The sequence below is a fragment of the Pinus tabuliformis genome, chromosome 9 (assembly GCF_031772625.1).
Source record: "Pinus tabuliformis cultivar Carrire ecotype Pingquan chromosome 9, CPIR1, whole genome shotgun sequence".
Taxonomy (NCBI): domain Eukaryota; kingdom Viridiplantae; phylum Streptophyta; class Pinopsida; order Pinales; family Pinaceae; genus Pinus; species Pinus tabuliformis.
The window spans coordinates 1,040,717,343-1,041,005,700 of NC_142307.1; the positions used below are offsets into that span (position 1 = coordinate 1,040,717,343).

Genomic DNA, 288,358 nt, shown 5'->3' on the forward strand with positions numbered 1-288,358 from the left:
AGAATGGGGTGGAGTACATTGTGAAATCCCATCGCAAAAAGTTGAACATTTCTTTGGTTAATGCAGGGCAAAAGAAGAGACTAGTAAATGCAAGTAAAAAATTTGTGCTTCTCATGATCGTGAAAAATAATGATATTTATTATGAATCTTTTGAAGGTTGTGATGACAAATTAAAATCTGATTTGTTTGATGTGGTAAGAAAGCATGGTGAGATGTTTCAGGAACCAAAGGGGTTACCTCCCAAGAGGGGAATTCAGCATGAGATACAGCTGCAGCAAGATGTTCCACTTCCAAACATTGGCATGTATCACATGTCGATTATGGAGAGCATGGAAATCAAGAAGAAAATTCAAGAATTGTTGAACAAAGGTATCATACGCCCATCTACTTCGCCATGTGGTTCGCCCATTATCTTGGTGCCAAAGAAGGACGAGACTTGGTGCATGTGTGTGTATTTCTGTGCACTGAACAAAATAACGGTAAAGAATCATTATCCACTCCCAAGAATTGATGATTTGCTTGATCAATTGAGGTATGCAAAGTATTTCACTAAGTTAGACTTACGAAGTGGTTATCATCAAGTTAGAATAGCTGAAGAGGACATTTGGAAAACCACATTTAAAACTAAACAAGGATTGTTTGAGTGGCTTGTTATGCCTTTCAGTCTTACAAATGCTCCAGCTACTTTCATGAGAGTTATGAATGAAGTATTGAGACAATTTCTAGATGACTTTCTCATTGTTTACTTAGATGATATTCTCGTATTCATCAAATCTAGAGATGAACATGTCATGCATGTAAACAAAGTACTTGATGTCTTGAGAAAAGAACAATTGTTTTTAAAGATGTCAAAGTGTGAATTTGGCAAGACTTCTTTAGTGTATTTGGGATACATTGTTTGAGGAGGTGAGCTGAAGATATACCCCTCTAAGGTTGAGGTCATTCTGAATTGGCCCAAGCCCAATATAGTTATAGAGGTAAGAATATTTATAGGGGCAACACAATATTGGAGGAAATTTATTGCTATTTTTCTTCCATTGCAGCTCCATTACATGCATTGACTAGTGTCAAGAAAGTCTTCCATTGGGGAGATGTACAACAAAAAGTATTTGATGCTTTATAGCAAAAGATCAATTCAACGCCGGTATTGGCTCTTTCGGATCTTAGAAAGCCATTTGAGATTCAAATGGATGCCATTGATTATGCCATGGGAGCAGTTCTTATGCAGCATGGTAAGCCCATTTCATTTCATTCTGAAAATTTTAATGGAGTTGTGACTAACTATCCCACTTATGACAAAGAACTTTATGCATTGGTACAAAGTGTCAAAAAAATGGAAACACTACTTGATGGGAAAGGAGTCCATTATCCATACCGACCATCAACCATTGCAGTATTTACAGTCATAGTCAAGGTTGCAGTGATCACAACACTTCATATGGATGGGTTTTCTACAACAGTTTCATTTGGTTATCAAGTACAAAAATGAAATCTACAATAAGGTAGCTGATATGCTTTCTAGGCCTATTGTAAATTCATCTGTTATACTCAAGCATAATTATGTTTTTCATGAAAGTTACATTGAGCAATATGCATATGATAATGACTTTCGAGATGTGTATGCAAGCTTGAGTCAAGGAAACAAAATTGAAGAGTTAGATTATCATGTACATAACAATTTGTTGTATCACTTGGGAAAGTTATGTATTCCATTCAGAGAAAGAAACAATATCATAAGGGAGGCGCACACTTCATTGATTGCTTGACACTTTGGTGTAGGCAAGACAATAATGAATTTTCAAAGGTATTGTCATTGGCCACACGTGTTTCATAATGTATCTCATTTCTTTAGAGGATGTTCTTTGTGTGTAATAAGTAAGCCTAGCAATAGGAAACTTGTACACTCCACTTCCGGTACCTTCACATCCATGGGAGAGTATCTCAATGGATTTTGTAGGAGGTCTTCCATTGTCAAGGAAAGGTCATGATTACTTGTATGTAGTTGTAGACAGGTTCAACAAAATGTGTATACTAACACCATGTAAAAAGAAAATTACAGCTGAACAAACCGCACATCTTTTCTTCCAAAACATTTGGGTTCATTTTGGTCTTCCCACTTCCATTGTAAGTGATCGAGATTCTCGATTTGTTGGGAATTTTGGGTCAAATTTGTGGGACATGATGGACACAAAGTTGAAGAAGAGTATAACCTTTCATCAGCAAACAGATGGACAAACAGATGTGGTCAACAGGACAATCATTCATCTTCTTAGAGGATATTGCACCAAACATCCCAACTTGTGGGATGAACAACAACATTACATACAACATGCATACAACAGGGCAAAGCATTCTTCCACAAACACATTGCCATTTGAGGCATGTTTTGGATACTTTCCAAAATCACCATTGGACTTCATCTTTGACAAAGATGTCGCCATCAGTGGTCACATCGACATTGATAAGGCAAGGAAGTTCATAGAGCAAATTCAGTTGATACATCACATAGTGCAAGAACAACTTGAAAGAAGTCAGAGCAGCTACAAGGCAAGGCATGACAAACACTGTGTCGATAAATTTCAAGTTGGCGACGAAGTTTGGTTATATATTAGCAAAGAGAGATTTCAAGGGGAAGGTTAAAATCTTAAGACAATCCGTTATGGTCCTTTTAAAATTTTGGAAAAGATTGGTAACAATGCATTTAAGCTTGATTTGCCTCCTTATATGCAAATATACTATGTTCTTAATGTTGAGAATTTGAGATTGTTTGAGCCTCCTTTGATTGATGATCAAGGAGAGCATGTCGAGCTGCCATTAATAGATGATTTCTCGTTAGAATATCTTGATGAGCTTCAACAAGATCTCATACTTGACAGAAGGACCAGAACTTCAAAGAGAGGGAATGTCGAATACCTTAGAGTGGGACTCAAGGGACAAAATTCTTCTAAATCCAAATGGTTGCAGATTGAGAAGGTGAGGGAGTTGTACCCTCACCTGTTGAACAATTGATAGTATCTTTTGGGGTCCAAAAGTCTTCTAGTGGGGAGGAATGATCAGGCACTTGGTATTTAGCTCAAAAATCAAAGTTCTCAGAACGGCTCGAAACTTGAACGACCACGTCCGTCTCAGCAAAAAAATCCCAGCGCAACTCCTTTCACTGAAAACCGAGTTCGTATGAGGAAGATGTTGACTTTTGTCTGCTTTACCAAACAAAAGAAATTTTGAAAAAAAATGTGTATAGTCACTGCACAGTCAGCAGTTCGTATTGCTGACATGGTAGATGATTGTGCAAAGTCAAGGTTGGTCAATTCTCAATCAGAGTTCGACAAGTGCCAGATTGTGTTTGGTTATCAGGTTTGTGACATGGCACCAATGAGGACCAATGAGGAGGGGACAAGTGGCAAGCCTGGAGGTCGCCTTGTGTCCCTCCCCAAAGGTCGGCTTGGCGCATAATTTACCAAAATTTTATGGCAGGCCGGGGGGTTGAACCCGTGACCTACCCCCAACAAACTTCGTGCCATACCACTACACCATTCTATGTTTCTTAACCTATATAGCTCATGCGCAAATTTACAGTTGAATGTTTTGAGGTTTGGCGGTTAGGACGGCAACCCTCCCATGTGAACACACCAACCGTCGACGGTAACAACCAACGGTTAACCCATCCGGCGGCCAACAGACATAACTGTTCACGGTTATCACATTATGTGACCACTGCCCAGATTCGGAGGCCGACAGTTAACCTCCAACTAATCACGCTTATCTTTAATTAATCCTCTTGTTAACTGCAGATTAAGTTGGTGACATGTTTAGCGGATCCGATAAATTTGGAGATTCCACCAATTTTAGTGGAGCTAATTGGAGTTCCTCTAGTTTTGGAGGAGGTTTTCTAGAAGAAAACAATTTTGGTCATAACTGGAGCAAAATTCGACCAAATGGAGCTTAGGAAAAGGTGTTCCTAGCTAATTTGGACATTTTGAACACATTGAAGTAGGTTTCAGGAGCAGTAGAGCTTTGTAAACAACATTTTTTCCATATTGAGCTAATATGGAGGCCCAATCCATGGAAGCTAGACCAAGGAGATGTAGTCCAGGAGGGGTGAAATCCTTCATCAAAACATTGTGTTAAGTGTTCAAGTGGATGGTTTGCTGTGTTTTTCATTGTTGCTGTTCAACACTTGTTTTTTTATGCTATTCTTCTAATGTATTTCACATAAAACTTGATAAAATTTACCTGTTTCCAATCACAAACATCATAAGAGAACCATGCACATGAAGCAATTGAAAAGCATTTGTTTTTGAAATTAGCACAACAAAACCAACATTCAACAATAGATCATATAAGTCTTAAATACTTTTTAGAACAAAGATTGTCTTTAGAAGAGCAGCGAAAATGGGTCACAAAGAGGTTGGGTTATGACTTTGAAATCATCTAGAAAAAAAGGGAAGCAAAATTTTGTTGCAGATGCACTCTCAAGAAAAGATGAGGATGTGGAAGCATTGCTTTGTGCCATTTCTATTATCCAACTAGATTGGACAACTGAAGCAAGGGATGAATGAAAGAATGATGAATAAGTGTGGGAACTCATTCAAACGTTGTGGCAAGATCCCAGTACATCTTACACATTTAGCTGGAAAATTGATTCATTATGGTACAAAGATCGCTTCTACCTTTGTAAGAATTCCCAACTCAAACAAAAGGTTCTTCTGAAATTCCACACCTCTCCCTTCAAAGGGCACTCGGGATTTCTAAAAACTTACCACAAGGTTAAGAAGGATTTTTTTTGGGATGGTCTTAAATTTGATATTCAAAAGTTTGTGGTGAAATGTTTGGTTTGCCAACAAAATAAAGTTGAGACAGTTAAGACCCCGGGTCTGTTACATCCTTTATCCATTCCAAGTCAACGTTGGGAGGAGGCATCAATATAATTTATCATAGGTTTACCCAAGTCCAAAGGAAAGAGTGTCATCATGGTGGTAGTTGATAAACTAACCAAGTATGCACACTTTTGCGCATTATCTCATCCATTTAAAGCTAGTATAGTTGCTACTGCATTTATGGAAACAATTCAAAAGCTACATGGAAACCCAAAGATTATTGTAAGCGATAGAGATCCCATTTTCACTAGAATTTTTTGGACGGAATTGTTTTCTTGTCTGGGTACTCAATTAGCTCATAGCTCATCTTATCATTCTCAATCTGATAGGAAAACTAAGATAGTGAACAAATGTTTGGAAGGATATCTTTGTTGCTTTGTATATGATAAACAAACATAATGGGTCAAGTGGTTACCTTTGACTGAATGGTGGTATAACACTTCCTTCCATAATGTAGCAAAAATGACCCCATTTATGGCACTTTAGGGATATCATCCACCGTCCATCACATCATCTTTAAGAGAAAATTCTAAGGTTCAAGTAGTGGAAGATCACATCGAGCATCAACAACAAGTTCTCCAACTCTTAAAGGATAACCTCACTTTGGCGCAAAATAGAATGAAATAACAAGCAAATCAACATCATAGTGAAAGAAGTTTAGATGTAGGCGGTTGGGTATTTTTACGGCTACAACCATACAAACAAATGTCCCTCAAGCAAGCTAAGAAGGATAATAAATTATCACCAAAGTGTTATGGTCCTTACAAGGTGTTGCAAAAGATTGGTACTATGACATACAAATTGGAGCTTCCTGCGTCTTCCTGAGTGCACCCAGTTTTCCATGTTTCATGCTTAAAGAATGTTATAGGTGACAAGCTCCCAGTTCAAACGATATTGCTAGAACTTGACGAGGAAGGAGAAATCATTCTGGAACCTGAAGCAGTCACAGAAACAAGAACTCGACAACTATGAAATTGATCAATTTCAAAGTATCTCATCAAGTGGAAGAACTTATCCCTTAAGATTCCACATGGGAGGATGAGAATTTTATATAGAAGCATCCAAAACTACTCAAGCATTGAGGACAACAATTATTTGAAGGAGAGGGGCATGTTAGGTCCCTATAATACTAGTGTATTCCCTCATTGTTATTGTTAGTGTAGCCCCCTTATTGTTATTATTGTGCCCCATAAAAGCCCCACTATTGTTATTGTTGTGCCCTTACATTACTATTGTTATGTCGACTCTGATTATGTTGTGACCCCTTAGACTCCTACACATAGAAAGGGGGTTTTGCCATTTGAATCATCCAAGAATTGTTCATTTGTGTAATGTAAAGGAGGTTTCCCCCTCAAAGAGGCTAATTTTGAAGTCGTTGATCTATCTATTCTTCTATTTGTGAGCTGGTTGCATAACACATGAATCCACCAACCATTAGAGTTTCAGGTGCAAGAGAGACTGTATGATTGGTGAGGGAATCATTTGAGAAATTTATATCTATGAGCACATGTTTCACTAGTACCTTTAGGATAGATGATAGGTGGGTCAAAATTCTCCTATATAATGTATTTAGCTTGATGTCAGAAGGAAACATACCAAATTTTAGATGCATAATGATATTGTCTTAGTCCCTCACTATAACCAATTCGTTGGGGGAGAAAAATTTAGCCAAAAATATTCCGTGAAGGAGACCATATGATTCTACCTGGTTGTTGGAGGCTAGGCGCAAGCTCCATACATAAGATAATTCAATTTTTTCTTCAAGGCCATAGACCCCCTCCCCTGACCACCCCCTGTACTTGCCACCCCTTCCCTTTTTGTTGTCTTACACAATGTTTATTGCCTAGAAATGGTAAAGGAAAATAATAAAGGTTTATATGTTGGGAAAGTTAAGTAACATATGAGGGAAGATGCATAGAGAGACTTAATAAGACATCATAAATGGTGGTTCAATTTTGAAGATCTAAGTCAAGATATCTTAAAGAACCATCTTCTTCTTTGATCCTTTTAGGATCTATATCTTCATTTTCAGTCTTTTCAGATGGTAAACTTCAAAGGTGTTCAATTGTTTTGATTTCTTCTATGGTCTCATAGGATATAGATCTTATACAATTTCAAAACTTCTAAGATCTTAACCTACAACAACTTGCTTACCAATTCCCATGCATGAAGGTTCACTTATTTCCTTGTATAAATGTTTGTGACTGTATTATTGTCAAATGATTTCTCACATGGAATCCCTCTAATACTCACCCAATGTTAGGAAAGCTCCATGTAGACCATGTTTTGCTAATTGTAAGCAATGATAAAATGCGTTTGAACTTGTGCCAATCAACACTGTACCATAAAAGTGCTTGTGGGACATTCATCATCAAAATATGTACTCAACTTGTTCAAAATGGACTATTTTTTATTAGATTCACTGTATCATCATTGTTAACATTATTAATGTTACTAGTCCAAAATTATAGAAATTAAGTCATTCTTATATGCATCATCGTAGTATGGATTATACAACATAATCCCTAACTTGCCTTTATTAGGTGTAGTGTATCTCTAGTTAGGCCTATTATGGCATTCAAAGGGTTATCATTTATAAGGTAGCTTAATAGTGTTAAGTTTATCGCTTAATTTAAAACAACTAGAAAAACAAACTTAAAAATGGTTTATACTTACTCTAATTTTAATATGCAAACAATTATATGACCATATTTATAGTTAGTTTTAATCATTTAACTATCTACATGACATTGCTCAATAAACTTAGAAGCAATTGTTGTCTTTGATGAGTTTCAAAGTTATTGATGAATGTTTTATACTTTATATGTTGTAATATTAAAATATTATATGACTATAACTAAGTTTTGATTTCTTATTTTCTTATGTAGCTATTGCTTAATAAGTTTGGGATTAATTATGAGGTCTGATGAGTTTCATATAATTGATGAATGTTTTATTTTTGTAAATTTCACTCAACATTTGAAAGTAGTTATATATGTATTTAGAGATAGTGATCAAAATTACAACGTTAAAAGATAAGACCTTACATACACATATTATGGACATAAATCCACCCCATGTTCTCCATAAGGTTCAATATTTACTAAGTATCTTGATGTAACCATAGAGGCACATAGAGGTAGAGGTAAAACTTATGAAATTATAAGGGAAGTGATGACCCTCATAACCATATTATGGACCCAATACCACATCCATGCCTTTTGTAAGGCATGCCATTTGAAGAAAACAAGTTGTGGTCAAGTGATTAGATGAAAACATTGCTAATAACCACTGGGGTTCACTACGATGCTCTTGGGTGACATGCTTACCTCCCATAAGTAACATGTGCTTGGAATTTCCATAAGATGACATGGCATTAATAGAATAAATATACATATTGGTGACTTATCAATTAATAATTGTTGCTTTGAGTGTTGTAAACTTGCCTCATTCATTGTAAATACTCTTAGATTGGGGAAAGGACATTCTTGTCTCATCATGATGAGAGGAAGCTACCAAAAATAATTATCAATACTTAAAATTGAATTTATAATTTCCATTAATATCCCCTAGATGTGGCCTAACTCAGTGTATTACTTTTAATTGATTTGAACATAATAACTACATTTTGGTTGTGGTATCTAATGCGAAGTTTAAGCACTATTCATTAAAACAACGACCATTTGCCAACCAAAAGCATATAACTATAATGATATCCTTGATAACACATAAGTATGTTGTTAATGACACCATTGTTTACTAATGAAAATGGTTGCATGTCTAACTACCAACAAGGTTCAATTACCCTAAAACACAAATAAATTACTGGGGCTAAGTTCAAGGCTAATACAACTTCAATGTTATAGTATTTTTGTTATAACAATTTAACTAGGCAAAAGTTCTTTGTGTAATTGGTGCATCCCATTTGATAATGTTTACCAAGTAAAAAAAGTTAACTAAACAAAAGTGCTTTATGTAATTGGTGCATCCCATTTGATAATGTTTACCAAGTGAAAAAGGAAGAGTTTTCAATAAGGTGAGAATAATGATGATTGATTATGGTTGGGTTGTGCATTAGCGAGTGAGTGTTTTTTTTACAATGCATAAAATTGCTTTGTCACTAGAGAGTGATCTCCTCTTTATAGTGCATGAATTTTTGATTGTTTATAGTTCCGCTAACATATAGTTTTAAATAATAATTTACATATGAAGATTAAAACCTTGACACTTATCTCTTATTTTCTCTCATAAAATAACATTAAGAATTTTATTAGGTAATACTTGGTTGCATATGAAATCTCTTGATATGCAAACCTTTTTAGAGTGAAAAAAGATTTGATCCTCTTGAGACTTGATAGATCCAAAGTTAAGATAAATCTAGAGTGACCGTAAAATAAACCATGCCTATCATATAATTAACCATATCATTATTTTTGCAAATTTTGCCATTTTGAAAAAATAAAAACCTTTAAAAACGGAAATCTTGTTGTGTTCAAGAACTCACATTTTGAAATAGTCAACTCGCTTCCTTTAATAATTCCCCGCGCCTTTGTACTATCATAGGCGCCTGAATCCAAAAGAATATCAATTGGAAGGTAATTAAATAAGATCTCTGAACCAACTAAATAGGTAAGGGTCCGTCACCAAGGGGCATGTTTGCATTCTACCTTGTCTATGGATGTCTTAACCTTGTTCCCCTTCAAGGGGCCTCAACCTTGTCGTGAGTTTCATAACTGTAATTTGATGCTCAAGGGTTACAGATCGAGCTTGTCTCTACACATGGGTTCAATAATAATTCCTGTTGCCTCGCCTTGCCATATCACTGAAAATAAGTAACCTGCCAATGGGCATTAAATGAGCGGGGGTTGTATTTTGGTAGATCAGTTATCCCACAGTGGGCATATACAACCCCCACTCATTTAATGCCCATTGGCAGGCCACATATTTGTTGCCTTGCCATATCCCCACTCACATAAATGGGTATAGTATCCACGACTAAATGGTTAATTAAAAGCGCTACGCACCTCGTAAAAATGGCTTTCCCCCTATTTGGAAGGCCATCCTTATTCATTGACCCCATTAGACCTCAATAAAACACAAATAATTTTGGCCAATAGAATTAGACGCCGCTTCTGACCAACATAATTAGACACAATTCAAACACTCTTATGATCATAGAAAAATCAAACACTCCTATGATCAGAGTTTTACAAACAAATTGCCAAATTCCAACCAATGATAAAATAACAACTTGTTGAACAAATTTTATAAAATAACAACTTGCTCAACAATGCTAAGCAAATATAATTTTATAAAATAACAACGAGGTGAACAATTTTTTTGAAAAAAATTTGTGAGTTTCCAGCAAAAACAAATTACAAGATTCCAACCAAAAACAAAATAACAACTTGCTGAACACATTTCTTCGAAAAAATTGTCACACTCCAACAAAAAAATAAAAGCAAATTTGTGGCCCGAGTAAACAAGAGCTTTTAAAATCATTTTTAAATGGTTTTCCTTTCCTACAAATTATTTAAAACAAATTAATCATTTAAAATGTAAGTCTTCCCATATATCTACGTCCATAACCAATATAACTTGTATATCTACACCCATTACCCACCAGAGAAAATCACTTCTACTGCCTTGTAAACCTTCCTGATAATCCCCATCGCCTGCAGATATATGCCTTTTAACCCTAATAATTCGACTGCTCTCTTCTATCACAAAACAGTTATGTGCCTATAAACTCTGATAATTCGCCCACAACAGAAAATCACTTCTCCTACAGTCTTTTAACCCTGAGAATCCCCAGAATTACAGAGTCCTACAGAATCCTACAGTCTACAGAATTAGACGCCGCTTGCGACGGATTAGACCTCAATAAAACACAAATAATTCTGGCTAACAGAATTAGACGCCGCTTTGTAATTCAGCGACATATACAGGACATATAGATAAAGCTACTGGCCGGGGTTGAGCATCACATTGTGATCAAAAGGAAGGATAGCAGAAGGCCTGACATTTCAGCTGTGGGGGTTTAGGGTTTCAGTTGAGAGGGTTTAAAGGGTTCAAATAATATCTGATGGCGAGGGATAGCTGTCTGACTCGAGTCGGATTTGGAGTTGGAGTGGGAGGTGCAGTTGGCGGTGCCATTGGTAATTCATATTTCATATTTCCAATTCTCCTTCCATTCTGTATGCTATAATTCACTGGAAGCCCCAGATTCTCTGTTTTTTTGTTATTTTTTATTCTATTTTAATTGTTTGGGTTTTCTCTAAGTTTGTGTCCTATGAAAAGGATGGAGAGACACCAGCATAGGGAAAACCAGATTCCTTTGTAAACGTAACAAGCTAGGTTTAATCGTCTTTCCAAGGTGGATAGATTAAGCACTTTTAGCAATTGGAGAGGAACATAATAGAATTATGGAGATTCTATCCCAAATAAAATATGCAATGGATAACGATGTCTGTATGGTATTTCTGTGTGATTTCACTTCATTATCAGAAAATTATTAAACTGAGCGGTTGATTGATGAAGCATTATTAACAGACGTAGATTAGCTTCTCTGTAATAGAATCATGGTAACGATGTCTGGATGGTATTTCTGTGTGATTTCACTTCTTTATCAGAAAATTATTAAACTGAGCGGTTGATTGATGAAGCATTATTAACAGATGTAGATTAGCTTCTCTGTACAAATATTAGCACAGAGGCGCATTTTACAGCCCGTGTGCAAGTCGGGTGATCCATCAACTCTATACCTGTGTCTGATGTGCACTTCAAAGTTGCAAAAGTTTTGTACGAAAACAACGCACCGAATAGCCCATCCATCAAGTACTGAAATTCACAATTGTAACCTAGAGCTTTGCAATCTCGAGATGCATACAAGACCCAGCTTTAGACAGGTCTGTGTTAGTTTGTAATTTGGCCGGGGTGATTCTGAGCACCTTCGCTGAATCATATGCCCACAGAGACTTTCTACTATTTCCCGACCTTTCTTAACTGAAAGCATTTAATCAATGTTGCAAAATTTGTGTACGAAAATAATACAATAAAGGTTCTAAAAAAATTGGCATAAAATTGTTCACCAGTAAGAAATTGACAAAAATACCACTGTGCAATAAACAATCTTTTTTTTACTTTTTTTCCTTTCTCTTATTATTGATTCTGATAACATGATTGACCTATACAGGGAAGCAGAAACAGATCAATTCCATCACTACTCGAAAACAGGTTCACTTGATAGCAATAGATCGTCAATCTTCAGATGAAGTAACTTTTTGCATGAAGCAATAGCCATTATAAGTTCCAGTCCTTGGCCTTTGGCATGTACAGGAACAAGTATCTGTCTACGGTTTATCTAGGGAGTAGTGCAGAACAATAGAAATAAGGTTTTCAAGTATCCTATTTTCATACCGTTTCAGAATGGGCATTTCTACAAACCATTGTATGACCAAAATATGTATATACCACACAGATTTATATACATTGATCTGTGTGCCGACCACATGGTTGTTTCATAAATCATTTCAGCTAAAACGAGATATTTAATTGTCAACAGTTGATGATAACAATGATTCGTCTTAACATATTGGGATGCTTATTGACAACACAACATTTTTCTTTTGAATTTTAAAAGACGAACACTATTACAGAGTTTCCTGTATGCACTTTCTTTTTCCATATCTCGGGGAGTCCGCCAGCCACTTTCCCTCATTTTGAGGATGGTACCAAAGGTAATCTGGTTTCTGCAGAAGCCCGAGGCTTTGTCAACAGAGGGCTTGAGGCCATTACGACAATACTCATTATGAGCACAACATATCAGTTGTGGGAATTGAATCTGGGTGGGAAGGATAACATTCCCTCCCACAAGCACCCAGACTAGACCCAATTGACTATTGGCCATATGCACTTATATAGTAAGTCTTGCCCACTTTTCTGCTGGGTTCTTCATCTTCACCTCCCAGCTGCAAAACCCTCCAAACATGATTGTCTCCAAAGGGCATTATTTAAAAGACATTTAAACTGTCGAAATGCAATCTGCAACTCCTAGACATCGTTTCTCTGAGCAGTTTATTAATATGTTCAATGGTGAGTATTTTTAAATTAAAGAGGGTATGCATTCTCCCAGTTTAACTATAGCATGAATAAGCCAAAAAATAATGCATGGGAAGCCTCCTCACAGAGTGTGCCCTAGGTCTAAGCATGGAAAACCTCACTTCCTCACAGAGTGTGCCCTAGGTCCAAGTATGGAAAACCTCTCCAAATAAACAATCTCCCAAAATAACAACCAACATTGCACAAAATTCAACCGAAGTGGAACTGGAGCTTGAAATAGAATGTTATGCTCATGTATAGGGTGCATTCTCATAGTGAGTGTTTTAAAACTAGGCCGGTCTGAATCGGATTCGGCCTAGTAGACCGAGCCAGACCCCTGCCCGAGTCGGTGAGGTAGAAAAACCGGTCCGGCGGCTGGTCTGTTACTGAACCAGACTCCAATTTGGCCGGTTTTGTAACGGACCGGTTGGTTCGTCTGAGCCCGTCTTAAACCGGTCGAGCTAGTCCACGGGAAAAAAGGTGGCAACTCAGACTTCAAACTCAATTTTTTTTTGGTTTTTTTCTTTCTTAATGCCTCTACCCCTCTCCCAAGCCTATAAAAGTGACCCAACCCCCTCACATTTACTCACAACTATCTCATTGCATTTGTGTGAGCATTTGTGAGGAGTTTGTGAAGAGTTGGAGTTGGTTTTTGGAGCAGTAGTGAGGAGGAGCCATGGGTTTCCTCGTCTGACTCTGATTCAGAGTTTGAGCCAGATGATCTTGCCTTGTTTAGCAGTAGTGACTAGTGATGTTTTGTTGTAGAGGCCATTTAGAGCCTCCTTGGTTATGTGTTTTTGTTCTGATCTCTATATATTACATGTATTGGACAGTGCACTGGGTGCCATTTTGATATAATAGATATATTCATGAGCATACTTTGATCATATGTTGTCTTCTCTCTATATTCTAATGCTTTGAGTTTGGAAACATAAATGAAAATCTTAAAAAAAATGTTTTTTTCATTAAAAAAAACATTTAATGTATTTTTTACAACAACCGAGTCATTGAAATCAACTAGGCCTAGTCGATACCGAGTCGGAGTCGGAGTTGACCCTCGGCCGGTTTTGGATCTGAGTCGGAGTTTTAAAACTATGCTCATAGTTATGCGTCCTCCCTAAATGTCACTTTGATCTTGGGAAAAATTTGCTAAAAATAAACTTGTGAGAATGGACTGGAAACTTGCTAAAAATAGATATTTGGAACCTTGAATTAGAAACCAGCAAAAATTAGACCAAGATATGATATCTCTTGAATACTGATATTTTGATAATCTCCAAACACTCGTACAATGCAAGTTAGGGACAAGGTTTGATTAGAATAAGGCTATGCAAAATGTACCCTTGTGTTGAAGGTACAAACTGTCGACATCAAATGGTGAAGTTTGTAATGTTGAGTTCAACCTGTATGATGTCCACAAACTGTTGATTCTGAATGGTGAATTCTGTAATGTCGAGTTCATCTTGTATAATATCAAGTTATCAACAAACATATTGTGGAATTTAACACCTAAATTTGTATATAACAAATCTGGTGTAAACACAACTTATCAACCATGGTCATGCATAGTAGTGATTGCTTTCTTCTCGACCATCAAAACTCCTGGGCAACAAAAGCTTGTACTTTATGGAACATGACGATGTTGTTACGTAGCCTAGTTGCCTTCTACAGCATTGATGAAGGCACCAAAAAAGAATTAAAAAACAAAAATTCCCTATTGTTCCCTCAACTCCCTGTTCAGCCCTAAGGAGGTCCCTCCATATTATCGACACACTGTTATATAAACTTGCCTAGTTCATACCTTATATATGTCAAAAAGCAAAGATTTTCTTGATTGGACCAATGTAATAATCTAATCATGAATTGATTATCAATTGCTTACTATTCAAAAAGATTCCTAGTTCATCATCTCTCTTTTATATATGATTATGACAGATACCCACATATACTTGTCAGAGGCAACTTTAATGCAATACTATTTAGTCTTTATGGCTCTATATATGCTGCATCCAATCAAACCTACCTAAAGTTTGGCTACTGAACATATTAAGAGTTTCTTTATACCTTGGGTTGATCTTTTAGAGATTGGTTTGTAAAATCTTGACCAAACACAGTCCTTTAGTAATGCTTTGTATTCTTCAGTCCTTGTGTATGTTATTGGATCATACTTTAGTTGGTTCCTTTTTTCTTTTCCGATATTGTACCTTGCTGTGAAAATCTTGTTCCTGCCATCCTTTCTTACTGAAAGAAGTTATGCATTTTGCAGTTTATTAATTGATTTGTTTTCTGTAATTATTAGGGAAATATTGTGCTTTATTTATTCTAACAAATGTTCTGTTACTGTAGTAATGGACATACCATTTTAAAATCTTGAATGTTACATTCACTAAAAGCCTTTTGATTATGTCTAGTGGTTAGGATTTAATGACTCATTTATTCCTATCTTTTCAGGTAAAATGTTGTTTTGAGATTGAGAAGAATAGGAACAAAATTTTTGAGTTAGGATATTTTTTAATCAATATCTTTTCAAGAGCTCAAGGATATTATGTTAATCAGATGGTGCCAACTAAAAACATTGTGTTTATCGTTTTTTGACATGAAAGTTAAACCATGAGTTTGATGGATTTTGCTTGCAGGTGCTGTTTATGGGACTTATGAGGCCTTCAGATACAAGGTGGAGTCTCTATTCTTATTCCATACCATACTTCAATTTTTTGCAGTTTAAGATTTCATGAAAGTGCTTTCTTGGTTCCATGTTTTGCTTGTCATTTTTGAATGCTTGAATTAGTTTCTATGATGAATGGAGAATTATATATTGTATTGGTTAAAGGATTAGAGCAAATTGGGGAAACATGTTTGTAATCTATTTTTGAGTGAAAGTTTTAAAATGCAAACTAGATAGAAACACTCAAATATTTGAAATTATTCCTTCTAACTGTAATTGAGATGCACCAAGAAAGATACATTTGATGAATTGCATCTGTGATACAAAGTTAATAAGTGGGAATAGACATTCTCAAAGGACAGTAGTTTCTGCATAGAGGTAAACTCATGCTACAAGATGGTGAATTTTGTAATGTGTCCATAACCCAATTGAAAGTCTTTTAACACATTTTAGTTGGAACATGAGAAAAATGTGGTTCTAGCGACCTAGGAATTAGGTATTTAATGTTCTAGCCATTGAGGATAATGAGATGATGTGAGAGTAAGTTTGTTCCAATTGGTTAGTGGTGATTTTCAAACATATACAAAACAATATGAGTGGCTACTATCGACAAAGACAAGTTCCTATTGGCAAAGACATTGTAGGAATAAAGGTATAAGGATATGTGCAACAGTTTGTGGAATCTATACGTATTATGTTTGAAATACGCACAAAATTACCTCATGAGCAAACTTGTACCAAGATCATGAATTCACAAAATTCTAGAAGAACATAGGAGGTGTTGTCTCTCGGAATGTCTAGGCACCATGACAACGGCTCAGATCGGGAGCTGTCACCTTGATCTCCAATCTCTCCGTTTAAGCTGTCTCCCAACAACAGGCTAAGGGGGTAGACCCTACGGAAATGGAAAGAAGGGGAGCTAGTTGGGGACCAACCAGTTCTAGAGACACAGTCAAGCGACCAAGTATTTGTTTTATATTTAGCAAGACTTGTAGGATTTGATTAGATTTAAATGATTGATACCAGTGCCTTATGGAGTCAACTATCTTGCTATGACGTTTAGGACCGAGTAAAATATGGACAACTGCTGCTAAGGAAAATGTTATTATGATGAAAAGAGATACAAGATGCGATTAGCAAAGGGATGAGTGAATAGTCTTGAGGTAAGATTGTTTAAGACTCAAGTACTTAGTATTGATTAACTTTATGACGAGTACGTAATGAAAGAAAAAAAATATCTTATATAAGACAAAGTGCCAAATATCTCAAGTGCCAATAAGATACACAAGATAACTAGAAGATATATGCTCTTAAAGAAAGATCACTAATATGCCCAAAATTTATAATAACCACAAGCCAATAATGATATTAATGTCAAGAAAGAGAACATTTATCCAATTTATGTTTCAATGACAACTCTTCAATAATATTATCAACACTCCCTCTAGACAATTAAGATTCTTCTAAGATAATGCCAATGACAATTATATTCAAACCATTCAATTATCTTCAGATTACTCAATATTATGCAAATGGAGTAAATCACCTTCAATGCTATTTAGCTCAAAGAGAATTATATTTCAATGCAATTACCATTCACAAGTCAAGGCACGAGAAATGCTTTAGAAAGATAAATATCGACTATTCCCAAGTTAAATGTTCTTTAGGGCAGCAAGCTTATATATGTGATTTCGAAATCCAAAATCCAAAAAATCATTAAAATTTGCTGATGTAATCTATATGCAAACAACTGCCCTTACAAATGAAACAAAAACACTTATTTTCATAGATGACATCTATGACAACATTTATGTTTTAGAGACAGTAAGAGCAGCAAAAAAAGGAAAACGATTTATGACAACAAAGAAATGCTTGCTGCAAATAAATATATCAGTCTCCTGGAAACTTGTGACAGTCACCTTCACAAGGGATGTTAGACCACTTAATTTTCATAAATTGGTTTTTAGGACAACAATAAATTGTTTTATAACAACAGTGAAATTAAGATGCCAATTTAATGCCAAACCAAAGAACAAATATGTCAAACAATTATCAGTTAACTATCTCTTAGAAAGATGCAAAGTTCTGTTATGAAAATTATAGGACAACAAACATTAAAATATCAGTCCCTAAAATTTGCTTCAGCCTTACTTGTGATGAAAACAATGATTAAAATGGTTGGAACATTAGTAGATGAAATTTATTTTTAGCACTTTAAACTTTAGAAATGCATTCAGGACAACAGTAAGTTACCAATGAATTTTAGATCTATGCCAATTGTTGTCTTGCCAATTTGTTCAGTTAATGTCACTGTTTAGGAATTAATGTTTTAATTATTTAGACAGTGAAAGAAAAATGGTTTAGAAGCGAAACCTGAAGCCCTATGCCTTGAATTTACTTGTCAAAATCTTCAGTGATGAGCAAATCTGAAAAACACAAATCTTCAACCAATGTTCTCTTAAAAAATGTGTCAAATCAGAGTTTTAACTTCTCCCTTCAGTTCAGATTTGAATGGAAAAAAGCCTTATCCAAACTCAGAAAATATTTTGAAAATTTGCAATTTTGTATCTCAGAAATTCACGAAACCCCAAATCTGAAATTTCAGCGAATGATCCTTGAATTATTTGGCCCTGCAAACAAAAATGAGACTAGATCTTTCCCTCCAGGGCCTAGATCTATCTTAAAAGCCAAAACTTTCTTCAAATAATCTCAGATTTGAAGCCTTCAATGAAAATCTTATCGTTTCTTCTCTGCAAATTAAAGTTTGACGCTGGATATTGCCCTCCGGGGTCTAGATTTGGTTCAGATCTGAAGATTTCCTTGGCTGATTTCTCAGATCTATTCCTGCACAAGTGAAAAGAGAGAAATCGAATACCCAATATGTACAAAAATAGAGAAAATCCCCAAAATTCAAGTGTTAAAATTCAAAATTATGATACAAAAATTTCAGATCTACACAAGTAAATAACAGATTTATACAAATAATTTATAGATCTATCAGATTTGAGGAGTATGAGTCCAACTCCGCTCCCAGATCTGATAATTTAAGGCTCTTACTAGCAAGATCTATCATTTTTGCACATGTTTAAAAGATATTTAAATTTTTTAATGAGGTACTAGTCTACAAACACCCTGCAGAAAAATAGACCATTAGTTAATTTTGAAGTTTTAATCCGAAAGACTCTCCAGATCTCAAGTTTTGGGAGTCGGCTGGTCCAACCGAGAACTTCCCCAAACGCCCAAAATCTCTGAATAAAGATGACTTCCGCACACTTAAAATATAAGCCATCAAATTAATATAGGTATAGAATAACGATTAAATCTTCAAAGATTGGAGATATCTGCCAATCGAATAAAAATCTTAACGTTATCTTAAAACCCAACAATTTAAGCAAGATACCTGTGCAATAAATGGATCTACAAGAGCTATTAACCAACAATTTATAAATAAGATCAACAAAAAATTTAAACACACGTTACCGTAAGATACCAGAGAGGAACAATGCCATCAAGTAAGTCCCCAAAGACTTTGCATTGTATTATTCCAGAAAAGTTTACAAGAGCTTCAAGAGTTAGTACACGATTCAATGATCGGATGAAAAATAAACTGACACCGACCTCTAATTTATAGATAAATTCTTCAACGTCTAGTTCGCTTGATCCCCGCCAAAGTAATCTTGACTGTTGAAAAAGATTTGATTATCTTTTAATTTTGTCCATCAAAATTATTTATTTTTGAGGAATTTCAATTTTTTTTGTTTAATTATTTTTTAATTAACTCAAAAATAATAATTTTGGGTTAATTACCTCAAAAAATTGACTTTAACTTAACTACCAAGGTCCAATATTTCTTAAAATTTTCAATATTCCCTTGGGTTGAGACCTTTAATTTTTTTTTTTTAAGACCCACGAATTTTGCCTTTGGAAAATTTAAATTTACCTAGGACATAAAATTAATTAAATTTTTGGCTTAGGATTTTTAATTTAATTTGGCCAGAAAATTTAATTAATTGACTTATGAGGGGATTAATTATTTTTCCAACCCTCTAATATTTAGCCATGGTGTCTATTATGATGGACCATGCACTAAATATTTTTTACATCAAGATTTTACATTTTCATACATAAAGGGGGAAAACCTGTTCGTTATAGATTCTAAAAAAAACCCATTTCTACGACACAAAATATAATCCAGTAGATCAAGTGACTTGTAATAAAATAATCTAGCCAATTAGCTAGGATTATTCCCAAATCACTTGTACATAGACTCGATCTAAAACATTAAGACTCGCCTAAGATCTTAGCGACAATATCCACTCTAGCTTTGGGGTAAGAGTGGAGGGAATAACTCTGCCGATTATTTGTGTCTAGAGACACAGAGGAATTAGTGAGACAAAAAACCTTCTAAAATGGAAATCGTCACCAAAATCATAGGTTTACCTAGGCTGTTACATATAGACGCGGTCATATTGAGATTATTTTATATTTTACATATGCAGAATGGTCAGACATATTCATAAAACTGCGGGTTGTTGATGAAATCTGAATGGCACAGACACTCAAACATGATGGATCCTTTTGCGAAAAAAAGGGGTGTACTGCTATGGGGTCGTTGACACAGAGTGGTCAACAGGAGGTAAAAAAATAAAGGGAAAAGGTAGTTGAAGGGGTCAAGGGATGGGGATTTGACCTAAATAAACATAAAGAAAGGCACATGGACAATATTAAGAGGTGGGCCACTGATAAAGAGAAGGCAAAAGAGGGTGTGTGCACCTCCATCCATGAAGGCCATGAAATTGAAGGAGGATGTAGTGAAGCAAAATAATACAGATTAAATTTGAGGCAAGGGATCCTTAGTTAAATTATTTTAATAAAACGGGCATGTCTTTCTCATTCAATAAGGGAATTTTAGGGTGATATTGGTATTGGTATTGTATGATAGGCTTAGTCAAAGGACTTGGGTTAACAATACTCACATGAATGTTGGGTTAATGTGAATGTAAGGTTGATGAGAGCTAGGTGCAAAGGGAGGAGCCCAAATAACTAAATCATACCATAGAGGGTGGCAAAAGAGATTGGAAAGGACGGGTGAACCATTGCAGGAGGTTAGAACACCTTCAAATGTCATCCCAGGGAGTTTATTGCATGACAATCTATCTTTTCATGCTACATATTTCCCTTGCGGTATGAGCAACATGACACAATAGTGAATGCTTGTTTTGTAGTGCTGATTGAGCATTGGCTAAGCATTTAGGCAAGCAACAAAAAACCATGTGGAGGAGGGGGAGGAGAGAGCAATAAAAAATGTTCGGAAGCAATTTAGAGAAAAATAATCAATTGCAAGCAAAAGAAAAGAAATGTTTAAACAACTAAAACTAAAGCAGGTAGTCAATCAAGCATGTAGGCAATGTTTAAGTAAGCATGTAGGCATGGTTGAAGCAAACAAGTATGATGTTGAAATAGATGAGCGAAAGGGTTTAATGAATCACAACTTAACCTACTTGTGGGTGGCAAGTTGATAGCAGTTGTTGATATCAACTATTGAGATGTCCTTTAGAAGTTGAGGTTAATGTGTCACCTGCAAAATGTATCTATGGTGTCCTAGACAAAATGGGTTAGCCTTAAGGGAAAAGACAAAGGATATGTTTAAAGTGAAGGGAGTTGGTTCAGTTTGAGTGCATTATTCATAGTTTATAGGAGACCCTATAGAAATTAAGGAGTGCTGTAGCCCAACCCAGTTTTCAAGTTTTTGCATGGTTTAATGCCCAAACCCATCATAAAACATATGACTGATATTTATATTAGATTTGCATTTACTTGAAACAAAAAGGGCTACCCTACCACATTCATTTTCAGCCTAAGTCACTTGACACAGGGGTTCGAGATTCAACGGATACGGGGATTTGAGTGTCAGATACAGACACGTTGACCCCCCGGAATAGGACACGTTCGGATACGTTATATATTATTGTATTACACACACACACACACACATATATAATAAAAATTAGATATTTCTTACACAAATTCTCATTCATGATACAAATTTATTGATTCAAACATAGATCTTCATCTAGATGTAAGTTTTACAAAGTAACATTATGAATACAAAATTACAAATACAATTGTGAAATAAATGATTAATGATAAATTATAATACATATTCAAATCATCAATGATCCAATAGGAGAAAGACACGATAGTAAAATAAAGATACTGTAGTTTTCTCGTTAAGTCATCAAAATCAAAATGTGTTACTGTTTACATAGGTAGTGCAATGCCAGTGGCAAATAGAAATAGCAAATACAAAATAACTAGAACTACAAATATACAAGCCTCAAGGCAGTGGGTAGCTCATGACTCATGATTCATCAATCCTCATAGTCATCATCAAAATCAACATCACTGTCCTCATCATCATGGTCACCACTGTTCTCCTCTGCTGCATCCTCCAAAGTCATCTCTGCAAAAACTGCCTTTCGGCATCCCTTTTTTCTGATTCGAATCCGAAAATCGGGATACGTCGTGTCCGATCGGGACACGATCGAATCTGGATCGTGTCTTGATTGGACACGACAAATCCTGATGTTCAGATTCGAATTTGTTCGAATCGGTTCCGTCGGATTCAGGACACAATGGGCCTGGGGGACGAATTTGATTTCATAGTTTTCAGTGAATACAAGGTAAAGTAAGCAAGCACACACATGAGATTTTGCACACTTATTTTTGGTCAACTGGCCTTGGAAAAATCCACAAGGGGAAAACTAGTCTTCAAGGAGGATTTTAGCCCGCTTCTTTAGAAAATGCTTACAACAAAAATACAACAAGAGATGCAACTTATCTCTTCCCTTGAAGAAGCATTTATGAGGTCTTCTTTAATTGAGTTTTTGGATTGATATTTTGCTCCCACAGTCTGATCTCCTTCAGTTAGATTTTCGGCCTCGTTCACTGTTTCTTCAATGCAGGAGATGACCCACATAACAACCAATACGTCTGTCCCTAAACTCAAGTTTGCTTAGTTGGAAATGATGACTCTTGTAGCAGGCTTCTCCTCCCAAAAACAACTCACTGAATCACACATAGTCCTGCCTGAAATAGTTGCTGAAGGAAGCTTAGAGAGGCCCGAAAAATACGCTATTCAAACCTGAGAATCTTGGCTTATGTGTGACTATCTGTAGGGTGAGAAATCAGTGCATGTATGTTGCCTTCAGACCTGACGATGATACGACTCGAGTGCAGAAGATTTTTATGGCTGCTCTAATGAGATTTGAACTCTTCACTTGGTTTGAACACGACCTCCTTAACAGATTTGAACTGTTGGGCTTGATCCTTGCTCTCTCTCTGCTGTAGTATAATCTCTCAAATCTCTCTTCCTCCTTGTTCTCTCCTTGCTCTCATGAGAATAATAAGCCTCAATTCTCCTTTACCTCCTTTTTGTCTTTTCAATAAGATGAGAACCCTAACCATTAGATCTAAATTCTAATGGTTGAGATTAAATCTCAATTCTTTAGATCAAGGTTGGAGATCATTTCCTCTTGACCCCCTTTTTAATGTGGCCCCCCTTCTATTAATAAGCCTTCCTAGTACTTTTTAATGTTTTAGTACCATAGTCACTTTTCTCTCATAAAGGCACTTTTAGAATATAAAGTCACTTTATCAATTTAAAGTGTACTTAGTGCTTTTTCACATAAAGTGACTTTTAAAACACATGTGACTTTAATAACTTAAAGTATCTAGTATATCTCCGCATAAAAAGTACTTTAGCCCCTTGACATTAATTAAACTCATAATATCACTTAGACAAAAGGTGATTAATGTGTCTCCCTAGACCAAAAGGAGAAATGCCTAGGAAACAACTCCTTGGTACCCTTATTTTCATGGGCACTAGTAGTTAGATGATCAACAATGACCAACATTGGTGGCCAAAATTTTTGAGTATTCTCAATTTCCATCATTCGAGCAAAAAATAAGTATGTGAGAAATGCATTGTTGCATTGAATTTTGGTCTTGTTCAGAATTAGTTAAGTTCATTAGGATAAGCAAATTCATTGTTAAGTACATTGAAAGTGTAGAAGTCTTAAAAGGTCTTGTGTGAAAGCTTTTGAATGTGCTTTGTAAGTTCCTACATAAGGGCATGTGTGAGAGCAACTTGTAGGGGTGTGTAGTGGGAAGAGTTATTGTATTTCTTGAGGTAGGATCCTTTGGGGGAACCCATGTGAGAGTGTGTTGGGCCCATTATAGAGCTTAGGCAAACCCATGGAGGTTGGGTTGATAACTCCACGCAAAGCATGAGCAAAAAGGAGGTTGCTCAACTAGTAGTTATGGGCCCTAATTATTTAGAGCTTCACCTTTGCTTTGTTTAGACGTCGAGAGAGAATTATGAAGGGCAAACATACTTAGGGCAATTGGGATACATTAGGAGGAAGGATGTGTCTCACACTTGATTGGCTAGTAAAATAGGAGCTTATGGGAAAATCTTGAGAGTGTTTAGAGGAAGAAATAAACAAGAATGCAAGTTGGAGGAATGTTGAGAGGATTAAAAGAGAGGCTGGGAGGCCAAACAGAGGTTTGAGGTGCTAAAATATAAAGTGTAGTGTGAAGGCTAGCTGGTTAAATCGCCGTAACATCCTAGAAGGAACTATTAATGCATGGTGTGAGATGTATGTGTGGGGAAATATATTTTTTTCCGAGGCTTAAAATTTTGGGCATTGGGTAACGCTCGAGGAAGAAGGTTAGCCTCCCTCTCAGCCTGAATGAAAGAGAGAGGTTGTTGGTATTAGGCCAACCCTCGATATAGACTCACTTAAGAGTGCAACAAAGTTACACTATTCCTGAGTGTCGACATGTCAACTTACGAGACTTGAACTTGGGTGGGGAGGATAACAACTATTCTGCCCAACCACCCAAACTAAATTCAATTGACATGTGGGGAAATTTATTTGTAGTAGTAATATTGAAATTTTGTTGTCTCCACCTTTTCTTATGTGCACAACCCTAGAAATTTTACATGGTTATTAGAGCCACATTTGTGATAGATTCAAAGTTCGTACTCAACATTAGTGAGTGTGTTTTAGTAGCACACTAGACAAGGAATCAAAAGCACTGGCCAATAGAGAGGCGAGTTTAGGATTTTCTATATGAATTAAAAACATGCACCTTAAATATAAATTTTAGAGACTTTAGGTTTCATTTTTAAAAGTTAAAGAGTTTGATTCAAAATAAAAGTAGATGGGACATTGATAGAGATATCCCTTGACCTCAATAAGGAATGAACTAGGGAAACAAAATTATGAGAAGGCACACACACTAGATCTCGTTGATGTGTGACACACTAACAACATGATAAATAAAATGAATGCACAAATATATGACCTTGCTTAAAGAGATGCGGTAGAAGATGACAACAATGAAGAAAGATACTACATAAATGTTGGACAACAAGGTTAAAATTTAGTGCAACATATATCATGTTCAACTGGGTGTAAATTAAATTTGCAGGCGAAGAGAAATATATCTGTCCAATGAAAACAACATTGAACTACATGATGCGAAACCACAAACTGTAATGCCCTGAACATGTAATCACAAAACACATTGAAGTACATTTATACATCATAATTAAAGGTAGAGGAAGAACATGCAATTTTATACATGCCACTCTTTGTGAGCACACGTCAATATAAGATAGATACCCATAATTTATCGCTAATTATATTAATTTTTCTCAACCAAATTAATGCAAAAGTCATCAAAATCAAGGTCAAGGGCATTTTTATTCATTAAATAGGTTCTTTTTCTAGTTTGGTTGAACATGTCTTCGATTCAAGGCAACACACCTGGTACACCAGTTGCTTTCTCACTTTTGCTCCTTCATGCTTTCTCTCTTTGTCATCTGTAGGTTGTTTCACTTCTCTTTTATCATCCTCCAAAGATCTTGAGATCTCAAAATATTTACGAGAGAAGCTCTCTATTTCAAAGTTATTAGAATTAGAACAAGGACGACCACCAAGGGTTAGATTGGCATCAGACTAAAACTGGTTGAAAAATCAAGTGAATAACTAGTCAAAAATTGCTAAAATATGAAAAATTTAATTGAAAAAATATATTCCTTTATATGTTAAAGATCTAGTGAAGAACTAGTTAATTAAAGAGTAGTTAAAATATACAAGTTATAATTTAAAAAGTTTATATATTCATGGACATTGTTGAAAAGTAGTGAAGGGATGGATTCTTTGATTTGTGCCTTAATTCAAGGAATCAATTTAGTGATCTTTCTAATCATGCACGAGTTCTAGTGATGAGGACGAGTTCAAGAAGCAGTTTGACTAGTGCGAATTTGTGGAGGACCAAGTTATTAGTCCTCTAGTGTGAGTTAAATTGGGAACTGAATGTTCAAGTGGAGTTAGTCTCCTAAATTTTAGGAGGATCCAGTGAACTAGTTGTTTTGACTTTTGCTAACAAGAAAAGCTCCAATTTGACTTCCTAATTTAGAAACTCACTAACAATAGCCAAATCGAAGTGCTTATTGTTGAAATATGTAACTAGGTTTGGTCTTCATAATGACATATGTAATCATGATTTTATGTATCTAATGAAAAGAGAAATAAATTTATTATTGTTATTTTTGAGGCATGGGTTTCATGCTCTAGGGAAATATATTTTTAGGTCAAACACCCATTGAGTGATTCTAGGTTTGTCATAAAGTCAATTGAGTCATTGTCATGTATTGAAGACCCATTTGGGCATGTTACATATTGTAAAGAAAATTTATTTGAGTCAAAGTAGAGTCAAAACACCCTCCAAGACCTCGTCATGGCACAAATATCAAGTTGGCCTACATGAAAGGACAAGTCGCCCTAAGGAAAGCAATTCGTACCCCTCAAAAGCCTATATATAAGAAGGAACTTGACCTTATTTGGACACACTCTCAAGCAAGTTAGATCTCCTCGGGATAGAAGCTGGAAAAGGACGAAGAAGAAGAAGAAGAAGAAGATCGAAGTTTTGGGTCTCTCTCTCTCTCTTTTTTGTTAGGGTTTCTACAATTACTGTAGCTGCATCAACGCTGCAAGGTTAAAGCTGTGACGCTGCAAGGTCGAAGCGTGAAGCTGCTTTTAGGTTGAACTGTGAAGCTGCAAAGTTGAAGCTGTGAAGTTGCAAGGTTGAAGCTGTGAAGTTGCTTCTAGGTCGAAACTATGAAGCTGCAAAGTCGAAGCTGTGAAGGTGCTGCAAGGTTGAAGCTGTGAATTTGTATCAAGGTCGAAGTTGTGAATCTATGAGGTCAAAGTTGCAGAAATTGTTCTTGTGGATCGAAGTTGCTGAAGTAGTTGTTGGAAGGTTGAAGTTTGTCGTTGGAAGCTGTGGAAATCAAGATGGAAGGTTGACTTGGTCTTGGAGGGTCTTGGTCAAGGGTCATAGGTCTTGGAATTCGTCAATTGAAGTTCTATAAGAAGAGAAGAATTCTTATGGGTTTTCCTCTCTAGTTGGATAGGTTTTGGCCTTGGCTGATTGCCTATATCTTGTCCTTTGTCTTATTCTTCTTTATGGTTTGGTAGCTGTTTGATGAAGAGAACACGTATAAGCAAGTTGAAGAAGAAGATAATCAAGATAAATAAAAGAGATATCACAAGCAGTTATCAACGAAGAGAAATCACCTAATCTAGCTGCCCCTAGATTTCCCAACATGGTATCAGAGCTAAGGTGACTACATCAAGGAAGGGCAACACAAAGAAGGATTCTCAAGGGCCGAAGTATAAAGAGATAATCTTGGAAACATCAAGAGTATCAATCATCAAGAAGGACCATTCATATCAAGGATCATCGCATATCAAAGATAGAAGACCTCAAAACCCTAGCTCATCAAAAGAAGGCTTATATGCTTGAAGTGTTCTTGGGAATCTCACACATTCCACAATCACTATAACAAGGAAGTATATTTGGGCTATATTCTCTACAAGTGCGACATATTAGGACATCTTTTTGCAGCGTCAAGTATCAAATTGTTCCCACCATCAAGGGTCAAGTTTTGTGCCAAGAAATGTCTCCTTTGCAAACCAAAATAACAAGAAAAAGAAGTCAAGCCAATCGAAGTAGAAAAGGAGGCAAAATTTTCCATCTTTTAGCCACTCGTATGATCTAGGATTACTGCATAAAAGGCCGAAATTGCATAACTGCTACAAGAAGTCGAAATTCTGAAAAAGGGCCAAAATTTGAGGTTGGGAAACAAAGTTCGCTAGCGTTGACTTGAAGGAAGAGAAGTAGGAAAAAGCGTTGTCATTATCATCAAGGAATCAATTTGATCTCCCTTTGAGCCAAGGATCACTTTTGAAGGAATACATCTTCACCAAGAAGACATCTTCTATTATCTACATCATCATCAAAATCAAGAAGGCATCAAGTTGAAGATTTCATCATTTAGGAGTATCTTCGCTTGACAAGTAAGTATCTTTATATCTATATTTGAATCTGTCAAAATGACTTCATTTTGCAAGGAGAACATCAAATTTGTGGGGTCGTCAAACTTTCTTGGATGGAAAAAGAGGATAGACTTGATCCTCATATAAAATGAAGTCGTTGAGCATGTTAAGGGTTCTGTCACTAAACCTCTAAAGGAAGAAGCTCAAGCTCTAGTTGAATACATGAAAAGGGAAATAAGGGCTCAAAGAATCCTTATGTAGCAAAATTGGAAAAGTCAAAAGACATTTATGACAAACTGGTGGAATTATTCTCCGTAAGTACTATAGGAGAAGTGATAATATTGAGAATCGAGCTCTACAAGATGAAGATATCAAAGGAAGAAGGAATAGCCTCATACTTCATGAGGGTGTCAGAAATACGAGACCAACTACAAGAGTTGGGGGAAATCATGAGAAATGACCACCGTGGTACTCAATACACTACCTGATGGATGGGGCAACTTTGTATCAAGCATTTTTGGAAAGAAGGATATGTCGAAGATCCAATGCTATGGCTGTCAGGAATATGGGCATCACAAGAGAGATTGTTCGAAATTCAATAAGGACAACAAGAGGAAAGAAAGAAATGAAGCTCATATCACCAAAGAAGTGGAAGAACCCGATGAGAAGAAATCCAAAGGGATAGATCTTCACTATTAGGGTTCCTCCAATGCATAGCAAGGAGAAGTAGGAGGTGAAAAGACCTCTACCATGGCAGTCAAGATGAGAAGCATTATGACTAAATGCATCTTAGTAGAAGATGGCATCATATTAGAAGCATACTGTTAAAACAAGAGCTCATTAGAAAAGCTTGAAAGGATAGCTGATGTAGAAGTCTACATGATTGTAGCAGTCATCATAGAAAGGAAGTAGCTCTTGGTAACCTCATTGAAAGCATAAGTAGTACTTATGGGAAAAGAAAAGTCATCTAGCATAGAAATAACTCATCATGTATCATCATCATTAGGAAGGAGCATTTGCAGGATGAGGATAATCAAGATCCTTCGTTGGAATCTTCATTGGAAGGTTCACCTCTCTTGGAAGAAGCAAGTGTCTCGTTGAGAATTCCATCTTGTATGGGATTCATGGGATGATGGTATGATGACAAAGGAGTACAACAGGTCAAGATGGTTGAAGTACTTTCAATCAAAGAAGCTGCTGAAGGAAGTCTAGATGACCAAAAAGAAGAAATGAGGTATGTATGTATTTTGAGTCATGTCATCATATAGTTGCAGATAGCATGGATGAATGCTCTACCTCATGAGCATGATCGAAGAAAAGGGATCTCTTTCGTTGGAAAGATGCATGAAGGCATGGTTCACATATTGACAAGATGAAATCAACATAATATGTCCTCATATGGAATATGAGGTGGTTGACAAAGATGAAGGAACTACAGATGGATGTTCCTGAGGAGCAATATGTGAAGAAAGAAAGAAGAGATTGTGAAAGTTGCAACTAAGGTCACAAGGAATCAACATTCGATGAATCCAATATGACATCTCCATGGGAAAGGTATGAAGACCTTGATAAAGTTTGAAAAAGAAGAAGACCCTTGACATTAAAAGCCTTGGAGATGCGTTTATGAATATGTAGGATGTTGATGTCTCTAGCAGTACATGTCATGATGAAAGACCATCACAGAAGGTAATTTTGATTTGATGTTTATTTTTGGTTTTTGAATAACATCTGGATGGATTAATGCAAGGCTACCGGAAAAAGAGTTGTGGATATCACCTATAACTAGCACTCATGTGGTGGGATGGAAGATCCTAAAGTAAACATGATGTGGAAGAGGTAGTTGTATGAAGGAAAGCCAGATGTGGACTAGAAAATCACTTTTCGATAAGGCGAAGGATGACATGGCTGACTTGAGGAAAGTGATGGATGGCCGATGCCCTATAAGATGAAGGCTCCATAATAATGAATATAAAATTCATGACATCGAAAGGAGGAGCTCAACAAGTAGCGAAAAGTCCCATGATCTCCACTAAAGAAGAAAGTTGTTGTTGGAAACAAGTCCTTGGTTAAGAAGGAGCTTGGAAGCAAGTCCCTAGTTAAGAGGGAGCTTGGACAAGTCCCTGGATAAGAGGGAGCTTGGGTACATTCCTTTTACAAGAATGGGTACATTTCTTTATAGGAATGGGTATATCCTCCCTAGTTGAGAGGGAGAGATAGACACATCATTCTTGTCTTCACTTTGGGAAGAAAGAATGGAGGATTGGGAAGCATCTAACATCCAATACTCTTTGAGGATGTGGTAGGGCATCTAAGATAAGAGTAGTCGTAGAGGACTGATATTCTTTGAGGACTGGGAATCCAAGATAAGAATAGTCCTGGAAGGACATACCCTGTGAACACCCGGGTGGGTATGTTCCTTGAGAGACAATGATGATGGTGTCTATAAATCATTGGTCTTGCCAACATTGTGCTCTGATCTTGTGGAGAGATAGAGTTGTTAGTCAAGGCCTTGCTATGTGACAATGTTGGATGATATGATGCTAAACAAATGGGTTACCAATTCGACTCTTCTTATGAGAATTCTTTAGATTGAGAATGTCCAAGTACCTTGTATGGATTATGAATACCTCCCTAGTTAAGAGGGAGTGTTGAAAAATGTAACTAGGTTCGGTCTTCATAACGACATGTAATCATGATTTTATGTATCTAATGAAAAGAGAAAAATAATTTTATTATTGTTATTTTTGAGGCATAGGTTTCTTCATGCTCAAGGGAAATTTTTTTTAGGTCAAGCACCCATTGAGTGTTTCTAGGTTTGTCATAAAGTCAATTGAGTCATTGTCATGTATTAAAGACCCATTTGGGCATGTTACATATTGTAAAGAAAATTTATTCGAGTTAAAGGAGTCGAAAGACCCTCCAAGACCTCGTCATGGCACAAAGATCAAGTCGGCCTACATGAATGGACAATTCGGTGTAAGGAAAGCAATTCGTACCCCTCAAAAGCCTATATATAAGAAGGAACTTAGCCTCTTTTGGACACACTTGCAAGCAAGTTCGATCTCCTCAAGATAGAAGCTGGAAAAGGATGAAGAAGAGGAAGAAGAACAAGATTGAAGTTTTGGGTTTCTCTCTCTCTCCCTCTCTTTTGTTAGGGTTTCTATAGTTACTGAAGCTGCATCGAAGTTGTGATGCTGCAAGGTCGAAGCTGTGAAGCTGCATCGAAGTTGTGAAGCTGCAAGGTTGAAGTTGTGAAGCTGTTTCTAGGTTGAAACTGTGAAGTTGCAAAGTCGAAGCTATGAAACTGCAAGGTTGAAGTTGCTTCTAGGTCGACACTGTGAAGCTGCAAAGTCGAAGTTGCTTCTAGGTCGAAGCTGTGAATCTGCTAGGTCGAAATTGCAAAAATTGTTGTTGTGGATCGAAGTTGTTGAAGGAGTTGTTGGAAGGTCGAAGTTTGTTGCTGGAAGCTGTGCAAATCAAGAAGGAAGGTTGACTTAGTTGTGGAGGAGTCTTGGTCAAGGTTCATAGGTCTTGGAATTCGTCAATTGAAGTTCTATAAGAAGAGAAGAATTCTTGCGGGTTTTCCTCTCAAGTTGGAGAGGTTTTGGCCCTGGCTGATCGCTTATATCTTGTGTCCTTTGTCCTATTGTTCTTTATGGTTTGGTAGCTGTTTGATGAAGAGAACACAATAGTAATCAAGTTGAAGAAGAAGCTAATCAAGATAAGTAAAAAGATATCACAAGCAATTATCAAAGAAGAGAAATCATTTAATCTAGCCGCCCCTAGATTTCTCAACACTTATAAGGAGATCAAAGGCACACTTTGTATTCATTATTCTTGAGCATGAGTTTGTGTGTAAGAGAGCTTGTGGAGGAACGAGCCAAGGTTTCCTTGGGCGAATTATTGTGGAGGGCAATTTCTTCTTGGAAGTTTGCACAGAAATAGGGAAATTCCCTATTTAATGTTCAATTTCCATGGCACATGAGAATCTGGGTTAGTGTCTTAAAATCTCTAACACAACCAACTCAAGTGCCTCAACTGTCCTACTTTGCAGAATGGAAAATAACACATCAGTGAATCAATTAGCGCACATGACAATTTTTAAATTTTTTCAACAAATCTTTGTTATATTAACAAACTGATAATACAACTGTCTAGGGATCCCGTACCAAGGATAATAGGCCTCATACATCCACTGATACAAGTACATACAAGAACAAGATACACTGATCGTCTAGCTGATGTAGAGCCCAGTCACAACTGCCTTGATTGTACCTTGAACACACTTGCCCGGTCGTTCTGCAACACCTCCAACTTGCCTCTATTAATGAACCAACTCCATTAGGTCACTGAACACAGCTCCAACGGCTCTCTAGTTGATTGTTAGTCCATCAACGCATCAACACATCGAGACTCTTGTCGAGTGGTTCATGACTCTATTTCTGAACAGCTCTTAATTGCTCACTGTTGCTCCTCAACTCCTTTGGGACTTCTTGCTCAACTAGCTACTCCTTAGTCCTTCAAGGACACAACTCTTAGGGACTTGCTTCCCACTAGTGTCTTCCTGTGTTGCCCGATGAAGACACACTTAGGGCACGGAGGGCTGCCACCTATCACTGTCAAACGTCTTTCTCCAACAATGAACTTGGGTTGATGTGATCTGCTCCCTTGACCTCCTTTCTTCGTCCTTCAAGAATCAACCTTGAGCTCACCCAATTCTGCCTCTTCTAATAGTCCTCTTAGTCCTTCAAGAGGATGTACTTGGGCTTGGAGCAAGCGACTACAACCCTCCTAACTCCTATTCTTTTGGCTGCTCTAACACTGTCCAATTTGAACTCCTTCCTACACTGCCCATCTTCAGTCAATCCTTGACAGATCTTTCACTTCCTTATATTGTTGCTCCAACAATGGAACAGTCCGATCATACTTTTTCAGATCTATCCTTTTCTATGACTTCTTAGATTTTCCCTCTAATAGTGATTTTGCGGCCTCCTCATCATTGTTCATGGGCTCCAATACTTTGTCAAATATTCTGCCCTTAAATCTAGGGCTTCTATCCATCTGGAACTACAACCTTGAATCTGCCCTCTTTTAGGTCTCTTCAAATAATTCTACATCCCTGTGATTTGATTCTCAAATCACAAGGATCTGGGACATCATCAACCTGCTGCTATAAACAATCCTTCTGATTCTTCACTGTACAAGTCCTAACTATTGCCCAATTGCTTATTATTGTGTACATTCTCTAAAGCAATATGCTACCCTATTGAAGATCATACTAACCCTCAATTTGGGTCTCGACCTTCTTGATCTTGTGCACAAATTTGAGTGAATTTCATAGACTTTGGGACAACCCTTTAAGGGTCAACTTACCACTGAATAAACCTTCTAGATCTGCCCAGATCTTGGGCTCTAAGTCTGCCTTTCGTTGGCCCTTTTCATTTGCCACATTACCCTTCTTTACTATCCTAAACTTGCACACCTGTTCATAGATATCGGCCTCCCAATTCTTCATATGTAACCATAGTGACATGCACTCAGATCTGTGGCCATACCAAATGGTTAGAATTTGTGCAACTTAGGGTCTCAGCTCCTTCCAATAACACAGGATCTAGTAGATTTAAGGACAAATCCTTAAGGATAATGAACCATGAAACTAGCCCTCAACTAGGCATGGTTTCAGTCCTGAAACCTTCAAGACAATCCTCCATCCCTTGAATTCAGTCAACCTGAGAAACCTCATCTAGACATCCCACATAGTATTGAGGTCTCTCATTGTTCTATGCACCTAATTCAAGTATTTATGCCCTCCTTTAGGGCTATTGTGACACACGCAGTCAAGCCCCAAACTCGTCCTACCCACTCCTCTTTTCTTGGGCAGAACCTTCTTCAAATCTGCTGCGCTGGTCCCTTAACACTTGTGGCCTAGCTCCATTGATAAGGCAGATTGCTTGGCCTCCAAAAACTAGGCTTACGACCCTCTTGAACAACTGCTACAGGATTTTCGACCATCTGCGGATTTTAGGAAACCCTTACCATCTGCGGCCTATCATATAGAGATTCTACCCACGTATGCTCAGATCAACACTTGCAAGCTTAGACTTCAGTTTCACCCAATGTTGCACGAAGCAGGGACGCTTTTTTGGAAGCGGATCCGCAAAAGCGTCATTTCCCAAAAATCTAGGAAGCGAAGTGTCTACTATATATATATATATTTGTTTTTTATTATTATATTTTTTTGCATTTATATTAAAAAAATCCAAAATACCAAATTAGTTGTAGAAGTCATGAAAACATGCATATTTTTACATCAATCAAGATAGATATGACTTCCATTGTACATCAATGATTAATTATTCCAACATCAACCATCTAGATGCATCAACCATCTAGAATCTAGATTCCTCTTGTCTTGTCTAGCCTTTGCCTCTACTTCAGTTCTCTAGGGATATTAGCCAACATTGCCCGATTTTGATCAGACGGCCTAATCCAAGCCTTATAATATGGTAGAGAAAGCTTAGCATGCTTGATCAATGATTTTGACTTGAGTGAAGGGTACATTTTTGCTAAGGCCATGACAAAGGAGTTCAACAATCAACAACACCAACACAGGGGTACATATAGGGCTTGGTGCTCTTGATTAAATGCCAATCACATGCCCTCATACATGATATAATCCAATGAAACGCCACAATCCCATTGATCCTGAAAACTGTTAAGTCTGCTGAATTTTGAATGGGATATGAAATTCTATTTTCTCCATATGAAGTCTGATGAGGTTGGAACCACTCTCAAACATCCTGAGTCATTTCATGGTAATGTTAAAAATTTAAGTAAAAGTGACATTCTCCTTTATCTTTAATTTTCATCCTTTTACTTTAAGAATTTAACATTACCATTAGGGAGCATCTAGGAAACGTCTAGGGAGCATCAAGGGGCACCTTGGGAGTATTCGAAAAGCATAGTTCCTCACATAATAGTTCGAAATTTCCTTAAAAAACAAAAAAAACCCCGCAAAACCACTTGAACCATCCACCTTCTTTCGGATTTGTGGCGGATACACGCTTGAACCTGCACGGATTCGTGGATCGGGCAGCTGGTACCGCAGAACAGGCTCTCGTGGATCCGATTTTCCAAGAATTGCCAAAAAAATGGCAGAACTGCAGATTTGATTTTCAGATTTGCGGTTTCGCTGGAGGATCGATGGTAGATCTATAGGGGACATGGTTCCGCCTCTTGATCCTTGCGGGGAGGATGAATTCTACAACACTGGTTTCACCTCCATAGCCATCTCAGATCTAGATGATGAAACCCTCCTTTGTTTTCTTCCATGCTTGATTTGGCACCTTAGGACTGCGCCTACCTAAACTTGCCCTCTTCCCTTGAGTGAATGCACTTGAGGCCTCTTTTGCAACTCTCTCAACCCTCAAACTAGGGCACACTTAGGGCTACATCTCTAGCCTCAGAACAAGCGAGCTCCCTCTCACTTGATTGCTAGCTTTATGCTAAGTTCTCTCTTAAATAGATTTCCCAAGCATTCTTAGGAACCCTCTAGACCTTAGGGGTTTGATCCTCTTTAGACTTGGGAATTTAATCTTAATTTTCTTTTAATTTTTCCTTTTAGAATTTTAAATCCATCTGGGTCTAAAACCCCTTCTCTTGGGTCTTTTGCCCACAAAGTCCTTTTGTGACCAAAATTCGTACAAACCCCAATCTGGGCTTGTGGAACTCCCAACCTACACTTTTCAACATTTAATAGGAGCTTAGCCAGTGCTAGGAAATAGGGGTTATTTCATAAGGATTTGCACTAGGAAATCAGAGCCTATAGTGCATATAGGAGGAGGAAGCAGATCAACTATCATGTAGGGGTTTTAGGCCTAGGACAAGCAAGAGAATCATTGTATTTTCAGATTGAAACAAGCTTGTATTTGTATCAGATCTATTGCTCAGTTTTCCTCAATAAAATTTTGAAGCTAGCGAGGGTTTTCACTATTGGGTTCCTTAGAAAATTGTGTTGCTTTATTGTGTGAATTGTGCTTTTGTTCTTGTTTTATTCCATTGCTATTTGGTAGAGAAATTCTGTGTCTATGTGAAAACAAAAATTGTTTTTAGGTTGTTCATACTAGCAGATCAAAATTTCGTGGATTTTCGACATGGTACTAGAGCTAGGAACAAGAATCGATCAACACAGTCTTCAAGTTTGAAAGATGACAACTCGCACAAGATTAGGATATTGTTCGCATATTGTTTTTGTTGGACGAGTTTTGGTTGAAAGAATTCCCTGAGCTAGGTATTACAAAACCTTCAAATCTAGAGAAGTTGAGGTTCTTCCAAAGGCAGATGGCCAAGGGCAAGAGGATGATCTTGGATGGACTTTGGGATCATGTAGTACTTCATGTTGCAGGTAAAGATATAACCAAGGACATGTGGGATGCCTTAGTCAAGCTCTACCAGAACTCTTCCGAGAACCAGAAGATGGTCCTCAAAGAGAAGCTAAGGACAATCAATATGCAGAAGGGTAAGAGTGTAACTGCCTATCTCATCAGAATTCATGAAGTCCGTGATGAGCTACAACTGTTGGAGAGAAACCCATGGACACAGAGCTAGTGCGTGTGGCTTTGAATGGGTTTACCAAAGATTGGCATACTTTTTTCCAAAGCAATACTGGACGAGATAAGTTGCTGGATTGGGAATGCCTATGGAGTGACTTCATCGAGGAGGAGTTGAGGCTCTTATTAGTTGAGACTTCTAGTAGTAGTGGTAAAGGTTCCAAGGTTGAGAAGGAGGAGAATCTTGCTCTTGCAGGGAAAGTCAAAGACAAGAAAGGCAAAGGGAAGAGCGAAATGATCAAAAGGGTGACAAGAAGAAGACAGATCTAAGTAAGATCAAATGCTTCCATTGCCATGTTTTTGGACACTATGCATCCAAGTGTCCTAATCGGAAGAAGAAGGGGTCAAATAAGGAGCATGTAGCTGCATCAACTGAGGTATATGAGTTTGCCTCTCAGTTTAAGAGGGACTTCCCATTGATAGCTTGCATGGCAAGCTCAATAAGGAGTAGTATGTGGTATATTGATTCAGGAGCCTCTTTCCATATGACTGGGAACAAGGAGTATTTCAGCTAGCTAGATGAGAAGGATATGCAGGTGAATATCGAGCTTGGAGATAATTGTAAGTATGCTACCAAGGGAGTTGGTACTGTCAACTTTGATAGGGAGTCAGGGAATCCTCTTCATCTCAAATATGTTCTCCATGTTTTAGGGCTGAAAAAGAACCTGGTTTCAATAGCTGTCCTTGAGGACAAAGGATATGATGTCATTTTCAACAGATGTAAGGATTACCTCAAGCATCTAGCTTTAGGAGCAGATAGGTGTGAGGGTGAGGGATCTCTACAAGTTGCAAGTAGAGATAGATGCAACCTTGAGCAGCAAGGCAGGTGGTGCAGATGTTGGTGAACTTTGGCACATGTGCATGGGTCACTTGCATCATGGGGCACTGAAGATTCTTCAACAAATTGCCATAGAATTACCACTAGGCGGCCTTGACAAGAGTGAATTGTGCAAGGGGGCACGCTTGGCAAGTATGCCAAGTCTTCCTTCCATGGTCAGGGCAATAGAGCTAAAGGGATTTTGGATCTGGTGCATTTGAATGTGTGCGGGCCCTTTTCTTTTCCTTCTCTGATGAGACATAGGTATTATGTTACTTTCATTTATGATTTTTCTTAGAAAACTTGGATTTATTTTATGAAAAAGAAAGATGAGGTCTTAGACAGGTTCATGGAGTTTAAGGCCCTGGTAGAGAAGCAGACCGAGAAGAAAATCAACACAGTGAGAAATGACAATGGTGGAGAATATATCTCCAATGCCTTAAAGGAGTTTTGTGCAAAGGAAGGTATTAGGAGGGAGTTGATAGCACCTCATAACCCTCAACATGATGGGGTGGCCAAGAGGAAGAACAAGAGTATCATTGGAGAAGCTAGGCCTATGTGGCATGATCAGGATTTGCCTAGGTTCTTGTGGGCAAAAGCATGCAACATTGCAGTATTTATGCAAAACAGGAGTGCACACAAGGTGCTTGGACGAGCTACACCAGAGGAGGCTTTCATTGGCAACAAGCCTGAAGTTTCACACTTTCGAATTTTTGGCACAAAGGTCTATTGTTATGTGTCCAAAGATAACATGAAGAAGTTGGATGCCACAACAGAGAAGGGCATCTTTGTGGGGTATAGTGAGACATCTTAGGCATAAGGGTGTATTTCTCAAGCGAGATGTGAGATTACAGGAGGATCAAGCTCTGAGATTTTCCTTGGAGCGTGAGCAGATTGCAGTACCTGAGGGGGAGCTACTCGCTCCCAAACATGAGTCACAACTAGCACCTCAGATTTAGCCATATCCACAGTCTAGTGGCAAGAGGGTAGTGCAACATGACGAGGAGGACAAGCTAGGCCAAGAGTAAACAGATCAGTCAGAGCCACCCGCCACAGGGAGGAAGAAGGCCAAGTGGGCCGAAAGGTTGGTCCAAGAGGCTCAAGGGCAGGTCGAGGCTCCTAGCACCATGTTTAGGCAGAGTAAACAACCACAGAGGTACATAGGTTATATGGCACTGATGACAGAGTTGGTGGACATTGAACCTTCTTATAAGGAGGCAGTGTCTCAACAGGTTTGGTAGGATGCCATGGTGGAGGAGTATTCCTCTATAATGAAGAATGATGTCTGGGAGGTTGTTCCATGACCTGAGGGAAAATCAATAGTTGGATCCAAATGGGCGTACAAGCTAAAGCATGGAGCAGGTGGGAGTGTGGAGAACTTCAAGGCCAGGTATTTGGCTAAGGGCTTCTCACAGATTGAGGGCATAGACTGTGAGGAGACGTTTGCCCCAATTGCACAGTATTCATCCATCAGGACTATTCAGCTAAAGCATGGAGCAGGTGGGAGTGTGGAGAACTTCAAGGCCAGGTTTTTGGCTAAGGGCTTCTCACAGATTGAGGGCATAGACTGTGAGGAGACGTTTGCCCCAATTGCACAGTATTCATCCATCAGGACTATTCTGGCACATGCAACACAAATGGGGTGGAAGATCCACTAGATGGATGTGAAGACAACATTCCTCAATGGAGTAGTTAAGGAGGAGATCTATATAGAGCAACGAGCAATTCAATAGAGACACACATGTGTGTAGGTTGAAGAGAGCTTTTTATGGGCCCAAGTAGGCTTCTAGATCATGGTACACTAGGATTGACAACTACCTTCAAGGATTGGGCTTCACTAAGAGTGAGGCAGATGCGAACTTGTAGTACATCATGTTTGGAGGGCTTCCGCTCATTCTAGTTCCCTATGCCAATGACCTTATATTGCTGAAGATGAGAGCTTGATCCAGGATTGCAAGGAGGACCTTGCAAGGGAGTTTGAGATGAAGGATATGGGTTTTATGCACTATTTCCTTGGCTTGGAGGTTTGGCAAGGTGGTTGCTAATAGAGGCGAGCAAGTGGATCCTACATTATATAGGCAATTGATTGGGTCGTTGATGTACTTGGTCAACACACGACCTGATATTTGTTTTGTAGTCAACTAGCTGAGTCAGTTCATGGTGGAACCGACCAGAGTGCATTGGGTTGCTGCAAAGCATGTGTTGAGATATCTCAAAGGCACAATGGACTATGGATTGTGGTATAGATAGGTTGATGGAGTGAGGCTTGAGGACTTCATAGATGCAGATTAGACAGGGAGATCCACAAACAGGAAGAGTACTTCAGGTGGTATCTTCAGCATTGGGTTAGCAACAGTTTCTTGGTACAACAGGAAGCAGAGATCAATCACACTCAGTTCAACAGAGGTTGAGTACATGGCTGCTAGTTAGGCAACTTGCGAGGGTATTTGGATGAGGAAGTTACTTGTGGGACTTTTCAGACAGAGGATGGAGCCTACCATGATACATTGTGATAATCAAAGTTGCATTAAACTCTCTGGGAATCTAATGTTTCATAATTGCTCAAAGTATATCGAGATCTAGTATCACTCTCTTGGAGATTGTGTGCAGAAGGGGATAGTCAAGCTACCGTACATTCCAACAGGGGAGTAGACAGTAGACATCTTTACCAAGGCATTGGCAAGAAGCAATTTTGTTCATCACAGAGATATGTTGGGAGATATACAAAATCCCTTCCTTGCTAAGAGGGAGTGGTTAAAAGCAGCGAAGGAATGGATTCCTTGATTTGTGCCTTATTTTAAGGAATCAATTTTATGATCTTCTTAATCATGCACGAGTTCCATTGATGAGGACGAGTTCGAGAAGCAATTTGACTAGTGGAGTTAGCCTTTGAAATTTTAGGAGGATCCAGTTAACTAGTTGTATTGACTTTTATTAACTAGAAAAACCCCAATTCGAATTCCTAATTCAGAAACTCACTAACAATAGCCAAATTGAAGTGCTTCTAAGGAGATTGAAGGTACACTCTGTATTCATTATTCTTGAGCACGAGTTTGTGAGCAAGAGATATTGTGGAGGAACGAGTCAAGGTTTCCTTCTGCGAATTATTGTGGAGGACAATTTCTTCTTGGATGTGTGCATAGAAATAGGGAAATTCCCTATTTAATAGGAGCTAAACCAACACTAGGAAATAGGGGATTATTTCCTAAGGATTTGTGTGAGGAAATCAAAGCCTCTAGTGCGCATAGAAGGAGGAAGGCAGATCAACTATCAAGCATTGGTTTTAGGCCTAGGACAAGCAGGGGAATCATTGTATTTTCAGATTGAAACAAGCTTGTATTTGTATCAAATTTATTGCTTAGTTTTCCTTCATAATGTTAAGATATTCCGACACATAGGAAATAGTTAAGTACAACTCGGTCTAGTATAGAGTTAGGTATAGAGTTAGGTAAAGTGTGTTTCTTTACTATGTACATTTTGTAACTTACAATCCGACTGTCACGATATGTAGTGATCCGACAGTTCATTCTCTCCTCGGTATTACCGACACTTGATCCGTGGCTTAACACCCGATTGGTCTATGATCTCTATTTAAAGAGCATGGAGGGTCATTTGTGGGGTAATCCATCTATGAGAGAAGCATATGTAAATTTTCATTCTTTTTATTAATAAATTGCCTGAAGTGGCCGCGTTGGCTCAGGCCGTGGACTGTTTCCCTCTTTGAGGGTTTTAACCACGTCAAAATACTGGTGTATTGATCCGTGATCTGTTTGTGAGCGGTGTCCTTTGGTGTTCTGTCTGAAGAACTTACCCTTTCGTTTCACGCGAAAAGGTTTCCGGTAGCCCTAGATGCGTCATTTTTAAGATTTGGAGGTATACAGTGTTTATTTGCAGTTTACAGTTATTTTCTCTCTGTTTATTTCGGTTTTCGGTTTATTTACCTTTTTTTTATTACCAGTTCTATACCTTTCATTTCTGCGTATGCTCTTTGCCCTGCGACTCTGTGCGATCTGGGCAAATCAGAAACAGAAAGGAAGGATTTTTCTCATGCGTATGCTCTTTTCCGCTGCGCCTTAGTGTGATCTCGGAAAATCAGAAACATTGAAGAAAATATTTAGTTTCCGGCTAAAGCTAACTTCGAGCCGCAAGGTTCGTTTTTGAAAATATCTAGTTTCCGGCTAAAGCTAACTTCGAGCCGCAAGGTTCGTTTTTTTTGTATGTCCGTGTTGGGTTTTGTGTTTTTTTTTTGTAGGGAAATTGAGCTTTCTCAAAGCAAGCACGCAACCCAAAGCATCAACCCCTCTCTCTCTCTCTCTCAAACTTTTTGTATAGCTCACTTGGTGCAAAGCTAATTTATGAGAGTAGAGGTCTTGGGTTCAAGTCTCCATTTTGTGGGGCCGGATTTTTCGTTTCCGCACATTCCCGCACTTTGTCTACGACTTCATCAAATTTTCTTCAAAAAGCCATAACTTCTTCATCCGGACGCCGTTTTCACAATCGTTTTTTTTTAAATAGCCTAATTTTTCGAGATCTTTCCATTGAAATACTTAGTTTTAGCATCTATAGCTTCAGTTATTTTTTTTAAATGGAAAGTCCATGCCAAGTTATTCTTGACAGCACCAACTACTTCCAATGGTGGTCCTACATTGTGGATTTACTTAGAAGTAAAGGTCTCTACAGAATAGCCACAAGCCAAGAGACCAAACCGAAAGATGAAGACAAGGCAGCTAAATGGGAAAATAGACAAGACCGAGCACGTGGGTTGATAGGGATGTCTATTTCTCCAGATATTAGATTCCATATTGCAGAACTTGATACTCTTGATGAAGCAATGAAACAGATTACTAAAGTCTTTGGAATTAAAAATGAACTTAAAGCCCATCAACTTGAAAATGAATTGCTTACATTGGACCCCAATAATTTTTCTTGCATTGAAGATTTTTTGTCCAAGTTCAAGACCCTTAGACTTCTCTTGGAAGGTGTTAAGGTTAAGAAAGAAGATAGTAGCCTTATCTACTCCATTCTTACTAAGTTGGGACCAGCCTATTCTGTGTTTGTTTCCACCTTCCATTCTATAAGAGAAGCCTTCATTTCTCAAGGACAAACCTACAAGTCCCCTTCCTTTGATTCCTTTTGTGATTCTTTAATAAGAGAACAAGAAAAACTCTTACACTTTGGTCTTCTTCATCTTGGAAACTCTTCTAAGAAAGCGTTAGCCGCCCAGCAGCAACCAAATCCAAAGAATCCTAAGAAGTTGTATCCTAAAAAGAATGGTCCTAAAACCAAACAAGGGTCCTAAGCAATTTCAGCCTCAAAATGAAAAATCATTTCAACAAAATGATAAGACAAATAAAAACAAAGGGAAGAAGACTGATAGACATTGCAACTTTTGTAATCGAGATGGCCACTTAGAATCCAAATGCTTTAAGAAGATGGAAGCCTTGGAAGCAGCAATGAAGAAGCATAACATCCATTTGGAGCACTCTTCAACTTCATCTTCAGGAATGGCACTTTCTGCATGTGGTTGTCAAGCATCTCGGTCTGGCTATGCACTAAATGTATCTTCTTCTTCTCATTCTCATGAGTGGCTCATTGATTCTGGAGCTTCTTATCACATGGCCAAAAACAAAGCCATGTTTTCTTCTTTAAATGATTGTAACACCAAAAATATATATGTTGGTGATGATAGATCTCTTAGTGTTGTAGGGACTGGAACTGTTCATATAGACAATGGTCAGTTTAATGATGTATTATGTGTTCCAACCTTATCCTGCAACCTTCTATCTGTATATCAGATAACTCATTCAGGTGAAGGTAAAATCGTTGAATTTTCACCTCACGATGTTGTAATTAAGGACCTAAGAGATCCTAGACAGATTTTAGTTACTGGCATTGCTGATGATTCTACAAGGTTGTATAAGTTTCACAACTTTGGGTCATCTAATCTTCCCTCAGTATTTGTTGCTCATAATGATGAAGTGAGCAAACTTTGGCATGAGCGATTTGGTCACTTAAACTATCGCTCTCTTTAGAATCTATGTAAAGAAAATATGGTGACAGGTCTTCCAATGGTATCTTGCAGAGATGGTGTTTGTTCCGGATGTGTACTCGGAAAACATCATCGGGACAGTTTTGAAAAACGTGCCTCTTGGCACGTCTTCTCCCCTTTACAGCTTGTGCATAGTGATTTATGTGGTCCACTTCCAGTTGCTTCATTCTTTGGTTACAAGTATTTCTTAACTTTCGTTGATGATTTCTCCAGACGCACTTGGGTATACTTCTTAAAACTCAAGAGTGAAGTATTTAACATGTTCTTGGCCTTTAAGGCCTTTGTTGAAAAACAATCTGGACATCAAATTCTTAAGCTAAGATCTGATAATGGCGGAGAATATGTTAAAAACACATTCACCAACTTTTGCACTGAGAATGGAATTCAAATGCAACATACTGTTCCATATACTCCACAACAAAATGGTGTAGCTGAAAGGAAGAATCACACCTTAAATGAAATGGCTAATTGTATGCTTCAATCTAAAGGACTTAGTCTTAATTATTGGGCAGAAGCAATTAACTGTGCAAATTACATAATAAATCACACTCCTACTAAGGTTTTAAAGAATATCACTCCAGAAGAAGCATGGAGCTCAATCAAACCAGATGTAAGTCACTTTCGTGTTTTTGGAAGTGAAGCATGGACCCATATTCCAGATGAGAAACATAAAGCTTTAGAACCTAAGAGTGAAAAATGTATTTTTGTTGGATATTCTGAAGATGTCAAAGGATATAGACTTATTCCACTTAAGTCCAAAAATGTTATCATTAGAAGAGATGTAAAGTTTGCTGAAAATATATCGGCCTGCGAGCCTAGTTTGGCGGATGTGCCACCTCTCCCTATCTCTTCTACTTTTGAAAATATTTCTTCTTCAGATGATGAAAGCGAGGATGAAACTCCTCCCCCACCTTCTCAGGATCCTCCTTCAGCTCCTCAGCTTCCAAAATGGGTCCGTGCTACTCAGGATGCAGCAGGTGATCTTGTCGGTGATCCTACAGATCAGCTACGTACACGTTCTCAGTTCGATAGAGCCTCTTCTTTACTGGCTCAAGCTTCAGCGAATTATGATCCCGACACCTTTGCAGAAGCTTTAGGCCATCCAGATTGGGAAGCAGCTATGAATGAAGAATATCATTCATTATTGGCAAATTATACATGGGATCTTGTTCCTCTTCCAAAGGGACAAAAACTTGTTAGATGCAAATGGGTTTACAGAACCAAATATGGACCAGATGGAAAAGTTGATAAACATAAAGCTCGTCTTGTTGCTAAGGGTTTTTCACAAGTTGAAGGCATTGACTACACTGAAACCTTCTCCCCTGTTGCCAAAACGAACTCTATCCGCCTTGTTCTTTCCCTTGCTGCCTCTTTCAAATGGGAAGTCCATCAGATGGATGTTAAATCCGCCTTCTTGCATGGAGACTTGCATGAAGAAATCTATATGGAACAACCTATTGGCTTTATACAAACAGACTCCAGCCTTGTATGTCGGCTCAAGAAATCCCTTTATGGTCTCAAGCAAGCTCCTCGAGCTTGTTATGCCAAAATGGATAACTTTCTTTTAGAAAATGGCTTTTCTAGGTGTCATTCTGACAATACTGTCTACACCAAGAAAGTGGGCAAGTCTCTTATCATTCTTGTTCTTTATGTTGATGATCTTATCCTGACTGGTAGTGATCCCAACCTTATAAACCATGTGAAGTCTAGCCTTAAAAGGAAGTTTGAAATGACAGACTTAGGACACTTACATTATTTTCTTGGTCTTCAAGTCTTGCAATCCAAGGAAGGTATTTCCCTTTCCCAATCCAAGTATGCCTGTGATATTCTACGCCATTTTCACATGGAAGACTGTAAGCCAGCCCCTTCTCCCTTTCAGTCTGGAGTGAAACTTTCAGTCACTTGTACTTCTCTTGAAGTTGATGCTACCTTATACCGTCAACTTGTAGGAAAACTTTTGTATCTAACCCATACTCGTCCTGACCTTTCCTTTGCTGTTGGCCTTGTTGCTCGGTTTATGCAAAACCCACATGAAAGTCATTGGAAAGCAGCTAAAAGAATACTTCGTTATGTTCGAGGTACAGTTCAGTTTGGGATTCATTATAGTGCCGAAGCAGCTCCTCTATTGGTTGGTTTCATTGATTCCGATTGGGCTGGTGACCCTGATGATCGGAAGTCTACTGCAGGTTATGTGTTCACTCTTGGTTCAGGACCTATTACATGGGTTTGCAAGAAACAAGGTGTCATTTCTCTTTCTTCAGCAGAAGCAGAGTATCGTGGTGCCGTAGAAGCTAGCAAGGAAGCCTTGTGGCTTCGTCAGATCCTGTCAGAGTTTGGCTTTCAGCAGCAGCATCCGACTACACTTTGGTGTGATAATCAAAGTGCCATTCAGCTATGCAAAGATCCTCTCCAACATCAGCGCAGCAAACACATTGAACTGCACATGCACTTCACCAGAAAGCTCATTCACGACCATGTTCTTGAAGTGCAATATTGTTCAACAGATGATCAAGTTGCAGACATCTTTACAAAGGCTCTCACAGAGGCAAAGTTCACTAAACTTCGATTTATGGTTGGAGTTCAGGAAGTTGTCACTAAGGGGGGATAGGCTCTAGTGCCTCCTTCCTTCTCCTATTGTGTCATATTTGTAAATCCTTCAATCCTATCCCAAGTTGTTCTTAAGGGGGGATGTTAGGATATTCCGACACATAGGAAATAGTTAAGTACAAGTTGGTCTAGTATAGAGTTAGGTAAAGTGTGTTTCTTTACTATGTACGTTTTGTAACTTACAATCCGACAGTCACGATATGTAGTGATCCGACGGTTCATTCTCTCCTCGGTATTACCGACACTTGATCCGTGGCTTAACACCCGATTGGTCCATGATCTCTATTTAAAGAGCATGGAGGGTCATTTGTAGGGTAATCCGTCTATGAGAGAAGCATATGTAAATTTTCATTCTTTTTATTAATAAATTGCCTGAAGTGGCCGCGTTGGCTGAGGCCGTGGACTGTTTCCCTCTTTGAGGGTTTTAACCACGTCAAAATACTGGTGTATTGATCTGTGATCTGTTTGTGAGCGGTGTCCTTTGGTGTTCTGTCTGAGGAACTTACCCTGTAAATTCCAACACATAAAATTTTGAAGCGAGAGTTTTACGGTTTACCTATTGGGTACCCTAGAAAATTGTGTTGTTCTTTTGTGTGAATTGTGCTTTTATTCCTGTTCTATTCCACTGCTATTTGGTAGAGAAATTCTGTGTCTATGTGAAAAGAAAAATTGTTTTTAGATTGTTTATATTAACAGATCAAAATTTCGTGGATTTTCTACATACATGAATGTAAATCTAAACCATTAGACACCAATATGCAAAGTTTTTGATCATAAATATGCAGGACAGGGTGAATATACAAGATGGCATCGATGGAATATATATTTTAAACAAAATACATAAACATCGAAGTTCAAAATGCCTCTAGAATATAAAAATAAAAGCATTCTAACAAATAACTATACCATAAAAAATATCAGGGCTTTGTATTTTCTCATTAGAACATCCTCAATAGTGGCTAGGATTTGGTCTTTAATCCCATTCAAGATAGGGGGCATGATAAATGTTGGAGTATTAGAGGATTAGGTAGATTAAAGAGCTAGTGTTCCAAGAGAGAGGACATGTATAATGACATGGTTAGAACACTTGAGATTAATCGAGCATATTTTTGCGCCAAGAGGTGCTCTACAACCCAATGTAGGATAGATGTGTAGATGTTAGATGTTAGATATAAATATTTTTTAAATTCAATTTTTATATTGTAATTTTGTTTCTATTAATAAATTTACAAACAATATTTTAAATAAAAGAAAATCGTAATATACACATCACATTAAAATATATAACAGATAAATAGTACTTATAAATTAGCATCCATTTACCATATAAATTAAAATAATGATTCCGCAACCATATTTAATTTAATTAATAAGCCTATAAAATTTTAATACTTACAATATAACAAGGTTCTTAACCACAAATATTCACCGCATTTTACCATGGATATTATTAACTTCTAAATAAGTTTTTTTACAATACCATGGCTTATCAATACCACATACCCAAAAACCATAACTCAATTAAAAAAATAGGAAATTATAACTATTTTAATTTAATTTAATTTTATAACATTTTTTAAATTAAAACTTAATACTTACAATAAACATACAATATAACAAGATTCTTAACCATGGATATTCACCCCCATTTTACCATGGATATTATTAACTTGTAAATAGGCTTTGTTACAATACCATGGCATATCAATACCACTTGCCCAAAAACCATATCTCATTTCAAAATTAAATTATTTTATTCTAATTTTATTGCACAAAGAGTCCTCTCTAGTTCACTATGGTAGAGATGTTGTAGCGTAATGTCCTGTTTAACATTTTGATAAAGTCAAAATACATAAAAAAAATAAAAATAAAAAGATTAATGTAATGTAAACATTTTAACTTTGTCAAAATAAAATAATAAAAGTAAAAGTAAAATAACGGAATAGAAATAACCTTATAAAAATAAAATAATAATAAAAATAAAAATGGCCCATGGTATTGAGAACCCATGGTATTCATGTAGAATATAGCCTATTTAAAGGGGGAAATTAAACCAGCCTAAATCCATCTTAACTTCAGATCTACCAAGCATTGAGAAGATCAAATCTCTTGATATGCAAAACTCTTTTAGAGTGAAATGAGATCTGATCCCTCTCGACACTTGGTAGATCTGAAGTTAAGATGGATCTAGGCTGGTAACATATAAAGAAGGGTATGAAATTAAAAGATTTTTGTACACGACACATTCACATTCCATTCATCATCATGTCATAGATTGACTCATATCGTTGTTATATATAACACCAATAAAACCAAGATGTAACCAACTCTCTTGAAGTGGGGAAGATGAGGTCTACATAGATTGGTGAGGGCACATAACTAACTACTTAATATTCTATCTTGTTATGCACACTAGTTGGCTATTATGTTTTAAGCACCCAATTAGTCAAATGCTTGGTCAACCATTCAATCAATCACCTAGTCGACTCCTTAGTTGACCACTCGGTCAACGTTCCAGAGTCCCAATCAACTATCTATTCTTGACTATCTCTATCTAGAAGGTGTGATGAACTTGCAAAGCTTCTTGTTCTAATAATCCCCATCAACAAAATCCCTAATACTATGTTCGAGAATTGGATGATTGGGTAGATTATAGAGTTAGTATTCTAAGAGGGAGGGTGGTGTCTAAAGACACTCTTACAATGCTTAAGCACAACCAAGTATAGCTCAACATACAAAGAAGTTGAAGAAACCCAAATATATCCATATACAAAACTTTGATAAGGCCATCTTGTACGACACTAAGATGTAATAAAGTCCCTCGAAGTGGGGAATATGAGGTCCAAATAGATTGGTGAGGGAACATAATGAACTCCTTAATTTCTACCTTATTTTATGCTCTAGTCAATTGTTTTGTTCTAATTGCCTAACTAATCAAATGCTTAGTCAACCTCCTAGTTGATTATCTTAGTTCATTGTTTGTCTCCAAAAGAACCATTGGTGTGATGTACTTGCAAACCTTGTTGTTCCAACAATAAAACATTTCCTCGAACACGAACTAAGTGTTGTATCACTCTATGAATCACCCCCCTTTCATTTCTCTCTTACAATATGTGCAACATTTTATCTATCAACCTGATAACAATGGCTCTGTTTACAGTTTTTCACAATCTTGGGGGCCATCATAATGTCTCAAACAATGAAAACAAATTTGCACATGTAATCAACCCAATTGGAAAATGTGTCTCCAAAGAAGTTTTGGAAACCAAGATTGGGGCTAGGGAGTGATACATTTAATCATTTAATTAGAGGCATTGTTCTCAAGTGGTTTTGTGGTGAGGTTTGCCAAATTTCTTGATTGAGCAATGTTTTGAATGGATAATTTCCCTTGGGTGAATGTGAGCAGACATGGTTGGTGAGGGCCAACTAGGAAAAGTGCCAATATAACTAATTTAAACTAAAAGGGTGGGGATAGGAAAAGGAAAGGAAGGACAAACAACTATGCATGGTTGAAGCACCTTTTAAATGTCATCCCTAGGTGACAAAAGAAAATATTTTGTGCTACATCTACTTCTTGATAAGAAGTAATCAACAAAGACATTGGAAGAATAAAGCTACAACAAAGGAAATCACTCTCATCCCAAGCATGGTAATTGCCTATTATTAAATCTTTTATAATAGGATGAATATCAAGGGTTCTTTAGTGCGGCTTGTGCTGTTAGGTAGCTAGATTTAATGCTAAAAAAGCTGCTTTAGTTATGTGTTAGTCTTGCTCTACTTGATTTGTTTTACATACCGTATATGCATGGGAATGCATCAATCTTGAACTTGTGAATCCCAATATAAAACTAATGTTGCATAAATCAGATGTTTGAGAAACTGATGTATCAAATAATGTATCTATTTTTGAATCTTGCATGGTGAGGTCAATCTTCTATTGAGAGGGATAAGATATTAAACATTGTTATAGTCTTTGTAGTAGCAAACAAGGGTAAGTTTGTGCAAGTTGGAAATGTGGTTCCACTGGATTTAGTTTATTTCCTTACAAGTTTATGATAATACGTTTTAATGGACTGAAATTTATTTGTCTTAAAGGGTGATCACCTCTTGTTTGCTTAATGAGGTACATTGGGACAAAATTCTAAAGTTTCAAAATGAAAAAAGCTTATATGTTTTATCAATGAGGTAGAGATACAAGGTTGTTATTGTTATTGTTAACATACGAGATTTGGTTTCTGGAATATGCTGTAAATTTTTTTCTTCAATGGTACCACTTTGGTGTAACAGGGAAGAGGTATATCCATTGGCCTTAGCAATCATGAGTCATATTGGGTAACATGGATTAAGTAATTGTCGTAATTTGATAAAAGACATATGACAAAATAAATTACTTTGTGAGTATTATAAAAGATATTGTTTCGAAGAGTTTAGATCTAAAATCATAGGAGGCATGTTATATATTTGGAAAAGAAACAAAATGGATGGAAACAAAAAAAACCATAAGTTTCAAATGATTGCAAAGAAAGAGGAAAATGATGTTTTTTTGTGCATGGGGAGTGGTGTGGGTGTGTGAGTATGTGTGCCATTTATGTTTGTGTGCATGCTCCATATATACAAATTAATATTGTACACATATTTCATAGTAAAATTTAATATAGTATATTCAGGTGGATTCAAGGTCATGTTCTAACTTCTAATGCTAGATTGCAACAAGGATTGTTAAAGGCCAGTGATTAATGAACCTTGAAGGGATGCCTTTGAAGTGGCTACAAGGGGGAGGGACAAAGCTTTAGATCTGGTTGGACTTGTTGCTTAGAGAGGAGGTAACACTGCTCTCTTGTGGGCCAACCTTTATAAACGTGTCTCTCTTACCATTTAAAGTTGAAAAGAAAAATCTCATGATAGAGAACTGTCTTGAAACAATGAGAAATAGATGGTCTGTTGTGCATCTCAACTCTTGCTGGCTCAAGGTAGCAAACTATGGTTGTTGTTTGGGAGCTAAGAGCTATTTGTTGGAAGGGCAAGGCCTGTCCCAATATCTGAGTTAAGAACTTGCATGACTCTCGCTTTAGGGGGGCAGGAGCCCCCCATGGGTTTTGATGGGTCTGGACATTGCTAGAATGGTGTTGTTGGCTATTAGACTTGTGGTCTCCCTATTCGCTAATTGCACTGGACAACACGACGTAATTGTCAAAGTGGAGTTTGATTGGGGGGTTGCCTCGACTTAGAAGAGCAAAGACTTTGAGCTTCCATCATAAACAAGGCTAAGTGTACTAGAGAAAGAGGGAGAGAGTTCCAAGACTCCTTGAAGGGGTAGTAGAAATGCCCTTGTATCCTGTAGTAGAGAGGGTACTAGAAAACAAAGTGTACCTCAATATTGGTCTCCTGCAAATGACATAAGTGGCATATGCTACTCTCTCGTGGAATTTGATGCTTAACCTTGTTCTAAAGCTTATATGAACCCGTTTAAACTTGGCTTAGAGGAATCTGGAGTGTATGCATATGGTGTTGTAGTGTATACAAGGGACAAACAATGAGGTTTTCTCTTAGCGCCAAGAAGTGCTTTGCATAGAATGCCATCTTGGGCTTAAATCCCCTTGGTGGGTTGAGTTGAGTGACTTGGATGTATTGTTCGTAAATGTCATCTTTGATAACCTTGTTCAACTTTTGCTTCTTTGACAAGAGACATCCGAGGGCATTCAAAGAATCCCTTAAGGGAGGGAGGTGGTCCATTGGGAGGGTAATTGACTACAGAAGACCAAGACTTCTGAGTGCTAAGCTACTTGCAATCACGAGCTCCCTAATTAGGTTAGTTAGAGACAACAACTTCGAATTAGTAATACACAAGATATGAATATCTATTCCTATTGGTTGTTGAGTCAATAAAACTAGAAAGGATGGTCTGCTTGAATCAAGGCGTGGAGTACTATCATCTTACTCTTGATGATATGATAGAGCATAAGGTTTTGTACACTCTGTATCAACTTGGTCTGACTCAAGTAGGTTAGGTTCCTACTTTGTGGAACCATAAGGGGTCATGGGTGGAAAGATAGAGTCCATGATATCTAGCTTGGATGATATGTCCTTGAAGTGGTTTTGGAGATATTGCCACTTAAGGAGAACAAGGTACCCAAACTTCTTATTATCTAGCGTTGGAGGGCCATTCTTAACCTAAAACTAGGCCCATAAAATAGGACCTCCAAGTATGTATAAGCTATGTTGATCTCAACTTTCATTGCTTGGAATAAAAAGTGGAGGTCTTTGAGGACATTCTTTGAATCATTGAAGATCATTGGCTTGGTTTTGCATTAGGTTCATTGTCAATTGTTGGAAATTAACAAAATCTAGATAGGGCATCCAATTACCTTTGCAAGCCCTTTGGGGTAGAGGCTAAGAGGAGAATGTCATCTGCAAAGAGTAAGATGGAGATCAAGACTTGATGAAGAAGAGATCGATCCTTAGGATGTATATGCTCCTCTGAGGCTTCTATCTTGTCAATATAAATCCCAAATAAGGTAGAGGAAATAGAGCACTCTTGTTTTACCCTAGTGATGCTTTGGATAAAGTTAGAGACGCCGTGTGTAGTGTGGAGGCGATTAGGAACAAACTTAGAAAGGTGCATGATGACAATATTGGGGATCCTTGAAATGCTAATGTCTTGAAGTTGTTGGAAAAGGGTCTCCCTTGGAATAGAGTCAAAAGCTTTTTGAAAGTCTACGAAGTTGCAGAAGATGTTCAAAGAACGATGTCTCACCTCTCAATGATGGCTCTAAGTGTGAGAATACAGTCAATACTTTGATGTCTTGGGTGGAAACTTGCTTGTCCTTTGGCTTGCAACAAATGTCTCTCAAGGTCCCATTATTGTTGCAAATGAAGGGCAATAACACTTGGAGAAAGTGTGTTCAACCATGATTGTCCATAATGAATGTACAATGGACACAATTTATGTTGCAGTGTCTGTTGAGGTTGATCTTGAACCTCTTTGGTAAGTAACTTGAACTTGAGATTGAAGCCATTTTTTTTTCTTTTAATATAAGTCATGGAAGTGCTTTTTGATTACTTCGAGAATCCTTATTAACAAGGAGGTTCACAAGGCAACTTCATGGCTTTATTCCTAGATTTGTGCATTATGAAATTTTGAAAATTAGGTGATCGTTTGATTGAAATTTGCAAATTTTTTCCCCTTAAAGCTAAGAATCTTACTATGGTAAGGGTCTTTGTTAGTCCAATCAAACATATGCAATCACGCCCTCATAAATATCTTTGAGCATCAAACTTCTTAGTTTACAAATTTCTATTTAGTGGAGAAGGCAAATAAAGTTGCTTTGATTTTAGATGGTCATTTGATATGGCAAAATGAAAAGACACTTTTAAGAATGATGAGAGGATTGTAAGAAGCAAGTTGCTTTAGAATCATTGGTCTTGCTATTGGAAAAATCAAATTTTAGTGATGATGCTGAAAGACTAGATTACTCGTATGGTAAAGTTTTGTGTGCAACCATTGACACACACAATGCAATTTCATTTGATGCATACTCCTCGTAGCCCATGCCAATATAACTTGTGGCAATCATCACTTAGTAGATAATTGATGTGTAATTGATCTGATATTTTTTTGTGTAATTGATGTGCAGTTGATCTCAAATTGCTTTTTGTCTGTTCCACAACCTGCAATAGAGATTGGAAGCACAAAAAAGTTAACTAATGCCAAGTTGAACTCCACTTTTTCATTGCATTTTGTTTAAAATGTGTGGGATCTCATAGTTGTTCAATCTAACTCTTTGCAATTTGCAAATTTATAGGCTTTGTATTCAATACTCATACACACAACAAATTCAATTGTTGATTACTAATATTCTTCATCATCCATAGTTGAGCCTTCCCCTTCACATAATTTAGATACACAAAGAGTAGACACCACTAATCATACACTTGCTTTTAACGACAAGGTTATTTTGGGTAGCAAATCTCAGTACTTGGATTAGTTGTTCTTGGCCTTGTCTTTTAGGGAGATATCAGGTCTCTGATCTTTCATACTGAGGCCCCTCCCTTGTTGGACACTAATTGGTTGATTACGTCCCTTTCTTTGGTGATCCTAGTAGAGAGGGGCACCAAAGGGTAGGTTGATAGCAACACCATGCTAGTAGGGTCCAAATTTGGGAAATATGAAGGCTCCTCTTGCCCCCTTATTAGTGAGATGTGTATGGGGTTGTTGAATTAGATGCTAGGATAGAGCTTGATGTTTTAGCAAGCATATCTTTGCTTCAAGACAGTAGCAATATGTTTCCCCTTTGAGGCAAAGTGACACAACATGCTAGTCCTTTTTCCATCTCTTTTCGACAACCTTCTATCACGAACTTTTTATTGCTGAGCTCAAATGATGAGTGATGCTTATACAGAGGAGGATGACCCATAGTGCAACGTTTCCTCCTCGTTCAATGATTGGTTTTAGGGGGTTTTGAGGTTCCTCTTGTACTCCCCTTCAAGGCATCCCTCCAAAGAGTTTTTGGCTCTTGTCTCTTGGCTCTTAGCAATCCATAAATCATTCCAAATTTTCCAGTAGCATGTTCTTCTTGAGCTCTTAGATTTTAGATCTTATATTAGATCCATTTTTGGTTCTTATAGGAGCGATCTTTGAGCTCCTAGAACATATTGATGCTATTGTACTTAGTAGTGCCATTGACCTACTTGTGGTCATTTATTGGACATCAATAAAATTGTCTTATTGTATCTTATCTTATGTGCATCAGTTTGTTGAATTACATATACAATAACAACCAAATATGACATAAGTCAGGGCTAAGATTGACAAATTGTCGGTCATATGTTTGTTTCGACTACTCTAGATCAATTAATGGGAAGCTCAATTGTATTGGTTATGAAGTATACAAATGATAGAAGATTTGCTTATAGACCTTTGCAAGCTCAAATGTATAAGGGTTTGCGACCTATTTCTTATAGCTTTCAAAAAATATTATAGAGCATGTTGTGGGGTTTAAAGTCTTTTTTTTTTCATCAACAATTTTCTTTGTTTACAATCATGTAAATATTGTGGAAGAAGTGGAACACAAACAAAAGTATTTTCATTGTGGCACTTTTTGTTATATTGTCATGCCATTTAGACTTACCTAATTTCTTTTAGTTGTATCTTTGCTCATATCTCTTGAGATTTTATTATATCTTGAGAAGTATAGGTATGGATACTATCTCTTCAATAGTCTGTTCAAACACAACATTGGCATGTTCAAATTCATATGGTTCGAACCTTATATCTTAGTTAAAGTACTTGACAATGTGTTAACAAGACTTTTTTAGCCTATGTGTCAACCCATTTCTAATAGAGTCAATCTTTTGCAAGTTCAGTTATTCCAAATTGAACCTATTAGGGATGAATTATTACAATTGGAAATACAAATGGATTGTAGCATACCTGCAATTGGACACCTTAGATTGGTAGGTATGAAAACCCCAAATACTTGTTGATCTCTATTATTTTTGACTTTTGTTATTTCTTGCCCCCTAATGTTCTCATTGTTGTTCGTGGGGCCCTAGTGCTTAAATTGTTGATCATGAGGCCCTAGTTCTTACTTTGTTATTCATAGAGTTCCAACACTTGCATTATTTTTCATGGACCATAACACTTGCATTGATGTTTGGTAGGTCATTGTTCTTACATGCCAACCCTAGAACCAAAGAAGGAATTGAGCTCTCTTTTCACTCATTTATCTTCTTGCATTTACTTTACATGCATATTATTGTGTGTGCACCCTTTGTTGCACAAGGCCTATTGTTTTGAACGTGCTTCTGTCACCGTAGTACATGCCACTAAATTGGTGTTTAGTCATGCCTTTATAATTCCATTGTGCCTTGCACGTATGCTATCTCCTTGATTTTGTTTCTTCAGTTGTGATTATTGCATATTTATTGCTACCATATCCTTTGATGGATATTCTTTCACATGGCTTGTTCATTACCAACTAAAGTTGTTGTCTTTCAGTACACATCTCATCTTACTTTGATTAAAGAATTGAATTTAGGCAATTTGGTGGGGCCTTCTCAACAAATATAACTTTTATATCGTATCATTGATGGTATCTAATTGCCTATCTTGAATGCCAATGGGTGATAATTATACTATGTTTGGGAACAACCTAAGATTGTTTCAATGTAGGTTATGGCTTACCAGACATTATCCCAATTGGTTGCTAGTGATGTTACTATGAAGAACATTGGGAAGAGCGATTGTAAGCTTTAATAGCGACGTTACTATGAAGAACGTTGGGAATAGTGACTGTAAGCTTTAATTGGTTGTATTTATTGAATTTTCTACAAGATGCACAATAGAAAACAATTTTCTGATTTGATAATTACTACGTAATGATCTTCAATCAATTTATCTCATGCCACTGATACCATTGAGCAATTATACCCAAAAAATATCAACAGTAAAGATCATAGAAATGTTGAAAATTTAAATAGCAACGGTCGGTATTTTTTATTGGAAACCATGAAGAAAAATCATATTTGTTAATTGAACAAGTCGGCCTCACAACTCTACAAGTTGGCCCCACTTAGGGCTAATTAGCCCACGTCACACTCATATATATTGGGCATCATTGGCACACTTATTTGGCATATCATCTCAAGCAAGTTTGATCTGCAATTTTCAGAGAGAGACTCCACATGTGCGAAGGACAGAAAGACTTCTATTCATCTGTGTTGACTTTCTCCTTGAAGCTACGTTGACTGTGTTTTGACTTGGGTATATTGGCATATGTTTGGCCTCTGTTCAGATCACTGTGAAAGGCCGAGTACTCCATAAGTTTGTTGCTTCTTTGAGACAGTGACTTCGCTCCTGTATTGATATGTTGACTGCATCCATTGATAATTGACTTGACTAAGATTTTCCTGACTGGTGCGTTGACCTTCTGTGGTCACCTCATGACTGAATTTCGACCTGTCTAATCAGCCTTCTCAAAGCCGTAATTTGGCCTCACTGTGCAAACTTATTTCAGTGACCAGAAGTTGACTTTTTTCTCTTTGTTGACTACTTTTGACTGTGACATTTTGAGGTCAAATTTGGATTTTATTGGCATATTCTTGATGTACTATTGATGGACAAATTATCTCTCTCATAAGGAAAGAATTTGGGTGGGGTTTCCCCTTGTGGGTTTTTCCCTGGCTTTGAACCTAATTCTTGGTGTGTCTATTGTTCATTGTTTACTGTGATCTCTATTTACTGCTCTAATTGAAGAATTGAATGGTTGAAGTTTTTCATGTATAGCTACTTGATGATTGAAGTGTAAAGAAAGAATTGGTTATATCATTAGAAGTAGTTATCAATTGTGAAAAACTACTCTAGTCTTAACTGTACTAGAAAATCCACATGGTATTAGAGCTTTGTTGAAGGAAAAAGGGCTGTGAGATCATCTTGTAGAGCACTTGAAGGGCATCTAAAAGGTACTTTAAACTTTAAAGAGTTTTGAATTCTGTCCTCTAGTCTGACCAATAATCTTCATCATGAATTCCTTCATGAACATCGAAAGAAAGCTTGAAGGAACTACTAACTATAGAGCATGGAGGCCAGGGTTGAAATAATTCTTGAAAGCAACAAAGTTTTTGGAATTGTCACTGGTATAGTTACCGAACCATCTGCTCAAGCAGGAAAAAAGAAGTTTCTAGAAGATGATATCTTGGCGAGGAGTATCATATTAGATTTTGTTAGGGATCATTTGATCCCCTATATTGTTGAACATAAAACTGTCAAGTCTATGTATGATGCTATTATTGGATTATACACCATTAACAATGTCAATCAATCCATCAATCTAAGAGGACAACTTCGCAATATCAAGATGACAAAGAATGACATAGTGGCATCATATTTTGTCAAGATATCTCAAATAAGAGACCAACTCAAAGCCATTGAAGAAGAAGTCTCCGACAAGGAATTGGTAGCTGTGGCTTTGGGTGGTCTGCCTAGATCTTGGGATTCGTTTGCATCAGGTATTAGTGCAAGGGAAAATGCTCCATCTTTTGACAAGCTATGGGCAACATGTACTCAAGAAGAATCAAGACTCCTTTCTAGAGGAGACATTGAAGATCCAAGTATAGAAGCCTTTGCAGCAAATTCAAGAAGCACCAAGAAAAGGAAACCTAATTTTGGAAAGTTTCAAAGAAGTTATGGAAATAGATCGAATGCAAGGTCTGCTCCAAAATCAGATTCAAGAAAGGAATCTACTTCACAAAGAAGACCTCCTCCCTCTCATGATAGAAGAGAAAAAGAGATAGAAATGATCTATCAAATGTTCAATGTTTTTGTTGTCAAGCTTATGGTCATTATCAAGCTCATTGTCCTCAAAAGAATCAAAGAGATGACTATGAAAGGAATGATGATTGAAAAAGAAGAGGAAGGCATCATGCTTCTGTTGCTGATCTAAATGAGCCATCTTCAAAGAGGAGGCATAAGAGACATGATTTTGAATACTCATTTTATTCTGCTCTTATAAGTTCCATTGAAAGTCATGATGAAATTTGGTTAGTGGACAATGGTGCCTCTAGGCACATGACTGGAAGTCGTGAACATCTATCTGAATTGACTGAAAAGAAGATTACTCAAAAGGTTGAGCTTGGAGATAATGGCAAATATGAAGTCAAGGGCATTGGTACGTCATCCTTCCAATTGGAATCCGGAGGTAATGTATCTATTAACAATATTTTATATGTTCCTGGTTTGAAGAAGAATTTGTTGTCCATATCATCACTTGAAGACAAAGGATATAGAGTTGCTTTTGTTGATGGACAAGTCTTAATGTGGAAGAAAAATGTATCGTTTGAAACTGTGAAATTCGTTGGACTACGAATTAGAGGACTTTATTGTTTCCTTGGTCGCTCAATCCAAGCTCTTCTACAGTCATTACTGAACTTAGTGAAATTTGGCATCGAAGGTATGCTCATGTGCATTACAAAGCTTTGGCTAGATTGAAAGATTTTGTTAAAGGTGTACCTGAACTTAAAACAGATCATGATGGAGTATGCAAAAGATGTGCCCTTGGGAAAAATGTTAAAGGAAGATGCACTAGCAGTGATAGTAGATCCAAAGGAATATTGGACCTTGTGCATTCTAATGTTTGTGGGCCTATGCCTGATAAAACCTTGGGTGGATGCTTGTATTATGTATCTTTCATTGATGACTATTCTTGCAAAACATGGATATATCTCTTAAAGACCAAGGATCAAGTATTTGAGAAGTTTCGTGAATTCAAAGCACAAGTTGAAAATTCTACAGGGAGAAGGATCAAGACTCTAAGGTCCGATAATGGTGGGGAATATGTATCCAATGAATTGATTGATTTTTGCAGGGATGCTAGAATTAAGAGGGAGCTGATAGTTCCCTACTACCCCGAACAAAATGGAATTGTTGAAAGAAAGAACAAGACCATTATGGAAGTTGCTAAGGCTATGCTTCATGATCAAGAGTTACCTATGTTTCTTTGGGGAGAAGCTGCAAGAACTGTTGTCTACATTCAAAACTAATGCCCACATTGAATTTTGGATTATAAGACTCCTGAAGAAGTCTTTATAGGTGAGAGACCAAATGTTGAACATTTAAGAATCTTTGGTTGTCCTATTTTTGTTCATGTGCCCAAAGAGAAAAGGACAAAGTTGGAACCATCTGGGAAGAAGGGTATTTTTGTTGGCTACAATGAGAATTCAAAGGCCTTTAGGGTCTATATTCCAGGGCAACGATATATTGAGACTTGCAGGGATGTTATTTTTGATGAGGATGTTGCATTCTAGAAGTCCAAGGGTTCACACTTGGACTCTGATGATGAAGTACAAGTGGCTCTAAAGAATGTGGAATCAAAGTCTAAAGAACTTGAACCAATGAATCAAGCCCCTCATGAAGAATCCATTGATCATGAACCTGTTGAATCTCCAAAATCTCTTGTACCTGAGACTAGAAAGAGACCTGCCTGGCTAGAAAAGACATTGAAGGAAGCTGAAGGACATGCTGCTGCTCGTGGAACCTTCAGGGAAAGAAAGAAGCCAAAGAAATATTTTGGTTATATAACCTTGTTGTGCAAGATCATTGAGTTTGAGCCATCCTCCTATGAAGAGGCTATTGAAGAACAAGTATGGAAAGATGCAATGATTGAAGAATATCAATCCATATTAAAGAATGATGTTTGGGAGATCATGCCAAGGCCTGAAGGGAAGTCCGTTGTGTCTTCAAAGTGGATCTACAAGATAAAGCATGCTGCTGATGGAAGTGTTGAAAAATACAAGGCTAGATTTGTGGCTCATGGATTCTCCCAGAAAGAGGGAGAAGATTATTAAGATACCTTTATTCCTGTTGCCAGGTATGCATCTATTAGATTTGTTATTGCTCTTTCATTTATTGCATGTTGGAAGTTGCATCAAATGGATGTCAAAATTGCTTTTTTGAGTGGGGTCATTGAAGAAGTCGTCTATATTGAACAACCTCAAGGTTTTGCGGTCCATGCTAGAGAGACACATGTTTGTAAATTGAAGAAGGCCCTGTATGGCCTGAAGCAAGCCCCTCATGCATGATACTCCTGCATTGATGGTTATCCCTTGAGTCTTGGCTTCAAGAAGAGTGACGCTGATCCCAATCTATATTTCAAAGTTGTTGAAGTCGAACCCATGCTATTGCTATTGTATGTAGATGAATTGTTTCTAATAGGAGCCGAATTACTGATTGTCCAGTGCAAGAGGGAGTTGGTTTCCAAATTCGAGATGAAGGATCTTCGCCTCACGAATTACTATTTGGCATTGGAAATTTGGCAAAAACTTGATGGAATCTTTGTAGGCCAAGGCAAGTACATTGTTTCGATTCTTTAGAGATTTGGCATGATGGATTGCAAGTCCATGGACACTCCTATGGTGACGAATTTGAAGAAGATCCGACTCAATGATTATGATTTGATTGATCCAACTATGTATTACAAATTGATTGGTTCGCTGAATTATCTTGTGAACACTAGCCCTGCTATTATTTATGCTGTGAATGCATTGATCCAATTCTTGGTTGAGCCCCGTCGTGTACATTGGGTTGCAACTAAACACATATTGAGATACTTGCAAGGTACCATTGAGTATGGTTTGATGTATGCTTCTAATGGGGAATGGCAACTGTATGGTTTCTCTGATGTTGATTGGGCTGGTAGCTCTGATGATAGAAAGAGCACCTCTGGATATTGTTTTAGCTTGGGCTTCGCTATGGTTTCTTGGTCTAGTAGAAAACAAACCTCTATTGCTCTAAGTACAGTTGAAGCTGAATACATTGCTGCTAGTTTAGCTTGTTGTGAGGCTATATGGTTTCAAAAATTGTTCTCTGATTTGTTTGATCAAATGTTGGAGTCGACTATCATATATTGTGATAATCAAAGTTGTGTAAAGCTTTCTGAGAACTCAGTGTTCCATGACAGATCAAAGCACATTGAAATCAAATATCACTACATCTAGAATATTGTTCAGAGAGGAGTTGTGAGGCTCGAATATGTTCCTACTGATGAGCAGGTTGTTGATGTGTTGACAAAGTTGTTGTCCCGGATGAAGTTTGGTTATTTCAGAGAACAACTTGGAGTTGTTGAGAACCCCTCTTTGAGAGAGAGGGAGCACTGATTACATAGCATCATATTATGGACCATCTCTTGTAGGCTGTGTGCTATGAGACTTTGTGGTTTGGGAGATGTATTGTTGATTCCTCATGTACGCTGTGTGCTATGTGACCTTGTGGTTCGGGAGATGTATTGTTGATTCCTATTGTAGGTTGTGTACTGTGAGACCTTGTGGTTCGAGAGATGTATTTTTGGTTTCTCTTGTAGGTTGTGTGCTGTGAGACCTTGTGGTTCAGGAGATGTTTTGATTTGATGATTCCTCCCTTAGGCTGTGTGTTGTGCAACCTTGTGGTTGGGGAGACAATTTGAGATGAAATGGATGCTATGTATCTTTCCTTATGATGAGATTGATCTTGATAGAAAGAGAGAGAGACTTGGATTGTGATCTCTTCCTTAGGTTGTGGGCTATGAGACCTATGATTTGGTTGCGAAGATTGATCTTGAGAGATAATGAAAAACTACCTTCCTAGCTAAGAGGGAGTGTTGAAAATTTGAACAGCAATGATCGGTATTTTTCAATGGAAACCATGAAGAAAAATAATATTTGTTAATTGAACAAGCCAACCTCACAACTCTACAAGTCGGTCCCACTTAGGGCTAATTAGCCCACGTCACACTCATATATATTGGGCATCGTTGGCACTCATTTGGCACATCAGCTTAATTAAGTTCGATTTGCAATTTTCAGAGGCTTCACATGTGCGAAGGACAAAAAGACTTTTATTCATTTGCGTTGACTTTCTGTTTGAAGTTGTGTTGACTGTGTTTTGACTTGGGTATATTGGCATCTATTTGACCTCTCAACAAATCACTGTGGAAGGTCGAGTACTCCATAAGTTTGTTGATTCTTTGAGACAGTGACTTCACTCTTGTATTGATACGTTGACCACACCCATTGATAGTTGACTTGATCAAGATTTTCTTGATTGGTGCGTTGACCTTCTGTGGATTTCAGCCTATCTGATCAACCTCCTTAGGGCTGAAATTCAACCTCACGGTGCAAACTTATTTTCGTGATCAGAAGTTAACTTTTTCTCTCTGTTGACTGCTTTTGACTCTGACATTTTGAGGTCAGCTTTGGTTTATTGGCATATTATTGATGTACTATTGATGGACAAAATATCTCTCTCATAAGGAAAAACTGGTTGGGTTTTCCCCTTGTGGGTTTTGGCCTGGCTGTGAGCCTAATTCTTGGTGTCTCTTGTCTACTGTTCATTGTTTACTATGATCTCTATTTATTGCTCTAATTGAAGATTGAATGGTTGAAGTTTTTCATGTATGGCTACTTAATGATTGAAATGTGAAGAAAGAAGTGGTTATATCATTAAAAGTAGTTATTAATTGTGAAAAGCTACTCTAGTCTTAACTTTTAAAATCAACAAGAAAGAGAGCCATGCACAATAGAGACAATATTTTTACCTTGGGAAACCTAAGCTTGGGAGAAAACTCAGCAAATTTTCTTTAGTAGAAATTATTCTTCAGCAAGGTTTACAAATCCAATTTGTTTAGAAATCCATGCCAAAATCCAAGTTATAATACAATCAAACCTAGTCAAATTCCAGCAAGTCAACACTGGTCAAACCAACCAAAAGTACATAGAAGTCATCACTGGTCAAATAGTCAGCCTATGGTCAAACTTTAGCCTTGTGGCTCTTACAGTCAACTACGGTCCCTTTGATTTACGACCCGATCAATGGTTAAATAGATCACTCAGTCAACTTCAGTCAAAATTTAGCCTTCTTTTGTCATACATGCGATTGCTTTAGGAGAGAGAAGATGTTGATGAATTGATGATGAAAATGAAGTGTCTCATCATGTATATATACTAGTCGAATGGGGGTGAATTAACTTAAGGGACACACCCTTCCATGTCGCTGGGCTGACTTGATGCACCAAAAATAAATTTATTTTGATTTTTCTTCAAGACCGACTTAGGCATGCGGGAATACCTCCTGATGCTACAAAAATCAACACTCCCTCTTAGCGAGGGAGGTATTCTCCTTGGCTGCAACAAATTTCCCCTTAGCTGAAATTTCTCCTCCATAAGAAAAGTTCATGAGCTTGCTATGTTGATGCATGTCTATAGATTACTCCATCCTAGAGTAGGCATTGTGACTCCTCACATGCACATCTATAGATAACTCTATCTTGAAGTAGATAATGTAATTCTTGGGCCATTTACCCCTGGCCAAATCAGCATGGCCTGGCCAAAGTCCTTTATGGCTCCTCAGGTAAATGTATTAATCTCTTTTGGTCAAATCAACATGACTTAGCCAAATTTCCTTCTTGGCTTCTCAGGAGGGGATCCGCCCCTGGACTATTCACCTTTGGCCAAATCAACATGGCCCAACCAAAGTACTTTATGGCTTCTTAGGTGAATTTCATCTATGTCCTCTGGTGAAATCAGCATGACCTAGCCAAGTCCTAATAGCTTCTCAGGAGAAGATCTGTCTAATCCTGCAATTGTCCCGGGCCATTCATCCTTGGTCAAATGACCTAGCCAAGTGCTTTTAGCTTCTTAGGAGATGGTTTGCTCGATTATGCAAAAACATCAACACTCCCTTTCAATGAGGGATATATTATGCATCACGCCAAGCTTGTCTTTAAAGTATACAAAGTTCGCTCTAGACAGAGGCTTAGTGAGAATATTTGCAATCTGCTTAGCTGTGGATATGAATTGGAGCCTCACTACTCCCTTTTGCACCATGTCTGGGATGAAGTGACTTGATTAAAGAGTCCTGCAAGAAGCTTCCAAAGCCACATTGCTTTACGATTTGCGACACTGGCTGCGATATACTTTGACTTTGCTGTATTGAGTGCGACAAAAGTTTGCTTCCTGCTAAACCAACAAATCATAGCTAATTTGTTAAGTTTAGGTATGTTCTATGCTTAGAGCAATTTATTTCAATTTTCACAGTTAGCTCCATATCTTTTCCAGATTAGCAATCACATCAACATTAAAGTAAATTGCAGATAGAACATAAACATAAATCGTAGAAGACAAGCCAAGACAAGAGGACACAAGATGTGGCGCTAGCCAGGGACAAACCCCAATGTGGGGAAACCCTTGATCAATTCTTCTTATATGTTCTTCAATAGTTCAGCAAAGAGAGAGAGATAATACGTTTACAACAGAAGTCAACACTTTGACTTATCTAGATAAGAGCATAGATCATCTCTAAGAAGATGATACATGAGATCAGTTGAAGACATGCTGCTTCAACTGATTCTCCAAGGTGACTCCTTCACCTATTGTTGTGCTGCATTTTGTCATCATGCTGCACCTCACCGCGCTGCACCATGCTGCACCCTTCATCACTATGCTGCATCTCGTCACGCCTCATTAATCATGACTGTACCCATCACTGTACTGCATTATGTGCCATTGCTGCACCATGTTGCCATCTTGACCTATGTGTTGGCTACACCTTGCTTGCTTGTTGTCCCTAGCATGCTTGTTGTTGCATGCTAGTTGTCCCTTGCATGCTAGCTGTAACATTGCATGCTTGGTGTATTTGCTACTAAGTACCATACAACTGTCCCAATGTTAGTTAGCTGTCCCTTGCATGCTTCTCTCCTTCGGAGACACATGCTCCAATTGTTTCGACAGTTCCTGGCAGTTCCAACTGTTCCCGACAGTTCCGGTAGTTCCAGTTGTTCCCGGCAGTTTCGGCAGTTCTGACATTTCCGGAATTTTAGACTATTGGTGTGATGTGGGTTGTCTTGCTATTTGAGGTAACATGGCTATAATGGTTTCATTTGTTAAAGCACAGAAGGCATTCCAAGGTCTCGTAGATTTGATGGCATATGTAGTGCTGCTGTCTACTTGTCTCTTGTTACCTTTGTTTGTTAGAGGCATAAGAAAGAAAGCTGTAATTGGTCAAACAAGGTTGGGTTTGGGTTAGGGTTATGGTGGGTGGAGTGAGTGAGATCCAAGACCAAAGGCCTCCCTTATATATAGTTCCAAGCATCTTTGATTTGGGAAGTAGAAGAAAGTAGATACAAAGTTTTGGGACTCGCTGGAAAGACATAAAAATATTTCTATAATCTTGTAGTAGATGGGGCACTTGAAGATGAAGTGTTTCTTCATCTCCGTTTCGTGAAGATGGTGGAACTAATAGATCCTACCCTCCTAGTGATATAGTGGTTGATTTTAGTGTGAAGACTATGAGAGCTGACATAAAAGTGCCTAAGGGGGATCCAAAGAGCATGCATCCAATATTGAAGAGTGTAGGAGGGTTGAGCAATAACATTGTCTCATAGCACCAAGAAGTGTTTTGCATAGAAGGCCGTCTTGGGGCCTAACTTGCCTAATTGGTTGATCCAAGAAACTTGAATACACTCTTTGATGATGTCCTCTTCGATGATCCTATTTGACTCCTGCTTATTTGGCAGGACTAGGGTCCTTGCAAACAAATAAAATACTAATCGACATTTAAGAAATGGTAAATGAACATGCTCAGGTTTAATGGTAAATGAACATGCTCATGTTTAAGGAAAAACCAAAGGGAGAATAGTGATGAACCAAGCTAGCAAGAGGCAAGTGCAAATACCAGTACTTGAATTTGAATGAAATAATGCCAATCCGCTAAGGTTGCGTGCTTGCTTGCATTGTTAGGTGAGTGATTCATTCTCTAGTGAGCAATGGGTTTGTGTACAGAGGCATCTTGCATTCCAAAGTGGCTGATTCCTCTTTACTGAGAAATTTGTTGGGTTAAGGGGTATGTTTCCTTCCTAAACGACCGATTTGTCCTTAAGTGGTATTATGCTAAGTTCAGAAGCCTTGCTCACACAAGTGAGCTATTTGTCTGTTATTGGGTAATTACTAATTTTCCACTATCACAACCAAAACTAATCACTAACTAATTATAGCATTCACAATTTTTTTTGAGGTCTGGCTGAAAATGTTGATTTGTTTGGCTCTGTAGCTTGCTTGCATCCCAAGTAAGTGATTCACTTTCTGGAAGCTTGTCAAACTTGCTAGGTAATCTCCATTGCTGGTTCAAATATCAAGACATTATGCTGATTCAAATTTGATGAAAGTTCTGTCAACCTTGTTATTTGTGAGAAGCGTCTACAAGGACTCGACCTTCGTCAACAATCCACAAACAAGAAAGCTAATGAGAAACTCATTGAGATATAAATTCCATACAACACAAATCGTCCCTTGGGATTTTAGCTTCATAGAAGACATTAAGAGATTTTAGTGCATTGTCAAATGACATATTTGTCACTCCCTTAATACCTTTTGTTAAACATGTAGCGGAGAATAACTTGTTGATTTAATTTTTTTTTATAGTATTTTTGTACTTGCAGGGCTTAGAATTGATTTTTATTAATTCCATTTTGATCACTGACCCCAAAAACCTTGATCTAGCCTCTTTTGGAGTTCTAATGCTTCATTTAGTTGAATTGTGAAATTACACACAAATGAGCTTTGTAGGACAAATGTTGGTCCTTGTATGGATTATTGCTTTGGTAGTTGCGATGTGACGATTTGGTGCTAAAATGTTATCACTTAATATAATCTTTGATCCACATAAGTAACCATACTCAAATTCATTGGAGAAGTATCAATGAAGTTGTGCTTAATATTTGGCTAAACACTAGTTGACGTATATATGCTGTAAAAAACAAATTGACAAAAATACTTTGTAATTCGAACAAGTGGTCATTTGTGATGTGTAGAGGCTATAATAATGATGATAAAAAATGTTATGATGTGACAATTGTTGTTCTCAAAATATGCTCAAATTCTCCTTGTCACTTACCGTGCTTGTCATGCTTGTAACCATATCCCTTGGGTGTTAATTTTGTGGGCACTAGACTTAATGCCCACACACACACACACCATATTTGGTAACAACTTCCTATTATCTCTACACAACGAATGAACTTGAAACACACTGATGTGTCTAACCAAAAACAAATTATGCACAACGAAACTGATAGAACCAACAATTAAATCATTCATAGTAAACATATTACACACAGGTTTTGCCCAATCAACAATGCTTCATTAAATTCTTTTCAAAACCTACTTGGGCTCCTTTGTTGGGGTAATGACCCTCAATGAAATTACATGTACAATAATTGGCATGTATCTGATCCAATGGATCAAGCCCTAGTTCAGCCCTTGATTTGGCTGATTTGGATCTCCTTTTCTGCCCAATTCTCTTTCCTCGGACATGGCACAACTGAATATCTCACTCACAACAAACCTACAATATTACTCATGTAGATCTCTTGCTTACTTGAGAGAATCTCTCTCTCAATGTCTTATGCTCCTACACGTCTCTGTACCCTGCTTGGCCTCTTGGCCCTTCCAGTCCTTTCGACTCTCTCGACCCTTCGTGACCCTGCTCGACCCTCTATAGGCCTTCCAAGCTCTCTTGCTAAGCTACGTTCCACAAGCCTTCTTGGCCCTTAAAGGACTTTGAGGCCCACTCGACCTTCTTCTCCACAAGATGCTCTCTTGCTGACCACTTTCCATACCCCCTCTTGGGCCTCAAAGGTCCAAGGCCCTACTACTTGGCCTTCTCCTCCACAAGATGCTCTCTTGTTAACCACCTTCCATATGCCCACTTGGGCCTCAAAATGTCTGAGGCCCACTTGGCCTTCTCCTCTTATGAGAATCACTTTCTCGTTGACCACATGAATGGATCACTTACCCTTGTACTTATACTTTTTGTAATACCATGGGTCATGAGAATACCATGGGCCATCAAAATACCATGGTTCTATTGGTGCAAAGCCCTATCACTTAGCCCACTTTCACCATAGATGAGAATACTCTTGATGCTACCCAAAACATCAATACTCCCTCTTAGTGAGGGATGTATTATCGTGATTCACAAAACTACCTAGAAGTATCTGTACCATGACATCTTGAACTTGAACCTGAAGGTTGTCTTCCTCTGAGTTGCTGATTCCTTTTGAGCTTGCTGTCTCTCTCTGAAGACTAGCTACGTCTTTATCATGTTGTCTCCTTTTGAAGACTACATCTTGAACCTGCTCACTCCCTCTGAATCTAGATCGTAAGCCTTCTTGGCCCTCAACGTCTTTGCTTGATCTTCACTCTAGGTTTCTCCCCCTGATCTCCAATGGCTATCCAACCCTCTAAAATATTTGCTCGAGCTACAAACTTTAACACTCCCTCTTAGCGTGGAAGGTACTTCCTGAAGAACCGCTTGGGACTGGCTTACCCTCAGATTCTTGTGCAACGTCCCAAACCTCATTCTCCATCTTGTAGCTCCTAGTGCTAGGTCTCTCTAACATTGCTGCGAAACCCTTGAGTGGTATGGTCTTCCTCTCCCCCTTTGAGGGTTGACCTCTGCCAATCCTGTTGGTTGCTGGTACCGTCCTTCGTACCATGGTCTACTCGCTGAACCTTGCCGACACTCATAGCTTGTCGTGACAGATCCTCTACACAGCGACACTTGTTGGCCACTACATTTTGTAGTTACTCGATCGTATCCAGTGTTTCACCTAGCCCGTGACTTGATCCTTCACATTGCTTTGTGGCATTGCTTCCACAACTCAGTCCTAATGCTTGCATCATGTAGCCCTATCAACAGTCCTACTCATGGTCTCGGCCTGGCCTCTCTGTAGTTTGTGCACGACTGCACCCACGCTTTCATCCGCTTCCTCCTGCAGTGCGCATAACCCTGCTGGTCCTTACTATATTTTCACCCCAACCTACTGTTGCAACTAAGGAAATATGCATTGACTAGAACTTGTAACTTTGCACCATTGGAAGAATTCAACCTTAGGAATTTTGGCACACTAATCAGTGTTTGAAGAATTTTAGTCTGGAAAATTTCGCCCCACCTATTCACCAACAACTCGACCTTGCCTCTTCTCCTCGCACACCCTTTGCTGTTACAACAAATTCAGGCTTGGCAAGTCAACCTCTCCAATAAATCAACCTCCTCCTTGTCTCAATAATTCCTCCTTGCAATCTCCATTAATTCGGCCTCCTAGAAACAATCTCGAATTCACCTAGACTCTTCCTTCTTTGCTCTTACGCTTTGGTTGAGCCTCACTGACAACCACAATTTCATTGTTCGCAATACCCATGCACTAGCAAACTTGTTGGCGTCACTTGTGTGCCTAGCGGTTGCTGCTCGACGACCACTCTTGCCCATGATCTCTTGCTTAGACTCACAACTAGCCCAAGTTGTAACCCTTGCAAATTTTGAACCTTGTCTCGTGCTAGTAATTACTTTGTCGATTGGCTTTTGCTCCATGTCACACTAGGCCTGCTGATACTGGCCTTCACGACCTATACAAGCAATTTGCCATACTTATCCAACTCTTCTGGCATGGGTCTTTAAAGCATTGTTGCTATCTGCAATAGTTCCTACAACTCCCTCTCAAAGTTGTAACCTGTGTAAATTTGAGATCCAACTGCCCTTCTTAGAGACCATGCTTTGATACCATGTTAATTTTGTGGGCACTAGACTCAGTGCACACACATACACACTAGATCTAGTAACAACTTCCTATTAACTTTACACAGCTAATGAACTGAAACACTCGAATGTGTCTAACCAAAAACAAATTATACACAACAGAATTTATAAAACTAGCAATTAGATCATGCAGAGTAAACATATTACATACAATTTCTGCCCAATCAACAATTCTTCTTAGAAATTACTTATGCTCCCTTACTAGAATAATGGTCCTCGAGGAAATTACATATACAATAATTGAACTAGACTTGATCTAGTAGATCAAGTCTTAGATCCATCCTCGATCTGGCTGATCTGGATCTCCTTTGCCACTTAGTGTTCTTTCCTCAAACTCGACACAACTGGGTATCTCACTCATAACAAACCTACAATATTACTCATTTAGATCTCTTGCTTATTTAAGAGAATCTCTCTCTCAATGTCTTGTGTTCCTACACATCCCTGTGCCTTGCTTGACCCTTCGAGTCCTTTTGGCCCTTCTATTCCTTTCGGCCCAGCTCGATCCAACTCGGCCTTTTACAGGCCCACATGGCCTTCTACAGGCCCTCTTGGCCTTCTATAGGCCCTCTTGGCCTTTTACAGGTCCTCTCGGCTCCCTTGCCCAACCACATTCCACAAACGAAATATACAATATAGTAGGGCAAGAGAAACAAAACAATCACAAAGCAATCACAAAATGAACACTAGTGTTTACTCTGGAAATTCTTTACTGAGAAAGCCAACCATAGAGAAGATACCTTCTGTTACTTTGGCCAATTAGGCCAAACACTGGTTGCTTGAGGGACTTTACAAGAGTTCTTCAAGCCTTTAAATAGGTTTTATTACAAGTAAATTCCATTGGCTCATAAACTACCTGTGGTAAACCCATTAATGACCAAATACATGTTACCCGAAATGTTGGACGCTGTTGTCATTGATGTTAACCCATGGAGTTGACTGGGTTTGACTTTGACGAAAAGCACTAGTCATTGATCTCAAATGGTTCATGAATGCGTCCTAGTAATTGTCAGATGGTTGAAAACCCAAGTGACCATGTCCTAGGGTTTGGGTTCCCTAGATTGAGGATGTACTCCGACTTTGTCGAGGGTTTTTGAAGGATCAAACCATTGAGTTTAGGTTGGAGATCTAGGTCAGTAGATTCTCCTTGAAAAGATGTTTCTATTGATATTGGGTACGCCCCCCGTGGTTCCTTTTGGTTTGAGAGAAAATTGAGTTTGAAATTGAAGACCTAGTTTTGTGGGCTAAAACCCCAGGGGGTAGTAACACGATACCTTATTCACCTACGTTTGTCAATATATGACAATGATTATCACCACAATCTCATTGTGTATAAGTTGAATAACATCATGAACCAAAGGCAATAAACCAATCACTGACTTCACAACCTTCGTAGGACCATATGCACTAAGCCAATCATTGAGTTCAAACTTTAAATAGGGTTCTTAAGGATTAGTTACTATTATATATGAATTATTAAAGGGTGCTTATTGATTTTTGACATAACATTAATTTAGGATAATTAACATCACAAGCCCCTTACACAAATCTATATTCCTAAATTAAAAAGGGGTAAGACTTCTTGTTTAGGATTTAAGATAACAAATAAGATTTATTAAATAAATCTAACAACTTTAAGAAGTATCTTAAGCTTCAAATCTCTCCAAATTTCTACCTTCTTGAAGCCCCTCCTAAGAAACCCCTTTCATTCAAGATTGAGCCTGTAAAAGGGACTTAATGTACCCTCAAAACCACAACAATTCAACGAATGATTTTGTGAGAAGCTCCCTGAAATTTTCGGCTGTCTAAGAACTTCCGAGTTTTTTTGACCTATCGAGGACATTTGAGGATTTGATTTCTTTGTGGTTTGAGCAAACTTTATTCCAAGTATTCCTCCTCCACTCTGCCTTCAAGGTAAGTGTTTATGATTGGTTGATTGAATTTTGTTTTGCATTTATTTTCTTGACCAGACCCTGCGGCTAGGGCTTTCTATTTTGTTTGATCACAACTCTACGAAAAGGCCTCGGTTTCTCCTCCAAAAGAAATAATAACTTCGTCCTCATCATCCTAAAACAAACCAAAGGCTTGTTTTCTTGTTAGCCTTCTTGCAAATCTCTTTTAGGTCTCTCTACAGAATTCAGGTCTTTGCTAGAGCATCCTTCTATCCTAAAAATCTCGGCTCTTGAGTAGGAGTGAAGGATTGTGCACAATACAAAGAAGAATTTGTTAAGTGATCTAGGAAGTTTTTGGACTTGGTTTATGGATTGGGTTATGGACTATCAATGTTTCGCTGGTTTGAAGGATTAGTAGACCTGTAACAGTTATATCTGAGGGCATCATATCTGTGCAAGCCCTGAGGAACAACACATTGAGATGGCCTAACTGTTGTAGTCTTTTGGGTGCATTTATATGGTTTGACTTGCATCCATTAAGGCCGACTTTTGTGCACCAAGCCAGGTAGTCTATGTTGCATACCTATCATATACTTTTGAAGGCATGAAGCAGTAATTCCAGTAGCACTTGTTTGAGACATTGTAATTCTGAATATAGACATGCACGTGTGACAACAACTTTTGTGTATAGACTTGACAGCTAGACTAGGACATTATCATGACAATATTTGTGTGACAATATATTGACATGATCTATTGACCTAACTTGACTTGACATGTTGTGAACAGTTCTTGTAACTGTCCCAATGACATGACACCTGAAATATAACTTAAGACAATAGTGACTAATGTATGTCTTATAGTTAGAGTTGAATTGACATTGGTCCATTGACATGGCCTTATGTCAGTAAACATTGTTGAGACAACTAGAGTGTACAGAGACTTGAGTGCAACAACTAAGCATTTGATGAACCTGACTGGTAACATGACAGTTGACATTATCTTGACATTCACTATTGTGACATTTGCCTTAACAGCCTGTTAGGATTTGCACTGTCCTTATCTAATGATTCAGTGATGGGTGATGGGACAGCAAGTGACACATTGACACTTTAACATAGGAACATGACTTTTGGTTGACAAACTGAAGTATGAATTGACTTAACACAACTAGTGGATCTGACATACAGATGCATGACATTTGCTTGATTAAAAACATTAATTGACACAGTGAAGATGTTTGACTTTGACTTTTCTTGACTATGACACAATATGTCATTGACTATTCTAGGAAAAGCAAGCACTGCAGTAGTACCATCATTAGATATAGTTCTTGAAGACCTGACCTTAATTATGACATATACCTTCTGTCTTGACCTATAGATTGCGGTGATAACCTAGGAATTTGTACTAGTGATGATCTAGGGTCTTGTAGTGATGACCTAGAGTGTGTACATTGACACAACTGTAACCTTGGAAGGCAGCACGATTTTGATGGAAAGATCAGCTTGTCGTACAACTTGTTGATGTAAGGATGGTTAACAGGGTTTGACCAGTTGAGCAGCAGTGTTTACACGTACGCTGGTAGCTCTCTGAGGGCAGAGTTTGAGAGCATTGGTAGCAAGCCATAAGGATTACCTGAGGCACCTTTGTTTGTGCCTTCATTTGATAGCAGTGCCAGATGGTTGCAGCATTGTGAGTAGTTTGGAACAGTGAAGCAATGTGAAGTATGATTGTCTGGATATGAGCCTTGATGCTTATTCATTCGTGAGTAGTTCAGTACAATGGCGTGCAGTGGTAGCCAACGCTGAGAGCTCTTGATGTTAAGCAGTGATCAGATAAGCAATGATCTATGTGTGCAGTGACAATGATGTGCAGTTGAGCAGTGATAATGATGTGTAGTTGAGCAGTGAGTTTGATGTGCAGTAGTTAGTGGCTACTAGGATTTGATAGATATAAAACATCTTGTTGTTGCACAGAATGTCTAGGCACCGCGACAACGACTCAGATCGGGGGTTGTCACCTTGATCCCCAATCTCTCCGTTTAAGCTGTCTCCCAACAACATGCTAAGGGGGGTAGACCCTACGGAAATGGAATGAAGGAGAACTAGTTGGGAACCAACCAGTTCGGGAGACACAGTCAAGCGACCAAGTACTTGTTTTAGATTTAGCAAGACTTATAGGATTCGATTAGATTTAGATGATTGATACCAGTGCCTTATGGAGTCAACTATCTTGCTAGGAAATTTAGGACCAAGTAATTGATGAACAACTGCTGCTTGGATGAATAACTATCTTATATGAAATGCAGATCCTAAAACTAATGTGAGATGCAGGAATCTTGGTTAATTTTAGTTAAATTCCTATCTAAGTTTTAACCCTTCGATCCTTTCTATATTGAGCTTGATTTTGTAGTAAGTGGCAGAGAGAAGATATGGTGACGATACCTCTCCTGAAAATCTAACATAACTTTGGCGCTGCAGAGAGTTGTGGCTTTGACGAATGCAAGGTCACTGTTTTAAGTACTATTAAAACCAGGCTTCTCAAGCAAAGATGGATGGGTACCTATCTTTCTATCGACCAAGCTTATGCTTGGAAGTAAATTTTAATTATGCAAGACTAACTTAATATGCAAATGCATGAGATGATTAGAAGATGGAGCAAGATGAAGCTAGATTCAGGATTGAAAGCGCTTATGTCACAATTTATTTCGGAGTTCTATGCCAAAGCCGTAATTGCCAAAATATTGACTTCACAAGACAATAATTGAAACATAAACCACTTAAAACATTCATTTCAACAATGTCACAATTTAATGCCTAATATAAAATTAAATCACAAGCTTATCACATCAATTCATCTAAATTATTTCGAATGCAATTATAGCTCAAAGAGAACAAAAACTTCCTCATAATTCTTCAATATCACCTTCAAGATAATGGCAATTATATAGATGCTCAAAATACTCAAAAGATATGCAATTTTCCACAAGTACACGATCGAGTACAATTACTTGAAAAATCTCGAATTAAATATGCAAAATTTCCAATATTTCAAGTAACTAAACCCACACTTGCGATTTAAAAATATTTAAAATCCAATGCCAATGATTATTAAACTTAGCATGCAAAAGACTTAAGCACTTAAATTTTGAAATTAATTACCAGGAAAAACCATGATATTTAAATGCTAATCAAATAAATATTTCAAGCAATTCCAGGATAGAAATGATTTTCTTAAGTAACCTAAACCCAAAAAATGTACTCTTATAGACAAACCTTAGAGATATTAAAAAAATTTAAATGTGCCTTGACTATGGACGAATTCTGTTTTTTTTAAAGTTTGAAAGGCCCAAAATCCTTATCAGGAAAAATCCAAAAAAGGACTTTAGTTATACATTTATTGGATTTAATTGAATTTAACGTGATAAATGATTTAAATAATTTTTATTTTTTAATTTTTTTAAAGGGTTTAATTAAATTTTACTGGGCCAAAGGTCACATAAAGAATTTAATTTGAAATGTTAAAGCGTGGAGGTAAGCGTTTTTATAATAAAAAAACTTTTTAAATTTTAATACTTTTAAAATATCAAAAGGCATGCTAAGAAAAAATTAAATCAAACGAGAAGTCGACTTAGAGAAATAGAAAAAAGAGAATCGGATATGAAGCGTAGGGTTTTTCGAAGGAGATGATGGCAGAAGAGAGAAGGAACGCGAGGAGGAGGAGCTCACGAGAACCTGCGAGCTAGATGACAATGGACGCGAACAGAAGGAAAAAGGGAACAACTAGGAGCAAGGCTTAGGAAAAACACGATGGGAGAGGGAGTGTTGCAGGTCGACGAAGCAGCGAGGAAGAGGAGCCATGACTGGGAGATGACAACGTAAGAGAATTTGAGTGCAGGTTTGTAGGCAACAAGGAAGGGACGAGGACAGAATGAAGAGGAAATGAGGGTCGAGAGGGTGCTGTGGATAAGGGAGAAGTTTAACGTAGCAAGAGGAAAGGAGCGGAAGGAGGCCGCAGGAGGATGAGGGAAAGCAGAGGCTGAGAACAAGGTTGCTGCAACAATCAAGACAATGAAGGAATTGAGGGCTATCTCTGGTCCGAAAAGTAAAAAAAACTTAACCTCAAAAATCTCCACCGGACAATCAAATTTTCCTCTAAACTGATATATTTTTCTTTAAAATTTATCTTAGAAATCTGTGAAAAACCCCGGATCTGAAGTTTTTGCTGAATGATTTGAAATGAATAATCCTTGCAAACAAATATTTTCTGAGACAAGATCTTGCCCTCCAGGGCCTAGATCTGTCTCAGATCTTGAAAAATTTCTTTGAAAAACCTTCAGATCTGCACCTGCAAAATGGAAAACAAAAATACCCAAATCCCGATATATACAAAAACTAAACAAAACCCCAGAAACCCAAGTTAGAAAATCTTCAGATCTATGCACAAGGGTTGCAGATTTGTTAGATCTGAGGAGTATGAGTCCAGCTCCGCTCCTAGATCTGAAGATATAAGGCTCTTACTAGCCAGATCTATCAATTTTTCCACAAAATATTTAAAAGGTTTTGGTTTTTTAGAGGTACTAGCCCAAAAACTTCATGCATAAAAATTTAATCTTTAGATAAATCTTGAAGTTATATGAGGTAGGTTCTTTAGAAAATATATGCTGCGACTTGGCTGGTCCAACTGAGGACTATCCCAAATGTTCAATGAAAATGTTAGAGATCTTCTGCAAACACTAGATCAACCATTAAAGCAAGTAGATAAATAGAATAATAATAAATTTTTGAAGAAATAGAGATACTTGCTAATTCAATCAAAATTAAAACTGTTACCTTAGATCCAACACACTGAATAAGATACCTGTATCTAGATTATTCTAAGAGAGCTATTGATTTGCGTTTTCCAAATAATATTTGCAGAAATTAAAACGATGTTACCATAGATTCATGGAGAGGAACCCCACCGCAAGTTGAAACCTCAAAGACTTTTGCATTATTTGCAGAAAATATACAAGACAACTTGAGAGCTTAACACGATTCAAAGATCGGATGAAAAATAGACTGACACCGACCTCTAATTTATAGATAAAATTTCTAATGGCTAGTATACTTGATCCCTGTCAAAGTAATCTCGACCGTTGAAAAATATTTGACTATCTTTTAATTTGGTCCATCGAAATTATTTATTTGAGGAATTTTGAATTTTTCATTTAATTCCTTTTTAGTTAACTCAAAAATAATAATTTAGAGTTAATTACTTCAAAAAATTGACTTTGACTTAACTACCAAGTGCAAGGGTCCAAGATTTCTTAAAATTTTCAATATTCCCTTGGTCCGAGACCTTTAAAAATTTATTTATTTAAAACCCATGAATTTTGCTTTTGGAGAATTTAAATTTACCTAGGACATAAAATTAATTAAATTTCTGGCTTAGGATTTTTAATTTAATTTGGCCAGAAAATTTAATTAATTGAATTATGAGGGGATTAATTATTTTTCCAACGCTCTAATATTTAGCCATGGTGTCTAATTATGAGGGACCATGCACTTCTAATTATGAGGGACCATGCACTAAATATTTTTTACATTTTAATACATGAAGGGGGAAAACCCGTTCGTTATAGACCCTCAAAAATACCCATTTCTGCGACACAAAATATAATCCAGTAGACCAAGTGACTTGTAATAAAATAATCTAGCCAATTAGTTAGGATTATTCCCAAATCACTTTTACATAGACTTGATCTAAAACACTAGGACTTGCCTAAGATCTTAGTGACAAAATCCACTCTAGCTTTGGGGTAAGAGTGGAGGGAAAAACTCTGTTGATCATTTGTGTCTAGAGACACAGATGAATCAGTGAGACAAAAAACCTCCTAGAATGGAGATCGTCACCAAAACCATAGGTTTACCTAGGTTGTTACATACAGACGCGGTCATACTGAGATTATTTACATTTTACATATGCAGAATGGGCTGACATATTCATAAAACTGCCGGCTGATGATGAAGTCTGAATGGCATAGACACTCGAAGATGATGGATCCCTTTTGCGAAAAAAATGGTGTATTTCTATGGGATCGTCGACACAGAGTGGTCAACGCATCTTCTCTACAACTTTACTATATTGATTCAGAGCATAGGGGGATCCAGTTTGAAAATTGTGAAACGTGGTCCGCTGACTCTTGAGGGTGGCAAGGTGGTGCAAGACAGGTGATTGGAGTCACCTTCAGGTTGTGATCTGAGAACACCTAGGGTAGGCAGGGTGGTGCTAGATTAGGTCGTAGTCTGCACAGGGCATTGTGGCGTCCTTTTGGTTGGGGCTGATAAATTACAGGGCGACAAAGTGTCCTTCCAACAACAGCTAGTAAATAGAATGTTGGGGCACTCGTTAGGTTGTGCCTGACCTATAGGGCATTGGGGCATCCTTCCATTTGCAACAGGTTATTAGGGTTTAGGGTCCTACAGGTTGGAGCCTCCTTCAGTTGTAGCTGAAAATTTGATGTAGTTACTTTTCTTTTAAAGAGGAGGAGAAGACAATTATTAAAAATCGTTCGGTGGTTTTTGACCCAAAGGGGGTTTTCCACTTAAAAATCTCCGTGTCCATTGTTTTATCTTTTTGCATTGTTTTATGGTGTTGTCTACTATGGATTATTGTTTATGATTATTTGAAGAAGAACAATAATAATAACTGAAGATTAATTAATGATGTGAAAAAGATTTAAAGTGCTAATTGCTAAGAAATACTAATTCACCCCCCCTCTCAGTATTTCCAACACGAAAAAATCTTTGATCTAATCAAGGTTAACTCAATGGAACCATCCATAATGAGGAAAGGAAAATACTGCTATCAAAGCTTCATAATATAAACCAGGGTTTTCTGGTATGGTGCTTGCAAGTAAGAGGATTTTTGAAAGCATTATGTCCATCAGTGCACAGATAATTCAAAGCAACGTTATTGGAACCAAAACGGTGATCGAACTGGAAAATGCTTTGAACTGGTAGTAGGTTGGAACCCGACCAGACCTTGTAAAAAAACTGGACCAAAAAGTCGGTCGACCAAAAACACATAAAATTTTTAAATTTTAAAGAAAAACATTTATATTCATGTGTATCCATATGAATCCAAACCATTTATGCACAAATAACTAAAAGTTCTCATTTATATAGCATGCAAGGGTGCACATAATCAAAATAGCATAGAGTGAAATCCATCTCTGAACTGAAAATACATCAACAAACAGACTCTAGGTGGCCTCTAGCATCCAAAAAAGTGAATCTGAACACTAGCATGACGAGGTATTCTGGGCATTAACCCTCCAGTTTGCAAAGGAGCATCAGTCCCAAGGGGGTGTCAGAACAGTTGAAATCTATTGTTTCTGTCGCTAGCAATGATGATCTTACTTTCGGATTAATGCTTTTAATCTGAGGGGTGTCCCTAAGGCAATCTTTGTGAATGGAACCTTGAATTCTGCAGATAAGCCCTTCAATTGAGCAAGAAAAGATTGCAGATATGCAATTAAAGATTTCAGATCGGCAGGCAGATTCTTCGAATCTAGAATTGATTTTTTTAATTTCTGGACAAAACTTTGTAAAATATGCTTAAAATTCACGTGTTAGCCAGTGCCAAGGTGGACCTGAAGAAAAGGAGCAGTGTAATTCGAAATAGAATCTTGGCACCTGATAGAATCGTAAATTGAATCATTAAAGCTTAAATAAGAAATCAACATGAACTGAATTCTCACTATCAAACATCGTCATATACCAGACAAGTTGACTTCCATTAACCAGAGATAACTAGAGTATATAAGTCTGATAAATTGTAGATAAAAGCATGTCCTAAGAAACCAAAGGGGACTAAGATTGACTGTTGCTGCTTTAGACCTTGTTGGTTTATGAGAGATGCTTAACAGCAGCCTTACACAGATAATGGAAGAACACAAGAAGCAGATTACCTTTCTGAAGAGTAATGAAGGACAATAGGCACTGGTGATTTGCTCTTCCTTGTGCTGGTGTATTTATGCTTGAGGTTCTGTGATCTGTCCCTGGCAATCCTGCTAAAATAAGCATGCAAGGTCTGAAAATGACAGTAACCTCTATAGGTTGAAATATAGAGCTTATAAATTTGAAGATAAGACAGCTACATCAGACTCAAATGTGGGTGCCCTCTGCTGAGTAAATTAGCTGGAAATAGTCCCAGAAATATAACAAGATCAGTGGTCCCATGTACATCTTGATCAACTCCAATCAAAATGCCTATCCTCCATGAAAATCTCGTGCAAAACACATGAAAAGTTGTGCTTTCATTCACTGAGAATTGACAAAAGGATATATGCCATAATACTATAAAAGGGGTGTTGAGATTTTCTACAAGATGCACAGTAGAATACAATTTTCTGCCAGATAATTACATTCTAATGATTTACACACAATATTCTTATGCCACTGATATCATTGAGCCACTTCAGAAAATATCAATAGTAAATGCAGCAGAAACAGTAAAGATGATAGAAAAACAGCCATGCAAAATAGAGACAATATTTTTACCCTGGGAAACCCAACAATTTTTCTTTAGGATAAATTATTCTTCAACAAGGTTTACAAAATCAGCAATTTTGTCTAGAAATCTGTGCCCAAAATCCATGTCAAATACCAGTCAAACCTGGTCAATTCTTCAGGAAGTCAATGCTGGTCAAACCAGCCAAAACAGTCAAAAGTCAAAACTGGTCAAACAGTCAGCCTGTGGTCAAATTGGTCCCTGCGGCCAACCCTGCAGCCTGTGGTCAATGCTGTACAGTTCTGCAGTCAAATCTGAGGTCAAAAAAGCTATGTTGCACGAAACTTCTAGGAACCTGAAGTTTTGGGATGTACCCGTACCCAAAACACCGAAACTCAGTCGAAACTTGACCGAAACTCGACCATTATGTAATCATCTATGAGAGTTAATATAGACTTGGTTTTCCTTCTAAATTGACATCTATGGGTATTATTCCCTTTTTTCATGCAAGATAATGTGTTGTTCACTTATTTATAAATTTCTTTTTATATATATAAACATATATGACATTTCAGCCAATGTTTCCATTTTTGGGAGGTGATGTTTCTAAACGTACCCGTTTCGGAAACTCCGAAACTTTTCGGCGCTTCGTGCAACTTAGTCAACGCCAATTCAACTTGGTCAAACAGAGATATAACTTGGTCCACTATTCCTCCACACGTGTGGCCAAGAGAGAGAGAAAAGGATGATCTCCAAAAACAATTTTTCTTGCTCAGACTTGCTTCCTTCGATGGTGTTGAAATGAGGCATCACAATGCCTATTAATATAAGTCAAATGGGGGTGAAATATCCCAAGGGACATGTCCATTCATGAGCTGCGCCGACTTGATGCTCCAAAAATCAAATTTTTTAATTTAATATTTCATAACTTTTCTAGGCTGACTTAGGCATGCGGGAATACCTCCTAGTGCTACACAAAAAAATCAACAAGAAGTACCCCTTGTTGACTTGGCATAGTTGATGAGACACTCCCTCAACCTTTGGGTCCTTGGACATTGCTTCGAAATCAGGCATACCTAGGAGATGATAGCACATCCCCAAGCTAGCATTGTGCATTCTTTATCGAGTTTGCTCTTCTCTTGATGATGGTTGATGATGATGATCGTTTTGAACCCCTTTGGAGGGACTGTGCACCTTCCTCTCGGGTGATGTCATGCCCTAGATTGATGATGTCACCCATATGTTACATTTGATGATGATGCAGGCCCTTTGGAGGGTGACATTGGGGTTTGAGAGGTCTATTTTGGTGATAAGGCACCATTTGGAAATGGAGAGACATGAATTGTGGATGAGGCATGTATTTTGAGTCATCTTTTTCACCATTTCACTGAGAGACATGACTTTTGGGAATGACATCACCCTGTTGAGGGGATTTTGGCACACTTGTGGGCTAATTGAGGCTTATTTTCATGTTGTTTCATTATTTCTGCTATCTTTGGGGGTTGGCTTGATGACCTATCCACCTTGTATCATGGATAACTTGTTTTTAGAGGTTTTTTGAGCAAATTAGAGGTAAATCGACTTGGTTACCCTCATATATATATAGGGAGTTGATTTGTCTCTTGGATTCATTGTTACACTTGTATCATACATTCTCTTAATTAGTGCTTCTTCTCTCTTGTGTGCCATGGAGGCAAAGTTGAGTGACTTCTTTGGGTGGATTTGTGATGTGATGTGATCTCTTTTCTTGGATGTTTATGGTGGGTCTTGGATGTTGCATGGTGAAGTAAGTTTATTTGCTTTATCTTGGTATTACATTCCATGGGATTGATGTTCTTGTTCTAAGTTAGTTTATCTAGTATTTGTTCTTTGTCCCCTGTTGAGCTAAGCCCTTCCTCAAAGTATTTGATGAATATAGATAGGTTTTCTTTCCCTTAATCATATGGAAAATTGATAACTGAAATTTCAAACCCTAGGCTAAGTTAGTTTATTTTCCTTAGTTTGTTTGGATTTAGATTCACTCCAGGGAAACCCTATAATTGTTTGTATTTTGGACTCCATATGCCCTAGATTGAGAAGACACTAGTTCATCTCTGCTATGGCATTCTTTCAAATATAAAAAATCAGTGTTCCACGGGGACTCGCCCCCCCCCCTAGGGGTCTAGTTTCCTCGCTCCCCCGCGCTCCGGGGACTTGGGGACTAGAAGGGGACGTTTCCCCACGCTCCCAAAAATGAGGAAACTCAGGGGGACGTGCCAGGGGGGCGTTTCCCTTCCCTGAGGGGGCGTTTCCTTGTTGTACAAGATGTTTGTACTGGCACTGAGATTTTACTGAGATATCCCAGGACTGCTGTGTATAACACAGTCCCTTCGTCCGAGATTTTCATCTTCTAATCACTGTTATATTATGCTGTCCAACATGCTTAAATTGCTACAGAAGAACCACCGAGATCAGATGTCAAGACTGTTATAGACAGCCTTGGATTTACCACGCTGTCATCTACAGCTACGTGCCATTAATGTGGGACCTTGTACCTGAGTTTATAACTTTGACTGCGGCTGCCACACCTGTCATTTTTCAGCGTGAACAGTTCTTCTTTTGGCTGTAAGTTACATGTCTCTTAGACTGCGTAGAAGTTTCCCTGATCTGCGTGTAATTTCCCTTCATGACTGTGTTTTAAATTTCTTTCCTTACTGTGGCTATATGACAATGGATCTGCGTGGCTGCCATCTATGCCTGCGGCTGTATCATGTCAATGGATCTATTGCGTGGCTCATCCTCATCAGCAGCGTGGATATCCTCATGACTGTGTATGACTGCGTGGTGTATTATATGAATGCCCAGCATATATATTCAATGTATATATTTCCAGCGTATATGCCATGTATGGACTCCATATTGCATTAACGTGGTTCCATATTCATATGACATGAACAGCATTTGACATGTGAATAGCGTCTAATATATGAACATCGTTTGTATACATATCACACCATGAACAGCCTCATGAACATCGTTTAATATATGAACAGCGTTTGATATATGAACAGCGTCTAATACATATCTCACCATGAACAGCCATGAACAGTTTAATGCATATCTCACCATGAACAGGCCTACGCTATGCTTTGCAGCTTTTCAATTCAAACCAAATTGGCAAATTGTCATAGTGGACTCAATTAATAAATTATATTTTATATTTATAAATTTTTAAGACCCTGACGCTCCCCCACGTTTCCTAAAAAATGGTAGGGAGCTTTTGCATAGGCCGCTCCCGCGCCCCCTCGTCCCGGAACCTTGGTGGAACACTGTAAAAAATTCGTTTCTCTTTTTATTTCATGACAAAATCAGGGTTACATTGTAGCATAATCTTATATTTTTAACATGTAATGACTTTCTGATGTATGCCCTAGGGTTAGACATTGTGTAGAGGTGCATTAGAGAATCCAAAGTGGAGTTTTGCATGCATTTTCAGCCATTTTCCAGGGCTGACGTTAAGGTTTTATTTGCTATTTGGTTCCTTATGAACTGTGAAAATTTGCTGTAGCTTTGTCTCTATTTTACTGTGGTCTAGCCTTCATTTCTCATAGCTTATTCACTATTTTCACATCTAAATTTGTTGCTGTTATTAACTATTGTTCTGCTGCAATTTGCTGATTCAAAACCCTAGTTTCTAGCAGCCTCAAGTTTTTGATTTGGTGTGTTCAGGAAACCTGTTTGAGATTCTTTAGGCTAACTATAGCCTTTAGATTGACCCATAGTTCCCTTGAACCCAAATCTGGAATTTGTTCCTTCATGCACCTAAAACCCTAATTTGTCATAAATTTATGCAATGGATCTATGTTGTAGGATCCTTAGGGAGTACTTAGCTCAAGATTTGTGGGTTATTTGATCTCTGAGCCTTACTGGGGAGGCGTCCCTTGTGTTGGATTCTGTCCTTCACTAAAGAGGGGAGTAGTTGCTGATAGGATAGTGGTGAGACTCACATATGTTGCACCTTGTCTTGGTCAACTAGGGAGGCTTTGCACTAGGTGCTAGATTTTGCTATAACAGGCCAGAATTAATAGCCTGCAAGCCATATTGGGTGGTTTAGCCCTGATTGGAATTGAGGTGGGTGGCATTAACACTGATAGTCCCAACCACTCGGGCTACCCTGACGGCTTAAATTCTATTATATTTTATAAAATAAATTTATACATATTAATGCTTACTTTCTCTTATATATATATATATATCAGTGGCATTAATACTGAAAGTCCCAACCACTTGGGCTACCCCTGACCGGCTTAAATTCTATTATATTTTATAAAATAAAGTTATACATATTAATTCAAACTTACTCTATAACTTTATTTTATAAAATATAATAGAATTTAAGCCCAACAGGGATAGCCCGAGTGGTTGGGACTATCAGTGTTATTGCCATTGATAGACCTTCTGCATGAAGCTCAAAGCACTTGACTACTCGAGTTATCCCACTGGTCTGTATAATTAAACAAACACACACATACATATCAACTAGGAGTAGATTGGACTTTATTTCCATTTTGAGAAGAATTGTTGTCTGTAGAGCTAGTTGTCACAGGACAAGAAATTTGCAAATGAATTGGCTGAAAATGGTACTAGTCTAGTATGTGTTGGTGCTATATAATTAAATACCATTATCAGACAATTTTGTGTGGCCTGTCCACCATGTCTGTAAATTGTCCTGTTGGTTTGTTGGATAATGCCCTCTAGTTTAGGAGTTGAACCTGTGATGATGTCTGCTTATAGGTTTCTAGGAGGCTGTTTGATATCCACTCAGTTAAGAATCTTGTTGGAGGCCAAAGCTCTCTTTGTGTTTGGCGAGAATATGGTGATTAGCACTTTTAAAACTTACCATGCTTTACATTGGTTCGGTCAAGTCTTTAGGGAGCATCTCCTATCAATTTGTACAGGGACATGCAACGTGGAGCTTAGGTCATAACATCATTTAGAAATTCTTTCAAAAGTATGCAAATAGAGATTATTGCTAAGCTCCAGATTTCTTATACTTTTTAAAATCCAAATTGCACCCTTTATTATTGATTATTGTCCTGCAATGTATTGTCTGTTGGTTCTGAAAATTGTCACTAGTGACTAAACTATATTTGTTTCATCAGCACAAAGATTGTCTGGACCTTTTTGATCTCAACTCTATGGCTTATGCAAAATTGCATATCATGTGAAAGGTCCTGTAGTTCCTTGGATCTCAAGAGCTGAATAAAATTTTCCACTTGTTCATTGTGTTCCTTTTATTTGTACATGATTTATTACCTAGGGACTGCCTGGACTATATAGAGGAATATTTGCCTGTTATGTAAGGATCCCTTGGCAATTGGAATTAGTTTTAATCATGTCCCTTGAAAGTGAGTTTCTATCTGAGAAGCAATAAGCCCATAGGATTTTTTGGATACAAGGAAAGATATATGGTATTTGGACAAAATGTGCTTGCTGACATTGTAGACAGAAGTTGCACAGCTGACCTTGGTCCTTGAATTGTGTAGTTTTGACATTTAAGAAGTTGCACAGCTGACCTTGGTCCTTGAATTGTGGAGTTTTGACATTTAAGAAGTTGCACAGCTGACCTTGGTCCTTGAATTGTGGAGTTTTGACATTTAAGAAGTTGCACAGCTGACCTTGGTCCTTGAATTGTGGAGTTTTGACATTAAGTTTTGTTTCAATCATTTTTATGTTACAAGTTATTTTGGCGGGTGTCTATTAGCCACATTAGTTAAATTGTTGGTTCTAAAAGAGTGAGAATCCCTTGAGTTTGAGTCTTTACCGAATATGCAAATGTAATGAAGGTTGTGATTTACTGCAGATTCCTGGAGCCATGAAGATCAGATATGTTGGGCAGACCACTCTTGGCAGTGCTGCAATTTTTGGTCTTTTTCTAGGAGCTGGAAGTTTAATACACTGTGGAAAGTCATATTAAATGGTGAGGGCTGCTTTTGCATTTCCCTTTATTGTTCTATAGTTGATAGTATATTGCTGAGATTTGAGAATACTCTATGGTGAAAACATTTTCTGAAAGCTTGAACATTTATCAATACTAGGATTGCTTTCTTAAAGTGTCTTTTACAATATACAATATTTCATATTAAAAGTCAAAGTTCCAAAACATCAATAATAAATATTCTATATGGGCCAGGTTTAAGCTCAAGCTATATTTTCTGGTTACTGTTACTAGCAGTTAAACAAGAAATCTTAGGGAGAAATTGCTTTATTTGTTTGCAATGATTCTAGAATTGGTGTGGGCAGTTCACCACTGTAGGGAGGCAAAGGATGCTACTTTTGGGGTGAATGCTAAAGTTGACAAAGACAATCTTCTATGATGTTTCATATTGGAATTTGGATGAAAAATTAATATTTGCATGCCATGTGCATCAGTTGTTCTTCCTTGAATTTAATTCTTTTCAGTTGTTCAGCATTGATTTTTAAAGATTTTGTCTGCTGCTTATATTGCATAAGGAAATACAGATTGATGAATTTGCAGAAGGGTGGTTGGAATGGAGGGTGCAGTATAGCAGAGTGGAATGGATAAGCGAAGACAAAAATGTTGATGGCTTGCAGCTATTAGCATCCCATGTTACTAGGATATGGATACAGATTCAGATACTGATAAGCCTGATTATTGGAAAGTTCTCAACATGATATGTTTCTATGTTACCAGAAACATGGAATAAAACACACAATATGTTCAGAATATATGAAACAAAAATTCTCAGGTGTTGCAATAAGAAAGGGTTTAGGGGCCTGAGCTTGAGCTCTAGTATTGAGAATTCACAATTTATCTTTATCTTTGGGTATACAACGAAGTGCCTAATTGACTCTGTGGAAGCCTTTATCTCCACTGGAGTTAGCCCCAAAATCTTCCTGAGAATCTTTTCCAGTTGAAAGTAAGCTTGGGCTGAAGGAACCTAGCATGAGTAGTACACATAGGTGGCAGCCATAATTTTTGTGCAGATTTGAAATTTAGTGGCAAGGGACATAGGCTTCACACTCTATTTGTGAATGTTCTTGGTTGCTGTTTGGAACACTACATCCCAAAGCTCCTTGAGTGGGGCATGAAAGGCAAAGGGGATTCCCATAAACTTGAATACTTGACCAACTGAAAGCATGCCTAACCTTGCCTCATCAATCAATGTGGTATCTCTCTTTGGCCAAGACAAAAGCACAGAGGCTTGGCCATTTGTGGTGTAGACCTCAAGGCCTCACAGAAAAATTGCAAGCAGTGCATATTGTTGTCTAGAGTTTCTTTATCTTCTAGAATTGTCAAGAAAGAGCTATCTGCAAAATCCACTTTCACTAGTTGTCCACCATCATGGCCAAGTACCTGTCTGATCTGTAGTAGGAAACCAAGTGCTTGTGCTTCCATTATATAGAGGGTAGGGTCCAAGGGGCATTCTTTCTTGACAGATCTGAAAACAATGATTCTTTGGTCTTGGCCTAGGTAATGAAAAGGCACGCAATAGCTTCCATTAGGAGGGTTTCCATTGTTTTGACAAAAATATGAGAAAACCCCATTGCTCCTATTATGGAAATAATAAAGGGGTACTCTGCGTTATTATAGGCTTTTTCAAAGACAATCTTGATGAATGGGGCTTTAAGCCTTGGCTCCTAGCCCACTTCATTCCTTCTGAAACTGCAACCATGTTGTCCAAAATAGCTCTTCCTTTGATAAAGCTAGTTTTTCTCACTTTTGATAATCTTTTGATAATGTGGTTGCCTAATGAATAACTTCCTTGTATATTGGAGCAAATCCAACCCTGCAAAATGCCATATGGCATTGTAAAATTCACATGGGTAACCTCAAGTCTGAAAGGCTTCAATTAGCAATTTTGTTTAGAGCAATGTCCATTCATACAATGTTAGTGCTTGTGCACATGCTTTGTTGCTTGTCGACACTTGTGGGAATATGTTGATATAGGTTTGGATGGACACCTTCCATTCATTTGTCATTCGTTGAGTTTGGAAAACCATTTTAAAATGATTGACAAATTCTTTTTCAACATCGACTTGTTTTGTGATTCTTCCTAATACTGCCTTGGGGACTTCAATTTCTTTAGCCACTTTTTTAAAGGCGAAGGATTTGAAGAAATCCCTTGTGGATATGTTGTACATCTTGAACTAGTTGAGATGGGGATAGATTGGAGCCCTTTTGCTCGACACGTTTCCTCTACTTTGAGAAAATGTCTCAACTTGGTTGCTATAGACTGCAATTATTCATTGAATTGTTTGAGTTCTTGCATCCTTGAGACGTGATCCAACTCCTTAATAATGACCTCCTTCTTCCTTCAAATGACCACTAGTTGTTCACCAAACCTTTGTAGGAACGTTGTAATGCATCAAGTGGTATCTTCCCAACACAAGATCCACCCTTTGTCCACTTTGGCTAAGATACCAAATTTCAAATTCTCTTGATAACTTCTATACATGATGCATGCTTCAAATGATAAGTATTCAACATAAATCTTGAATTCATGGGTTGGGTTTAACTAAACACAACGATGTGGATAAAACAATAGGTTGGTGGTCAGACAACCTCAACTCCTATAAGGATTGCACCAACATTTTGCTGTTTTGTTCAATAAAGAGTAAATTTTGCTTTGAGAGGATTGACTCTATCTAGTCTTCTAAAAGCTTTCTTGTTGCCTGTTGACCCTATTGCCTACACCTACCTACAAGTCAGTGAGAAAAACCTTCAACCCCACAAGGTGTGGTTGGTGGCAGGGAACTTAAAGAAGGGGCTGTCACACTAATTCCGACTCTCTCCGTTTGAGCTATCTTCTAGGTTAGCTAAGGGGGGTGGTCCCTAATGAAAAATTAAGTTAAAAGGTGTAAGTTTCTAGGAGAGTGTTATAGTAAAAATGGATTACTTTCAAGGATTTATGGGCAAATATGAAGTGAACAACTTGAAATAACAATTCCAATCATTAATATGATTAAAAACCATAAAACCAGTGCTGTATAAGGAATTTGCTCAACAATTTAAAGATATATTTGCTCAAAGTAAAATGCAATGCTCACAAAAGAGAAAACAAAGTAACCCTGAAATGTAAATAAGAATTGTTAGCACAAGATATGTAAGATACAAAATGATTTTGAGATAATCAACTTATAAATCAAAACATGTGAAACATATCTTGCCAAAACCCAAAAATTAGTAATTAACTTGGAAATGTACAAGAAAGGAAGTGCTAAACCAAGACATCAATATGCAATTAGACTTGAAACATGCAAAGAAAACACTTGTTTGAAATGATTACAATACTTGCTTTTGGAATAGACTTTGCATATGAAAACTCAAACCATCAAGAGACAAGTAAATTAAATGTAATGGAAAGTGCTCTTGGTTAATTTTATTAATTAGCTCTACAACAATATTACAATTTAACTCTTCAATCCTCAGACCTCACCCTCGCTCAATGATATGGATCTCACAGTGAGGAGTCAATAGAAGAGTAGAGTATCCCTAAGATATCTACTTCAACCAACTTATGTTGGAGGTAAAATTTTAATGAGGCTTGGGGCCTTCCTACGTTAAAATGCGTAGATGAAATGCAAGTTGTGTTAATTCCCCAAATTAAAGTAATGATACATGCAAATGCTTCATAGAGATTGATTTGCAATGCTTGAAAATGAAATAGTGTTCAACATAAGTTGCAATTATAACTTCAATTGGAGGAATAAAATTAGCTTACAAGTGTTGCATGTGTTTCATCAATGAATTAAAATGACACAAGTAATTTGCTTGAAAGTAAAATTTGTTTCAAATAGACAATGACAATAAATTGCTTCAATATTCAAGATAACAATGTACCATAAAATTGAAGCATGTATTCCAGTGCTCATGAAACAATTTACCAAGGTAAATGGAAACGAATCAAAGTTTTTTAAGAATATAAAATGCTTGCATGTAAAGGATGAATTTCCCAAAGTAAAGTGCAAGCTTGTAGCTCCAAGCAACAATGAGAAAGAAAATGCAAAGCTCAAATGAAATTGTAACAAACTTTAACTTAATGAAATGTGATAGTGAGGTTGTGTTAATTCCCAATTAAAGCATGCAAGTGAATGAAGTATGAAAGCTTAAACCATGCAAATGTCAATCCACCCAAGAGAAGCCTCCCTCTAAATGGGGAGATAGGATACCATGGGAGAAATCCTAAGCTCCCATAAGCAAGTTAGATCTTATATTAATATTACAATGAGAAGAGGGCCCTTCAAAGTTCTCAACTATACTTCAAGTAGAGTCCTCACAATAATTGCTTGAAACTTGGAGACTAGACCTCTTTTCTTGAGAAAGTAGTGACAAGATCTCACAAAACTTATGCAAGGGAAACAAGGTGTGAGTTTCCTCCAAATGCCCACGGCTTAGAGAGGAAAATGGGCAGCCCTCTAGTGAACTCGACTTGGCCAAAATAAGCGTCAGAAGGGCTCACGACATCCTTGGAAATCGAACCCCCAACACTTGCCAAAGGTCCTGCAAACACTTTTTAGATGTTGCGGGAAGTTGCTCTTCAAAATCTGCCACAGAAGAGTTAGCAAACAATCCAAACAATGGTTGCAAAATAAGTTAAGTATCACTGGAAAAATCAACAAGATAAAATGTATATGTACAATTATAATTTACAAAAGGCTAAACTAAAGAGTGAGAGTAAACTCTTGTCTTTGCTTAGCCATCTTCAAGCTCTTAAATAGCAAATGAAAGAAATGAAGTACAATGTTTTTTTTTAAAGAGATTTATATTTAGAAGTTCTCGGCTTGTGCACAAGCTATGTGCCGAAATCCCTGCAAAACCACTTTGTAAGATAAGACTATGAAGGCTCAAAGAATAAATGAGAGCTCCTTTAAGAATGTATCAAGAGTGGGTTGGTCTCTCCAAAGACTTCCCCTCACGCTTGATTATGTAATCCCAACAAGATGTTCCCTCTACAAAACTTCAATCATGAATTAGTTCCATATAGATTTAGCAATAAACAATGATAAGAAACTCCAGAGATTTATTTAAAACCAACTAGAGCATTCTATACCTAAAACATACTTCTAAATCAAATGTCAATGCAAGATAGCTCTACATTAACAAATCTACAAGAGCATATGGAAGCAAATTAGATCAAAGCATGAGTAAAAGGAATTATACCAATGTTCCACCAAGACTCTGAGACGGGGGGGGCGCGGGTGCAGGGAGACGCACAAAGGAGACGTGTGGGAGTACCCTCAAATTTTAGGGAAATTTAGGGGGGACGGGGGGACATCGAGGTATATATATTTTTTTTTTATATATATATATATATATATATATATATATATATATATATATATATATATATATCAAATTCATATTCTATAATGAAAGCATAAATACAATAATACATACATATTTGAATTAAATAATGAAATACATTGATCCATACTCATCATCCTTACTAATACATACATGATTCATCCATAGACCACGAGATTCAATAATGAAATACTCTGATCCATATTCATTATTCATTATTCACCATTCTAGAATCTACATTGATTTAAAAATTAAATTCATCATTCTAGATTCTAAATTGATTTAAAATTTAAATGCATCATTCATCATTCTAGAATCTAATTAGTACTCAGAAAAATAGACTATAATAGATACTGAAATCTAAAGTTTGGAATAGTAAATTGATATAGCTAAAATTCAAAAACAGTGGAGTGATGAGTCTAAAAGTCACTCCAAAATACACAAAGGGCTTGGTGCTATTGATTAAATATTAATTCCATACCCCCTTGTATATGACAAAATGCAATGGAAACATTGCACTCCATCGAATCCCGAATTCCTGAAAAACTGTTAAGTTTGCTGGATTTTGAGTGAGATCTAAAATTCTACTTTCTCCATATGAAATCCAATGAGGTTGGAACCACTCTCAAACATACTGAGACATTTCATGGTAATGTTAAAAATTTAAGTAAAAAGATGACAATTGAAAATGAAAAATAAAGGAGAATGTCACTTTTACTTCAAGAATTTAACATTACCATGAATTGCATAGCATTAGTAGGGAAATATGGTCAAATACTAGGTTTTCCCTGTCATAAATCATTGTTTACAAGTAAATTTAAGGGGGGGCGCATGGCCCATTTTGAGGGGTGTCCCCCTTTTGGGGAGTTGTGTCCCCCACACTGGGGAAACGTCCCCCCTGCGTCTCCCTGCGTCTCCCCAAAAGGGGGACGTGGGGAAACGTTTCCCCAGACGTCCCCCCGTCCCAGGTGCGTGGGGTGCGCGCACCCGACCCTGGGGGACGCATCCCCGTGGAACACTGAATTATACCAATGCTCAACAATTCATCACACTCAAAAAGGAGGAACACCTCATGAATGAAACCCCAAAGTCTTTATTGATATATCTGAAAGTGTACAAGGCAGCAACGCTTCCGCAAGCACAATAGCGAGTAACAATATTATGCAATGTAAGAGCCCATGGCTCTATTATATAGAGAGTTGGGAGTAAATCCCAATGAAAAATGACAATGACAAATGGCATTGGAGCCAATCCCAATGTAGAAGTGATTAAAAAAGTGGCATGAGGTGACAATCCCAAAGAGAAATTCGAATTTGTTGAATGGAGCTCCAATGCCAAGTGTAAAAACCGAATTCTGGCAAGTGGACATTATTTTCTTCTTTCCTTATGTGCCAAATTCGAATTTTATGGTGGAATGACAAGTGTATATGGGTGGTAACCAATGTGGGGACAATTTCCACCAAATATTCTCCCAAATCCTCCAAAATGTGCATTAACTTCACAAATTCGAATTTCCAAGCAGCGTTTTCATTTAATGCCAGAAAGTCAATTTTATTTGAGCACGTCATTTCTTTGATTTTAGGAGTCCACATCACCTTGGGACTTCACTTTAACTCTCCCATAATTTTCCACCTCATTTCCACAATATTTAGCATGTGTGGATATTTATTTTTCTCCATTTATTTAATTTCTGGCTTAATTAATTGCCAAATTTCCCACTAAACTTAGGAAAAATGGGTTTTGAGGGTCCAAAACACATTATTAACCCCTCAAAGTGTGTCATAGTTGAAAGCCGAGGGTGAGAGGTGTAATTTTGATTACTCATACGCCATACAACTTCTCTAGACTACACTTATTACAATTTAAATACAATTTTATTTGCAATTTTTGACATGCGGGAAATCTTAAAAATTAAAAAATGGCTACCTAGACCTAACCAAATTCCACAAATTTTTTTGTGTGATCTAGTATGGTAATATACATCGACTCTAAACACTAAGATGTGTTAGGGGTTCAACTTTCAAACCATCACCCCGACTTTGGGGTAAAACATGAACGAAAAAACCTAGAAAATTATCCGCCTCTGAAAAAGAAGGGATAATTAACCTGATAAAAAAACACTCCAAGGTGTACTCGTTTGTTGATCGAGTCCCAACATCCTCGGCCTGTTACAAACTCAAAACTCATGACTACTAGTATCACTTATGACAATTCCTCGTAGGATGTGGAATCTGGGTACAAGAAAGATGATGAGAAGATAGAAGTAGAGTTAAAAAACTCTGTTGACTGACGATATCTGATGGTATAAGTGTCCTTTGGATCATCCTTGGGCATGGAGTCTTCATATTATCATCAGGTGCCACTCCAGTGGTCAACATTGCCTTTATAGAAATTAGATCAGGTGAACCATAGTTCAAGAGAGTATTTATGAAATTTTTTGGCAACATATAGGTTGAGTTTGGTCTTGAAGCCATTCCAAGTTAGCTGATCTCTAGTTGACATACATGGAGGCAACAAATTCTCCTTGTCTTCTTGAGTTTCAACATCATTGAAATCACCACAAAACAATGAACAAGTCTTAGGACACTCTTCCACTAGTTGGTCTTGTAAGGCAACTCTTTTGTTTGCATCATTTGGAGCATAGATATTGGTTAGGTCTAACACATGGCTTTCAATATCATTTAGGGTCCATACAACATGATTTTAGTGACCATTGCTATACTGGTTGATAGCTACAACCCATTTTTGAGATTTCAAGGTTGCAACCTTTGCCTTTACCTTCAACATGGCTAGTAAAAAATACACCAAAGTTTAGCCAACTTACCGTAAGTGGTGACTTTGGCATAAAACTGGTTATAAGTTCTTGTAAACAAAGGATTTCAATACTAGAAACAAAATCTCTAATTTTTTGGAAGATGGATTACAAACAATGTTTGGAGGACCTTGTACATTCCATGAAACCATCATTACAGATTTTTTGGGTTGGAATCCTTCATCTCGTCATCTCGTTTAGAGACGGTGTCAAAAGGGTTTGGAGAAGTCACATTTTGCGTCACTGATGAGGAATCTATAGAATTTCCTTGAAATTCTGCGACTGCTTGAATGACAAATCTGAAAAACAATTTCATTGCACCAAGACACAAAAATTTTCCTACTTAAATTTGCAGTGGAATAGAACCAGAAATAAATAAACAATCACATACAATAACACATTAATTTTTCTAGGGAACCCAACTGGGAAAACCCTCAGCTTTGCTGTAGAATTTTATTGACATAAATTGAGCAAATCGATTTCTTTACAAGGCAATCTGTTTCAATAGAGAATACACTTATCTCACAGCTTGGACTAAGCTTGAAACCTCCTTGCAAGAAACCTGACCCAACTCCTAAATCCTTGGGCTATCAGACCCTATTTCTTTGCACTGGAAAGCTCCTATTTCCTAGCACAATAGTGGCTCCTATTTCTTAGGAATTTCTCCTAATTCCTAACACACTTCCACAAGGAAATTCATTGTCTCAAATATGTGTATAGGTTGCTCGATACGCTCTTCCCACAACAAGCTCTCACACAAAACTCGTGCTCAACAATATTGATTACAAAGGTGCCTTTGTCCTCCTTTTACGCAAATCGATCATGCTAAAAATGGCAAGGTAAATTTAGAACTCGGACTTGTGATTTATTTGTTAACTTAGTCAAACTAACTCTTCTAGCTCATCCTGCCTCAATTGGAAACTGAATCTCTCTAACTCGTGCATTGGAAACTAAATCTCTCTAACTCGTCCACTTCCATACTTGAACTCGCACTTGGAGATTGACTCAACTACCTCTCCAACTCTGTGCATGAGTTAAATTGTCACCGTGAACTTGTCCTATTTGCTTGAACTTGTGCATGCTAAAGGAAGGACTGTTTGTGGTCTTTCTTGACTAAGGCACAAGTCAAGAAGACCTTTCTCATTACTATTTTTAACACTCCCTCTTAGCGAGGAATGGATTCTGTACAACTCCCAACTTGTCTTTGAAATGAACAAAACTGCTTCTTGCCAATGCCTTGGTTAAGATATCTAATGTCTACTCCTTTGTTGGAATGTATAGTAGCTTCACTATCCCTTTTTGCACACAATCTCTGAGACGAAGATAACTGATCTTGATATGTTTTGAGCGATCATGAAACACTGGGTTCTCAGAGAGCTTGATGCAACTCTTATTATCATAGTGTATCACAATAGGCTTCATCCTCTGTGTGAAAAGTACCACAAGTAACTTCCTCATCCAAATAGCCTTGCACGCTACCAAACGGCGACCATGTACTCGACCTCTGCTGAATTGAGTGCAACGGATTTTTGCTTCCTAGTGTACCAGGAAACAATTGCCAACCCAATGCTGAAGACGCCACCTGAAGTACTCTTCTGATCGATGGACCACCTTGCCCAATCTGCATCTATGAAGCCCTCAAGTCTCACTCCATCAACAATCTGCATTTACCATAACCCATAATCCATTGTGCCTCTAAGATACCTCAAAACATGTTTCGCAACAACGCAGTGAACTCTGGTTGGTTCCATCATGAACTGACTCAGCTGGTTGATTGCAAAACAAATATCAGGTCGTGTGTTGACCAAATACGTCAACGACTTGATGAGATGCCTGTAAACGGTAGCATATACTCGCTCTGCTCTGCTATTGCCCATGTTCCTTCAGTTTGTGACTAGAGGCGTGTCCATGGGCCTGCAATCCTGCATGTGAATTTCCGGAGAATCTTTGTAGTGTTCTCCCCCTGTCCCACGAAGATCTCACCATGACCCTGCCAAACTTCCAATCTAAGGAAATAATGCGCAAGCCCCATATCCTTCATCTCAAACTCCCTTTCAAGTTCCTTCTTGCAATCCTGGATCAAGCTGTCTACTCCAGTCAATATAAGGTCATCAACATAAAGCACTAGAATGAGCGAAAGCCCTCCAACCATGATGTAATATAGGTTGGCATCCGCCTCACTCTTAGTGAAGCCCAATCCTTGAAGGTAGTTGTCAATACGAGTGTACCATGCTCTTGGAGCTTGCTTGAGCCCATAAAGAGCTCTCTTCAGCTTGCACACATGTGTGTCTCTGCTGAACTGCTCAAACCCCTCTAGCTGTTCCATATAAATCTCCTCCTCAACCACTCCGTTGAGGAATGTTGTCTTCATGTCCATCTGGTGGATCTTCCACCCCATCTGTGTTGCAAGTGCCAGAATAGTCTTGATGGATGAATACTGTGCTATTAGGGCAAAGGTCTCATCATAGTCTGTGCCCTCAATCTGTGAGAAGCCCTTGGCCACAAACATGGCCTTGTACTTATCCACACTCCCATTTGCTCCATGCTTCACCTTGTACACCCAACGTAAGCCAACTATTGATTCGCCCTCAGGTTGTGGAACAATCTCCCAGACATTGTTCTTCATGATAGAGGAATATTCCTCCACCATGGCATCCTGCCAAACCTGCTGAGAAGCTGCCTCCTTGTAAGAAGAAGGCTCAGTGTCCACCAACTCTGTCATCAATGCCATATAACTTGTGTACCACTATGGCTGCATCCTCTGCTTGAACATAATGCTAGGAATCTCAACTTGCTCCTGGGTCTCTTGAATCAATGTGTCAGCCCACTTGGCTCTCTTCCTCATTGTGCCAGGAGTCTCTAACTGAGTAGCTTCCTGCTTTAGTCCCAGTCTCTTCTCCTCATCCTCTATCTGTGCATGTTGCCGTGGATCCTGCTGTGTTGGCCTCTTGCCACTTGGTGAGACTCAATCTGTGGTCTTGGCTAAGGCTCCTCCTTGGGAGCGAGTAACTCCTCCATCTCAGGTACTTCAACCTACTTTCGCTCTGAGGACTCCCTCAGAGCTCTGGACTCCTCAAACCTCACATTCTGCCTGAGAACCGTCTTCTTGTGTCTTGGTAGATACACCCTTTATTCTTGAGTCGTCTCATTGTATGCCACGAAAATGACCTTTTTTTGCTATGGGCTCTAACTTCTTCCTGTTATCTTTGGACACATGGCAATAACCTTTTGTGCCAAAGATACGAAAGTGTGAAACATCATGATTCTTGCCTGTGAAAGCCTCCTCCAGTGTAACTTGTCCAAGAACCTTGTGTGGACTCCTGTTCTATAGAAATATTGTAGTGTTGCATGCGTCTGCGCACAAGAACATAGGCAGTCCCTGATCATGCAACATGGACTTGGCCTCTCCAACAATATTGGGTTTCTTTTTTCTCAGCCACCCCATTCTGCTGAGGGTTATGGGGTGCTATCAGCTCTCTTTTAATGCTCTCCTTCGCACACAACTCCTTGAAGGCATTGGTGACATATTCTCCACCATTGTCACTCCTCACTGCCTTGATCTTCTTCCTGGTCTAGTTTTCTACCAAGGCCTTAAACTCCATGAACTTGGTTAAGACCTCATCTTTGTTTTTCATAAAAAATATCCAAGTTTTTCGAGAATAATCATCAATGAAAGTAACATAATACCTGTGTCTCATAAGAGAAGGAGAAGAGAAGGGTCCACATACATCTGAATGCACCAGCTCCAAAATCTCTTTGGCTTTGTTGTCTCGACCCTAAAAAGAAATCTTGGCATACTTGCCAAGTGTGCACCCCTTGCACACATCATGCTGATCAAATTTGCATGCTGGTAGACCTGTGGCTGGCTACTGAATAATATTCAGCGCCCCATGATGCAAGTGTCCCATGCAACGGTGCCAAAGTTCTCCAACATCTCTACTCTGCTCAAGGTTGCACAAGTCTCTAGTTGTAGCTTGTACAAGTTCCTCACCGTCACACCTATCTGCTTCATTGACCGAGAAGCTAAGTGCTTGAGGTACACTTTAGCTTTGCTGAAGATGTCATCATATCCCTTGTCTTCAAGGGTGGATACTAAAACAAGGTTCTTCCTTAGTCTTGGAACATGAAGAACATCTCTGAGATGGAGAGAGTTTCTAGACTCCCTCTCAAAGTTGATAGTGCCAACTCCCTTGGTCGTGTACTTGCCATTATCTCCTAGCTCAATATGAACCTCCACGTCGTTCCCCTCCAACTGGCTCAAATACTCCTTGTTCTCGGTCCTGCGGAAGGAGGCTCCAAAATTAATATACCATGTGTTGCTCCCTATTGAGCTTGCCATGCAAGCTATCAATGAGAAATCTTTCTCAAACTGAGAAGCAAACCCATCTACCTCAGCTGATGTAGCCGCATGATTCTTACTGGACCTCTTATTCCGATTAGGACACTTGGTAGCATAGTGCCCAAACTCATGGCAATGGAAGCACTTGATCTTACTTAGATCCTTCTTCTTCTTCTTGCCCTTCTAACTAGTCTCAACTTTCCCTTTGCCTTTCTTGCCCATGGCCTTGCCTGCAAGAAAAAAATTCTCCTCGTCCTCGAACTTCGCTGATCTACCCTCTTGGGTTTCTCTGCGAATCTCCTCCTGAACACAATTAGTGCATAACTTCTCCCAATTGGGAAAATTCTCTCTGCCACTGACAGCATCCTGGAACCCATACCAAGACTTGTGAAGTCCTAGTAAAGAAAAACTCACAAGGTCCTGCTCAGGTACAGTGATAGCCACACCACCTTGCTCATCTCAAACCTAAGTGAACTTTGTAAGATATGTGACGATGGGCTCTCTTTGCTCTTCCAGACACTCCTTAGCTTCTCCTTAAGAGCAAGCTTCCTGACATCACTAGTATTCTAATATCGATCTAAAATAATTTTGAACATCTCAAAAGTTGTCTTCTTCTCATGGATATGAGGAATTATATGATCTTTGACCCCTTCTAGAATAATTCTCCTGGCCTTGATATCATTTTTAGTATGTTGGGTCAACTATTGGGGATCTTGTGGTGGTGGTATAACATTCTTGACAAATTCTCTTACCCGATGATCCTCCAATATTATCATGATCCTCCCTTTCCAAGAGACGAAGTTAGAGGCTCCCTCTAAATAATGGTTTGATTTCAATCCTTGGAATGCCATCTTGCTTAACCAGTGAGCTCTCCTTCACAAATCTGATCTCCGTTCTACAAAACCCGATCTCTATGTGCTGGTCTTTATGCCATTCCTTGCTCTGATACCATGTAGAATTTTCTTGAAATTCTGTAACATCTTGAATGACAAATCTGAAAACAATTTCATTGCACCAAGACACATAATTTCCCTACTTAAATTTGGAGTGGAATAGAACCAGAAATAAAGAAACTATCACACACAATAACACGATAATTTTTCTAGGGAACCCAGTTGGGCAAACCCTCTGCTTTGCTGATCCAAAATGGATCCTAAAACCTCTAAGTCTTCATATATCGTAACTATCGGAAGGGAAAACAGTGAAAGAATGGCAGAAAACAGAGCTAAGCAAAGGCGAAAGTAACGCTGCACAGGGGCCGTCGGATCGGACCAATCAACGGTCCAGATCAAATCGGGATATCGTAATCGGGAGAAGTTAGCGGAGTACATCGAAGGCAGCGCTATGGAAATCGCGATAGCGATCAGTGCGATTTAACGAGGACCATTGATCGAGTGCGTAGATCAATGACCCAGATTAACTCGCAATATCGCATCGCTAAAACACAAGGGAGGACTTACCAAGGCCCAAAGACCATGTGATATGCAATTGCGATATATCGCATCGCAATATTGCATCACAACGATAGAAAGGAGCGGGGTCGATACAATATGCAACTTGCGATAAGCTGGACCCAACGGGGTTTATAGATGCGGCTTGATAAATTTTGAGTTCCGATAAAAAGGGATTTGTCGGGTTTTTCTATGTATTTACGCATTTCCGTTATAAAACTGAAATACAAAGGAAATGCGCCCGAAGCGATAAAACTGGACCCGAAAGGTTTATAAATGCAACTTTATATTATTTGAGTTCTGTGGTAAGCGGGTTTCGGGCGAGCCTCAGGCGGTAAGTGGTATTGAACAGGCTTCGCCCGATCCCATACACTGGTCGACACGTGGCTTGGCGCAGGAGAGAGAAAACCGCCTTTTCGGGTGGGTAATTTCCGTGCACATAAGCCGCTCGAAAGGGATATTAGCCGTTGGATCGGAGATCACACAGATCAACGATGGGCTTGCAATAACGATCAAAGGCCGACCCGATAGGATTATTGGGCGGATTCATATTATTTGAAGTTCGATAGAAAGCGTTTTGTCGGTTTTTCAATGTTTTCTGTGTATTTCTCTGTGTAAACAGAGAACGACTTTTTGGGATTTCACCTATGCCAGTGGTTCTTTTCATTACGAACAGGTGGCCACCATACCTTAGGGAGTTTAGCAATGATTGTTCAACGCTCCAGAAGGAGAGGAAGGGATAGCGACCGAGAGCCAGAGAGCCCGAAAGGGGAGACAAACAGCGAAGCGCTGATAGGCTTAAAAGACATTCAATGGCAGAGACAGGGAGGCAGTTGCTGAGACAAAGAGAAAGCAGAAGATAGAGAGCAAGAGGGAGAGTCTGTGTACTCTTGTAGACTTGAGGATTTCAAGTAAATCCCTGTTGTTTTGTCACTGTTGTGTTGAGACTCGGTTTGAGCTCACACTTGTAATAATTTGCTCTTGAAGACATAATATAGAGGTCAACTCTGAAAGCTGGACCAGGAGACGTAGCCAGGAAGTCTGGTGAACTCCTTGATTATTTTGCTGTGTTAATGTGTGTGACTGTTATGTTTTCTAACTGCTCATTGTCTATATTATTCGCAATCTTTTCGATCCATTGCACTAAGTAATATAGGCATTCCTACACATGAGTCTGTAATACCTTTATATTGATTTAAGATCTCATTTTCAGATCATTTGCTGTAGAACTTTATTGATAGAAATATAGCAAATCGATTTCTTTACAAGGCTATCTCTTTCAATAGAGAATATACTTATCTTACTGCTTAGACTAGGCTTGAAACCTCCCTGCAATAAACTTGACCCAACTCCTAAATCCCTGTGCTGTCCAACCCCTATTTCCTTGTGCAAGAAAGCTCATATTTCCTAGCGCAATAGTGGGTCCTATTTCCTAGCGCACTTCCACAAGGAAATTTATTGTCTCAAATCTACGCATAGGATGCTCGTTGATATGCTCTTCCCACAACAAGCTCTCATACAAAACTTGTGCTCAACAGTAATGATTACAAAGGTGCCTTCGTTCTCCTTTTATCCAATTCGATCATGCTAAAATTGGCAAGTGTAAATTTAGAACTTAGACTTGTGATTGATTTGTTAACTGAGTCGAACTGATTCTTCTAGCTCGTCTTGCATCAATTTGAAACTGAAGCTATCTAACTCGTCCACTTCCAAACTTGAACTCGCGCTTGGAGATTGACTCAGTTGCCTCTCCAACTCCACGCATGAGTCAAACTGTCACCATGAACTCATCTTATCTGCTCGGACTCGTGCATGCTAAAGTAAGGAATGTTTGTGGTCTTTCTTTACTAAGGCACAAGTCAAGAAGACCTTTCTCACTACTATTTTCAACAAAATCCTTTAAAATCTTCCTTTTGTCCTCTTGTGAGGGTTGTTATCACTAGGAGCCTATTGAAAAGCATTTGACCATGGGGTGGAGATCAAGTTGAAGGACACCCATTTTGATAGAGTGAGTTGGGTACTACTAGGAGGGTCTTTAACCATCATAAAACTTCAAGGCTTACTTTGAGTTGGGTTGGGGTTGCCTTGAGGGTCCAATTGGAGTGTTCAAACCCAAGGAAGAAATTGAAATAGTCAAATTTTGGAGTTTTACCATTTGTGATAATTGCCAATCCTTTATTCTTTGCTTCGGGCTAGGCTTGAGAGGTTGGACTTGTTTTGAGGGCAACATCTTCTAGCAAGCGGCAATCTTTAATCCTATGGTGTGGGATTCTAACAACTAAAATATGTACTTTTGACAATGGTGTACCATACTAGTTAACGAATGAATCAACCTTCCCTTGGATTTGCATAATTTTTATAATTTTTTTTTGCAGATATCAACTCGAGGCAAACACTATTTTTGGGGTGCATGGAAGAAAACCTGGTTGGTTCATAGCAATTGAAATTGCCGCTTAGAGTAGAAACATGTTACAGAAAATATTAGTATTGCGATGGGTGCATTGGGAATTCTATTTAGACTGTATAATAAAACTAGGAGGCTTCCTTGGCAAAGAATTCTTTATGCCACCGACAAACTTAACTAAGGTGTTTAAACTCATCTAATGGCTATGGGAAATCAATTCATGGCAATGGTTCTCTTCAACAAAAGAAAATTGAAAAAAGCCCCAAGCTAGAGTTTGTATGACCAGGCAAAACCACCCATGGGATTCCCTTGCCTCCTTGGCTTAGACCTTGATCATAGCCTCATAGGATACACCCCATAAAAAACCTTAGCAATGTGTGGATTTCCATTTTTTCATAGATTGCACATATTCAGTAGGATTGTTTTTGTTACCTCATGCATTGCCTTTAGGATGAACTCTCACAGGGCCTTGTGAGGAATCATGTTGTCCAACACCTTGATTGCTAACTCCTTGGGTGATTTAAATGACACCTTACAACCTTATGACAAGCATGAAAGGTCACATACTTCGGCTTGCATGAACTCCATACGACTCATAAACAATATATACTTCAAAGTGGGTAGTAACTTTTAGCAGTGAAAAATTATGACAAGTTCAATTGAAAATGTTTGACCACAATAATGCCACTTGGTATTTGCACAAGAAAATATAAGCCAAATATATAGATATTAAAATTGTATAAAAGGATATAGTTTATTGGGGGGGGGGTGGGGGAATGTTATCGCTAGAACAATAGCTTTCATCTGTGGCTATCTCCTTGAGAGCCCTATATGAAGGTGCAACTCAAATCAAGTCATTTGGGAAGAATTTGAAATTGTCTTAGGCCCTTCTACTTGGGCCTTTGATGACGAGAAGTAGGGGAAAGCTTAAAAAGTTCGGCCACCTTACGAGGGTTTTGCTAGGGGTGCCCAATGTTGCCCTTCTTTGTACTGGCTCAAAATGCGGAATAGGCTTTTTAACTTGTTCTTCAAGGCTCTGTTAATTGAAGAAGTAGGTGAGAATATGTTCTGTCTCAAGACAAACAAAGGGAGAGTGCTTGACGAAGAGTTGATTAGGGAGGAGTTAGCTAATCATTACAAGATGGTTTCTAGTTTCGAGGTCTAATTGTTGAGTGAGAGGTGGCCTTGTTAAACGTGTTGTCAAATAAAGAAGCAGGGGAGAACGTTATTGACCAAGAACTGATTGAGGAATTTGTTAATCATTACATGATGATTTTCCCTTCTCAAAGTCTCATCCTTGATGTGGTCCGTAACAAGTTCTTAGAGGAGCAAAAATGTGCATGTAAGTAGGTCGTATCCTTATATGAATTGGTTGTTGGTCTATGTGAAATCATTGATGATAGGTCAAGATTGGATGATTTCGAAGGTGAGTTCTACAAGGCCACATCTGTCCTAAGCTATAGATCTATTGTAGGTCTATAAAGAAGCAATAAAGAAAAAAATTATTTGGGATTGACATTAAATATGATGTCAAAAAACTTGTCTCCAATGTGGGGACATTAATCTGATGATGATTTGGAGGCCAATAACTCTACCTAATATTTCTTATAAAATCTCGGCCAAGGCCTTGACTTTGTGCAAAAAGCACATCTTGCTTGAAGTCATGTATGTTCTTGGGCCTTCGTCTTGATGTTCTTTTTTTTAAGATGGATTTCAAAAGGACCTATGATTGGGTAGAGTGGCATTTCTCTTGGTAATGATGAAGGACCTGGGCTTTGGCATCCTCTTTATTGGAGCAGTTGAGATGTTTCTTGAGGCCTCTGCTTGCTTGTTCGTTAATAGATGTAAATTAGATGAGTCTAGCATGTTTCTCTTTATTGGACAAGGCTTCCTACTTGATAACACCTTGTATGTAATGGTTATGGAATCTTTGGGATATTTGTTGTGCAATAAGGCTTGTCATTAAGGGCATCTTACTTTTTGAGCTAGAATTAGGTGAGTTGGTAAATGGCAATGATGGCCATTTCCTTACTATCTTGGAAGAGCATACCTGTTAGGACTACACCGTGGAATGTTTGAATACCATTTGCTTAGTGTTAAGCTAGACCGTTCAATGATTCAAAACTCAATGCTTTAGATAGAACCAACGCCTAGTGCCAAACTAGATAGCCTAGTACATGACCCAGATAGAAATGCATTTTTGCGTTGAATCGAAAGTCTAGTTGTGTTGCGTGTTTGTAATCAAAATGAAATTATACACAATGTGTGTGAAATTGACAAAGGTTGTACACAATGCAGTCTAGCAAACATAGATGCTTGTGTGAATAGAAAGCACATCAGAGGTTGTGATAGAGGATGCAATCAATATCTGAGTAAGTGCAGTTGTTGGAGTAAGTAGTAGAGTGTGAAAGTCAAATTTGATGCTAGCCACGCCTGCTTGTTTTATCTGTTGAGCATGTGATGAAGAAGTGACAATGCATTGGATTTGAGTGCATTGTTACATTGTATAGAAGGCTTGTACTGTTGTGTATGAAGTGGAGGATGGCTGCATTGTTTGTTTATGTTGCATGCTTGCTTATGAAAGTGTTGGCACAACTACCAATTGGTGCAAAGGACAGAGTACTCTATTGTTGAGTTAAGCAGTTTTATTGGCTTATGTGAGTAGTTGATGAATGTCGGGTTTTCAGTGCTTCTAACTTGATGAATTAGAATGACAGGTTGATGTAGCCTGAGTAGAGGTTAACTAAGTTTTAGATGCACAAAAGCAGATTTCATTAAGTAAAGATTGTATTACAGTTGGGTGGCAGGGTGGTGCAAGGCAGGAGAGTAGAGTTTCCTTCAGGTTAGAGAATGAGAACATTGTAGGGTGGTAGGGTGTTGCTATGGCAGGTTGGAGCGTACTTACAGTTGGAGCTGGTAAACTAGGGCGTTGGAGCACCCTTCCAGTAAGTGTCGGTAAACTAGGGCGTTCGAGCGTCCTTCTAGTTGGAGCTAATAAATCAGGGAGTTGGAGCTTCCTTTAGGTTGGAGCCTGTAAACCAAGGGGTTGGAGTCTCCTTTAGTTGATGCTGAAAATCTTGGAAGTTGGAGCTTCCTATTGATGTAAATTTCGAAGACCTATATTAAGAAGTGTTCGGTGGTTTTTCTCTCGGAAAGGTTTCCACCTAAAAATCTTGTGTTCGCTGTCTTTGATGTTCGTGCATTGTTTTTTTTAGTATCCTAGAGGATCCCAATAGCTTGTTTGACACATAACTACTAGTAAACCTCTGGGGGTCTACAACCTGTCCTCCTCTTCATAAACCTGGTCACAACTGAGGGGATTTGAACCTTGGACCTCAGTTTTCATAGTTTTCACATTAACTTTGATCATCAATTGACCTACCCCTTGGGACAGTGATCGTGGTTTGTTGAATGGTGTTGCTCATTTATGTTTTCTATCTAATGTTAATGATAATCAATGCTTTGTGAAGTTAAAATTAACTGATTGGAGTGAAATATTGATTCAACCCCTCTTAGTATTTCCAACAACACCCTCGACTTGATCACAAAGAACTCTCGACACTCCTCTTTTGCACTTAACTTGCAAAATTGTGCTCAGTTGAATCTAGTTGCACACTTTTCACCTCCCTTCAGTCTTGTGTCTTTCACTTGCTTCAAAAAATTGCTCCCCCAATAATTGATGTGTCTTCACCTCTACCATGGGCTTCTTTTATACTTTCATTAAGCCAAATTCATAACCCCTAATCTCCAAAGTGAGGGATGGCTAGGATTAAATCCTTACTCACTTAGATCAACAATAGAGATTAGATCTAATTCACTAAAATGAATCAAGTTAATTTTTTATTAGAAGCCTTAGCTCAATAACCGTAATTAATTAATGTGATTTTCCTCATTTAAAACTTAGGAAAGAAATCATAAAAGTCACTTGCTCAACATAAGTGAGTACCTAAAGAGGCTTCTAGACATCTTTTGCATGCTTGACTCCTAATCTATGCAAAAGTATTTGTTTGAGCAATCAACATCAATAGATCTATATGATTAGAGGTAAGATCATTGGCTCCTACTTGTGTTGTGTAGACCTATCTAGGAAGCTACAGTCATAATGTAGATTCATGTTCAATGGGCCCAACTTGAGGAAGGGGAGTAGCCAAAGGTGATTTTACTCCTTATTGCCATCATTTGAAGAAGAAACCAGAATAGGATCACTAACATAAAAGTTGGGAAGTGAAGATGGCGTAGATGTCGAATATGGCTCATCTGAACAGGGAACATGGAAAAGATGTCGAATATGGCTCATCTGAACAGGGAACATGGAAAAGATGTCGAATATGGCTCATCTGAACAGGGAACATGGAAAAGATGTCTAATATGGATAAGTAGAAGAGGTCAAATGCCCAATTAGGTTCACAAGTCAAAAGACTTTTATCAAACTTAAACATCTCTCCTAATAGTTTCCTTGAAATTATGTGGAAGAAATCTATAGCCTTTTACATATTTAGAATATCTAACAAATATGTACTTCTCAGTTTTGGGCTCTAATGCTTTCCTTTTTATGTTGAGGAAATCTTTAGCCTTTTACATCTTTAGAATATCTAACAATTATGTACTTCTCAGTTTGGGCTCTAATGCTTTCCTTTTCTTATCAAGTATTTGAGTCCATGCTTTACTACCAAACACACAGAAGAGGATTGCATTTGTTTTATTTACTACATGCTTCTTTTGGTGTTATATTTTTTAAAGCCTTTGTGGGAGTGCAATTTACTATGTAATTTGCACAATTGATGGCTTTTGTCCAAAAATGAAAACTTAATCCCTTAGATTGGATCATATGATTTTCCATTTCCTTTAGTATGTGATTTTTTTTTTATAATAACATTTTGTTGTGGTGTATATGGTATGTTATGTTGCATCTAAATGCTTTGTGTAGTGCATTAAGTTTTATTTTTTTTGTTAACATATTTGCCTCCATTATATGTTCTTAACCTCTGTAGTTGATGTCAAGATTGTTTTTCTACAAGGTTTTGTAGGCGACAAACACCTCAAAAATTTCTATATTAAGTTCCATGAAATAAATCCAAGTATGTTTGGAGAAGTACTTGTGACCACATTTTTTTCTTCATATTTTTCGTGTAGTTTACTAAAAGGTTGCGGTCTTGAGTCATACTACCTTCTTTTTTGTCATTTCACTCAGTGAGTTGGAGCTGTGAGACAATTTGGAGTGTAGCTGAGGGTTATTGCGCAGGGTTAGAAGGGATTCCAAGTGCTAGGAAGGTGGATTTGTCCAAGTCCTATTAATGCTATGTAAATAATGGTAAAATTAAATTCTTAAAGTAATCATTTTCATCATTTGACTTAAATTTTTAACACTACCATTAATTGTTTTAGGATGTTTGAGAGTGGTTCGAACCTCATTGGATTTCATATGGAAATAGTAGAATTTTAGTTCCCACTCAAAATCCAATTGCCGTAACAGTTTTTCAGAATTTTGCGATTTGGGGGATCGCAACGTCTCCATTTGGTTTCGTCATATATCAGGGTATGGAACTAGCTTTTAATCAAGAGTCCCGAGTCTTTATATACCTTGATGGTGGTGGCAGTGATTGTGTTCAACTTCTCTGTTATGACCCTAGTAAAAATATACCCATCACTCAAACAAAGTCTAGATTTGACATGTTAAGCTTTTTATATCTTATTTTAATGGTTAAAGGGTGATATTGATGATGAGGATCCTAATATAGGCAATGATTTTGATGACATGTAGTTATTTGTTGTAGCATGATTCTTTTTTGGCCTTGAGAGGCCATTTAGAGTCTTTTTGTTGATGGATTTTTCGTTCAGAAATGGATTGTACTTGGTGTTATTTTGGTAATATGCACTAGTATGGTTGAATTTGGAGCATCATCATGTAAAATTATAAATGTTTTAGTTTCTAAATTCTAAAGAGATTTGAATCTATGTTTGTATCTCATTTTTGTATATATATATATATATATATATATTGTCCTTTGTGTCCTCTTTTCAGGTTTGTGTCCTGTGTCAGACACTTGTATTATTGTGTCTTATGTCATTGCCTTAGTTGACTTAGGTTTTAAGGTGATATTGATGTAGATAGGGTGCTAATTTCCAAATTATTGCTATAATTACTGAAATTATTGTTGAAGAATCTAGGGCAATCAGGCTAATAAGATTCTTCTCACGATGATAACTATTTGTGACGTACTTTTTACTTTTTCTTATTAGCACAATCTTCTCTTGTTATTATTGAAGTGTGTTTTCTAACTTCATCAAATAGTTACCAAAACAAAAGAGACAAGAACATAAGATGTTGGCTTTTTGCTAGGGCCAAAACTTTTCACTCTTTGAGAGGAAAACCCACACAAATTCTTCTTATAGAGATTCCAGTTGACGAATACCAAAACCAAGACCCTTGACCTGTGTTGCCATTCCCAAACCAAGATACAGTCATCCTTCTTCCTTGATTGTTCGATTTCTTCATGGCACTAAAAACACGATCATTGCAACTTCCAAACATTGTGATATATTTCTAAACTTTGGCCTCATAGAGTTGTGCATCATACCTTCATACTGTTACTAGCACCGAGTTGCACCATGTAACTCCTAGCTGCATCATGTAACACCTAGCATCACTGATCATCATGTCACTATTGAGCACAACACCTGGTATCAACGAGATCTAGCACCGACCATCAATGAGTATCATCTTATTAGCAAAACACCGAGACCTTATCCAAACTGTACCACTGTCCATCCGCATTACAATTAATATATGCTTGAGATAGTGAGGAAGATATCACTTTAATGTCACCCGAAATTAGTCCGCACTGTAATCACTGTGATAACCAAATTCTTTGTTGTCTTGACCACTGAGAACCTCAGAAAATATGTCGAGAAGTTTGCTGTGGATGATCCACATTTTATCTCTACTGTACCCATCCGAAATCTCAGAGATATATTGAATCTGTCTCATTGTGGAAATGCAAGGGTACAAGCTCCTATATATAGTTGTTTGCCCCTACATTTGCGCTGACATGATCACTTGAAAGGGTGTCTCCATATGTGAGCCGACTTGTCATTTGTATACATTCTGAGGCCGACATCAAGAAGAGGATGACTGTTCGTGTCTATTGGAGGCTTCTAGTCAACTTGTAGACCTAGATATATTCTTCATATGCCCAAGAAGGGTCATATATGACATTGACTTTAAAAACAAAAATCCCTTGCTCATGAAACCCATGAAGCAAGGCAATAATAATTTATTTTATTCATTACGTTATTTACAAAAAGCACAATTACATGTCATTATGAATATTGAACCTAGTTACATTTTACAACACTCCCTCTTAACTAAGGAGGTATTCATAATGGTACTTTGTGATTCTCAATTTGAAGAATTTCTCATAAGAAGAATTGGATTGGTAACCCATTTGTATAGCATCATAGTAACCAACATTGTTTCCACATCGAGGCCTTGACTGAAAACTCTATCTCTCATTAGATCAGAGCACAATGTTGGCGAGACCAATGACTATAAACACCTTCATCATTGTCTCTCAAGGTACATACCCACCCGGATGTTCACTAAGTATGACCTTCTAGGACTATTTTTATCTTGGGTTCCCAACCCTCAAAGAATATCAGTCCTCTTGCCTACTCTTATCTTGGATGCCCTACACATTCTCAAAGAGCATGAGATGCCAGATGATTACCCAATCCTCCATTCTTTCTTCCCAAGTGAAGACAAGAATGTTGTGTCTATTTTTCCCTCTCAAATAGGGAAGATATGCCTATTCCTGTAAAGGATTGTACCCAAGCTCCTTTTGACCAGGAACTTGCCCAAGCTCCTTTTGACCAGGAACTTGCCCAAGCTCCCTCTTAACTAGGGACTTGTCAGAGCTCCCTTTTAACTAGGGACGCCCCTTTTCATCAACAACTTCTTTGTGGGTATTAGAATAATGCTATTTTAGTGTTTAATGCTCATCATGCTATTTTAGTGTTTAATGCTCATCTGTGATTGTAATTAGCAGTTTCTTGTTAGAAACTTGCTGTTTCTATATTCTTAGTAGAAACTCGCTGTTTCTACTTTTTTAGTAGAAACTTGCTGTTTCTGTAAATACAGTTGTATTATTTATTGAGCTTCACTGCTCATTGTAAATCAATGAATTCATTCTTTGAAATCCATATGCGTGTTTTCGCACTGTTTTATGGTATCGGAGCAGGTTATATATTATTATTATTATTATTTTATTTTATTTTGTTTGTCGGAATTTTTTTTATTGTTTGAAAAAAATTTCGTGGAGTCACGATTTTTTTAGCCGCAGTTTTTTTAATACATTGCTATGTGCCGGGGATCAGGGTTTCTTCGATTATATGGGTAGTGGTGCTCAACGCATGTCTCGAGCGCTTTGTAGCAGGTGACTATCATCATCCTTACGGTCATTACCTAAAAGAAAACAGTATTGAAGCCTTCATGTGCAGAGCGTTGCATGATATATGAGATATCTTTGACGCTGTTGAATTCATACCGAGATACCCAAAAGGCCCTGAGCTGATCTCCGTATCTGAGATTTGGCAAATGCTCAGACCTTCGAAAAGTGGGATCTTCCCAATTATACATACACATCAGAGTGCTAGGCAATGAATTGGCCCCTCACCTCTACGCGATCAGCTTTGGAAGGATCTGTTTGTTTTTTTTCTTGCTGAGGGCCGAGTACCAGTTTCTTTTTCAGTGGCAATGACACAGGTCTAGGCTTTGATCCTTCGACTGTCATTAATGCAAACATAGTTTCTGAAGATCAGTGTACACGAGACAATCAATGTTCATTAATTTCTTAGAATTTTGGAAGAAGAAAATCCGACATTGCACCCGCATTGCCGGATTGGAACTCGGGCTGTCTAGCTAATACGTGGGATATTGAGGAGCAGAGCTCTCAGGCTGCCAGTCTGCAGCTGAAATGCTTCACGTCTCAGTGTGAGCCTTTCGGCTCATCGATTTTTTTTCTTTCTTCAAGAAATTGATGCGCGGGAGCTTTAGTCTGCGGAGGATCAATTCACTGGTGTAATGTTTTGTCAAACGAAACCGAAATTCTAAATTCCGGTGGCTCCAACTGCGGTGATTTTTTTTCTCTCATGCCTTGGTTTTTTTTCGACCAAGGTATTTTATTTTTGTTTCATTTGTCGAAATTTTTTTCCGATTACAGATTTGATGTGGGTTTTGTGATATCTCAATTGGGTAGTCGTCAGAATTTTCTGGGTGCATCGTTTTCCGTGCCTCAATTTTCAAGTCGGCGGATTTAAATTTTGTTTCCAGCACCTGTCAGATTTTGTCTGGATCAACCGACATCTGCATTGAAATCCGTGCCAGACCCCTTTGTTGTTTTCCGTATCTTGGGAAACGTGTAGATGGCCTCGCTAACCAATCTGATGTTGGAAGGCAATCAACGCTTTAATGGCACCAATTATAACATCTAGAAACAAAGAATGTTAACCATTTTTGAATATAGGCGTCTTGACCAACTCATTTTGGGCAAAGAGCTCCGTCCTGGTACAACTGGTGCCGATCAAGATAAGTTTGATGATCGAAATCGAGAGGTTGTTATGCTTCTCAAACTCTTTGTGACTGATGATCAATTACCACATATTCCTTTCGACAAGACAACTACCAAAATCTGGCAACATTTGAAGGAACTGCATGAGACATTTGACAAGAGCAGAGCTTTCTTTCTAAAGAATCACTTGTTCTCCATCATGATGGACGAACATATATCTTTACAGGAACATCTTAACAAGATTAAAGACATTCGAGATCAGCTCGAAGCCATTGGTCGGACCATGGAGGAAGAAGATATGGTAGTCATCACTCTGAAATGTCTACCGAAACCTTATGAACACTTCATAAAAACACTCAACATTACCACCACTAATGTTGATCTGAAGTTTCCAGAGTTATGCACCAAACTCCTGCAGCAGGGTCGTTGGAAACAACAGTTTGGTAGTGGTGCTTCATCAGCCTCATCAGAAAATGCTTTTGCTGCCAAATATCAGTCCTCTCAGTCCTTTCAGCAGAAAGGTTCTTCTCAGCCTTTTGATCTCGCTAAAAAGAAAAATGTGTAGTGTAATTACTGTCACAAGTTCGGCCACATGAAGAAAGATTGCTGACAGAGGATTGCTTCTGAATAGAAGAAACATGGAGGGTCTCATCAGACAATGAATGTTGCAGAACATTTCGAGCAGACGGAATCTACCTTTTACGCCTTTATGGGTAAGAGGTCCTCAGATCATGTTCCATCTTCTGCCTGGTACATTGACTCTGGTGCATCACGTCATTTCTCTCACAGGCGTGACTGGTTTATTGACTTCTCATCTTTTAGTGATTCCGTGGTATTCGATGGAGGTGAGGAGTACACAGTGGTTGGCAGAGGTACAGTTCAGATCCAGTCTGGTGGGCGCACACTCATCTTCTTGAATGTGTACTATGTTTCTGGTATGGAAATTAATCTGCTGTTTGTCAGCTAGATTATGAGGAACTCTCCTCAGCTTGATGTGGTGTTCAGTGCACACGTGCTCCATTATTGACAGGGAAACTCGTCTTACTGTTGCTATTGGCCTAGAAGACCATGGCCTATACAGGCTTCTTGACACTGGTGATTCTCCAGAAGTGGCTCTAGCAGCTCGTGTTTCTCCCATCTGCACTTTGTGGCATCAGAGATATGGGCATCTAAACATTCAGTATCTCTCTTATCTCGAGAGGGACTTGTGTCAAGGTTACCTGATATTCAGACTCAGCAGTTGGGAGTGTGTGGCGCCTGTCAAGCTGGCAAGCAACATCGGTCTTCATTCAAGGATGGAGAATCTTGGCGCGCATCTAAGGTACTCCAGTTAATTCATGCTGATATTTATCGTCCTATGAATATATCTTCTGTTACTGGTTGTAAATATTTTTTGCTTATTGTAGTTGATTTCAGTAGAAAGATGTGGGTGTACTTTCTAAAACATAAATCTGATGTATTTAGTATCTTTCAGAGGTTTAAGTCCTTAGCTGAAAAAGAGTCTGGCTGTAATATCATAACTCTTAGGACAGATAACGGGGGGGAATTTTGTTCTTTCTCCAACTTCTGTGATACTTATGGCATCAAACGGTAGTTAACTACACCCTACACTCCTCATCAGAACAGTGTTGTAGAACGTCGCAACCATACGGATATTGAAATGGCTCATTCCATGTTACAACATAGGAAAGTTCCGAACAAATTTTGGGTTGAAGTAGTGTTTACGTATCTATTTTCTTAACTGATCACCTACTCAGGCTGTTAAGGGGAAGACTCTAGAAGAGGTTTGGTCTGGCCGTAAGCCTAAGATCAGTCACCTCAAAGTGTTTGGCTTGGTTGCATATGTTTGGATTCCAACTACTAAGCGCTCTAAGTTGGATTCCAAAAGCCAAAAACTCATGATGACAGGGTACAGTGATCACCACAAGGCCTATAGGCTGATCAATATAGACATTGGTCGTCTTAGCTTCAGTCGGGACGTAGTATTTGATGAAGACAGAGGGTTCTTTCAGTCTCCTCCTTCTGAGCAGTGTTCTGAGGATTAGCCTCACAATGTTCTTCTTCCATTAGGTCCACCTGATGGGAGGGATGATGCAATACCGGTATTTGATGATGCACTACCTAAGCTTCCTCTGGAAAATAACCCTCCTCTTGCTGCTCCTATTGTTCCTGAGCCTCCTCCACCTCCTCCTTATATTGGTTCCTCTACTCTCCAACCAAAATGGTGGGCTAAAACTATTGGTGATCTCCGGGATAATGAGCTCCTTGAAGGTAGAACTTCCAGAAATAAGAGCAAACAACAGTCTACAGTGAATTTTGCTCTTATGGCTAACCTACACAGTATTTTTAAGCTTCAAACCTATTCAGAGGCTAAGGGTACACCTGAGTGGGAACATGCTATGGAAGCTTAATTCCAGAGTCTTTAAAAGAATCACACTTAGACCCTTTCTGATCTTCCTGCAGGGAAAAAGCCCATTAGCTGCAAATGGGTGTATAAAGTGAAATACAAAGCTGACGAAACCCTAGACAAATATAAGGTTCGCCTTGTTGCTCGAGGGTTGTCACAGAAGGAAGGCATAGACTATGAGGAGACCTTTGCTCCTACAGCCAAGATGAGTACCATACGGCTTGTCCTTGCCTTAGCAGCTCAGTTCAATTGGAAAGTCCATCAGATGGATGTAAAGAGTGCTTTTTTGAATGGTGACTTACAGTAAGAAGTCTACATGACGCAGCCTCCAGGATTCAAGGTTGCCGGTCAAGAACAGAAAGTCTGTAGATTAGTCAAAGCACTCTATGGTCTGAAACAAGCCCCTCGGGCTTGGTACATGAAAATTGACAAGTACCTAACAGATCATGGCTTTCAGCGGAGTCCATCTGATGCAAACCTATATATCAAACATACTGGTGATGATATTCTGTTTGTGGTTGTCTATGTGGATGATCTTATCATTACTGGCAGTTCAACACATTTGATCCATGGGATCAATTTGTGCAACACTTTTGATATGACAGATTTGGGACTTCTTCATTACTGTTTAGGGGTGGAAGTGTGGCAGACTGAGAACAACATCTTTCTCTCTCAGTCCAAGTATTACAAAAATCTTGTGGACAGGTTCAGAATGTAGGATGCAAACCTGCCATGACTCCTATGGAACCAGGGCTCAAACTTTCAGCTCAGTCATCCTCACCACTTGTGGATGAAACTTTATTCAGGCGGTTAGTGGGCAGCCTCATCTACCTTACTGCCACTCGACCTGATATCAGTTTTGCAGTAAGCTACACTTCACGCTTCATGTCAGCTCCTAAGGTTGATCATTGGATAGCAGCAAAGCGTGTGCTGCGTTATATAAGAGGCACTCCTGATTATGGACTTCTGTACACTCGGAGTTCACATCCTACACTCAGTGGTTACACAGATTCAGACTGGGCTGGTTCGGTTGATGACCGTAAATCTACAGCTGGGTATGTGTTTAGTCTGGGATCCGACGCTGTCACATGGACTAGTAAGAAGCAGCAGGCAGTGGCTCTCTCCTCAATAGAAGCAGAGTATCGGGGAGTAGTTAAGGCATCTTGTGAGGCAGTTTGGCTTCGACGTATGCTTGCGGATATGCATGTTTCCCAGGTAGGTCCTACTCCCTTGTTCTGTGATAATCAGGGAGTGCTCAAACTCGCCAAGAATCCAGTCTTCCATGAACGAACAAAGCATGTGGAAACCCATTGTCACTACATTCGATAACTTGTTGAAGACGGATCCATTCAGTTGCTGTATGTTCCCACAACAGAGCAGCCAACAGACATCTTCACCAAGCCTCTTGGTCCTGATAAGTTTGTAAAATTCAGAGGGTCTATAGGTGTTGTAAATAGATTGAGCATTAAGGGAGGGTATTAGAATAATGCTATTTTAGTGTTTAATGCTCATCATGCTATTTTAGTGTTTAATGCTCATCTGTGATTGTAATTAGCAGTTTCTTGTTAAAAACTTGCTGTTTCTATATTCTTAGTAGAAACTTGCTGTTTCTGTAAATACAATTGTATTATTTATTGAGCTTCACTGCTCATTGTAAATCATTGAATTCATTCTTTGAAATCCATATGTGTGTTTCTGCACAGTTTTGGTGGGTCCTTTAGTTGCTTGATCAATTTCTTTCCTTGATGTCATGAAATTCAATCGAGCTTCTTCCCTGTAGGGCATTAGCCATCGATCACTTTCCTTTTTGGTTCGTCATGTCATTCCTTTCTTCATGGAAAGTGGCCTTCTTGGTACATATCTAGAACCTTCTTCATATGGCTACTTCTTTCTCATCATGCTTCTTTCAGGGATTTCAATCCACCACATGAATTCTAGTTGTACTTGCACTTTCAACTCTTGTTTCAGTAGCCCTGTAGGAACCCATATAGATATTATTCAAGAAATCAAAACATAACATTAAATCAAATAGTACCTTACGAGATGGCTCTTCATCATAACATATTCCTATAGGTATCAACATCCTGCGTACATGTTGACACATCTCCCAAAGATATCTATTGTCAAGGGTCTCCATCTTTTTTAGATTTCCATCAGAGTTTTCATATCTTTTCGGGAGATTTCCTAGTCAAATATTCTTGGTCTTTTGGATGCTAATCACCTTCATCATGGTTGCATATATCATGATCTCTTCCTTCCTTACACATTCCATTCCCAGGAGCTTCCAATCAGAGTTCCTTAGTTGTAGTCAACCACCTCATACTTCATATGAGGACATATTATGTTGATTTCATCTAGTGTGACTTATGCCTTTCTGCATCCTTTTTAGAGGAGGAGATCCTTTTCCCTTGATCATGCTTCTCAAGATAGAAGTAATGATCCATGTTACCAGCAACCATATGGCATGACTTTATAATAGTAAATACAAGCATACATACCTCATTTTACCTTTAGGTCATCTAGGTTTCTTCCAACAACTTTCTTGATTGAAAAGATCTTCAACCCCTTGGTTTGCTTCATTTCTCATGTCATCATACCATCATCCCATGAACTTCACAAGTTGGAATTTCTGATGAAACATTTGCTTCCTTTCTCGATCAGTGAATCCTTCAATGAGAATTCTATCTCGTGTATTCTGCATATTCTTATTCAACAGATGTTTCCCTTTTGACTGATGTATGATGAGACTTGTCTTGGATGACTTCTTCCTTTGATATTTCAATGAGGCCACCAAGTGCTATATTCTTCAAAGTTGACTCCATTGATTTTGTTCCAGCGGTCCTTCATGTTTCCCTATGGTGATGTCACGAGCTCTTGCTTCTAATGCTTCTCTTCCTTGAATTTCCTTCTTTCAACTTCCTCCAATTCTTTGGTGAAATGGACTTCTTCTCTATTCTTCTTGTTATTGTCCTTCTTAAGCTAAGAACAATCTTTCCTATAAAGTACATAATCTTTTACTTCCATGGCATTGATTCCATGGTATTGAATTTCAGTCATGCTCTTTTTTGCTTTTCTGAGTACCAGAATTATCCAAACTTCCTTACCTTTCAGTAAATGTTTGAGTCTTCAACACTTTTGCCCTCAATTTGTCCTTTTCTATCTTGCATAGAAATCACAAGTTGAATAAGGTAACTTACTTATCTCATGAATTTTTGTCACCCTCTTGATGATGTTACGAGTCTTTATTTCTAATGCTTCTAAGATGTCACTCTGCATCTTATTGTAGACATAACCTATGCAGGATCTAGGAGCCGGTGAGAGAGACTATCTTTAATGAATTCTTACTCCCTCTTACCATGGAATTCTTTTCCTCAGCTCCTCCTATCCTCTCCATTGATATGAACTTTCTTTTCTTGTAATGTTCATAATTCTTCTTACAGCTTCTTTGTTGTCTCCAATATTGTTTATGTGAGAGGACCTTAAGAGTTCCTTCCCATGAATTCAAAGGAGACCTTTTTCATTGATATGTTTCATGACTTCACTTATCTATGAGGACTATGACAATCCTCCTTATTCCATGCAAGGACTTTTGATGACCCATCCAACCTATAGATCTCCTTGCAATCACGAAGTCATTTTACCAAATTGATTAAAGAATGAAAAATACTTACTTGACATGTGAAGATGAAATCTTCACCTTGATCATGTTGAAAGTGGTTGAAGTAGATGCATTGATGCTTCCTCCGGATGAGATCCTTGTTGTAATGATAGGAAGCTTGCCTCCTTGTCTTCAAGTTACTTCGACTTATACATCTGATCCTTATGATTAACAAATTGTTGATATACTTGAGATGGCACTGTATTGCTATCACACAAGTGGACTATGGAACCTTGTAGTATGCAGCATCGTGTAGAATCATAGAGCATTGAGGTCACTTGCCATGATTATCATCTTATAGTACTGAGATCCATCACTTAGTATTACTATGGTTGTATCAACGGACACCTTCATTCTATATCGAGTACTATCCATACAAACTTCTATATGCCATTGAATATGTATCATCAAGCTCTGGGAATCCGAGATGTCAAGACTGTTCTTTTTATAGAAAGGATTCAATCCGAGGTTGAGATCACTGTGGTATGACATATACCGAGACTGTGAGAGGCATCGAAACTGCTGCCATGTACCCGAGTTCTGTGCACTGTGATCTAGCATCGAGACTTCATCTTTTGACTGAGATTACTTAATCATATTGTGGCACCGAGATCCCAACAACATAGCACCGAGAATGTGGGTAGTATGAGACTATGAAATTATCTGAGAACTTCAGATAAGGATCCAAATCAGTCTTATTGTAGTACTTATCCTAAATTGTCTTGCTGTTGTAGACTGTCTCCTTGATTCTATAGACAAAAGCCCTTGCTGTTGTAGACTTATTCTTCAATCTTTGATGTAGGTCTTGAAACACAAAGCCCTTCAACTTGCTTTGATCCTTGAGTGTCTCTTTTATGCCCTTCCTTTGACTTCAACACCTTAAATCTGATACCATGTTGAAGAATCTAGGGCAATCAGGTTAATAAGATTCTTCTCACGATGATAACTATTTGTGAGGTACTTTTTACTTTTTCTTATTAGCACAAACTTCTCTTGTTATTATTAAAGTGTGTTTTCTAACTTCATCAAATAGTTACCAAAACAAAAGAGTCAAGAACACAAGATGTTGGTTTTCTACCAGGACCAAAACCTCTCACTCTTTGAGAGGAAAACTTGCACAAATTCTTCTTATAGAGATTCCAATTGACGAATACAAAAACCAAGACCCTTGACCTATGTTGCTGTCAGGCCAGGAGGTAACTCCTCAAATGTAATTGTATTATTCATTTAGGTTGTTCATTATTATATACAAGAGGGAGTGACTGTTCAGTTCATCTCCCGATGACTCTCCATTTCCTCTATTATTTATTTACACTAATTACAGTTGTTCACCCAATCCCTATGATTAGGTGTCAACATTCCCCCCCTTAATCTGAAGGGATGTTGGTGAGTCCAAGCATCATTCTGAATCTTTCAAGCTTTTCTCTTCCAAGCGCTTTGGTGAAGATGTCTGCAATCTGCTCATTAGTGGAACAATGGCGAAGATGGATTGTTTTGGCCTCAACATGATGTCGAATCAGATGATATTTTGTATTGATGTGCTTCGTTCGATCATGGAACTTCAGGTTCTTGGCCAACTTTATTGCTGAGGTATTGTCAATCATGAGTGAAGTCGATTGTACTTGTTTTACCTGCAAATCTTCCAGAATTTTCCTGAGCCACACAATTTCTTTTGTTGCCTCAGCTGCTACCACATATTCTGCTTCTGTTGTGGAATTTGCTGGAACTGATTGTTTGCGTGATCTCCAGGATACAGCTCCAGATCCAAGACTCATAGCATAACCCGAAGTAGATACCCCAATTTCTTTGTCTCCATCGAAGTCTGAATCAGAGTATCCAATCAAGCTGAAGTTGCCCACCTGTGTATACTTGAGTCCAAAGTCTTGAGTTCCCTTCAAGTACTTTAGAACTCTTTTTGTAGTAGACCAATGTCCCTCATAAGGCTTTTGCATAAACCTGGAGAGGATTCCAACAACAAATGAAATGTATGGTCTGGTAGTAGTCAGGTAGTTGAGACTTCCTACAAGCTGTCTATACTTTGTTGCATCCTCAAATTCTTTTCCTTCAATGGATGTGAGCTTTAAGTTTTGTTCCATTGGAGTAGTCAGAGGATTGCATTCAGTCATGCCAAACCTGTTCAACAAATCTCCAATGTACTTCTTTTGAGAAATAAATATGGACTTCAGATATTGAGTTACTTCAATACCAAGATAGTAATGAACATAGCCCAAATCAGTGATTTCAAAACCTTTTCTCAATTCCTTCTTTATGGATGCAATGTAGCTCTAATTGTTCCCTGTCATCAAAAGATCATCTACGTATACCACAAGATATACAACTGTTTTGCCAACTTTCTTGACAAACAAAGTTGCATCATCAAGATCATAATGTTTGAAATTGAGTTTCAGAAGATGCTCAGTTAGTTTTTCATACCAGGCTCACGGTGCTTGTTTGAGGCCATACAGGGATTTCTCAAGTTTGCATACTTTATGTTCATGTCCTTTCATAGCAGATCCTTCAGGCTGGGACATAAAAACATTCTCTTTTAGATATCCATTCAAGTAAGCAATTTTTACATCCATTTGATGGACTTTCCAACCGTTCTGAGCTGCTAAGGCAAAGAGTGTCCGGATGGTAGCCCATTTTGCTGTGGGGGCAAAAGTCTCCTCATAATCAACCCCTTCCTTCTATGCAAAACCTTTTTCCACAAGCCTGGCTTTGTGCTTGTCAAATGAGCCATCAGCTTTATACTTGTTCTTGTAGACCCACTTGCAGCCAATTGGTTTGGTTCCCAATGGAGGATCAACCAACTTCCAATTGCCATTCTTTATCAAGGCATCATACTCCTTTTGCATTACTTCTTTCCATTCATCATGGGAAACAACTTCTTTGAAGGAAGTTGGTTCAAAATCTGTAGACAAATTCAATTCACAATCATAAGAAACATCTATATCAACAGGAGAATCAGAGTCATCTACATCACCTCCATTTTGTCGGCTTGAATTTCTAGTTCCTGTCTTTCCAACCTCATTAGGATGAACACTTTCAAGTGTCTTTGTCAATGACTTTTTGGGACCTTTCTGAGATGGTCTAGGCTGCTCCGTTGATTGAGTTGGGACTGAATCAAGATTGAGTCTCCCAATTCTATCAATCACATCACTCAAAGTATCATCCGTTGTTGGAGTTTCATGCAGGGGAGAGAGTGCTTTAGAAGAAGATTCCACAGGTTGATCTAGTATAGGAATCCCCCCTTCAAGATGTGGAATCTGATTATCAAATTCTTGAAATGATTTTGCATTTGTGAATCTATCCAAGCGATCAAGGTTCCGCTCAACTACATTGTCAATTTTGGATGATTCAAGAAAGATTACATCTCTAGATACAACAAACTTTTTATTGACTTCATCATAGAGACGGTATGCTTTGGAGATGTTTGTATTCCCCAGGAAGATACACTTACGACTTCTTGCAGCAAGTTTGTTTCTATGTACCTTTGGTATCAAGGCTTAACATGTGGAACTAAAGACCCTGAGATGCTTTACGGAAAGAATGTGCCCATACCACATTTCATAAGGAGTCTTGTTTGTAATAGCATTAGATAAACATCTATTCTTTACATATACAACACATAGAACTGCATTAGCACAAAACATCAATTTTACATTTTTGAAAAACATCATGGAGCGCACCATATTTAAGATTGTCCTATTCATTCTTTCAGCTACTCCATTCTGTTGGGGATTATAAGGCACAATTGTTTGATGTTTGATCCCATGTTGGCGAAAATAGTTTTCAAATTCATTTGAAGTGTATCCTTTTCCATTGTCAATGCGAATAGAGCCAATATGAGATTGTGCATCATTTTCAATCCATGTATGAAAATTCTTGAATGTTTGAAAAGCATCAGATTTGTTCTTCAATAAATAAACCCAACACATTCTGGTGTAGTCATCAATAAGTGTCATCATATATTTATTTCCATTTGCAGAAGGAACATGCATTGGACCACATAAATCTGAATGAATGAGTTTAAGTTTTCTATGTGCTCTGGAATGTGAATCATGAAAACATTGTTTGCTATGCTTTCCTAGAATGTAAGCATCACATTGCTTAAGTTTCTTAGGAATTGTAGGCAAAACAGTAACACCATTTTTCTTTAATAAGAGGAGGCTGTCATAGTTCAAGTGTCCAAATCTAGCATGCCATAATAAACTTGATGGAAATGTACCTTCTTCATAATGAGAATTGTATGAGAAATTTTGTGCACGAGCAGAGGTACCCTGTAGCTTGAGAAGCCTTTCTTCTTCTATCCCTGTCATGACAAGTGAGTGGTCTGATGCTTTTCTCACCTCAAGCTTGCCATCAAACATATGAATGGAGTGTCCTTGCTGGCGGATGTGGACCAAGGACAACAAGTTTCTCCTTAGCTGTGGGAGATATAAAACATGATGCAGAAGAAAGTCTGGAAGACCAGGCAATTTAAGCCTGATTGTGCCAAGCCCTGATGGCTTGAGTTTTGATTTGTCTGCAAAGTATACTGCTCCATCAACATTGTCAGTAAATTCTTCAAAAAAATCTTTTCTAAAAGTCATGTGGCAAGTTGCTCCTGAATCAAGCAACTAATCATTTTTCGAAGAAACAAGTGAAGCATTAAATAAGTCTTCATTTACTCGAATATTACAGTTTGCCACAACATAGTGAGCGGATTCAGGTGCTTTACCTTTCTCTTTGTCATTAGTTTTACCTTTGGGTTGGTTTCTTTCCTGCTCAATTCTATCCCAAGGCAACTTGCATGTGGATGCATCATGTGATCCATCTCTTTTGCAGCGTATGCAATGCAAATTTGACTTTTCTCCTTGAGAGTGTCTGCCCCCCCTGTGTCTGAAATTTCTTGCTCTTCCTCTTCCTCTTTGACAACCTCTTCCTCTGGAAGAATCTTGAGCAAGATTCTTCTCTCTATGTGCAAGACACACAGTTTCTTCGGAAGACTGAGGAGCTGTCTTCTTTCCAAAAGCTTTCTCTCTTTCAACAAATTTTTTCACAAGGGAGTCAAAGGTAATATCTTTGAGGTTTCCATTTGCTTGCAATGACTCAAGATAATTTGAGTAAGTGGGATAAAGTGCCTTGAGAAAAGCTATCAGAGGAATGTCTAGTTCAACATTAGTGACTTTGATATCATGCATAATAGATTTTACTTCTGATGCAAGAGCAAGAGGATCATCATTTTGTAATTCAAGGGTGAACAATTTAATCATGAGTTGAACAACTTCAAGTGCAGAGTGTGAGTCATAGAGTTCCTTTAGTTTTTGTAAGGCTTCGAAAGCATTTGAAAATGGTGAAATATGGCGACTCACCTCTTCATTCACTAACGCTGCAATCAATGCATAAGCCTTGCTGTTCTTATTTTCCCAAATGGCGAATTCTTTGTTTGAGGTACGCTGTTTTGGCTCTTTGTCTCCGTTTCCAACACACACTCCTTTCCACAGTGCATTAAAAATGAGTGTGTTTGATTTTCCGAGACCACTCAAGATAATTCTGCTTCCCATTGAGGACCACTCCCACAACAGATATTAATGAGGGCATTTAAAAAAAAAAAACTTTTGCTGCCAATACGCTGTAAGAAACTGCACTTCTGCTTGTTAAAAAAAACTACAATTTTAATGTATATAACAGAGGTATGGACATGCTCACAAAACCCAATAAGTGGTACATAATAGTACCCATTCCACACAGTAATATATAAAACAGGCTTGCGTTATATCCAAAACACCTGTAAAAAAAATGCGGAGAGAGCATAGACACCGTATATGATAATGCGTATACTTGGCAGATGCCCTAGCAAACCACGGAAAATAATGTATATATGGAGGAGCGTTTATACCATTGGGACAACGTATATATGGGACTATGAAAACAACATTATGGGAGCCAAATAACGTGGAGCCAAACAACGTTATGTTAAATTCCTCTCCATTGGAATTTGTTGAAATTTGCGATGAACCCCAAAAAAATAATGAATAGAGAAGAGCTTTTGAAATGCCTCTGAAATAATGAACAGAGAAAGCTTTTGAAATGCCTCTGCGATGGATTTCCGGGGCGACAAACAACTGTTTTGCGGGAGACTATTCGCTGAGCGGGAGTATGGAGTGGTATTCGAGTCTGGTGGAGCACATAATAAAAACGCATATGGTATATGGGGACAACGTTAATAAGATTGCAATAGCATTAATATCATACCAAGCGTTCCACACAGCTGTCGAGACTCGACGCTACGTTTATGTAAAGCAGAGGAAATGCTGGGCAGCCGGGCGGAAGATGCCAGTTCTAACTAGAGGACCAACAAAACGCATATGACAGTGTACTATTCAGCATAACAAAGGTGTCAGTTCTGCAAAATAGGCAGAACATAGGCCAGGAGGGAGTTACAAGGGCAAACTGTAATGCCAAAGATAGAGCTGGTTCTGATACCATGTCAGGGCAGGAGGTAACTCCTCAAATGTAATTGTATTATTCATTTAGGCTGTTCATTATTATATACATGAGGGAGTGATTGTTCAGTTCATCTCCCGATGACTCTGCATTTCCTCTATTATTTATTAACACTAATTACAGTTGTTCACCCAATCCCTATGATTAGGTGTCAACAGTTGCCATTCCTAGACCAAGACACAGTGATACTTCTTCCTTGATTCTTCGATTTCTTCATGGCACCAAAAACATGATCACTGCAACATCCAAACATTGTGATATATTCCTGAACTTTGGCCTCACAGCGTTGTGCATCATACCTTCATATTGTTACTAGCGCCGAGTTGCACCATGTAACTCCTAGCTGCATCATGTAGCACTTAGCATCACTGATCATCATGTCACTACTTAGCACATCACCTGGTATCACCAAGATCTAGCACTGAGCATCATTGAGTACCATCTTATTAGCACAACACCGAGACCTTATCCAAACTGTACCACTATCCATCTGCATTACAATGAATATATGCCTGAGATAGTGAGGAAGATATCGCTGTAATTTCACCCCAAATTAGTCCGCACTGTAATCACTGTGATAACTGAATTCCTTGCTGTCTTGACCACTGAGAACCTCAGAAAATATGCCGAGAAGTTTGCTGTGGATGATCCACATTTTATCTCTGATGTACCCATCCAAAATCTCAGTGATATATTGAATCTGTCTCACTGTGGAAATGCAAAAGGGTACATGCTCCTGTATATAGTTTTTGCCCCTACATTTGAGCCGACATGATCACTTGAAGGGGTGTGTCTCCATATGTGAGCCAACTTGTCATTTGTATACATTTCGAGGCTGACATCAAGAGGAGGATGACTGCTCTAGTCTATTGGAGGGATTCTAGTCAACTTGTAGACCTAGATATATTCTTTATATGCCCAAGAAGGGTCATATATGACATTGACTTTAAAAACAAAAATCCCTTGCTCATGAAACCCATGAAGCAAGCCAATAATAAATTATTTTCTTCATTACATTATTTACAAAAATCACAATTACATGTCATTATGAAGACTGAACCTAATTACATTTTACAACAATTATTATGATAATTTCAAAGCTTCATATTATCGTGATATGCAAGCAATAATATCACCATGTTTGTTTTGGTGGTATTATTGTAGTAAGTAATTGAGTTAAGAAACTAAATAAAGCTATATATGGTGCTTTTAAGTGTAGGGCATGCTTTAAAAACTGATGTTCATTGTGAACCACCTTTATATCGTAAATTTTACAAGTTCATTGAGCCTCCCACTAAATACCAAGAGAGAAGAAAAGCAAGGAAACGAAAAAATAGGTCCAAGTCCTTGATTCTCCATTTTTAAGTCCTTGATTGTGTTAATTTTTAGGACTAGATTGTTCTCTGCTGTAGATAATTGCATTTTTAAACTTTTTCAACATTTTCACATTTCATTCACCCCATAACTTCATATCATCATTCACAATTATGTAGAGAGAATAATAACATCAACAATGCAGCGAAACAATAAGGAACAATAGAAGAAAAGCATACACAATAGAGACACTAGGATTAGGTCAGAGACTATGGCAAAACGCCACAAGGGGGAAGCCCAACCAAATTCTTCTTCTTAGATGTTTATTAAATGTTCAATTGAGATACAATGTACTAATATCATGAGACATAAGTCTTTCGTCATCAATCACATTAGACCACCTAGGGCTAATCCTGGATCATCCTAGATCCTCAGTAGATAGCAACATCCATACCTCTCAAGGAGGTATTCACAAAACCCTCCTATCCTTGTCACAAGAATGAGATCACTATCATACACATCACAACACACCGACACTTCTCTGTCATAGAGTTACTGATACATCTATCATAGAGACAGTCACATCTGACATGGATTCACTGTCACATCTAGTAATAGAGGCACTGTGCTACATCACTGAAGATGCCAACCATCAAGGTCATATAACACTGCCATACATTATCAAAATTAACTGTTATAATGCTACTACCATTTATCACTCTCATAAGCAAAGGTACGACTGTCACATGCCACTGTCATGTATCATAGGTTACTGCCATATAGATCAGTGTTACTGTCATACATCATTAGGTCACTGTCATAGAACAAGGTCACTGTCATGTCAAGGTTATATCAAAGGTCACTGCCATACACTATTACTGCCATATCAAAGTTATCTGTCCAAAATGTTACTTTCATAAACATAGATAATTACTGCCATAGATCTTGCCCCTCATAACTGTCATTTTCACTGTCAAGAGTGCAAACATCGTAGCCATACAACACTGTCAAGTGAGCAAATAATCCTGCCACGTATCATGGCCATCCAACACTGTAAGTGTCATTGCATTATGTCACTGTCCATACATCACGCACAAATAAAGTCGCACTGCAAAGATTAGACATGCAAGCCACAATGATAATATTGCGAGCCACAGATAAATGGAGCCACAGAGATAACAATGTGAACCATAAAGAAAACGAGCCACAAATAATTGGAGCTGCAGAGATAACAATGCAAGCCACAAATAATTGGAGCTGCAGAGATAACAATGCAAGCCACAAAAAAATTATATCTCAGAATTCCGAATTGATGTGTCAAATGGAGGAAGATTGAAAAGTATTTATAGTTGATCCTTTGAGCGAACATTCGCCACCTTTAGGCATGCCGACTTATTAATTTTGGAGGGAATTACTTGTATTCAAATTTGCTCACAATAATATTTAAATGTGTTTTCCTTGGTGATTGCTTGCCCAAGTTTGTGCCACTTTAAATAATAATATTTCTTTTATCCAATTGAATTCTCTTAGGGTCAAGATGGTTTCTCCTTGGGGAAATTTGTCCCATAACTACCCAAATTTCAACAAATTAGACAATTATTAGGGTTCAAGATTCAGTATCTACCTGTGTTATTTTTTATTTGGCATCTACTGTGATATTCCCACTTAGCAAACTTTGCTAAGTGAAATACAATTTTGCACAATTTTGTCATTTTGGCTTCTAAACTTAGGAAAAGTGGGTTGAGAGGACCCCACATGAATTTTTGGAGGAAAATGACTTCCCAAACACTAGGAAAGAAGAAATTTAGGGAGGAGTGGGAGGTGGGGACAATGCCAAAAAGGGGAATTCGTACCCCCTTGAGCAATTCGACTTGGTGAAGTGAGAGAAGAGGGAATTCGACTTGGGGGACCCACTTGGAGGAAAGATGAGGCAACACAGTTAAATAGAGGGAAGGAGCTTCATTTTTGGCCTTTTGCTAATTTCTGAATCAAAACCCCTTGTACGCTTGGGCCGTTGAGCCAAGTCTACACTGCGCTGTTCAGCGGAAGAAATTTCCAAGTGGGAGTCTCACTCCATCTTCAGTGGACTTCGAGTGCCACCAAGGCGCATGATCCGACGGATGACCTACTCCCCAACCTTATGTGTCACCTCACATTAACACTCTGCCACCTCTCACCTAATCTGCGCTCATCCTCCCAAGATCCGACTGCCCATACAACATTTTGGTCCCCCCTCACCATTCGAACTCTACCGTTTGGGGGGGGGGGTGAGGTCCAAAATGGGCGGTATTTGAAACTGCGCCTGCCCCTACGTGTCAACGCTACAGCGTTTTGGACCCCCCTGGGGCAAAACCGTTAACCGCCTCCCCCCTTCAAAAAGCAGTTTCTCTGCTTGCCGATACCACTCTTCTACCCGTTGCGCTCCCACCACTCACCTTCCGCCACGTCATTTGTCCGTTGATTCCGCGAGTCACATCCGCTCCCTCCAAAACTAAGGCATTAAATAATTAAATGGTTTAGCCATTAATCCAATGGACCTGCGTCACCCTCATCGGAAAAACCAGACTATTATATAATTTTCCCTTTCACTCATTAACCGGTTACTGAATTCATACACTGCTACTGTTATTGCTCTGTTACAGGTTTGTTGGACCAAACTCCGACATTTTCACCCACTAGCGACACTGTCCGCTCACTCGTTTTCAGCCTATTACCTCTGTTCTTGTCCTCAAATCCTAAGTCCCCTCTGTGTATTGAAGCTTGTAATCCAATTTTCTCTACTGTCCTTAACCTTATTCGAAGATGTCTCCAAAGGACAAGGGACCAAAAGAACCTATCAATCCTCTGATCTATTCTCCCATCGATTTTCACCACATCCCTTTGGCTGACAGAGATCATAAAATCCATGAAACTCTCTGCGAATTTGACCTTTTTGAGATGTATTGTTGGCTCAAGGACAAATACATAGACAAATCCGATGACATTCAACTGTGGGAATCCAATTTACCCCACTACATTTTTCCTCGTACCCACAACACCTGAGAATTTGTTAGGAAGTGTCATGCATGTTATTTGCCAAGCCAAAGAGCCATCAATGCCCCCACTGCAGATCTTTAAAGGGGCAGGGTTCGCTCGGCCTTAAAAGAACTAATTTTTGGCTGCTAGACCTAGAAACTCAGTTATTGTGAAAGGTAATTATTAGGACTTTGTGTAGGGATGATGACAATATGTTCACAGATGATGATTGATCCAGTTTGTAGGCCTATTGACTAGATGTGACAAAATGGCCTATAACAACATCTTTACCAAAGTCTAAAGGAAAGAATGTCATCACTCCTCAAGCCATAGACCAGATGATGCAAGCCCCCACAGTAGAGAATGCCACCCCCTTTTCCTATGAAGCACTTGTTGAATTGTACCAGAAATTGGACTTTGCCAAGAGGGCCAAAACCCTAGAACTTTTCTTGACAGAAGATGCCTCATTGCCAAAGAAAAATCCTCCCTATCCCTCCTCTATTTTCCATGAGAGAGCCAAGCAAATTATCACAATCATCTCTTACCTCCTTGGCTACTACTTAGATCAGTGGGTAGATGAGGCCATCATAGGATTTCTGTCCATTTTCTCTGTTGATTCTAAGCCCTCCATCATGTTTAACTTTAGCCAATTTCTTGCAGATTCAATTCATGAGCAGTTTATCAAATTCCAGACTGAGGAGGTGTTTAAGTATGCTTCTGTGTTAGTCTATAGGTTCTTATATTTTCAGGGAGACAACGTCAGATTGGCGCCGTTGTCGTGGAGCGAAGGATTGAAAGCTAAATTTTCCCTGCGACAACGATTCTCCCTTTCCTTTAAGGTGAATAAAGGATAAGGATATAGGTCAACATCTTTCGCCTGATGATTCCACTGGTCCAAGCTCGCTCCTTTTAAGCATACTAGATCACGTTCTGATTCTGAGATTGTTAACCCTCTACCAGATCCAAAAAGACTTATTAGGGGAGCCTCTTTAAGGAGAAGACTTAGAACCCCTTCTTCTTCTTCAGCTTTACACCTTGAAGACATCTCATTTGTAGATCCCTTTTCATTTGTGCCATCCCATCCTGATTGGACTGAATTACCTCCTATGGTTTCTGAACTCCATTCCAGAGGAGTAGATCTTCCATCAGCCTTTTTAATACAATCACTTGAGTAATATCAAGTCCCATCCATTGCTATCAAATCACCTTCGTTTGAGGAAGAATTGGGTTTACATTTACTTGAATTCAAGCCTGCAGACTTCATTTCTCCAACTCCTTATTCTATTCCATGAACCTCTACTAATCTTGAAGAGACATTTTCTGTCTATTCAAATCCTTTGTTTGATAATAAGGAAGAATTTCCACCAGGAGTTCAAAAGTTGGTTATTAAAACCCCTTTGAAATCCTCAAAGAGGTCTCCTCCCTCTTTCTCTCCTCCACATACTAATACCCCTACCGATTCATCTTCATCCCCTTCATCTTCATCATCTTTTTGTTCCTCATCATCATCCACATAGTCACCCTAGACTCCTCCTTCTATTATGGCTTTTCGACCCATTGTGCAAGCAAGGTATGCTGCTCTAGTTCTCCTTGCAAACTTGGCAATTTTTCCTAATGGATATCTAAAACATCTACCAAGATTTAATGGAGAAACATGTCCCTCAGCAGAGGATCATGTATCAACTTTCCTAGATTTTGCTAACAATATGAACATAGAACAGGAAGATGTTTATATGAGATTATTTGTACAATCTTTAGAAGGAAATGTTAGGATCTGGTTTAGGCAACTTAGAGCTGACTCTATTAGAACATGGAATGAGCTCATAACTATCTTTAAAAACCAATGGGGGGTAAAGAAAGATCCTATTTACTTTCTCATTGAATTTGAAGAATTGAAGAGAAACCCCGGTGAACCAGTTGTTGAATTCATCAAAATATTTAACAAACTCTATCATAAAATGCCTGTTGATTGGGAACCACTAGTAGTAGCTGCAAAAGTAAGATTTTCCAAAGCATTTGAAGATGACTTTACAGTCATGCTAAGGGAAAGGGTATCTAATACATTAGAAGACATGCAAACAAATGCTATAGAGGTAGAAGCTAATAGGTCAGCTTCTGGCAAACTTAAAGCTAAAGCAGAGAAAGAAGAAAGAAAACTAAAAGCTAGGGTTGATGACTCATCTTCTTCCAAATCTAAACTTGAAGATCAGAAAAGTGATGAAATTACATCTTTACTTAGAAACCTTTCTGATAGGATTTATGAAATCGAAACACAACCTATAACTGCTCAACAAACTGTTGTCAGACCTCAAGCTCAAACTCAATTCCAAAGAACTCCTCAAATGCTGATTCTTCAGAGAGCAGGTTTTGATCAAAACGTTCAACCACCTTTGTTGATTGACGATCAATAGCCACAGGATACAGGCCCTTTAATCACTAAATATATCAATAATATTGATTCTTCAATAGTACAAATGGCAATAGTTCCTTCATCTTCACCTCAGTATTTTGAACAACAACAAGGAAATGCTCAACTTTCAAAGTACCAAGCATTCTCTGAATATCTGATTGCATAATTAAATAAGAGGTATGATCTAAGACCAAGATCAGGTCTAGGTAGACCTTCAAAATCTACCACTATAATTGAACCTGCAATAAATCGATTCAAACACGAACTCCAACACCTCAGACTATAGAGTCATCCACTGAAACCTTTTCATCTGATAAGACTATTTTGACAACTTTTAATATTGAAAAGGAATTGGAAAGGGTCAAGATTCCTATACCTTTAGCTGAACTTTCCAAAAACCCTGGTTATAAAAATCAAGTGTCTAAATGGATACAGTCCTCTAGTGTAGATGCTGAGGGAGATGTTATTAGTTTGCAAGATGAAAAGCCCTCAGTAGTGTTTGGCCCTAGTTCTAATATGATTGATGAAATTGTTCCACCATTTTATGTAACTTTAAAGGCTCATGACTTTCTTTTGTATAACTGCATGCTGGACTCTAGAGCTTCTCATAACCTTATGCCAAAGGTAATTATGGACCAACTTCAGTTACAAGTTACTCGTTCTTATCATGATCTTTACACCTTTGATTCAAAGAAAGTACCATGTCTAGGATTGATCAAAGACCTAGTTGTGACCTTAGCTCAAATACCTGTCAAGAGTATAGTTTTAGACATAGTTGTCACTGATATTCCTGCCAAGTTTGGCATGCTCCTATCTAGATCATGTTGTGCTAAACTTGGAGGATCACTTTAGATGGACATGTCTTTTGCTACTATTCTAGTCTATGGAGGTGAACATTTAAGGTTATATAGGGAAGTCAGATTCCTTCATACTGTTTGTAGGTTTGATCAAGCAAAAAACCACACTATCTATGCAGTAAATCAGGATTTTGGTTGCTTTCAGTTATCTTTGCCAAATTCATCAAACACTCAACTTGCCATTGAAAATATAGTTTCCAAACCCAAAATTGTAGAATCAGATATCTGGAAACTTTATTTTGATGGCCCTTGCTCAAAAGGAGGAGTAGGAGAAGGAATTGTTTTAATTTCACCAAATAAAGAAAACATAACTAAGTCATGTAAACTTGAATTTGAGGTTACCAATGATGTGGCTGAGTATGAGGCTTTTCTTCTTGGTCTTGAGCTAGCTAAGAGTCTAAAAGTTCAAAACTTGAGTGACTTTTCTGATTCTGAGCTTATAGTGAAGCATGTTGGAAATCTGTGTAAAACGAAACGCCCAAAGCTGAGGTCCTATAGAAATGAAGCTTGGGACACAATTGAAAATTTCTTCCAAGGATTTAACATCACTGCCATTCCCAGAGATGAAATATGCATGCTGACTCACTAGATGGCTTAATAAGCTCTTTCAAAATCCCTGAGCCAGTATTGTTAGAGTACCAAATTCAAGTCAAGTATAGACCACCAATCCCTGATAACCTTAAACACTAGCAGATTTTTGAAGATGATGAATAATTAAAATCTTTCCTTCAAGTCATTGATGAGTTCTCAAATATGCAAATTGAAGAAGATCAAAAAGATGTTCAAGAATCAAATCACTAAAATCCAGAAGTTCCATTGAGTCCTAAATTTCCTGATCATGGTATCATCCAATTATCTAATAATTTTATTCCTAAAGGATTAGTTCCATTGGAAAAACTATTTGATAATAATGATGTCTCTAAAAACCCCTTGTTTAACTCACCTGAAGAAGAAATCGAAGAATGCAATATTGGGACTTTGAATGATGTGAGAAATGTTAAATTGTCATCAACCTTGCCTTTGGATGTAAAAATCAAATACTTGAATCTTCTTAAAAATTACAAAGATGTTTTTGCCTAGTCTTATAATGAGTTAAAAACTTATGATACATCTTTGATTGAGCATAAGATTCCTTTGAAACTAGAAGCAAAACCCTTTTAGTAAAAACTAAGAAGAATCAATCCCATACTACTTCCAACCATTGAGAAAGAACTTAAAAAGTTGCTTGATGCTCATATCATAGTACCTTTAAGGTATTCTGATTGGGTAGCCAACCTAGTTCCTGTTAGAAAGAAAAATGGTGAGATTAGGCTATGTGTAGACTTCTGAAATCTGAACAAATCATATTTAAAGGATAACTATCCATTGCCCAAAATGGATCATCTACTTCAGAAAGTTTCAGGTGCAAATAGGATTTCTATGCTAGATGGATTTTCTGGTTACAACCAGATCATGGTAAGTCAAGCTGACCAAGACAAAACTGCTTTCACCACTCCTTGGGGTACATTTATGTATGCTAGAATGCCATTTGGGTTAACCAATGCTGGAGCCACTTTCCAAAGAGCCATGGATCTAGCATTTGTAGGTAAAACATCTGAATTTACTGTCATTTATTTAGATGATTTAACTGTTTTCTCTGATTCTGATGAAAATCATTTAAAACACTTGAACAAGGTTTTTGATAGGTGCAGGAAATTTGGCATATCTATTAATCCGAAGAAATCTTTATTTGCTACAAAGGAAGGGAAATTACTAGGGCATATAATCTCCAAGGAGGGAGTTATAATTGACCCAAAGAGAGTTTCAGCTATTCAGACCCCATCTCTACCAAGAAATAAGAAAGAGATACAAACCTTCCTTGGAAAGATTAATTTCCTCAGAAGGTTCACCCCTAATTATGTAGAGATAGTTAAGGATATAACCTAAGTCACCTGACACGGGGATTCAGGATTCGTAGGAGAGGGGATTTGAGTGTGGATTCAGACACGTTGACCCCCCGGAACAGGACACATAGGATTCGTTATATAACAGGACACATAGGATTCGTTATATATATATATATATAAAAATTAGATATTTCTTACACAAATTCTCATTAATTATACAAATTCATTGATTTCAAACATAGATCTTCATCTAGATGTTAGTTTTACTATTTACTAAGTTAGTAACATTATAGCATGCATAGTACATACAAAATAGAAATACATGTCACTGTCACATAAATCATAAATGATAAAGCAATGAATCATAAATTTTAAATTCATAAATGATAAATCATATTACCTATTCAATTCATCAATGATCCAATAGGAGAAAGACAAGATAATAAGATAAAGACACTGACAACTGTAGTTTTCTCATTAAGTCATCAACCTCCCTCAAACCTCTTCAACGATGGCCCCAAGAGCGGTCTTGACCTCCCTCAACCTCTTCAACATGATGAATGAAGTGGCAAACTGTGTATCAACAATCTTCAACAATGATAGATTGCTGTACTCTTTGTAGATAGTGAGGGCATTTGTATGATTTTGCACAAAGTTACAGATATGTCGTGCATCCTCAATAATGTTACCAATCCAAAGCACATCAAAAGCAATGGATTTTAGTGCTAAATTCAATGAATGGACAATGCAAGGTGTCCAAAACACTTGTGGATATTTAGCTTCCACAATCATGCCAGCAGCGTTGCAAACAAGTGCATTATCTGTAATGATTTTCACACAAAAATCAACACCTATATCTTCAATAACTTTAATAAATAACTCACCCATAAATTGTGCATCCTTGTATTCTCCAAGTGTATCCATTGCTTTCAAGAAAACTGGACCATTCAAGGAAGACACCATGAAGTTGATGAGTGGGTGTCGTGCTGGATCTGTCCATCCATCAGAAACAATGCTAACCCCATATGTTGGCCATGATGCTTTAATAGGCTCAATCATTTTTTGAACCTCTTTTTTTGCCTTCGTCAACATTGTGGTTCTAAGCTTCTCTGCACAAGAGGCACATACCATGATGGAGACCTGTGAGTTAGAGCTCGACACATCTCAATAAATAGAGGTGAGTGTGCAACATTAAAGGATATGAAGTTTTGATAGAAAAAGAAGGCAATGGTGAGATCAAGCTCTTCCCGTTTCTCTTTTTGAAAAATCTTGTCCATTGGAACAAGTGATATTGCCTTTCTTTTGCTGCTTGTCCCCCAATAGAACTCTCAAATGGAAATTTGGTGGTGCCTTTCTTCAAAAATGGAAGGGGGTCATCATTCTTGGTTTTTCTTGATTTTGCAGCCACATTTGCCATACCAACAATGAACTCTTTTTCCATTTCTTTCCTCTTTTGTAAAAAAACAACTTTACAAGCTCCAACTCCACAACTTGGTAAAGCCAACAAATGGCCTTTCACACGGTAATATGTGCTTGTGAAAGAACTGTGGCAAAACTTGCATCTCCAATGCACATTGCCTCCTCCCTTCCCCTTGGTGCTTGGCCCATCCTCTCTTGTGACATATTTCTACAAGGAATATTTCTCAATTTTGTCTTTAGGAGGAAGTCTTCCCTCAACATTACTTGCAGCAGACCCTAATGATATTGGGGGAGGAGGGGCATCTCCAATGGGGACATTCTTCCCCTTCCTTTGCCCCCTACCTGTTGCCCTTGATTGAGCCATGAATAATGTAAAAAGAATAAACAAAACATGCACAAATTTGTAAAATAAATGCATATACAAACTGCTGTAATACAAATGCAAAAAATAGAGATGAAATGCACTTACCTGGTGCTTGAATCTCCTTGACGAACGCTCCAAACCCTTAGCTCCTTGCCCACACCTCACTGTTTGCAAAAATGAATGAGAGAAATGGTAAACAATTAAAAGAACATCGCTGTTTTAAAGCCGCGGGTTTCACTTTTACGGGATTCGAATCCCAAAATTGGGACATGATGTATCCTAACGAGACACGACCGGGATTGAATCGTGTCCCGTTAGGACATGTCGTGTCCTGTTTTTGGGATTCGAATCTCAACGAGTCATGTTCGATTCGTAGGATTCAGACACTTCACCATTTTTGTACGAATTCGGTTTCAGAGGATATAACTAATATGCTAAAGAAAAACAATGAAGTATAATGGACAGTTTCTGCTAGATATGCTTTTGATGAGATAAAAAGGCTATATCTGAGGCCCCTACATTAGCCAACCCTGATTATTATTCACCTTTTAGTGTATTTTCTTTTGCATCCGAGACAACCTTAGCTGCTGAACTTTTACAGAAGAACATAACTGGTGATGACTAGCCTATAGCCTTCTTTTCCAAAGTTATGAGGGAAGCTGAACTTAGGTATGATATTACTGAAAAACAAGCTTATGCCTTAATTCAAGCCCTCAAAACCTTTAAAACCTATGTCTTGCATTCACACATTACAACTTATGTCCCTAATCATGTGGTTAAAACTGTTTTGACTCAGCTTGATACTGATGGAAGAAGAGGGAGATGGATTGCTAAAATCCTTGAATTTGACCTTGAAATTAAGACCATAAAGCTGGTAAACGGCCATGGCCTGGACAAATTGTTAGTTGAATCCAATTGCAAAGTATTGGGGATAAATTTGGTTTCCGAAATTTCATTTGGGGAGAATCCACAAGAACCTCCTCCTCTTATAGAAGGGGAGAACCCACAAGAACCTCTGTGTTCAGATCAAGCCATTCTTGTTCACATAGATCAGAAATATCTACTCTCTAATTGGTACTATGATATTGTGCAATTTCTTAGGGATTTTCAATGTCCAACTGATCTTAACTTGAAGCAGTGCAAAGCCCTGAAGCTTAAAGCAATAAAATACTGCATTATCAATGCTAATCTATACTAGAAAGACCCTCTTAATATCCTTCTTCTTTGTTTAATTGAAAATGAAACAGAGGGAATTATAGATCAGTTCCATGCAGGGTTTGTGGTGGACACTATGCCTGGAGAGCAACAACCTACAAAATTTTAAAAGCAGGTTTCTACTGGCCCACACTTTTTAAAGAAGTTGGAGCAAGAGTAAGAAGTTGCATACCATGCCAATTATTTGCAGGAAAACAGAAACTGTTAGCACTTCCTTTGGTTCCAGTATTGGTTCATGCTCCTTTTCTACAATGGGGGTTGGACTTTATAGGGGAAATTCATCCACAATCAAGTAATCAACACAAATGGATTTTAACTGCTACAGACTATTTTACCAAGTGGGTAGAGGCCATACCTGTTAAAAATGCAACTGATACTGTTGTGATTAAATTTATTGAAGAAAACATCCTATCAAGATTTGGATGTCCTCAACAGATTGTTACAGATAATGCAGCAGCTTTCAGCAGTGTTAAAATGATTGAGTTCTGTCAAAAGTATTCAATCATATTACACCATTCTACACCATATTATCCACAGGGTAATGGGCTAGCAGAGTCTTCCAACAAGAGCTTAGTTAAGGTCATTAAGAAGACTCTTGAAGACCATAAAAAGAGTTGGGACAACCACCTAATCCATGCAATTTGGGCAAACAGAGTTTCTCCTAAGAGATCAACAGGCAAGTCTCCTTTCCAATTAGTTTATGGCAAGGAAGCAGTTTTTCCTACTCATTTAGCTTTACTTGTTATGAGATTCCTCCAGGAATCCTATGAAGAAAAAGATGATTTCTCAAGAAGGATTAATCAAATTATTGAGTTGAATGAAGACATGGATGAAATTCAGTACAAGCTAAGGAAATACCAAAATAAGATGAAAGAACTGTTTGACAGAAAGGGTAGAGAAAGAAATTTCAAGAAAGGTGACCTAGTGCTTATATGGGATACAAGGAGAGAAGATAAAGGCAAGCATGCAAAATTTGACAACCTCTGGTTTGGTCCATTTAGCATTGCAGAAGTCAAAGGGAACAATACATTCATCCTACAGAATTTAGAAGGAGAGTATTCCTCATTGCTAGTCAATGGGAAATACTTGAAACATTACATTCAATATTAATTTTTCATCCATTCATTCATCATCTGTAAATATCCGGAGAGTTCAGTTCATTTTTGAAAAAATTGCAAGTGAGTATCTGTTTTAGCAGACTCCATGACCTGAGGAGAAGGCACTTGGACTTGCTTGTTCTCTGCATCCCACAGGGGGAAGCAGTCCCCAGCTGGAGCTGATGTTGTAACATTATTTGGTTTTGATAAGTTAGTATATTAGCCAAAAATAATTTTAAAATGTTAAGTTAGGATATGGATGCAAAGGAAAGAAAAATCAAAATGTCAAGACAATTTAATGTTATAGGCATCCATATCAATAAAATGATAGGTGTTAGCTGCCCTAAACAAAGAAGGCAAAAGAAAGATAAAATATTAGGGAAGAAAAAAAGAAGAAAGGCTTCATTTCATATTTTTATAAATGCAAAGGCTGCTAGTCAAAATGCGCCACATGAGAAAATGTCAAATTATGTTAATATATAATTAGTTCCTTAATTGAGATTAATTCTTTGATTATAAGCTTTGGCATTTCAATTATATTGTAATGCGCAAGGTTGATTTGACTCTAGCAATAAACGACAAAAAGTCTTGTCGCATTTGTATAACCAAGGCGCATGATCTGACGAATGACCTACTCCCCGACCTTACGTGTCACCTCACATTAACACTCTGCCACCTCTCACCTAATCTGTGCCCATCTCCCAAGATCCGACGGCCCATACAGCATTTCGCCCCCCCCTCACCATCCAAACTTTATCGTCCCGGGGGGGGGGGTCTGAAATGGGAAGTACTCGAAACGCGCCTGTCCCTACATGTCAACACTACAACAATTTCAGACCGCCCCTCTGGTGAAATCGTTAACCGCCTCCCCCCCTTCCCGAAAAGCAGTTTCACCGCCTCTCGATAGCACTCTTCTACCCGTTATGCCCCTACCACTCACCTTCCGCCACATCATTTTCCCGTTGATTTTGCCAGTCACATCCGCTCCCTCCAAAACGAAGCAATTAAATAATTAAATGGTTTAGCCGTTAATCCAACGCACCCACGTCACCCTCAACGGAAAAACCAGATTGTTATATATTTCTCCCTTTCACTCATTAACCGGTTACTGAATTCATACACTGCTACTGTTATTGCTCTGTTACAGGTTTGCTGGACCAAACTCCGACATTTTCTCCACCCAGTGTCACTGCCCGCTCACTCGTTTTTAGCCTATTACGTCTATTCTTGTCCTCAAATCCTAAGTCCCCTCTCTGTATTGAAGCCTGTAATCCAGTTTTATCTACTGTCCTTAGCCTTATCCGAAGATGCCTCCAAAGGACAAGGGACCAGAAGAACCGGTCAATCCTCTGATCTATCCTCCCATTGATTGTCACTACATCCCTTTGGTTGATAGAGACCATAAAATCCATGAAACTCTCTGTGAATTTGACCTTTTTGAGATGTATTGTTGGCTCGAGGACAAATACATAGACAAATCCGATGACATTCAACTGTGGGAATCCAATTTACCCCACTACATTTTCCTCGTACCCACAACACCTGAGAATTTGTTAGGAAGTGTCCTGCATGTTATTTGCCAAGCTTAAGAGCCATCATTGCCCCCACTGGGGAAATTTTGTTTACTATCACTCCTCAAGCCATAGACCAGATGATGCAAGCCCCCACAGTAGAGAATTCCACCCCCTTTTCCTATGAAGCACTTGTTGAATTGTACCAGAAATTGGACTTTGCCAAGAGGGCCAAAACCCTAGAACTTTTTTTGACAGAAGATGCCTCATTGCCAAAGAAAAACCCTCCCTATCCCTTCTCTATTTTCCCTGAGAGAGCCAAGCAAATTATCACAGTCATCTCTTACCTCCTTGGCTACTACTTAGATCAGTGGGTAGATGAGGCCATCATAGTATTTCTGTCCATTTTCTCTGCTGATTCTAAGCCCTCCATCATGTTTAACTTTAGCCAATTTCTTGCAGACTCAATTCATGAGCAGTTTATCAAATTCCAGACTGAGGAGGTGTTTAAGTAAGCTTCTGCTTTAGTCTATATGTTCTTATATTTTTAGGGAGACAACACCTTGCATGATATATAATAAAATGGCTCAGCTTATTTGGATTAAATTGTTGGTGTGCTGATATTTTTGCGGTGTTTTGATTTTTGGGTTGCATGTGAAATTTATATGGCTATATCACTTAATATTTTCACTTAGGAATATTATAGTGGTATCAGAGCTTTGATCTAGCCAGTTGTGGAAGGAGTTGCTTCTATGACCCCAAGAGACAAGCAAAACATCACTTACAGTAGGTACAGGTTCAGGTATAAGAGCAAAGAGCGAGCGCTGAAAATTACTCCAGATTTAGAGGCTCCATAGCAAGGAGGAAACACATTAGAAATGGTGGGTAGTAGTGAGGATGAGATGGGCACCACATTCTAAAGCATCTTGAGTGCTTTGAATGATTTGGTGAAAAAGCAGAACGAGGTTGTGAGAGGGAAAAAAGAGGTGATGGATGAATTGAGGCAGAAACGAATTAGAGATAGCCACAGGGAGTTTATGTGAGGTGAGAGTTCTAGAGCATCTCACGATACAGAGAATGACATCCCTCAGAACAATGGCCTTACCCAACATGGGGCAACTAGATCTGCCATGCCCACGTTTTTGGCTGCTGGGAATGGGGACCAGCCAGACATCGAAGAGATGCCTATGGGAGATTAATTTCAAGAGTGGCAATCCTTGGGGGCAAAGTTGCAAGAAGCACTCAATTTCAGAGATTTCTACCAGGTTAAGCATAACGATTGGAGCAAGGGAGCAAGTGGCTCATTATAGCAAAACTCAGATTTGCAGCGCATCGTTGGGAGGCTATACCTCCCTAGTTTTGATGGGTCCTACAAATGCACTGTGAGGGCATGGGTTGAAAAGCTAGATACCTACTTCCAACTTAACCAGATGTCGAAGGTTGAAGCGATAAAATTGGTTACTTTGCATTTGGAGGGGGATGTACACGACTGGTGGTTTCATGGATTGACTACATTGGGACATGCCAACATAACTTCTTACGAGGAGCTCACTAGGAGGGTGTTGAAACGTTTTGAGCAGAGAGACCTTGAGTCACACTTTTGGGAGCTGACGCATCTCAAGTAGTCAGGGAGCGAGGAGCAATATATAATAGAGTTCCTGAGATTATCAATGATGGTGCTAGATGTATCAGAGGCTAGGAGGGTTTTCTTATTCGTGGAGGGCTTGGTAGAGCCCCTATGTGGGTTGGTGAGGTTGAATAGGCTCACCTGTTTACAGGACACAGTGAGCAGAGTGAGAGACTTGCAGTGTGCAATCCCCAAGTCTAAGGCACCCATACCCATGAGGACCCCATTTCCCCAAAAAGGGAAAGACACCAGACGCCAGCCACAAAGGGAGGTGACGAGTTGTGGGCAGTTATATGATGAGACATGGAGAGACCTCAGGAGGAGGAAGCTTTGCTTTACATGCTAGGAGTTGTGGGCACCAGGACATTGGTGCACCAATTGCAATGCCCATTACATAGAGGTTTTCTTAGACAACGAGTCGGAGGATGATGCGGAGCCAGTGGATGATTGAGGTGATGTTGGGCATCAGGCTACTGGAGGAGGAGGCCCACCTCCCTCGCCTGGAGGAGCTCCTTCCCTACCTACAGGAGGAGTCTTTGCTTCACTTTAGGGAGTACCGAAGTACTTGACGTTGAGGATCATGGGTACAGTGCAGGGGCAGTGTGTGTCAGCGTTGGTGGACAGTGGGGCTACCCACAATTTTTTTAATGTGTAGATGGTAGAGAGGAGGGGGGTACACACCGAGGCTTTTGAGGGATTCTCAGTCCGTTTACTTGGGGACAACACTATGCAGTGCATCCGATATGTCCCCAATGTGATTGTGACGATGGGGAACTACTCAATGACAAACCACTTTTTTGTTGTTGATGTGCTGGACACCAATGTGGTGATGGGTGTCTAGTGGCTCTACTCTTTGGGGCGTGTGACCATGGATTGGAGGAGGTTAGAGATGGAGTTCACCGAGCCAGACAAGAAGCTAGTGGTACTCAGGGCATGCCTTCATACCCGTCCCAGATAGTGTCAACACACAGGATGGAGGCAGGTTTGCGTCATGGGGATATAGAGTGGGCTGTGGAGCTCAGGATTTCGGAGGCAGGATCTTAGCCACAACCACCCCATCCAGACATTCAGGCTATTTTGGACAAGTACCCGACAATTTTTGAGAGATTTCCCTAGGTCGACCACCAGACCGAGGGTTTGAGCACACTATTGAGCTGGAGGAGGGTGTACACGCTGTCATCACGACACACTACCATCATGCCAAGGCCTATCAAGATGAGATTGAGTGAGCTATACAGGTGCTATTGAGGTTGGAGCACATCGAGCCCAAATCTAGTCCTTTTGCCTCTTCAATGGTGTTGGTGAAGAAGAAGGATGGGACCTTGCGCATGTGTATCGATTACAGAGCCCTGGAAAAAAGACCCTGAAGAATAGGTACCTGATTCCGCGCATAAATGAGCTTAGAGGGACCAAGTTCTTCACCAAGATAAACTTACGCTCGGGGTATCATTTGATTCGGGTGAGGGAGCAGGATATCTTGAAGACAACCTTCTGGTGTCACTATGGACACTTCGAGTTTTTAGTGATTCCCTTTGGGCTAACCAGTGTCCCAGCTACCTTCGAGTCTTGCATGAACCATGTGTTCCACAAGCAGCTGCGTAAATATGTCTTGGTCTTCTTTGATGACATTTTGATACTTAGCAGGTCATGGGAGGATCATTTGCAACATGTGGAGGAGGTACTACTCATCTTAGAGGAGCAACAATTATATGCCAAGATGTCCAAATGCGAGTTTGGATTGACAAAGATGTTATACCTTGGACACATCATCGGGGAGGATGGGGTGCAAGTACATAAGGAGAAGATTCAGGTAATCCTGGATTGGCCTACACCCAGGAATGTGACGGAGTTGAGGAGATCACTGGGCATGTGTACTTATTACAAGAGGTTTGTGAGGGGATTTTCATAGCTAGCGGCACCCCTTATTGATTTCACAAAGACGGGGACATTTGAGTGGTCCGAGAAGGCGCAAGAGGCTTTTGAGCGCCTTAAACAAGTAATGAGCCTTACCAGATTTATTGCAACCTTTTGTGTTGGAGTGCGATGCCTTTGGAGAGGGACTTGGGTAGTTTTGCTGTAATAGGGCCATCCCATTCCACTCGAGAGCAGAAAGCTAGAGAAGCATGAGAGATTGTACTCTATCTATGACAAAGAGATGTTGGCCATCATGCATGCGTTGGCCAAGTTTCGACAGTACTTGGTGGTCAACATACTCAAGGTTAAGACTAACGACAACAATCTTCAGTTCTTCTTGGAGCTAAAGGGACTGAATGAGAGGCAGTAGAAATGGGTCAACAAACTACAAGCATATGATTTCGACATTGAGTATGTTAAGGGCCGACAGAATGTAGTAGCAGATGCATTATTCAGGAGGCCTGAGACTTTATCTCTCATGCATATTGATCAGTATTGGAGGGCCCAATTGCTAGTTGATTATTCTAAGGACCAACGTGCATGTGAGATTGTGGATGGCATGGCGTGTGATGACAGATACAGGGTGATGAACGAGGTGATCTATTACAAAGATAAGATTTTCTTGGTACTTGACTCCCAATTACTGGATAAGATTATGTAGGCTGCACATGGTCACCCTTTGGCAGGACATCAGGGGTTTACCAAGACTTATAGGACTATAAGAGTGCTTCACCTAGAAGGGCCTCAAGGAGAATGTATTGAGGCACATTAGAGAGTGTGATACCTGCCAAAGTAATAAGAGGGAGCTTACACACCCGACCAGATTACTTCAACCACTCCCAATTCCTGATGGGAAATGGGAAAGCGTATCTATGGACTTTATCACAGGATTGCCAGCAGTGCAGGGGCATGATTGCATTTATGTAGTAGTTGACAGACTGACCAAGTACGCTCACTTCTTTGCCATACCCTCTTGGTATTCAGACTCACAAGTGGCTGAGTTATTTTTCATGGAGGTGTTTTGGCTACATGGTCTTCCGAAGACCATCGTTAGCGACAAAGATAGCATGTTCATGGGGGGAATTCTTGCAGGAGTTGTTTTGCCTTGTGGGGATTGAGCTCACACATAGTACTAGTTACTACACACAGACGGATAGTTAGATGAAGATCGTGAACAAATGGTTGGAAGGGTACTTATGCAATTATGTCATGGGGTAGTAGCGGACATGGGTGAAGTGGCTTCATCTCGGAGAATATTGCTACAACACTACCCATCACATGTCTATAGGTATGTCTCCATTTCGTGCCTTGTATGGTTATGATGCATTGACTTTCATTGACATGGTTTTTGGAGACTCGAGGGCCTCGAGAGCCAAAGATTGGATCCAAGAGAGCCAAGACACCTTTAGAGCTCTCAAGGACAATTTGCAGAGAACCCAAAACCAACAAAAAATATATGTAGAGGCACTTTGAGGTTGGAGACTTGGTCTTTCTAAGGCATCGACCCTATAGGTAGTCCACGCTCAAGCATAAGGGAGTAGAGAAGCTGGAGCCACGATTTTATGGGCCCTATAGAGTAGCCAAATGAGATGGGGAGGTAGCATATGAGCTAGAGTTCCCACTAGGGGGCAAGGTACACAATGTTTTCCATGTTTCTTCCCTAAGGAAGGCATTGAGGCAGCAGGTCACAACAGTAGTTGAGTTACCCCCTTTGGATGTTGAAGGGCATTTGGTATTAGAAGCAGAAGCCATCCTGGAGGCAAGGGAGAGGAAGCTCAAAAACATAACCATCAAGGAATTTCTTGTGAAGTGGAAGGACCTACCTGGTGAGGACGCTACTTGGGAGGGGGAACAAATACTAAAACACCCATCACTATAGTTGCTTGAGGGCAAGCAACATTTGGGCGGGGAGGACTGTGATATTCCCACTTAGCAAAAGTGGGTTGAGAGGACCCCACTTGAATTTTCAGAGGAAAATGGCTTCCCAAACATTAGGAAAGAAGAAATTTAGAGAGAACTGGGAGGTGGGGACCACACCCAAAAAGGGGAATTCATATCCCCTTGAGCAATTTGTTTTGGTGAAGTGAGAGGAGGGAATTCGACTTGGGGGACCCACTTGGAGGAAAGATGAGGCAACAAAGTTAAATACAGGGAAGGAGCTTCATTTTGGGCCTTTTGCTAGATTGTGAATCGAACCCCCTTCTACACATGAGCTGTTGAGCCAAGTCTACATCGTGCTGTTCAACACAAGAGGTTTCCAAGCGGGAGTCTCTCTCCATCTTTAGTGGACTTCAAATGCCACTCTAGGGGAGAATATGCCACTCTGGGGGAGAATATCTTCATATTTCATCGCTGTTCCGGGAGGAAATTACAGGTACAATCAACCACTACTTGGAGTAGAATGGGCGCAGGACAAGAGTCCACACTTCTTGGGAGAGCCATATTTTGAGTAGAGCAGATTCTAGGATTTTTAGGGCTGATTTTTTTGAGTATTTGCTGAAGACATCCGGTGATTTGCAGAGCTGGCTTGGGGCTTATTCAGTTGGCCGAAATTTTCAACTCTGGGGTTGCACAGAGGTTGAATGGCAGGACCTGCACAACAACTTGAGGAGTGGAACTTGTGTGGTAGAAATGAATAGGGATTGAGCGTTGGGAATCACTAGGAGTTATAAGGTAAATTGGTGGAGGATTTCCTTTGCATCAGAGCCACATTTGCAACAAGATTTCTCGTAGGACGTTTTCGCTGGTTGAGGGCCAACTACGTCGTATTTTGGGGTAAATTTGGAACAGTGGAATTTTGCTGAAAACTTTCTGGGTTTTTATGGGTTTGTTGAGGAGATTCTACGACCAATTTTCTAGAATTTTCTGAGCACTCTAGTAGGGAGGGCCAAACACAAGTTCTACTTCAGATAGCAACCACAAAATTACTGGGCCAACTGGGCAAGCACTTGTAGCTTTTGGGCAACATCATTTCACACCTATGACTTGTCTAGCTTGCCTTGAGCAAGCCCAGGTGCACTTATTTCAACTTATTGTACTCGTTCCATGATATATAATAAAATGACTCAACTTATTTGGAGTAAATTATTGGTGTGCTGATATTTTTGCTGTCTTTTTTATTTTTGGGTTGCATGTGAAATTTCTATGTCTGTATCACTTAATATTTCCACTTACGAATATTACACTACATCGCATATATTAGTGCTTTTTCCATATTTATGTGCCAATGTTTTTATTTGATGTTGTTGTTGCCTTACATGTTTAAAATTAAAAAAAAAGAATATATTTTGTTTTCTTACTGTTTGCTATGGTTTGCCGATTTTTGCCAATTTTTTCATTGATGTTTTTGAGATGTTTTTTGGACCCTCGCCGATTTTTTTCCCAATGTCGATGTTATCAACACCGATAAAAAATAATGAAAAAGATAATGACTCGACATTGTCAAATTTGTATAATTTGGTAATATCTTCAACAATTCCTAATGCGAGGAAATGCTTTGGATCTTTTAAACCCTTGATTACTTGGTGGGGTGGATTGTATTGTTTTACTTTCACCTTAATGAGTGATTTGATAGATTGATAAAAGGTTGCATTAGTTATTTGGAATACATAATGCATCATCAAAATGACCATTATCTAATTGAATTGTTTAAGACTCTGCAACATTAATAGATCTTTCATCACCAACCAATATTATCTATCATTATCAACTAACATTCTCTATCGTCACAAACATATATTTGTTTGTGTTACATTCATTAAGAGTAGAAAAAATGGCTATTTCCTTAGCCATATGATAAGATGCTCCAAAACCAGTAAACCATTCATAAGAAGAAGAAGTAGATATTGCAAATTTGCAATGAAGGAAAAACCAAAGTAGAAAGTGCATGTCCATGAGAAGAAGAGTTGGAAGGAGGAGGATGAAGATTGATGTTATTCTTCTTCATTGTTGCTAATAAGGCTTCCATCTTTTTAAAGCATTGAAACTCTAGTTGACAATTTCATCTGCAAAAATTGCAATGTTTTTCAATCGTCGTACTTTTTGATTTTGGTCCTTTGTCACCATTGGGGTTAGGAGTTTGCCGAGAGGGTTTGGGACCCTTGTTTTGCTTGTTGCTGGGACGATTTTGATTCTTTGGATGCTTGGATTTATCCTTCTGTCCCTTGTTAGATGTACTTGCAACATTTGTCATTTCAAGATGCAAGAGCTTTCTTGCTCTCTAATCAAAGAATCACAAAAAGTGTCAAGATGAGGGTGGTGTGTAACCAACTTCTAGATCTTGTCTATTGGAGTGAAAAGTAGATACAAAAACATAATATGCTCTACCTAGTTTAACAATAATAAAATATATACATTGTTCATCCTTCACTCTTTAACTAATATTTTGAGTGTTTTGAACATAGATAGGTAATCTTCAATGCAAGAGAAATCGTTGGGATTCAAAAAAATTAATCAGTTTTCGTGTTGGTGGGCTCAAATCCCATTGTGTTTACTAAATAAAACTTCTATCTTTTGTGGAGCATCATTTGGGAATTCAATTTCTTGAAAGTGAAATTGAGTATTGGAGATGTACATTTTGTCTAATCCATGTGCTTTGTCATTTTTAGCACCCTACTTAGCTTTCTTTGTGTCCTTAGTGAGGCTATATTTCTTTTACCACAGTACTTTGGTACAATTCTTTATTTCATAGTACATCCTCCTTAAGAAATTGTACAAGTAGTTGGTATTGGTAAGCAAAAAATCACTTGTACTAGCCATATTAGATTATTTAGGTAGATGGCTTTGAAAGCAAAAGCTATTTGGATCAACTTCATCTAATGTTTTTTTAGATAGATGGGTGATGAAATTATTTAATGGACACAAAAAATTTAAAAGTTGTGATGAAATTTTGTAACTCTGGATTTGACAAAAAAAGCTATATCTTGGGCAAACATAAATCTTTTCAAGCAAAATGAAAAGAGGTTTCATCTTAAATGAAAATCAGTGCGTTGGATGCAATGGAATAGCCCACTTATCCCATAAATGCACAAAAGTAGTAAAACCCATAAATCTTTTGATGCATGCGACAATGTAGGTTCAAGATTTCAATCTGTTGAAGAAAATGTAACTAGGTTCGGTCTTCATAAATGTAATTTTGATCTTTGTATTTATAAAAGAAAAGAAATATTATTTTTGTTATTTATATCAATGAGTTTCTTGCTCATTGCATAGGTCTAGCACATGTCAAAGTGCTATAGGGAAGTCAAAGAGTCAAAAAGATATGTTGAAGACCCTTAAGGGCATGTTACACCATGTATATTTATGTATTAGAGTCAAAGAAATACCTCCAAGCAAAGTCACAAGTCTCCTCCATGCAACGACATCACTAAAAGAAGCTATCCGAATTATATATGACAAGTCGACCTCATCTCTATAAGTCAGCCTCAAGTCGGCCTAAAGAAGGGACAAACCTTTATATAGAAGAGGTTGTCCACTCATCCAATGACAACACAATCTACCTCTGAAATCAACGAAGTAAAGGACAAGGTAAGGGTGAGAAAAGGATGAAGAAATGAGCCTCTAGTGCAGCGAAGAAGGAAGGAAGAACATCGAGCCTTAGAGGACTGTTCTAAGGTCAACTGTAGTCACACGTGTGAAGGAAAAGAGGGTCTCTTTGCTGTCATAGCAACCCTCCACCACAATCATACTTATCTTATTGTTTGGGCTAGAAAAGTAGGCCTATAAGGCCTCTCACTCAAGCGAAGGAAAAGCTCACTCAAGCGAAGAAGGAAAGAGGACTCACACACAAGGTTTTTGAAGGAATCCCCTCACACGTGCGAAGAAATAGTGATACACTGCTGTCATATTGGACCTGTATCTCAAGAAAGAGCATGGTTGGAGGAGAGATAATGTACTCTTCATATGTGAAGGAATCTACCAAGGATCAAAGAGGAATATCTCTTATAGAAGAAGCATAACAAGGACTACTATTAGTTGCTGGAAGAAGGACGAAGTGCCGGAAGAAGAAGGACAAAGAGTTGACTTGTGCTTGGAGGATATTCTTGTCAAGGGTCTAGGGTTTGATATTTATCAATAGAAGCTTCAATAAGAGAAATTTGAAGAAGGGTTTTCCTCTCTAAGTGAGAGAGGTTTTGCCCTGACGAAGAGCCAACATATTGTGTTCTTGTCTTTTATATTTTGATAGCAGTTTGATGAAGTAAAAGAACATACACTAATAATAAGAAGAAGATTGAGTTAACAAGAAAAAGTAAAAGTGCTTCACAAATTGTTATCATTTCTAGAAGAATCCTATCTTAACTATGATGCCCTAGATTCTTCAACACAATCAACAATGATAGTAGGTCTTTGTATGATCTTTTCACACCATGTTTGACAAGATAGGGTATTTCCAACAAATTTTTGGGACCAATGAGTGTAGGAGTGTGAAGATGCACAAGGGGGATGAGTGGGAGCACCCACAAATTTTAAGGAAATTCAGGAGGGGCGAGAGGATGTCAGGGGTACCTATCATAGGGGTTCTCGTCTATTAAACTATAAAAATAAAAATAATGATGAAATCAAACAATCACAATTCATGCCCAAGCAATTTCATCATTGTGCAATCTAGTGGAAATATTATATTCTTGCCATTTCTAAAATCTTGACAAATCTTAACTTTGCTGAATTTTGAATACAATTTGAAATTCTACTTTCTCCATATGAAGTCTGATGAGGTTGGATTCACTCTTAAACATTTTGAAACAATTAATGGTAATGTTGAAAACTTAAGTAAAAGGATAGAACAGGCATGGGGTATGCGCGCCCCCCCCCCCCCCCCCCCAACCTTAAGGGATGTGTCGTCGTCGAACACTGATTTTGACATAGGATGAACACGTTAATCAATTGCTCACACAATAATGGGAATGGGTTTTGATATGGTCTTTGATACCTTGTTTGAAAAAATAGGGTATTTCCACCTATTTTCCAACAAGTTTTTGTGATGGGAAAACATAGGAGTGGGGAGTCGCAAAAGGGGGATGTGCTAGAGCACTCCCACATTTTAGGTAAATTTAGTGGGTATGGGAGGATGTTGTGATCCCTAGCATAGGGGTCTTTATCCTTAAAATTATAAAAATAAAAATAATAATGATAAAATTGCAAGCAAATTCATCATTATGCAATGCAATGGCAACATTATAATCTTGGCATCTTGAAATCTTGAATGGGATATGAAATTCGACTTTCTCCATATGAAGTTTGATGAGTTTGGAACACCTCTCAAACATCTTGAAACAGTTGATGGTAATGTTAAAAATTTAAGTAAAAGGATAGAAAAGTGGGGTGCATGACAAAGGATGAATACCTTATGCTCACACAACTAGATCAATTATCAATGCATTAATGCTTTATGTGGTTAAAACTTAAAACAAATGTCACATGGTTTGGGTTCGACAATGATGAAGTTCAACTCGACTTTCAATTTCTCGATGATGTTTAGATAAGGTTCATCATTAGGTTTAGATATATATTAACCTTTCTTATTAATTTATAACTATATGGAAAATATAATTTAGTAATAACTATTATTAACTTATTATTTACTAATATTTTAATCTCTCTCTCTCTCTCTTTCTGTCTGTATATATATATATATATGTATCATATTGAATAATTTATACTATAAAAAATATAAAGTTAAAAACAATCGTCTAGTGATTGTGGACTGTGATTTGTGAGCCTACGAGTGGCGATGGTATGACTGTTGACAACAGAGAGGTGACCTAAATCGCGTGAGTGTGATCATGGCCGACACAAGTTGCAAATTTCACCCATCAACTGTCACTGCAAGTGAGTCCCCAGTTGCCCACTGTAGCAGATCAAAGTGTTACAGTGCGAAGATGAGGATGTAGGGTTGAAATTGGCTCTATCGGTGGTATGGAGAGGATGTCCAAATGTTAACCATTAAATTCCGATTGGAACTCATAGCAACATGTAAAAGATTCCATTGCAAGCTCACAACAACACATGGAAGCAACTAGTGTCATCAAACCTCAACAAATCTTTTGTCAAACCAAAACAAACTTTCAAGTTTCTTTGTGGTTCATTGAATTTCAACTTCAACCTAGAAGTTGGGAGAACCATGTGACATAGGTTAAAACCCTCTAAGAGGGAAACTTTCCACAACCTTAGCTAACTTAGTTGCTTGAGGCATTATATTAATGTAAAAGAAACAATGTTGTACATAAGAGTTTCTCACAATCAATATTTAGCAAATGATCGTCCATGCTCTTTAAATGGAGATCATGGACCAATTGGGTGCTAACCATAGATCGATATAGCAATTAGTAGTGAGGAGAATGTGAACCATCGAATCACTTTATCTTTATAACACACCATGACAGTCGGATTACATAACTGCTAATGTATACAAAAGAAACAAACTTTACCGAAAGACACATTAGACCAAATTGATCTTAACTAACTCAAGTGTCTAAATATTCCAACATCTAATATACTATTTGGAGAAGTCCTCTTTGATAGTCCTATTTAACTTCTGGTTGGTCAGGGCATTAAGAGAATATTTGAAAGGAGGTTGGCAGTCCATTAAGATACAAATTGATTGAAGTAGATAGGTGGCCTCTACAAATGAATCAAGCTCAACTAGAAGTTTGGTAGTGGCGGATATTGAAGAATAATATGTGTCATAAGTGTAACAATATTTGTTGGCTAATGAGTCAGTGCAACTCCAAACTCGATGTAGGAGGGGAACTAGATCAAAGATAGTTTCCACCTTGAACTAGAGTGCCATAAACTCTGCTTGAATAATGGCCTCAAGAGCTATCCTCTTGCATTTGATGATTTAATAGAGCATAAGGACTTGAACTCTATGTCATGGTCTAGTCCAAGTCAAGTAAGATAGGTCCTTGAACTTCTAAATTGTAAAGAATTGTGGGTTTCATAAAACTATTCTTGAGGTCCATCTTGGACCGAATGTCTTAAAAGTGGTTTGAAAGCATTGGTGCTTGTGGAGGTAAAGGGACCCATATCCTTTCTTGATGAGGCTAGAGTGCCTTCCTTAAACAAAACTTGGGTCCAAAAAATTGAACATCTAAGTATGTGTTGATAGTGGTGATCTTGATCTCCTTACTTAGAAATAAAAATGAAAGTAAAAATGATACTCAGAGATAAGATAAGATAAGATATTATATTAATATGCAACAAATGACCACAAAAGTAAGTTAGTGGGACTGCTGAGTACACTGATGTCGATATAAGCTATATCTAAAGGTTGCTTATATAAAGAATAGGGAATAAAGTAGAAATCTAATGTCTATATTCTAAAACATGGAAAACCTTCGAATCCAAGTGTGGGCAATCATAGAAAGGAGCTGGAGACTATGTCATGATCTAGTAGATATTTTTCTCCTAACACTCGAGGCCAAATGAAAAAAACTCAAAATACAATGGTGCTTTGGGGGAGAATTGGGGGAGCATTTGGATTCTCTGCTATGCCTTTGCCAAGAAGAGATAACTCGTTGTTGGTGTCCAGGTAACCTCAACTAATTGTTGGTAATAGATTTGGGCTAGTGATGTCTCTTTTGGTCTTTGGGGAAGGGGAATGTTCCCTTGAGTCCACACCAATCTCGAGTCTGATGCGTTGCTATTGTAAATTTGTCTGTTGGTGCCCTTAGTTGACAAGAGCATTGGAAAGGACGTAATCTTTTGAATAGGATATGTTTTAGGAGGAGCCTCGAGAATGTGGGTACGAAGTTTGAGGACCTCTTTCATATAAATGGTTAGGCATCTCTAGTTTTAGTATCAGATGAAATTGGAGAGGGCTTGGATCCGCCTCAAAAGGCAATGAACTCTCCCATAAATATTATTAAAAATGGGGCAACAAAAGATGAAATGCTCTTTAGTCTCAATCTCTTGACGATGGCATGACTTGCATATGTTGTCTAATTGGTTAATTTGGTCGACAGTCTCAATTCGTAGTCTATGAGGGCCAACTTTGAACTATCCCAAGGGGATTTGAAGGGCATTCAACCAATGGCGAAGCGTGCAATGAGTCCATTCCTCATCACCATGAAGTGCTCAACATAGAAAGCCATCTTTGGATGTAACCCACCTTGAGGATTTGTCCAAGTGACCTGCACATGTTTCCTATAGATATCTTTTCAGATGATTTCATTTTTCATCTTGTAGAAAACAATGTCCTTGATTTTGCCAAGGTTGACCATCAATTGATGAAGATTGCAAAATTGGATAAAGTATCAAGTTATCTTTCTAATCATTCCGGGTTGGATGATAAGATGGTCACTCCATTGGGAAAAAGGAGAATGGAGATCAAGATTTGGTAAAGGAGGCACACATTCTTGTGTTGGATATGCTTCTAGAGAAGAAACTTCAGCTCATCTATGTGTATCCCAAACAATTTATGGGAAAGAGGACATCCTTGCATCACCCCAATAGTACCTTTGATGAAGTTTGATATTTTATGAGCTGTGGTTGAATAATGCGTCCATCCCTCATCACCATGAAGTGTTCAACATAGAAAGCCATCTTTAGATGTAACCCACCTTGAGGATTTATCCAAGTGATCTATATATATGTCTTGTAGATATCTTTTTGGATGATTTTATTCTTCTTCCTGTAGAAGACAATGTCCTTGATTTTTCCAAGGTTGACCATCAATTGATGAAGATTGCAAAATTAGAAAAGGTATCAAGTTATCTTTGTAACCATTTTGGGTTGGATGACAAGGTGATCACTCCATTTGGAAAAAGGAGAATGGAGATCAAGACTTGGTAAAGGAGGTACATATTCTTGGGTTGAATATGCTTCTACAAAAGACACCCCAACTCATCTATGTATATCCCAAACAATGTAGGGGAAAGACGAAATCCTTGCATCGTCCAATTGTTACATATGAACACTGATACTTTATGAGTTGTGTGGAGTCTCTATTAAGGATTGACTTGTAGAGGCACATGATAGCCATGATAAGGATCTCCAAGATGCCGATGTCTTTGAGTTTATGAAATAGGGCACCTTTGGATCAAATCAATTGCCTTTGAAAACTTAACAAAGCAACAAAATAATTTCTTGGATTTGAGAGGGATACATGATCTTTTGTGTTAGGGGCCACAACAACTTGAATAGGGGATTTTATTTTTCCTTACCATTGAGGTGAAACTTGATCTGCTCCCCAACAAATGTTGTAGAAGCCCTGATTCCATCTTTATAACTTTGCAAAACCTCGTGGGCGTTACCCAAAACATTATTGCCATTATGCTTCATCCTCAAGGGGTAGCATTGGAGGTTGTTGAGCTTTTTGTGTATCTGCATGTGATGTCTCCTTATGGTCATTTGTTGGACATTAATAAAATTGTATTATGCTATACAAAACATTGGAGGCCTTACCCAAGTGATAACATCAGGGTGTTGAGATTTCTATGTACCCTCATGCAAGGCCTCCTCACTCCTTGATCTTAGATTGTAGATCTTATATAGTATATAAATTCGCTTTTATCATGCTTTTATAAAAGTGGCCTTTGTTCTCCCACTTTGTATTCCAGTTTGTTTACTTAGTAGTGTCACTGACGTATATGTGAAATTCAATGAGGCCAGGACCAATCTCAAACATCCTGATTCAATTAATGGTAATGCTAAAAGTTTAAGTAATTTCTCCTTTATCTTTTGTTGGAAATTCACACACCCTAGGTCTAGTCTATGCCTTAGCTAAGAACATAAACACACTTGAAATGGCCAACTATAAACAACTTTTCACAACAGAGTATAACAAGAATGAGATCAATAAAAATACAGAATGTTTATGGATCAATTCATGTTCCTTATTAGTCCTTCAATAAGAAAACCTTAGGGCCCTTGTACTAGGGATCATGGCCCTTTAGAAACCCCAATACAATGCTATAATACAAGTATGCCCTTTGACCAATAACCTAGGGCTGATGCCATTCATTTGCCCAAAATACAAATACAACTACAACTATCAATCACACAGTTGTAGCACTACTAGGGCTTAACCAACCCACCATAAATCATTAAACATCAAATGTTTCCCTGGGCATGATCCTTTAGCCCACGATCCTTTGCCGTAGCTTCCTTAGGCTTGTTTCACTTACAACCAGCTTATTTAGGCCTTCACCAAACCTCAACTACTGTTCAACCAACTACCTGATCTGCCTCTTCTTGGCCACGACTCCCCTGTGTAGGCCTCGACCTACGCCCTTTTCTCAGCAGGTTGTTACAACAACCCTTGACCTTGCTTGTTATGCCCTCTACAGGCTCTTCTAGCACTGTGTAGGCCTTAGCTTACCCTCCTTGGCACCTAATAGACTTCAACTAGACTTGTTCCACTTAAGCAAACCCTTGGTCTACTATTACATGTCTTCGGCTTGCCTGTATAACCAACCTCTTAGCCCTCCTTGCCTCAGCACTTAACCTCAGCTGGTCCTCCACTTCAAACCCTATTTGCTCTAGGCCTCAACTAAGTCTCCCAGCCCTGCGACTAGCCCTTTTATGTTGTTCTAGGACTCGACTAGGTCTTCTAGCCCTGTGACCAACCTTAACTATGGATGCAACTGACCTTAAACAATTGGCCTAAATTTATACTTTCCTTTAGGTGTCTTGGGAGCTGTCTTTGTCCTTCAAGAGACCCCACTTCACCACTCAATAATTAATTAGAATATAAAAGTCATTTCCTTGGGTTCCAAGCCCACTCCAAACTCAAAACCACAAAACCCCCAAGGCTTTTCCACTTGGAAATACTTTCCGAGCTACCAAATTTCAACACTCCCTCTTGGTGTGGAAGGTATTTCCACCACTACTTGGAAGTGGTCCTATCCCCTAATCTGATCCCCAACCACATCCTTCTGGAAGACCTAGATCTTCAAAGACACCATACTTCTAAAAGTCCCATTTCAAAGCATCTAGCATTGCCACCCAAACCACGACTTCCCTTTTTCTTAGAAATAACCACCTCCATGACTTTTCCTTGCATGATCATTGCTTTTCCTTGCATGATGCATGAATTCCTTGCATGTACCATGACTTTTCCTTGCATGCACCACGACTTTCCTTGCACGGTCTACGACTTTCCTTGCATGCACCACGACTTTCCTTGCATGGCCTAGAAGACTCCACACTCTCGTTTGAACCATAAGGTTAGAATTCTATTGTGTGGTTGACCCTCCTTCGCAGTCTCCCTCTGAAGCCAAACTCCCTTTGAGCCTACACAACCTTCTTTTGGCTCACTTTGCTTTCCCTCCCAAAAATTGTTGCAACTGAACTTGTGTTCTTTCAAGGTTAGCCTCGAGTTGCTGTTAAACACTTGGCCTAGTCCACTCGTGACCACCGCAACTCAACTCTGCAAGTGTCCTCACCCCCCTGTTTCAAACACCTCATATGCACATGGCTCCACTACTGGATGTGCAACTCTGCGTCCCAATGAAGAAACTATCCCACGATCAACCCGCCATCCACATGAAGCTACCTCGTTCATGCGAAAGCACCCCCTACCAAGGCATCTAAGCTGTTTCAACTTACTTTGACAAGTCAACGAAAGTCCATCAATGGTGTTGGTAACTTGCCACACAACATACTGCTATGCATTGAGTTCTCCGCCAATCCACCAAAACTCCCATTTTGCCACCCCAAGCTATAATAATCCTCAACTCCTTGTCTATACCTATCGCTCCATATTTAGCCGACTTAGTTGGCAACACTGCTGCTTCTTGTAACAGTGTCGTAGCTCCCTCCTAGAGTTTACACCTATGCACACTCTGATGTAGCTGCCCTTCAAAGTAGCTTTGATAACATGTTGGAAGTCCATGCACTCTAGGTTTGGTCTATGCCTTAACTAAGAACATAAACACACTAGAGATGCCCAACTTTAAACAAATTTGCACAACGAAATATAACAACAGTGAGATCAATAACAATACACCGTATTTATGGCGCAAAATATTTTTCTTATTAGTCCTTCAATAAGAAAACCTTAGGGACACTGTACCAGGAAGTATGGCCCTTTAAAAACCCTAGTTCAATGCTATAATATAAGTCTGTCCTTTGATTAATAACCTAGGGGTAATGCCAATTCCTTTAGGCTCTCATCTGCCCAAAATACAAATGCATCTACAACTATCAAATCACACAACTGTAGCACTACTAGGGCTTAACCAACCCACCATAAATCATCAAACATCAATTGCTTACTTAGGCATGATCCTTTAGCCCATGGTCCTTTTGCTGTAGCTTCCTTAGGCTTGTTTCACTTACGACCAACTCCTTTAGGCCTTCATAAGACCTTAGCTACTATTCAACCAACTACCTGATTTGCCTTTTCTAGTCCTTGACCTACCCCCTTTCCTTAGAGTGCTGCTACAACAATCCTAGGCCTTCCTTGTTATGCTCTCTATAGGCTCTACCAACACTGTGTAGGCCTCAACTTACCCTCCCTGGCACATAACAGACCTCAGCTAAGCCTGTTCTACTTCAATAGACCCTTGGTCTACTATTACTAGCCCTTAATCTGTTGTTCTAGGCCTCAACCAGGTCTCCCATGTGTTGAGAATTCGATAGGGCAATGAATATGTTAATTCTCTTAACTTTATCACTGTTTGTGTTACCTTTTACTTATTAGCTTTGTTTGTTATTAATCCAATGTGCAATACGTCAAACAACTACCAAAACAATAAGAACAGTGACACAGTATATAGGCTACAAGCCAGGGCCAAAACCCCTCCTCTTGAGGGGAAAATCGTAAATCTCTTCTCTTCTTATAGATCTTTCAATTGGTGAATACCATGACCTAGAGACCTAGAAAATTACCCTCCAAGATCAAGTCTACCATGACCTCCTGCTACAATATCTTCGACCTCCCAGTAGATCTGAAATTTTTCTCCCTAGCGACTGCTGCTGCTTCTCTAGGAGACTTCGATCTCCCTATAATAGCCTTCCTCTTGACTTAACTTGCCTTGTCTTGAGTCTCAAGGCTAATAAGATGCCTTGAGAGACATTTGCTTGCATTCCCTTATCTTCTGCTGCCAAGAAAGAACCACAAGAGATCCTAACGCAGAAACACTAACTTTGATCTTCCCAAGAGAGATAGATAAGGCCCTGAAACACTTCGACTTCTTAGACTTACTCTTCTTCACACTTCCTTCTTTGACTTCTTCTTCTTTTGCTTCGCATAACAAGAGTTGAGTGAGTGATCCAAATGGAGGACGAGTTCCTCTCTCTATATTGGCTTCTTCAAGGGTGGACGTGGCTCTTCATGTAGGTTGACTTGACAACTTTATAGGCCAACTTGATCTTGGAGGTATTTTGACACTTTAAAGGCAAAATAATTTTTTCTTTACAATTTACAATGTGCCCATAGGGTCTTCAATTTATGACAATGACTCTTATACCTAGGACGGACCCTAGAAACACTCAATGGGTGCTTGACCTATAAAATAAAAGAACTTGATCATGAAACCCATGCTCCAATAATAATAATAATAATTTCTTTTCATTTCATATTTACAAGAATACATTTCATAATTATGAAGACCGAACCTAGTTATACATTTTTCAACACTCCCTCTTAACTAGGGAGGTATTCAGAAGAGGTACATGGTGTTGGGAATCACGATTGCCATTAGACCAAAACCCACAGGTGTTAGTCAACGATCGCATCGCCAGAGATAAGGATCCACGAGAGGCGATTAGTCCATGTCACGAAATACACGGGGAGCATTGGTTTATCCAATGTCCAACAATTTCCTCCCCAACGCAAGCCAGGTGTGTATCGAACTCGTGACCTACGCTCTGATACCACTTGTTGGGAATCACGATTGCCGTTAGACCAAAACCCACAGGTGTTAGTCAACGATCGCATCGCCAGAGATAAGGATCCACGAGAGGCGGTTAGTCCATGTCACGAAACACACAGGGAGCGTTGGTTTATCCAATGTCCAACACACGGTCATTTGCAATTTGAAGAGATCTCATAAGAAGAGTTAGATTGGTAACCCATTCGTCTATCATCATATTAACCAGCATTGTCACATAACAATGCCTTGATTAACAAATCTATCTCTCCACAAGATCAGAGCACAATGCTGGTGAGACCAATGATGCATAGACACCATAATCATTGTCTCCCAAGGTACATACTCCACCCTAGTGTTCACGGAGTATGACCCTCCATTGGACTATTCTTATCTTGGGTAGCTAATCCTCAAAGAATATCGGTCCACCACTACTCTTATCTTGAATGCCCTACCATATTCTCAAAGAGTATCGAATGCAAGATAGTTACCCAATCCTCCATTCTTTCTTCCCAAGTGAAGACAAGAATGTAGTGTTTATCTCCCCCTCTCAATTAGGGAGGACGAATCAACCAAACGAAGCTTGTCCCTTAAGTATACAAGCTTCTTGTTTGGAAGTGATTTCGTCAATATGTTAGCTACCTGTTCATCAGTGGAGATATATCGTAGTTGTAGCACACCATTTTGTAGCTCTCGAATATAATGATACTTGTTGTTGATGTGCTTTGTCTTTCCATGAAACATTGGATCCTTAGGCAAATGAATACAACTAATGTTATCACAAAGTATCATTGTAGGGTTCATTGGTCCTTCAAACAAGTCGGATAGCAACTTCCTTAACCATACTGCTTCTCTGCTTACTTCACATGCTGCAACATATTCAGCCTCAGCACTACTCAAAGCAACGATGTCTTTCTTTCTGCTCATCCATGAGATCATGGAGGATCCTAAATTGAAACATCCCCCCGTAGTGCTTTTGCCATCCTGTTCACTGCCTCCCTAGTCGAAATCTATATATCCAATCAATTGGACATCATTCCTTCTATCATATTTCAGACAATAGTTGATGGTTCCTTGTAGATATCTCAGAATATGCTTTGCTTCTATCCAATGATCATGCTTCGGCTCCACTTGGAATTGACTGAGTACATTTGCTGTAAAACATATGTCTGGTCGAGTATTCACCGAGTACATTAATGAGCCAACGAGTTGCCTATACCTAGAAGGATCCACAGGGCTAGATTCAGAACTCCGTAGTCTCTTCAAGTTTGTGATCATCAGAATGGTCATAGGTTTGTAGTCCATCATGTCAAACTTCTTTAGTATCTCGATCACATACTTTCCTTGACCCAAATAGACTTCATTCGGTCCTTTCCAGACTTCTAGTCCTAAATAGTAGTGCATCAACCCAAGATCCTTTATGTCAAATTCAGCTGCCAGTTGCTTCTTACATTCTTCAATTCGACCTTCTACACCTGTCAAGAGAAGATCATCTATATATAAAAAAATAATTACAGGTTCATTATTTACAAACTTAATATAAAGGTTCGAGTCAACAAACTTTTTGTGAAGCCTATTCTCTGTGGGTATGCATCCATTCTAGCATGCCATGCCCTTTGTGCTTTCTTGAGGCCATATAATGCTTTATTCAATCTGCAAACATATGCCTTCCTATCTTTGACTTCAAATCCCAAGGGTTGTTCTATATAGACTTCTTCATCTATAGTGCCATTCAGAAACGTAGTCTTGACATCCATTTGGTGGATGTTCCATCCCATTGATGTTGCCAGAGAGACTAATGATCGAATCGTTGTATATCTTGTTGTTGGAGCAAATGTCTCTTCATAGTAGATGCCTTCAAGTTGAGAGAAACCTCTAGCCACAAATCTTGCTTTATACTTATCTATACTTCCATCAGCTGCATGCTTGATCTTATAGATCCACTTGGAAGTAGCCACAAATTTGTCTTCGGGCCTAGGTTCGATCTCCCAGAAAACATTGTTCATTATAGATTGATACTCTTCATTCATGGCATCCTTCCATTCTCGATGTTGTACAACCTCTTCAAAGGTGGATGGTTCTGCTTCTATTAATTTTGTCATGTATGCAACATATCCAGAATATTTTTTGGGTCGCTTTTTTTCTCTAAATGATCCTTGTGCCGCCCCATGACCTTCTGCATCAAGTAGGGTGGATTCAACCAATTAGGTATTTTCCTTGTTTCTGGAATCACCATGGGTTGAACAGGTTCACCAGGCCCTTCTTATTCATGGTGTGATTCTTCTCCTTCCTTGTCAAATTCCTCCTCAAATATCAAAAGTTCTTCATCATCAGAATCTATAGAAAGTTCTTTTGACTTCTTGAATGCTATTCCCTCATCAAATATGACATCACGACTAACTTCAATGTGATGGCCATCTTTCATATACATTCTATAAGCTTTTGATTAGTTACTATACCCAACAAATATGCCCTTCATACTAGAAGGATCCAACTTCTTTCTTTTGTCCTTTTGTATATGAATATACACAAGACACCCAAAGATTCAGAGATGATCTGCAGAAGGCTTGCTTCCAATGAACACTTCTTCCAGAATCTTGTTATCTAGAGATCTGTGAGGACATCGATTCTGAATGTAGACCGCTGTCTTTGTTGCCTCTCCCCACAGAAACTTAGGTAGATCTTGATCGTGTAACATTGCTTTTACACTTTCTTCAATAGTTATGTTCTTTCTTTCTGCGACTCCATTTTGTTCGGGATTGTATGGGACTACCAACTCCCTCTTAATCCCAGACTCCTTATAGAATGCTATAATCTTTTTGGATGTATATTCTCCTCCATTATTTGATCTTAGTTTTTTGATTCTTTTTTCTGTAAGGTTCTCCACTTCAGCCTTGAATTCTTGAAATTTTGTAAATACTTCATCCTTTGTTTTCATTAAGTAAAACCAGGTTTTTCTGATCATCTATGAATGTGACATAGTATAGATGGCCTCCAAGAGACTTTGGAGTCATAGGGCCACACAAATCAGAGTGAATGAGATCCATGATTTCTGTCAACCGCGAAGCATTGCTTCCAAATGGTCACTTGGTATTCTTGCCCAATGCACATCCCTTGCAGACACTTTCATGATATTCCTTTAGGTTCGAGATTCCATCTACTATGGAACTTAAAGTTGGAAGTATTTTGAAATGTAGATGACCAAACCTTCGATGCCAAAGTTCACATGGACGTGGACTAATCTCAGTGTGAACAAGGGCTTGGTTTACAGGAGATATTAATCTCTAAAGCCTTCCTTCTCGGATACCAATAACTTTAGCTTGATATATGCTTGAGTCTTTTCCCCAAACAACTACTTTTCCATTAATGAAGGCTACTCTATCTCCTTCGTCTTCTAAACTTGAAATAAAAATTAAGTTTTTGTGCAAACCTGGAACAAATAGAATGTTGTTGAGGTGGATGTTGCTTCCATTTTCGAGTTTTATGAAAGATGATCCAATGCCTTTCATAGGATAGCTTTTGTTGTGTCCAAGTTCCATAGAGTAAGTAGATTTTCCTTTTGATAAGGTCTTCAATTGGTTGGAGTGTCCAGTGATGTGCATTAATGCACCAGTACCAATTACCCAGATGTCTTCGTCTTGGAACGTATCAGAGAGAGCTGAGAAGAGACCTCCATCCCTTTCATTGATTGATGCCTTCTTTGAAGAGAGTAAGAAACTCCATGCTTCCTTGATACCTTTCTTGAGATGGCTTGCAATTTTCTTGATGACTTTCTTCATTGTAGAGGAGATCTTCATGATGCACTTAGAGAACCAAAGCTTTGTAACCATGTTGAGAATTCAATAGGGCAATGAATATGTTAATTCTCTTAACTTGATAACTGTTTGTGTTACCTTTTACTTATTAGCTTTGTTTGTTATTAATCCAATGTCTAGTACATCAAACAACTACCAAAACAATAAGAACAGTGACACGGTATATAGGCTGCAAGCCAGGGCCAAAACTCCTCTTGAGGGGAAAACCTGTAAAGCTCTTCGCTTCATATAGATATTTCAATCGACGAATACTATGACCTAGAGACTCAAACAAATACCCTCCAAGATAAAGTCTACCACGACCTCCTTCTGCAATATCTTCGACCTCCCAGTAAATCTGAAATTCTGCTCCCCAACAACTGCTGCTTCTTCTTTAGGAGACTTCAATCTCCCTCTAATAGCCTTCCTCTTGACTTCGCTTGCCTTGTCTTGAGTCTTAGGGCTAATAAGATGCATTAAGAGACCTTTGCTTCCCTTCCCTTCCCTTCTGCTTCTAAGATCGAGCCACAAGAGATCCTAGCGCAGAAACCCTAACTTCGATCTTCCCAAGAGAGATAGATAAGGCCCAGAAACACTTTGACTTCTTCGACTTCCTCTTCTTCGTACTTCCTTCTTCGACTTCTTCTTCTTCTGCTTCTTCACATGACGAGATAAGTGAGTGATCCAAATGGAGGACGAGTTCCTCTCTATATATAGGCTTCTTCAAGGGTGGACGTGGCTCTTCATGTAGGCCGACTTGACAGTTCATTAGGCTGACTTGATCTTGGAGGTATTTTGACACTTTAAAGACAAAATAATTTTTTCTTACAATTTACAATGTGCCCATCGGGTCTTCAATATATAACAATGACTCTTATACCTAAGACAAACCCTAGAAGCACTCAGTGGGTGCTTGACCTATAAAATAAAAGAACTTGAGCATGAAACCCATGCTCCAATAATAATAATAATTTCTTTTCATATCATATTTACAAGAATACATTTCATACTTATGAAGACCGAACCTAGTTACACATTTTTCAACATCCCAACCTTGCAGAGAGCCCTTGTCTGCTGTTCTAGGCCTCGGCCATGTCTCCCAGCCCTGCGACTAGCCCTAACTAGGGTTGTGGCTAACCTTAAACAACAGGCCAACCCTCTGCTAGGGCTCAACTCTCCTCCTGGTAACTGTGATCCTACTCTTGGCTGTCCAAATAACACTTTCAACACTCCTCCAAGAACCTTTGACCACCCTCCACAAATCAGACCCCTTAGCTCAGATGCTTCGAATCCTCGTTGGTTTACAGAATCCTTAACTCGACCTCTTCTAGCTTGCTGCGACTGAGCCCTTCTAGCCTCACCACAAGTAGAATGTGCCTTCTCCTTCTTTTCTGGCCTCTCCTTCGACCTATATTTATACTTTTCCTTTAGGTGTCTTTGGAGCCCTCTTTGTCCTTCAAGCAACCCCACTTCACCACTCAACAAATAATTAGAATATAAAATTCATTTCCTTGGGTTCCAAGCCCACTCCTTTGGGTCAAAAATCCAAACTCAAAAGCACAAAGCCCCTAAGGATTTTCCACTTGGAAATATCTTCTGAGCTACCAGATTTCAACATTTTCTTCCATTTACTTCAAGAATTTAACATTACCATTAATTACATAGCATTAGTAGGGCTCTAGGGTTGAATATTAGGCCGCCCCACTCATAAATTATTGATTTCTTTATAAAAAATTGCGTTTGGAGGGTCCTTGGTTGTATTATACAGAGTCATCCAGTTTCGTACTAAACTAGTCTGTTTCTTACGAGAATAGGCTAGTTCGGTACTGAATCAACCATTTCTAGTTTCATTCCACTGATCAGAACAACCCATTCCACTAGTTCTAGTCTGGTTCTGATAACATTGATATGTGGTCATTTGTTGGACATTAATAAATTCTTATTTTCCTTTTTTTCAGAACTTCAATTTCGATGGCACAAATTGGGAGGATATGCCCAATTTTGTGCCAGTATTGACATTGGAATATATTTTTTTCGTAATCCAAGTGTTGTTTCCTTTCTAGTTCTCCACGAAGAAATGAGATTCTATTTAGGAATCCTTTTGAAATATCCTTTAATACCAAAATTCTTGTAACTTATTTGAGGTTTAGGGTTTCTAGGGCACTTTTTGAAATGAGCCAATTGAATCCCCCATGGCATTAAGTGCCTATGGATCCCAAAGTTACAACAGAAGACTTGGAAGAGGTACCTACAATAATGATTTTATTTAATTACACGTGTAGAGTTAAAGTGTGCTCTCTAGAGCAACAAGACCAAGCTCAAGTGATTGAGTAGCTAATCGTCCTATTAAGATCGCTTCTCTATTGTTTGATAATTCAAGCAAGGAGAAAAAATCTTCATTTGAAGGAGATACATGGATCTTGCCTTTAGTTACATTGGATTGCTACTTCCCTATTCATGAGAACAGATTCTAGAGGGGTGGACTTTTACCGCTCAAGTAATCGACAAGAGCCCACTTTCGCAGTTTATCATCCAAATATAGTCCATTGCAATTGAGAGGAAACCTTCTTATCACTGTTGCTCACTTTAATGCATCTTTTCTTGTGGCCCATGGAAAGCCAAGAATCTCTACTTATTGAGGAATGAATTGCCTTTGAAGGATTAGTTTCACTTCTTTTTGTTTGCTAGTTTGGGTCATGAGATGACTACACGATTAACCTGTGGCTTGAGTAGTTGGGACCCAAGGGCATCTACGCCGTCAAAATTACTTGGGGATCACACTCGTCTTATGCCACACCAACCCTTAGCATGGTTGAAGTTTTCCCCACAGAGTTTCGAACCGATGACCTTTACACCACAAAGTGCCTTAACATAACATTCTGTCACTATCTATTCTATGCCCCATGGGCGTAGGAGTATCACTTCTAATCTTTGAACCTAGGCGTAAAAAAAATTCTCCAAGGAAGTCATTGAGATCTTTGAGTACAAGGGGGTCAAGCTCACCTTGCCAAACTGCTCATAGTTAGAAGAGCCATTGCCTCCATCCTTTGATAGAGTTTTTCTTTTAGAAACCCTAGCTCACCATCGACCTTCTCCTTCTCCATTACCTCGCTAAAATTATTATGAAAGTGCACTTTCTATATATGTATATATACATTAAAGGGAAACAATCTAGTGGATTGAAAACCTAGAAATGGTGCGGTAATATCCTTTAGCATTTTATATTTGCTAAGATGAGGGTGCTGGTATGAAGCTAGCTCAGATTACATACTACTTGCAGGAAACAATAATGAACATAGTCCAAGAAGTCACCAATTCTAGAAACATCAAAGAGGCACAAGCCCAAAGGTGTTAATATTGCAAGACACAACTGGCAGACCCCACACAAGGGAAGAGCATGCCTACTAGGATTTAAACCTGGTTCATCCCCACAAAAATTGCTTCAAATTGCGACTAGATCAGAGCCTTTGTATGTGTGTGTGTGTATTAGCTAGACCCACAGGGTTTTGAACTGACAACCTTCAGAAAATGAATGCCTTAACAATACACTCCACTACCAACTGTTCTTACGCCTTGTGGGCATACATACATACATATATTTATTTATTTGTTGTTTCGCTATATTGGGATCTTAAGTTTTAAATAAGTTTGGTTTATCATTGCATCCCATCCTTGTATTGGGTTCCTAGGTTTTAATTAAATTTGGTTGATCATTGCATCCCTCCTCTCATCCATGTGATCAGCCTTGCAAGATTATAATTTGATTGATCTCGACAAATAATTTGATGTTTTAAACAAGAAAAACAAACAGCTAGCATCTAGCTGCAGGCTGTGCCGAATGTCTTAGTAATGTGTTGGTGTTGTTTGTCCATCTTGTACAATATCCAGCCAAAATATGATGTCCAGTGTTCAATGTTTTAAAACTCCGACTCCGACTCGGCCGAGGGTCGACTCCAACTCTGACTCGGTATCGATTCGGCCGGTTTGATTTCAATGACTCGGTCGTTGTAAAAAATACATTAAATATTTATTTTTTTATAAAAAAAACATAATTTTAAAGATTTTCATTCATTTTTCCAAACACAAAGCTTTAGAATATAGATAGAAGACAACATATGATCAAAGTAGGCTCATGAATATATCCATTATATCAAAATGGCACCCAATGCACTGTCCAATACATACATGATGATGATATAGAGATCAAAACAAAAACACATAACCAAGGAGGCTAGAAATGGCCTCTACAACAAAAGTAAACTATGAAACATCACTAGTCACCACTGACCAGTACTACTGGCTACTGCTAGAGGAGCCAACATCATCTGGCTCAACCTCTGAATCAGAGTCAGATAAGGAAGCCCATGGCTCCTCCTCATCATCATCTCCAATTGCAATTGTAGAAGTGGTAGCACTAGCAGGCTGTACAACTGGTGGCTGCTGAGATAGACAAGATATGCGCTTCCGTTGTGGCTAAGCAGAGGAAGCGCCTGCAACTGGAGGACTTGGGGCTGGCCCTGAGGCTGGTACAAGTGGATCTGCATTCAACTGAACATTATGTTCAAGTGATGCCACCGTCTGTAAATCCAAATCAAGTTCCTCATTAGAATCAAACTCTGTTGGATGACTCTCCACTACCCAATCTGATGTTGGATCAATATCTTCCAACACAATGGGATCTGAATCAAGTCTTTTGTTCAACAATTGGTTGCGTCTGAGCCGGAGGTTGTATTGGACATAGACTAGATCATTTAACCGTTTTTGATCCAAACAATTTCTCTTCTTCGTGTGAATCCTCTCAAAGACAGACCAATTGCGCTCACACCTAGTAACACTGCAAGTTTGACTCAAAATACGAATTGCAAACTTCTGCAATTGAGGACAATGGCTACCAAAAGCCTCCCACCATTGTGCTGCAAAAAACATAGGAGTGTAATGAGTTAGCTCAACAAAATTACAAATTATATCCAACTTTCAAATTATAAACGATTTAATAAAATAAGTATTAAGAATTTGAAAATGGAAATTTTTGTTTACCTGGCCCATCTGCTTCCCTTGCAATCTTTGCTAGGTTCTTCCCAAAGGTACCTATGGCTTTGTTGAAGGTTATGACCTGTGGGTGTATCTCCAGCTGATCACACTCCAATGGGATCACACGATCAATGCAGTGAATCAATGCATCCCTAACCTCCCCACTGAAAGCTCCTGCCGCCAGAGCTTTATAATGATATCATGGGTTCAAAAAATACCGAGCTGCATGTATAGGGCGATGGGGTTGATTGTTCCATCTTTCATCAATGATTGCCCAAATGGGTCCATACTTAGCCACTTTATCCTTGTATGCCCTCTTTATTTGCTCCTTTGCTTAATCCATAGCCTCATAAATGAAACCCATAGCCAATCTTTCCCCATCCACCAACTGCAACACCTTAACCAGTGGCTCAACAACCTTCACAATCTCTGTTGCCTTTCTCCAAAATATTTCTTCATTAACTTTCTTTTTCAATTCTTTTCCTTCCTATTTGAGAGACCACTGACTTTGATTCCATTCATCACTGGAAAATATCTTTTGCAAGTTTCTATGTTGTGAAAGCATAGATTGCAATGTCAAAAAATGAGTAGCAAATCTAGTGATGGCAGGCATAATAATATACCTGCCCCCTATGTGTCTCCTCATAAGACTCAAAATCCATGAATGATTGTAGATAAATTTTGTTATGTTTTTGGCATGATCTACAGTGTTTTTGACCCAATCTAATTTGCCAATATCCTCAAGCATGAGGTCTATGCAATGTGCAGCACATGGGGTCCAAAATATGGTTTTGTGTTTTTCCTCTAACAGTTTACCAGCAAGAACATAGCTGGAGGCATTATTTGTGATGACTTGAACAACATTAGCCATCCCCACCTCCTCAACAACCTTATCCAATAGCTGAAAAAACAATTGTCCATCTTTCACCCTATCTGATGCATCAACTGATTTTAGAAACATGGTTCCCTATGCGCAGAAGATAAGAAAGTTTATGATGATATAGTTCCTTTGATTAGTCCATCCATCTGACATGATGGTACATCCTGTTCTTGCCCATGAGTTCTTTAAATCTTTCAAATACTCATTAATGGAGGAAATTTTTCTCTGCAAACGATACCCCCTTATCTCATGCATAGAAGGGCCTTTGAAGCCTTTTCCAGCAACAAATATGGCATCAAACATAGGCTCATACTATGGTGAACAAGAAGCATTGAAGGGGATATCAGCATCATACCACCATCTACATATGTAATCACAAGCAGTCTCCCTCAATTCTTTCTTCCAATGGTCATCTAAAGTGGGCTGCAAAGTTCTACTAGCTTCAGGACCATGTGCATTTGATGGAGAGGAGGGTGTGACAGTGAAATAACTTTTGATATTCATATCACCCTTCTTTTTCATTTTACCCTTACCCTTTTCTTGAATAGACTCCAAAGAGGGAGGACAATATCAGAAGGGGTTGGATGCATCAGTACAAGGGATAGAAGAAGAATCCCCAAAATCAAAATGGGGGTTGGTAGCCATCATTTTTTGTATACTCCTCTTCCTCCAATTTCAACCTCTATTTATTTTTCCCTAGCCTTTTCTTCTTTAAACTTCTCAAAGCTATTTAACAACTCCTTCGTAATCTCCTCAATATCTGGTGATTCACAGCGAGTAATTTGACCTCTAATCCCTGTCAAGTGTTGTTTTAGCCTATTAATTCCCCCAAGACCATCATTAGTATTTCTATGGCAAAATTTGCAATGCATTGGACTATCAACCATTTCAACATATGCCCAAGCAACATCTTTCACTCTAGGTGCCATTTTTTCACTTGGAAATGAAAGGAAAAACTTTGAAAATGAAAACAAAAAAATAGCATTGCTTCAATGTTCATTTCTTTCACAAAAAACACTCTTTTCAATTTCCAGATTTGCACAAAAAAATAAATAAGCAAAAACAAATTTTTAGAAGTGGAAAAAAGATACCTCTAGGCACAAACTGCCTTTCAAAGTTGCTCCAGCAAACCAACTCCTCAATGCTGCTCTAATGGCCGCCCAAGAAGCTCTTCACTCCTGCTACAATGCTTGCCCAAGACTCCTCACTGCTCCAAAAACAAACTCCACAACTCCTCACAAACTCTCACTCAAATGCAATGAGATGGCTACGAGGAAATGAGAGGGGTTGGGTAGGTTTTATAGGGTTTAGGAGAGGGAAGTGGACCTCAAAGAACCCAAAGGCACATTAGAATGGGCTTTGGGGTCCCCAAAAGCTCAACTTAAAAAAAAATGACGCAATCTGGCCGCTTTTACCAAGCCAGCCGAGTTGGCTTGGACTCGGTCGAGCTGGTCGGGTTGTTATTGAGTCGGTATCCAACTCGGCGGGCTCGGTAACAACCCGGCCGGATGGTCCGAATCACCCGCCGTTTCGACCCGATCACCCACCAACCCGGATTGACTCGGCCGTTTCGGAGTCAATTCAACCAGGTCTTAAAACATTGTCAGTGTTACAATTTATCGAACCCAATCTCTGGTATTTGGTTCCAACAATTATTAACTAAATGAATACACGTTTAAGTGCCTAACCAAAATATTTAGTGTAAGCAAAATTACTCTATCTAAATCACATACACAAACAAATTTCTGCCCAATGAACAATTCTTCATTAATAAGTTAATCAAACGCACTTGGGCTCTTGTCTTGGGATAATGGCCCAAGCAAGAAAATACAAAATACAAAATTGATCAGTAGCCTCACTGCACTCTCTTGGGCCCAACACACACTCACTAAGAAGCCTCTTTCAATCATGTGACACTATTGTGTCTTAGCCTCAACACTCAGGCTCAATTTATAACTTTTCTATCCTAAGATTGATGACCAAAATTAGTTCGTCAAGTTAATTGAAGATGTGTGACTTTACTTTAGTTAACTTTCCTATCTTTTGCTTCCTCTACTTTAACTCAAGTACAAGTCATAAATTTAGCTTGCTTTACATACACATCTCACGCATGTTACATGCAGCACATTCGCATGTGTGCAATTCACTTGCGCGCTCTACATATCGCATTCAAGCTCCTTCTAGTCAAGGCACAAGATTAGAGGTACCTTCTGTTATGAACTTAAAATCATAACGATTAAATAAAATATTAAAATGTTATTTAAATAAATAAATCATTAATTATTATCAATTAATTAGCACATAATTAGTTAAATGAAGAGACATCAGTCCCCAAGGGACATGTCTCTTTGATCAAGCATGGCCAGTCAACTCCTATTTAAGGAGCACCGCCTCAGCCTTGTAAAACATCATTCAATTTTTATCAATAAATTTATAAACATATTACATTCAGAATCTTACCTGATGTCTTATTATCAGCTACAACAAATTAAACATTAATATTGCTAACAGTGGTATCAAAGCCAGACTCCGTCTGGTGACACCCAAGATAGCTTGCTGGCCGTCAGGCCCTACTGGCCTCCCATTTCCTGCCTGTTCGGTTGTGTCACTATTGTGGACTGAACAGGTTGTGACTGCAGGTTCCAGGTGAACGAAGGAAGGCCACGGTGGGCGTGGCTTGGATTCTGCTGGTAAGCGGGGCCCCGAGATTCGCTGTCGGTTTCCGCTGCCGTGGAAAAACATTTGCTGCAGTTAATTAACGTTGCAAGGGTGTCAAATTAAGGGTGTTGAATTTGCTGCAGTCGTGGTGGTTTGACCTGCGACTGCCATCGATAACTGGGTCGAGTTGGGCTGCCGTCGTGGTGATATCCACACGGAGGGTCAACCGTTGGGTGAATTAACGTGACCATTCAGTCAACGGTGAATTAATTAAAAGGGTATGTATGGTATGATATAACATACGTATATATTAATCATATAAAAACTATATATATACTTTTTTTCCACTGGAAAAATCAATAATTTTCATTAAAAGTTTAGAAAATTACATAAGTAGATGCCCTTGGCATTGCTGTGATGTTCATTCAAAATTCACCTCGCAGGGTGTTGATCAGATCATGTTTGCAAAAAAAGAAAATACATCTATGTGTCTGACTGTTTTAGCCTGTTCGTGATCGCATAGGATCCATTTGCATACTAAATATCGTCCATTTTAATGTACAGTTCTTCATGACAAAAATGCTTTGCTACTATTGTCTATCGGGACTATTGTCCCGCTTGTCTCTGTGATCGATATATGGTCTATGATAAAACCTGTGTTCTTCAGTCCCCTGCTGCTCCACAATTAGCCATTCGCCTCGGGGAAGTACCGAGGCCTCTTTGGATAGTTTGTCAGCCTCGCAGTTATGCTCTCTGTAAATGTGTAAACAGGAGAAATAATTAAAAGCAGCTTTGAGAGTGTGTGCATCATATAATAAATTGCTGAGAGTGTGTGAATGACATGTGGAGTCATTATTGATCCAGTTCACAACCACCATAGAATCCACGAATATATTCAGATTTGTGCCGAATCCCATTTTTACCAGGAATCTGTGATGTTCGTTTATATGTAGAATAAAACCACCTCCACACCCCGTTTGATTTGCTGCCCCATCGAAGAACGCCCATGGGGTCGATCTATCAATGGCAGGCATCTCTCGGATCGTCTTGGATCGTGTGGGGGGAGGGTCAGGTAATTCATGGTATGCGGCGAGGATTTTTGTTTCAGTCTGAGGCGAATTCACAGCCTGTTCCTCGAATATCACCCGGTTCCGCGCAAGCCAAGTGTACTATAAAAACTATATATATACGTAACTTTAATTTAATTAATTAATTAAATAAATAACTTTAATTTAATTAATTAATTAATTTAAAAAAATATTATTATTATTAAAAATACCTAACAAAATAAAAAAATTGGGTCTTCAAAAAAATTCGAAACAAAATGACGAGCGACAAAATTGATGTTATGAAAAAGATCCAAGAGGACATCAACAAGCTAAATAAACGCATGGATAACATTGAGAAGTCAGTAAGCAGGACTAGATGGCCAACGATATCTCTTTCTTAAAAAACTTGATGAGCCGACGCTTTGGAGAGACCGATCCACCTTCAGCTACACGGAGTCCCTTGACTCCAGAAGGGGAGAGTTCTCTAGAGCAGGACTTCATGAGGTGTGAGAAGCAATAAATACCCCAAATTCACTTCGAAGGAATCCAATATTATACTCATTCTTTTGGAAAGAACCATCTTAAAATAAAAAATGAATTACCGAAGTATGATGGTAAGAATTTTAAAGGCGCTGTCGTATGGGTAAATAAGATGGATGCAATTTTTTTAGCAAACCCTCCGCTCGGCGAACAAGAAAAAGTCATGATTGCATCCAATTACTTAGAAGCAGAAGCGTACAATTGGTTTTTTTGGTGGTTGTTTAAATGCACGGGTTGCACATTCAATTGGCAAAACCTTAAAAACGCTCTGTTAAAAAGGTTTCATGATGAGGAGCATGATGATGTCTACGAGAGATTTGTTCACTTGAAGCAAAAGGGATCAGTGAGTGAATACACTCACGAATGGGAAGTATTAGCAGTAAGGCAGAGAGGGTTTTCAGATGAGGAGTTGCTAAAAATGTACCGTTGTGGCCTTAAAGATTACATTCGCGAAGAATTAAAATTGCATAAACCTAAAACTATTGAGGAGGCTAGACATGCAGCCATAATTATCGAGCGAAAATATAAACTATACAAACCACCATATGTCAGTAACAACAGGACTAACAACTATTTCAAGGGAAAGGCATGTAAAACCTCGTCAGAAAATACTAGTAAGTACGTTCCACCAACATTATGAAGTGAAGTAAAACAAAAATTTCATGTCAAAAGAAAAAAGGATGGCAAATGTTGGAAGTGCAGAGACAAGTATCATCCAGGACACAAATGCGCAACAAAAAAATTGTGCAACTGTGAAGCTAAACAAGAAGAGGAATCCTTAGAAGACAGCTCTGATGAAGAGGAAAATGAAGAAAATGCAAACCCTAGTCCAGAATCAGAAGACGATATGCCACGAATTTCCATAGCAGCCATCACAGAGATAACTCAACCACAGACACTGAAGCTTAAAGGTTACATCAAGAAGCAAAGTGTTATTGTGATGGTGGACTCAAGAAGTACGCACAACTTTGTAGATGTCAATGTTGCAAAAAGATAGAACATCTTTGCTTACCTGGTAGCAGACTTAAAAGTTATGGTAGTAGATGGAAAGAAAATAGATGGAGTTGGCAAGTGCCATAAAGTTAAGTTGCAATTAAGCGACTATACAATGGAGTCCAGTTTTTATACGGTTACCCTAGGAGGAGTAGATGTTGTTTTAGGTGTACAATGGTAAGAACAGTAGGCACTTATTCAACAAATCACATAAAACAATTCATTAGATTCAAATGGGATGGACGGAAATATCAGTTGTTCGGGTTTCAGGCACCACCAACACAAATCATCTCCGCTCAACAGATGAAGAAGCTTATTCGCAAGGGGGCACCAACGTTTGTTGCACAATGTTGGCACTTGGAATTATTATCGATAGAAGGGACTCATCAAACATTAGAGATTTCATCCTTGATCCAGAGATACGAGAGGGTTTTCCAAGATCTACCAATGAAGTTACCTTCGGAAAGGCAAATTGAACATTATTGAAGTCAAAACCGACTCAACTCCAATTAATGTCAAGCCATACCATTATCCCCATCACCACAAGATAGAAATAGAACACTTAATTCAAGACCTGCTGAAGCATGGAATCATTATGAAGAGTAGAAGTCCATACGCTACACTCGTAGTATTGGTCAGAAAGAAGGACATATCTTTCCGATTATGTATAGATTACAAAGGCTTAAATAAAATCACTATTATGCATAAGTTTCCGATTCCGTTCATTGATGAAATGTTAGATGAATTACATGATGCAAAATATTTTTCCAAGTTAGATCTAAGATCAGGTTATTACCAAATACGAGTAAGGTTAGAAGACATCGAAAAGACAACATTCAAGACTCATGAAGGGCATTACGAGTTCAAGGTCATGCCATTTGGATTAACAAATGCACCAGCCACCTTCCAAGCAACCATGAATGAGCTCTTTCACCCTTACCTTGGGAAGTTTGTATTCTTCGATGATATTTTAGTCTACAATAAGATGTGGGAAGAACATCTCAAACATCTAGAAGAAGTATTGTCTGTTTTGGAAAAGAACCAGTTTTACGCCAAGCTATCAAAATGTGCGTTTGTGCAGAAGGAAGTTGAATACCTAGGTCATGTGATATCAAGGGAAGGAGTCCAAGTGGATCCCAACAAAATCAAGGCAATCAAAGAGTGGCCGAAACCCAAGAACATATCTAAGTTAAGGGGATTTTTGGGTTTAACAAGGTATTACAGAAGATTTATAAAAAACTACGCATATCTGACAGCACCCCTGACGAATTTGTTAAAAAAAATGCTTTTAGATGGGATGACCAAGCAGGCAAGTATTTTGAGAAATTAAAGGAAGTGATGTCAACCACAATAGTACTAGCAACTTCTGACTTCTCCAAACTGTTCGTAGTCAAATGTGATGCTTCTGGGTTTGGAATTGGAGCTGTATTGATGCAGGACCACCACCCTATAGCATTTGAGAGCAGGAAACTTGATAAACAAGAAGGCTTAAAATCAACATACGAAGGAGATGCTCGCCATCATACACGCTTTGACGAAATGGCGCTAGTATTTGCTTGGAGTAAATTTTCAATCCAAACCGACCACAATAGTCTTCAATTCTTACTTCAGCAAAAGACATTATCAACAGAACAACAGAAGTGGATGGAGAAGTTGTCAGCTTTCGATTTAGAAATATTACACAAGAAGGGAAAGGAGAATGTCGTAGTTGATGCACTCTCACGTAAAGATGATGATCACACAACATGTGCCGCCATGATAGTCGTTCCAGAATGGTTGGACGAAATACAAGCCAAATATGCCAAGGATAAGGATTGTGACTCCATGATTAACAATATCAGTCAATATACCAACTTCGAGTGGAAAAATGACATCTTATGGTACAAGGGGAGAATTTACCTAACACCCGCATCCAAATTTAAGGTGAAAATACTAAAGGAGTCTCACAATTCACCAATAGCCGGACATGTCAAATTCTACAAGAGTTACTACAACGTCTGACAGTCATTCTACTGGAAGGGTATGAGCAAGGAAATTCAGAAATATGTTGCAGAATGTGATATTTGTCAAAGAAACAAGAGCGAAAATGTTCCAACTCCAGGATTGCTACATCCACTACACATTCCAAATCAGAAGTGGGAGGAAATTTCGATGGATTTAATTGAAGGTCTACCTGCATCTGATGGAAAGGATAAAATATTTGTAGTAGTCAATAGGCTCACTAAATATGCCCACTTTATGGCTATTAAAAAGTCTGACACAACCAAACAAATCGCTCATGTGTTTTGTAAAAACATTTACAAACTACACGGGTTTCCTAAGGTCATAGTCAACGATAAAGATGTAAGGTTTAAAGGGAAATTTTGGAAGGATTTCTGCCATCAAGCAGGAATATCCCTTAATATGAGTTCGGCCTATCACCCTCAAACAGATGGGCAAAACCGAAATCGTTAATAAATGCTAGGAAACATATCTTCGTTGTTTCATTGTTTCGTTACAGATAAACAAAACAGATGGACACAGTGACTTCACCTGGCCGAATGGTGGTATAATACCACATACAACACGTCAGTTAAGATGACACCCTTCCAAGCCTTATATGGTTACGAGCCACCTAGGTGGAAGGACTTTGCACTCCTTGATTCTAGGGTACCAACAGTTAAAGACCACTTAGGAGAAAGTCAAAGAATCATCAACTTACTAAAAGAAAATCTAACCATGGCACGTAATAGAATGAAACAACAAGACGACCAACACTGTTCTGAAAGAGAGTTTGAGGAGGGAGATTGGGCCTTTGTTAGACTCCAACCTTGTAAGCAATTATCACTAAAACAACAAGGGAAGAATAAATTGTCACCTAAATATTATGGACCCTATCAGATAATTAAAAAGATAAGTAGTGTAGCTTATGGGTTAAAGTTACCGGATAAACCATAATACCTTTCACGTATCAAGTCTCAAAAAAGCATTAGGGCAAAATCAAACAACACAAACAGAAATACCAGAGACCGATGAAGAAGGAAGAATAGTCCTTCAACCTGAAGGTATACTAGCTACCTGAGAAAAGGTTTTACGATCTAAGACAATAAAGGAATACCTCATCAAATGGAAGAGCTTACCAGAGGAAGATTCATCTTGGGAATCAGAACGTTTCGTGCATCAACACCCAACCTACCTATGCTTTGAGGACAAAGCATCTTAAGGGAAAGGCAATGTTATGAACTTAAAATCATAACAATGAAATAAAATATTAAAATGTTATTTAAATAAATAAGTCATTAATTATAATCAATTAATTAGCAAATAATTAGTTAAATGAAGAGACATCAGTCCCCAAGGGACATGTCTCTCTGATCAGGCATGGCCAGTCAACTCCTATTTAAGGAGCACTGCCTCAACCTTGTAAAATATCATTCAATTTTCATCAATAAATATATAAACATATTACATTCAGAATCTTATCTGTTGTCTTATTATCAGTTACAACAAGTTAAACATTAATATCGCTAAGACCTTCCGAGCTATAAAACTCAACACTCCCTCTTAGTGAGGGAGGTACTTCTGGAAGAACCTCCTCCACTTGGTTTTGTCTCTAACACCACCACGTTATCTGTTACTATAGTTGCTCCCTCTGAGCTAGAAGACTTCCTTGCTACCTGCTTTGGAATATGATCTGACGACCTTGTTCCTTCCAATCATGCTCCTAGGATCCTGCTCCCGAGCGTCTAATAATGTCATATCATACTAGGTGAGGCTCCTGGCAGTACCTGAAGAATCATTCTTCCTTGCCACTTGCTCCCTCTTAGCAATTGACACCGATTCTGTATGCAAGATCCCCTCAGATATACCCACAGGTTGTCCTAACAACCTATATGATTGCCCCTTGTTTGATGCCAAGCACTATTGTTGCATCCAAGGTCGCTCCCTCTAAATATAGAAGCACTTGTCCATCTTAGAACAAAACTCTATATCCAACATCCTCTAAGGTTGATACTGAGAGCACGTGTACATCCCTTTCACCGCCAAAAATTCTTCTTGATTCTAGTTGAAATCTGACACTTCCAACCCCCTTCACTGCATGCATGGTACTTGTCGCATTGAACACATTGCAGTCTGAGCCTGTCTCTGAAATACCGCGGAACACTGACCTCATCCCTGTCATGTGATTGGATGCTCTATTGTCCACTAGCCATAATCCACTGTCCTCATACACAATAGTTCTACAATCCGAAACACAGGCAACTAGAGAAAAATCTTTTTCAAATTTCTTTGTAAAGTCATCAATCGCAGTTGATGTTGATGCAACCACCTGATCCTCCTCCTTATTGTATGGAGTCTGGCTCGCATAGTGACCAGTCCTGTGACACACAAAGCACTTCACTTTGCTCATGTCCTTCATGGAAGCAGATCCCCCACTTCCCTTTACTTTACCTTTGCCCTTTATAACAAGAGGAAAAATCTCCTCATCATCCTTACCATCATGTTGGCCTGCAGGTTTGGAACGTCTTCTTGTTTCTACCTGTACGAAATCAGCCCACAATTTATTCCAATGGGGTAGATTCTCCCGTGCAACAATCCCATCAACAAAGACATCCCATTTCGTAGGAAAGCCACTCATGGATGATCTGACCTACTCTTCAATATCAATAATTTTCCCCACTACTGCCAAGTCATCTCTAATCTGAGTGATCTTGGTTAGATATGATGCAACTGTGTCTGCTACTATAGCTGCTCCCTCTGAACTAGAAGACTTCCTTGCTACCTGCTTCAGAATCTGATCTGAAGACCTTGTTCCTTCCAATCATGCTCCTAGGATTCTACTCCTGAGCGTCTAACAATGTCATATCATACTAGTTGATGCTCCTGGCAGTACCAGAAGAATCACTCTTCCTTGCCACCTGCTCCCTCTTAGCAACTGACACTGATCTTGTATCCACGATCCCCTCGAATATACCCATAAGCTGTCCTAGCAACCTGTTTGTCTGCCCTTGTCTGATGCCAAGCACTCTAGTTGCATCCAAGGTTGCTCCCTCTGAATATAGAAGCCACTGTCCATCCTGGAACAAAACTCTATATCCAACATACTCCAAGGTTGATACCCAGAGCATGTGTACCATCAACCTTGGAACAAACATCCCTTTCACCTCCAAAAGTCCTCTTGACTCTAGTTGGAATCTGACACTTCACTGCATGCATAGTACTTGTCACACTAAACACACTGCAGTTTGAGCCTGTCTCTGAAACACTACGGAATACTGACTCATCCTTGTCATGTAACTGGACGCTCTATTGTCCACTAGCCATAACCCATTGTCCTCATACACATTAGTACTACAGTCCGAAACATAGGCAACTAGATAAAATTCCTTTTCAAATTTCTTTTTAAAGTCATCAATCTTAGTTGGTGCTGATGCAACCACTTGATCTTCCTCCTCATTGTATGGACACTGGCTCGCATAATGACGAGTGTTGTGACACACTGTTATAAATAAAAAATATATAAAAATAATATAAATATAAATAATGATGATAATTTTAATAATGATTAGTTTATTAATAATTAGCATTGAAGAGGCATGTTTAAATGGGACATGACCTTCTATGAAGAGGCAGCTACCTAGGGTATATAAGCAGTGCCTCACTCGTGTTTGTGACATCATTCTCATTCATACATTTTAATATACATTCTTATATCTTCAATGGAGATCTACATATTCCAAGTCTTCTGGAGTATTTAACTTGAAAAACGCACTTTGTTCGTTCCATTTGGTATCAGAGCTGTTCGATTCTCTGGCCGCTCATCCGTTGCATGGAGCCAATCTCTAACGGCGTTTGGCCATCAACTCTTCGTAAACTTCTTTGCTATTACAATTCAAGTGTTTCACTACACAAATTTTTGGAGGCTCTCCATCTTGCCATCAGGCCTTTAGCCATTAAAATAATAATAATATAAAAGAAGAAGAAAAAACATTACACATAAAAAGATTATATATTAAAAAAAAATGAAAAAAAGGATAAGAAAAAAATAAAGATTAAAAAAAATAAATTAAAAAAAGAAACTATATAGAAAAAAGAAAATTAAAGAAAAAAACAAACATAATAAAAAACTAATATATATATATATATATATATATATATATATATATATATATAAAAAATTAAAGAATACGAAGGGATGCCAACCATCAACTGCCACCTAATAGACCACAACAAAATTGCTGCAGGTCAACGTGCTTAAAAGCAGATGATGCAACTTTGTCCCGAGCTGCCGCGACAAACCGACATTCGAGCCGCCGCAACAAGCCGAAAACAAAACCGCTGCACACACCGCCACTGTCGCCGCTACACCCACCACCTGCTCGTACACGCCGTGACCACTGTCGCCTCAATTGTATGATTGTTGTTGTCCACACAAACAACCAACACCTGCTCGATCCACCAACAAGTCCACCGAAAGTGCCATCCGTAAACTATAGAAGGGTTTCATAACTGGCGAAGCATAAAGTTAATTACAGTGTAATTGAGAGTGAGCATCGTGGGGTTCCATATGAACAAGTAGTTAGGAGAAAGTCACGACGCTTCATCATAAACCATTGGTTTTAAAAAACAACAACTCTCGCTAAATTCACATTGCTTCTAAAAAGATTCGAAACTCTAATATTGTTTTTCTTTTCATAAAAGAAATTCTAGGGTGTTATACATATAAAGGGAAATGGGAATTTGGAGAATTCCAATTGATTATAAAGGTACCTTTTATTTATTTAAATATACATATTAAGGGTATTTTTAAAGTATATTAAAGAAAATTTTATTAAAAGGTTCAAAAGAGTATTATCAAGAGAGAAGAAAAGTGAATAAAGATTTATAATAAGAGGTGGAAGAAGGAAAAGAGGTGTGGGGAGTGTGAAATTAAAGTTTAGGTTTGAGAAAATAAAAAATAAAAATAAAAAGAGCTGAGTAATTAATTAAAAAAGCGGAGCGCAAAAAGAAGTAGCTATTGAGAAAATTTCAATATTAAGTAAAAGTTTATTAAATATAAAAATAAAAAATATATAAAGCCCTTGTGCAAATCACTAAAGGAGAAAGGGTATTTAATTAAAAAATAATAATAATTATAAAAGTGATTTGATAAAGGAATTCAAGAAAATAACGTAAGATGAGTCCCACACAACAATCATTATTTTGGACTAAATATTCGTTTTGTATAACATACATTGAATATCCATGGATTCATAAAAATTACGAATTATGTTGTCCAACATGTGGAAAAATATATAAGCCGAAGAATGTCAAGATGATGTACTGATGCAATTGACAAAACGAGAGGAAAAAATTGCAAAACTAGAACAAAAATTAATAGAAAAAGACGAGGAAATTTTGCATCTAAGGGACCATAGCCAAAAATTACTTGCGAAGCTCAGGAAGTCCAAGGAAAGAAAGCAAAAAATAGAAGAAGAAAATGAATGTGTCGAGAAGAAATTCAACGAGATTCTATTAGAGAAGGGAGAAGAAAAAGTGTTCTTAAAAGACCTAAATCAAAGGTTATTAGAACAAATCAAGTGTTTAAAATATGACAAGCTTGAATACCAAAATAAAGTTGACTCAAAAAATGAGGAACTCTTACGTCTCAGAAACCATAATCAAAGTCTACTCACTCAAATTAAGAAACTTAAGGATGATAAGAAATCTTTGAAAAACAAATTAGAAGAAGTTATCATGAAAGAAGTGTTGAAATCTTCAGTCTAGGTTGAAGAAAGAGGAATGAATACTGATTCAGTCAAGATCACAACTCAAGAAAATGACAAACCAATTGAAGGAAAAACATATTTAGATGTTGGAGTTCAGAGGATGGAAATTCCAAGTGAAGGTTTTGTAACCAATTCAACAACTGAAGTAAATCAGGAAATTGACACACACATGATAAGGGGAAGTCAAAACAATAGAACTCCTTATCAACATCCGAATCGCAAAAGCAAACTTTTCAATCAATACACGTACCAGTGTCACCCAGAACATAAACAACCAACTTATGTTCCAAGGAATATTGAAGTTTGCAGAATCTAGTCCTATGATAACAATTCATTACAAATTTCTAGTGTTCAGAAGATTCCACAGAAGATTAATGTAGGATGGATAGATCCATTCTCGGTCCGACGATTTTGTTTATCACTCAGAACATCATACCAACTTGTATCAACAAAGATGACAGTTCCGAGACAAGAAGACATTCGAAACTGAAAACGAGATCAAGCCTTTTCATCAACAAACTTTGAGGACAAATTGTTTTGAGGAGGTAGGCAATGTTATGAATAAAATATATATACAAATAATATAAATATAAATAATGATGATAATTGTAAAAATGATTAGCTTATTAATAATTAGTTCTGAAGAGGCATCTCTAAATGGGACATGACTTCCATGAAGAGGTACCTGCTTATGGTATATAAGCAGTGCCTCAATCTCGTTTGTGGCATCATTCTCATTCATACATTTTAATATATATTCTTCATCTTCAATGGAGATCTACATATTCCAAGTCTTCTGGAGTATTTAACTTGAAGAATGAACTTTGTTCTTTATACACACAAAGCACTTCACTCTACTTATGTCCTGCATGGAAGTAGATCTCGCTTTACTTTACTTTTGCCTTTTATAGCAAGAGCAAAATATTCCTTATCATCCTTACCATCATGTTGGCCTCCAGTGTTGGAATGTCTTTGATCCGAATTGGGTCCATAAAGAATGATAAACAGAGCCATGGTTGTACCAGGTCAGGACAGACTTCAAAGAATTTACAACAACGATCAAAAAAACCTCTAAGCCAGTGGCAATGGTAGCTAGCGTGGAACAACGAGGACCTCGGTCAAAGCACGTTGACCGAGGCCCATGGAGACTGCTTGGAAGGCAAATTTAGCCCCTGGGAAACCTGGATCGGGAAACAGAGGAGGTTTTTGATGCGCGATTACGCTGGGCGACAACCCTCAAAATGGGGAAGCCCCGAGCACTCGGTCACGTGGGAGCCAGAAAACCCTGGGAAAAAAGGCTAAGCGCTAAAAGGCGGGACCCGCTCCAAAACCGGCGGTATTGATCAGGGGCATCCATGGGCGGTAAGCAGCTTTGATGGAAAAGGAGCGATTCCACTCAGCGCTTGACGTGTGGCAAGCGGAGGAGAGAGAAAATCGCCGCTCATCGCGCGCTAACGGTCGAGCTAGTCAACCACGTGGGACGAGCGAATGACGTCAGATTTGGGGGCTCTAGATCTAATGGCTGAGATTGCGCCCGATGGAGAAGACTGAATTGATGGGGGATTAAGCCGCAATATGAAAGAATTTGAAGTCCGGATTGACCGCCATGGTGGCAAAAGACTCATTCCACGACATAAACGAAGAAATGAACCGATGACGCAGGCTGGTGCAGTTCGCAGGAGGACAAGTGGCCACTTGCTGAGGACCTGATGATGACGTTGGGAACATGGAACTCCAAGAGCAGCTGCAAGCAGGCAAATCGATGAAGGTGGAAGAGGAACCGAATCGCCAGGAGCTCGAATGGCTTTAAAGCCATGAACAGAGAACAGAAAGCGGAGAGAGAGAAGAGTTGGGAACCCAGAGAGGAACATCGAAGACAGAAGACAGAGAAGAGAAAGAATCAGTGAAGCAAAAAGCAGAAAGAAGACAGAGGGCTGCGCTGACCAAAGGCAGCGTCGAGCACCAGAGAGCTTGAGAGATTCAAGCTATCCCAGAGAGGATTTGTTAGACCAGAGAGGTCAAAGAGCTGGTAGAGAAGAGAGTCTGTGTACTCCAGTGGTTTCGGGAATCCAAGAACCACCTTGCCAAGCCAATCTGTTTCAGGAGATTCATATTGAGCTCCTTCATTGTAATTCTTTGATTCAAGACACAATAAAAGAAGGCCACCACTGAGCGCTGGACCGGAGATGTAGCCCTGGAGGATAGGGTGAACTCCTTATTAATTTCTTGTGTTCTTGTCTTTGCTTACTGTATTTCTCTGCTGTTTTCCACTTCTAGTGTCTGTTTATTGCAATCTGATCGATCCGTTGCTTAAATAACTTAGACACACACCAACATATGAGTCTGTAATACCTTCATTTAATAAAATTCTTAACTGAGATCAATCATAGGGTGATTATCAGATCAAGTGGTATCAGAGCTTTAGGCTGTAAGGTTAGACAAGCTTATGTTGGTTTAGCTGTTGAATTCTCACTAGATCAAAGCTCGAATTAGGAGAAGGAGAGTTGGTCGAAACTAATCCTGAAATTGGGAGAGTCTGTTCTTGGAAGACAATGTCAGAGGAAGGTTCTGTGGGGCCAAACCCTCAATTCATAGAGAGTTTCCTAGCTATAAAGTCTATGGTAGAAGAAATGTATAGGGACTTTAGAAAGCATAAAGATGAAGATTCATTAGGTTCTAAACAAGATAAAGAAGAAGATGAGTCTCATTCCCATGACCACTCAAAAGGAAAAGGGAAAGAGGAAAACTTTCTCACACCTCCTAATAGCCCTGTGCATAATAAGAAAACATTTTTGATTAAGCTAGATGTTAAATTTGACTTGCCTATATATGACGGAGAGCTAAATGCTGAAAAGTTGGACAATTGGATTAGACAAATTGATGTGTATTGCAGAGTGCAGAACATCAACTTAGGCAAGAGCAAAATTCAGCTGGCAAGCCTACGCCTAGGAGGCATTGCCTTGGTTTGGTGGGAAGGCAGAACCCAAGCTGACATGAAAAGATATGGTAAGACCATCTTTGTCTGGAGTGACTTTGTTTCTACAATTAAGAAGCAGTTTTATCCATTGGCCTACATGCAACAAGCCATGATGAGTTGGCAAACTCTTCGGCAGTTGAAAGGGCAAAGTGTGCAAGGGTACACTTAAGAATTTAGAAAGAGAGCATTGATTCTAGGAATCTCATTAGACTCACCAGAGACTCTTTTGAAGTACATTGGTGGTCTACACAACTACACAGTTACATGAGGCATACCATCCTCATGTTTAATCCCACTAGTATAGATGAGGTATCTGTACAAGCTACTCATCTAGAAGCTAGAGGAAACAATGGAAATTCAGAAGTTGGGGGACCATCCCAACCCACTGCAAGCAAGAGCAAGGAGAAAAGAAAGCAAAAGTGGAAAGCAAGGAAGGCTAGCACTGCACAAAAAGGCAAAGCTTCATGTAGTCACTGTAAAAAGGATGGGCATGATGATGAGCACTGTTGGATTCTGCATCCAGAGCTGAGACCTAAGAAGTCTGAGGGCAAGAAGAAGAAGACTGCTGCAGCTATTCAGAAAGATTTGGGGTCAGACTCGGGAGATGAAACAATCATTGCAGCCACAGGTGTAAAAGGTTGTCTGCTTTAGAGAATGCTGAAATCAAGAGGCAGGTGCAGGAGTTGCTCGAGAAGGGGTTTATCAGGCCTAGCACATCACCATGTGGGTCACCAATCGTTTTGGTGAGAAAGAAAGATGGCTCGTGGAGACTGTGCATTGACTACCGAGCACTGAATAAGATAACAATCAAAAATCGTTATCCCCTTCTTCGCATAGATGATCTTTTAGATCAATTAAAGGAAGCTGTTTATTTCACCAAGTTGGATTTGCATAGTGGATACCATCAGGTCAGAGTTGCAGAGTAAGATGCAAGGAAGACTGCTTTCAAAACAAAGCAGGGATTGTATGAGTGGCTGGTTATGCCTTTTGGTTTGACCAATGCCCCTGCTACTTTCATGAGATTAATGAATGATGTACTTAGAACTTTTCTTGATGATTTCGTTATTGTGTATCTGGATGACACTCTGATTTTTAGTAAAACGTGGGAAGAACACTTAAAGCATGTTAAGCAGACATTAGATGTTTTGAAAAGAGAAAAACTTTATGTTAAACTCTCAAAATGTGAATTTGGCAAAACATCTCTAAATTATTTGGGTCATATAGTAGGGTGTGGTGAATTGAAAATAGATCTCTCTAAAGTGGCAGTCATTGTAAACTGGCCTAAACCCAAGTGAGAAGCTTCTTAGGAGCAACACAATATTGGAGGAAGTTCATCTCTAATTTTTCCTCAATTGCAGCTCCCTTGTTTTGACAAGATTGAACAAGGTGTTTCAGTGGGGAGGCAAACATTAGAAAGCCTTCGACACCTTGAAAGAAAAGATTAGTACAACACTTGTACTAGCACTGCTTGTTCTACAAAGACCATTTGAGATCCAAACAGATGCCAGTGACTATGCCATGGGAGTAGTGTTGACACAGCACGGTAAACCCATATGTTATCATTCTGAGACTTTTAATCCTGCAGTAGTTAATTATCCTACATATGATAAAGAATTGTATGCATTAGTTCAGAGTGTGAAAAAGTGGAAACATTATTTAATGGGCAAAGAGACAGTAATACATACTGATCATCAACCACTTCAATATCTACACTCCCAAACTAAGTTGCAGCAATCAAGACATTATAGGTGGATGGGTTTTCTACAACGGTTTCATTTGGTCATCAGATATAAAAAGGGCATACATAACAAAGTTGCAGACATGTTATCTAGACCTACTATAAATGCATCTACTATACTTGAGCCTAATTCTGTACTACATGAAAGCTACATTGAACAATATGCTAAAGATATAGATTTTAAAGATGTATATGCAACTTTGAGTCAGGGCAAAAAGGTAGAAGAATTGGATTATCATATTAAGGACCGACTCTTATATCATTGTGGGAAACTCTGCATTCCACAAATAGAGAGAGTAAAGATAATTAGAGAGGCACAACTTCTCTGATATCAGGTCACTTTGGGGTAAGTAAAACCGTTGCACAGCTGCAAAGATTTTGTTATTGGCCGAAAATGAATGAAACAGTTTCTAGATATGTAAGAGGGTGTACTATGTGTGCTAAAAGCAAGCCCAGCAATAAAAAACTAGGCTTGTACACTCCATTACCAGTTCCTTCTCACCCTTGGGAATGTGTTTCCATGGATTTTGTTGGAGGACTGCCTAAATCTAGGAAATGTCATGATTATTTGTATGTGGTTGTGGATAGGTTCAACAAAATGTGTATTTTGATACTTTGTAATAAACATATTACAACTGAACAAATTGCAAAACTGTTCTTTGAACATGTATGGGTTCATTTTGGGTTACCCACTTCTATTGTATCTGATCGAGACATCCGATTTGTGGGGAAGTTTTGGTCCAGTTTGTGGGAGCTGATGGACACCCAACTGAAGAAAAGCACAGCTTTTCATCCACAAACCGATGGCCAGACAGAGGTAGTTAACAAGACAGTGATCCAGTTACTCAGGGGATATTGCAACAAACATCCTAAGCTTTGGGATGAACACTTATGTTATGTGCAACATGCTTACAACAGAGCAAAACACTCTTCTACACAGAGATCTCCTTTTGAGACCTGTTTTGGTTTCATACCAAGGTCTTCTTTGGATTTTGTCTTTCGTAAAGATACCACAGTTGATGGACACAGTGATGTGGACAAGGCAACTAGGTTCATTGAACAGATCCAGGAGATCCACCAGGCAGTACAGGAACAATTGGAAAAGAGCCTAGCCAGATACAAGGCAAGGCATGACAAGCATCGGATGGAGCATAGTTTTTAAGTTGGAGACCAGGTCTGGTTGTATATCAACAATGACATGATGCAAGGTGAAGGTAAAAAGTTAAATCCTATCAAGTATGGACCTTTCAGGATACTTGAGAAGATTGGTGAAAATGCTTTTCGCCTTGATCTACCAGTTTACATGCATATCTACTCAGTCGTAAATGCAGATTGCTTGAGATTGTTTGAACCTTCAATGATTGAGGATCCTGAAGAGCAAAGTCAATTGCCTTCCATTGATGACCTGCTACTTGAATATCTGAACGAATTGCAGGAAGACACAATCTTGGACAGGAAGGTGAGGACAATACGCAGAGGAGATGTTGAGTACCTCGGAATTGGACTCAAAGGTTCGAAGCCGAGCAGTGCAAAGTGGATTGAGATTGGGCAAGTGAGACAGCAGTACCCTCACTTAGTCGATGCTTGAAAGAAAACTAACTTTTGGTGGTCCAAAAGCTTTTCAGTGGGAAGGCTGTGATCTGAATTGGATCCATAAAGAATGATAAACAGAGCCATGGTTGTACCAGGTCGGAACAGACTTCAAAGAATTTACAACAGCGATCAAAAACACCTCTAAACCAGTGGAAATGGCAGCCAGCGTGGAACGACGAGGACCTCGGTCAAAGCGCTCTGACTGAGGCCCATGGAGACTGCGCGGGAGGCGAATTTAGCCCCTGGGAGGCCCGGATCGGGAAACAGAGGAGGTTTTTGATGTGCGCTTAGCGCTAATTGCGCATCGCTGGGCGAAAATGCTCAAAATGGGGAAGCCCTGAGCACGCGGTCGCGTTGGAGCCGGAAAACTGTGGGAAAAAAGGCTAAGCGCTAAAAGGCAGGACCCTCTCCAAAACCGGCGGTATTGATTGGGGGCATCCATGGGCGGTAAGTAGTTTTGATGGAAAAGGAGCGATTGCACTCGGCACCCGACGCGTGGCAAGCGGAGGAGAGAGAAAACCACTGCTCATTGCGTGGTAACGGTCGAGCTAGTCAACCGCGCAGGACGAGCGAACGACTTCGGATCTGGGGGCTCCAGATCTAACCGCTGAGATCGTGCCCGATGGAGAAGACAAAATTGATGGGGGATTAAGCCGCGATATGAAAGAATTTGAAGTCCGGATTGACCGCCATGGTGGCCAAAGACTCATTCCACGACGTAAACGAAGAAATGAACTGACGACGCAGGCTGGCGCAGTTCATAGGAGGACAAGTGGCCACTCCCTGAGGGCCTGATGATGATGCTGGGAACAGGGAACTCCAAGCGCAGCTGCAAGCAGGCAAATCGACGAAGGTGGAAGAGGAACCGAATTGCCAGGAGCTCGAATGGCTTTAAAGCCATGAACAAAGAACAGAAAGCAGAGAGAGAGAAGAGTCGGGAACCCAGAGAGGAACACCAAAGACAGAAGACAGAGAAGAGAAAGAGTCAATGAAGCAAAAAGCAGAAAGAAGACAGAGGGCTGAGCTGACCAAAGGCAGCTTCGAGCACCAGAGAGCTTGAGAGATTCAAGCCATCCCGGAGAGGATCTGCGAGACCAGATAGGTCAAAGAGTTGGTAGAGAAGAGAGTCTGTGTACTCCAGTGGTTTGGGGAATCCAAGAACCACCCTGCCAAGCCAATATGTTTCAGGAGACTCATATTGAGCTCCTTCATTGTAATTCTCTACTTCAAGACACAATAAAAGAAGGCCACCACTGAGAGCTGGACCGGAGATGTAGCCCTGGAGGATAGGGTGAACTTTTTATTAATTTCTTGTGTTCTCGTCTTTGCTTATTGTATTTCTCTGCTGTTTTCCACTTCTAGTGTCTGTGTATTGCAATCTGATTGATCTGTTGCTTAAATAACATAGACACACACCAACATATGAGTCTGTAATACCTTCATTTAATAAAATTCTTAACTGAGATCACTCATCGGGTGATTATTAGATCAGTCTTCTTGTCTCTTCCTGTACGAAATCATCCCAAAATCTATCCTAATTGGGTATTCTCCAGTTTGTGCTCACCGTATTTTGTTTGGCCCTTTACACCTTTGCGTTGGTGCCGCCTTGCTACACCCAGATTGGCCATGAACGATTCGTTGTTCCCATCTGTACTGTGGTCCGTTGTCGGTCGCTATTGAGTGCTGCGTTAGTAAGTATTATAGGCTGGTTCCTTCCTCTGTTGAGTGCTGCTCTACGATTGGTCAGTTGGTCTGCTGGTTGCCCCAGTGGTTGATGGTTCATCTATCGGCAACCACCACAGTGACTCACTTTTTTTCTATTTTTCTCTTTTTAAAAAAATGGGCCCTCTTTTTTTTCTTCTTTTCCTTTTTTTTTTTTCAATTCAAACAACATTTTTTATGATCCCAGCCATTGGCTTTGATGATTCGACACGAACCCAACACCTGTAATTTCGAGATCGATTGTTTGGTTCCCAACAATTATTAACTGAATGAATACAAGGCTAAGCTCCTAACCAAAATATTTTGTGGAAGAAAAATTACGTGATCTAAATCACACACGTAAGCCAATTTCTGCCCAATCAACAATTCTTCATTGATAAATTAATGACAAAACTTACTTGGGCTCCTATCTTGGGATAATGACCCAACTCAGAAAATATAGATTACGAAACTGATCACCAGCTTCACTGCACTCTCTCGAGCCCAACACATGCTCACTGAGAAGCCTCTATCAATCTTGTGCTATTGTTGTGTCTTAGCATCAAAGCTCAATTTATAACTTTCCTAAGCTTAAGATTGATGGCCAAAATTAGCTCATCAAGTTAACTGAAAATAAGTGACTTTAGTTAACTATCCTATCTTTAGCTTTCTCTATTTTAACTCAAGGACAAGTCATAAATTTAGCTTGCTTTACATGCACATCTCATGCATGTTATATGCAACACATTCACATGCGTGCAACTCACTTGCGCACTCTGCATGTCACATGCAAGCTCCTAAAGGGGTAGAGCAAGGTCCTTCTAGTCAAGACACAAGACTAGAAGTACCTTTCGAGTTACAACACTCAACATCCTGTTAAATTTCCATGAAAACTCTGCAACTACTTCGCTGAATAACTGAAAACTATAACTAATTTACTTTCACCAAGATATAGAGTTTCTTAATAATTCATATGCAACAGAATAAAAACACAGATAAAAACACATCACACAAATTGTCACGCTATTCTCAGGAAACCTAATAGGGAAACCCTGCTTGCTTGATTTGGCTATTTTATTGATTGTCTTGGAGCAGTTGAATCTATTACAAATCAATCTCTCTCTTTTGAGAAAGCGTTATGCTTCTCTCAAAGATCAACTTATACAATTGATCTTGGCTGGCCTTGACCCTGCTTGATATTGGCCCCCGCACACAATTGATCCTCTGTTGCCTCCTTGACTTTCTCTGCAAACCCTACTGTCTTGCTTCAATTCTGCTCCTCCTTCCTTGCGCCAATCTCATATTTCCTAGCACACTTCAGCTCCTATTTTTTAGGACCCCATCGGCACACAATCTGCGCACAACCAATTCTCCTAAATTCTAGCGCACTTGTGCCTCTTATTCTTTAGTACACAATTCCTGTGCTCCACAATCAAGGCTCTCTCACACTAACTCATGAGCTACAATGTGTTTACTTGTGCCTTCGTCCTCTCTTTATAGTTGAACTTCGATCCATGCAAGGAGGCCCAACTTTATTTAGAACTTGAGCTCTGATAGCGAGTTTACTGAGAGTGTTACTCACTCTCCTTCCAATAATCACTGGAGTTGTTAACTCATGCTCTCTCTAATTGAATTGCTAAAACTGCCACCTCGTTCTGTAGTCAAACTGATGAAGACTCCCCTTAACTGAAGCTCCAACTCTACGCATGCTAACTTGATGATTATCCCAGTAAACTGGAAATAACTATTCCTAACTGAAGTCTAACTCATGAGGACAATTCTAGGTCTTCACTGGCTAAGGCACAAGCCAGAGGACCTTGCTCGCTACATTTTCAACACATCCAGTTATGTGTTTAATACAATATAATATACACAGTCACATCTTGGGTTCTTCATCTATCCTCCTGGAATTTACCAACATACCTGCTGTTTTATTGTGAAATTTCAAAAATCTTCCTTCAATCAAGACCGTAGACTAACTCGCTCTAACTGAATTGCTAACTGCCACCTCTTTCTGTAGTCAAACTGATGAAGACTCTCCTTAACTGAAGCTCCAACTCTACGCATGTTAACTTGATGATTATTCCAGTAAACTGGAAATAACTATTCCAGTCTAACTCATGAGGAAAATTCTAGGTCTTCACTGGCTAAGGCACAAGCCAGAAGACCTTGCTCGCTACATTTTCAACACATCCAGTTATGTGATTAATACAATATAATATACACAGTGACATCTTGGGTTCTTCATCTATCCTCCTGGAATTTACCAACATACCTGCTGTTTTATTGTGAAATGTCAAAAATATGGTTATAATTAAATTTAGATCATCGTTTCATTACTTTTCCACAGCTAGAACGATGCATTGAATGTTAATAATTAAATGGAAGATATGAGTTTGATTATAAATAATATACAACGGATATTGTTAAGAGTTTTCAATCTGAAAGTTTCCAAAGTTACTCATCTGAAGATGAATTGAGTGGGAAAAGGATGAGTTTGTTTAGCCAGGATAACTTTATATATATATATATAGATATATATATGTGCATGTGCACCCACACACATGACTACTATTGTAGCGTCTATTCACCAGAGCAATGACCTAGTAGTTGACATTGTTAAGAGTTTTCAATCTGAAAGTTTCCAAAGTTACTCATCTGAAGATGAATTGAGTGGGAAAAGGATGAGTTTGTTTAGCCAGGATAACTTTATATATATATATATATATATAGATATATATATGTGCATGTGCACCCACACACATATGACTACTATTGTAGCGTCTATTCACCAGAGCAATGACCTAGTAGTTGACATTGTTTATAATGTGGGTCTTTAACAACAACAAAAGAATTTGTGGTTAGCATAGTCGAGGATAATGAAACTGTAGTCTAAAAGAGCATGACAGTTTATTCTCATCCTCCCCATGTGTCTTCTATCTATGATGGTTGAATTTTATCCCGAGTGATTCCTACTTGCATGTGTCAAATTATGCCCCTGCAAGCAGATCGAGACTTTTATTCTTGGGAGTGACATTTATGGACTGCGTGTTATTTTATTTTATTGCAAAGTTACTAATCTCAATGACATGTTTTACAGCATCTAAAATCCTCTTTATTGGTACTTTATTGTAGAGCTCTACTATATGTATTTCATCTTTTTATTGTGGAACTTTACTGTATGCATTTTGTCTTTGCTTTTTCTCTGCAGCAACAGGCATTTGCGGCTTTGTTTGATGCTCTACAGCAACTCAAGTTAATTGAATTTCATTCTTTCCGGAGTTTATGAAGTGATTAAGGACTGAAGTATTTTCACTTACCATTAAAATTGTCTAGAATGAATAGATTATAATTTTTACAATGCCTAAAATATTGGAGCTGCATTTTAATATTTGTATGTTATTATAAATAGTCCCAACATGTCTGGGGTTCTGCCAGTAACCTTTGGTTATTGGAATTTGTTCCGGAGAAATGACTGATGTATTCTACTGTCTCAATTTTTTTTAGCAGCAATCTGAAGATTGAGTTGAAGACTGATCAGACATGTATTTGTCTTTAGTGTTAATGGTATCAAACGTCTTTGGTTATATATAGATGTATTTCTTCTGACAAGGTTGTCTTTCTTGTTTTGTTTTGTTTTGTTTACTATTTTGTCTGCATATTGGATAAAATAAAATACAAATTAGTTAGCAAAGCTTGTTTGATAATGTAACGTAAGAATATAACCTTAGTAAGGTCTTGGACCTTGGGATAACTCAATAATGTAACGTAAGAATATAACCTCAGTAAGGTCTTGGACTTTGAGATAACTCAATAATATAGCGTAAGAATATAACCTCAGTAAGGTGTTGGACCTTGAGATAACCCAATAATATAGCGTAAGAATATAACCTCAGTAAGGTGTTGGACCTTGAGATAACTTTGTAGGCTGTTTTGCTTTGCAGTCACTACTGGTAGTACTGTATTCAGTTTCACTTATTGAAATCCTAGTAACATGTCTCAGACATTTGATTACCTTTCGTCTTTGATAAATCTATTTCTTCCCACAAGGCTTTATCTTCTTTTATAAGTAGCTTTTATATTGTCTGCATGTGGAAGCAAATATATTCAAATTGCTGGGCAATGCTCACTTACTGTTTTAGGAACATGACATCAACAAGGCCTTGAAACGTCAGATAGCCTTGCAGCCAGTTGTTATAACAATAGTGTATTGCAATATTGAAAACCTATTAGCAGGTCTTAGAAATCATAATGTAAACAGATATAGGCATGAGAATATAGATGGAGCAGGATGGAAAGTAATCAGTTTTGAGGTTCCTGTATATTACGTAAAAGATTGGTTAGAACTTGGATTCTAGTCAGCTTAGTAAGCATTTCTGCTTGTTGTCAGTTCTTATTGTGAGTATATGTGATCTACTTCATAACATGCTTCACGATTTTATTGTGAGTATATGTGATCTACTTATTGAAGACTTCATAACATGCTTCACGATTTTACTTTCAAAGAGATTTAGGCAGAAAGTGTGGTTGGAAGAGTCTGTGATGTCGCTATTTGTCAGTTTCGAGTCCTTCGTTGAGGTGGAGATTGGGTCAAAATAGACACCAGAATGCCAAGATATGTGGGCTGAAGAAATAACATACATTGCAATTGATATCTACCTCACACGATTCTTGATCTGGCTTAGAAACTGAGGTTGGGGAGTAAATATTTTTTCTCCATTGGAAAATCTATTACATATTTCATTGTAAGTCAATAAAGATGTTATTGAACATGTCATTTTTGTGTGTGTATAGATATATATTTATGAGCTATTTTGTAACAATCTCATAGATATATATTTTTTAATCTGTAAATTGTAATTCTATTCTAGATGAAAATGTTATTCTAGATGAAAATGTAAACCACATTTCTGTTGTTGATGAAGCCCGGTAAAAAATAATAGGAGAAAGATACCATTATTTAGTAAAACAATGGATTTTGTCGTGCTTGTTAGGGTCCTATAATTTATAGGATAAATTAATGATTAATAGTTGATTTTTATGGTATGAGATATTGTAAATAATGTTTTATTCGGAAAATTATTTCTAAGAAAGGAAAAGAAAAGAAAAAAGAAAAAATAGAAAAGAGAAAAAAATGAACAATAAAAAAATGAAAGGGGATAAAAAAAGAGAGGATATATATATATATATATATATATATATATATATATATATGTGTGTGTGTGAAAAAAAAATAATAAATATGAAAAAATCAAAATAGCCCCAATAAGTGAGCCAGTTCAAATGCTACTTTAATTAAAAAAAAAGATATATTGAAAAAAAATTTATATGATGAAATAAACTTTAGAAAATAAAAATATGTGTTGCTAGTTTAAATGCCGCATTTGACTTTAATAAATATGTTTTGTTATTTCATCACACCGTTTAAGTGCGATTAGATTAGTTTAATAAAGCTCTTGCATAGTTTAAGCTTGATTATTAAATGTTAAACCAAGTTAGTTGATATGACGCTTTGTCGTTTTGTAATAAAGGTCGAATTATAATGAAGGGCCTTGATCTAACCTGCCTAGATCAATAGTGGGTGACCACTTCAGACCGCCGCCCACCCCTCTAATAGTTAATCGGGGGGAGGGGGTGCGGTTCGAAACGCTGATTCTCCAAATCCAGCTTTTGCGACGTGGCACTCCCAGGCAGACTTCGGACCCCCCTGCCTAAAACTGCTTACCACTCACCGCCTCCATCCCCCCGATATCAACTTTTACCTCTTCCTGCCTGTTTCTCGCTCCACTCCACCTTGTAGCGCCACATGCCACATCCCAACCGCCCCACTCCACTATTGCCAAGTGGCACATCCCATCCAACTCTGCTTCCTATGTTGTCACATGCCTTCTTGCTCCATTTGAATATGCTCTTGCCACATGGCATTTCCCCTTCCCATTCCCCCCCCTCCTATCACATCAATGCCTATCTTTCAACTGTTAAAGTAACCATTCCCTAATGAACGCGAACCTGCTCCGTTACATGGGTAATTACTCAACGGTAAATGATTTCACGCTTAAATAAAGCATAAACCCGTTCAATTGGCCCTTCCCTTTACTGTTCCAAGACACTGAACCACAGAACTTGTTGCAGCGACTAGTCAGCGTGCCGACTTGTCACCGCTACCAATCATCGAGCCACCAATGTTATTCGACCAAATTCCTGGGTAATTTCAGTATTCCAGTTCTTTTCTTTCTAGCATGGCTTCTAAGGGTAAATCCAAATCCATAGTTGAAAACCCTTCTGCCCCTTGTAATTGACTTAGACCCGTAGCCCCTGGTAGATCAAGAATACCAAATCATTGAAACCAGTTGTGGTTTCGATCTTTACAAACTCCACAACTGATTAAAACAAAAATTCATTCATCTTAGTGATGAATTGGGTTTGTGGGACTCTTTCTTACCCCAATTTGTTTTTCCTTAGACCCATTATTTTTCTGAATTTGTTTCATGGTGCCACTTTTGGTACATTCTCAGTCAAAGAGCAATTGTAGCCCAAAACAATGATATTCTTTTCACAATTACTTCTAATTCCACAAGCCAAATGCTTCAGATTTAGAATTCTGACTCTCTGAAGCCCTTTTCAAAAGATTCACTCAAGGAAATATACAAAAACCTCATTTTCCCTCGGAGAACCAAAATCTTTGAGACATTTCTACTTGAGGATGCTTAATTGCCTAAGAAAATCCTCCTTATCCATCCTCCATGTTCTCTGAAATGACAAAGCAGATTATCTCAATAGTTTCTTGTTTATTGGGCTATCAATCTGATTAGTGGGTTGATGAAGCCATCATAGGGTTTTTATCAGTTTTCTCAACCAGTGAAAAGCCCTCAACCACCTTTAATTATAGTGAATTCCTGGCAGATGCCATCCATGAGCAATGCCTAAAGTTTTCTAGAGAAGGGGTTTTTAAGTATGTTTCAGTTTTAGTGTATTTGTTTTTGTTCCATTAGGGATACAAGTTTCAATTTCCACTACAAAAACTAGATGAATAAGGAAATGCCCAGCTTGTCATTCATTGGACTTCCTTTGTAAGGAAGCATACCAATGAATTCACCTTCAGTGATATGTAGTCTAGTTTTTTTATACAGTTGCTTGCCTATTGAATAGTGATGCTGAACGAAGGATAGGACCAGAGATAAAAATATTTCTACACCTTAGTGAGCAAACCAAGATAGGTGGCTAGTACATGTACCAAAACTACACTGATATCAGAGTGTATGGGTGTGAATTGGCTCCATACAGGTTGCCCAAATTTGTTCCTATGAGAATTTTTTCACTAGAATATATTAGACAAATTTTTAATATAGATGAGCTGCATTTTGTGGCGGCCAAGAAGAAATCTAGATTTAAGATCAAAACACTGGTTGGGCCTTTCATTTGCAATATGAAGACAACAACCAAAGAAACATATCTTCTTCTCAAGCAGATGAATTTTAAACTCAACTTTACTTGGTCATATGACCCTTTGGGAATAATTTCAAAGCTGAGAGTAGAACTAAAGACTACTCACTACACCCATACTCCTAGGCCAGAAATAGAAAAATATATGAATCTGGATCAATGGCAGGGAAATACTTTGCAGGAGGCAAAAGAACAAGTACTCTCTACAATGACATCACAGGCTCCAACTCCACAAGAGAAACAACAAAAAAAATCAAGGGAGGATGTTTCCCCTTCAGTTACAGAAATCCAGGGAAAGGAGCTCAAAATTTACAAGAAGAGACAGAAAGTCAATCCAACAATAGAATTTTTGGAGGAAAATGTACGATCCAACATTATTTTGACAGGCCCTTATACTTATGTTGGGAAGGAATACATTTTCATAGGATCTCCATCAGCGTCGGCCTCCCAAGAGCCACTGGGCATATCTCAGTGAGGAGAATTGGTTCATGACCAAGCTGAACTAAACATATTTGCCAAGTATAAGGAAATTAAGAAGAAAAATGGAGATTCTAAAAGCTTCTACCTATTCTCAATTTTGGAAACAAACAACATCCTCACAACATATGCTTCTCCTTTCCTTTGACACAGAGAAAGGAAAGATGCAGATAGCCTTCCTCCAGACGGAGGTTCCTTTTCCCAAAACTCTAGATGATTACAAGAAATCTATCTTTTCCTTCAATGTTGATCAAATCCATACCACTCATCAGAAGAACTTACACAAACAAATAGGTGAGATGTTGTATTCAACATTGGCAAACTCATCAATGACAACTTCCAGGCTGCAAGCTTCGGTCAACAACATTCAATCCCAACTCAAACTAGAAAATATATCTTCTTTAGCTAAAGACATTAAGATTAAGTCTTTAGAGGATCTAGTAATCAAACTGGGATATGATCCCAATGACGTGAAAACTGCAGAGGAGATTATTAGAAGAAAAAATGATGACATTGCAGGACTAAAGAAGCAATTCAAGCTTCCATCCACTGAAGATCCTCAGACAAAGGAAGTTGGACAACTAGAGAAAGAGAAAGAAGACATGTTCAAGATTATCATTGAACAGAATGGGCAGATTAAAGAGATGGAGACTGAGATGGAGAAACTGCTAAAGGAGAGAGAACAATCAACATAGTTGGCAGTCATTCCACTCACAGTAGTTCCGATTGCAGGTACATCAACAATAGGAGCTTCCACTTCAACAACCATCATGGTAGAGGGGCAATCTATAGATTCATCAAGAGAACTAGTCAAAGCTATGGAGGATCTGTCTATCAGGAGATTGAAAAGCTGAAAGCTCAACTAAATAATCTCCAAGAACAAAAATTAAAGATTGATAATGTGTACATAGAAAAGCTTCAAAAGACTCATAGGTTAACCGAAAGAATTGAACTGTTGGAAAATGAGTTTGCCATGGCACAAACAATTGCACAGACAAAAGGAAAACATTTGGATAGAAATCAATGAAGCTATGACTGAAATATGGCTTTCCATCGAAATAATTTTCGAGTAGGAGGAATTAGTGCAAAGATCCAAAGAAGTTATTGGATAAGTAAAAGAAAGTTTGGGATAGAAGTAGGTGAAGCCACTGCATTAATAAGGATTCTAAATTCAAAGACAAAGGAAGAATTAGAGGAATTTGAAATTGCCCACAGGACAAAAACAATCCTTGAGGTGAGAAGGGTCCTTACAAAAAGGAACTTGATGTTACAATTAGAGAACAAGTGCAAGAACTTGGAGGCCAACATTCATAAGTTCCACAAAAAATTCAATGTACTGAATCAAAAGGGGCTGCCATGTTTGAAAGGAATTGGAGATAAATTGGTTCAGTTAGATGATTATTAGCAGAAATTATACTCCATAGCTAGAGATAAGTCAAAGTTTTCCACCATCAAGGGAACCATCACACTAAAAACTTTAATGGAAGGTTGGAAATTCAATTTACTTATTAAAATGAGATAAAACATTTGTTTGTAATTGCCCATCTTCCAGAAATATATCGAGGTGGATGAAACCTACAAAAAGTTAATTAAATTCTCTACCCTAGATGAAGACAAATGGGATAAACAATGCCAACTACTTGAGTAAAACAGGTGTTCATCTTCAACAACGAAGCAACATTTTTTCAGGTCAAGTCAGCACCAAAATCTTCGAAGATAGTGCGAGAGATCTACAACAGTTTTATTTGCCTATATTTTTGTACTATTTTTGTAAGCAATTTTCTAGGATATTTTGTAGAAATATTGATATTTTAAATCAAGATATTTTGATAAGTTTTGTATAAATACTTCATAATTCAAAGTACAAATGTTGGAAATTGTACCAAGAAAGCAAACCTTTGATGTAAAGCTGTGTACTGAGCTAAAGTGATCATTTCATTAATACAAAAAGTCGTTCCAGGATTCATGCGTCAGACAAATTGGTGACGTTTTTCTTCTTTGTTATTTCCCTGTTTTTTCATATGTTTTTCTTATCTGTATTGTTTAAAAAAAATTAATGGTTGAACTTGGTTAATTACACTTTGCTCCAACTTATAAACAATATCTGTGTTTTCAAACTGAGATTAAATATAGAATTCATTCTAAAATGCTCTATGTTTAATTGAATCTCAATCTTTTCCGCCCTTCAATTACACAAAAGCTCAGAAGATCCAATAGCTTGCCTACCTTGCCTTGTTACATCTATTTTGGCATTCTTGTATCTGATCACCCTAAGACTTTTTAACTCCATTGCCCAATGGCTTTTCCTTGTAGTTTCAACCAAACATTTGAACAAACCAAAGACCGAACCTAATAACTAGCATAAAATCTCAAAACAATAAATCTAAATCCAATAGAGAGATCCCTCTCTGAGTTTAAAAGGGCTAACTTCTAAGATTGCAAGTGGTTTTGTGGTTACCTTCAGATTTCTTTCACAACCTTAGGAAATTATAGAATGTTAACATTCTGGCGACCATATTGGGGACAACTTCAAACAAATCTAATATGAATTCAGTTTTTCCTTGGTAAAATTTATTTTAGAGCTTAAAGCTCTTTCAAGCGTGACTATGAAATAGTTCTTATTTAAGGCCGTTTTCAACTTTAAAGTTGTACGTAAGTTATATATGTAAATATACTATTGCAGATCTCACTCCTAAAAAGATATAAACTAGAGCTAATCTGGATCCTAAACCACCAAAAATCGTAGATAATCTTGAAAAGCTTGTTAAAAAGAAGAATTTTATTGAGAGCCAAGCAAGTAATAATGCATTGGCTAGACTTAATTCTCACCCTGAAAGTTTTGTAACTATAGAAGATATCTAATTTGATTTACCTTTTGAGCATAGTCTTTTTCGCACTAAGTCTGAAAACTTTGTGCCTGAAACTGTTTTTGATGAAAGCATTTTAAAACCTTACATTTCAAAGCATCACCTGTTAATCCAGAGTCTGATGATGATGTCATCAAACAATTTAATAAGCTTGAAGTGTTGGTAACCGAGTTATATTAGGATGTTCATAAATCCCTTGAATCATCTAAATCTTCACCTTCTTCATCTACTGCTTCATCACCGACCCCACCAGTAATTCCACCTAGTACTACAATCCCCCCAGAGATTCCCCCTATTTCTACTACACCTCCAGTAATTCCCCCTATCACTAGTGTACCCATTTCATCTACTATCCCTACCACCACTACACTAACACAACAAAGTACCATCCCACCCCCTTTAATACCTTCCACATCCACATCCATTGTAGTTACATCTTCCTCTCATTTACCCATCATGGAAACACTTTATGCCCTCTTGGTTCTACCTGGACAACTTAATGCCATGCCGCAAGATTATCAGAGTAGAATACCTCAATTTCATGGGACAAGGCCAATCATTGCTCAACACCATATAGACAAAATGAATGATTATTTAGATTTGCAAGAAATTGATGATGATGATGTGAAGATGAGACTATTTGCCCAAAGTCTCACAAGAGAAGTTAAGAAATGGTTTAAATCATTGCCAGTTGCCTCTATCCCAGATCTCACATAATTTCACCAAACTTTCCTCAGAAGATGGGAAGTAAAGAAGAATCCTCTCCAAATCTTGGTTGAATACGAGATTATAAAGAGAGTCCCTAGTGAAATTGTCCAAGACTATTGCACTAGGTTCAATAACATTTACAACTCTATCCCAACTGCAATACAACCCCCACTAGGACTAGCTTTGATCAAATTCCCAGATGGATTTGATCTAGACATGTCTTACCAACTGAGGGAGAGGAATCTTGCTACCCTTGAGGAAATGCAGAGGAATGCAGTCAATGTAGAAACAAATCTGTTGGCAAAGAGAGCTAGGTTAAAGGCTGAGAGGAGAATCACTATTAAAGAAGAACCTACTTCTTCTTCATCATATGTTAAGTTGGATACCTTAGTTAAGACCATGGAAAGAATGATGGAAAGGATAAGTTTAATTGATAGGGCTCCTCCAAGGGATAATCAAGGTGGTCCTCCAATTAGAAATCCTAATTTTAGAAAAAACCCACCTCAAATCAAATAGAGAGAACAGAGAGGCCAAACTGATCAACAACAAATTAGACCTCCTTTCTAAGAGAATTATGCAGATGAAGAATCTGAGCTACCAGAGGATAATGAAGAAAATCAAATAAACTTATTTCAGGAAAGTGAATTTGACCACATTTTCTTAACTAAAGAGGAGCAAGATCTGTTCTTGCTATCACAACCAGAGGTCCTCCCTTTAGAGTCAGATGATTATAAACAAGGATACCAAAATGCTATCATGGAGGTGCACAAACAATATAATTTGAGGAGTAAAAAGGTTGCTAAAAATCCTCCCAAGAAAATATAGAATAACACCCTTTCTACTAGCCAACCAAAAGATGATTCTCAGAAGGAAACTTCTAAAAAACAAGATGTAAACATCAAAGAAATAGAAAAACCTTAGACATCTTTCAGTATTGAAAATGAATTGGCCAAGGTAAAAATTTCTATTCCCCTCACTGAATTAATTAACAAGAATGCATATAGATCTCAAGTCATGAAGACTCTAAAGATAGGGGAAGCAACAAACGCAGTCAACTTCACTGATGACCAACTCGAGTTGTTGTTTGGACCTGAAGTCGAAGGGAAGTCCCAGGATGGTAGTATGCCACCTTTCTATATCAGTTTGAACATTCATGACAAAATTCTACACAATCCTATGCTTGATTCTAGTGCTTCGCACAATCTTATGCCTAGAGCCATCATGGAGAAGCTAGGATTAGACATAACAAGACCTTACAAAGATTTATATTCTTTTGACTCCAACAAAGTGAGATGCTTAGGTCTCATCAAAGATTTATGTGTTACACTGGTCCAAATACCAACAAAGAGTTTGTTAATGGATATTGTAGTGGGAGACATACCTCCGAAGTATGGAATGTTGCTATAAAGATCATGTTGAGCAAAGTTACATGGTACTTTTCATATGGATATGACTTATGCTACCATTCCCGTTTTTGGTCAACAAAGAAGGTTATACAAGGAAACATTAATGAAATATATGGTTGGTAGCCAAGAAAAACTAAACAATTAACCCCCTGTACTTTGTGCATTCAGATATGGACTCCTTTATTTTGTATAATGATGAATGTGTAGAGGAGGAAGTGTCACACTTAGAAGCTAAATTGAGCAACACAGAGGAGATGAAATTAGAGGCTGGAAAACAAGATGAAGAGGGTGAAGCCCTTTGGAATATGGATTTCGATGGGGCTGTGAGCAAGGAAGGAGCAGGGGCAGGTGTTTGGATTTTAAACTCACAAACATGTATAGCTAAGGGACATGCTTACAAGATTAATTTCCAATGTACAAATAATATAGCTGAATATGAAGCACTGATTTTGGGACTGCAAATTTTGAAGAGGTTGGGAGCTAAAATAATTTTTGTACATGGGGATTCTGAACTCATCATTAACCAAATTAGAGGTGAGTACTTGGCTAAACAACCTAGACTAAGGGCCTACAAGGATGCAGTCTTAGATTTTCTGCAAAGTTTTCCTGAATATCAATTGTCTGTTATCCCTAGAGGGAAAAATATCTTAGTTGATGCTTTGGCTACTTCAGCCAGTACTTGTAAAATGTCGTTCCATCCAAATAGAAAATATAAGGTGGAAGTAAAACACAAGCCAACTTTTCTAGATAATGTGAGATATTGGCAGGTTTTTGGTAGTGATAAGCAGGTATAATTTTTTTTACAGTTGAAAGATGAATTTGAGTGTGTAAATATTGATACAAATAATGATGTAGATGAAAATAAAAGGGAAATAGTGTTAAATGAAATTTATCATAATCTAGAAGAACTTGAGGTTCTGCAATTAAAAGACAATGTACTGCGAAGAGGATTGGTGCCATTGGAAAAGATTTTTGATTTTAACGATGTAGCCAAAAGCCAAAAATAGAACCTGTAGGAGATGAGGTTGAGCACTGTAATATAGGTATTGTAAAGTCCAAAAATTGTAAAGCTGTCCAAGTCCTTGCCTCCTAAAGAAAAATGCAAATACATTGATCTATTAAAATAATTTTCTGATGTGTTTGCTTGGAGCTATGAAGATCGAAAATCATATGATACTAGTATCATACAACATACCATTCTCATCAGAGAAGATCAAAAACCCTTCAAATAGAAATTAAGGAGGGTAAATACAATACTGTTACCTTTGATAGAAAAGGAGGTCAACAAACGTTTTGATGCAAAAACCATTGTGCCCCTAAGATTTTCAAAATGGGTCTCTAATCTAGTACCAACAAGAAAGAAAACATGAGAAATAAGGCTAGTGTAGATTTTAGGAATCTAAACAAAGTTTCTCTCAAGGACAACTACCCTCTGCCCAAAATGGATCATATCTTACAAAAAGTAGTTGGTTCCAACAAAATTTCTTTGCTGGATGGTTCCTCAAGGTACAACCAAATTCTGGTTCATCCCGATGATCAACATAAAACAACTTTTACTACACCTTGGGGAACCTTTATGTATGTAAAAATGCCCTTTGGCCTTATGAATGCAGGGGCCACTTTCCAGAGAGCAATGGACATTGCATTTGTTGATGAGAAAGATAGGTTCATTGTGATTTACTTGGATGATATTACTGTGTTTTCCAAAACAGATGAAGAGCACCTATTACACTTGAGAAAGGTTTTTGAAAAATGTAGAAAATATGGTATCTCCTTGAACCCCAAGAAAACTCTTTTTGGTTTAGAAGAAGGAAAACTATTGGGTCACATTATTTCGAAAGAAGGCATTAGAATAGACCCCAACAGAGTTGAAGCCATAATGAAAATTGACCCTCCCAGGAACAAGAAAGAAATTCAGTCTTTCATTGGTAGGATAAATTTCCTTAGAAGATTTATTCCAAACCTGGCTGAGATCTTGAGAGCCATTACAAACATGCTAAAGAAAGATATTGAAATAAAATGGAATAGTGAAGCCAAAAAATCTTTTAGTGAAGTAAAGTTAGCTTTGATAATTGCTCCCGTTTTAATTAGCCTTGAGTTTACTAAAGATTTCATGATTTTCTCTTTTGCATCTGAACACACCATTGCAACAGTTCTGTTGCAGAAAAACAATGAAGGATTTGAACAACCTATAGCTTTCTTCAGTAGAGCTTTGAGAGATGCCTTCTTAAAGTACAATATTATGGAGAAACAAGCCTTTGCTTTATTGAAGGCATTGAAATATTTTAGAGTTTACATTCTACATTCCCATATCATTGCATTTTTCCCAAGTGCTGTAGTAAAAGATATCCTTACACAAACTGTTCCAGATGGGAAAAGAGGCAAATGGATTGTAGTTATTCTAGAATATGACATTGAGATAAGACATACTAAGTTCATCAAAGGCCAGGGATCGGCTAAGCTAATGGCGGAGTCCAATTCCATGCACTAGACATAAATTTTATAGTTGCACTTGATGAACAGGAAGCGCTGGCAACTCCATAATTATCAGAAGCATTTGCTACCTCTCCATGGTATGTAAATATTATCTTTGTTTTAAAAAATTTATGATCTCCTCCTGGTTTAACAAAAACAAAAGCTAGATTTCTCAAGTTAAAAGGTATGAAATTCTACATTTTAGATTAGAATGTGTATTGGAAAGATGCTGGGGGTATTTTGCTAAATTGTTTATTGAAGGATGAAGCAGACAAGGCTATAGAAGAATTTCATCAAGGAGATTGTGGAGGAAATTTGTACTGGAAAACCACAGCTAACAAAATCATGAGAGCTGGTTTTTACTGGCCTACCTTGTTTGCAGATGTTTATAAGAGAGTTTCAACATGCCATCAGTGCCAAATATTTGAAGGCAAGAGAAAAAATTTGCCCTTACCTTTAAAGCCCATTTCAATTGAGGTTCCTTTCCAACAATGGGGCTTAGATTTCATTGGAGAGATCCATCCAAGCTCCTCAGTCCAACATAAATGGATTTTGACGGTCGCCGACTACTTCACTAAGTGGATTGAGGCCATTCCAACCAGACAAGCTACAAACACTGTAATCATGTAGTTTTTAGAAGGTAATATTCTCGCCAGATTTAGATGTCCACATAACTGACAATGCTGTTGCTTTCAAGTCAAAGAGTGATTGATTTTTGCCACAAATATCACATCAAGTTAGGATACTCTACTGCTTATTACCCACAAGTGAATGGGTTAGCTAAGTCTTTTAATAAGAGTTTAGTCAACATTATTAAGAAAATGTTGCATGAAAATAAAAAATCCCGCCACAAAAAGTTGGTTAATGCTCTGTGGGCTGACAAAATTAGCACAAAGAAGTCTATTGGAATGTATCATTTCCAACTAGTATGTGGAGGGGATGCAAATTTTCCTACTTTGGGAATCCCTCTGCTAAAATTATTGTAGGAATCACAAGTCGATGTTAGGATATTCCGACACATAGGAAATAATTAAGTATAACTTGGTCTAGTGTAGAGTTAGGTAAATTGTGTTTCTTTACTATGTACATTTGTAACTTACAATCTGACGATCACGATATGTTCTAGACATGGAGTGATCTGACGGTTCATTCTCTCCTCAGTATTACCGACACTTGATCCGTGGCTTAACACCCGATTGGTCCATGATATCTATTTAAAGAGCATGGAGGGTAATTTGTAGGGTGACCATTCATGAGAGAAACTTATGTAAATTTTGTTTCTTTTTTTAATAAATTACCTAAAGTGGACGCGTTGGCTCAGGCAGTGGACTGTTTCCCTCTGTGAGGGTTTTAAACACATCAAGAACATTGGTGTATTGATCTGTGATCTGCTTGTGAGCGATGTCCTTTGGTGTTATATCTAAGGAACTTACCTTGTAAATTCCTATAGTTGAGCCCAAGGATGTACATAGAAAGATAAATCAAACAACACAGTTACAACGAACTAGGGAGGAAGTCTACATAAAAACTCAGATAATTCAGGACAAAATGAAAAAGATCCATGACAAAAGAACCAAAGCAGATGACTTCCAACTAGATGACCTTGTGTTGAGATGAGACTCAAGAAATGAAGAAAAAGGTAAGCATGGGAAATTTGATAGTTTGTGGAGAGGACTCTATAAAATTGAAGCTTCCTAAGGCAACAATGCATTCTTTTTGAAAAACTTTACTAGAGAAAGAATCCCAGGAGGACATGTCAATGATATACTACTCAAGCATTATTTTCATCCAGAATAAATAAGTGTCTCATTCAAGTCATTGTAAATATCATTTTACTATTTTAATACAAGAGAGACTAACTAACATCAGGAATTGAAGCTCGAGGGGAAGTCCCTAAGCTTTTGTTGATGGTGCTGGATCTGCCAACATTCAGGAGATCTCCTTGGTATGAAGTCCCAACTAGACCTCACACCATTTGGTGTAGGAGTCCCATCCAGTATGATGACCTGGTTGCCATTATCTTAAAGATGTGCCTTAGCTCTTGCTTGTCAGCACATGAGAGTGGTATAATTAGTCTTCAAACAATGATGTACGTGTGGCTGGTGTGTGCTTAGTGTCACTTGTGTCAAAGTTCTTTCATTGCAGAGAGGAGGGGTGAGAGTGAGTCTCAAGTCGAAAGGGAGTAGTCCCAACTCAGGTAGAGACACACCACACAACAAGTTCTGTGCAGCTTCCAGCAGAGTAGTCCACAGTGATGCGACGGTCACACACACAAAGGTGAAAAGATAACACGTACAACACCTAGCGGAGTAGTCCACACGAGTGCGACGATCGTTATAACAAGTTTACAAGAATGAGTATGTCTAGTGTCCGACGGAGTAGTCCATGTTATCTCCTGAAATAAATTTGTCAATTTTATTTCATTAGGTGATAGAAGGTATTTTTAGGAAAGAGCTTTATTTACTTTTTAGACTCATTTCATTGAGCCTTAAGCTTCTAATCATGTTAATAAAATTTCTAGTCAGCTCATTTTTGAAAAATCAACTTTCAATAGCTAACCCGCATTCTCAGTAGACCTCTTAGCTACCGAAATTGCAGGTTTTTCAAATGATAAACTTCTTTGGGAAAACTCAATTTTCTCAGCCATGGAGAGGCCGTTTTACACGCTCAAATAGTTGATTGACAACTAGACATCCTAAAATATATAATGGAACTTTCAGATTTTCATTTAGAGCTCAGGAAGGCAGTAAAAAGTCTCCCGCAAGATGAGGCAACGTTTTTAGAAATGTGGAGTTTCTATTGTGCTAAGACATCATTTTCAAATGATGATTCTGAGTGACTGGAGGATCATTTTGAGAAACAGTCGGAGGCTTTTGTGCCTAACTTTTCAAAGAAAAATAACCTCTTTGGGTTTATACATAGGTGTCACAGATGTGGAGAACCGAATCCATCTCTGAGCCCCATTTTTTCAACAGTCTGGCCCAATTTTTGTGGCAGACAATTTCAGAAATTGATTGTAACTAATTGTTATCTTCGGGATTTGGGAAGATTTCGACCTCATCCATCAGATCCTGAGAAATCTGCAGGTGTTGAAGATTATGAAGACCATTTTTACAAGAATTTACCAGTTAAATATGATCTATTGCTATCTGTTTTAGCTTTTCTATTTTCTGTCTGTTTTAACTTTTCTATTCTAGGTGTTTTAGATCCATTTTTATAAGATCTTGACTTTGATGTAATGGCTATAAAGCCTAGAACTCTAGAGATGAGAAGAGGTTCGACTTTGGAGACTTTTCATACTTCGTAATCTCAAGCTTCTCATTTTCATATTAGTAATACAAGCTTCTTTTGCTATTATCTGTTCAGATTTACATCTTCTTATCTGTTCTTTGCTTGCACCTGAATATGTTATTCCTATTTGTCCAATGCCAGATAACTGTCACCTTATCTTTGCATTGATGAATTAGAATTGCAAGTTTCATTTACCTTTTGTAATTGGCCATTCATATGTGTTAATGTATGATTCTGCTGGTACAGTAAGGATTCTTCATACATCCACTTATTTATAAACCCTTTGAACAATAGTAGTTGAAAGCCTTGTCAATCTAAGAGTGTTTATGTATGTCTTGAGTGAATAAGATTTGATTCAGTCATCCGAATTGATCCAAACACATTCCCATAATTGAGAGAACCATTGAGGGATATTTATATGTTACCAAGTATCTTCGAACTACAACCTAGAAGAGTTTCCTGGAGTGCTAACAAAATTGGCGCCATTGCCGGGGAACAACGATTGAAGCTCAACTTCCCTGGGAGACAACAAAGACCTAGCTTTGATGATAGACAAAGTCTGGATACTATCTCGGTTGTAATCATCTATCTGGCGACTCCACTGGGGGACAAATTTGTTGGCGACTCTATTGGGTAATTGTGGCTCAGTGTAGGAGGCATACTCGGCAAAATCCTCAGAAGCCACCAATTGACCCAGTACCTGATCCTGAAAATATCATCAGAGAAGGAAAAACATTATAGAAAGGAGCTTCAAGTTCAGAATCATCTCAGTCTGAAACTGAATGCCACTTAGCTTACATTCATACCAATCTTCCTGCTGTTGAGCTTGCTATACAAGAATTGTCATCAAAAGGAGAAGAAAGCCTTGCAAAGTTATTATCTGGTTTTTATAGAGCTTCTTACTCTTTAGATTCTTCTTTCATTGTATGTCCAAAGAAATCTTCCCTTCCCTATCCATCATACTCCCTTAATCATATCAGCTCCTCCTCAACCCTCGGTTGTTCAAGCTTCCAGTACTTTAATATCTACCACAACCATGGCAGCACCACAGGCACCTACCAAGATAGAAAGAATCATAGCTACTAGGTACGAACCATTAGTATTGCCCACTCCCTTGAGTGCAATGCCTACTAGAGAATATCAAAAGTACATGCCTAAGTTTATAGAGACATAGGGGATTACAGCTGAAAAACATCTTGAATTATTTTATATCTATGCTGACAATTTGGATATTAGTGAAGCTGATGTATGGATGAGAGTTTTTGTTCAAAGCCTAGATGGAGAGGCTAGGAAATGGTTCAGAGAATTGACACCAAGGTCTATAGCAGACATTGAGGCTTTAGATGATGCTTTCCTCAAGCATTGGGGAGATAAGAAAGATCTGCTCTACTACCATACAAAATTTGTGAATTTAAAGAGAGAAAGTGGTGAGTCATTGTCTGATTTCAACAAAAGATTTAACCATATGTACAATAAGATACCAGCCGAGGTGAAACCTACCGCTATGTCTGCAAAACTCACCTATGCAAATGCCTTTGATGCTGACTTTTGTTTATTGTTGAGAGAGAAGATGTGCTACCTTGGCTGACATGCAGGATGCAACATTGGAGGTAGAATCAAATATTATGGCTGCAGAAAAACTTAAGGGAAAAGTTGATAGGAGAAAACAGAAGGATGAATCCTCATCATCTTCAGATCCTAAGATTGATAAAATGACTAAGATGATAGAGTCATTAACCCATAAAATCTCCAAATTGAAGATTGAGAATCAATAGCTTGGAAGAGGAAGAGGTCTTAATACCTTTGCTCCTCAGAATCCAAATCCATACAAGAGAAACAATGAGCATTTGCATATTTTGCAAAGAAACAGAAACACCAATGAAGATCAAAAGGTAAAGGTACCTTTCTAGAATGCAGTAATGGAAGAAGAGCAATCTAAAGAAGGTGATGAAATCCATTGTCTGGAAGACAAAGGCAGTGCATCCTTCTTGACCTTAGCTGCCTATGAAGAGTCATTATTCAATGACCAGATCAGTCAAGGGTGGGATGATGGAGCTGTTCTATAGGCTGATGATCAACACAAGTATAATCTGAGGTCAAAGACAAATACTGCCAAGCAAGTTATTGGTCAAAAAGTTTTTGTCCCTGCAAAACAACAAGCTAGTAAGCAACAAATTCCAGCAGCTGATCCAATCATCCTCAAAGCTCCAGCTCATGAGGTAAGAGGCTTTGACAAGATTTCTTCTCCCTTCAGTTTTGAAGCAAAAATTCAGAAATTAAAAATACCTATACCTCTGATCGAACTGATCAAGAATGAGGCTTTCAAAAGAACTATTTTCAAAGCCCTCGAATCTAAAGCTACCCAAGCCACCACTGATTATGTCAATATGCAAGATGACAAACAAGCTGTTGTTCTCAGTCATATGGTTGAAAATTGTGATGAAAAATCCCCATCATTTTATGTCTCTTTAAGTATCCATGATAAAATCCTACACAACTGCCTTCTAGACACAGGAGCTAGTCATAATCTAATGCCCAAGGCTGTCATGGATGAGTTAGGTCTTGACATCACCAAATCTTATCATGACCTATTCTCTTTTGATTCTAGGAAAGTAAAATGTCTGGGACTAATCAAAGATTTAGCCATCACCTTGTCTCAGCTACCCATGAAAAGCATGATGATGGATATTGTGGTAGCAGATGTGCCTCCCAAATTTGGCATGTTGTTATCTAGAGGTTGGATCAAGAGATTAGGGGGAACATTGCAGAATGACCTTTCCTATGCTACTGTTCCAGTTTTCGGAGGTCAAAATAGGAGATTGTACAGAGAGGCTCAGTTGGCTTACATCATCAGTGATGAAAGGAATCCCACAAATCACCCCATTTATTCTGTTGACACTGATTTTGGAGCCTGTATTCTTCAGATTGAAGAATCCCATTTGTCCTCTATGCAGGTTAGAAAACCAGTTTGTCAAATCACAAAGAAAGAGGGCACACCAATTTGGGATATGTTCTTTGATGGAGCTTGCTCTAAGGAAGCTGCAAGAGCAGGTGTAGTTCTTGTGTCACCCACAAAAGAAGTCATTCATTTATCTTTCAAACTAAATTTTCAGGTCACCAATAACATAGCAGAATACGAAGCCTTGATATTGGGCTTAAATGCTTCTAAAGAAATGGACATCAAAGGTCTCAAAGTGTTTGGGGATGTAGATCTTATCATTCAGCATGTAAACAACACTTTCCAGGCAAAGCATCAGAGGCTGAAGGCATATAGAGATGAGGTATGGAAGCTTAGGGATTCTTTTAGCGATTTCAATATTTCTTATATCCCTAGAACAATGAACCAACTGGCTGATTCCCTTGTTGTGTCTGCTAGCATGTTTATTCCTCCTTTGCCTCCCAAGTTGACTTATGAAGTTCAGGTGAAATATATACCAGCTTTGCCTGATAATGTCAAATACTGGAAAGTATTTGAAGATGATGATGCGATTAATAGATTTCTTCAAGTCATTAATGAGTTTTCTGAAATGCACATTGACCAAGATAATGAAACTGTTGAGGAGTCCAACAAGCCCAATTTGAAAGATAAAATTGGTCAGGATAATATTGTTCAGTTACCAAGTAACTATATCCCCAAAGGTTTAGTGCCTCTAGAGAAACTGTTTGATCATAATGATGTACCTTATAAACTTGTCAAAAAAGAAAATGAGTCTGTTGTCCATAAACATAACATTGGAAGTCAAGCTCATCCAAAGTTCATAAATCTGTCTACTCAGTTGTCTTCTGCCCAAAGTTCAGAGTATTGCACCTAGATGAAGCAATTTGCTAATGTTTTTTCTTGGGAGTATAATGATCTTAAAACCTATGACACCAACATCATTCAACATAAGATTCCCCTTGAAAAGAACACCATTCCTTTCAAGCAGAAATTAAGGCCTATCAACCCTCTTTTATTGCCTTTGATTGAAAAGGAAATCAAGAAGCTTTTGGATGCCAAGATCATAGTTCCACTAAAGTATTCAAAGTGGATAGCCAACCTTGTGATAGTGAGAAAGAAGAATGGGGAAATCAGGCTTTGTGTTGACTTCATAAATCTGAACAAATGTTCTAAAAAAGATAACTACCCCTTGCCTAAGATGGAACACTTGCTGCAAAAGGTTTCAGGGGCCAAAGTCATGTCTTTCTTAGATGGCTTTTCAGGTTATAACCAGATTTCTGTACATCCTAATGACCAGGAAAAAACTGCCTTCACTACTCCTTGGGGTACTTTCATGTACTCCAAAATTCCTTTTGGATTGATGAATGCTGGGGCCACTTTTTAGAGGGCCATGGACATAGCATTTGTGGGAGAGAAGGACAGGTTTGTCCTTATTTATCTTGATGATATTATTGTCTTTTCCAGCAATCACAAAGATCACTTGCGGCATTTGAAAAGAGTGTTTATGAAGTGTAGACAATTTGGGATTTCTTTAAACCCAAAGAAGTCTCAGTTCGCTCTTGAAGAAGGTAAACTTTTGGGACATATTGTTTCCGCTGAAGGTGTAAAAATTAATCTAGCTCGAGTTGAAGCAGTTCAGAAATTATCTATGCCAAGGTCAAAGAAGGACATTGAATATTTTCCTGGTAAGATTAACTTTGTCCGTTTATTTATTCCAAACTTTGTTGAACTGGTAAAGCACATCACTTCTATGTTGAAGAAAGGATCAAAAATAAAATGGACATATAGTGCAAGAAGCTATTTCGAAGCCATCAAACAGGTTATCATGGAAGCTCCTACTCTGATTAGTCCATATTATACCAGAGAGTTTTATATTTTCTCTTTTGCTTCTTATGATACACTTGCAACAGTTCTGTTGCAAAAAAATGATGAAGGGATAGATCATCCAGTGGCCTTTTTCAGCAAAACTTTGAGGGATGCTAAACTGAGGTATGATATTATTGAAAAACAGGCCTATGCTCTCATAAAATCTTTAAAAGCATTTAGAGTTTATATTTTGCATTCCAAGGTTATTGCATATGTTCCTTCAGCCTCAGTGAAGGATGTTTTAACTCAGCCAGATATTGATGGAAAGAGAGCTAAATGGATTGCAAAATTCATTGAGTTCAACATAGAGGTGAAGCCCACTAAGCTTGTCAAAGGCCAAGGCTTGGCCAAGCTTATGGCTGAGGAAAATTGCAACTTGTTAGGTATTAACTTTATTGGTTTAAATTCAGATGATGAGCAGATAGAGGGAACAACAAAAGAGCAGGACCACAGTTGATCTTTGGCTGAAAATTTAGCCACATGTGAATGGTATTCCAACATAGTTCATTTTTTGTAGAAATTAGAAGTTCCTCCAGGGCTTAGCTCAAGTCAAGCTTGAGCCCTTAAGATCAAATCAGTAAAATTTTTCATAAGCAAAAATTTGCTTTATTGGAAAGATCCATCAGGAATCTTTTTGAGATGTCTAGACAAAAAACAATATTTGGAAGTCATGCACCAACTTCATTCTAGCATTTGTGGAGGTCACCACTACTGGAAGACTACAACCCACAAAATTCTAAGGGCTGGATATTATTGGCCTACTCTCTTTTTTGATGTATGTGCTTTTGTCAAATCTTGTGACAAGTGTCAGAGGTTCACAAGGAGACAACAACTAAAATCTCTGCCCTTGAAACCAATACATGCCAATGGTCCTTTCCAGTAGTGGGGCCTAGACTTCATAGGTGAGATCAATCCACATTCTAGTGGCTAGCACAAGTGGATCTTGGTAGCCACTGATTACTTTACCAAGTGGATAGAGGTTATACCCACTAGAAATGCTAATCATCAATTTATTATGAAGTTCTTGTATGAAAATATGTTTACTAGATTTGGTTGCCAAAAGAAACTAGTCACTGATAGTGCTGCAACTTTCAAAGCATATGAATTGGTTGCTATGTGTGAATCAATGGGCATTCAGTTGGCACATTCTACTCCATATTATCCTCAAGGAAATGGCCTTGTAGAATCATCTAACAAGAGTCTTGTGAGGATCATCAAAAAACTGTTAGAAGCCAATCAAAGGAGCTGGGATTCCAAGTTGAAGTTTTCCCTTTGGGTTGACAGAGTTACCAACAAAAAATCAATAGGAACTTCTCCATTTAAGCTGGTTTATGGCACTGATGTTGTTTTTCCTATCCAGCTAATTCTCCCTGTGGCCAAATTCTTTCAAGAAGAACAGGATGAAACGAATGACATGGTAAGGAGAATGAATAACCTGGTTGAATTACAGCAGATTAGGGAGCAGTTGGTTGAGAAGTCAAAAGTTCATCAAAAGAAAATCAAAGAAACGTTTGAAAGGAAGGTAAAAGTGGACAATTTCCAAGTTGGTGACTGGGATCTCAAATGGGATGAATTGAAGGAAAAGAAAGGTAATCATGGTAAGTTTGACTCCTTATGGACAGGTCCGTTTGTCATCACTCAAATTCAACAAAACAATACCTTTATTCTGCACAGTCTAAGGAGAAGATGTTTTTGGTGGCCCAGTCAATGGGCAGTTCTTGAAACTTGATTTCATTTAAGGCTTTAAAGCCTTGATATTGTAAATATGTTTTTTGTTTTTCAATTTTTATTTTCTATGCAAAATAAAATCCATGCCCAATGGAACACTAGAAGATAGATTTGATTTTGGTTTTACAGGAAAGGCATTGGTATGTGGTTCTTGAAACCTCACAGGGAGGCTTTCATCCCCAGAAGGAGCCAGTGTTATCTCCTGAAATAAAATTGTCAATTTTATTTCATTAGGTGATAGAAGGTCTTTTTAGGAAAGATTTTTATTTAATTTTTAGACTCATTTCATTGAGTCTTAAGCTTGTAATCATGTTAATAAAATTTCTAGTCAGCTCATTTTTGAAAAATCAACTTTCGATAGCTAACCCACATTCTCAGCAGACCTCTTAGCTACCGAAATCGCAGGTTTTTCAAACGATAAACTGCTTTGGGAAAACTCAATTTTCTCAGCCGTGGAGAGGCCGTTTTACATGCTCAAATAGTCGATTGACAACTAGACATCCTAAGCTATATAATGGTACTTTCAGATATGCATTTAGAGCTCGGGAAGGCAGTAAAAAGTCCCCCGCAAGATGAGGCAGCGTTTTCAGAAATGTGGCGTTTCTACTGTGCTGAGTCATCATTTTCAAATGATGATTCTGAGCGACTGGAGGATCATTTTGAGAAACGGTCGGAGGATTTTGTGCCTAACATTTCAAAGAAAAATAACCTCTTTGGGTTTATACACAGGTGTCATAGATGTGGAGAACTGAATCCATCTCTGAGCCCCAATTTTTCAACAGTTTGGCCCAATTTTTGTGGCAGACAGTTTCAGAAATTGATTGTAACTGATTGTTATCTTCGGGATTTGGGAAGATTTCGACCTCATCCATCAGATCCTGAGAAATCTGCAGCTGTTGAAGATTATGAAGACCATTTGTACAAGAATTGACCAGTTAAATAGGATCTATTCCTATCTGTTTTAACTTTTCTATTTCCTATCTGTTTTAACTTTTCTATTTTAGGTGTTTCAGATCCATTTTTATAGGATCTTGACTTTGATGTAATGGCTATAAAGCCTAGAACTCTAGAGATGAGAAGAGGTTTGACTTTGGAGACTTTTCATACTTCGTAATCTCAAGCTTCTCATTTTCATATTAGTAATACAAGCTTCTTTTGCTATTATCTGTTCAGATTTACATCTTCTTATCTGTTCTCTGCTTGCACCTGAATATGTTATTCATGTTATTCCTATTTGTCTAATGCCAGATAACTGTCACCTTATCTTTGCATTGATGAATTATAATTGCAAGTTTCATTTACCTTTTGTAATTGGCCATTCATATGTGTTAATGTATGATTCTGTTGGTACAATAAGGATTCTTCATACATCCACTTATTTATAAACCCTCTGAACAATAGTAGTTGAAAGCCTTGTTAGTCTAAGAGTGTTTATGTATGCCTTGAGTGAATAAGATTTGATTCAGTCACCCGACTTGATCCAAACACATTCCCATAATTGAGAGAACCATTGAGGGATATTTATATGTTACCAGGCATCTTCAAACTATAACCTAGAAGAGTTTCCTGGAGTGCTAACAGTCCACATGGGCGAGACAAAGATAACAACTGATACAACACATTTAAAACATCATATGCACTAAAACAACTGAAATAGTTCAACTATCTTAGTACAAGTTAAAGCAACATGCATTACAAGCATCCAAAGAATAGTCTTACAAATGAATATAATGCATGTGTGAAAATGTGCTTGCATGTGACAGGCTTATGAGTTAAATGAAAGTTCCAAGACACATTCGTACACCATACATCACAAGCCCCAGTAGTGGAGCGTTGGAGCCACTGCTCGCTCCTCAAAGAGAAGATTACAAATTCTCAAGCCTATGTGGGAGGAGCCAAGGTGAAAAGTCCTTTGCATGTACAAATGAGGGGTATATATAGCCAAGGGTGAACTTGACCCTTGTGACACTTCGACTTCCCTCATGACTATTCAACTTACATGACTCTTTAACTATATTCATGGGTCTCTTGGACTTCCATGCCACATTACATTGATTACACAAGTATGACCCAAAGTAGTGATGTGGCTGAGGAAACTCATGACACAACTCGACATGACACTGCTGGTATGCACATGCTGGCTATGATGTTCATGTCGAGCTGTTGTGCTGCTGAGTGATGAGTGTGCTCGTGGTGCATCATAGCTTCACCTCCACATGGCAAAGCGTGAAAAGTCTTCAATGGTCTTGGTGTTCGCTTAATGGTTCATGCGTGTGCATGTGTCTTCTTCGCTTGCTACATAGTATGCTTTATGTGTTCATCCAACCATGAGCAAGTCTCCTAGCATGCGCTCCTAGTTCATCCCGTTTGTCGTCGTGACATGTCTCATTCATGTACCTATTTCTGCAATCATTCATGACGAGAGGACATAAAATCCATAAATCCCCTAGTCTACCATGATGCATCATATTTCGTTTCCGGGTGCAGGTGACCAGGAGAGAGGACAAGGTTCTGAAACTATGCAGAGCACATTTCAGGCTGGGATGAGAGGCTTTGGAGCACTATAGGGAAAAAATGCGCAAAGGTCACTCTGAGATGTTGGGTTGAGCAGTCCAAGACAACAGTGACATCTGCGGGATATGGTTCAACTGGGAGACAGAGTTGTGTAGTTTTTCCAGGGAAGGAAGTGTAGGCAGCAGGAGGCACTGGCAGTGAAAATTGCGCTGTTTTCCAGAGGATGATGGGATCGGGCTGCGGGAGACTACCGTTAAGAACTGCACAATTTTGGGAGGAAGTCAAGCAGGACATGACTACATGGTTTCAGGGTTGAGCAGGGTTCTGGGCAGTAGATGGATTGTTAATGAAAATTGCGCAGTTTTTAGGAGTGGAGAGCAAGCGAGCTGGGGGACTTCCTGGCAGAGCTTCACAATTTCCCGGGACAGTGCAGTGATAGGCAGTGGGTGCCTATCCCTCATGTTTGCGCAATTTCTTCAGGCAGTGCTGGTAGGCATGCTAGACAACTACTGCGTATTTTTCGAGATGAGTGCAACCCTGGGACACTGCTCAAGTCAATTTTTCTGGTTGACTAGCAGGAGGCTTGATGGATAGGCTTGCGGGAAGCATAGACTGAGATGGCTTCTTGGGAAAATTTTGCGCTATTCTGGGTGATAGTCAACTAGGTTGATTCTAGAATTGTGCAGTGCAGATTCCCTAGAGGGCAACCTTAAGCTCTGCGCATTTTTGGGTAATAGTGCTTGGTCATTGAGGGATGAGATTTCATAGTTCCGCTCAGTAGAAGTTTGGCTGATGGAGGGTGGTCCGGTTGACAAATCTTCGGAAAAATGGTTAAGTGTGTGAGCGAGTGAACTCGTGTATACATGAACCTGCGAACACACACTCAACACAACTCAAAGACAAAACACCTCAAACCAACAAGACAACATGTCTCAGTGTGACTGTTTAAAGGTTGAGAGCGACAAGTGCGACACTTGAGATAGATCATTGAACGACTGTGATGACACTTGCGTGACATTGTTTACAACTTTGTGTGTGAGTGTGATAGATGTTTACATAGCGAACACAAATCATACAAACAAAGAAAAACCTTCCACATCATCAGAACAAGGCCGCAAGCATGACATAACAATCAATATGCTGAAGAAGACAATTGGTCAAATAAGGGAAAAGGGAGCCAGACATGTAGAGGAAACACATGAAATGAATTTTTGTGTTTGCACACATGCATCTTACTGAAGACATGATGATATGACAATGAAAAGCAGTCCTGCAAGCTCAAATAAGGGATGTATTTCGAAAGGTGTTCTTTATTTACCATACTCATCCTCAAGATGATCATGCATCCGACAGAGTTTGCATGCGGTCCTGATATTTTTCCATCACCTGGTTTCTTGTTCCTTCTCCTCAACTCCTTGAGAGTGATCTGTCATGTCATATTTTCTTGTAATCACTGGGAGATAGATTCGCACAATTTCAGCAGACAGTGACTGCTGTCGGGATGATCTGCGTAGTTTTCCAGAGCAAGGTTGGGCTGCCTACTCTATGCAATTTCCGAGAGAAAGGCTGGCTGTCTGACAGTTCTACGCATATTTGGAGAGCAGTGTTGGCTGGGAAGCTGAGGGACAATACTGTGCATTTTTTGAAGACAGTGGGTTTCGGCTGGGGAAGGACATTAGAGGAAACCACTGTGCAGTTTTGGATTCCAAGGGAGGCTGGGGTCTTTGCGCATTGCGCAGTTCCAGTAGGCAAGGAAAAAAAACTTAAGGGTTGCAAAAGCAAAGTTCACAGGTCCGGGAAGTTGGATGAGGCTAGGTTGCTTGGGAGATAAGCTAAGTGTGAGACCAGTGAAACATATTTTAACAATGATAGGACTTTACTATGATCACACATGAACACTTAGTGATACAACATAGACCATCCAGAATTTATAAAACATACTCTTCTTGATGCAACAACCTTCGTGACTAGAGTGCGTGAAGTGAGTGCGAAACATGTCTATGTAATGAAACCAACTCATACGCACAAGATTTCACTTGAAGCAAAACAACGTTCCTTTTGCATGAAAAACAACAACCTCTATGCCCAAAGATAACACATGCTGCATAAAGATGAGAACATGAACAACTCTTAATATCAAGGAGGGGAGCTTGAGATCATCAACTTACGAACAAGTGACCAAGGAATGATTGATCGCAGGATCCAAGGTAGGCTCCAAGACTCACTCTAAACAGAACATATTGTCCATCAGGGTATCATCGACTAAAGAAAACAAGCTCTTCATAAAGAGAAATGACCCAAGATAACGAGATGTTGATAGATGTCCAAATCCTCTTAAATTTTCCCGGGCTTGTCTCGAGAGCCAAACACAGTTTCATGTGAGGCTAACCTACATATACAAGCAAGCAAAGAAAGAAAAAAGCAAAAAGTAGAAGTAAAGTGAAAGAAAAACAAGTAAGAAAAGCAAGCAAGCAAGCAAAGCAAAGCAAGTTAGCAAGAAAACAAACATGCAAACCAGAAAGAAAAGAAAAGAAAGAAAGAAAACACTACTCATACTCCTACGCTAAGCAGTCAGGGTTTTGTGAAATGAAATTTCCAGTGAAGTCACCATAGGTGTACCCGATTTGCAACCACGAATATACAAGCGATTAAAACAGATAAAAAATAACATGTAACAGAAAATACAAAAAATTGACAATCTTGAACACGTGAGAGAAGGCCTTTCCTATGGGCAGAAAGATGTGTCACAACTAGCCAACACACATGCTTACCTCTTCGATGACTACCATTTTTCAACAAACCTCAGAAGCCCCTTGCACGTGTGCGTTCATCTGCACCAAGTTTCTTAGCGAGTGCGAGGAAGGATTGAAGCTTGTTACCTGCAACACGACTCGCCAAGTAAGACTGTTGTAGCCATTCAACGATTGGATCATAAAATTCGTGACGACTATTTTGAAAGACTCTTGATCTTTGAAAAGATGGATTTATAATTCGAGAGAGGGAATCGTGATGGGAATCTGGTACAGATAGATAGATCTGATCATTTTCGTCGGTCATGTCAAGACAGTGAAGACCTGCCATAGTCATTAGCGCAGGTTGAAGTGCCTCACTGCCTTGTGTCAATCGAGGATATAACTCATCAGATGAAGAAGCAATAGAACAAGGAGTATCTCCGCCAAATGTAGATGCGTTATGAATGGTAGGACGCATGGGAAAGTGAGTCGCAAAGGAAGTTTTGATATGAACGTCTTCTTTGACCAGAGGAAATTCTAGATCTAAGTTAGAGTATTCATGATAAAATGGAAGATCACATGATGTGCTTGGGCGTTCATCACGACATATGGAAGCATGGGATTGATGAATGCCCAAGACTAGGGTTTGATCAAAATAATTAATTATACAAGATGTTTCATCGAGATTAGTAGATTGAGGATTGTTAGAGAATGGAATCTCATTGTTTTGATGTGGACAATTTTGAATCAGCGAGGGGGAATTGATAGTGTCCTCACCTTTCTACTCCTTTGCCGGTGTAATGTGACTGCCTTGCGCTTGATCGCAATTTGAGCCAACAACTTGAGAATCGAGAGAATGTGCATAGTTGGATGGTGAAACAGATTGATCAAGTGAATCATGGTGCAAGGAGTCATGGCTATTAGATAATGGAGGATGAAAGAGATGCAGATCAGACTCAAGGCTTAGGTTATGAACGATGATTTCCTCTTGCGGAAAGGAGGAATGATTCTTCGCCATAGGATTTCTGAGCCATTCTGGAATTTATTACATTGGAGTGGGAGACGGTTGAGAAGATGGGCTCGGAATATGCCACACATATTTCTCACCTTTGTGACTGCTACAAGGGGGCACCCTCTATGCAAATTTCTTAGCTTTGCGACTGCTATGAGGGGGCACCATATGCATAGGTTTCTCAGCTTTATGGCCACTGCGAGGAGGCACCCTCTATGCAGATTTCTCAGCTTTTGTGACCGCTACGAGGGGGCACCCACTTTGGGACCGGAAAGGGAGGAGTACAAGGAATAAACGGGGTGTTGGGATCCTCCTCTGCAAACTAAGGGGCCTCATGATCCGTAAGAGTCAAGGAAGAAGGGACATTAGGAGGTTCACCATGTCGGGAAACATGAACCAAATGTTTCAATTCTTGGCTCATGAAGTCAAGGTCCAAAAATTGTTCAGGAATTTCGTGACATAGGTGAAGGAAGCGGGTAGCAAAGTCCTCAATTAATTCGCCAAGCTTCATTCTTAAACAAGATATTCTTTGATAGACATCTTTATTGTTACACTTATCGAAGGCTTGATGGAGCTCCTTGAGGAGAGGGCAAGGGGAATGGACGGAAGCAAGTGGCAGGGTTTGACACCACCGATTAGCACGACCTTCAAGGGTGAGGAAGAAAAGTACACAAACAAGCTCTTCATTATCGATTTCATGAGATTCGCAGAAATGAAGAAAATCAGAAATGTGCCTGGTTACAGACGTTTTGTCCTCACCGTTAAACTTTAACAAGGACAAGTGATCGAGAAGCTCATCGGAGAGTGATAGTTGATTAAGGGAGAAATGGGAGAAACACCTCGGGACCACAATTTGTGTATGATCCATTTTGATAAGGGATTCAAACTAGATGCAACGAGCTCAACTTGTCATTTGGCCCTCCTTCTAGCGCTAGAAATGTTGACAGTGATGGATCCGCCAACATTCAGGGGATCTCCCCAGTATGAAGTCCCAACTAGACCTCACACCATTTGATGTAGGATTCCCATCTGGTATGATGACCTAGTTGCCATTATCTTAAAGATGTGCCTTAGCTCTTGCTTGTCAACACATGAGAGTGGTATACTTAGTTTTCAAACAACGAGGTACGTGTGCCTGGTGAGTGCTTAGAGTCACTTGTGTCAAAGCTATTTCATTGTAGAGGGGAGGGGTGAGAGTGAGTCTCAAGTCGAAAGGGAGTAGTCCCAACTCAGGTAGAGACACACCACACACCATGATCTGCACAACTTCCGGTGGAGTAGTCCACACTGATGAAACAATCATACACACAAAGGTGAACAGATATCACGTACAACACCCAGCGGAGTAGTCCACACAAGTGTCACGGTCGTTATAGCAATTTTACAAGAATGAGTCTGTCTAGTGTTTGACGGAGTAGTCCACACAGATGAGACAATGATAACAATTGATACAACACATTTCCAACAACATATGCACTAAAACAATCGAAATAGTTTAACTATCTTAGTACAAGTTAAAGCAACATGCATTACAAGGGTCCAAAGAATATTCTTACAAACGAATAAAATACATGTGTGAAAACGTGCTGGCCTGTGACAGGCTTTTGAGTTAAGCGAAAGTTCCAAGACACATTCGTACACCATACATCATTAGCCCCAGTAGTGGAGCGTTGGAGCCACTGCTCGCTCCTCAAAGAGAAGATTATAGACTCTCAAGGCTATGTGGGAGGAGCCAAGGTGAAAAGTCCTTTGCATGTACAAATGAGGGGTATATATAGCCAAGGGTGAACTTGACCCTTGTGACTCTTTGAATTCCCTCATCACTATTCAACTTACATGATTCTTTAACTTAATTCATGGGTCTCTTGGACTTCCATGTTACATTACATTGATTACACAAGTATGACCCAACGTAGTGATGTGGCTAAGGAAACTCATGACACAACTCGACATGACACTGCTGGTATGCACATGCTAGCTATGTTATTCGTGTCAAGCTTCTATGTTGTTGAGTGATGAGTGTTCTCTTTTGTATCATAGCTTCACCTCCACATGGAAAAGTGGGCGGTGTCTTCAATGATCTTTGTTTTCACTTGATGGTTCATGCATGTGCATGTGTCTCCTGTTGTAACATGATTTATTTTTGATAATTTAGTTTTTATTTTATAAAAGAGGGTATGAAAAAAGTAAAGAAAAAATGGAAATATAAAAAAATATAAAATAAAAAAAGAGATGAAATAAAACCCCATCAAAAGACAATCAAAATTGTATATCTGTGCTTGTTTAAACGCCACTTCACAAAAATAAATTGCATTGTAATAAATAAAGTTTTTGTGTGCAACTTGTTTATATGCCACAAACTTTTCTTCTGATTTGGATCAAACTGTTTAATCTTGATTAAATCATTTAAATTTATGTTTTAGATTAGTGAATAAGTTCACCAAACTGTTTAAACTTGGTTGAAGATTAGAAGATATGATAGAATAGGATAAATTAATGGCCTAATATGCTCAAAATTTGGCCAAAGTTCTATTAGATTAGGATTAATTAGTGAATTAGGAAAATAATGGTTGCTAGTGTAAATGCGCCAAAATTAGATTAGTTTTTAATTAGCATTTAATTACCTTTTAAATCGTGATTAATTTTTTTTAAATATATATTGTTATGCTTTTAATTCAAAGTCATATACGACAAAAGGTGATTTGTCATAAAGCAATAAAGTGCAACTACAAAGCGACGACGATATGCTTCCCCACCCAAATCAACGGTAGGGAACCCACTTTGCACCCCCTCGCCATGATATGTGATAACGACAGCGTGGGGGGCGGGGGGACGACGTGTGAAAAGTTGTTTTACATGCGTGGCCCCCCGTTAATGTGTCACCACCTCTGCGCTTCACACCCCCTCACTCCTTACTGCTTATTGCCACCCTCCCCCCTCCAAAATCCGCCTATCTATCTTCCCGGGCCTCCCGATACCATGTCAATGATAACATGTCTCACACCTTTCGCCTCCAACCGTTGGATGCCACGTGCCCATTTCCGCCTATCCATTGCCACTGATTCGTTTCCGCCGATTTGTTCCCTCCCGTTACTGTTCTCCCCCTCCATCAAATGCCCAATCTTCTGAATAGTAACTACTTTCCCATAACAGTAAGCTAATCCCGATCATAAATAATCCCCTCGCCCAGTCATGCCTGCTTTCCTAAACTGCTCTTTCACTATTCGAATTTATTGTTCCCGTTTTTACAGTTTATGCCACTGCCGAGTCTACAAAGAACACGGGTCATCTTAAGGTATCCCTGTTGCTTTTCCTCTTATCCTTCATTACAGTTCTGTTATCATGGCTCCTAAGAAGAAAGACAAGCCATATACTAGTTCTTCTACATTACAGGAAACCCCAAAAGCCTCCAATGCCTTAGACCTGGACCACATCCCATTAGCTGACCAGTGTTTTAAAATTACAGACTGAATGTGAACTCGACATGTTCGAATTAAATAATTGGCTAAAACAGACCTACATTGACTCTGAAGATGACATAAATCTATGGGAATCCCTTCTGCCTCTGTACATGTTCCCTCAAACCTATTCTTTTCCTGATCTAGTCATGTGGTGCCAAGCTAAGTATAACCCCTTGCAGAGAACCGTGGTAGCTCAAAATGGAGACATTCTGATATCTATCACCCCAAAAATCATCAACAAAATGCTTATGATCCCTAAAAATGATTCCCTTAGCTTTTTCTCCACTGCAGTATTAATGGACCTATATCAAAATCTCACCTTCCCTCAAAGAGCTCAAATTTTTGAGATCTTTCTCCCTGAAGATGCTGAGCTCCCTAAAAAGAATCCTCCTTATCCAGCATCCATGTTCCCTGAGAGAGCTAAACACATAATTTACCTAATTTCTTGCTTGTTAGGCTACCAAACAGATTAATGGGTAGATGAGGCTATCCTAGGTTATATGTCCATTTTATCTAAAGAATATAAACCTGCCTTCATGTATAATTACAATCAATTCTTGGCTGAAGCTATGCATGAGAAATTGATGAATATAACTACTGAAGGAGTGTTTAAATACTCCTCTGTGCTAGTACATATGTTTATTTTTCAGCAGGGAGACAAGTTACCTATTGTTCTATAAAAGCAGGATGATTAGCAAGAGAATCAAGCAGTCACACAATGGACCTCATTGATTAGGAAGAACTCAATTGAGTTCAGATTTTCAGACTTAATTGATTGTTTCATTCACCCAGTTGCTCAGCTTCTCATCAGCTAGAGTGAACCCAGGATCAGTGCAGAAATAAAAAAGATCCTGCATCTCAGTGATCAAGTTAGAACAGGAGACTGGTATCTTTACCAGAACTCTACAAATATTAGAGTATATGGCTGTGAATTAGCTCCATATAAGTTGCCAAAATATGTTCCAATGAGAATTTTCTCTCTGGAATAGATTAGGAAAATGATTAATATGGATGAACTTCATTTTATTTTAGGGAAGAGGAAATCTCAGTTCAAGATAAAGGCAAAGTATGATCATTCATTTCTAATACTAGATCAACAGGTTTAGAAGCACATGCAATACTCAAACAGATGGGTTTCCAACCGAGCTTCACCTGGTTTTATGACCCATTCAGTATTATTTCAAACTTAATGATGGAAATCAAAACCACACCCTACAATCATACACTAAGACCAGAGATTGAGAAGTATAGAAATCAAGAACAGTGGGAAGTGAATACACTTCAAGAAGCAGAAGAACATGTTTTACCTCCTTCTACTCTTTAGACTCCTACTTCTCACCAAGTAGGATAAGAGGCCCAGAGAAGGATCTTCATCATCAACAGTTGGAGAAAAGGAATTCATTCACTACTAGAAGAAATCAAGGATTGACTCCAAAGGCACTACTACTACTACTTAGGGTCAAAAGGAGCCCATCATCACCGATTTGGATGATTCACTGGTTTCTATAGGGACAGAAGAACCTGTAATCACTACTCCATATTCTTCTTCAGCTTCACAAAATTTGCTAGAAATCACTCAATCTATAGGACCAAGTGAAACATAGGAGTCAAACATCTTCACTAATTTCCTTGAAATTATGCAGAACAATGAGGCTATAAAGGCAAATGTTTATGCATAGTTTTCGAAGCAGACTTCTACTTCACAACGCAGGTTGTTGACAACTTTTGACAACGAAAAGGGTAGAATGCAAATGGCGTTTCTACATGCTCAAGTCCCATTTCCCAATGCATCTTATTATTACAAGAAGACTGTATTTTATTTTGATGCTAATCAGATTCACCCAATTGATCAAATGAACATGCATAGGTAGTCTGGTGAGATGCTTTTTTGTACCATGACCAATACTATTATGGAATTGTCAAAACTTAGAACTACTCTGTCAAATGTGCAGTCACAATTGAAGATTGAAAGGATATCATATTTAGCAAAGGATAATAGGGTCAAGTCATTAGAAGACTTAGTGATTAAAATTGGATATGACCCTACTGATGTTAAAGTTGCAGAAGCTATTATCAAAAGGAAAAATGCAGATATTATAGCGTTGAGGAAGCAACTCAAACTGCCTTCTACATACGACCCTCAGACCATGGAGATAGCAGAAAGTGAACAATACAAGGAAGAAATGCTCAAACTGATCATTGAGCAGAATGTACAGATAAAGACCATGGAGGAGAAAATTAAGAAATTGCTTAAGGAAAAGAGAAATTTACTCAGTTAACTATAGCTCCCATCTCAACTATTCCTATTACAACGTCCAGAACGCCAGGGCAATCAACATCAGCCATAGCAGAATCTACACCAACAACATGATACTTGAACAAAATCTTATAGGAGCTGGCTCACCAGAAACAAGAAAATGAAAGGCTTCATAAGAAATTTAAGAATATGGAAGTTCAGAAGATAAAAGATGACACTCTGTGTTGAATAAATGCAGAAGACCCACAGGTTAAACAGAAGAATAGAAGAATTGCAGAGTGAGTCATTAATCGCTTAAACCTTGGCCCAAGCCAAGGAAAGAATTTGGGAAGATATTAGTGAGGCCATAACTGAAGTATGGCCCTCCATTTAGATAATTTTTGAGCAGGAGGAACTTATAAACAGATGTCAAATAGCTATTGATGAAGTTATACAAATTCTTAACGACAAACCAAGTGAAGCTACAAACATAATCAAAGTTCTTAATTCAAAAACCAGGGCCGAGTTGGAGCAGATTGAGATTCTAGATAGAACAGAAACCATTTTGGAGATCAAGAAGGTTTTACCAAAAAATAACCTTATGACTCAGTTAGAGACTAAGTGCCAAACCTTGAAGATTTCTGTTAAAAGGTTTCATTTTAAGTTTAATTTACTCAATCAGAGAGGACTGCCAGGATTAGTGGCCCCAAATGATAGGTTGATCAGTTTGGAAGAATACTGCCAAAATATTTATACTATAGCAACTAATAAAGTAAATTTTGCAGGCATAGAGGGTCATATTACAGGAAAACGAATGTTAGAAGCTTTAGATTTTGACTTGACAATTAAGCATGAGATTAAATAGATTTTTGTAAATAAGCCCACTTTTGAGAAGTACACCGAGGTTGATTAAGTTTACAGGAAATTGGTAAATCTTGCTATACCAAGCGAAGACCGATAGGATCATTTGTGTGAAGTTATCAATTAACTTTCATCAACAACTGAAAGACAATCGGACATCACTTTTTGGGGACCACATCATCAATGGATTCCTAAAGAATAGTGCCAACACTTAGCAGTTTTGAAATTCCTATAGTTTTATACTATTTTTGTATTTTTGTTCTGAAAATATCTAGAAGAACTTTTTTGTATAAATAACTGCTCCTTCAAGTTATTAAGGGTTGAACCCTTGGATGAGATTTGAGAACAGAATTGTAACTCAGCTGGAGATTTGCTTCAAGTTAATGAAAGGATTCTAAATTTTCCTTCTATAGTTGGTCTCCTAGTAAGTTTTTTTTTATGTGCTTATTTCATTACGTCTCTCTTCATATATTTAAGTCTTTATGCAGAAATTTGGGTAGGATCATACTGAGTATCAGTCAGTTTTAAATCCCCTGTGAAATTATAAACAATAATTAGGAATTAGTTTATAAGACTATCTGTTATTATAAACTCCTCTATATCAATTAATTGTCACACCCATCTGCATTCGTTTAAATATGTTTTGTTCTACAAGAAACATTGTTTTCCTGTATTCTTTGCTTATAACCAATCAAATATTCTGTATGAATATTTAGAAAGTTATATTTCATCAAGATTCTTCTATTCACCAATTTTAAATCAATTAACTATAGCTAGACAAATAGCATCCCTTTCATCCAACTTAGTAATTGTTAAGGCTTAGGCAACTGCTTTCAAATTATTGATAACATTGGTCATCCAAAAACTTTAAAAACAAACAAAACATTTTAGATGCTCTAGCATGACTAACTTACCTAGAGTCATCTCAAAGGACAACATCTCTTTCGCTTGCTACTTGGTATGCTTTGTGTGTTGGTGCAACTGCGAGCAAGTCTCATAGCATGTGCTCCTAGTTCATCCCATTCGTTGTCGCACCATGTCTCATTCATGTACCTATTTCTGCAGTCACTTATGACGATACGACATCAAATCCATAAATCCCCTAGTATACCATGATGCATCATCTTTCGTTTCCAAGTGCAGGTGACCAAGAGAGAGGACAAGGTTCTGAAACTGTGTAGAGTACATTTTAGGCTCGGATGCGAGGCTCGGGAGCACCGTCTTGAAAAAATGCGCAGATGTCACTGAGAGGCTGGGTTGAGCAGTCTGAGACAACAATGAAATCTGCGGGATATGGCTCAGCTGAGAGGCAGAGTTGCACAATTTTTTCTGGGAAGGTAGTGCAGGTAGCAGGAGGCACTGACAGTGAAAACTGCGCAATTTTCCAGAGGAGGCAGGATCGAGCTGCAGGAGACTGTCGGTCAGAACTGTGCAGTTTTGGGAGGTAGTCAAGTAGGAAATGCATGGAAAATTTTAGAGGCGAATTTCTGCCCTTGGGCTAAATTAATGGGTTTTATATTTTTATTGGGCGAATATTTTATATCATAGTACATTGTTACAAATCGCCTCAAATTTATTTTATAAAAAAATTAGGTATGGAGGTTAGCCCACCTTATTTTAAGGGAGAGGGTAAAAAAAGTAAATTTAGCCCTTGAAATTAGGAGTTACAATCTTCCATTCGCCTTCATTTTCAAGAAAATGTATTTATGATAGTTATAAATAAAAATATAAATACAGTAGAGGTACGGTAAATAAATAAAAGCTCTTTTTATACTTACTCCAAAGGTATGGTAAATAAATAAAAATACAAATAAACTAGAGCTATGGTAATCCTATGGGCCAAATACCATATTTATAAAAGAGGTATGGTAAATTAATAAAAATATAAATAAACGAGAGGTATGGTAAATAAATAAAACATTTTTTTATATATACTCCATATGTCACCTTATATTTATGAACATGCAAGCGTGTAAATAAATAAAAATATAAATAAAGTGGAGGTATGGTAAATAAATAAAACCTCTTTTTGTACTTCAAAGGTATGGTAAATAAATAAAAATATAAATAAACTATAGGTATGGTAAATAAATAAAACCTCTTTCTATATTTAGTCCATAACCCTCGTTCTATTTAAGAAGGTTCAAGAAAGAGGTTTTATTTAATTGAATCCTATGGGCCAAATACCATATTTATAAAAAAACATGGTAAATTAATAAAAATATAAATAAACGAGAGGTATGGTAAATAAATAAAACATTTTTTATATTTACTCCATAAGTCACCTTATATTTACGAACACTCAAAAAATGTGTTATATTTAGGTGAAGCCTATGGGCCAAATACCATGGGTCAAATTATTATTAATACCATGCAAAAAAACATTATTAGCCCTAATATTAGTATTAATAAAAATAAAGATGGCACATGGTATTGACCCATGGTATTCACATGGAATGCAACCTATTTAAAGGGGGGAATTAAACTAGCATAGATCCATCTTTACTCTGGATCAAATATCGTGATATGCAAACTAAAATAGATCAAGAGTAAAAATGGATCTTGTAATTTAATGTCACTTAAACATTTTAACTTGGTTAAAATAAAAAAATAAAATAAAAATCAATTATTAATTTTATTAATTTTTATAAATTACTAATAGTAGTTTTTAAGCCCCAGGTTTATGATAACCCATGGTAATACCATGGTATTCATGTGAGCATAGACTATTTAAAGGGGAAATTATATCATCTTAGATCCATCTTAATTCCGAGTCTAGCAAGTGCTGGGAGGGATAAATAGATTTCATCCCTCTAAGAGTGGTAGATGTGGAGTTAAGATGGATATAGGTTGGTTTTTATGTAATGAAGATATTAAATAGACTTAGGAAATTATATTGTAAAAAAATCTTAACGTGAATGGTTAAAGCTACATTTAGTCACTTCACAAAATTTAGTAAAAAATACCGATATCTCCATTAATATTTGTTTTTTTGATTTAACAAAAAAAAATTCAAAACAATGAAATCTTAACTCTTTCTGCATCACCCTCTCAAAAGAGAGATAGTCACTGCCCAGATTTCCCACCCTTTTTCAAACATTCTCAATATGATATCTTCATGAAAAAGTTAAGGTACTGATATTGGATTAGTTGTTTGAAAAATATGCTAGTTTGTACAACTTTCATCTTCTATGCTATTCTTAGTTTGTCGTAATGATCTATAGGGGACGGGTCACTGCACCATATTGTCCTAAAAGGCGGAGATTGTGCACCAAAAAGGAAATTAATCCACATGTTACAATGCTATTAAAAATGGTACGAAGGTAGTGAATTATGCTAATAAGAAATTTAGATTGGGAGAGATGTAATTAAATTTTATTATTTAATTGAAGATTTCCAATTAAAATAATAATAAATCTACATTTATATATTTCTATATTGATTGGAAGGCTTCTGGCAACGGTCACTTCTTTCCATTAGATCCCCTTCAGGTCTTTGGGATACCTACTACTTCATTATATTATATAGTTGGGGCTTGCTACTTGTTAGCATGTTGGGGTAAACAAACTTGATGTTTGTTTGTTTGGGATTTTTTTTTTTTTTTTTTTTTTTTTTATTTTTTTTTTTTTTTTATTTTTTATCTCGCAGTTGGAGTCTATGGAATAAGAAAGAAATTTAATAGCTTTGCAAAAGTGGTAGCTTGACAAAAGTGGTAGAGAAAACATTAATCTCCCCTACCATGACAAACATGGCCACTAAAACTTGCAACATTGTTTATAGGAAGTGAAAATTATGTTTCTTTTTTCCAAACATGTATGTTAGTATATTACAGTTTAATGAATATGTTTTAGTATTATCATATATGGTTTCATACTTTAACAAAACATTTGCCAAGACTTCAAAATGTTTTATTATTCAGTGAAAGATTTTCCAAGATCTTACAAGATTTTATAATTCAGTGAAAGATTCACCATGACTTTACAAGATAATATAATCTGGTGAGAGATTCGCCAAAAATATATATATATACATATTATATTAGTGATAAAATCACCTCCCATTTTTCCTATGTATCATGGGGATTCGCCCATTTATTATACATATAAATTTAGGGCGGTTCTTAAAATTTTCCCTGAGGACATGTCTACGCAGTTTCTGGGATGAGTGGGGTTCCGGTCAGCAGGTGGACTGTCAAAGAAAACTACACAGTTTTCAAGAGGAGTGGAGAGCAGGCCAATAGGGGGACTGCTTGGTAGAATTACAAAATTTCGCGGGACAATGCAGTGACAGGCAACGTGTGCTTGTCCCTCATGTTTGCGTAGTTTATTCGGGCAGTGCAAGCTGGACAACTACTACATAGTTTTGGAGATGAGTGCAGCCTTGGATCACTGCTCAAGTCAACTTTTCTGGTTGACCAATGGGAGGCTTGATGGATAGGCTTGTGGGAAGCGCAGATTGAGATGGCTCCTTGGGAAACTTATGCATTGTTCTGGGTGACAGTTAGTTGGGTTGATTCCAGAATTGCGCAGTGCAGACTGTCTGGAGGTCAACCTCAAGCTATGCACATTTCTGGGCAACAGTGCTTGGTCACTGAGTGTTGAGACTTCACAATGCAGCTTAGTGGAGGTCTTGTTGATGGAGGGTGGTCTGGTCGATAGATCCTTGAAAAAATGGTTAAGTGTGTGAGCGAGTGAACCCATGTATACATGACCCTGCGAACAAACATTAAACATGACTCGACGACAAGACACCTCAAACCAACAAGACAACATGTCTCAGTGTGACTGTCTAAAGGTTGAGAGCGACAAGTGTGACACTTGAGATAGATCATTGAATGACTGTGACGACACTTGCGTGACATTGTTTACAACTTCATGTGTGAGTGCGATAGATGTTTACATAGCAAACACAACTCATACACACAAAGACAAACCTTCAACATCACCAGAACAAGGCCACACGCATGACATATCAATGAACATGCTGAAGACGACAGTTGGTCAAACAAGTGAAAATGGAGCCAGACATGTAGAGGAAACACATGAAATGACTTTTTGTGTTTGTACACATGCATGTTACTGAAGCCAGGATGATATGACAATGAAAAGCAGTCCTGCAAACTCAACTAAGGGATGTACTTCGAAAGGTGTTCTTTACTTACCATACTCACCCTCAAGATGATCATGCATCCGACATAGTTTGCACGCTATCTTGATCTTTTGCCATAACCTGGTTTCTTGTCCCTTCTCCTCAAATCCTTGAGAGTGATATGGCATGTCATATTTTTCTGTAATCACTAAGAGATATATTTGCGCAATTTTAGCAAATAGTGAATGCTGCCGGGATGATTTGCGTAATTTTACAGAGTAAGGTTGGGTTGCCTGCTCTGTGCAATTTTTGAGAGCAAGGATGGATGTTTGACTGCTCTGCGCATTTCTAGAGAGCAGTGCTGGCTAGGCAGCTTAGGGACAACACTACGCAGTTTCTTAAGACAGTGGGTTCTGTTGGGGAAGGACACTGGAGGAAACCACTGTGCAGTTTTGGATGCCAAGGGAGGCTAGGGTCTCTGCACAATGTGAAATTCCAGCAGGAAAGGGAAAAAAAACTTAAGGGTTGCAGAAGAAAAGTGCACAATTATTGGAAGGTAGACGAGGCTAGGTTGCTCTGGAGATTGGCTAAGTGTGAGATCAGTGAAATAGATGTAAACAATGATAAGGCTCGACTATGATCACACACGAACACTTAGTGATACAACGTAGACCATCCAACATTTATAAAACATACTCTTCTTGATGCAACAACCTTCATGAGAAGAGTGCGTGAAGTGAGTGCGAAACATGTCTATGTAATGAAAACAACTCATACGCACAAGATTTTCCTTGAAGCAAAACAACATTCCCTTTGCATGAAAAACAACAACCTTTATGCCCAAAGATGACACATGCTGCATAAAGATGAGAACATGAACAAATCTTAAGATCAAGGAGGGGAGATTGAGATCATTAGCTTACCAACAAGTGACCAAGGAATGATTGATCGTAGGATCCAAGGTAGGCTCCGAAATTTGCATGCAAACCAAAATTTTGGAGGGTGGTTGTAGCTGCTACAACAACTTCTCGTGAGTTGCTGCCAATATTTATAATAACAATAGATAATCAATTTAGTTGTAGAATAAGAAAAAGATACCAATGGACAAAGGCTACTGATCTACAACATTCTTGACACCTCATAGGGAGGATGCCATCCCCAATGAAGCTACTGTTAGGGTCCTATAATTTATAAGATAAATTAATGATTATCTGTTGATTTTTATGTTATGAGATATTGTAAATAATGTTTCATTCTGCAAATTATTTCCTAGAAAAGAAAAGAAAAAATAGAAAAGAGAAAAAGAAAAGAAAAATAAAAAATGAAAGGGGATACAAAAAAGAGAGGATATATATATATGTGAAAAAAAAATCAAAAGAAATAAAAAATATAAAAAAATCAAAATAGCCCCAATAAGTGAGCCAGTTCAAATGCCACTTTAATTAAAAAAAAGAGATATATTGAAAAAATAAAAAAATGATTAATATTTGGATGGCTTGAGGACACTCATGGGAAGGTGGAGCTTGAGCTAGGGTTGGAGTTGGCGCTAGGGTTTTGATTTTGGGTTCCATGGCGGGATGCGCAGGGGGGAGTGTTGCTCCCTCCTATAGTCAGGTAGTTACAGATAGAAGTAAGGAAGAGGGGAAGCAACATTTCAAAAAACCTCTGAAGAAGGTTTCAGAGGCAAGAAGCAAGGATACATTGGGAAGACACAAACTTCAGGAACAAGAAGGGGATCAACAGGAAACAGGTAAGGAGAAGGAGAATGGGGGAAGTAGTGGAAAACCTGCTTCCATAAGGGCAACTGGGGTCTGCAAACCCAAGTCGAGCACTATTCCACGGGTCATATTGAGCAATCCAGCGCTTCAAGCGCACAGAGATCATATGATGGAACATGCGATCATTTGAAAATTAATGGGGTTATGGCCGACGGAGAGGGCATTACATGTCTGGATAAGGAGCCACTGGAAGCCAAAGGGGAAAATACACCTCCATCTGGGTTCTAAGGGATTCTTCACAATGGTGTTCACAAACCTAGAGGACAAAGATAGAGTGTTCGAAGGGGGTCATATTTCTACGCTGCTGCAGGACTCTACATGTGGCCATGGATGATGAACATTGTCTCGGAATGTGAAACATTCACATCGGTACTAGTATGGATTAGACTATACTCCCTTCCTCTAGACTATTGGCTACCAGAATATTTGAAAACAATAAGCAATAAACTGGGGCATTTTCTAAAGATCTCAAAGGCGACTCTAAAAGGAAAATATACCTCCTTCGCCCGAATATGTGTGGAAATGGATCTATTTGGAGCCCTTCCGGAAGCGATAATTTTAGAAGTGTATGATGAAGAATGGGTGCAGACTGTGGACTATGAGCACATCCCATTTAGGTGCCGTAAATGCCATGAACATGGGCATTTATTCAGAGACTACCCAACAATCAATATGGAAGGTAATGTGAAAACTACCACAGATAGAAGTCACAAGGGTTTCACCAAGGTTGGGGGCAAAGGGAAAGGTGGTAAACATCCACAAAAGAAACTAAATGAGGATAAACAATCAAGACACAATCGTTTCAAGATCCTAGAGGAAGAAGAGGGAAACAAGGAAACAATCTAGGATATGGAGAACATAATCAAGGAGCAGGAAAAGGTAGTTGACATGGAGGATATCACCGTAGACAACCAGCAAAAGGATGATATACCAAGATGTATCGAAATAAGTAGGGACCATGAGATGACTCCAAGTGAAACAGGAACAGAGGACCATGAACTACAGGAGATTCTAGATAGGGAAAATCTATATCTAGAAAAATTTCTGGAACAAGGGACGATCATAGGAGTGGACTCCTTGCCAAAATAGGATTATGACAGAGTATAACAAATCTTTCTATGGAGATCACAATCGAAGGGAGCTGGAGTCAAAAGAAACCATGAAAGCCAGGAGCACAGTGGGGTCAAAATTATGGATAACATACAAATACAATCTCCAAAGAACTCAGGAAGGAAAAGAGGAAGAAAAAGACAGAATGAGCTGCTAAACGAATGTGGAAAACTCTTGATTAACTCAAGTAAGATGAAAGATCTCACCAACTATTCCTTTACTAACCTTTATTAATGAAGCTCACAACTTGGAATATTAGAGGCATAGGAAATAGAAGGAAACAAAGAAATCTCAGTAATAGAATTAAAGAGGAAAAACCAGATATGGTTTTTATTCAGGAGACAAAATGTTTGATGGACAAGATTAGAGAAATTCATAATAAGTGGTTAATCAAGTATGAGTATCTATAGGTTAAAATAAATGACTCGGCGGGGGGGATTCTTACGATGTGGGATCCACAAAAATTTCGAATCTTGGATGCTGAAGCATCTAGGAACTACCTTTCTTTGATATGTCAACCTCTAGGTGATAAAGAGATATACATGATCACAAATGCTTATGGACCTCAAAAGCAAGAAGATAAACTCCAGCTTCTCATGTCCCTTGATGATCTAAGAGCAAAACACCCGAATATGCCCTAGATCATTGCAGGAGATTTCAATATGATAAGATCTCTTTCAGATAAAAAAGGTGGTATTAGACAACTAGGAAGAGACTCCATGGCCTTCCAGAACTTCATTATGAACATGGGGCTAGTGGATACTGAAACAATAAATGGAACCTTCACCTGGAACAACAAGAGGGGAGGGGCTTCTCAAGTTGCCTCCAAACTTGATAGATTTATTATCTCAGAGGACCTCCTTCTCACGGGCCTTGCCATGACAACTTCTATTATGCTCTTTGGAGGTTCGGACCACTGGCCTGTACAACTGGAAGTCACCTTTATGGGTACACCAAGAAACAGACCTTTCAGGTTTGAAAAAGCTTGGCTCTCTCACCCTAAATTCACCAGTAACATTGATAAATGGTGGCAAGAGGATTTGAAAATTCAAGGCACTAGAATGTTCATGCTCCAACAGAAACTTAAACACATCAAATCTAGACTTAAAGGTTGGAACAAAAAGGAATTTGGCGATATCTTCAAAGCCAAAAGAGAAGCTGAGCAGAAGCTCTAGGAGATCAATCAGATCAACATCACAGATGGTTTCACCGAAGAGCAGCAAAAGCTAACTGACTCTTTGCAGGAAGAATGGGAAGATCACTATTTGCAAGAGGAAATCTTCTGGAGACAGAAATCAAGGATATAGTGGATTAGAGAGGGCGAAAGAAATACAAAATTCTTTCATAGATCCACCATGGCTCACAGGGGGCACAACATAATCATAAGGATCAAAGATTCTCAAGGGATTCAGGTTGTCTCTCACAATGATATGGAATCAGTCCTTGTTCAACACTTCTTCAACATAGCAAAGAAGGCACGGGAGGATAGATCCAGGTTCATCGACCAATTCACTCAGTATATCCCTCAGCTAGTTACCATAGAGGATAACCACAATCTTAACAGGCCAGTGTCGGAGGAGGAGGTCAGGGAAGTGATTAATGAAATGCAAAATGGAAAAGCACTAGGCTCGGATGGGTTCAATGTAGATTTCTTCAAAGCCTGTTGAGAAACAGTCAAATAGGATATCCTTGAGGTTATGGAAGACTCAAGAAAATCCAAAAAGGTTCTGAAGGCTCTTAATGCTTCCTTCATAGATTTGATTCCAAAACAGGAAAATGCTATAACTCCGGATAGTTTTAGACCCATAGCCTTATGTAACATGGTGTATAAAATTATTTCTAAAGTGATAGCCAATAGAATCAAGCCCCTTCTACCATCTCTCATCTCGGAGGAGCAAACAAGCTATGTGGAAGGAAGACAAATCCTCAACAACATCATCCAAGATCATGAGGTGGTACACTCTCAAAACCAACAAACAAGTTGGTATGATCATTCAGTTGGACCTAGCGAAACCCTATGACAAGCTAAGTTGGTCTTATATGAGAGAAATTCTAAGAGCCTATGGCTTTGACCAAAATTGGATAAGATGGGTTATGACACTTGTAACCACGACCAGTTTTTCCATACTGCTTAATGGAGCTCCATCAAGAACCTTCACACTCTCTAGAGGTCTCAGACAGGGAGATTTTCTCTCACCTTTCCTCTTCGTTCTCATGATGGAAGGGCTAGGCAGAGCGATCAAAATGGAAAATGATGAAGGACAAATACAGGGCATCAAACTCACCTTGGATGGAGCGACAAATACTCATCAACAATTTATGGATAATACAATGCTGTAGGGCATACCCACAGTCAGGGAAGCCAGAGCAATCAAAGGCATCTTAAATTACTTTGCTATGGGAGTAGGCACAGAGGTAAGCCTCAACAAATCAAAAGTTTTTTTCTTTAACACTAACATTGCTATTCAGAGAAACATTACCAGAATTCTGGGGTTTCAAAGGGAACAACTACCTTCCAAGTATTTAGGCATACCTCTTACTGATAAACCTCTAAGCAAGAAAGTGTGGGAGCCAATAATAATTAAACTTCAGGACAAGGTCAGAAAATGGACATGTAGGTCACTAAATTTGGCAGGGTGCCTGGTGCTCACACAGGCGGTCCTGCAGGCAATTCCCATTTTCATGTTCTCAGCTCTTCCTACTCCTAAGGGTATTAAGCAACAAATTAGGAGTATACAAAGGGATTTTCTATGGGGCAGAGGAGAAGAGAAAAAGAAGTGGGCTTTAGTAGCGTGGGACAAGATATGTAAGCCCAAAAGCCATGGCGGCTTGGGGCTTCATGACCCTGAAACCCTCAATAAAGTTTCAGGAGCCAAACTTTGGTGGAGGTAGATCAAGGAGTCGACAGATCCCTGGGCTAAGCTTTGGAAACAAAAATATGCCAAGTATTGGAAGGAGAAAGATCACATTAGAATGTCAGGGAAAATCAGGGGCTCCCATATTTGGAACCTTGCCTGGGAAAATAAAAGTATTGTTCAACAACATAGTTTTTGGGAAATTCGAGCAGGGAACCTAGCACGATTTTGGGAGGATAACTGACAACAGGAACCCAATCTTTATAAGGATGAATTAGCAGCACTCAAGAAGGACACATATAGCAAAGGTCTACTTATGGTAAAAGACTTCTGGGACCAGGAAAGGAATAATGGAAAATGGAGGAATTGAAAGGATCTAGGCCATAGTGATGAGAGTCCTATGAAAGCCCAGACAGAGGCTCTTACCCAGGATCTAGACCATAGAAGGATTCTAGTATCCTCCTTTCTTGACCAATTAAGATGGGAAAAAATACCGAAGGTAACTTTAACCTCAAAGAAGCTAAACAGGAAATAACAGGATTTAACTATATGAATCCTGATCAAGTCTGGAAGAAACTATGGCAGAACACCCACTGGATGAAAATAAAGTTATTCATCTGGCTGGTGCATCAAAGAAAAATTTTAACTTGGGAGAATCTCCTAAGAAAAGGCTTCGTTGGTCCTTCCAAATGTTACATTTGTGGCTCACACGAGGAGACGATGGAACACCTTCTCAACCTATGTCCTTTCACATCCAACATGTGGGAATGGGTGGCCTCTATCTTCAAACAAACATATAGGGATAGACTCAGCATATCAAACACTTTGAAGAACTGGAGGAAAAAATTCTCAGGGAATGAAATTATTAATAAAGCCTGGTTTCTGGTTCCAGGCTTTGTTATTTGGAAAGAGCGCAACAGTCGGATCTTCAAAAACAAAGCAAGTGAGCCCCAACTCATAATGGACCAAATTTTAAGGCAACTCAAAGACACTTTAAGAAGCTTGTTGAGGACACTTCGCAAGTATCCTCCTCTGCCCTAAGAGGCGAGTATTATACATCACTTGGGTCTCCAGTCCATAAGCCCACATGGCATAATTAAGGGAGTGAGCCAATTAAAAACAACTATTAACATTTGGAAGCTGCCTCCTTATGTTTTTTTAAAGGTTAATATAGATGGAGCATATAAGGGCAACCCAGGGTTAGCTGGCTTTGGGGGTGCTATAAGATAATATGATCAGGGTCAGATAAAGAAGATCTTTCATGGCCACTTGGGGAAGGCCACTAATAACATGGCGGAGCTCATGGCACTAGAGCAATGCTTGGAAATCTTGATGGATTCAAATTCACAGAATGTTATCATTGAAGCAGATTTGGAATTGACCATTAGAGTGGCCAAGAAAATATGCAATGGTACTTCTCCCGATAAAGTGTCGAAGCATTGGAAGCTTTTGCAAGTCTTTCACCGTATTTACTCCCACCTACAAACCTTAAAAACTATCAGATTTGTCCATGTGAAAAGGAAAGATAACATGTTAGCAGATCATTTTGCGAATGAAGGAGTCACCAATATGGATAGGGATTCTCAGTATGTCTGGGATTTGTTACCCCCAGGAAAACTGTTGGTGGACTGTCTCTGTTAAGCGAACAAAGATATGGAGCTATGGATTAACAAGATGGACCTAAATGATGCAGGAGATAGGTGAGAGGATAGGGAACCCTAAATCAGATGCCCAGTTTGGCATTGGTTGCAATCCAATGCTTAGCATTCCATCGGAGGTGTGGCGAAAGGACTGACTCGGGGAGCACCACAGGTTTGGTTGTTAATTTTCATTTCGCTTTGATGGGGTTTGGCAGAGGGTCTGGATGGAAGGCTTATGAACCATCCGATTGACTTGATAATTAGCTATTGCTTGGCGACAAAGCATGCAAGATACTCCGTGAGGCGTTCGTTTCTAAAACCACATGTGGTTTATCGGACGGGGTCCAAGTGGTATCTGGTTTTTTGAGGAAAGCGCTCGATTCCACTCTTCGTGCGACACATAGAAGTGAGGAGGCGAGAGAAACCCACTCTCATCGGGTGGTTAATCCTCGCGCTACTTATCCACCCGATATCTACGAAGGTCGTTGGATCTACATCGGGTGATCAACGGTGTAGATGTGTTCGTGAAAGTTGATTTGGCGTTGTGGGCCCAAAAAAGTTTAGAGAGCTGGCCTAAAGTTTTCTTTGGGTCCGTAAGAGAGATTTAAGTGTGGTTTGATGTTGGCCCGCTTTCAACACATGGTCTGTTGATTGCTTTTTGTCCAAAGTGTTTGGCTGGAACTCCCTGGTTTTTCTTGTTTGGGCTTTCTCATGGTTTGGGTGTGTGGTTCAGTTTTTGCCAGCCCTGCTGCCTATTGAAATCTCACAGAGCAGGTGTGGCTTCATGTAAATTTTGTATTATTGGTTAGGTTAATAGAAGGTCCTACTCTTACTAGATAAAAAAAAAAGAAAAAATAAAAAAAATGATGAAATAAACCTTAGAAAATAAAAACATGTGTAGCTAGTTTAAATGGCGCATTTGATTTTAATAAATATGCTTTGTTATTTAATTTCACCATTTAAGCACAATTAGATTAGTTTAATAAAGCTCTTAATTAGTTAATCACACAATTTAAGCACGATTAATTAAATGTTAAACCAAGTCAATTGATATGATGCTTTGTCGTTTTGTAATAAAGGTCGAATTATAATGAAGGGCCTTGATCTAACCTGCCTAGATCAATGGTGGGAGATCACTTCGCCCCCCCTCCGCCCCTTCGACAATTAATCAAGGGTGTGGGGTCCAAAAAGCTGATTCCCCAAATCTAGTTTTTGTGATGTGGCACTCCTAGGCAGACTTTAGACCCCGCCCCCCACCTAAAATTGCTTACCACTCATCCCCCTCCAAAATTAACTTTTCCCTCTTCCCACCTAGAAAGTGATCATTAACTCCGTTTCCTACTCCACTCCATCCCGTCATGCCACATGGCACATCCCACCTGCCCCACTCCACTACTTCCAAGTGGCACATCCCATCCGACTCCGCTTCCTATGCTATCACATCCCTTCCCACTCCATTCCAATCTTCTCCCGCCACATGGCATTTCCCCTTCCCATTTCCCCCCTCTCCTGTCGCATCCCTACCTATCATTTAAACATTAAAGTTACTGTTTTGAGATAAACAATCCGCTTCGTTACACGGGTAATTCCTCAACATTAAATGATTTCATGCTTAAATAAAGCATAAACCCATTCAGTTAGCCCTTCCCCTTACTATTCCAAGACACTGAATGACATAACCTGTTGCAACGACCAGTGATCAAGCCGATCTGTCACCACTACCAGTTACCGAGTCACCAGTGTCATCTGACCAAATTCTCGGGTAATTTCAGTATTTCAGTGCTTTTATTTCCAGCATGGCCTCATGGCCTCTAAGGGTAAATCAAAATCCATAGTCGAAAACCCCCTTCTGCCCCCTGTAATTGACTTAGACTGCCAACCCCTGGTAGATAAAGAATACAAAATCATTGAAACCAGTTGTGAGTTCAATCTATATGAACTCCAGAACTGGTTAAAAAAATATTCATTGATCTTAGCGATGAATTTGGTTTGTGGGATGTTTTCCTACCCCAATTCATCTTTCCTCAGACCCATCATTTTCCTGAATTTGTTTCATGGTGCCACTTCTGGTACATTCCTAGTCAAAGGGCAATTGTAGCCCAGAACAATGATATTATTTTCACAATTACCTTTGATTCCATAAGCCAAATGCTTCAGATTCATAATTATAACCCTCGGAAGCCCTTTTCAGTAGATTCCCTCATGGAACTCTACAAAAACCTTACTTTCCCTCAGAGAGCCAAAATCTGTGAGATATTTATACCTGAGGATGTCTAATTGCCTAAGAAAAATCCTCCTTATCCATCCTCCATGTTCCCTGAAATGACAAAGCAAATTATCTCAATAGTTTCTTGTTTACTGGACTATCAATCCGATCAGTGGGTTGATGAAGCCATCATAGGGTTTTTATCAGTTTTCTCAACAGGTGAAAAGCCCTTAGTCATCTTCAATTACAGTGAATTCCTAGCAGATGCCATCCATGAACAATTCCTAAAGTTTTCTACAGAAGGGGTTTTTAAGTATGCTTCAGTTTTAGTGTATTTGTTTTTGTTCCATCAGGCAGACATGTTTCAATTTCCATTACAGAAATTGGATGAACAAGGGAATGCCCAATCTGTGATTCATTGGACTTCCTTGGTAAGGAAGCATACCAATGAATTCACCTTCAGTGATTATGTAGACCAATTTTTGTATATAATTTCTTTCCTATTGAATAGTGATGTTGAACCAAGGATAGGACCTGAGATAAAATGATTTCTACACCTTAGTGAGAAAACCAAGACAGGTGCCTGGTACATGTACTAAAATTACCTTGAGATCAGAGTGTATGGGTGCGAATTGGCTCCATACAGGTTAACCAAATTTATTCCTATGAGATTTTTTTCACTAGAATATATTAGACAAATGATTAATATGGATGAACTGCACTTTGTGGCAGCCAAGAAGAAATTTCAATTCAATGTCAAAACATAGGTTGGGTCTTTTATTTTCAATACCAGGACAACAACCAAAGAAGTAGATCTTCTCCTCAAGCAAATGAATTTTAAACTAAACTTTCCCTGGTCATATGACCCTTTGGGAATAATTTCAAAACTGAGAGTAGAACAGAAGACTAATCTATACACTCATACTCCTAGGCTAGAAATAGAAAAATATACGAATCAAGATCAATGGCAAGAAAATACTTTGTAGGAAGCAAAAGAATAAGTACTCTCCACAATGACATCAAAGACTCCAACACCACAGGAGAAACAAAAGAAAAAGGCCAAGGGAGGATGTTTCCCATTTAGTTACAGAAATCTAGGGAAAGGAGTTCAAAATTTACAAGAAGAGACAGAAAGTCAATCCAACAGGAGAATTTTTGGAGGAGGAAAATGTACAGTCCACCATTGTTTTGACATGCCCCTATACTTCTACTGGGAAGGAATACATTTTCATAGGATCTCCATCATCTTCGACCTCCCAAGAGCCACTGGACACATCTCAGTCAGGAGAATTGGTTCATGACCAAGTTGAACCAAATATATTTGCCAAGTATAAGGAAATTAAGAAGAAAAATGAGATTCTAAAAGCTACTACCTATTCTCAATTTTGGAAACATACAACATCCTCACAGCATATGCTTCTCTTTTCCTTTAACCCAGATAGAGGAAAGATGCAGATAGCCTTCCTCCAGGCTGAGGTTGCTTTTCCCAAAACTCCAGATGATTACAAGAAATCTATCTTTTCCTTCAATGTTGATCAAATCCATCCCACTAGTCAGATTGAATTACACAAACAAACAGGTGGTATGCTGTATTCAACCTTGACAAACTCAACAATGCTAGCTTCCAGGCTGCAAGCGTTGGTCAACAACATTCAGTCCCAACTCAAACTAGAAAATAGATCTTATTTAGCTAAAGACACTAAGAATAAGTATTTAGAGGATCTAGTAATCAAATTAGAATATGATCCCAGTAATGTGAAAGATGTAGAGGAGATTATTAAAAGAAAAAATGTTGACATTGCAGCACTAAAGAAGCAACTCAAGCTCCCATCCACTAAAGATCCTCATACAAAGGAAGTTGGACAACTAGAGAAAGAGAAAGAAGACATGTTCAAGATTATCGTTGAACATAATGGACAGATTAAAGAGATGGAGACTTATATGGAGAAACAACTAAAGGAGAGAGAACAATCAGCACACTCGGCAGTCATTCCACTCACAAAAGTTCTGATTGCAGGTATATCAACAACAGGAGCTTCCACTTCAACAACCATCACAATAGAGGGATAGTCTACAGATTCATTAGGAGAACTAGTCAATGCTAAGGAGGACCTGTTTATTATAGGGTGGAGATTGAAAAGTTGAAAGTTCAACTAAATAATCTCTAGGAATAGAAATTAAAGATTGATAATGTGTACATAGTAGAGCTTCAAAAGACTCATAGGTTATCCCAAAGAATTGAACTATTGGAAAATGAGCCTGCCTTGGGACAAACAATTGCAGAGGTAAAGGAAAACATTTGGATAGAAATCAATGAATCTATGACTGAAATATGGCCTTCCATCGAAATAATTTTTGAGCAGGAGGTATTAGTGCAGAGATCCAAAGAAGTTATTGGATAAGTAAAAGAAATTTGGGGACAAAAGCCAATTGAATCCATTGCATTAATAAGGATTCTAAATTCAAAGACAAAGGAGGAATTAGAGGAATTTGAGGTTGCAGACAAGATAGAAACAATCCTTGAGGTGAGAAGAGTCCTTACAAAAAGGAACTTGATGTTACAATTAGAGAATATATGCCATAACTTGGAGGCCAGCATTCAAAAGTACCAAAGAAAATTCAATATACTTAATCAAAAGGGGCTGTGAGGTTTGAAAGGAATTGGAGATAAATTGGTTCAGTTAGATGATTATCAACAAAAATTATACTCTATAGTCAGAGAGTAGTTAAAGTTTTCCACCATCAAGGGAACCATCACAGGAAACGATTTCATGTAAGGTTTGAAATTCAATTTACTTATCAAACATGAGATAAAACATTTGTCTGTAATTAAGCACAACTTCTAGAAATATACCGAGGTGGATGAAACCTACTGAAAGTTAATTAAATTATCCACCCTAGATGAAGACAGATGGGATAAACTATGCCAACTACTTGAGTAAAACATGTGTTCATATTCAACATAAAAGAAACATTTTTTCAGGCCAAGTCAGCACCAGAATCCTCGAAGATAGTGCCAGAGAGCTACAACAATTTTATTTGCCTATATTTTTGTACTATTTTTATAAACAATTTTCTAGGATATTTTGTAGAAAATCTTGATATTTTAAATCAATATATTTTGATAAGTTTTGTATAAATACTTCATAATTCAAAGTACAAATGTTGGAACTTGTACCAAGAAATCAAACCTTTGATGTAAAGTTGTGTACTGAGCTAAATTGATCATTTCATTAATATAGAAAGTCATTCCAAGATTCATGTGTTAGAAAAATTGGTGATGTTTTTCTTCTTCTGTAATTTTTATTTCTTCGTTTTTCCATATGTTTTTCCTATCTATATTATTTAAAGAAAATTAAGGGTTGAACTTGTTTAATTACACTCTACTCTGGCTTATAAACAATATCTGTGTTTTCAAACTGAGATTAAATATAGAATTCATTCTAAAATGCTCTATGTTTAATTGAATCTCAATCTTTTCCTCCCTTTCATTCCACAAAATCTCCAAAGATCCAATAGCTTGCCTACCTTTCCCTATTACATCTGTTCTGGCATTCTTGTATCTGATCACCCTAATACTTTTTGACTCCATTTCCCAATGGCCTTTCCTTGCAGTTTCAACCAAACATTTGAACAAACCAAACTCTGAACCTAATAACTAGAATAAAATATCAAAACAACAAATCTAAATCCAATAGAGTGATCCCTCTCTGAGTTTAGAGGGGATAGCTTTTAAGCTTACAAGTGGTTTTGTGGTTACCTATGGATTTCATTCACAACCTTAGGAAATTACAGAGTGCTAACAATGCTTATACCCAAGGGCCGCAAAAAACATACTTTCAGACAAAGCAGACCATACATTGTCCTCCATTTATTCCCTTCATTAAATCCTATAAACAACATTAAGATACAACTAAATAATCCAAGCTTCTATTAGGTCCAATACATCATGTACTGGAAAATATATTCACTGAATTCCTTCTAAAATACTATGAAATTTATAAAACATGCCGATAGACAGTCAAGGCACTATCCCTCGATTCCTCAAGGAGTAAGACGCCTTCATGCATCTGTTGAAACTCCTTGGAAAGTGCATTTGCATTGATATTGAGCTCTTGGAAAGTACTGAGTATATGAAGCTAGTTAAAAAAGATTAGATGCTTCCATCAACTAATCTGCAAGTGGCTTCAAAATAACACCATAAACCTGTGAAACTCTTTCCATCCAATTGATAACCAAGGAAGAGTCTTGAAATATCTAAAGTTGGTTAGTTTCTTTCTCTAGTGCAAAGTTAGTCAGAAATCTCAAGGCCATCATTTTTGGATAATTATTTGACTACTGCCCTAGTATTGCTTTGAATTTTAGACTGTGAGAAGAGAGTGGCACCATTACTACTAAATTATGCTAGGCTCTGCTAGGTCCCATCAAAGAAACTTCAAGAAGAAGAAAAATCATGCAATATCTCACCCAACTACCTTGGAATTTTCTGTTCTGAGAAAAAACTTGAAAAGTAGGTACCTTTCTCTCTTCAATGATTCCTGCATTTTGAGCCCACCATATACTCCATAAGATAAGTCAAGAAAGATCTTGAAATTCTTTGAATTTATCAAACCATTTTTTTAAACATTCTTCCACAGAAACTCTTTTCCGTACATTCGAATTTCCAGTGAAATGTTTCGAGTCTTTCGAAAGATGTTGTGCTTAAGGACACCAAATGATCAATTGAATGAGTTTCTACTTGTCTTGTGAACATAATTCATAAAATAGGGCCCTATCTAATACTTTATTGCCTCACCTCCTAAGTGAGGGTCTTGTTCCTAAAAAATAACCATAGAAGGATCCGAGTCTCTCCTTCAAAGACTTCAATTTTAAATCTTTGAGTACCACCAGTCAGCCCCTTGGAAGAAACATATCTTTGTATCCTAGACGAGATGTATATACCTTTGAAGATTTATTTTTGACCTTGCCAAGAATCCACTCTTCCCTCATCTTGTTGCTTCTAGTTTAAAACATGTTGAAAGAAAGAAGTAATCAATGGAGTGCCTTGGAGGGGTTTTGTAGGGCCCCATACAATACAATCTGTCATTTGGAAGGTAAAAGCCCCAAACACTAAGATGATTGATTTTTGTAACTAGGAGGTTAGCCACTGTCACCTTGCCAACCCTCCTCTGCGATACAGGCCGACTCTTCTCCAACTCAGGCGAGGCTTTTGTAATTTGGATTGCTGGAATTTAAAACTATGAAGTGCAAGGAGATGTGAAGGGTAGTTGATAGCAAAAGAAATTTGAAAAATTTGTACAAATCAAAGTGTGTCTAGTCCATTGTATGATGGAGTCATAAAAAGGTTCAAATGGGAGGCTGTTCTAAATATGGTCAAGGGGCGATATCACTGAAAAATACAAACTGAAAGTCTCCATTTGTTGGTTCTTTGTACTGTAGAAATATGGTCAAGAGTGTTGCATACGTATAAAATACTCAATATTTGAAGCTATTAGAGCTACCGAGAACCATGTGAGAAGTTTCAATCCATGAGGAGGGACATAAATATATTTATTAGCCAAATTTTAATGATAACAATATGATAGAAGATAGGAATAATACACAACTCCCTCTAAAATATATATATTCAGTTATATCAACAACAAAGGGAACAATAATGAAAGATACACAAACATATTCATCCACAAGAAGTTGGTTATCGAAGCACATCCAAGGGCTTTTCTTTTATGCTCCAAGGGAAGGAGTTTTTCAAAATCCAACTTTGCAGATAAGAGGGGGAGCTTCTCTTTAAATAGATTCCCTAGATCAATCTTGTACATTACAAAAAAATGTTATTACATTATTAAAAAATGTTGGAAGTTTCCTCTCCACATGTGATCCCAGAGTAAAATAGGTTGTTGAGTAATGAGAATACATCACCCCTTTTCACGGATAATGATAAACTCATGGCTATGTTCTGTAAACTGTTGTGGATATTCTATTGGATAGTTTGTCACAATAGATTTGTGAAAATAAATGGAAATCTATACTAAGAAGGGTCAATTCCTTTTGATTCCAATTTTGTTATTACTGATTTGTTATTTATGCATGTAGTAGATAAAATGAAAAAAAGAATAAGAGAAAATTGAAATACAAATTCACACACCAATCACAATGAACACCAAGATATGTTACGGAAAACCCTTTCAAGAGAAGCCTAGTTGGAAGGCGAGACTGCTTTGCCCTCTTTTGTCTAGAATGGAAGTGATGCAAATACAAACAAGAAGGCACTCTCTATGGAGTTTCTTGATACTTGTGTCATGTGTGTTGCTAAAGAACATAAACTCTCTTTGTTATGATCTCTTTCTATCTACTCTCAGTGAATTTGCTCTACTATGGAACCAAATGAAAACAAATAGAATTGCAATCCTTTTCTTCCTAGTGCGTTAGCTATAAAACAAATTGTTAACCAACTAGGGGTTAGGTTTGAGCCATTCAACCTTCAAATTGAGTTACAACTAAACCCTTCTAGAGTCTTCTTGATAGCCCCCAAGTGGCTAGCCCCTTTTCCAGAAGTAATTTAGGTTGACGTGACATCCTCAAATTATGGTGGTTAATCACGGTAGGTCAACTTCCAGGAGGCATACATCTTGCCTTTGAAATTTGATTGATGTTATTTTTGCACCTTTGGAAATATTTTTGAGTGTAGATTGTTGTCACTATTGAATAATGTAGGGAACCTGAGTTATAATGAGATTCTTCTAGCAATGATAACCATTTGTGAAGTACTTTCCCTTTTCTTGTTGACACAATCTTCTTCTTCTTATTATTAGTGTATGTTCTCTTACTTTGTCAAACAATTACCAAAATACAAGAGACAAGAACACAAGATGTTGGCTCTAAGCCAGGGAAAAACCTCTCTCTCTTAGAGGGGAAAACCATTCTTGAAATTTCTCTTATTAAAGCTTCTATTGATAAAATCCAAACCCTAGACCCTTGACAATAATATCCTCCAAGCACAAGCTATGCTTGCACTAGAAGAGATATTTTTTTTTGTTCCTTAGTAGAATCCTTCCCTTATGAAGAGTACCTTATCCCTCTTACAATTGAGCTCTTCCTTGAGATATAGTTGCAGGTCTGATGTAAGAATAGTGTGGCCTTATTTCTTCGCATGTGTGAGGGGATTCCTTCAAGAAACTGATGCTAGATTTCTCTCCTTCCTTCGCTTGTGTGGTCTTCTTCTTTGCTTGAGTGAGAGGCCTAATAGGCACTCCTTTCTTAGCCTAATCAATGAACTTTTATGACTGTAATAGGAGGAATGTTATGGCAACAAAGAGAACCTCCTTTTCTTCACACGTGTGACTATAATAGACCCTAAGACAACCCTATTAACTTCAATGTTTTTTCCTTCCTTCTTTTCTGCACTAGAGGCTCCTTCTTCATCCATTTTCGTACCCTATATTGTCCTTTTCCTTTGCTGATTTCATAGTTTAATTGAGTTGCTTTGGAGGGGTGGAATGACCCTTATATATAGAGGTATGCTCCTTCTTTAGGCCGACTTGACTTCTATGCTTCAAATTGCTTCCTTTTGTGATGTCGTTGCATGGAGGAAGCTTGTGACTTGGCTTGGAGGTATTTCTTGGATTGTAATACATAAATATACATGGTGTAACATGCCCTTAAGGGTCTTCAACATTTATTTTGACGCTTTGACTTCCCTATAGCACTTTGACATGTGCTAGAACTATGCAATGAGAAAGAAACTCATTGATATAAATAATAATAATATTTCTTTTCTTTTATAAATACAAAGACCAAAATTACATTTATGAAGACTGAACCTAGTTACACTTTCTTTAACACTCCCTCTTAACTACGAAGGTATTCATAAATCATTACAAGGTGTTTGGATATTTTCAATCTGAAGAATTCACATAAGAGGAATTGGATTGGCAATCCATCTATTATAGCATCATAGTAACAAACATTGTTTCCACAACAAGGCATTGACTGATAGATCTATCTCTCATTAGATCAGAGCACCATTAGATCAGAGCACAATGTTGGCAATACCAATGACTACAGACGCCTTCATCATTGTATCTCAAGATACATACCCACTCGGGTGTTCACTGAAAATGACCTTCTAGAACTATTCTCATCTTGGGTTCGCAACCATCAAAGAATATCGATCCTCTTGCCTACTCTTATCTTGGATGCCCTACACATCCTCAAAGAGCACCAGATTCCATATGATTACCCAATCCTTCATTATTTCTTCCAAAGTGAAGACAAGAATGTTGTGTCTATCTTTCCCTCTCAATTGGTAACGGTATTCCCATTCCTTGAAGGAATGTATCCAAGCTCCCTCTGACTAGGAACTTTCCCAAGCTCCCTTTTAATCAGGAACTTGTCAAAGATCTATTTTAGCTAGGGACTCTTCTACACATCAACAATTTCTTCTTCATGGGTCCTTCAACTGCTTGATCAACTTCTCTCCTTGATGTCATGAAATTCAGTTGAGCTTCTTCTTTGTAGGGCATCAGCCATCGATCACTTTCCTTCTTGGTTCGTCATGTCATTCCTTTATGGAAAGTGGCCTTCTTGATACATGTCTGGATCTTCTGTCATATAGCTACTTCTTTTTCATCATGCTTCTGTCCAGAATATTCATCATATGAATGCTTAGTTGTACTTGCATTTTCAATACTTTGTTCTAGTAGCCCTGCATGACTTCATCTCGATATTACTCAAAAATTAAATGAAATAGTACTTTTCTAGATGGCTTTCCATCATGACATCTTGTTGACTTGAATCAGTATCCTGTATCTTCATATCTCCAAGGCCTTTCTAAGTGTCAAGGGTCCTTTGATCTTTTTCTTCCTTTGTTAGAGTTCTCGAGCCTTCTTTCGGGAGATGTCTTCAACGAATTTGTCAGATGATGATTCCTAGTGACCATGGTGTTCTTTCATCTTTGATCTCTTTTCTCATATGCTTCTTCATAGGTTGTTTAGTCAACCACCTCATACTTCTTATGAGGGAATTTCTCATGTTGACCTTTATTGGTGTGTAAATCATGCCTTCGAGCATGTTATTAATGAAAGAGATCTTCCCTATTCTTGACCATGTTTTTAGAGCCATCCCTCATGCTCATTAATACATATGATGACATGAATTTTAAACTGAAAACATAGATGCATACATACCTCATCTTGACTATTTCCTTGATCATCTTTGCTTCCTTTGATATCTTTTTGAGATTGCCTCTTTGTTTTGCTTCATTTTTTTTCTTTCCTGCATATCATCCTTTCTTGAATCCCATGAGTGGAATTCCTATCAAGACATCTGCTTTTTTTTGAAAGTTATGAATCTTCTATTGAAGATTCCACCGGAGGATCTTAGTAGTCCTCATCTTGCAAATGCTTCTTCTTTGTTGATGATAGTGGCTTTATAAGATTTTATCATGATCATTTCCTTTCTGCATTGATGAGGTCATTGAATAGCTACATCCTTTCTACATGAATAACTTTATCTGAGCTATATCTACATTATGCCCCTATATTCCTAAAGATTCCATTTTTCCTAAACCATGCATTTTATCCTACTTCTACAAGTCCCTATGATACCCAAAACTTTGAAAGAAGACTTATGTAAAGAAGTTGACTTAGTCATAGTATAGATCTGGAGGGTCCTCCTTTTTCTGCTTCTTCTCTTCTTCTTTCACTTCTTCAGTAATGTGATCATCTTCTCTTTTCCTCTTATTGTTGTCCTTCTTAAACTTGGGGCAATCCCTTTTATAGATTCCATATTCTTGGCAGCCAAAGCATTGGAATTTGGACATATCTATGTTACCTATCCTTCGTCGACCAAAGTTGCCAAAATTTCCTTTTCTCTTGGCCATAGCGACAAATGCTTGCTCCTTTGATCCCACATCATCTTTGGCTTTGAGTCTAGTCTCCTCAATTTTGGATAGAGACCAAATTTCATTTAGTGGGGTAGCTTCCTTCTTGGCATATATAAGTTTTCCCAATCCTTAGGTAGATCATTTAGTACTACAGATGTCATTTCTCTGTCAGGCATGACTTCTCCTAGCTCTTGTAGTTGATCTCTAAGAGATTTTCATGAAGTAGGGAGCTATTCCTTCCTTGGATATCTTCATCTTGTACAATTCATTACGTAATGATATCACTTCTCCAACTGTGCTAACTGAGAATAGCTCTATCAATTTATCATAGATTTCTTTCGATGTTTCAAGTTTGGAAACATAAGGAATGAGAAAGTCCTTGATGGATTCTATTAGAATCCTTTGAGCCCCATTTTCATCCTTATTATATTTTGCTAGGGATTGAGTTTGTTCCTTAGCAGGGACAATGATATTCCCTTTGATTTGTTCTAGAAGTTCATTCTCCTTGAGAAGTAAATTAGTCCTCTTTTTCCATGCAAGGAAATTAATAGTCCCAACCAATTTGTTTCTTTCCTTGCAAAAAAACATTGTGATATATTCAGAAGAGGACATACAAGTACGTACTTGATAGTGTTGATGATGAATAAGTCTTGCTTCTTCCTTGAAGATTTGATGATTTGCCTTCTTAGATCTTGGTGATCTTCAAATTTCTTCCTTCAAAGAGATTTCTTGGTGATGCAGACTTCTTTGAATTGGAGTGCTTTTCTTTTCTTGAAGATCATGTAACTTGATGTAGATTCTTCTCTTAATGGATCTTCTTGTAGGTGACTTTATATGAAAGGATCTTCTTCTTGATTTGTAGTCTTCCTTGATTAATCTAGAAGAGTATATGATAGACCTCATTGTCCTTGATGGATTTGAAACACTTAGCTTGTAGAGTTGATGCTTCAACCTTGTATGTGTTCTTGAGATTCCCTTCCTTGATGTGTCACCGTAGCCCTGATACGATGTTGAATAATCTATGGCACTTGAGTTATAATGAGATTCTTCTAGCAATGATAACAATTTATGAAGTACTTTTACTTTTATTTCTAACACAATCTTCTTCTTCTTCTTATTAGTGTATGTTTTCTTACTTTATCAAACAGTTACCAAAATACAAGAGACAAGAACACAAGATGGTTGCTCTCAGCCAAGGCAAAACCTCTCTCTCTTAGAGGGGAAAACCCTTCTTGAAATTTTTCTTATTGAAGCTTCTATTGATAAATGCCAAACCCTAGACCCTTGACAAGAAGATAATCCAAGCACAAGTCAAGCCTTGTTCCTTCTTTTTTCGACACTTCATTCTTCTTCCAACAATTGATAGCAACCCCAGTTATGCTTCCACTAGAAGAGATATTTTTCTTTGTTCCTTTGTAAACTCCTTCCCTTATGAAGATTACCTTATCCCTCTTACAATTGAGCCCTTCCTTGAGATATAGTTGCAGGTCTCATGTAAAAGTAATGTGGCACTACTTCTTCACACATGTGAGGGGATTCCTTCAAGAAACTGATGCTATATTGCTATCCTTCCATCGCTTGTGTGGTCTTCTTCTTCGCTTGGGTGAGAGGCCTAATAAGCACTCCTTTATTAGCCCGATAAAGGAAATTTTATGACTGTAATAGGAGGGCTATTATGATAGCAGAGAGAGCCTCCTTTTCTTCGCATGTGTGATTGTAATGGGCCCTAAGACAACCCTATTAAATTCACTTTTATTCCTTCCTTCTTTGCTGCACTAGAGGATCTTTCTTAGTCCATTTTCGTACCCTATACTTGTCCTTTTCCTTTGTTGATTTCAGAGGTGATTTGTGTTGCTTTGGAGGGGTGGAATGACCCTTATATATAGAGGTCTACTCCTTCTTTAGGCTGACTTGAGGTCGACTTGATGACTTGAGGCCGACTTGAATTCTATGCTTCAGATTGCTTCCTTTTGTGATGTCGTTGCATGGAGGAGGCTTGTGACTTGGCTTGGAGGTATTTCTTGGACTCTCATACATAAATATACATGGTGTAACATGCCCTTAAAGGTCTTCAACATTTATTTTGACTCTTTGACTTCCCTATAGCACTTTGACATGTGTTAGACCTATGCAAGGAGCAAGAAACTCATTGATATAAATAACAAAAATAATATTTATTTTCTTTTATAAATACAAAGATAAAAATTACATTTATGAAGACCAAACCTAGTTACACATTCTTCAACAGTTACAAAATCCAACGCTTAAGCATGAAAATATGCCCCGACCCTCCCTTGAAAAAACTGTCATTTAAGGCCCAAAATAACCTTGGAAGTTTTTAGACTCCAATAATCCAAACTAGGCCTAGCTGATAAAACTACTCATGTAAGATGATTACTTCAATTTTTTCACTCTAAAAGCATTGATTTGGATGATAATTATCCAATTTGGATCATTGTATGTACACCAGGTTGGAAAAAATGAAGTTCGATGGTTGAGATGCAATGACTCGATTGTTGTAACAAGGTGGTTTCATTTCAACATGATTGGGATACACTGTACGCTTGCTTTCTCTTTGGCTACTCCATGGATCCATGACATGAGTTGCATGACATTCTCATGGAAAATCATAAAATTAAGTGTGGAAGAAACCTCTTCTATGCGCCATTGGATGCCATGTGAACATGGCCCCATCACCAATTCTAGCGTGATCTATACCTCAAGTGGTATTTTTAGACGGCTCACGCAATCTTGATGGAAGATGTGATGACCCACTGTGGTCTACAGAACAATCTCCAAGTGGTTGGACGATGGCTTAATTTAGCTCCTCAATCCATTTATCATACTTGTAATCTTATTAGAATTTGGTTGCTGAATCTAAAAAAATTAAATAATTGAAAGGTCTGTGAAAATTCAACTATTGAGTCAAATTTAAATAATTGGCAAGACATGACTTCATTTTATCCATTGTGTCATGAAATTGGCTCCATTTCAAAATAATTTATAAAGGTGATTTAATGATTCAAGTTTATGTATGGCATCACCTTCCCATAACCCACGACTTCATATGCATCCAAGCTGCCATCAGTATAAAGGAAAATTAAGGTGGGCATTAAAATATAAGTTAGCTATACCCTTAAATCTCCCTTATTTTATTAACCCATCAACTTATGATATGAAGTAAGAGTGTGGCTATCTTTTTGTCAAGCTAGGAATGAGTAACAACTCCACACACTGATTTCCATTAATGTATAGTCAAATGATTTACATTGATGTATATTCAAATTTATATAAAGAGGTGACCCTTAATTTATTTCTCCAAGGGTCGTGACCCTTATTTTAATTGTCCAAGGGCCCCTCCATCTTCACATTCTTCTAATATTATTTATTTATAGGAAAAAATTCCCGAAGAATTATGTCCAACATTCCTCCTTTAAGCCAAAGGGGTGTTTGTGAGTCCAAGCTTCATGTTGAAAATTTCAAACTTTTTTCCTTCTAAGTGCTTTGGTGAAGATGTCTGTGATTTGTTCATTTGTGGAATGCTGTCTTGAATGAATAGCCTTAGCATTTACATGAAAACAAATCAAGTGATACTTTGTGTTGATGTGTTTGGTTCAATTCTAGAATATGGAATTCTTGGCCAATTTAATTGCGGAAATTTTGTCAACCAAAAGAGGAGTAGAACTCACTTATTTCTCTTGAAAATTTTCAAGTATTTCCTTGAGACACACAATATCCTTTGTTGTTTATGTAGCTACCTCATATTTTGTCTCTATCTTACTTTCCGGAACAAGTTGTTTGTGTGACCTCCAAGAGACAACATGTTGATATGAGACTCATGTGACAGCTTGAAGTTGACACTCCATAGGATTTCTCTCCATCAAAGTTTGAATTAGAATATCTAATAAAATCGAAGCTATCCACCTGTAAATATTTGAGTTGAAAGCCTTGATTTCCTTTCATACAAGACTTTTGCATAAATTTGAAAAGAATTCCAACAACAAATGAAATATCTAGTCTAGTAGTGGTGAGGTAGATAAGACTTCCCACAAGCTACCTGTACTTTGTTGCATTTTCAAATTCATTATTATTATTACTTTTTTATGTGATATTCAAATTATGTTCCATCAGAGAACATTGAGGATTTCATTCAAGGATGCCAAACATATTCACCAATCCTCTAATGTATTACTTTGGGAGGTGAATATGTACTTTGGATGTTGAGTCCCTTTAATGCCCAACTAGTAGTGAAGATGCTCCAAATTTGTCATTTTAAATCCTTTCTTCAACTCTTCTTTAAGGATGCAATATAGTTTTCATTGTTTATTGTTATCAACAAATCATCTACATACATTACAAGATATACAAAATTTTTGTGAACTTTCTTGACAAACAAAGTTCCATCGTCAAGATTAATGTGTTTGAAATTCAATTTCGGAAGATGCCTAGTTAATTTTCATACTAGGGTCACGATGCTTGTTTTAGGCCATATAAGGAATTGACATGTATACATACTATCTATTCTTCTCCTTCCACAAAAAAAGCCTTCTAGTTGAGACATGAAGACATTCTCTTTCATCTCTCCATTCAACAATGCAATGTCCACACACATTTGATGAACTTTCCATCCATTTTGATCTACCAAGGAAAACAGAGTTTAGATGGTGGCCCATTTTGATGTGGGGGAAAATTTTTCTTGATTATTAGCACCTTTTTTTAATGCAAATCCTTTAGCCACGAGCCTTGCTTTGTGCTTGTCAAGCGAGCCATATGATTTGTACTTGTTCTTATAGATTCATTTGCAGAGAATTGGTTTGATTTTGAATGTAGGGTCCTATTATCACTTGGATTAATAGTCTTGCAAAGGTAGGGAAAAATACTAGAACGACACCACGTAGGACAAGTTCCAACTATCACCTCGAAATGAGTCCACACTCTTTATACCAACCCCTAAAATTCCATGGGAGGCTTCCCCACCAAATAATAACAGTCCACCACAAGATTAGTCTATTGGGAGATGGGGTCTAGGAATTTGTTTAGATAATTGCAAATTTAAGTGAAAGATATTCTATAGCTGTAAATTATAGACGAACAATCAAAACAATCAATAAAATAGTGAAATAAGCCTTGTAAATGCACCAAATTGAGTGTAGGCAACCCTTACCAATTAGGATATGTTTATCATTGACTGTACCTTAGGATATGGTTGTAGTTAATACCTCATGCATGGTGCAATGAACTTGCAAACTTCTTTTTCTGTATAAAACCATAGGAACAATAATCTAGGGTCCACGTTAGGGCCACTAGAGAGCCTAAATGTTCAAATAAAGCATGACTATGGGTTGGAGGTGTTAGTACTTTGAAATACCTTTCCAATGAGCTTATAAACATCTCAAAACACTAAGTATTTTAAAAGATGTGCACATTTAGAAAACACTATGTTTTGGGGTCAAATATCCACTATGATGAAAACTCATTTAATCTCACTGGTTTTTATTCCCGACAAGCTTGGGTTAGATTTTATGCTTCAAGTAATGTTCAATGAACTTCAGGAAGAAAAAATATTAGAGGAATGATAGATATACCTTTTGAGACCAAAAATCTCTTGAAAAGATGTAGGGCATAAAATTTACCAACAACATGACAATGAAAATTTAACCTAAATTTACCAATTTAATTGTAGATATATACCTGGATATCTGGTTTGAAGTCAATTCCGGGTTGTAGTTGCTTTTGAGCAACTCTTTTTACCAAACTGACCATTTCCTCCTAGCCTATTTGGGATCAACCTATCTAGTTCCCTGATCCAAAAGACATCAAAATTTAGTTCTTTTGGTCCTTGTGCCCAAAACCCCAAGAACAATGCTCAAATCTCGATTTGTCAGTTAATTCCACCCTCAAAACCCCCCCTTTCACTGTGGCTCTTCCTCTATTTCTTTCCACTACGTTTCACCAAAAAATTTCCCTTTTGTGCTTTTTCGTTCAAGATTCAGAGTTTTACTCCCTAAATTCCTCTTACACCCTTTGAAAGTCCTCCGTCGATCCCCTTATATTCACAAGGTTCCTTCCATTTCCAACAATCTCTCCACCATTCTTCATTACTTCACTTCCTTGTCATTAAATTATTTCGAAATTCTCAGGCGATGACCACCTTTTGACATGGTAGGTTCATGGTTGGACATTATTCCTCTGATTTATATTCCTTGTTTAAATTGTTGATATTGTATTCCCTTGACTATATATATATATATATATATATATATATATATATAGTTCCTTTTATTTAATATAATACATACACATTATAATTTCTTCTTAGTTTGTGTGTGTGTGTATATAATTCCCTTTTTATTTTGTTTATATATATATATATATATATTATATTGTTTGTATATTATATATTATATTTGCTTTATGTTATTAATAAGAACAATTGGGTAGAAAAATTATAAGTATTAATTCTATAAAAGAAATAACAATAATAAAGAGATATATACTATTTTTTTGAGAGCGTTATGTTTAGGGCAAGGTCTATCTTCTTAATGGTTTAGGTATTTAATCTAGTATTTTTAATACTTAATTCATTTATCCTTTGTTTAAACATTTTTTTTATATTCATTTAGTAAGTATATTAATGCAATGCATGTGATGCATCCATATGTAGCTATCATATGCATTCTAATATTCATATCCTATCCATAATTCGGGTTGGGTTGTTACAAAAGGGCTTGTTTACCTTGTAATAGGTAGTTGTAACTTGCTGTTGCAGACATGCAAACCCTTGGAAAACAATTTGTTTTGATGAATAAACACTTATCTATACATACCACTACCTTTCTTGGGCCAACTAGGTAAGTCAAATGTAGCGAAACCCATGGCCAAACTAGCCGAAAATTGAGAAATTAAGTACAAACTAGTGATTATTTTTTGTTTTTTTTATTTAATTTTGTTTTGGTTTTTAAAATATATATAAAACATAAATTGAAAATATTTGAATTTTGAGAATTTGGTGAGAAAATGAAAATATGTCTTAAATTTTACCACACCGATTACCTCTTGATGTTTCTGTGATCACAACCCTCTCTAATTGAACCCTTAAATTTATTAAATATATGTGAATTTGAAATGCTTGTACTAGTTGCTTCCACACTTGTTGAGACTTTTTTTCCAGTGCCAAAATTCAACTAGGAGCGGTTCCTTTCGTGGAACACCTTTAACAAATGGATTGACAATGAGACTTGAGAAGTCCCCAACAAGGGTTTGTCCAAAATTTTGATTTCAAAAGTCCTATCTAAATAATAAAAAGGTGAGGCATAACACCCTATCTCTTTTTATTCTGAGTGACTAAGTATCCCCTCGATGGATTGATCTAATAACTGTGTAATTTTAACCATAATCCAAAAAATAATCTCATTAAGCACATATCCTTATAAGAACCATGAAAATAATAGAATAACCATTCCACAAATTGAAGACAAAATGTTTGCAACGAGATCCTATTATGGCATTAATTATCTCACATTTTCACAACATGGTTTGGTAAGGAGAGAGAGCTCTAAATTTATAGTTGAGGTTCTCAACAATAATCATCCTTAGATCCACAATCATAGGTGACATATTATCCACAACATTTTTGACAACTAAGTCAAAATTATTTTTGAATTTACAATGCTTGAAACCCTCACAAAAGGAGGTTGATATCTCATAGGATGGGGTTGTAGCCTATAAATGAGGGTTGTTTAGGCCTTTCTAGTGCAAAATTCACTTGTACTTTTCTTGATCAGTGTTAAAAAATTATTGGATGCTTTCCGATGCTTAAATGCTCCATTAAAATGCTTCAACGTTCCTTAAAAAAGGCCCTATACATTCTCAATAGCTAGCACATGTAGACGTCTCCTTTGCTTTGAGAAGAGACTTGCAAATAAAATTGATTTTTAACTTTCTTTCATGCTTTCATCCTTCATTTGTGATTATTTGATGATTAAGAAATTCTCTTTTGGTCCATCCTTTGCTTGACTTGACTTGAAATCCTCCACAACTTTACACTTTTAAACATCTCTCTTGATGAAGTCGAATTGGTCCATTTGACTTTGAAATAGAGGCTTTCTCCCTTACCCTCGTTAATTTGTCTTTTATTTTGCTTGAAAACATTTCCTTCAACTTCTTGATTTTTCTTGTTTCAAATTTCCCTCGAGTGAGTTGGAGGGCTCGTCCAGCTCCATTGTGTCGCTAACCCCCTAGAAAAGTAAGCCCCAATTTTAGATATCCAACACCTTTGGTTGTTAGAAAATTTTCGGACCTAGATTCTATAGCAAAAAAAATTGTAGAAGCCTATAAATTGCTCATTTGCCTCGTTTGACCAAGGAATCACCTCCATTATGCCTCTAAAAGTCCCACGTGCCCCTCAAAATAGGACCACCCTCTCTAATTGAGCATATTATCTTCTTGAATCACCATTTTTGAAAAATTCCAACGGGTAGTGGAAGTAGAAGTTTTGCTACTTCATCTGTATACTTTGATCAATGACCCTTTGGTAACTTGTGCACTGGGATTTGCAAACTGCATTGGGAATTACACACTATTTGAAAATGTTGGACTCCCATGTTGAAGAGCTATGACGTGATAAAGACACCAAGGCCAAGGAATTCCATACAAACTCAGTAAGACAACCCTGTGGGGAAATGGTAGGTGCATTAGGATCAAAGAGATAAATAACTGGAAAGTATAATAGATGATCACCTTTACAGGGCTAGACATGGAGTCATCCTGTAAATTATGAGTTATAATAGATCCACCTCTAGGATGCCCGTATACCACCCTAGGACATAAGGAGGCCAGTCAAGGTAGGAAGTTACTGCCCACTCAGGGAATGTCAACAATACCATAAATCCAAGCATCATGGAAATGAAGCTAAGAATACTGACCATGACCATCCACACAGCGAACATCTAAGACACACTCACACATAATATCAACCAATATGGATTTACATGGGTTTAGACTTGGGTTCCTTGTGCTTACAATGGTGATGCAAAAAAATGAATCTGCACACATCTGTACCGCTATTGCTCTAACCAAAGGTCACGTGCTCCACCCAGGAGGATGTGAGAAGCACAAAATCTTTCACTTGTCACTTGAAACACATCTCATAAGATTTTGCATTAAAGACTTAGAGGAATAGGATGTGAAGTCCTACCCTTTTGAAGATGAAAAACATCAAAATGGAGAAAACAACCAATCCAAGATAAAATGCGTAATTAATTAAAGAAGTTCATTACTCAATGAAATAAAACCACACAAGAAAAATTGGAATATAAGCTACTATGGTACAAAATGATGCCCTCAATAGTGTCATATACTACTTTTGAATAACATTTTTAGAACTTTCCCCTACATAGGCAAGGGAAGCTTGTCATCTTTGAGATGGCTGAGGTAGAACAAATTTTGGCTTGCTATCTATTCAATTTGGTATGGACCAGGCTAAAATATCTCAAACTTGCCATGATTCCCTAGTGTTCACCTTTCTTGTTCCAAAGTAAGGCCAAATCATCATTTTGAAAATCTCTTTGGTGAGTCTCCTTGTCAAACTTTTCTTGGTCTTTTCTTAGCTTTTGAATAAATATTCATATGCCTTTCTTCCAGTCTCATCTAGATTTACCAATTGATTAGCATTGCTATGCATTGCAGCTTCTTTGGTGGAGAAATGCTACATCAATATGTATACAAGAAGCTTGAGATGAATAGGAAAGTGGCATCCATCATGTATACCAACTCAAATTGGATCTTCTTGGTGGGGTCCTTTGTCATTTGATCTATTCATAATACATATTTTAATTTTCTATTCTGTTGCCTCTTGTTATTTTTTGACACTTTTCTTGATGATATTCATGAGGTTCTTGTTACTTGACTCAGTCATACCATTTCTAGTAATTTGAAGAATGAGAAGGAGTAATAATAATACTCAAAACAAAAGGAATTCATCTTGGTTGAGCCAAACACTTTGGAATTATTTGTAGTTATCTTTGCAAGCACCCCAAATATAGTGATAATATTGTCTTCTAAGAAATTGATGACCAATTCCTCGGTTGCCTTGTTAGTTGGAATGGATTCCACCCCTCTTGTAAATATTTTGTTGTTATAATAATCCATTTATGCCCATTACTAGAATTATCCTTGAACTCAACAATGAAGTCTATGCCCCCCTACTGAAACGATATTTCTATTACAGCTCATTAAAGAGGTGTTACTGCTAGCTTCTATTTTCTTGTGAATAATTGACAAAGTTGGCATTCTCTAACAAACTTGTGCATGCCTATGAAGGATTGGCAAGGCTGGCATTCTCTAACAAATTTGTGCATGTATGTGAAGATAGTTTTCCAATAATAACCACCTCTAATAATCTTTTGCACTATGTTATTGATACATGATGTCCACCACAAAATCCATGATGAAATTCTTTTCTTCATCCATATTGACACATATCAGGACTATACGACTGGGATTCCTCCATCGCCCTGCTCTATAAAGTAATACTTAAAGGGATTCAACCTCAATCCTCATTTATTGTGTTTTCAGAGATGCTTAGGACTTGTAAGATGCTTAAGATAGTAAATAATATGTGTGTACCACTCTAGCTACTCTAGTTCTGAAGTAATTGCATTGAATGTGTTGATTCCAAGAGATTTGTCATTACTCTATGTTAGAAACTTTATAATATATGTGTACCACTCTAGTTTCTCTATTTTGGAAGTAATTAAATTGATTGTGTTGATTCCAAGAGCTTTCTAGTTACTCTATTCTATAAGCTTTGCAAATCCTTGTCCTTGATGATCTTGGTAGGTTTTATCTACAAATCATATTCTTGAATTTTAGCAACCCATTTTCCTATTAATCCCAAGCAAAATTCTTGTCACAAAATGTCTTTGAACATTGGATGAGGAAAAAATGCTATGACCTTTGAATATCCTGTAGGTTATGAAGTTCTTCAATAGTTTTATTAAAGCATATCCATGTTTACCCATAATGGCATAATTCAACTTTGCATCTCTTAGCAATTTACTCCTGAATGCTATCAACTGTTCATTTCATTGTTTATTTTTCTGGAGTAAAACACTTGCAATCATATTGTTAGAAGCAAAAGAAAAAGAAATAAAATATTTTTCAAAAGCGGGGCTGACCAAAGTAAGAAAATGAATTATGACATCTTTTATACACGAGAATGTTGTGCGAATTTCATCATCCCATTTGAATGCTACATCTTTCTTCAATAAATTGTTGAGAGGTTTTGTAATTTTTGCAACATAAGGGATGAATCTTTTGATGGAACTTACTTTATCCAAGAAAGATTGCAATTCTTTCAAGTTTCTTGGTTGATGAATTTTCTGAATTGCTTGGATCTGTCAGGATATACTCTTACCCCTTTCTTGGGAACAATGCGTCCAAGGAGTTTTCCTTTTGTAACTACAAAGACAATCTTCTTTGGATTGAGAAATGTTTCATATTTCTAACACTTGCCAAATGTTAAAAATAATGACAAGAAATCCTAATTTAATCTGCCCTTGAATTAAATTAGGAATTAAATTGAAATTCTATTCTCATAGAAACTTGTAATAGTTAACTAAGATAATTTGACATAGTTGACTCAGTGAATTTGAGTTGGAAGTCTATCTAGAGTCATGTAGAGCGATTCCTAAATTTTATGGGTTTAGATTGAGTTCTTTTGAGTTGTAATTAATTAACTCAGTCTAACTGAGTTATAATAAGTTAAACTAGTTCAATCAGCTGGAGGAAATAATATGAGGTATAGTAGTAGGGATCAACTTCAATGCTCCACCAGTTAACTGAATATTCACTCATAAATAACTCATGCATGTAAGTTCAGAGAATACCCAGTTGAGATTAGAGTTCAGGGACATTGTACTATAAGTTGTATAATTTTCCGAGTTGTATAGATGGTGCATGCAATCAATAGAAAGCCTATGGATGGATTGCGAAGTTATGAGTGGGGAATTTCCCAATTAAATATGGGCTAATTCTCTCAACAATTGTGCAAGGAAGTAGGGGCTTAACAGGCATCATATTTGGCTAGGTGTTGGCTTGAGCTGGTTTGTAAAGTAGAGAGATAAATTATACTTGTGAAGGAATTGTTCGGGTTGAACAAGCATTATATTTTCTTCTTAGATCTTTTGGTTAACGCAATATAGATAGTTGGGGTTTTGAGTAGTTGCTTTCCCTAGAAAAATATTAAATATTGTCTTATGTGCGATTGAAATTCTTCCTTTTCTGATTAGTGTTTTCATCGATCAATTTTGGTTTCCGTTGATGAGTAGAGTAGATTCTTGTCTTATGTTTTAGCATATCACATAAGTTGTTGAATCTACAAGTAAAAATATACATGGTATCAAAGCTGAAGACATTATAGAAGAGGAGAATTCAAGTTTGTTGTGCAGGTGAAATCAAATTTGCAGGTTCATACTTCACAGTCAACAATATGTCATTGTACGGTTTGAGACTTGAGTATGCACTAGAGGGAAGCTCGAATTACATAAATTGGAAGGACAGGATGGAGGTAGTGTTGGAAGACAACAGACTTAAGGAATTCATAGATCATCATATTCTGATGCCTCCAACATTTGATGCTAAAGATATGGATGAATGGTCAAAGTGTGTGGAAAAAGCGAGAAGGATTATCCTAGAAGGAGCTTGAGATCATATTGTCTTAAATCTCCATGGTAAAGAAACTCCATTTGTAACGTGGAAGGCATTGACAGGCCTGTTTCAAAATAGTAGTGACCACAGGAGGCTGGCACTGAAGGACAAACTCAGAAAGATCAAGATGGAGAAGAGTGAATATATTAATAAGTACTTGACCAAGTTCACTCAATGTTGGGATGAGCTTGGAAGTGTTGGGATTACTATTTTTGAAGACAATCTCGTGAGCCTAGTACTTCTAGGACTTCCCAAGGGCTATCATAGTTACCGAGATTCAGTTAATGGGTGGGAGAAGCTACCAGAGTGGAAGCGATTGTGGTTCGACTTGGTACAACAAGAGATTCGATGGAACACCAGAAACAGATCCTCATCAAAGCATGACAATGAGGAGAATTGTGCCTTAGTGGGTAAGGAAAAGAAAGGTAAGGGGAAGTCATCCATTCCAAATCAAATTCTTGTCAGGGCAGAAAAAATAAGGACATGTTGAAAATCAAGTGTTTTCACTATCACGAGCTGGGAAAATTTTGCACACAGTGTCCAGACAAGAAGGATGGTAACAAGCCCTTAGGAGGAGCGACAGGTGAAGCTCTTGCTTAATAGTTTGAACTGCACTTTACCCTCATCACTTGTATGGTGTCATCGATGATGGGTAGTGTGTGGTAACTCGATAGTGGAGCTTCATTCCATGTGACCGGTAACAAAGAGATCTTCAGTAACTTGGAGGAGAAGGACCTCTAGATTCATATTGAGATGGGTGATGATGGGAGGTATAGCGCAACCGGGATCGATACATTTAACTTTCGTAGGGGGTCTGGTTCTCCCCTCACTTTGCGAGATATTATGTATGTTCTAGGTTTGAAGAAGAACCTGGCTTCTGTTGCCATGTTGGAGGATAAAGCATATGACGTGATATTTAGTAAGGGAAAGGCGTTTCTTTATCACATAGCCACAGGATAGGTGAAGAGGATAGGGGTTCTAGTGAATAACCTCTACAAATTGGAGGTAGAAGACTGTGCTGCTTTGAGCACTAAAGCAGAGAAGGTGCAGAGCCGAGACATCGGTGAGTTGTGGCACAAGAGATTGGGTCACTTGCATCATGATGCTTTGAATATATTGCAACAAATTTCTAAAACACTTCCCAAGGGTACACTAGAGCAAAGAGACACATGCAAATGGTCCACATTGGGGAAGTACACCAAAGCTTCCTTTCATGACAAAGACAATTGAGCATAAGAGATCCTTAATCGAGTTCACTCTAATGTGTGTGGACCGTTCTCGATAGCATTCACGACCAGACATATGTATTATGCTATATTTGTTGATGATTTTTCTCGTAAGTGTTGGATTTTGTTCATGCAGAAGAAAGATCAGACGTTCACAAAGTTTTGTGAATTTAAACTACTTGTCGAGAGAGATACTAGCAGAAGCGATAACAATGGAGAGTATGTGTCGAATGAGTTCAAAAAATTCTTTGCATTAGAAGGCATTTGATGGGAGTTGATAGTACCTCATAACCCACAATAGAATGGGGTGGCTAAAAGGAAGAACATGAGTATTGTGGGAGAGGCACAAGCGATGTTGCATGATCAGGGCATACCATTACACTTGTGGGATGAATCATGAAACAAAATTGTTTATTTGTAGAACAAAATCCCTCATCATATTCTGGGGATAAGTACATTGGAAGAGGCCTTTTCAGGGAAGAAACCAGATGTGGCACACTTCAAGATATTTGGTTCATCAATATACTGCCATGTTACCAAAGATGCATGGAAAAAGCTAGAGGCAATAACAGAGTTGGGCATATTTGTGGGTTACACTGATACACCTCACAGCTATCGGGTGTACTTGCCAACCAACATGATGACAGTGGTTCGCATAGATGTAAAATTTGATGACGAGAAGGCCATGAGATGTTCCCTTGAGAGGGAGATTCAGTTACACGAAGTTGAGGAGATTTTAGCTCCAAAGGAGGAACCTCAGGATGATGTGGAGCAACCACATGCAAAGGAGCAAGGAGTGGAAACACCCACTCATGCAGAGTCTTCCAGAGATGGGAGAAAGCGCACTAGAGAGGCTGACAAGTTATTTCATGATGCTAGAGAGAATATGGGAGCACCCACATCACAACGTAGGAAGATGAGGTCACCATAGAGGTACACTGGCTACATGACTTTGATGAGCGGGAGTGTAGAGATTGAGCCATCCTCTTTTGAGGAAGCAGTGCAACAACCAATTTGGGTTGATGCCATGGTTGAGGAGTATGAATCCATTATCAGGAACAATGTTTGGGAAGTGGTCCCAAGACTGGCAGACAAGTCAGTGGTGAGTTCTAGATGGCTTTACAAGGTAAAGAAAGAAGTTGATGGTAGTGTGGAGAAACACAAGGCCATGTTTGTGGCCAAAGGGTTCTCTCAGGTGGAGGGGATTGATTACGATGAGAATTTTTCTCTTGTAGCATGTTACTCATCAATCAGATCCATTCTAGTACTGTTAGAAAAGATGGGATGGAAGATACATCAGATGGATGTAAAGACAACATTCCTTAATGACATGATTGAGGAAGAGCTGTTTATTGAGAATCCTTAAGGATTTAAGATACATCAGATGGATGTAAAGACAACATTCCTCAATGACATGATTGAGGAAGACTTGTATATTGAGAAGCCTAAAGGATTTGAGACCTTCAATAGAGAGTTGCATGTGTGCAGACTCAAGTGAGTGTGGTATGGACTGAAACAATCACCTTGTCCTTTGTACACCAGGATCGATAGCTATTTCATGGGGTTGGGCTTCACCAAAAGTGATGATAAGTTGATCAAGTCTTGCAAAGAGGATCTTGCAAGAGACTTCGAAATGAAGGACTTGGGGCTCATGCACTACTTTCTGGGGATGGAAGTATGGAAAGGAGACGATGATTTTTTTTTTCTCGGGGAAAGTATGCCAACGAGATACTGAAGAAGTTCCACATGGAGAGCAATGAACCCATGGAGACTCCTCTAGCTGGTAACTAGAGGAACTATGATCCTACTTTCGATGAAGTAGTTGATGCTACTATTTATAGGTAGCTTGTGGGTTCACTCATGTATTTGGTGAACACACGATCGGACATGTGTTTGGAACATGTGTTGAGATACCTCATAAACACCACTCAATTTGGTCTTTGGTACAAACAGAGAGAGGGAGTGAAGCTTCAAGGCTTCATCGATGCATATTGGGCAGGGAGTCCATTCGATAGGAAGAGAACATCAGGTGGGATCTTCAGTATTGGGTCAACAACTGTTTCTTGGTACAACATGAAACAAAGATCAGTTGCACTCAGTTCAACAGAAGCAGAGTACATGGATGCTAGTCAAGCATCTTGTGGGGCTATCTAGATGAGGAAGATTCTTGTTGGTTTGTTTGGAAGATTCTTTTGAAGATATGTCTCAACCTCGCATAGATGGTTTAAGGCTGATCATCAACTGAAGGCATGCTCAGGGGCATTTTTGTCTCTGGCTACAACTCTGAATCTGGTATGGCAGGTTGTGGCTTAGGCTCACTTGATGTGGCTTTGAAGCTTGTAGATGATCATCACTTCCCCCCTTGTCAAATACTAGGTGAGATGATGGAGAAAACTCAATTGCAAGATTGTTCAATACTCTAGAAAAAGTTCTGACATATGAATGAAATATCTTCTTGGCTATTGAAGCCCATTGCTAAGAAGCGATCCATCCAAGATGAATCTTTGTTCTTACAGGAGGCTTGTTTTTGAAGCATCTATTTGAAGAATGAGTGGTTTTATGACAGTGCTCACATGGATGAAGATCAAAACAATGATCTTTCATATGGACAACTCGGTCACAATGTTGGCATTTAACAAATTTTGATTGTGAATGTGGAGGAGCAGAATCTGGAATAGGTGAAGGTGAACTGCCATGAAGAAACCCAACACTTTGAAATTGAATGGGCTTGGAATAGTCTGGAATATGAAAGGATGCCTCCTTATCATATCCAAGACTTGTTCTGTGCTTGTTGTGGACAAGATCTTCCCAAGGTCTGGTGGTTTGCTTGGGAAGTGCACGTTGAATTTCTACTTCTGCAGGCAATTCTGTTGCTTCATTGGGTACTCGATCTGAATCAACCTCAATCTTACTAATTTCATCACTTACTGGATGTTGATGGGTGTTTGTTTTAACCTTGAACAAAGGATTCTTTTGAGCAAAAACAATTTAGAATGAAAAATCTGCTGAAGCTCATCTCGCTAGAACTGAGATTCAAGTTGCAAAAAATCAATATGTTCTTGTGCATCTTGTACACAAATTCTAATATTAGACATAATATCCTTGCTGATTTTTACCATCCCATCAACACTAGAATGTATTAGAGTATTCAAAAACTCTAATATTCCATCAAGTCTGGCCATATTTCTAAAAAATCAAGAATAAAAATAGGGGAGTAGCTAAAAATATCAAAGGCTTCAAATCAATGTCACTAGAAAATCAACTTTTACCAAAAAATATTCCTTTTTTTTGCAGAGTGCAAACTCTTCTTTGCGGAAGTGATTTCAAATTCTAGGAGCATAGTTCTTCAGACTCTAGAAGTGGTAACAACCATAAATGGAACAACCCTTCAATGCAACAACCAACCAAACAATCTTTTCAATGCAACATAGACGCACAAACATAGGCATTTCACAATCTTTTATTATGACCGTGGAGAAGAAAGATCATGAACCAATGCATCAATATACAAATCCATTTAATAACTCCATTCAACGTTCAACGCACATAGAACTATGCGCATCCACCAACATCGATGAAACTATGATTCGTGTTGTGGACAAATTTTGAAATATAAATCTCATTAATAATGTGCACACTACAATGATTGAAAATCCATCCATCTGTAATGTACAATAGCTAACTATAGCATCTCCAACTATGTTCTTTCAATAATTCATTCCAAAACGTGGTTGGCTACAGAAGGCTTCTCCCAATTATAGCCTGTTAAACTTCACTGGTTCTAAGATAGGAAATTATTTCTGCCCAAATTTCCTTTCTGAATAAAGTGACAAAATGTCCTCGCATGTAAGTAAATCACATTGTAAATGATCCTCCTTAAAGTTGAAGTTCTGTTCCAAAATAATGTTCAGGCTTTGGCCTATCCACTACCACTATACTTTAAATGCAAATATACTGTTTGTTAAACAAAAAATAGCCATAAAACTGATTAGGTCAAACACCTTGCAAAAGCAGAGGAACAAACAAATACAGTAAAAAGGGATGGCATTCAATAGTACGGGATATAAAAACTCCTATACTTATACTCAGTCAAATTTCATGAATCCCAAACATATATAAACAACTTTCAAGCCCAGATAAATTGTTTGTGATTGCACTGATATACTCCACTAAATTACAGGAATTACTACAAGGAGCCTGGTGATATTTTTGAAGCTGATCATTTTTTTCACTTTCTCCTTCATTAAACCCTTCTGAATCCAAGTCGTGATAGCCGTTTCCATTAAATAACACCCTTCTGAGTCCCTTTGACAGGGATTCCAAAAATTGTGTTGTTTTGATAGGAAACGCATGCGTAGTCTCATGGGCTAAGTGAATGATAGAGGAACGTTGAGTAGAATGGAACACAGTGAAAATAAATAATTTACCATATAAACACCCAAGTGGAACAGAGTAACATTATTTTTATAGCTAACAAGCCAAAGAGGGAAATGGAAGACAAGTTATGGAAAGGATGCAAATCTGACATAATCTAAAAATGCCTAGGGCCTGCCCTATGATACCATGTTAATCATGACAATGGTAGAGATGGAATATGAATAATAAACATTGAATTGCATATATCATTGACATGATATACATTTATAGTACATTGGAGTGAACGTTGGATTCCATATTCCAAGGTCTCTTGGACTCCAGTGGTTGTTCACATTCCACACCAACCCATAGAGGATTAGGTGTCCAACAATGATTTACTATGACAATTAGAGTTGTATCAAACTCTTTGAGAATCTAGTTTTTCATGATCAGTGCAAGCATATTAATATATGGTATCAAGATCTTCGAGACTGTGTGCAAAGGAGAATCATGTTGCTAGAGTACATTCCCACAGAGGAGCAAGATGAAAATATTTTGACAAATGCCTTGTCAAGGTGAAAATTCAAGTTTCACAGAGGTACGATCGGGGTAGCAGATAATCTCTTTCGTGTTGAAAGGGAGTGTTAAAAATAACAACAATAAATCCTAATTTAATTTGTCCTTGAATTAAATTAGGAATTAAAACAAAATTCTATTCTCATAGCAACTTTTAATAGTTAACTAAGTTAATTTGACTTAGTTGGCTCAGTAAATTCAGTTTGGAAGTCTATCTAGAGTCATGTAGAGTGATTCCTAAATTTTAGGGGTTTAGGTTGAGTTCTTTTGAGTTGTAATTAATTATCTCAGTCTAACTAAGTTATAGTAAGTTAAACTAGTTCAATCAGTTGGAAGAACTAGTAGGAGGTCTCGTAGTGGGGATCAACTTCAGTTCATCTTCAGTGCTCCACTAGTTAACTGAAGATTCACTCATAAATAACCCAATTGAGATTAGAGTTCAGGGACAATGTACTATTAGTTGTATAATTTTCCGAGTTGTACAAATGGTGCATGCAATCAATATAAGGCCTATGGATGGATGGCACAATTATGAGTGGGTAATTTCCCAATTAAATATGGGCTAATTCTCTCAGAAATTGTGCAAGGAAGTAGGGGCTTATCAGGCAACAGATTTGGCTAAGTGTTGGCTTGAGTTGGTTTATGAAGCAGAGAGATAGATTATACTTGTAGGTTGAACAAGCATTGTATTTTCTTCTCAGATCTTCTGGTTAATGCAATATAGATAGTCGCGGTTTTGAGAAGTTGCTTTCCCCCAAAAAATATTGTGTTATATACGATTGAAATTCTTCCTTTTCTGCTTAGTGTTTTCATCGATCAATTTTGGTTTCTACTGATGAGTAGAGTAGATTCTTGTCTTATGTTTTAGCATATCAGATAAACTGTTGAATCTACATGTAAAAATCTACACCAAAAACTTGTCTCAAATGGTTGACATGATTCTTTTTGAGAAAATCGTGAGATCATCTTGGTAATCCTCTATTATTTTCTTCATGATACCTTTGAAGGCATAATCCATGGGTCTCTGAAATGTGGCTCGTGCATTTTGTAATCCAAATGACATTCTAATGGAATTTAAGTGTCCTAAGGTGTATTAAATGGGTTCTTTTCTCTATCTTATTCTCTAACCAAGGTTTGATTGTATTATGAAAACCCATCGAAAAATGACTTCATCCTGGATCTTGTAATTCTTTGGAGCAATATTTCGATGTTAGGAAAAGGATATATGTCTTTAATGGAAGCTTGGTTGAGGTTCCTAAAATCCACACACATCCTTATTTGCCTTATCTTCTTTCTAACCACCATAGGGTAAGATAACCATGAGCTGTGTCTTGTCGGGACAATGATATCGGCATCATCCTGGAGCTTGTAATTCTTTGGAGCAATATTTCGATGTTGGGAAAAGGATATGTGTCTTTAATGGAAGCTTGGTTGAGGTTCCTAAAATCCACACACATCCTTATTTTCCTTATCTTCTTTCTAACCACCGTAGGGTAAGATAACCATGAGGTGTGTCTTGTCGGGACAATGATATCGACACTAAGTAGCTTTTCTATCTCTTGCTTAACTAGAGGTGCCACCTTCAAGTTGATTTTTCTTAGATTTTTTTGAAGTCACTAGACACCTTTTATAAAGGGAATAATATGTTGTATGATATGACCCTGATAAGCATTCAGGGTATCATATGACCTAGAAAAAACATCCTTATAGGTTATGACCAATGATTTGACTTTCTCCATTTCTTTTGAAGTAGTTCCTTTTCCAACTTTTATCATCTTCGAATCTGCTTCTATTTTGACATTTATTTCTTCATACTCGTATGGCTTGATTGTCATTGTTCTTCCCTTAATTAAGCACAAGCTAGTGATTATCTTTTGGTTTTTAAAATATATATAAAACATAGATTAAAAATATTTGAATTTTTAGAATTTGGTGATAAAATGAAAATATGGCTTAACTTTTACGACGCAGATTACCTCTTGATGTTCGATTGCGATCACAACCCTCTCTAATTCAACCTTTAAATTTATTAAACTAGATGGGAATTTTCAATGCTTGTACTAGTTGCTTCCACACTTACTGAGAATTTTTTTCCAGTTCCAAAATTAATCTAGGAGCAGTTCCTTTAGTCATGAACACCTTCAACTAATGGATCAACTATGAGACTTGAGAAACCCCCAAAAATGGTTTGTACAAAAAATTGATTTCAAAAGTCCTAGCTCAACAAGAAAAAGGTGAAGCATAACACCCTAACTCTTTTATCTAAGTGACTAAATAGCCCCTCAATGGATCGATCTAATAATTTTGTGTAATTTAATCATAAACCAAAAAATTATCTCATGAAGCACATATCCTTATAAGAGCCAAGAAAAGAATAGAATAACCATTACACAATTTGAAGATAAAATGTTTGAAACAAGATCTTGTTATAACATTAATGATCTCACATTTTCGCAACATTTTTTGCTAAGGAGAGAGAGAGTTATAAATTTATAGTTGAGGCTCTCAACAATAATCCTCCTTAGATCCACAATATTAGGTGACATGTCATCCAAAACATCTTTGGTGACCAAGTCAAAATTATTTTTGAATTATAGTGCTTGAAACCCTCACAAAAGGAGGTTGATATCTCATAATATGGGGCTATAGCCTACAAATGAGGGTTGTTTAGGCCTTTCTAGTGCAACATTCACTTGCCCTTTGCTTGAACAGTGTTAAAAAATGATTGGATGCCTTCCCCATGCTTAAATGCTCCATCAAAATGATTTAATGTTCCTTCAAAAAGGTCATATACATTCCCAACAACTACCACATGTAGATGTCTCCTTTGCTTTGAGAAGAGACTTGCAAATAAAATTGACTTTTGATTTGCTTTCATGCTTGATTCCTTCATTTGTGATGATTTGTTGATGAATAAATGCTCTTTTGGTCCATATTTTGCTTGACTTGACTTGAAATCTTCCACAACTTGTCCTTTACACTTTTCAACATCTCTCTTGATGAAGTCAACTTGGTCCATTTGACTTTGAAATAGAGGATTTCTCACCATGTTAATTTTTCCTTTATTTTACTTGAAAACATGTCCTTCCTCAACTTCTTGATTTTTCTTGATTCAAATTTCCCTTAAGCAAGTTGGAGGGCTCTCCCAACTCCACATGTGTAACTAACCCCCTACAAAAGTAATCCCCAACTGTAGATCTCCAACATCTTTGATAGTTAGAAAATTTCCGGACCTAGATTATATAGCAAAAAAAAATGTAGAAGCCAATAAAATGCTCATTTGCCTCTTTTGACCAAGGAATCACCTCCAATATGCCTCTAAAATCCCCACGTGCCCCACAAAGTAGGACCACCCTATTTGACTGAGCATATCTTCCTCTTGAATTACCATTTTTGAAAAATTCCTAGTGGTAGTGGAAGTATAAGTTTGGCTACTTCTTCTATATACTTTGATCAATGACCCTTTAGTAACTTGTGCATTGGGATCTGCAAACTGCATTGGAAATTACAAAATATTGGAAAATGTTAGACTTCCATGTTGAAGATCTATGACATGATAAAGACACTAAGGCAAAAGAATGCCATACATAATCAGTAAGACAACCCTGTGGGGAAATGGTGGGTGCATTAGGCTCAAAGAGATAAATAAGTGGAAATTATAATAGGTGATCACCTTTACAAGGCTAGACATTGAGTCATCCTTTACATCATGAGTTCTAATAGATCCACATGTAGGATGCCCACATACCACCCTAGGACATAAAGATTTTTGTCAAGGTAGGGAGTTATTTCACACTCGGGGAATGTAAACAATGCCATAAAGCCAGACACCATGGAAATGAAGCTAAGAAGACTAACCATGACCATCCACACACTGGACATATAAGATACGCTCACACATAAATATCAACTTATATGGAATTACATGGCCTTATACTTGGATTCCTTGTGCTTATAATGGTGATGCAAAAAAATGAATATGCACATATATGAGAAGTACCTGTGTTGCTTTAGCCAATGGTCACATGCTCCACCCAGGAGGATGTGAGAAGCACAAAATATTTAACCTATCACTTGGAACATGTCTCATAATATTTTGCATTAAATACTAGGAGGAATAGGATGTGATGTCCTACCCTTTTGAAGATGAAAAAAATCAAAATGGAAAAAACAACCAATCCAAGAGAAAATGCGTAACTAATTAAAGAAGTTCGTCACTCAATGAAATAAAACCACACAAGAAAAATTGGAATATAAGCTATTATGGTACAAAATGATGCCCTCAATATTGTCATATACTACCTGTGAATAACATTTTTAGAACTTTCTTGTACATAGGCAAGGGGAGCTTGTCACCATTGAGATGGTTGGGGTAGAACAAATTGTGGCCTGCTATCTCTTCAACTCGGTATGGACCAAGCCAAAAGCTCTCAAACTTGCGATGATTCCCTAGTTTTTTCCTTTCTTGTTCCAAAGTAAGACCAAATCATCATTTTGAAAATCTCTTTGGCGAGTCTTCTTGTCAAACTTTTTCTTGGTCTTTTCTCGACTTTTGAATAAATGTTCATATGCCTTTCTTCTAGTCTCATCTAGCTTTACCAATTGATTAAAATTGTTATGCATTGCCTCTTCTTTGGTGGATAAATGCTAAATCAGTTTGCATACAAGAAGCTTGAAATGAATAGGAAAGTGGCATCCATCCTGTATACCAAATCAAATTGGATCTTCTTGGTGGAGCCCCCCTTGGTTATTTGATATGTTCATAAAACACATTTCAATTCACTATTCCACTGCCTCTTGGTATTGTTGACACTTTTCTTGATGATATTCATGAGGTTCTTGTCACTTGACACAGTTAGACCATTTCTAGTAATTTGAAGAATGAGAAGGGGTAATAATAATACTCAAAACAAAAGGAAGTCATCTTTGTTGAGATGATCATTTTGGAATTGTTTGTAGTAATCTTTGTGAGCACCCTGAATATAGTGATAATATTTTTTCCTAAGAAATTGATGACCAATTCCTCGGTTGCCTTCTTGGTTGGAATGGATTCTACCCCTCTTGTAAATGATTTGTTGTTATAAAATCCATTTATGGCCATTACTAGAATTATCCTTGAACTCAACAATGGAGTCTAGGCCCCACTGCTGAAATGGTATTTCTATTACAACTCGTTAAAGAGGTGATGCTGCTAGCTTCTATTTACTTGTGAAGAATTGATGAAGCTGACATTCTCTAACAAACTTATGCATGCATGTGAAGAATTGACAAGGCTGACATTCTCTAACAAACTTGTGAATGTATGTGAAGGTAGTTTTCCAATAGTAACCACCTCTAAGAATCTTGTGCACAGTTGTTCTTGCTACATGATGTCCACCACACAATCCTTGATGAAATTCTTTGGCCAAGCTCTTTGCTTCATACATATTGACACATCTCAGGACTAGACCTTTGGGATTCCTCCATCGCCTTGCTCTATAAAGTAATAATTAGAGGGCTTCAACCTCAATGCTAGTTTCTTGTGTTCTTGGAGATGCTTAGGACGTGTAAGATTCTTAAAATAGTAAATAATATATGTTTACCACTCTAGCTACTCTAGTTCTAAAGTGATCATATTGAGTTTGTTGATTCCAAGAGTTTTCTCATTACTCTCTACTAGGAGCTTTATAATATATGTGTACCACTCTAGTTTCTCTAGTTTTGAAGTAATTGAATTGACTGTGTTGATTCCAAGAGCTTTCTCATTACTCTATGCTAGAAGCTTTGCAAATCCTTGTCCTTTGATGATCTTGGTAGCTTTTATTTTCAAATCATATTCTTGAATTTTAGCAACCCATTTGCCTATTAATCCCAAGCAAACTTCTTGTCACAAAATGACTCTGACTGTTGGATGAGGAACAAATGCTATGACCTTTGAAAATCCAATGTAGGTTCTGAACTTCTTCAACTATTTTACAAAAACACTTGCATGTTTCTCCATAATGGCATAATTCAACTTTGCATCTCTTAGCAATTTACTCGTGAATGCTATCGACTATTCCATATATATATATATATATATATATATATATATATAATATTTTTTTTTGGAGTAAAACACTTGCAATGGTATTTTTAGAAGCAAAAGAAAAAACACTAAAATCTTTTTCAAAATCCGGGCTTACAAAAGCAAGTGAATGAATTATGGCATCTTTTATACATGAGAATGTTGTGCAGATTTCATCATCCCATTTGAATGCTACATCCTTCTTCAATAATTCGTTGAGAGGTTTTGTATTTTTTGCAACATAAGGGATGAACCTTTTGGTGAAATTTACTTTAGCCAAGATAGATTGCAATTCTTTCAAGTTTCTTGGTTGAGGAATTTGCTGAATTGCTTGGAAATGTCAGGATCTACTTTTACCCCTTTCTTGGAAACAATGTGTTCAAGGAGTTTTCCTTCTGCAACTCCCAAGACAATCTTCTTTGGATTGAGAAATATTCCATATTTTTGACACCTGTCAAAAACTTGCCTCACATGGTTGACATGTTTCCTTTTTCTTTTTGAGAAAATAGTGAGATCATCTTGGTAAACCTCGATTATTTTCTTCATGATATCTCTAAAGGCATAATCCATGGGTTTCTGAAATGCGGTTTCTGCATTTTGTAATACAAATGACATTCTATTGGACTCATATGTGTCCCAAGGTGTAGCAGATGGAGTCTTTTCTCTATCTTCTTCTCTAACTAATATTTGATTGTATTCTAAAAAACCCATCAAAAAATGACCTCATCTTGGATATTGTAATTCTTTGGAGCAACATTTTGATGTTGGGCAAAGGATAATTGTGTTTAATGGAGGTTTGGTTGAGGTTCCTAAAATCCATGCGCATCTTGATTTTCCTTTTCTTCTTTCTAACCACCATAGGGTAAGATAACCATGAGGCGTGTCTTGTCGAGGCAATGATATTGACACTAAGTAAATTTTCTATCTCTTGCTTAACTAGAGGTGCCACCTTCTAGTCGATTTTTCTGAGCTTTTGTTGAAATGGCCAAGCACCTTCTATAAATGGAAGTATGTTGTATGCCACCCTCATAAGCATTCATGTTATCATATGACCAAGCGAAAACATTCTATAGGTTATGACCAATGATCTGACTTTCTCCCTTTCTTTTGAAGTAGTTCCTTTTCCAATTTTTATCATCTTCAAATTTTCTTTTGTTTAGACATTTATTTCTTCATACTCATCTGGCTTGATTGTCTTTGTTCTTCCCTTAAATGCATCATGTTTGTCAAAATTTGCTTCCAAAGGAACCAATCCTTGAGTGATCTGCTAGTTGGCAATTTCTTGATTGAATCTTCTTCCATCCAATTAATCTCATTTTTCTCAAATTCACCAATGTTGTTGAGGAATTTGGTTATCTATGCATAGTCTTTAAACAATTTCCAATTCTCAATGTTGCCCGTGATTGAAGGTCTCTAAATGGTTCTCATTTTGGGCCACCTTTCTCAAGTTCTGGTCAAGGTTGAAGTAATGAGTCTAAAACTGCTAGGGAATTTTCTTATGCATTTGTGGATCTAGGCATGGCCTCTAAACCTAAAGCATCAAAATGTTATGTTGCTAAGAACATTGCCTATCGATATCTTTTCAACACTTCATTTCTGCAAACATGCAACCCTTTCACTTGGAAAACATTAAGGTCATGATCACCTGTGTTTTTCAGCAATTTGATAACCAAATCCTTGGCCACATGCAAACCAAGGAAAAGAGCCTCATACTCGGCAATATTGTTAGTAGCTTCAAATTCCAATCTATAAGAAAAACAAAGAAATTGTTTATTAGGGGAAGTTAGCATTATATCTGCCCTATTACCTTATTTGGAACTTGCACCATCGAAATTCTTTTTTCAAATTATGTCTGTTAGACACCTTATGCTTAGAGATCGGGCAAGAAAATTGTAAATATGTAAATAAAGGAAAACGAAGAGTTAAAATAGGAAGTGACCTTGGAATATGAATCCCAAAGGTCACACCTCTTCATGTTATATATTTTTTGTATTAATGCAAATCAATCAATTTTGGGAGTTATTTTCCTTGGCCTTACATGGTATCAGAAACAAGTTTAGATATATTTATTAGAGACAAGTTTAGATATATTTGTTTTTGAGTGTAACTCCTCTGCTATCTATACCACTTGCTCATACCTATCTCTATATTTCTACCATTTGGCTTGTCATATCTGTATATGTTCCCTGTCTATCAACACAGGTCTGTATCTCTTTAGATTTGTTACTCGCCCTTGCTCCCTCACTATTCCTCTCTTCGTATGTTTGACTGCGGCTTGACCGTGTAAGCATTACTCCGGAGTCTGACCTTCTCTCCTCTCTTCTTGTTTGGTGTCTACATGTTTGGTAATGCTCCAGGGAATCTGTAAACACCAACTAAGGAACCCCTTACTTTTTACCCTTCCTGACTGATCGAAGGAATGGCTTATTGCAAGGTAAATGGTTCAGTAATAACTAAAACCTGCATCTGCGAAATGGATCAAGCAGATAAGTGAGGTAGTTAAGAAGTGCACCTGTGAAAGTTTCTGAGTGATAAGCAATTGGCCTACCATACTGCAACAGTGTTGCTCCCATGGCATAGCCCGAGGCATCAACTTCAATGTGGAAAGAAAGCCTCAAATTGGGCAATCCCATTAACCTCGGCTGGCGCTGTTCCACCATCATCATTCCCCCCACTTATTACATATACTTCCTTCCTTTCCTTTTTATTTACCGCTTCTTCGGCCTAATTCTTTACGGGGGACATCACGCGAGAAGCTGTGGCTTGGCATCGAAAATAGGGCGTATTCTCATCCGTGGGCTGGAGTAAACAATAGAGCATCTGCTCATTTGCGGCCTGGACTCAACAACAGGGTGTCGGCTTGTTTGGTAACACTCCACTCCATGGCGTCTTCTTATATTTGGCTTGGCATCGACAATAGGGCGTTTTATTGTCTGGCAACGCTACAGGGCGTTTTCTCATTTGTGACTTGACAATCAGGATGCACCCTACCAAGATTCATTCGAGATCAAGTATTCCTCCTCGTCAGACAAATGTGTTACATGAGTGTTGAGTCCCCAGATTAAGATTTGCATGGTTAATAGAAATGTTGTTACCCATGTCCACTGCGAGAAGAGGAATGGTTTCTTGTTGAAATTCCTCGCAGTGTTCGTAAAACTCCAGCTTGCAGTGGTGAATGCTAGCATTCTCTCATTCCAAGAAACTATCTTGGACTTGATATCTAATGCTCAGATGGAAGAAAGATGTGATTTAACATTGAAGGACATAGCGAAGACCCTGCGGGGGTTGTTCAAGTAAATGAGTTAAATCAAATTTCCTCCATTTATTTTATGTGTATACTCAAATTAGACATCCTTCTTTATTAGATCATATTCACTTGATTGAATCCCTATGAGGATATATATAACCATATACTAGCTCTCGTAATACATGAAAATTTCGGCAAGTGCGTTAATCTGGTTGGCAATCTTATAATTTCTCCTTCATATTTAAATTTCTAATAAATGATGTTTGGTTTTTTTTAAGGTTTATGAGAAATATTTTCTCTTAAACATGGGAAGAAACAAAGATTATTATTGCAACGTTTTTGTTTATGCATTGAGCTCATCTCGAAGATGCATCTTTCATCTCCATGGAGTAGTATTGATTTGCGAAGAGAATTACCAAAAAGGTCCAGAAAAATTAGGCGCACTCTCATATTTAATGACTTGTGACAAGGCATATCGGAAGGAGAAGGTGACAATGTACCTATCAAGCCCACATTAGATAAGGAGCTATTCATTTGGGAGAACAAAGACAACAGGGCCTATGCCTTAGTTGCTTCTTCTATAAATGAAGAAATGAGTCGTCATATTATTCCAATTATAAATTCTTATGATCCATTGAAGAATTTAAAAGATTTATATGACTTACACTTAGAATTGGAAGTGGTTCAACCAATGAATAAGCTCTTCAACCTTGAGTTGAAATACGATGACCCCTTAACCCTTTAATTAAATATTAGAGCCATCATGCATGATATAGAAGCCAGTGGGGTTAAAATGGAGATTCCTCTCACAAACTTTGTTAAGGTCCTCTATCCTACTTACTCGCATGATCTTGAATCAGTAAAAGTTAGTGCCCAACTCAAGGACATTAATTTTGACACTCTTGTGGAGAATTTTGCAGGGAAGGAGAAATATTTTATGAAGAGGAAGATAACTTCTCAGTCCTATGAAGAAGCAGCGTGTCTTTCACAGAAAGAAAATAATTAGCCACAAGATTCTCCTAGAGGAAGAGGCCGTAGAAGAGGATGTGGAAGGAATAATCATAGATGTACGGGGGTAAACTGTTGGAAATAATACTGAGAGGGAGGGGTGAATCAGTATTATTAAGTCAATAAAACTTTTTCATTTCCATACTCTGATTCATATATGCTGCTTCAGTTAAGAATACCCGTGTATATTTAGTAAACTTATGATTCAGTTAATTGATCTTCAATGAGTGCATTAGAACATTATTAACCATATTAATAGTAACCAGGTGCAGTAAAATAGAACAAATCATAACACATAAGCCACACACATGAACACCATGATATAAGGTGGAAACCCAATGTGGGAGAAAACCACCTGCTGCAAGTCATCTCAATCTTCTTCTTAATAAGAAAATCCTTTTACAAAAGTTTTGTACTAGTGCAGTCCTTTACCAGTACGCAAGCTACTACCTGCAGAGAGCTACAACCCTCTCTCATTCTCCAGTCTCTCCTGGAGGGGAGCTACAACCCCCATAGTTCTTGTACTAGCCAATCCATTTACTAGTACGTACGCTGCTACCTGCTACAATGCTCCAAAGTTTTGAACTACTACTGGAAGGGAGCTACCACCCCCTTAGCTCTTGTACTAGCTAACATACTAGTACGTAGGCGCCGGCCTACAATCTTCTCTCCTCCAAGTACCATGTTTCATACATTTTCATACTGAATACTCCTAAAGCACAACACATAATCTGAAAGGCCACGTTTCATCCAATTTTCATACTGGACCCATTAATATCGTTGAAGCACATAATCAATCAATCTTCTGAATCACCCAATCACCAGATCAATACATATACAAAGATAGTATGCGTGTCAGCAATCAGATCTAGTCCATCAGATCATACAAGGATAATTCATTATGAACTTGATCCATTCATCCATCAATACTGAAGCTAATCATAATCATTCAATCAATCACTTCTCAGAATGCTATTATCAGAACATAATACCAGCTAAAACATATTTTAAGAAAAGTACGCAGCTTCTTCAATGGAAACCTGTGGGTATCCACTCCTACACCATCTATTCATCCGCGGGTATCCGCACCTGAATAGGCTTCTGACCTGCGAGTATCTGCAGCTTACAGTCTTCTTCTCTGTGGGCATCCACACCTACGGCTGCGGGTTGCCTGCGCACCTCCGCACTGTACCTGTCTCTGGCCTGCGATCCTCCTGCAATCCTCCGCACCTACACCGATCTCTGGCCTGCGAACCTCCACACCTTTTCCTCAATCTACTTGCGGATCTTCGCGCTTTCTCCTTCAGAGGCCTGTGGATCTCCGCGCCTGAAACGTGTCGCACCTGCGGTCTAGTCTTTAAATATGCCACAGACTATCAGATCTACAGATCTGATCATGCGCAAAGGAGATCTCGACCCATCAGTAGATTTTCCCTATAAAGCTCAGGTTTCTCCTTGATGTAGATCTAGATATCACTCACCAACCAGAATTTCAGATCTTGCTCTCCTTAAGATATTCAACCCATAAGCATCCTCTAGCCAAATGATCTCCTTCCTCTTTTATAGCCTTAGGCCTTTCACAATACCACGGTCCAAAACCATAATAACACAATACCACGGACCCAACAACCATAAGATTCCCACACGTGCGCTTTTCTTTGCATGAAAGTGTTTGAACTTTTAGGACCACACCTTTTGTTTTGTTAACCTGCGAATATGTCCGCACCTTCTGAACGGAGTACCTGCGGACCCAACCTATGACCGCACCTATTACATGACGCACCTGCGAACTTCTTATTTTCTTCATTATTTGTGGGCTGATCATCAATCTCTGCTACTGACCTGTTGTACTGTGACCTATCACTTGTATGAGTTGCCATCAAGGACAACACTTTAGCCATAATGCCAACAATCTCCCCCTTTGGACTTGATGGCAAAGCTTACTGTCATACTAAGGACTTGTCATTTGATTCCTTTGAGCTATCCTACATCCCATGTATTATGTCATGTCTGATATCTCTTCTGTGGATTCACTTGATTTTATATAAGTGAGATGTTCTTCTATGAGTGGGTTGCCATCAAGTACAACACATGCATCATAATTCCAACAATCTCCCCCTTTGGACTTGATGGCAACAACACCAAATCACTCTTCCCCTTTGACATCAAGGGCAAAGGGCGGACCAAGATATTCTCTTCCTTTGCTGTCCATACTCCCCCTGAGTACCTGCTGAAATCTCTAAATGAGCTTCCCCTCTGTATATGCCAAGAAGTACCATTCTGTCCATGCTTCCTCTGAGTACCTGCTGAAATCTCTGAATGAGCCAAGGTGTACCCATCTGTCCATGCTACATGCTGAAATCTCTGCTCTGCTGACGTGTGTTGTTCATGCTCCCCCTGACAGTAAGCAAGGCCTGCAAAAAGATGTTCTACAAGAAGAACATGACTCTATACATCATAAATGACCTTCCTATCACCAAAGTTTCATACATACATCTATCTCCCATCACAATGGTGATATACCAAGAGTTTACATATGATAACATAAGAGAATAACATCATTCATCCCAGGCATAGTGGGGAAACCAACATAGGCCGTTAAATGACCTAAAGAGATCTCATCAAATGACTACAATAGATAGAGACACACTATTACATCATGAGTCTTGATATGACCTTTACAGATACCAATCACCTAAATAAGATCATGATAAACATCAGCAACGACACTATATGATCTGCTCCATAGCATCGAATCATTCACATTCTATCATATGTGAGAAACACCATAGCCATCCAGATCTGCATGGACCAAGTATCATCAATTGGGAATATCTGCATCAATTAACACATGTACGAAACAACCTATCATCATATAGGTAAGAACTCATCATCATCATGTCTCCAATAATGCAACTTTGAATAATCATCCATGTATCCAACCAACAATCCTCATCCATATATGTGCCAAGAACAATAGGAATCCTGCATCATAACTGTAATATATGATCTTTATGCATATGACGACAACAACATATGAGTGACTCATCATCAAGTAAAGAAGATGTGAATTCAAGCTATGTACTTCTCCTTATCCTTATGATGATCACCATGTAAGCACCATTAGGGAATCATCCACAAATCTGATCTAAATATCCACTATGTAACCCCAAGAATCATCTGAACAACTCATAACCATATCATAGCAAGATGAATCATTTATCCATATAAGTATCATCACCAAGGACTATTAACCATAATGCCAACAATGCATTAAAAGCATATGCTCCCCCTAAACCTGTGCCATCTGTTAGATCAGACTGTAACTATTAACCAATCAGATCCTTTTTCTGAGCCTGTCCCCACTGCTTTTCCTTAGACTGAGATATACGTGACTTTGTAGTGTCTAACTTGCATATATACGCGACTTCCCTTTAAGAAACTTGCGTATGAGATTCAGGAAACTAAAGTTTTACACTTTCAGCTCCCCCTGAGTCTGTTATGTCTGTGTTGTGTTGTGTCTCAGTTCATTGTGCTGTGCCACATCTTTCTGACTGTACTTCCTTCTTCTTCCATATCTTCAAGTGTGATGATGTTTTATCCTGTGATGTCCATCCTTTGTTCCTGCATTCCTTTGCTATATGTCCAAGCTTGTTACATTCATAACATCTTACATGTTTCATATTCCTCCTGTAGCAATTAGCAGCTTTGTGACCAAACATATTGCAAGAAAAACAATATCCATTAAAGTACCTGGAATGTGATGATCTTTCTGTGTGATGATCTTGAACCATTCTTATTCTACATCTAGCTGCAACATGTCCAAGATTATGACATTCATAACATTCAATATTATTCATCTGAGTAAATGGCCGACCATTACTTCCATAGATAGGAGTAAAATATTTTCTTTGAAGAATCTCTTTCCTTGATTGTTGATGGGGTTGACCTCTCATCTCTTTTATCTCCTTGTTGATCATTTTAGATTTCTCTTTAGAGTTCCTTGCCTCACCTTGTGAACTAGATGCACCTTCAACAGATTCATGAAAACCAAGACCAGTCTTGATAGCAGGAGACCTTTGACTACTAAGAATATCATCCAAGGCTTTAGTACTATCTTGAAATCGTAACAGTTTATCCTTTTCTTCTAATTTACCTTTCAAGATATTTACCTCAACTTGAAGTTGTTCTTCCTTTTCTAGACATTGCTTCTTCATGTCTTTTTCAGCTTTCCTTCGTTCTTCCAACTGATGCCTTAGTTTGAGAATCTCCTTTTCTTGTTCTTCATTCAGGTCCTGCTGCATTTGACGAATTCTGAAGGTACATTCCAGCTGAGATTTTAAGCTGATAACTTCGTTTACCTATTTTTCAATACCTTGGAGTAGATCTTTATTTTGCTTCTTTGATTCTTCAAGATCTTCCTTTAGTGAGCAGATCGTGGCTTCAAGACTTTCATAGTAACTGGATCTATCTCTGAGTTTCTTGATGGTTGTGCTTCTTTCATTGATTTCATCTCTTAGATGTTACTTCATCCTGCAACTTTTGATATTTGTCCTTGAATAATTTCCTTACCTTGTTTCCTCCTTCTAGTTGGGCCTTTAGTTTGATAGCTTCTTCTTTGAAGTCACATTCCCTTTTGTTCAATAGATCTTGTTGATCCCTGATTTTATCTGAAAGCCTTTTAAATTCTGCCTCTATTTGATATCTTTCTTGTTCACCCATAAGAGCAAATTCAGTTGTTTCGCTATCAATTTCATCTTTTCCAAATGGATAGATAGCTGGAACATCAGAGGATAGCAAATTCATACCTGATAATTCATCTTCATTTTGAAATGATACTGAATCTGATTCTGAATCTGAAGAGCTTCTTACACCTAATCCCCAATCGATTCTCCCACTGTCATAGTTCTTCTGAGATGTCTTCTTCTTCTTAGGTGCTTTCTTCTTAAGCTTCTTTCCCATTGTTCCACGGATCTCCTTCAAGTGATCAAGCTTCTACCAAAGGACCAGCTCTGATACCAATTGTTGGAAATAATACCGAGAGGGTGGGGGGGGGGGGTGAATTAGTATTATTAAATCAATAAAACTTTTTCATTTCCATACTTTGATTCATATATGTTGCTTCAGTTAAGAATACCCATGTATATTCAGTAAACTTATGATTCAGTTAATTGATCTTCAATGAGTGCATTAGAACATTATTAACCATATTAATAGTAAACGGTGCAGTAAAATAGAACAAATCATCACACATAAGCCACACACATGAACACCATGATATAAGGTGGAAACCCAATGTGGGAGAAAACCACTTGCTGCAAGTCATCTCAATCTTCTTCTTAATAAGAAAATCCTTTTACAAAAGTTCTGTATTAGTGCAGTCCTTTACCAGTACGCAGGTTACTACCTGTAGAGAGCTACAACCCTCTCTCGTTCTCCAGTCTCTCCTGGAAGGGAGCTACAACCCCCATAGTTCTTGTACTAGCTGATCCATTTACTAGTACGCAGGCTGCTACCTGCTACAATGCTCCAAAGTTTTTAACTGCTACTGGAAGGGAGCTACCACCCCCTTAGCTCTTGTACTAGCTAAGATACTAGTACGTAGGTGCCGACCTACAATCTTCTCTCCTCCGGGTACCACGTTTCATACATTTCCATACTGGATACCCCTGAAGCACAACACATAATCTGAAATGCCATGTTTCATCCAATTTTCATACTGGATCCATTAATATCATTGAAGCACATAATCAATCAAACTTCTGAATCACCCAATCACCAGATCAATACATATACAAGGATAGTATGCGTTTCAGCAATCAGATCTAGTCCATCAGATCATACAAGGATAAGTCATTATGAACCTGATCCATTCATCCATCAATACTGAAGCTAATCATAATCATTCAATCAATCACTTCTCAGAATGCTGTTATCAGAACATAATACGAGTAACCAGACATCACTTCAAAACCCAAAACACTTCAGTAAACAATAGAAGCAGCTAAAACATATTTTAAGAAAAGTACGCAGCTTCTCAATGGAAACTTGCGGGTATCCGCTCCTGCACCATCTATTGATTCGCGGGTATCCGCACCTGAATAGGCTTCTAACTTGTGAGTATTTGCAGCTTACAGTCTTCTTCTCTGTGGGCATTCACACCTAATGCTGCGGGTTGCCTGCGCACCTCCGCGCTGTACTCGTCTCTGGCCTGCGATCCTCCTGCAATCCTCCGCACCTACACCAATCTCTGGCCTGCTAACCTCCACACCTTTTCCTCGATCTACCTGCGGATCTTCGCGCTTTCTCCTTCAGAGGCCTGCAGATCTCTGCGCCTGAAACGTGTCGCACTTGCGGTCCAGTCTTCAAATATGCCATAGACTATCAGAT

General features: G+C 38.2%; 2 protein-coding genes across 2 annotated transcripts; both read left to right on the forward strand.

The window, feature by feature from the left end:
* Window positions 1–10,472: 10,472 nt before the first annotated feature.
* Window positions 10,473–193,838, forward strand: LOC149152250 (reactive oxygen species modulator-like protein). The gene is made up of 4 exons (XM_089440977.1): window positions 10,473–11,035; window positions 15,614–15,651; window positions 86,489–86,605; window positions 193,438–193,838. The coding sequence occupies exons 1-3, from the start codon at window positions 10,963–10,965 to the stop codon at window positions 86,600–86,602; spliced, it is 225 nt and encodes a 74-aa protein (XP_089297103.1). The 5' UTR covers window positions 10,473–10,962; the 3' UTR covers window positions 86,603–86,605; window positions 193,438–193,838.
* Window positions 173,589–174,116, forward strand: LOC149152251 (uncharacterized). The gene has a single exon (XM_089443431.1). The coding sequence runs from the start codon at window positions 173,589–173,591 to the stop codon at window positions 174,114–174,116; it is 528 nt and encodes a 175-aa protein (XP_089299557.1).
* Window positions 193,839–288,358: the final 94,520 nt, after the last annotated feature.

Excerpts from the sequence above, each read along its gene's own strand:
- LOC149152250 (XM_089440977.1), top strand. The coding sequence starts at position 10,963 with ATGGCGAGGGATAGCTGTCTGACTCGAGTCGGATTTGGAGTTGGAGTG. Across the intron at positions 11,036-15,613 it reads TGCAGTTGGCGGTGCCATTG|GTGCTGTTTATGGGACTTAT; the intron begins GTAATTCATATT and ends TTTTGCTTGCAG. Across the intron at positions 15,652-86,488 it reads ATGAGGCCTTCAGATACAAG|ATTCCTGGAGCCATGAAGAT; the intron begins GTGGAGTCTCTA and ends GATTTACTGCAG.
- LOC149152251 (XM_089443431.1), top strand. The coding sequence starts at position 173,589 with ATGGATGCAATTTTTTTAGCAAACCCTCCGCTCGGCGAACAAGAAAAA.